Genomic DNA, 232,900 nt, shown 5'->3' with positions numbered 1-232,900 from the left:
TATCCATGTTGTAGTATGTACATTGTTGTAGGAGACATCTGTTTTTGTCTGTCTAGCACCATTTCTCAGTCCTGACTTTCCTTACTCCTGGGGCTGCCAAGCATATAACCCTTCCTACTCTGGCCACAGTGATTGGTCAAAGGATGAGCAAGCGACTTAACTAAAGCCAATCATAATATTCTGGGATTTTAACCTGTTAGTTAACTAAGAAGCTCTCCCTCACTGTTAGAACCTAAAATTGTATCCTAGACAGAACCTGTATCTTCTCGTAGTAAAGTTACAAGGAAAAGAGGCAAGAATTATATAAGCAAAGGCAGAAAGTGGAGAAAGAAGCCAAGTGACTTGGAGCTATTGCTGCTGAGACCATCTCCTCCACTATACTTTCCCATTAAGTTCTGAAGGCAAAATTTTACCTCTCCTGTCAGCTGGACTTGGGAATTAAATCGACATTAGAAGGTCTGGGAATATAACTCAGTTGGTAGGGTGCTTGCCTTGGATGCACAAGGCCCTGGGTTCGATCCCCAGCACCACCAAAAAAAAAAAAAAAAGACATTAGAAATATTAACAGGACAAAAACACAGGTATTGCTTAATACAAGCTTTATGTGACAAAGGAGCCTTCATTATGATAATGAAAACCCAAAGAGAGTTAAATGCTTATGCAATGAGATAAACTGAAGAGTAGTAAACTATGACAAGGGAAAAGGGGCTCAGGCTAGGAGAGTTAGTTGGGTAGAGAATGACTAGGAAGATATGGGTGAGTTTAACAAGTTTGGGTTGTACAGATTTCCTTCATCTCAATTCCCCATATTTGATTTTAAGAATGAAAATTTCTTTCTGGTATAGGAGGACATCTTTGGGTTTTTTCCTGGTGGAGGAGGGCATCTTTCACATGGAAATTTTTTTTTTTGTAGTTATAAATAGTAGTTGGGTTCATCCCGACAAAATCATACATGCATTTCACATGGAAATTTCATTTTATGCTTTTAAGAAACAAGATAAGTCACAATATTCTTGCACCTACTGCTTTTCAAGTACCTTTAACTTAAAATAGTCAATATGCTAGAGAGTCACCTTTGGGAGTGGCATGTTCTTCACTGCTTCATTAGTGACTTTTTTTTTCTGGACAGAGATGTTTTATTTGTCAATTTTCTAATATATGTTGGGGTGAGGAAAGCGACAGTTGCAGCCACCTATGTTATTTTCGCCAATAATCCTTTCAAAGTGGGTACACAAGAAATAAACTTCCTAAATTCTTCCATATCAAAAAATATCTTTTGTTTAACCCTGGAAATCAAATGCCAATTTGGCTGGATACAGGATTTTAGGGGGAAAGTCTTTATCCTGAAGCACTTTTATGATGTTGCTCCATTGACTTCTTGCATCCAGGGTGCCCAGTGATAAGTCGGTTGTCACTCAGATTCTTGTGCCTCTGTAGGTGATTTTTTTTTTCTCTCTAGAAGCCTTTAGGATTTTCCCTATCACTACAATTCAAAAACTTCACCAAGATGTGCCTAGGAGTGAGTCTGTTTTGTCAATCACGCTGGGGATCTGGTGAGCACTCACTATCCCAAGACTAGAATTGCGAAGCTCTGGAAAATTTTCTTCAATTATTTTCTGCAGTATGTCCTCTGCTTTATTCTCTTCACTGTTTTATTCTGGGATTCCTATCAAACAGATGTTGGCACTTCTGAATCTATCCTTCCTCTCCCTTAGAGTTTCTTTATTAATTATCTGCTTGGCCATCTGTATGGTATCTTTAGACAATTCTTCCATCTCATCATCTAGATTACAAAATCTTTCTTCAAGGATGTCTATTCTACTTCTCAGATCATCTATTGAATTGTTAGTTTCCAAGATATCTGGAAGGCATTTTTTATTTTTATTTTTCCAATCTCTTCTTCCATCTCTCTGAAGATTCTGATCACAGTTGTTCTATAGTTTCTTTGTTTCCTGGATTAGGTCTGCAACTTTGGATGTGTGTTGAACATTCTTCCATGTTAAAAACCCTACTTTCTTTCTCCTCAGTCAGAATTTCATTCCCAGTTGAAAGTAATAATCTTTTCATAATCTCCCTCCATTAACCTTACAGTTGTCTCAGGAACATGGCGTTTCTCACATAATATTGGGAAATATCCACCCTCCTCCTCATCCTCCCATCACTCACACTCCCACAGCTCTTCTTCCCCAGAGGTATCAAATTTCATCTGCAAAGCCTCTTGTCCCTCCTCTTCTATGGCACAGGTCCCTTCTTCCTCTTCTGCCCTCTCGTAAAAGATGTCTTCTCCTGGGTCTCTGAGTTTTCTCCTGTCACCTCAAAGGTAGGGATTCCTTTATCCTTCCACTCTGAAAACTCTTCCTCCAGAGTCTCTAAGCTCTTCACTTCTGGCCTAGTGAATTTCACCTCTTTGATGAATAAGGAATGCAAGCCTTCACTTTCTGTTCCTCCAGCTTCCTGTTTTGAATCTACAAGAGCGTTACCCTGAAAGTCAAAAGAAAAGTTTTGTAAATTGTATGGCTCTTACAGAATTAAAATTTTCACTTCACTCTCTAAATTTAATATGACTACCACTTTGACAATGAGCAAGTACTGGGAGAACTGCTTCAACATTTGTTCCTTTTTTGTGGTGCTGAGGATCAAACCCAGGGCCTTGTAGTAATGACATGTTTGTGAAGGCCTTATCCCCAAGCAAGGCAAGTTTGTCTATGATTATTCCAACATTCATACCTTTTTTAGTAGTACTGGCAACAAATTTTCATGATGTCTATGCCTACCTTAGTCCTTCTATATCCCTATCCCTAATGCTTTGAACATAACAGATTTTAAATGACTACTTACTTTCATCACTTGTCTGTTTATTGCAATAAGACCTTGTAACCAAGTACAGTGGCACATGCCTATAATCCTAGTAGCTCGGGAGACTGAGGCAAGAGGATGTGAGTTCAATGCCAGCCTCAGCAAAAGCTGAGGCCTAAGCAACTCATCGAGACCCTACTTACACTTTACACATAACTTTATACATTCATATGCTTACCCCTTTTATGGGGATCCCATATCCTCCTCCTAGATTTGGTTTTTCCTTCTGTCGGAGCACACAGTTCAGTAATTCTTTTATGACAGGTTTTTGGCTGGTAAATTGTAAACTTTGCAGGTCTTCATTTCACCATCATATTTAAATGCTAATTTGAACTCACTCAGAAACTCAGGTTCAAAGCCATTTTCTCTCAAAATGTTGAAGATGTCGCCCCACTGCTTACTGTCTTCCAAGGTGGCTGATGCCAGAGGGTCTGCAGCCAAGGTGAGCACAGCTCCTTCATCCATCAGTTTCTTCTTCTCTTGATATTTTGACGGTCTTCTCTTTGTTACTGAGGCTCTGGAGGTTTTCTTCTTCCATTGCTTTTACTGCTCCACCCTCCCTATGCTTTGGCTTCTCTTTGTCGGGCACTTGTATGTGGTGACTGCCTTTTCTACATGTGTCGTCATTCATATCTGAAGCTTCTGCCATCCCTCCAATGGCTTGGTAACTTTGGGGCTCATTCTGGGATAATTCCTTACCTTGATTGCTAGTGGACATCTTGGCTTTGTCCCATTTACAATTCGGCTCGTCTATTTCCTTCTTTATAAAAATTAAGTTTTCAGTACACTCAGCAAATTTAGAATTTTTTTCTTCTTGTTCCCCAAACTCTGTATTTTGTGAAGCCAAATCTTTCGCTTCCTGCTATTCTTCCCTGCTACCATAGTGCTCTGTATCTTTTGTTTCAGATATCTTACTTTTTACTAGCATTGCCTTTAGGTCTTTTCTCAGGGTTTCCCTCATCTCAAAAAACATCACGTCCTGCATTTCCAACAAGACCTTAAATTTCTCCACAATAGTTGTTGATATATGATCTTTGTACTTGAAATCTAACATCCGAGGTATCTCCTCATCAGTTCCTCTTAGCTGATTTCTTTTGACCCAGGTGGTTTGTTTCTGTTCCTTTGCAAGCCTAGACATTTTTGACTGTACAGGCGACATTGTGTCTATATTGTCCAGATCGTATTGTTTTCCCTTGTGAAGAGTAATTTTAGTTCTTGCATGATGGCTAGGCTCCAGGAATCTAGAATCCTCAAAAAACTCTCATCCACTTGCGTGCCTCGGCCAGGAACAGACCAGTTTCACAGAGCACGATGTGGTCTACTGTGCAGCAGTCTCTACCTGGGAGGAGATCACTACCACAGTGCTGTGCAGTGAACAAAGGTCTTCTTTTTTATTAAGCTAGTTTGTGTTGGATTCTCTTGCAACCTTTAAGACTATGGGTGTTCATAGAGCCTGTAACACTTGGTCCAAAACTCTCGACAGGGGGAGCTCTAACTCCAGAGAATGAGATCATACTTCAAATGGAAGAACTTGGTCTAACATCTCTTGGAGATTATTAGTAACATTGGTTTCAGGAGTAGAGAGGATCTTGTGCAGCAGTTGATGAGAGTAGGATCACAATGAGCATAGCAGAGGAAGGTGGTTCATTGTCACTGTGTGGTGTTGAATTGGGGAGTAGCAGCTTGAGATGTGTGAATGGCAGGAATTCATGGGGAAAGAAAGATTAGTGGTAAGCACCAACAGCAGTCAGGACAAGATGGCGGTCAGCTAAGTTTTATTAGCAGCTGCCCCTTCTTGGGAAAGGGTCATGGTAAAGACATCTTCTGGTCCATGGCATATTTGGTAGATGGAGGTGTTACGAGGTCTTGCACTGGGACTAGACAATAGCAGAAAGGAAGTGGAAAGGTTCCAGGGTTCCAGATGAACAGACTTAGTATTGGGGAATAGGAATAGGGACCCATGAGCTGTCAGTTGAGTATAATGCTAAGTGAAATAAGCCAGTCTCAAAAAGTCAAAGGTCGAATATGCAGAAACTAATCCAAAATAAGGGGAGGGGGAAAGAAAAACAGAAGAAAGATCAATGGAATAGACGAAGGGGAAGGAGGGGAAGGTATGAGGGATGGAATAAAGAATGATAATGGAATGAATCTGACCTAACTTTCCTGTGTACATGTATGAATATACCACAGTGAATCTCACATTGTGTATATCTACAAGACACTAATTAAAAAAAAAAAAAAAAGCTATCAGTAAATAGATCAGTAGAGAAGAGGAAAAGAAAATGGGCCAAGGAAGTGAACAGACACTTCTCAGAAGAGGATATACAATCAATCAACAAATACACAAAAAAATTTTCATCATCTCTAGCAATCAGAGAAATGCAAATTAGAACTACTCTAAGATACCATCTCACTCCAATAAGAGTAGAAGCCATTATGAAGTCGAACAACAAAAGTGCTGGTGAGGATGGGGAGGGGGGAAGGTACACTCATACATTGCTGGTGGGACTGCAAATTGGTGCAGCCAATTTGGAAAGCAGAATGGAGATTCCTTGGAAAGCTGGGAATGGAAACACCATTTGACTCAGCTATTCCTCTTCTTGGACTATTCCCCAAAGACCTAAAAACAGCATACTAGAGGGACACAGCCACATCAATGTTTATAGCAGCACAATTCACAATAGCTAAACTGTGGAGCCAATCTAGATGTCCTTCAGTAGATGAATGGATAAAAAAAAAATGTGGCTTTTATACACAATGGAATATTACTCAGCAATAAAAAAGAATAAGATCATGACATTTGCAGGGAAATGGGTGGCATTAGAGAAGATAATGCTAAGTGAAGTTAGCCAATCCCCAAAAAACAAATGCCAAATGTCTTCTCTGATATAAGAGGGGGTGACTCAAAATGGGGTTGGGAGGGAGAGCAAGGGAAGAAGATTACCTCTAGATAGGGAATTGGGGTGGGAGGGTTAGGGAGGGAGAAGGGGAATAGCATGGATGGTTGAAGGAGACCCTCATCATTATACAAAATACATGTATGAAGATGTGAAAAAAAAAAAAGAAAAGAGGAAAAGGAACAGGGGAGGAAGGAAGGGAGGGAAAGGGGAAGTACTGGGGACTGAATTAGAACAAATTATATTCCATGTTTTTATAACTATGTCAAAATGAATCCTAATGTTATATATAATGAAAAAGAACCAATTTTTAAAAAAAGAGAGAGACACTGTTGAGTGAATAAACAGTTTTACATTCATCTAGAAAGAATATATATCTATTCCTATATGTAAAATTACTTCGTCAAAGGTCTTTTACAATTTTAAAGCTTTTGAAACTTAGTACCATGTTTAGTGCCAATATTTGCACTAATTTATTGCTAAGAATATATGTAGATTATGACACTGAATTTAGAAATGTATTGTTGAGGTATAATTAGTATACAATAAATCCACAGACCTTACAAAAAAAAAAAAAAAAGGTTGCCTCTGAGCACTGGTTTCCTCTCTAGAGATACTTACATGTGCTCAGTAGGTGATCAAATGATCAAATGATTAGAAATGCTGGTCAAAACTTCAAACTTTTTAAAGCAGAAACTGTAATGGTACCATGCAAGAAGACAGGCTTTACCTCCCTGAGCTGCCAAAATTTCAAAAGAATCTATATTTTTAGGTGTTTTTTTTTAATGTAAAATCATCTGCTCTTAAAAAGTTGGCAATTAACTCATATTAAATTTGAAAACAGCAGTCAGAAAAAACATAAAACAAAAGCATCTGACCTGTAGCCTACCAGTTTGTGATCTTTGAACTATTATAACTCTACAATCCATTCAGCTCTCAATGTATGTAATCCCACATGTGAAATCCTTTCAGTTTGTTTCTAAAGTAATATTCTCCCACTGTCCAAGGCTTTCCTTCTCAAAATTAGACTGTGAATAACTGGGAGTCTTGCCTGGGGTTGCAAATAATATCTGTATCTCACATTTCAATGTTGGCTGTCCAAGTTGTATTTCCAACAAGATGTCTCTGATGTCTAAATTTTTCCTATTGCTAAGTCATTTATTACTCTCCTCTGGATTCAGTCCCCACATCACCCCTCCATGTAGAATTGATTTAAAAAATAGATTTAAAAAATATTTTGAATAGGCAGTAGCTTCACATGGCACATAATTTATTTTTACTTTTCTCTCTCTCTCTCTCTTTTTTTTTTTTTGGTGGTGCTGGGGATTGAACCCAGGGCCTTGTGCATGCAGGGCAAGCACTCTACCAACTGAGCTACATCCCAGACTCCCCCTCCCCTTTTTAATGGGGGTCTCACTGTGTTACTGTGTTGCCCAGGTTGGTCTGCAATTCCTTCACTAAGCAATCCTCCCACTTTAGCTTACTGAGAAGTTGAAACTGCAGTACATGCTATCATGACTGGCATATAGCATATAATTTAAAGGATACAACTATTGTACAATGAAAGATGATTCTCTCTTTGGCCCCTTCCCCCCGTTACATATAGTCTCTTTCTAAAGGAAACCATAACCTTACTAGCAATTTTTTTTGCATATGTCTACAGATAAAACATACATCTATACTATACACACAGTACAAAATATAACAGGGATGTAGGTTGCTTTTGCTAAAAGCAGTGATTCTTCATTTAGTCCTATAGTTATCCAATTGATAACTAAAAGTGGGATAAAGCTTGGCATCCCTGCATTCATTTTATATCTGTTTCTTTTATTACCTTAAACTTTGGGTCAGGTCCCTGCTAAGCTCTACACATAAGCATGTGAATCATTTAAGGAATGTTCATCTAAAAACTGGTAATATGAGGTTTATTAGCCCTAAATTTACCTATTCTATCTCATCCCTCTTCAAGACTGAAACAAGATTTACAGGGTCATCCGACTGTTACCATTGAAATCATCAGACCCCTGAGATGACCCTTGAAGTCTTCATTCACTATCCCACTCCTTTTAGAAACAGCACTCCTGCAGGCACATCATCCCACAATGATATTGCCCCTTCCAAGCATGAGCAGCCATCTCATGGGAACTGGATTCCTCCCTTCCAGGACCCCAGGTCTGATAGATAAACATCCTGAGCAACAAATAGAAATCGCCCCCATCAAGCAATAAGGACTTCTCCAGAACCAGCTTGCAGAACCAAAACTGAAATAATGATCAACCAGACCACAGTTTGATCAAGACAGCTTAATTAAGCATACCTCACCCCCTGTCCTGGTTCTTTCTTTATTCAAACCTAAAGTTACTGTCAATACACTGAAGTTAGGACTGAGATGCTGGATCTCACGTTTCCTTCCCAATAAGGCATATTGATTAAAAATTTCCTTTTCTGTTTAGTTTTTTGGGGAAGTAGCTGGACCTGGTATCTTGGAACCCCCAGAGGCAGACTGCTGGTAACAGTAAAACACACTCACATGTTGTTTGTATGAAATGGTAGCACACTACATGGATCTCTGATACCAAGTAAATTTTTCTTCTATTTGAAAATTATTCTTTTGTACTCTCTTGGGTCTCTCACTCTGAGGGAAGCCAGCTGTACTTCATGAGTCACTTAGTGCTGTGGATCTGTCAATGTGATGATGAACTAAGAAGTGAGAAAAGATATAATATCTGTTAACTGAGAAGGACAGGATGCAAACTTCACAGATCAGCAAAAGCCTTTATTCAGGATCAGAGTCAAGAGGCACACCTCTGATGGACCCATTTTCCTGATGGTAAAGGAGTCACTGGCTAAAGGGAGAGTTTAAGCTTATATGGGTTATATTGAGAGGTGACTTTAATTAATGAGCATATCAGTTTGGGCACTCAGGAATTTGAGATCTATTCTTACGGGTGAGATGGGAGGGTGCTCTGGGGTCAATGGTCAGTATCTGAGATTCATCTTTGGGGGGCAGGGTACTAGAGATTGAACTCGGGGGTTCTTGACCACTGAGCCACATCCCCAGCCATGTTTTGTATTTTATTTAGAGACAGGGTCCCACTGAATTGCTTAGCATCTTACTGTTACTGAGGCTGGCTTTGAACTCTCAATCCTCTTGTCTCAGCCTTCTGAGCTTCTGGGATTACAGGTGTGTGCCACTGCGCCCAGTTTGAGATTTATCTTTATTGGGCCAGATGGAGGTTCTGGGGTCAGTAGTCCATACCGGGGATTTGTCTTTACTGGGTCAAATGGAGGATCTCAGGAAGGTTTTGTTTTGGGAATGAATAATGCTTTGGCCTCTTCCCAGAGGCTGTCATTCCAGACCTGATGGATATCTCCTCCCCTGGGGCCTATCTTGTCACTGGGAAAGAATATGCTGGGAAAGGATCAATGTATTGTCTTTTCTCCCTCATTTCCTTTCCCTAGGCCACACTATTTTGGGGTTTGTCATTTTCCATTTCCAATGCTACCCAGTGGAGCCTCCCCCCACAGAAGAGACAACCCCCCCCCCCAGTGGAACAAAGCCCTGGGGCTGAAGCCAGCACAGCATAGAGGGATACATCTTAGAAAGAGAGGAGCTTGCTGAGGTGGGGTGAGAACCATGTGTAACAACCAAAATGCACAAAGATTCATATGCTTGAACAGCAGTATCTCAAAAAAATGACTCATTCAGAGTATTAAATGCTATTCAGTCTATTAAAATGACCTTTCAACTATGAATTTGATTAGAAAAGCTTTTCATACTGAGTGGCATATTTATTCCTATGATCATTATTTTTTTGACTCTATTGGGTCCCATTTTTTTGAATATTTATTTTTTAGTTGGAACAATATCTTTAGTTTATTTATTTATGTTTATGTGGTGCTGAGGACCGTACCCGGGGCCTCACGTGTGCTAGGCGAGCAATCTGCTGCTGAGCCACAACCCCAGGCCCCCCACCCCATTTTTTTAACTTCATTTCTAATTGTGAGACACCTTTTTTGGTAATATATATATTTTTAGTTGTTGATGGGCTTCATTTTATTCATTCATTTATATGCAGTGCTGAGAATCCAACCCAATGCCTCCCACATGTGAAGCAAGCGCTCTAACACTAAGCCACAACCCCATCCCTGGGGGACACCATTTTTACTTGAAGTGCTTTCATCTTTTTTTGGTTTGTTTGTTTTAATTAGTTACCCATGACAGTACAATGATCTTGACATATCATACACTTGAATCAGAGGGGTATAATTTCTCATTTTTCTGAGTGTACTGGTTGCAGAATCACATTGGTCATGCAGTCACCTATATATATACAGCAATAATAATGTCTATTTTATTCTGCTGTCCTTCCTATACCCCCTTCCCCTCCCCTCCCCTCCCATCACTTCTCTCTACCCAATCTAATGTGACTCACTTCTTTTTTTTTTTTCCTCACATCGTCATACCTGTATTCTGTATAACGATGAGGGTCTCCTTCCATCTACCATGCAATTCCCCTTCTCCCTCCCTTGCCTTCCCACCTCTCTTCCCTATTTAGTGGTAATCTTCTTCTCATGCTCTTCCTCCCTATCCCATTTTGAGTCACCCCCCCCCCCCTTATAGCGAAGAAGACATTTGGCATTTGTTTTTTGGGGATTGGCTAACTTCACTTAGCATAATATTCTCTAATGCCACCCATTTCCCTGCAAATGCCATGATCTTATTCTTTTTTATTGCTGAGTAATATTTCATTGTGTATAAAAGCCACATTTTTTTTTTATCCATTCATCCATTGAAGGGCATCTAGGTTGGTTCCACAGTTTAGCTCTTGTGAATTGTGCTGCTATAAACATTGAATGTGGCTGTGTCCCTGTAGTATGCTCTTTTTAGGTCTTTTGGGTATAGTGCGAGAAGGGGAATAGCTGGGTCAAATGATGGTTCCATTCCCAGCTTTCCAAGGAATCTCCATACTGCTTTCCAAATTGGCTGCACCAATTTGCAGTCCCACCAGCAGTGTATGAGTGTACCTCCCCCCACCACCCCCCATCCTCACCAGCACTTCTTGTTGTTTGACTTCATAATGGCTTCCATTCTTACTGGAGTGAGATGGTATCTTAGAGTAGTTTTAATTTGCATTTCTCTGATTGCTAGAGATGGTGAGCATTTTTTTGTGTATTTGTTGATTGATTGTATATCCTCTTCTGAGAAATGTCTGTTCAGGTCCTTGGCCCATATGTTGATTGGGTTATTTGGTTTTTTGTTGTTTAACTTTTTGAGTTCTTTGTATACCCTAGAGATTAGAGCTCTATCTGATGTGTGAGGGGTAAAAATTTGTTCCCTGGATATAGGCTCCCTATTCACCTCACATATTATTTCTCTTGCTGAGAAAAAACTTTTTAGTTTGAATTCGTCCCATTTGTTGATTCTTGGTTTTAACTCTTGTGCTATAGATGTCTTATTAAGGAATTTGAGGCCTGACCCCACGTGACGGAGATTAGGGCCAACTTTTTCTTCTATTAGATGCATTGTCTCTGGTTTGGTTCCTAGGTCCTTGATCCATTTTGAGTTAACTTTTGTGCATAGTGAGAGAAAGGGATTCAATTTCATTTTGTTGCATATGGATTTCCAGTTCTCCCAGCACCATTTGTTGAAGATGCTATCCTTTCTCCATTGCATGCTTTTAAGGTGCTGTCATCTTGTTTGAGAAAAATTCAGAAAGAGAGAGAGAGAGAGGGAGGGAGAGAAGAGAGAGAAAAGGGGGAATAAGCTGACTTACTCCTTTTTGGTCTCTCTTTCCTGTGCTTTTAATATTGTGAAACACACACATACAATTCTCTTTTTTGGTTGAAAATCGTTTGCTTCAAATAACCGATGAATTTTGTTTGAAATGTAGAAATTTTATTTCTGAATTTAAAAATATTCTTTTGCAATTCTCTCATCACCTTAAATAAACACAAGTCCCTATTGATGAATTGCCAAAGTTACATTGCTGTAACAATATTCTCAGCCAATTTGTAGTGGCACCCCCCTCTTCCACAGAAAAATCTTAATTGTCTCCAAAATCTTCACCATAATTTATTTTAGGACTATTAGCAAAAGAATCTCTACAAAAGAGTTCAATGTAGTTAAGCTTCCTATTTCCTGTTGCTCTAGCTTACTTGCCCACACGCCTGAAAGAGATCAGCACCCTAGGTGCCCAATACCCCTTTATTAGTTTTTCACAAACACTTATGGACTATCTAGTATAGTAACTATATATATATAATAGTTTGTAGACCAATAAAAATAAAAAAGTGTGTTTGCAAATGCAAAGAGTGATGGGAAAGGCAGATCTTTTAATGAGGTCTCAGGCCTTGGGCTGGAGCTTCACAGAGATGTTTACATTTCAAAGATAAGCAAAGAAGTTACCAATTGGGCTCCATGGTAATAGCTGGCAGGAGGGAAGAAAGGGGAGAAGAAACTCTTCCCTTCTCAGGAGCTGTCCAGAACAGTGACAGAAAAAGCTGCTTTTGTGAGAACTTCTGCAGATTGTGAACTTCTCAGCCTCTCCCCTTACACAATGGGTATAAAGTTCTGAAACTGCCTGAACTTAGGGTTCAGGGAGATTGATTGATTACAGTGAAAGCTTTGCCCTCTGAACCTGGCTGCAGCCAAATAAATCTGTTTCTTGTTGTCAACTGTTCCCTGCAACAAATTGAGTTTTTAATTGTTTCCATTCAACTCAGCAATGAGCAGGAAAGCTGCTATTCTCTGAAAGTTTGTGTTCCCCCCCACCCCAAAATTCATATGTTGAAACTCACCAATGTGATATTAAGCAGTGGGGACTTTTGGGAGGTAATTAGGTCCTGAGGGCAAAGCCATCATAATGTCCTTCTAAAAAGCGATACCTGACAGAAAGCTAACCCTTCCACCATGTGAAGACCCAGGTAGAAGGTGCCATCTGTGAACCAAAATGTGGGCTCTCACCAGAGGTGGAATCTGCGAGCTGCTTGATCAGAATTCCCAAGCTTCCCGAACTGTGAGAAATAAATTCCTGTAGTTTATAAGTCACCTTGTCTGTGGTGGGTTTTTGTTGTTGTTGTTGTTTGTTTGTTTTTGCAGTGCTGGGGATCTCACCCAGGGCCTAATGCTAGTTGAGCACTCTGCCACTTCACTATACCCCTAGCCCTGTGTTAATTGGCTGTTGCAACCTGAATAGACTAAGACAGGAGCGTCCCTCAAATCCGATTTTTAATGGTAATCCCAATGTGCCTGACCTTTCTTTCTGGCCTCTGTAGGCAGGCATTTCCACCAGTTTCAGAAGCCCAGCAAGCTGGGGAGTGATATTGGCCGAATTACATTGTTATATTGTGTGCATGCATGAATACGTAGCAACAAATCCCGTCATTCTGTACAACTATAATGCATCAGTTAAAAAACATGTGAAAAGAAAAGAAAGGGCTGGGGTTGTGGCTCAGTGGTAGAGTGCTCACCTAGCACATGTGAGGTACTGAGTTCAATCCTCAGCACCACATAAAAATAAATAAGTAAAATAAAGTATTGTGTCCATCTACAACTAAAAAAAAAAAAAAAAAAATTAAAAAAGAAAAGAAAGGCCCAGCCATATTGACTGTGGAAGCAACTTCTGCTAAAGCCAGCTCCCTTTGGCATTGCTAGTGAGAAGTAGAGAGGACAGATGCTTAATACTAACTTTCACCTTAGACATTATGAGATTTTAGAAAATAAGAACTAGCTGACTCTTCCCCACAAAAAGCTTCGGGACTCAAAGATACAAAATGAAGAAGATACTTTCTTGGTATTTTCTCTGAAGCCAGAGGGCCATGGAGGGGTTTCTATCTGCCAAAGAAGGGAGTAGCAGAGCCAATAGAAGTAGACTCATGTGCATAAATGACAGCTGCAGAGCTCATAGTCATTAAGGCTACAGACAAAGGTAGAATAATCATAGTCATTCAGTAAGGAATAAGATGTCTGACCATTCACAGATCTGACATTAATTATAAGGAATTCTAACAACCCAGGTGGAAAACCTGAATCTAGTGTCTTCTTCAATTCTAAGCAGTGCTTCTTAAAGGCTGAATGACTGTTAATAGATACGCATTTGCATAATGACTTTCCTTTCATTATTTAAACTGCCTCCTTCTGCTTTGCCTTATTTCTATACTTTCTCCCACCACTACCATCCCACTTCCATTGATATGTAAAAACTAGGTAATTGGTTTTTGTTTTTTCAAGAACTCTGCCAACTTCATTGAAAACTGTTTTAAATCTTGGATTAGCAAAGAAAGCAAGAAAAGTCCACTGGTAAAAGGTACAGAATCAGAGAAAAACCACATCAGAAATCCTCCAAGCAGCTTTAAGCTATGAGGACTATGAACATGGAGGGGAAATTCAGGAGAAGCAGCAGGTTTTGGAGAGAGACTTGGACCAGGACATTGTCTAGTTCTTGTGCGTTACCTATAAGGTCCTTGCTTAGCATCTGGATGACCATCTTAAGTGACAGCTGCCATTTTAAGGAAAAAGCTTCGCTTTCCCACCCAAGAGTGTTTCTGAGAAAGGCTCACCTCTCCCTTATACCAACCAACTTTTAACTGCCCCCATTAGACCCACTGGGCTCTGATTCCCGAGCCTGCCCTGTGAAACTCCCAGAACCCAAGCCTGTTTCGCCTCTCCTGCAGAGAGATGGCCTTTATTTGTCAACTCTGACAAGCAAACTCTTATATGTATCTCTGCCTTGTCTCCATCTTTCATTTCTTGCTTACCCGTCTCTTATTCCTTGCTTTCCCTTCATAATCCTAAGCTGGCAAGCATCCATTCTTTTTATTTGCTTAAATTACCATTGACTGAAGCAAGAGGCTTCTTTTGCAAAAAACACTAACTCTTCACTTGGGCCTAAATGTAAAAACTTGGCATTTCTGTCTCCATTTTGCATCTGTCTCCTTTGCTCTGAATCACTTTGGATTCCAGGAACAGCAGGTTTGATCAATAAATATCTTGCAATGAATTGAAATTATCTCCCAGGCAATAGCAACTTTATTATTACTGCCTTCAAGACCCCACATGACCAATACTGAGATGATCAACCAGACCACAGTTTAAGCAAGACTGCTTGCTGTGCATACTTCTGGGCCCTTTTGTGTATTTAACCTGAGAGCTCAAGTCAGTACTCCTGAAGATAGGCCTGAAACTTCTTGTTCCCTTGTCTTCCTGGCATAGCTATACTGATTGAGGTTCCTGTCCTACTTTTAACTATTACTTTTTCTATTTGTCTTTTTGGAGTAAGTGACTGGACCTGATTTGTTGAGACCCCTAGAATTGGGCTTCTGAACTAGGACTCTCTGGAAACAAGAGGAATAGATCTTGGAAATGGTAGAAAATTATTAAGTCTGGGCATGGTGGCGCATGCCTGTAATCCCAGTGGCTCAGGAGACTGAGGCAGGAGGATCTCGAGTTCAAAGTCAGCCTCAGCAAAAGCCAGGTGCTAAGTGACTCAGTGGGACTCTGTCTCTAAATAAAATACAAAATAGACCTGGAGATGTGGCTCAGTGGTTGAGTACCTCTGAGTTCAATGTCTGGTACACCCCCCTCTACCTGCCACAAAAAAGAAAATTATTGAAGGTTAAAACTAGGGGAATAGATAATCCAGTATATTCTGCCCCCATCTTGAAAGAAAAGCATATTTCCACTGTAAAGTTACTTTTCCCTCTCTTCCCATATTTTACCCTTTGGAAGGAAATTACCCAACACAGTACATATTCGAAAGGTGAAGATTAATCTCCAACTCCTGAAGTGGGGAGGTGTTACACACAAACTTTTTGGAATTCCATGAGGGAGATTTTTCTCTTCTCTATTTCTTATTAATTCAATCAATTATTTATATCAGAATGGGTTTATAAATATTTATTTTATACTTTGGTCAACATCCGATACAACTTGCATTTCTGATATTTTGACATTTGTTGTTAATGAACCAAGTCTGTTTTGCCTACTGCACAGTATGTCAATCACTGAAATGATGAGTTTGGCCAAAGAGAAAAGAGTATTCATAAGGGAATCAGTTGCATGGAGACCAGAAAACAAGCCTTAAATCTGCCTCATTGAGAATAGGGTTAATGGATATTTATGGGATATAGAAGCAGGATAGTCTGAGGAATGGAGAAAGGAGATTGATCTTAAGAATAAGTGCTATGTACCTGTATAATCGAACCTCATAACACTTCATAATACACATGTGTTCAGAAAATGGTGACATGATGTGCTCTGAGAGTATAACCTGGTAATCTCTAAAATAGGAAATAAAAGCAATAGCTAAAAAAAGTGTGGCTAGATGGATATTCAGGTTCTCCCTCAGTAATTCCAATTCGAGAAACAATAAGTAGCTACTTTTAAAATAGTTTTATTATTTGGGTATGGTGAAGGTGAACAGACCCAGGAGATAATTTAAAAGATGGTTTGTTCCTCACAGTTCTAAGATAAGAGGCATGCCACACCATGCAGGGGCCATATAGAGAAGCACCAGTGTTGGTCAGGAGTGAGAGTAAACGTGGGCCAAGGCCTTTATTGTGAATTCCATAGGAGGGAATGGGTGAAGCAAGGTGAAAGGGTTTAGGATTGGCTTGAGTGATTTCAGCAAGCTCTGGAGTATAAGGGTTGTCGCTGGATGCCAGGTACCTGGCTCTGGAGAAGAAAGGGCAGAGGAATTGTAGCCCTGAGTAAGAGAATCCAATGAAGAGATAAGGAAGTGAACTCTGGATTAGTTGGTTGGTATATGTCAGGTACCTTCACAAGAAAGTTCCTTACTCTCTGTAGGAATTGATTATCCCCGGGAGGAGATTATTTCCAGGCCCAGAAGGCCCTAATGAAACCAAGGGAAAACCTGAATAAACCCTGTAACTTTACTTACCTTTAATCACTTGCTTTTATAACCAATTTTAGGTATCACCAAGCTAAGCAATAAACTCCCATTAGCTTTTTAAAATTTTTTTTATTTGTTCAAATTAGTCACATATGACAGCAGAATGCATTTAGACTCATTGTACACAAATGGAGCACAACTTTTCATTTCTCTAATTGTACACAATGCAGAGTTACACCATTCATGCAATCATACATGTACATAGAGTAATCATGTCCGTCTCATTCCACCATATTTCCCACCACATGCCCTCCCCACTCCCATCTGCCCAACCCAAATTTCCTCCATTCTTCCCCTGCCCCCCTCCCCCAAATTTTTGATCAACATCCACTTATCAGAGAAAATATTTGGCCTTTGGTTTGGGGGGACTGGCTTACTTCACTTAGCATGACATTTTCCAGCTCCATCCACCACTAGCTTTGCTATAGATAACACCTCCCACATAGTAGTCAAGATGATAATAGTTGGGCTGGGATGTGGCTCAATCGGTAGCGCGCTCGCCTGGCATGCATGCAGCCCGGGTCCGATCCTCAGCACCACATACAAACAAAGATGTTGTGTCGGCCGAAAACTAAAATAAATAAACAAATACTTTTTTAAAAAAATGATAATAGTTGCCTAAGTTGTTTTTCAAGAACTTGGAGGTAGGTCAAACCAGTAAAAAGCACCAATCTTTTACATGTGCCTGTACAAGTATTTGATGGGTGACCTTTTGATGTCAGAAGGTTAGAACTCTGCCCTCAGAGCATTCTATGCCCCATTTCCCTACCTTTCTTCTTTCTTTAGCTCTTTCTTTCTTTGGGCAGTGCTAGGGATGGAGCCCAGGACCTCCTGCATGCTAGGTAAGTGGTCTACCACCGAGCCACCGTATCACCAGTTCCAATGCCACCATTTTCTGAACACATAGCGAATGAAAAACCGTAACATTTGACTATGCGTGCATAGACAACTGATTGCTTCACTTTCCCTTAAATTTAATCACCTTTCTTCATGCCCCAAGCCACCCAATTTCTTTATTCCATGAACACCCATAAACTCTTTCCTCAGGGAGGAAGATTTAAGACTTGGGTTTCCATCTATGTTTGCTCTCCTCATGAATAAATAAACTCTCTTTTGCAAACCTAGTTGTTTCAATAATTGGCATACTGTAAAGCAGGCAAAATGGCCTAGTTTGGTAACAGATTTATTCCAGGTTTGGTCTCCAATGTATCAGGACATGTCCCACCAAATTGTATCACTCCAAATTGTACCACCCCCTCCAAATTGTACCACTTGAACATAGAATTATTTTTAGCTAAAGACAATTGAGAATCAGCAGATTCAAGGAAAGTTTTTTCTTTCTCCCAATTGCCTAATAATAAACTATAAATTTCCTCCTTTAAAAAGGAAATTTCCATTTGGAAGGTTACTGGAAGAGAGGTACTGGGAGAAAGCAGTTAGGCATGTAACTTGTCTAGTGCATGCACGTCCACAGGACGCTCCCTCTCCAGTGCTCCTCCTCTCTTCTCTGCCTCCACACAGAGGAGGCACCCCTGCTACTTCCCCTTCTCCCAGGCCCATGCTCCTCCCTCAGTCTCAGGACTCCCAGACAGAAATCTTATGATTTGGGGCCTACTTAACCACCTCTGACCTCATTCCCAGTTCCAGTCAGGGTGACTTTTTTGCCTGCTTCCTTTTCTGCATTTTTTTCTAGTAACATCCCAGCTATCTAACATGTGTTCATACTTTTCTCTTTTCATCCAGATCATCCAAAATTATTAAATTAAAGTCCTTCAGTACTACGCCATCTTTCCCCCACTTCACTTTGTACTCTTCCATATTTTCCCAAACTTTAGAAGTTATCTGTATACATGAGCACTTCAAAAATCCAACTGGTACCTGCTACGAACAAGGCCTTTTGCACTATGACATTTATTTTCAAATTTGAAAAGAAAAATAAACATAAGTCAATTAAAGTTTTTTGTTTCTTGTTTTATTTTGTTTTTGCAGTGATGAGGATAGAACCCAGGGCCCTGCACATGTTAGGTAAGTGCTCTACCTCTGAATTCCCTGAATTACATCTCCAGCCCCTAAGGATTTTTTTTTTTAATTACTCATAATGCCAATAGCTTAAAATAGCTTCTTAAACTTTTTTTTTTTTTTGGTGTGTGTGTGGGGGGGGTGGTGGTGGTGGTATTGAACCCAGGAGCCACATTTCTAACACTTTAAAATTTTTTTTAATTTTCAGGGGCTGGGATTGTGGCTCAGTGGTGGAGTGCTTGCCTAGCATGTGTGAGGCACTAGGTTTGATCCTCAGCACCACATAAATAAATAAATAAATAAATAAATAAATAAATAAAAGTTATTGTGTCCATCTATAAATACAGAAGTTTTTTAAAAATTGTTTAAATTTTCAGGCAGGGTCTTTTTCCTAAGTTGATTTAGGTCTCCCTAAGTTGCTAAATTTCTTTCCAAGTTTTTGAATTTATGATCTTCCTGCCTCAAGCTCCTGAGCCAGTGGGATTGCAGACATGTGCCATTTGGAGTAGCCTTGAACATTTGGAGTAGCCTTCCAAATCTTATAATATATGAACATATATTATGGCTGCTGACTGCCCCATATTCATGTCCTTTTAGATTTTGTGAACTAAGAAGAAGGGCCCCTTCTCTTCTACTTTCAAATAGCAACAACACGAGAAGATGATGAATCCAACTCAGATGCACACCACAACTATCTCATTCCTTTGAATAAATGACCAGGGCTTAGGAATGAACCCACAACGCAAAGAAAATATCACTGACTCCAATTTTAAACTGAATTAAAGCAAGCTTATATTGTGTACATAAGAGAGTTGGCCAGCAACTGTCTCACCCAAAACCCAGGCCAGAGAACAACCCAGCTCTCAGGGAAGAAAAGGTTTTTATAGCACAAAAAGTTACAAAGAGGGGAACTTACAGTTTACAAGGTCCTAGCAAATATAATACAAGGGCAGATAGCAGATTCATGATTTACATGGCTTAATATTTCAAGGTAGTGAGTAAATTCAGATCCCAACATCAGAATTTATGAGGCATCACTGAGGTTTCAGAGAGAGAGAGAGAGAGAGTTGTTATCTGGTCAGGGAGAGCCAGGATTTATGAGGTGCCACTAAGGTTTTAGGGAGGGTTGTTATCTGGTTAAGGAGAGTCAGGCATGGGTGAGTTCAGAGCGCTGGCAGGAATTCCAAATAAGTTTTTAAAACATCAGGGACAATCTCAAAGTATGGCCAGACCAAATAGAAATCCTAGTATTTTATAGAAAAACAGAAATAAACTTTTTATGACTTTGTGATGAGATGTCTCCCAATATTAAGATGGAATTAGGCTGTGTTCATCATTACTTCATTTGGCCAGATCTAGGTTACCTTGTGTTTTTTTTGTTTTTTTTTTCAAAAAAAATTCTTTTTTTTTAAATTTTTTAGTTCTTGGCGGACACAACATCTTTGTTGGTATGTGGTGCTGAGGATCGAACCCGGGCCACACGCATGCCAGGCGAGCGCGCTACCGCTTGAGCCACATCCCCAGCCCTCTAGGTTACCTTGTGGCCACATGATTGGGTATGATCGACAGCCCTCATTGTAACTTTTTGTGCTATAAAAACCTTTTCTTCCCTGAGAGCTGGATTGTTCTCTGGCCTGGGATTTGGGTGAGACAGTTGATGGCCAACTCTCTTATGTACACAATATAGATTGCTTTAATTCAGTTTAAAATTGGAGGCTGAAAGGAAGAAATGTAGTAATGGACAGACAGAAACACTGCCATCTATGAACACGAAGGTTTGAGAAACCAGCCTCTATCTCAGAGTAAAGCCTGTCCAAGGAAGTGGGCATGAACCCTTGTCCTTGGAAAAACCCACAGAGCACTCCTAGGCACATACTCACCTTGCTGAGTTGTTTATCTACAAATAACAGGAGACATCTGAGACACCAGGTGTTCCTGAGTCAGTTAGGCTAGGTGGGGACCCAAAGCAACCCCCTAGCAATCACCAATCAGTATGAGACAGGGAAATACCTGGGATGCCAGATGACCCTTCCAGTAGTTATTGGTGGTTGATAACATGTTGGGAAACCACGTAGTTCAGCACGTACTTAAACCAACCAGTTCAAAGGAATCCCCCTCTTGTGCCAAGGCCAATGTCTCGGCTTGGCACCAGAATCACGAGGCACTCACAGCTTTGTAGGTTCAAACAGCAATTCTTTATTCCCGCTCTCACACCGCCTCCACACAGGTCCAGGGGCAAACACGTTCTCCCGTCTGCCTGCACAATTCACCTACTCCACGAGGCTATCTCCAAATCTCATGTTTTTCTCATGAGAACTCAACGGGAACAAGCAGCAGGAACACCCTAATCCCAGCAATAATCTTCAACTTCCAACTTCCCTAAAACCCATTATCTTAAACTAGCAACGCCTTAAACTCAAGGAGCTGGTTACTTCCTCAAACCTGATCAGCTCTAAACCTGGATCCGCCTTGGTCCTTGAGCAAGGTCACCTTATTAAAGCATGCATGCAATGTCCCACCGAATGTCCTCTAAGCAGCATGGGGTACGCTTGGCAAGGAAATTTCGATGCGTCATTCCTACTTGGTAATGGCCCTCAGCACTCTTGTACTAACCAATCACCCTTACTCAACTTGTTTCCGCCAGTGAATGTGCTAATCATGTTTTAGAATTGGTGTATGATGACTTGCTAAGAGATGCTATGATGTATATGAAGTCCCTGTCTCCCCCAAAGAGTGTATTAAACTGCTGCAAACCCTGGGCTCGAGGCCTCTCAGCATCACCAGTTGCTGTGTGCGCAGAGGACCAAGCTAGCTTGCAATAAACACCTTTTTTCTGCTTACATTGATCTTGGTCTCTGGTGGTCTTTGGGGGTCCAGAACTCAAGCATAACAGGTTCTCCTGAATTTCTCAGTCATTCTACCAAATGACTCCTCAAATCTGGTCATACTTTGGTGACCTGAAAACAAAATTTTTGAAACTATGAAATTGAGAACTATACTTTCAGTTAGTGATAATTGTCAGGAAACACACTAATTTTAAGAATATTGATTTTACTAAATTAGACTTCTTTCATTTGAGTGTCTGAATGACATTCATTTATTTATTTTATTTTATTTTTTCCCAGGAGCGGGGAGTACACTGGCGATTGAATCAGGGGCACTCAACCACCAAGACACATCCCCATCCCTATTTTGTATTTTATTTAGAGACGGGTTCTCACTGAGTTGCTTAGTGCCTCGCTCTTGCTGAAGCTGGCTTTGAACTCATGGTCTTCCTGTCTCAGCCTCTGGAGCCACCTGAATGACATTTATAATAATCATATGGCATGGAATGTCTAAGATGATATTATTGTTCTCCTTTTTAAAAATATTTTTTAGTTGTCAATGGACCTTTATTTTATTTATTTATATGTGGTGCTGGGAATTAAACCCAGTGCCTCACACTTGTTAAGCAAGCACTCTACCACTGAGACACAACCCCAGCCCCTATTGTTCTCCTTTTAAAGAGGAGTGCATTGGGATTTGGAAAGATGAAAAACAACAAAAAAAAAAAAAAAAAAAAAAAAAACAAAAACAAAAACAAATAAAACTGACCCTGACCCTGTCTAATAACATTTGCAGGCCTATTGCCTGGAGAAAGTAAGTTTTTGGTCTTATAACTTAGGCTTTACAAGGGAAGCTTCTAAACTACAATATTTCAGAGGTTTGTTTCCCCTCAGGGCTGAGAACTGAACTCAGGACCTTGCATGTGCTGGGCAACACTCAGCCACTGACCTAATGCCCAACCATGGACATTTTTTTAAAATTGGAAGATGACTTTAGGGTATGCAGTTGTGATAGTCTGAATATACCCCTCTCCCTGCCCAAATTCATGCGTTGAAACCCACCAGTGTGATATTCAGAGGTGTGGGCCTTTGGAGGTGATTAGGTCATGAGAGCAGAGCCTTCATAAATAGGAATTAAGGTCCTAATAAAAATAGTTCTAGAGAGCTGTCTTGACTTCTTCTACCATGTGAGGACACAGCAGGAATGTGTCACCCCAGAGACAGGAATCTACTCTCACCAGTCATGGAATCTGTCAGTTCCTTCCTTCCTTCCTTTATTTATTTAGTTATTTCCTGTGCTGAGGATTGAAACCAAGTCTTCATACATGCTAGACAAATGCTCTGTCACTGACCAATCTCAGCTCCTTGACCATGAACTTTACATAAATAAATAAACTTCTATTGTTCATAAGTCACTCAATCTATGGTATTTTGGTATAGAGCTCCGAGACAGAATTTCTATTTGTTTTCTTTTCCCAGTGTAGCCAATAAACACTCTTCATATCCTTTCAGGAATAAGGCAGAAGAAATGTTGTTTAAACAAAATGAATGTACTTTCATAAGCAGGAAATAAAATTGTGCTTCCAAGTATGTATGGTGAATTTTCCTGCCTATATTTTGCTTTTTCAACCAGCCAAAAGTCTCCATTTGTCTTTTTTTGTTGTTGTTGTTAAATAAAGATATTGGGCTGGGGATGTGGCTCAAACGGTAGCGCACTTGCCTGGCATGTGTGCAGCCTGGGTTCGATCCTCAGCACCACATACAAAAACAAAGATGTTGTGTCGGCCAAGAACTAAAAAATAAATATTAAAATTCTCTCTCTCTCTCTCTCTCTCTCTCTCTCTCTCTCTCTCTCAAAATATACTATTCTCACATTGGGGTAATTGCAGAGAATAGCTATCTACCTACATAATAGATGCTACCTACATGAGAGGGAGGTGAAGCAAAAAATTCTTCCCTCATTTACTTTTGCCAGCAAGTTTCTGACTCATAGAGCATTTTTTAAGAGTGTTGTCTCCTGAGCCCTGAATCTAACTTTGTTGATTCTGTATAATATATTCTTTGAAAACAATTCTTAGCAGATAATATTTTAATATAGTTCAAAAATAAAAATATAAAGGTTGAATGAATCTTATTTCCACACTTTTATTATCTTTTCAATTCTCACCAACCTTTACCCAACAGTAACTACTCTTACTCTTAACAGATATATATAACTCATATAGTTTTTAATATAAATGCAAACAAATATGAATATATGATCTCATTTTACCCTATTTGAAATAAAAGGAGGTATTGTTCTAAACTTTTTTAAAATTTATTTTTAGCCTTTTTCTTTTAAACTTAGCATTGTATCTTGAAAGATCTTTCATACCAATGAATAGAGATATTTCTTGGGGTTGGGGATGTGGCTCAAGCGGTAGCATGCTCGCCTGGCATGCGTGTGGCCCGGGTTCGATCCTCAGCACCACATACCAACAAAGATGTTGTGTCCGCGGAAAACTAAAAAGAAATAAATATTAAAATTCTCTCTCTCTCTCTCTCTTTTAAAGAAAAAAAAAGACCCTGATATCTTTGATGTTAGTCCAATACTAAGTCCCTAGGAATGGGAGCTAGTGGTCTCTTTAAAAAAAAAAAAAGAAAAAAAAAAGAGATATTCCTCATTCTTTTTGTTTTTTACAATTGTATCATCTTCTATCAAGTAAAAATACAATGTTTATTTAACTAGTGCTACTAATTTACATTTGGATTGGTTCCAATCTGTTACTATAACAAATAATGTTACAATGCTTAATTTTGGACATAAGTTATTTGTTACAAGGTGGAATAAATTCCAGCAATGAGATTGTTAAATTTAATAGTTAACATTCTTGCAGTGTCTTTGTTTTTGTTTTGTTTTGTTTTTAGAGAAGTACTATCTTTCTTCTTTTGGTAAACTTATTCTCCAATACTCACTTAAACATTAGCTATTCTTTGAAGACATTCCCGCTCCCCTTTCTGAGGATAGTCACTTGCTTCCATTTCTGTGTTCTCATTGTCCCATATCACTACCTCCATATCTGCTTAACCCTTTGTATTGAGATTATTTATTGGTATGGCAGTCTCCTCCATTGATCTATGATGTTGAAAAGCAGTGTTCCTGTTCCATAGTTTTGTAATCCTAGGATCATGGACAGAATCCCATGTTTTCTAGATGTTCGATACAGAAAAGATGGATGGATAGATGGATAGACAAATGTATGGAATAGATAAGTGGATGCCACCAAAGAAATTACTTTAACTAGAGTAAGAAGAATTATGGTTCCCATGGAGAAGCTGGAACAATTTCCAATGTTAAAAACACTGTGTTTTGTTATGTTTTAGTATTTGGCTTGAGTGGGTAAGCAGACTGAAAGAAAGTTTCTGGACCACTGAGTTCAAGTGAGAATTGGATAAGGTTCATATTAGATGCAAGCACCAATAATGGATCTTCTATCAGTTATGCAAAAAAAAAAAATAGATTTATTGTGCAAGCTTAAAAGAGAAGATTTTTTAGCTGAGTGCAGTGGCACACACCTGTAATCCTAGCAACTCAGCAGACTAAAGCAAGATGATCACAAGTTTGAGGCCAAAAATTTAGTGAGACTCTATCTCAAAATAAAAAATGAAAAGGTAGCTGGGAATGTAGCTCAGTGGCAAAGTGCCCTTGAGTTCAATCCTTAGTACAAAAAAAAAAAAAAAAAATTTTTTTTTTCTTTCTTTCTTTTTCCTTTTTCTTTTCATGCTGGGAATTGAACCCAGGGCTTTGCACATGCTAAGAATGTAGCAACGGAAGACATGATCATTTAATTTTCAAGACCCTGTTTAGTAACAAAGTCAGTACTTCAGAAACAGAGCTAATAGGCTTCTCCTTTGGACATTGCCAGAGATGACTTGGCTCTCCCCATTTTCTGTTTCTGATTAAGTCTTAAAATTCTCAGGAAAAAGCTGATAGGTCAGTATCCTTTTTCCTTGGATCATTCAGGCATAGCTCAAGGACAGTTGTCTGTTGTGTGACTGAGAAAGGAAGGATACTAGTATCCATTTTGTGCCTACTATGTTCCAGACATAGTAATGGGATCATGGACATTTTTGCATTTTCAATCCTCAAATTCACTCTCAAAGGGGATAATTAGGACTCCTTTATAAAAAATGAGCAACTTTATTGAGCTACAATTGACATACAAAAAACTGTGGAGAGTTGAAGCTGTAGCTCAATGGTAGAGCTCTTGCCTAACATGTGTGAGGACCTGGGTTCAATCCCCAGCACCACAAACAAAACAAAAACAAAGAAGCTGTACATATTTAATGTTCACAACTGAATGAGTTTGGAGACAAATATATACCCGTGAAATCATCCGTGTATCTATGCATATACACGTCCCACCTCCAAATGTTTCCTCCTGGGGTCACACCCCTTTTATAGGTGAATTAATTTAGGTCAAGGAAGGTAAAGTAACTTGAACAAAATTCCCTGAGATTCCAGTGCTGACATTTCTCCCTTCATTTCACCTTCTAGATCCTCTTGGCTCTATCACGTGCACACAGGATCCATGGTACCATTCTTGATAGTGACTATGTACCAGTCATTGATGTCATGGGCAGTGGAATACACTTGGAATCATATAACCTCAACATCTGGCCCAGCTCTGCTATTAATTATTTGGTGACTCAGTTTCTTATCTATAAAGTGATTTCAAAGCCCTTAAGATGATTAGAGATTGCTTCTGCATTAGAGACCTTGGATTTGGCTTGTGGATATGTGTCATAATGATGTCACATTTGGTTAACCTCTGAAGAAAATATGCCAGTATCCTTGACATTCTTCTTTACTCCTTTGCTATTCCTCCCCCTACACAGAACATATGATTGAACGAAGCAGTATTGTATGCCCATGGGCTCATCTGACATTCCTGAGGAAGCTTGAACTTACCCATACTGTTTCTCAGGTAAAATTTGGTGTATTGTCTCCTTTACTTCCCTGGGCTGTAAAAGTTTTTAAAATTTTAAAATATCTCCTCCTGCTGGGTGGGTGGTACATGCCTGTAATCCCAGCAACTCAGGAGGCTGAGAAAGGAGGATTGCAAATTAGAGACTAGCCTCAGCAATTTAGTGAGGTCCTCAGCAACTCAGAGACTCTGTCCCAAAAGAAAATAGAAAAATGCTGGGGATGTAACTCAGTGGTAAATCACTCCTGGATTCAATCAACAGTACCAAAAAACAAAAAAACAAACAAACAAACAACAACAACAACAACAAAAAAAAAAAACAGACAAACCACCCCTTCCTCCTCCCATTTTTGGTAATAGAAACTATTTTTTTCCTTCCCAAATGAAGTATCTATTCAGAATTCCAAAATGTAAAAAAATGTAAATGAGTATGAAAGAGTTATCATATCAACAGTTAAGAAAAAAAAATCCTGTTGGAAAAAGAAAAGGTTTTTGTATTGGAAAAGACTTTTATGATAGAGAGAGAGAGAGAGAGAGAGAGAGAGAGAGAGAGAGAGAGAGAGAGAGAGAGAAATTGCATAGATGGAGGAGGGCTTCAGCAATATACTGGTAAACTGGAGTTCAAGGCTCCTGAAATTGGTGAAAAGTAGATGTGTCTAATATTCAATTTTAAAGTGTTAGGTTTCTGTGATGCAAATCCTATGCATTTCCCAAACTTTGTCTGCTATACACATAGGCACTCTTATTGTGAGGGGGGTTCTTTGCTTGTATAAAGTGGGTAGTGGGCATGAAAACTAAGGAAAAGGACTGAAGTTCCCCATAAATGAGATTGATTCATTGAAAGTAGAAAGTTTTCATTATATCAAGTTCTTCTGAGCTCCTGGCAATATAGTTGATGCATTTACTCTTCTGAAGAGCTCTAGGAAGTGAATGCTATTAAGCCCAGAGAAAATAAATTGTTTGTATGAAGTTATCCAAGGAGCAAGTGGTCAAGTGGTGAGTAGGATTTGAATTCAGATTTGCCCGACTATAAGATACATCTTTCTCTTCTTTTATTGCAGTACTGGGAATTGAACCCAGAGCTTTGAACATATTCACAAACGCTCTACCACTGACTTATAACCCTCTCCGTAGAATAAAACACATTTCTTATTCAGTTACTGCCCTAAATGGCTATTCATGTTGTTTAGGGATTTAATCACTGGATTTGGAGCTAATAGCATATTATGTTTCCTTTTTTTTGTAATCTTCCTCCTGAGGTTTTATTTTTTAATTAAAATATTTTGTATTTCACAAGCCAAAGGAATTTACTACCTAAATATAAACATGGAATCATTATTACTAATTTTATTAGTAATAATTTATTATTTTGAAACCTGTCCAGCATTATAATTTATAAGATGTAGAGTCACATCATAGAAGGCATTATAACCACAGTTGTTAAGAGTGCAGGTCTAGGGCCAGGGATATAGCTCAGTTGGTAGAGTGCTTGCCTTTCATGCACAAAGCACTTGGTTCAATCTCCAGCACACACACACACACACACACACACACACACACACACAAAGTGCAGGTCTGGGGCTAGAGCGCAGCTCAGTGGTAAAGCACCTGCCTAGCATGTGTAAGGCCCTGGATTTGGTCCCCAGTATCACTCCCCCTGCCAAAAAGAAAAGAAAAGAAAATCCAAAACCAGAGTGCAGGTCTGAATCCTTGGCTCAAACATTTCTTGACTACATAGAACCAGGCTAATTACTGAACCTATATGTGCCTTTATTGTCTGCTTCATAAAAAAAGGTTTATAGGCTGGTGTTATTACTTTATAGTCACACCTTCTTTTTTTTACCTAAACTGGATCATCCACTTTGATCATCCTTTTTTTTCTTCCAGACTTAGATCTTAACAATTTTATCTTGTTTCAAAAATTAAAAAATATATAAAATAATTATAATATTTACAAAATTATCATTATTCATAAAATGATTATAAAATAATGATTATAAGAATATTTTAAAAGAATAGTAATAGACAAAGCAGAAACAATGCTCTGAAGGCAACTCATAGAAATTTCAAAATGCTTTTAGCAATAATAGCCTTCTTATCTAACTGAGCATGTGGTTTCCCATGGAGGTAATTTTGAATGGGGCAACATTATTTCATCATTATCTCAGGGACTATAACACTGAAGAAATCACACACACCCTCCCTTTCTGGGCATCTGGATCCAGATAGCTGGGAACCCAGAATGATATTCTACAGAGATGTCCAAAGAAGTATTCCCTGGAAAAGATACACCGGAAATTAGTGCACAGAACGTTAAGGTTGAAGGATGTGGTTCTTAATTCCTCTAATAACTAAATCCTCTTAACTACCCCATTGGTATGGTTTGAATGTGTTCATGTATTGGGAACTTAGTCCCAATACAACAGTGTTGGGAGGTGAGGCCTAATAAAAGATGATTAGGTCATGAGGACAGAAGCTTCATGAATACATTATTGTTATTGTGGAACTGGGTTAGCTGTCATGAGAGTGGGCTTTTATACAAGTGAGTTTGGCCCCTCTTGCTCATTTGCTTTCTCAAACTCTCTTGCCCTTCCATCCTCTACCATGGGATGGCAAAGAATAAAGGTCTCACCAGAGGCTTGCACCTTGGTATTGGCCTTCCCAGTCTCCAGAAGTGTGAGAAATAAATTTCCTTTCTTTATTATCCTGTGCGTTGTATTCTGTTATAACAACATGGAACACACTAAGACACCAATGTTCCCAGAGGTGTGCTATATCAGTTGTAACCCACCTCCACCCTCTTATCTGCTGTCTATTCAACTCTTACCAGTTATGTTGCCTACTTCTTTTGGAATTTGCAAGTAGACTGCCTTTTTCCTGTATAGATAGACACCTTGGAACCTGTTCTGTTTAGAAATTAGCCAGTAGCATTCAAGTCCTGTCTTTTGTTTCCATAATACCTGAACACCTGATTGCCAGATTCAAGGTTTCCTAAATGAACTGACTCCCTAGTTTGTTCCTAAGTTCATTTTGTGTGAGTGTGTGTGTGTGTGTGTGTGTGTGTGTGTGTGTGTGTGTTGCTAGGGATTGAACACAGGGCCTTGTGCATGCAAGGCTAGTACTCTACCAACTGAGCTATATCCCCAGCCTCAAGTTCATATCTAAACTTCTTTGGTTTTGTTTCAATCAGATACCACCCATGATCTAGTTACAACATAGTCAACCTGTATTCTACAGCTTGCAGGTGGAGACAGGGACATGCTTACCTTTGTGTAGGAGGGACCAGTAGGTGGAAAACTGGAGCAGAGCCAGATAATAAGGATGACTAGCAGTCTGAAAAATAGGGAAGAGGTCATAGGGTGGAAAAAGATAAATCACAATTAGTATGTCATTGACCAATTGTATTTTAATCCATCCAGGCAGGTATGATAAGTGATCAATATGGTATGGCAAGGTATTTTTCATTCAATATTTATTATTGCAGTGTTATTGATAATAGAGAAGTTCATACTAATTTCCTATTTCAACATAGAGAAGAGTATATGCATTTGAACAGTTTTGTCCTTTTTTTTTTTTTTTGGTCACGTGGAGGTAGGCAACAGTTGTTGCTATGTCGTGCAGTACATTTGAAATTGTTTTGATATTTTAAAATCAAACTTCAATTTAATGAGACAATTTCCCATGAAGAAATTACACCTGTTGTGGGATGGAACAATTATTGTCTTTCATTCATTTATTCATTATTCATTTAGCATTTTCATTCATTTATTCATTCAGAAACTTTTTAAGCTCCTTTTATTTGCAAAGCATTCTGAATATATAAACAAGAATGAATTGTGTGGTCTCTGATTCTGAGAAGCATAGGGTTGTGGAAAGGAGATAAGATTTGTATTCAGTAAGTATAGCACAATGCAGGAGGGACAACTGCCACAAGGAATGAAGACAGAAGGTATTATGAGAGTTCAGAAAAGAGATTACTTTTACCTTGAAAGTTTAGGAAAAAGAGATGGCATGTGGCCTGTTTTTGAGAAGGGCAGTTCAAGGAAAAACTAAGCAAACATCCCTACATAGGAAAGCATAGCATATGTGTAATGATACATTTGCTTTATCATCTTGGGTTAGAAGATGAGGTCATATCCATTTGATAACCAAGTTCTGAATTTTATATCTTATCTGTCAGGAAAACGTCTTTTTTCTCTCTTGGAGTTTCTTGTCTTTCCCATGATGACTAACAATTTGTCTCAGGGCTTATTATCACGTAATATTTTCTCGAGAGGAAAGGGCCTTATGGTTGGTTATAATGTCTGTGTTCAAAAGGAGAAGTTCTTTAGACCCCTATCATCACCCCAGATCAAATGACTATGCATCAGGGGTTCCTTTAGTTTCAAAAAATCTTTTTCCTTAGTAGTATGCTTATTATGATAGCTCTATGCCTCTTCTGTTGTTAGATTTGCATTATTGTAACAAAATATCAGAGAAAATCAACTTAAAAAGAAGAAAAGTTTATTTTGGCTCACATTTTTGGAGATTTCAGTCCATGTTCAATTGTCCTTGTTGCTTTTAGGCCTGTGGCGAAGAAGTACATTATGGTAGGAGCATGTGACAGAAGAAGCTATTCACTTCATAGTGGCTGGGAAGCGAAAGAGAGAAAGAGTTGGAGAGACAGGCATTCTGCAATTCTCTTCAAGGCCATATCCCCAATGGCCTGAGACCTCTCACCAGGCCATATCTCTTTATTATTATTATTATTAATTGTTCAAAATATGACAAAGCTCTTGCCATATCATAGTTCATACATTTGATTCAAGTGGATTATGAACTCCCACTTTTACCCCGTATACAGATTGCAGAATCACATCCATATCTCTTAAAGATTTCTACCGCCTTCCAATAGTGCCAAGCTAAAGGCCGAAGCTTTATTTTGAGACAGGGTGTTGTTATGTTGCCCAGACTAGCCTTGTATCATGATTTGCCTGTCCCAAACTCCCTGGTACCTGGTGTCACAGATATGCACCTCTCTGCCCAGTCTAGGTCTATGCCTTTAACTCATTAGTCTTTAGGAGACATTCTAAATTCAAACTTTAGCACCTCTGTAGGTGTGGGTCTCATTGTCTTAGTTCTTCATTCAAGGTGTTTAATTTCCCCTGTCAGAAGCCGTCCGTGGGCTGTGTGTGGACTGTGTTGCGCATAGTAGCCTCTTGATGGGATAGGCCTGGCTCTGAAATCTCCCTGCCAGGGATTGAATATAGCATGATGCAGGTGCACCTCCTCCTCTAGCTCTGCCTAAGATCCCACACTGCACCTGAGATGGGTGTGACTCTCCAAGATGTCAATCAATCTGCTGACCACAAGACATCACAAACCAAGACTCTACCCTTAAAACCTTATCCCCCTCTGATGTCTCTGCTATAAAATAAAGAAAACATGGGCTCATGCTTTCTTTTCCAGTGCTCTTTACAGTGTGGAAGCTGACCTTTAAGATCTCAGAGCCTTCCCTCCCTGGATTTGAAAACTACTCTGTGCCAAGTGTTTTTTTGCTGCTTTCTTAGCTTAATGTTGCAGCCAGTTCTTTTAAACCCAGTTCATCTCATCTGTGAGGGTCACTGGTGAAACCCTCCCCTCAAAACAGACAACCTATTACCACTCCCCCCCCCCAACACTTACACACATTTATTTTTCCCAAGGTACTAGAAAGTGTCAGGGGTAGTTGAATCAGTGAGCGTTTCTAGTCTCTGCCACATGTGTGCCTGGAACTAGCTCTTTCCCCAACCCTGGAGACATCATCATGGAAAGTAGAAAAGGAAGACTAACTTCTTAATACAAAAACATTAACCACTTTCTAGATCTGAATAAATGTTATTTCTTTTAGAGGTAGATTTTCCCATGCTTAAAAATGAATGATCCACAGAGTTCCTTTTATACTGAGCTATGCATAAGCTCAATGTTTAAATGTTTTCTTCCAACAAGATTTATTGAGTACTGAAGGATTAAACAAGAAAAGAGCAAAATAACTCTCCTTTTTAAAAGTTCTGAGTGTTTTGAACTTGCATGTTTAATCTTGAAGGAATGCCTGGTTTTATACTCTCCCTTCAACCACAAATAATTCTAAATCAGAATAAAGTATACTAAACCATTTTCAAGTGTTGGACAATAGAGTGTATGGGCTATAATCCCTTAAAGAAGGGAAACAAGAAAGGTAAACTCCAGGTTTTGCTGTTTTATGCCAGTGGGAACTCTCTGGATTACAGAGGATAGAACCCAAATAGAGATCAAGGGGTTTCTGGTGCCACCAAGACAATAAACCATTGAGTAAGCACTGCCTCAGAGAAAAGAGAGGAGAAAGGGACCAGAAATGTTCACTAGGTAAAAAACCTTGGCTCCTTGGCCAGGGTTGGACTACATGCACACAAGGCAAGGACTGGCAAGGCCCAGTGAAGGCCAAAAGTGGAAGAACTGATTAGGAGAAGCACACAGGTTCAGGTTATAGCTGGAGATTTTAACCACCTTTTAGTAACTGATAAAAGAAACACACACACACAATCACGGACACAGAAAACTTGAACAATACTATCAGCCAACTTGACATTAGTGAGTACTACCCCAACAACTGGAGAGTACAAGTGCACACAGGATATTCACCAAGAGACTATGGTCTATGCCCAGAGAGAAATAAAATTAGAAATGAGTAGCCAAATATTTTTAAACAATATGCTGGGCCCAGTGGCATACATCTGTAATCCCAGCAACTCAGGAGGCTGAGGATGGAGGATCACAAGTTTAAGACCAGCTTTAGCAATTTAGCAAGACTCTGTCTCAAAATAAAAAGAAAGGGCTCTGGATTTCCAACCTCAGTACCAAAAAAAAAAAAAAAAAAAAAAAAGGAAAAGAAAAGCCCATATATTTTGGATATTAGACTACATACTTTTAAATAACTCATAGGTCAAAGAAGAAACCCTAAATTTCTAAGAGAAACTTAGAAATATTTCAAACTGAATGATAACAAAACACAATGTCAAAATTTGTAGAATGTAGCTAATCCAATGTCTAACAGAGAATTTATAGTCTAAAGTGATTATATTAGGGGAAAAAAAAGGGTTGAAAACAAATGATCTGAATTTCTACCCTAAGAAGTGAGAAGAAAATGAAGCAAATTAAAAAATGAATACAAGGAAGAAATCAGTAAGAAAGTTGCAGTGGCACATGTCTATAATCTCAGGTACTCAGGAGTCTGAAGCAGGAGGATCACAAGTTTGAGTCCAGCCTGGGCAACTTAGCAAGAACCTGTCTCAAAATAAAAGATGAAAAAGGATGGGCTAGGGTTGTGGCTCAGAGGTAGAGTACTTGCCTACCATGCATGAGGCACTGGGTTCAATCCTCAGCACCACATAAAAATAAAATAAAGATATTGTGGGGCTGGGGATGTGGCTCAAGCGGTAGTGCCCTCGCCTGTGTGTGGCTCGGGTTCGATCCTCAGCACCACATACAAACAAAGATGTTGTGTCCACCGAAAACTAAAAAATAAATATTAAAAATTCTCTCTCTCTCTCTCTCTTTAAAAAAAAGATATTGTGTCCACTTATATAACTAAAAAATAAAAATAAAATTAAAAAAAGAAAGAAAGAAAGAAAAAGGATATAACCCAGAGGTAGAACACTTGCTTCAAGTGTGCAAGGCCCTGGGTTCAAAATCTCAGCACTTCACAAAGTTATACATGGACACAATATCTTTATTTTATTTATTTATTATTTTTATGTGGTGCTGAGGATAAAACCCAGTGCCTGGCATACATTAGGCAAGTACTCTACCACTGAGCTGTATCCTCAGTCCCATTAACTTTAAAAAAAATAAATTTAAAATATGTTTATAATACATTCCAGCAACATCAGTACTGGATATTTATCCAAGAAAAACAAAAACAGTTATACATTCAAAAGCCTTTACTCAGGGGTAGGGTTGTGGCTCAGAGGTAGAGCACTTGCCTAGGATGCATGAGGCACTAGTTCAATCCTCAGCACCACATAAAAATAAAATAAAGGTATCATGTCTACCTATAACTAAAAAATAATTTTTAAAAAGCCTGTACTCAGATTTTCATAGCAGTTTTATTCACAATATTTAAAACTGGAAGTGAGCCACACATTCATCAAGTGGTAAATGGCTAAAAATTATAATATTAAAAATTATCACAGAAAAATGTAATAAATAATTTCATTCCATGCAGTACTTCTCATCATTAAGATGGAAAGGACTGCTAACCTACACTGGTGCTGGTGAATCTTTTTTTTTTTTTAAAGAGAGAGAGAGAATTTTTAAAAATATTTATTTATTTTATTTAATTATTGGCGGACACAACATCTTTGTTTGTATGTGGTGCAGGCGAGCGCGCTACCGCTTGAGCCACATCTCCAGCCCCTGCACTGGTGAATCTTAAAAGTTGGTAAGTGAAAGGAAAAACTATCAGGATAGAGAACAGGTGATCTGGGACAGGGGATTTGGGGAGGGAATGACTAAACACTGGCATGAGGGAACTTTTTGGGGTGATGGGACACTCCATATCTTGACTTTGATTATAATTACAAGATTATATATTTGTCAAACTTATCAAAGTGCACATTTAAAATGGGTGAATTTTATAGTATAAAATTACTTTTAAAAAAAATATCTTTATTTCATTTTTATGTGGTGCTGAGGATCGAACCCAGTGCCTCACATGTGCTAGGCGAGCACTCTACCACTGAGCCACAACCCCAGCCCTTAAAATTACCTTTATAAATTGTATCTCAAAAACACTACTCTTCAGAAAAAAAAATATTGCCTTTACAATTCATTTACTTGTCAAATCAAATAAAGCAATGTATAGCTCTTTGTAAAAAAGAAAGAAAGTCAGGAAGGAAGGAAGGCAAAAGAAAGACTGTAGTAAGCTGTAAATGATTTAATAATACTTGGAGTAAAATTCCCTAAGACTTACCAGAGAGAAAGAGATATATAAAGAGGCTGCTTCAGTTGAGGGTATTGCTCAGTGGCAGAGTACTTACCTAGCACGTGCAAGGCCCTTGAGTTTGATCTTCAGCACTGCAAAAAAATAAGTTAAATAAATTAATCCAGAGACTGCTTGAAGATAAGGTTCCTAGGAATTGATCAGCTAGGTTTAACCATACCACATAGGTTTGTGCTCTCTTCCATTTTCAATTCAGGGTGTTATTTATTAACACCTGGCAGTCAGAGTAAACCTGCCTTGCCTTGCTCTTACAGACCACGTCTTTTTTTTTTTTGTATCAAGAATTGAACCTGGGTATATTTAACCACCGAGCCACATCCCCATCCCTTTTTATTTTATTTTATTTTTTTAATTTTGAGATAGGGTTTCACTAAGTTGCCTAAGTCCTTACTAAGTTGCTGACCTCAAACTTGCAATCCTCCTGCCGTAGCCTCCTGGGCTGCTGGGATTATAGGTGTGCACCACTGATTCTGGCTGCAGACCATGTCTTGGTTAAATTAAGATATCAAGAAGAGGGTAGCTATGTATCATCACTCCATACTCGGCATAACCCCAAGTGAGCATCCTTCTAAATGACAACAGGCTGTGTTCAGGCCTGGGCTGGTCCTTAACTGAACACAGACCCAGACTGATATCCTCTAAAGATCTGTCCAGCAAAGCAGACAGCTTGTAATGAAAAGCAAGCTCTTGGTAAGAGTGGAACATTACCATTTTCAGAATTTTCCTAAACTAAATAGCTATGCCATATGTTATTCAGGCCCTTTGGGAGATGCCCTGGAAATTATGCATGAAAGAACCCTCCCATTCAGGGGAAAACAGGAAGGGCAGTTGTTCCTTAATGGGCTTCAAATAAAACAACCAATGAGCTGAAAGCACGAGCAAGCAATTAAGGAGGTCACCAAGGATTTAGTTTCTTCAACCAGCTTGACGCAAAGCCATTCCCAGTGGAAGTTTCAGATCTCAGAGCCAAGCTCAGTTGTTTGCAATGTCCAAGCTAAGGCAGGGTGGTAAAAACAAAACCAATGATGAATCAAAAAGTATTGCTTTCTCTGTTTAGAAACAGTTAATCTGGTATGGAATGATAGTTTGGTGGCCTGATTCACTTAACTACTTTGGGTGGATCCCCTCTTCACATCCTTGCTCTCCTAATCATTCTCTCTCTCTCTCTCTCTCTCTCTCTCTCTCTCTCTCTCTCTCTCTCTCTTTTTGAGGGGGGCTACTGGGGGTTGAACTCAGGGGCACTCGACCACTAAGCCACATCCCCAGCCCTATTTGTATTTTATTTAGAGACAGGGTCTCACTGAGTTGCTTTTACCTCGTTTTTTGCTGAAGCTGGATTTGAACTCAGGATCCTCCTGCCTCAGCCTCCTGAGCTGCTGGGGTTACAGGCGTGTGCCACTGTGCCTGGCCTAATCATTCTCTTTCATTAAATAATATGATAACCACTTTGAAAAGCTATTGTAAGGTTAAAAGAGAAAGATGCAGGCATTCAGCACACAGTCCTGCACCAAGGAACTCATGGTCAATAACTTCTAAACAGCATACTAACTATCACATGCTGAATATGAAATTGTAAATATCATAGGTAAAACAGTAAATATCATTTGTGTGAATGTTGTCTGTGAACAGAGGGAAACTGTCACCATTACAGGATTAATTCCCAGAGGGTTAAGAATGTAAGCATAAGAGATACACTTGTCTTCATCATGGAAGCAGAGATGAGATTCCCAGTGAGGGGTATGTTCTGGTCATTCTTATTGTCCCATACTCATCATTCTTCCAGGAGGCTATCTCCTGATAATTCTATTACTGGAGCTTCTTTGCTGGCCAGAGACGAGTTGAGCTTGATCTGTGTGAGGCACTGGCAGGAGCTCACTGAGCAGGAAGAGCTGGGTGTTTTCTCCTGCCACCTCCCTGTGTTGGTGGTGTGTCTTGCGCAATGTTTGCATCCTTCCAGGACTACACCAAGACCAGGTGGCTGCTCCCTCACAATTGGTGCTCACTGGCCTCTGGTATTAACTATTTCTTTCCCTTGTCCTTTCATGCCTGAGGTGGTGATGACTTTCCCCTGTTATGAATATATGTTTTTTGTTTTTGTTTTTATTTGAGGGGGGAGCAGGAGGTTACTGGGGATTGAACCCAGGGTCACTTTATCACTGAGCTACATCCTCTGTCCTTTATTTTGAGACAGAGTCTCCTTAAATTTTTGAGCTGGCCTCAAACTTGCAAGTCTATCTCACCCTCCTGAGTCACTGGGATTACAGACATGTGCCACTATGTCTGACTTCCCCTGTTAGGAATTTTTATGTGGCACTATTCTTTCTGTATTCTGTTAATGCTGTACATGTCTCTATAAGCATGCCATTCTTTAGCGTCTCTGATTGAACCATCTGAGGCAAGTACTGTTTTCTGCTAGAATCTTGACTGATCAGAAGCTTCCAAAGAACTCACAAATGTACCCATTAGAAAAAGAAGTTTTAAATATTTGGTATTTCCAAAGAGTGACAACTACTTAACCACAAGAGTACAAGTAATAATTTTCCTAGCAACTTTAGAAAGACACCTAACAAGATAGAAGAGGAATAGCAATCACCTAAGTGGGGGAGAAAGAGAAGCGGATAACCTCTGGGGATAAGCCAGAGCTTGAATAAAGAGGAGAGAAGCCTCAACTTAACATGAAATTCCATATTGGTGTGTGTGTGTGTGTGTGTGTGTGTAACTGGAATTGAACTCATGGGTGCCCTTCCACTGAGCTACATCCCTAGAACTTTAAAAAAATTTTTTTTATTTTAAGATAGGGTCTTGCTAAGTTGCCCAGGCTGGTCTCTAACTTGTGATCCTCTTGCCTCGGCCTCCTAAGTAGCTGGGATTACTTACAGGCATGCACCATTATGTGTTGAGCAAATTCAAAGTTTCAACTATTATATAAGGCTGATATAGTAAAAATTAACCAGAGAACTTAGTATTACCTCAGCATAATGAGAAAGGTCACAGGACCTGCTTCAGTTTTTATTCGGGGGTGGGGGGGAGGTGAAAGAACAAGACTTAGTGAATACATTTAAAGGGAGGAAATAGAGCTGAAGTTGCAGCTCACTAGTAGAGCATGGGGGAGGCTCTGGGTTCCATCCCTAGCACCCCCCAAAACTAAGACTAAAAATAAAAGGAGCAAATAAATTTGCTCTACTATATTTCAGGGGCAGGCTCTTCAATATAATGGTGTGAGTCATAGCTCTAGAAAGACTTATTGCACAGAAGCAGTCATAGAAATTGGCTGCATGCCTAGTTAGCTCTGCCTAGATACCAAATCATTAACCTTGGCAGGCTGGCATGACAAAGTGTCTGTTCATTTCCTTGTTATTTTACGGCCAGAGCAACGTTTTCTTCCTATTTCTTTGCCCTTGTATGTTTTACAAATGTCATATTAGCCCCAAAAATGTACAGTATTTTAATCCTTTTTTTTTTCCTGGTACTGGGAATTGAACCCAGGGGTGTTCTACCACTGAACTACACTCTCAGCCTCCTGAGTAGCTTGGATTAGAGTTGTAGATTATAGTAGGTTCAGTATTTTTATTCTTAAGTGGTACCACATTATAAATCACATAATGTTCCCATCTTATTAATTTAATTATTGGTGTGAACTCTCAGAAAGAAAAGATGTGCTGTTGCTGCTGTTGATTACAGAGGAGAGTGTACAGGAGGGCAGTGGTCAGAGACACACTACACAGGAAAGAATTGCCTATTACCCTAACCCAACTCCATGTGGCTGCCATCTTTTTGATTGCCATATTCTGAAATTCAATTGTTAGGCCATCCAAAGGTGTTTGAATTATGGGGAGGCTGACAGCATTTGGACAAACCTCAAGAGTATATGTGTATGTGATATATATATGTATATATATATATATCCCCTGAAGGCCCATCTGTTAATTAAAAATGAGATCTGTTGGTATTATAGCCAAAATAGTTGTGTGGCTGATCAATGTATTATTATTTTATCTGCAGAATATATGTGAAGCCAATATCTAGTAGGATAATCACTCGGTGAGCTTAGAATTAACGAAGAGGGATCCATTGGATGATATTAATGGTTTTTTTTTTTAGAAAGGGAGAGAATTTTAATGTTTATTTTTTAGTTTTCAGCCGACACAACATCTTTGTTTGTATATGGTGCTGAGGATGGAACCCGGGCCACACGCATGGCAGGCAAGCATGCTATCGCTTGAGCCACATCCCCAGCCCTTTTTTTTTTTTTCTAGAGAGAATTTTATTATTTATTTTTTAGTTTTCGGCGGACACAACATCTTTGTTTGTATGTGGTGCTGAGGATTGAACCTGGGCCGCACGCATGCCAGGCAAGCGTGCTATCGCTTGAGCCACATCCCCAGCCCTAAAGTTAATGGTTAATGTCATCCAGTCATGATAATTAGCAGGAATCTGGCTATGTCAGGTTATGTGGGCCCAGGGGCCTCACTAACTAATGATTCATTTGCCAACCCAAATGCAGTCTGATAGACACACTCTTTTTTTAGTGTATTAACAGTGATACTTGAGGTTATTGTTACATTTTACTGGTCCAGGAATCTTGCCATCTGTCTCTGGACCATAACTTTGCTTATCTCTGATACAACTCTTCCTTTGCTTGTATTATATAATCCAGCTCCCAGAGGGTAGTCTTCTTTATCTCCGACTTTTCAGGGAATTCTCATTCTTGGCGATGCATGCCACCCATGGCTACCAGATGGGAATGCAGAATCCTTAGGACTAGTCTTACCTAGTGCAACACTGCTCTTCATTTTAGGCTTCCAAGCAGAAGTACGAGCGGCTGTCTCTCAGCCAATGTCTCTCTCTATTTTTTCTGCCATCTGGACCTCTTTAGTAGTCACATTTTGGACCCCAGTAACTCCACTAGATCTAACACTCGGGAAGCCTGCACTTGATCACAGATTCCTGTCATTCCAGCTATCACACCTTTACTTCTGCAACTCCTAATCCTCAATCCCCAAGGAACTTTAAATTACCTTGAACCCTCTATCTGCCCCCTCCTGGCCATACTTACTTCTTTAGCTATTTTCTCATCTGCTGGACTATCATTTTATCTGCTCAAGGACCACGTCCTGTTGTTCTTCTGTGCCTGCTCTGTAGTCAGTATTGGCCTTTATGCCTCCCCATGGGTGTCAGAGTATTGCTGAAGGAAAAACAGACTTTAAGTACATTGGAACCACTTCAAATTTATGATTTTAATTATATTCATCTTTCAATTTTTCCTCTACTTGATGATGATCACTTCCTATTTAACAGTTACAACATTGCATGATTTTTCAAGGCCCCTAACTAACTCCCAACACTGTCTTTTCCTCAGTTGATGACCTTGCTTATTTATTTCATGGATAAAACAGAGGCAACCCATAGATAGTTACTTATCACCCCCACTCCCCAGTTTAAAAATGTGTACCCAGCCACATGCATCCTGACTAATTTGCTCCTTGCTCAGAGAAGCAGCCATCTCTTCCTACAGCACTCCAAGGCTAATCCTTCCACCTGGGCTCTGACTCAGTTGCGGGTTTTAAAAATCATCCCTTTTCTTTCTAATAATGGTAACTTTCCCCTCCTGCTTCCTTCTCAGCCTAAAAATATGCTCAAATCTCTTTTATCTTCAAAAAGTAGATAAAATCAAAACCCTTTCTTAGTTATACATTGTCTTCTACAAATGAACCTCTCCAACTTACTACCATCTACCTCTGCCCCCAGATTTTCACTGAAACTCTTCTAGAAAATGTTATCAGTCTAGTTGGGAAATTCAGTTGACTTTGTGTATGTGGGGGGCATGGGGAACTGAATCTAGGGCACTTTACAGCAGAGCTACATCCTAAGCCCTTTTATTTTATTTTATTTTTTTATTTTGAAATGGTTTTACTAAGTTGCAGAAGCTGGCCTACAACTTCCAGTCCCTCTACTTCAGCCTCCCTGGTAGCTGGGATTACAGGCAAGTGTCACCACACCCAGCAATTGACAGTTACTCGATCTTGATACAGAAGTTACCACTGTTGCCGCACTTTCCTTAGTGGATTATGTTAGTTAGCTTCCTATCCCTGAAAACTACACATAAGGTAATCAACTTACAAGGAAGAAAGACTTATTTTGACTCATGGTTTCAGAGATTTCAATCTGTGGTTGAGATTGGCCCCTTGGCTTTTGGGCCTGTGGCAAGGCAGCATGTCATGGTGGGGAGAATGTGGTAGAGAAAAACTGCTCACTTGATGGCATCTGGGCAGCAAAAAGAAAAGAGACTGGAAGGGGTGAGGGTCCTAATAGCCCACTTAAGGACAATGCACCCAGTAACCTAATTTCCTTCCAATAGTCCCCACTTCTTTGTTTGTTTTTTTGTTTTTGTTCATGACAGTAGGGTATTTTTTAAAAAATCTTTTTGTTTTATTTATTTATATGCAGTGCTGAGGATCGAACCCAGGGCCTCACACCTGCCAGACAAGTGCTGTACCACTGAGCCACAACTCAGCCCCAGTCCCCACTTCTTAAAAGGTTTCACCAGCACCACCACAGGCAGGCAATCAAACCTTCCATGCATGGACAGATTCAAACTACGCGGCCAGGTGTGGTGGCACACACCTATAATCCCAGCGGCTCAGGAAGCTGAGACAGGAGAATTACAAGTTCACAGCCAGCAAGGCCCTAAGTAACTCAGTGAGACCCTGACTGTGGGGAGCCACTCGGAATGATTTGTGTCATTTGTCTTGGAGTGCAGAGGCTTTGACCATCACTACATCTCTTAGTGACTTGGACATTGCCCCAGTCCCGAAGTTTGAGGACGTGTCTTCAGACATAGGTGTCGCCTTTACTCTGCCCCTTCTTGCCTTTTTTTTTAAAAAATATTTTATTTACATTTTAGTTTTCGGTAGACACAACATCTTTCTTTGTATGTGGTGCTGAGGTTTGAATCTGGGCCGCACGCATGCCAGGGGAGCGCGCTACCGCTTGAGCCACATCCCCAGCCCCCCTTCTTGCCTTTTTTGGATGGAAGTTTCTAAGAATGAGAGACCTCTCAATAAACCCACTTCTGACCGTGCTCACTCTTTCTCAGGTGTGTGCCAGCTTCTCATGACTACCCCTCACTCTCCTATTTGGGGAGCTTGAGGCTGAGAGCGGAAGAGCCATCCTGAAGCTTGTTTAAAGATAAAGTGTTTTATTTGGTGTTCCTGGAAATTTACACGAGGGACCTTAAGTTTAGCTGCCTCTGCGGGCCTGGGGGGTGGCACCTGACTCTAAATAAAATTTAAAAAGGGCCAGCTCAGTGGCTCAGTGCCCCTGTTCAATTCCCAGTACCAAAAAAAAAAAAAAAAAAAAAAAATCCAGGCTACTATATGGGCTTTGTCATCCTTTTGACAACTCAGCATACTACCCTTTTCTTATACTGAGTGATTTCTCCACTTCATGAGTCACAGGAGAAGCAAATACTACATCTCAAAAATTGGAAGCATTTCCAGATTCCTTTGCAGCTAGGGCACAGCCCATGATCTACGCTTGATCATTCAAATAGGTTTGTCCTGGACATTGAATCCATAGCAACTGATGCAAAGAGACTCAGGGACAGCAGACTTCCTTCTGATGGTGAAGAACATGACAGCAGCATTTAGCTTCTTGAGACAGTAAAAGTGGTCCAGACTTTGAGATTGTGGTAGCCTATGAAACCAATTCTTTCATATGGTTTATGGTTGTGATTTAATGGCCTGGCCCCTGGGCCTTCCAAGTGATTCAATGAGCTATTCAGTAGCCTTCATTTTTTTTTCCTTTTATTTAAAAATTAAGAACTCAGACTGATACTACTTCATTTTTTTTTTAACAACTCCATTTTTGAAATGCCTCCTTTGGTTGATAAATTCTTCATTCCCATTTCCTCTTCATTAGCAACATCTGAAGATATAAAAGGAAAAACCAACTCACACTCTAATACATTCAAAGCACAGATCACTTCTGACACCAGAAGTGTAGGGTTTCCCCGCCACATACCAAGAAAGTAATCAGTGTTGCAGGAGATACCAGCTGATTGTCCTCTAATTCAACTCAGTTCTGACACTATCTACCTGAGATAGCATTAGATCCCATAGGTTGAGGCTCAGTTCCCCAAACTGCCTCTACATTTTTTATGCCAATCATAACCCCTGAGATGTTTTACCTGTGCTTCTAATTGACCAGCTATAAATTTGTGTTCCCACAATTCCCTCCTTAGGTTCAATTTATATACTCCAGTGGCTCACAGAACTCAGGGAAACACTTTTGTTTGCTGGCTTATTATAAAGGATACAGATGAAGAAATGCACAAGGTAAAGCATGTGGGAAGGGGAACAGAGCTTCTTTGCCTTCCCCAGGTGAACCCCCCACCAGGAACCTACACATGTTCAGCTTCTGGAAGCTCTCTGAGCTCTGTCCATGATTGAAGAACAAATAACCATATTGAAATATGATTTGACAAAAAGGGTATGTTCTGATTTAGACTGAGTGGGGAAACCCAGGAAGCCTGGTCTGTTCAAATTCTTCTTGGCCTCTCTGTGTAGCATTCTGTTCTCCCTGGTATAAGGCAGAGCCACTTCTGAAATGGGGGTCCTAGGATCTACTCTCAGATAAGGTAGGTCATAAAACTTCTTTATGGCTAGCTCCAAGATAGAAAGGTGGGTTAAGATTAGAGTTTCTATGACATACCTTAGGGAAAAGAAATTCAAATTTCTAATGCCTATCTTGGGGTGAGGATTATGAGCTAGTTATGTACATAATAATATCATGTGGCCATTTCAATGTATGAATATATATATATTTGGAACTGGGGGTCGGGGGTCGAACCCAGGGCTTTGCAAATGCAAGGCAGACACTTTCCACTGAGCTACATCCCAGCCCTGAATATGTATCTTTGAACTTAAATGTGTTCCTGAAAATATGTGATATTTTTGTATGTTTTAAAATTTATATAAATAGGGGCTGGGATATAGCTCAGTTGGTAGAATGCTTCCATGCACAAGGCCCTGGGTTCAATCCCCAGCACCACACACACACACACACACACACACACACACACACACACACACACACACACAAATAATTATATAAAAAGTATTTTTGCTAGAACCTTTCTTTGCTCTTTAATTAAATTACTACTACTACTACTACTACTACTACTACTACTACTGTGCTAGGAATCAAACCTAGATCCTTATTCATGCTGATCAAGTGCTCTATCACTGAGCTATACCCCAGTCCTCTATCTTTTTTAAAAAAACTCAGCTATAAGCTTTAAAAAATCCCGTGTAGTTATATATTGAGCATGTTGCATAGGGGCATTTCTATGTCTTGTCTGAAGTTTAAAACTCTCTTTGTACACATGACCCCATACTAACCTATTTGAGAATGTCTCTGATATATTTTGCCAAAAGTGAAATTGCTGTGACATAAAGAATATATTTATTACATTTTAGTTAGTACTGCTATATTGCCCCCTGCCATGGTAGTTATATCTACCAATAAAAGTCACCTAGTATTCTCATGGTCCACATCCTTACCAATACTTATTATAATTCTTAATGACTTGACAGACTTGGTAGTTTTGGTTTTTTTTTTCACATTTGCCATAGGAAACTAATACAAATCACTCATTTAAAAAAATTTAATTATAGATGGACATAATGTCTTTATTTATTTATTTTTATGTGGTGCTGAGGATTGAGCACAGTATCTCTACATGCTAGGCAAGCACTCTACCACTGAGCTACCACCATAGTCCCCTAGCCCTAGTTTTATTTATTTTAGGGAATTGGCTCACACATTTGTACAGACTGTCAAGTCTGAATTTTGCAGGCTGAAAATTCAAGTACAAGTTGATGTGAGAGCCTTGAGTCCAAAATCTGTAGGACAGACTGGGAAGCTGAGGTGGGATTTCATTGTTTTCTTTTTTGTACCAGGGATTGAACCCAGGGGCTTAACCACTGAGTCACATCCCCAGAACTTTTTTTTTTTTTTTTTTTTATACAGTCTCACTAAGTTAGGGAGGCTGGCTTCAAACTTGCAATCTTTCTGCCTTAGCCTTTCAAGTTGCTGGGATTATAAGTGTGTGCCACTGCACCCAGCCTCGGGTTGGATTTCTATGTTGCAGACTTGAGGCAGAATTGCTTCCTCTTCAGAAGAACCTCAGTATTTGGTTTTAAAGCCTTTGTCCGATTAAATGAGACTTTATCAAGGTAATACATTTTACTTAAAGTCAACTGACTTTAAATATTAGTTATATCCATAAATACCTTCACATGTACACTAACCTTTGACCAAACAAGTGGGCACAACAGCTCAGCTAAGTTGACACACAAAGTTAACATCATAGTGCCTGATAAGTGTTTGTCATATAAATAAATGAACAGATGTCTAATAAATATTGCAGAATTTCAGAGAAGAAAACAATGGATTTGGAATAGATTTATAAACTTGAAATGTTCTCGACAAGTAAAAGAATAATATTGTTTTATTCATTAAGCAAATAGCCACCAGAATCCCTACACCAAAGACAGAAAGAGAAAGAATATGAAGAGCCAATAGCTACATGTATCAAATATGGATAAATGTCACAAATTTAAGAAAAACGATCTATGTGTGGTACATGATGTTACTGGAATCCTAGGCTAGAGATCCAACTTGGAGGGTCCTCCAAATCAAGTTTATTCACTCATTCCAAAAACGAAATAGGAAAAGAAATGTTGAAAATCAGGAAAGGAACTTTAATTAATATGGTCATACTGAAAAGATGACTGAGATCCAGTGTCTCAGACTTGTCTTTGAGGGTACTGTAGGTTTAAATAGAGGAAGAATTAGGGCAAGGGGTGAGATATATGCATAATTAAACAGTTTTTGTCAAACTGTTATCTGGTTGATCATTATCTCAATTCTGGTCACACTGGTGTCAGGAAGCTGCTGCTAAGGAGGTAATTTCTATTTGCTTCACAGAATGTTTATTTACTACAACTGTGATCCTGGGAGGGGGACAAATCAATTCTTATGAGATGATTGTTCCTGCTTGGGAGCAAGGAGCAGTGTTATCATGAGGTTATCTGCCTGTAAGGCTCTGAAGTTCCTGAAAGGTGCAGGGAAATGATTAGAGATTTCTAGGCACCATGCCAAGGTGTCTAGAAGAGTATATTGTAAAAGCTTGCAATTGAGTGTTCCTGAAAATCTGGAGAAAAACCTTAGTTACTCTTGTATTGGTGTTCTTAGTATTGAAGGGAGAAGAGAAGGTATATTTAGGGCTATAAAACCTTGTATTAGACCTACATGCACAGCTGAGGAAGAATCTGAACTGAAACTTAGGGTAATAAGGAAGACATAAAATGAAAGCAAAAATGCTAAGCTTTATTGCTGCTCTTACTTGTTGAGAACAGTGAATGAGTTATAGTCCTTGAACTGCCCAGAGACAGAGGTGATACTTTTCATGGGAATTTCTCAGTGCTGATCTAAGATTGCACCGTTGCTATGGTGGCACCCTGTTCAAAAGGGGATTCTGTGCCAACCACAGAATTTATCAGTTCTTGGCTGGATGTGGAGGTGCGCACCTAAAATCCCAGCAGTTCGGGAAGCTGAGACAGGAGGATCATGAGTTCAAAGCCAGCCTCAGCAAAAGCGAAGTGCTAAGCAACTCAGTGAAGACTCTGTCTCTAATAAAATACAAAATAGGACTGGAGGTGTGGCTCAGTGGCCAAGTGCACTTAAGTTCAATCACTGGTAGGTACAAAAAAAAAGAATTTATCGATTCTTAACCTTGGGTTCAAATGCCAGCTGCCTGGGGGTAGAGAGTTATGGGCACAAGCTGATAATTATAATCAGGCTGCACAGAACTTTGTTCTTAACTTTGAGGGCTTTACAGAAACTTTCTCACAATAAATCCTTTTAATGATATAACTTATATAATAAACGTGCAGAGCTGACTCATTGTGATCACACTCTAACAGAGTGTAGTGCCCTCTGGGTCCCAGCTTGTGCTCTGTTTGTCTATTTGTTTTTTTCTAATCCCCCATGGTCCCTCGTCCAGTTTCCTGACTTTTAAATAGTGTTATCATTGACTACCCCCCCCCTTCCTAAGTTAACAGATTTTTTTGTTCCAAGAGCTCTTCTCAACAGTGGATGCGCTTAGATAGTTAAAAGACAAAAAGAAAAAAAAGAAAGAGGGAGAAGAAGAGAGGGGAGGAAAGGGAGAGAAGGGAAAGGAAAAATATCAACTCAAGTTCCAGCCCAGACAAACTGATGCTTGGCTGTACAGTTACTTCCTATTCTAAAACAATGTCCATGCACAAATGATAACTGTAATTGGGGCCTGTCAATCCTGCCAAAATTTGTTTACAAACTTATTTGCTTTATATAAATTCACCCCAGGCTAGACTTGTTATTTTTACCATTTATTGCTATTTTATCCCATAAAATTTTGTTAAATGAATCTAAATTTGGCTTGAGGTTGCCTCCATACTTTGAGTTGCTACCTAACAACAACTTAACTTGGTAGGAAAACTAACTGAAAACTTAACTTAGAAGTATACTTCTGTAACAAATAGCTAAAACTCAGGCCATCACAGCAGCCAAGCATCAGTCAATCACAGACGGCTAATCCATCAGACCATATTGGAGGCACAGGCTTGGCCCATCAAGCTGTTTCTATACCTTACTTAAACTTTCTGTCTATAAATACTCACTGTCCACATTGTGCAATGGAGCTCTCCAAACCTCTTCTGGTTCAGAGAAACACCCAATTTGAGAATTGTTCTTCGCTCTATTCAACTGTTTAATTTGTCTAAAGTTCTTTTTTTTTTTAATTTATTTTTTTAAGGATTTTTTTTTTAAAGAGAGAGAGAGAATTTTTTTTTTTAATATTTATTTTTTAGTTTTCAGCAGACACAACATCTTTGCCTGTATGTGGTGCTGAGGATTGAACCTGGGCCGCACGCATGCCAGGCGAGCGTGCTACCGCTTGAGCCACATCCCCAGCCCTAAAGTTCTTTTTTATCAGTATCTCTATCATTTAGTCAGGATGAAATTGGAAACTATTTGGAAGGTAAATGAAGGTGACGAAGAGTTGCTGATATAGTTTGGAGTTTTCCAATTCAAGATACAATATCTAAAGAAATTATTATTATTATTATTTTAAATCTGGGGTTCTCCATCACTGAGCAACATTTCTAGCCCTTTTGATTTTTTATTTTGAGACAGGGTCTCCCTAGTTTTCCCTGGCTGTTCTCCAACTTGTGAACCTTCTTCCTCAGCTTCCCGAGTAGCTGGGATTGTAGGCATGTACCACAGGCGGCTGGCAAGAAATAAGCTCTGGATATGGTTTATGGAAGCTAAGGGGGCACACACAAGCTGGGAGCATGAGGCATCTTGGTTTTGAAACCCACCTTTACGGTTGTTCTTAGCCGCTAGGGCAAAGAGAGGTGCTTATTGGATTAAGAAATAGGCAATTCTGAGCAACACTAACTGCAAGTGAGACATTTGACACTTTAAAAGAAGATAATAGAAATGAACAGTGGGGACCGAAGGGGCGTAGCTCAGAGGTAGAGCATGCCCAAGATACTGGCTCCATTCCCAGTATCATCTTAAAAAAAAAAAACAAAAAAAAAAAACTGGGTATAGTGGTACACACCTGTAATCCCAGCTCCTGGGGGCAGTTGGGACTGAGGCAAGAGGAACACAAGTCTGAAGTCAGCCTGGGCAACTCAGTGAGATCTTTGTCTCAAAATAAAATGAAAAGGATTTGGGATGTAGCTCAGCGGTGCAGTGATTGCCTAACATGCTCAAGGCCTTGGGTTCTGTTCTCAACACCGTGAACAAATAAGCAAAAAACAGCAGAGGTTTGTAATGGACTTAAATGATTGGAAGAATATAGGAAACTTTCTTTAGAAAAGATAATGGGAGTTGGGCATGGTGATGCATGCCTGTGATCCCAGCAGCTTGAGAGGCTGAGGCAGGAGGATCATGAGTTCAAAGCCAGCCTCAAGTGAGGCACTAAGCAACTCAGTGAGACCCTGTCTCTAAATAAAATATAAAATAGAGCTGGGGATGTGACTCTGTGGTCAGGTGTCCCTGAGTTTAATCCCCAGGGCCAAAATAACAACAAAAAAAAAAAAAAAGGAAAAAGTAAAGATAGTGGGAGAGGGCTGGGCTTATGGCTCAGTGGTAGAGCGTTTGTGTAGCATGTGTGAAACACTGGGTTCGATTCTCAGCACCACATATAAAGAAATAAAGATCCATCAACAACTAATAAAATATTTTTTAAAATATATAGTGGGAGAGATAGTGAAGGGAGGGGAGGATTATGGAGGTAGGAAATGTTGGGGAAAGGTATAATGGCAGCCACACCCCAAAAACCCCAACATGGTGCCTGAGGAGCTTCTCTTCCTGCCTCTCCCTTTCCCGCCAGTGCCAATTCTCCCACCGGCACCAATATTCAAATCCCGCTGGCGGGAAACCTTAGCCCCAATAAGAACTAACTTCTTGGGCTCTGGAACTGACATCTGGAAGAACTTACCAATAAACGGGTGACCTGTCATTTACCTAAGCCCTGCCACCTCTCCTTAGATCTATATAAGCCCACAGCCTTTTGTAATAAAGCGGAACCTCTCAGGTGATCCATGTCATGTGGTGTCTTTCATTCGTAGTGCAGTGTCTTTCAGGAAAGAATAAAATGAATTTGACGTTATTGCCCCATGTGCATGTATGACTATACAAGCATTGTGATACTCCATCATGTACAACCAGAAGAATGAGAAAGAATTCTGCATTTATGTATGATGTGTCGAGATGCATTCTACTGCAATGTGTAACTAATTAAGACAAATTAAAAAAAAAAAAAGAAAATGGAAAGAAAAAAGATAGTGGGAAAAATGTGTATGGTATTGTATCAAGCAATGGTTTAGAAGTTTAGTGTGTAGCAAACAGATGAATGGTTAGGAGAGTAAAGACTGTCGGGAACTAGAAGGAAATTCTCCTTCAAAGATTAGCTTGACAGCCCCCTGGGAGACATCCTGCCCGGAAGGCATCCTGCAGCTACCTATCTCCCTGGAACATCCTGAGGTTATCAGGATCATCAGACATCTTGCAGCTGGCAGTTTTACCACCCACATCCAGCAATTGCTGATTAGAGACCTTCCCCATCCCCAGCATATGAATACCCACCCACATCCAGTAATTGCTGATTAGAGAGCTTCCCCATCCCCAGCATATAAATACCCCTGTGTGAACAATAAAAGTTTGCAGCTTGATCAGAACTTTTGTCTTGCTGTCACCTTTCGTGTCTCTTGTCCCTTCATTCCTCCCCATCTAGGTTCGCTGCCCACGTTGATGTGTCCTGCTGGACGGGACATTTGGCGCCCAGTGTGGGGCTCGAGCCTTTGACTGAGAAGGAACACCGTCCTCCAGGAAGACTTGGCCAAGCGGGAGCCCGAGATAGCCTCGGCAGACACGACCGAGAGACAGATCCGGAGGAGAGCGAGGATGACGCAAGGTGAGTGACCCACCATGGGACAAGCAGTTTCGTCACATGAGTTGTTTTTGTCAGGCCTCAAGGAGGCCCTCAAGACACGGGGGGCGCGTGTTAAGAAAAAGGACTTAAAATTATTCTTTTCATACGTAGGAGAATTGTGTCCATGGTTTCCCCTTGAAGGGATCATTGATGATAAAAGATGGCTTAGAGTAGGAGACTGTTTAAAAGATTATTATGAATCCTTTGGCCCAGAAAAGGTGCCTGTTCCCACCTTTTCTTACTGGAACTTAATTACTAAAATTCTTAAAAGTTCACCCTTTGGGGCTGGGATGTGGCTCAAGCGGTAGCGTGCTCGCCTGGCATGCGTGCGGCCCGGGTTCGATCCTCAGCACCACAGACAAAGATGTTGTGTCCGCCGATAACCAAAAAATAAAAAAAATATTAAAATTCTTTCTCTCTCTCTCTCTCCCTCTCTCGTGCTCTCTCTCTAAAAAAAAAAAAAAAAAAAAAAAAAAAAAGTTCACCCTTTGATTGTAAGGGTCCAGTGGAGCATCAGAGGGAGAGACCACACAAGAGACCGGCTCCATGCAATTGGCAAAAGGGGATTTATTGAACCAGCGTGTTGGGGCTCAAGGCTCACTCAGGAAGGGAGAGCAGCCCAGAGTCCAGAGCAGAGGTCAAGCAGAGCTTAAGTACACTTTTTGGAGAGGGTGGGGGGCTTTGCATACATCAGAACAAAATCATCTTGAGGCGCGGGAAAATTGAACAACAACTCTGAGCCATGATTAGTACATTCATTGGCGGGAACAGTCTGGGCAGGGGTGATTGGTCACTATTAAGCGGGGTACACATTTAAACTGATTGGTTTTGTGGCCTGGATGCTTACCTACCGAGCTATTTGGAGCCCTTAGCTAATAAACAACCAGGGAATCAATGGAAATATTTACTGGGCAGTTCAGGTATTGTCCTAACAGCTACAGAGATTACAGGTTCTGGGGGTAGCAGAGGAATTTTAACAATACCTGGCCTATTATTATTTTTTTTTAACCCAAGCCTTTCAATTTAGAAACCTTACAATGCCCAGTCTTTTACACTTTAACTCAGACTCTTGCAGCTTAGAATCAGCTTAGAAATTTTACCTTTACAGATAATGGTACCTTAAAACTTGTCAGGATTGGGGAAGAGGCTATGCAAAAGACCTCTCGTCCCCCCTCGACATGCCCTTTAGTTAATATAGACATAGACCCTTCCCAGTCTCCCCAGGACCCTGGGAACCTTCCCTCAAAATCCTGCCCTAATAAATAAAGCTCCAACGGTTACCAACCTCCTTTATCCAGTTTTAAATCCCGGAGACACATTAACCCCTGGGGATGAGGCTACCATTCAGAAGACCCACCACCCCTCAGGACCCTGCCACACCCTATTGGACTTACACATCCACCTACCTCCTATATCCCTCCTGCCTTTTGTGCTCTGGCCCTTCAGGGGCCAACTGCCCCCTCAGATATTTTTTCCCCACTTCCCCTGCCTAACCAGGCCCGACCCTGCTTAGTCGGTTTTCCCAGTTCCTTCCAGACCTCAGCCAGGACTTAAGTTGATAATGCAAATAGAAGAAGCCTGGATTCTGCTCAGTAGGAGATAGAGTAAAAGTGTCTTTTTACCTGAACTCAAACTAGACCAAACCAAAAAGTAAATTGTATGGTATTTACTAATTACTGGCTGATCATCTTTTTTAGGAATCTTGATTTTTCTTAGATTCTGTATTTTTTTTTTTGAGCTCAATATTTTGATCCTATAGACAAGTTAATGTTTTCTGATCAGTTCTATTTTTGATCAACTGTGGAGTTTTTAAACATTGCAATGGAGATTTCACCTGAAAAAAAACAGCTACAAGGCCTTGTATATGTGTACACACTTGTGTTATGTGTTGTATGTCGGTATGTCTGTATGTGTTTATGTCCACATATCATGCAGTGATATGACAATTGACAGATGAGGAGCACTCATGAAAAATTAAAAATGGATCCAAATATCTTTGATTCACGTGATTCAAATGGCTCAATTTAAATTTGGTAAATAGATAAAAAAGAGGTCTTAAGTTAAGCTTAAGTTTTTCTAGGTGTTCAAAAAGGCCCTAATAAAATATTGATGTCTATGAAATAATCTGCTTAAATTCAAAAGTTTACAAGTATTGTTTCAAGATGTGAACAGAAGGAGGTTAACAGATGAAAAAGAGAAACTAAAAGGTTCTAGGTATGTATTTAATACAGGAAAAATGTGTTTCTGGATACGAGTCTATATAATTAAGTAAGTAATAGAGTTTAAGTAAATGATGTAAAGAAGGTCTGTGTAAGTTGCTTATAAGTGTAAGTTTTTGAGCAAGTAATCTTAAAGAAATTAAACAGCTGGTTAAAAAAGTGCTGTTGTTTTAGAAAATTGTGCTATGTTATTTCTTTAAAAGCTAAACTTGGTTAATATAAAAACATTAACGTAATTGGTGCTATTAATATGTTCATATCTTCCAGGTATACAAGTCTGTAAGGTAGAAGCTTTAGAAAGAGCATTATATCAAGCTGGTGTTCTAAAGTTATATGGTAATTTTAGGCTTAAAAGAAAAACATGTTGGAGATTTAATCATATAATTTGTGTTCTATAACTATACTTATTATCAATAAGTTATGTAAAGTTCCATGTTACTTTTTACACTGAGATAGAATTTAAATGTATTTTTAAGATTTATGAAGAGCCCCGCCTTACTTTAGATAAGGCTCTATGTCCCATCTCACTACATGTGAGAATGACTATGAAAGAAGTAGACCAAATTTCAGTACATTTAAAGTTGTGTCCAAAAGTTGGTTTTTGTCACGATTGCCAGGATCTCAAACAGGGGATATACTCCACCAAAATTCAAGGTAGCTATTATATGAACTAAATGTTTTTACTCTTGATAATTTTATCTTGTAGTTTTCTTATAAATGGCTTAAAGATTGCCTATTAATGTTTTGCAGAGGTACTGATTTAAGAACACACAACCTGGGTTAATTTAAGATAATGAGTTATCACCTACAGGAGAGAGATAGACATTAAAGTCCAGTACTCTTAGTATAAGGCTGTTGAAACTTATTTGCTAGATGTTTAAGATTAAGTTTTAAAATTAAAGTTAAAGGGCCAAGAAAACCAATATTTGGCTCTTGCCCTCTGAGTCAGTCTGAATCAGGGAATAGGGAACTTCTCCAAAGAGCTTTGCAACTCTGGGCCACATAACCTCCAGATCAGATCAGGGAGATTAATGAGACGGCTGGAGGACAAAAGGCCAATCAGTGCATTTGCTGTAAAGAGGAGGGTCATCAGAGAAGGGAAACATCCCTGATGCTTCCGAGGGAAGCCATATGGTCAAGCAAGGCCTGGACCCATCCTAGTGCAAATGGCACTAGCAGAACTGAGAAGCTGCTATGAAGTTCCCGAGGACTCCCAGGGTAACTCAGCTGACTGTTAACCATAGATAGAAACAAAGTCAGTTTGACTTGCTTCATCTTAAACACTTAGCAAAGACAGTCAAAGCCAAAACACAGCTATTCCTGGGCATTTTAAATAATAATAATAATAGTTAAGTAAACTGGAGGCTACAAAAGAGATTCTTAGGTAGGAATGCCTGATAACTATCAAAAGAAACTACCAGAGTAGTTCTAGTTTAAGGCCAACAGATATCCCTAACTCTTGTCCCTTCATTCCTCCCCATCTAGGTTCACTGCCCACGTTGATGTGTCCTGCCGGATGGGACAAAAGACTAAAGAATTAGATTTTTTTCTTTTTTTTTTTTTTTTAGTTGTAGATGGATACAATACATTTATTTTTAAAAAATATTTACTTTGGGGGCTGGGGTTGTGGCTCAGCGGTAGAATGCTCGCCTACCACGTGCAAGGAGGCCCTGGGTTTGATCCTCAGCACCACATAAAAATAAATAAATAAAATAAAGGTATAAAAAATATTTATTTTTTAGTTGTAGTTGGACACAATATCTTTATTTTTATTTATTTTTATGTGGTCCTGAGGATCTAACCCAGGACCTTCTCACACATGCTAGGCAAGTGCTCTACTGCTGAGCCACAATTCCAGCCCTGTAATCCCAACAGTTTGGGAGCCTGAGGCAGAGGGATTATAAATTCAAATCTAGCTTCAGCAACTTAGCAAGGCCCTGCCTCAAAATAAAAAAAATTTAAAAGTGCTGGGATGTGACTCGGTGGTTAAGCACCCCTAGATTCTATCTCTGATATCAAAAGAAAAGAAATGCAAGAACTAAATTTAGATAAGAAATTTTATTTTTCTGGAAAAAAAAAAACTTAAGTGGGAAAATATTTCTGTGAAGATTTGGCTACTCAGCTGAGTGATGAACAGAGCAGCCAAGAATATCCTTCTCTTCTTTTAAAGGAAACTGGAAAAAATAATCTAAAAAAAAAAAAATAGCAGTAGGATTGCCATGACCTACAAAAAACTTTGGCAGAATACTGACAGATACTGTGAATTTGAGTCCCTATCTCCAGATGTTTTTCTCTTGGTTTTTTATTTAATTATTCAAGACCCAATTGACCTGTTGGCAAGGAGTTTAATTAGGAGGAATTGTTTTATTCTTCTCTTTGTTCTTGTGTGTTTTTCAAACTCTTCTGTGATCGATTTTGTAGTAAGAAAGTTATTTTAATTCCTAAAAGCTAAGGAGAAAGAGAAACATTAAATTTATTTAACAGTGACATTTAAAGACATGAAACTAGGGGAAAAGACATTCAAATAGAAAGTTCCACCCACAGCAGAAGTTGTAGAGTTCTCACCCAAGAAGACTTTTTTTGTTGTATCTATGGGTTTACTTGTTTCCATAGCAGCAACCTAGATCAACTGAGAGCAAGTGGGTTGACTTTGCTGTTGACTATGCACTCTTTCTTTTAATTTTTTTTTAGTTGTAGATGGACACAATACCTTTATTTTACATATTTACATATTTTACATATACATATTTTACATATTTACATTTTTAATGTGGTGCTAATGATCAAACTCAGTGCCTCACACATGCTAGGCAAACACTCTACCGCTGAACTACAACCCCAGCCCCAACTATACGCTGTTGCAATATGCGATGGAATCAGGGTCACTCCGGGTGGATTGGGCTGGCAACCAAGAAAACCACCCAAACACAGAAAATACCTTTTTAAGGGTTCAGGATGGCTCTTTAGCCTCAAGAATCAAGCTCCCATGTTGGAGGGCAAGGAGAGCAAGGGAGGCAAGAGGCTAGAGGCAGGCAGACAGAGAGCACATCCTGAACTCTAATATTTATTGGGGAAAAGAAATTTGATAGAAAGTTCCACCCAAATAAGGCAGGGATTGGGTTTTGGAGGGTGGAGTCTTGCTGGATGATGTCTTGTGGTCAGCAGTTTGACTGACATCTTGGAAAGTCACACCCATCTCAAGTGTTGTGTGGGATCAAAGGCAGAGTAAGAGAAACAGCACGCCCAGTCAGGCAGCAATGTCAGCCCAGTTCTCTCACATGCTCAAATGCGCGTGGCTCGCACACACAGTCCATGGATGGCTCACAACAGTGCACTCTTAATATCTTATAAACTAAGACTGCCCTATTTGGCCTTATGAGACCAATGACAAGGAAAATTTGAACCAAAGAACATGCCCATAAAAGCAGATTTTTGAAAAAGTTTGTGTAATAGTCTTTCTTTAGGGCTGGGGGTGTAGCTCAGTGGAAGAGTGCTTGCCTAGCATGTACAAAGCCCTGGGTTAGATCCCTAGCACCAACCATAAATCAATGAAAAAATGAGTAAATAAATACATATCAAAATTATTCTGCAAATAATTACCCATATAATACTCCAAGGTTTGTCTATATGAATGAACAGAGCAACAAAGTGTTTTCATGGATGATATTTCTCAAGTTCCCCAAATAGTCAATTGCATTGTGTACTTCATTAGTTTATGTAATAAGAAATGATCTACTAACATCTAAAGGATTGTACAATGTTAATATTTAAATAATACCTCATGAATTTTATTAACTCTTTAGAAAATTATTAACTCCTTAGAGTTAATAAGGTAGTGGTTTGCAGTCAGCTCTTAGGGATGGTAGTGGGAGAAATGCATGGAACTGATTAAAGTAAATGTGTTTAATTTGAAATGTTTGTTTTTGCCTTCTTGCCATTACTTTATACGTGTGTGTGTGTGTGTGTGTGTGTGTGTGTATCCACAGGAAAGTTGAAATGATTTTTTTTCATTTGTTCATTCATTTAATAATTATTAACTAAAAAATTTCCTTTTTTTTTCTTTCTTTGCCTGTACTAGACATAGAACCAGGGCCTCACACATGCCAGGTAAGCACTACCACTAAGCTATACCCCAGCTCCAGGAGTTTCCTGGAATGAGATTAAGTATCTCTTGACTGCTCTTGCTAATCATGGTGTAAGCACTGTACTCATTGTGCTTATAAACCTGAAAGCACGTCAGAGGAATTTGACCAGCTTTAGCCAGTTTAGAAGTTTTCCTAGTGAAAATGAATCATAAACCCTTAACTACATTTAGTAAAGGGAATGAAATGATATTAGCTTTTGGGGGACAACTTTCTTAAAATTTACCTTTCCTTTTTTCCTTCTTTGGAAAAGAGGTATTCCCCCACCCACCCTGCATCCCTGGTCTCTTACAGAAGCCAGTTGTATTAGAGTTCTCTCTCTCTCTCTCTCTCTCTCTCTCTCTCTCCATACATATATATATATGATCTATATATGATCTATGTCTGTCTGTCTGTGTGTCTATCTATCTATCTAATGGAAATTGGCTCACACAATTGTGGAGTCCAAGGAGTCCCATTAAATGTCATCTGCGAACTGTAGGATCAGGAAAGCTGATGGTTGTAGTTCAGTCCAAGCATGAAGGCATGGGAACTTGAGGAGGTCTGAGGCAGAAGAAGATGGATGTCCCATGTCCCACCTCTGGAAGAGAGAAAATTTTCATTTCTTCTACCTTTATATTTTATCTGGGCTTTCAGTAGACTAGATGTTGTGATTCCAGACCAGCGAGGGCTGATTGTCCTTAGTTTGATGACTCAAATAGCAATGTCTTGTGGAAACATCTCACAGACACACCCAGAATTAATGTTTCATCAGTGATTTGGAAGTCACAATCCAGTCAGGTTGCACCTGAAATGAATCATCACACTAGTTCAATTGGTTTTTCTCTGTTCACTCATCAAATTTTACTTAATACATACTACATACTATACACTATGGCTGGCAGTGGGATACAAAGACCCAGTCTCAGCCCTCAAGGAGCTCACACCCAAAGTTTGATTATTGTGATGACAAAGGTAAATCAGAATGGCCAGGTGTGGTGGTGCACACCCATAATCCCAATGGTTCAGGAAGCTGAGGTACAGGGATGGCGAGTTCAAAGCCAACCTCAGCAAAAGCAAGGCACTAAGCAACTCAGTGAGAACCTGTCTCTAAATAAAATACAAAATGGGATTGGGGATGTGGCTCAGTGGTCGCGTGCCCCTGAGTTTAATCCCCAGTACAAAAAAAAAAAAAAAAGGTAAATCAGAACAAAATAGTAAAGGTAAGTAGATGTGGAAGAAGAGGTGTCAAGAAAGGCTTTGTACAGAAAGACAGGGCTGTGTGCATTGTCACTTGCATGGCACAAAAACATTTCAAAATGAACACACCTAAAACTGAAGTCATTATCTCTCTTCCTCTTTGGGGAGCTGGCACCTAGTACCTGTTGTGGCCTCCAGCTACCTAATCGTCTAAGATGGAAACCAAGGATTCAGTCTAGGTTCCCTTTCTCACTGTCACTGACCTTCTTAAGAATTTAGAGCCAGCTGGGTGGGATCTCCACAGATGAGAGTGGCCCTAGGATGGATGGGTCTTGAGCTCATTCAAAGCAGGAAGGGTGTTTTCCTGTGACACAGCAGGTGGAGAAGTAAACTCTCAAGTGAGGTGGAGTTTGCAGCTGGAAAAACAGGATTCAGCACAGAGTTGGAAATGCAAGGAATGGAAAAGGATCAAGGTTGGTAGCTGGCAGCTTTGAAACCAAGAGAGTCTGAGATTCCAGGTTGAGAAGACTGGATCAGAAGGGAGTTATTAATGGTAGGAATGAGTGGCAGCTTTCCTTTTAGGTGGTGGTAGGTTATGTCATGGGGTATAACGTGGTGTGTGATAGTCAAGCCAAAGTGACTCCATTTTGTTTTGTAACTCCATTTTATAAAACAATCATGCCACGTAGAAGGGTCATGACTGGGGCAAGTTGTTCTTTTCCTTTTGCTACAGAAACCTTTAAGAACACAGAACTACCTAATGGGGCATTGTTTCTGTAACTAGGGTAATGGGGCTGTGTTTCTGTAACTGGGGTGACTGGGCTAATTGTGATTGGCTAAGCGTCCCTCCACCTGACTGCACTCTCCCGCTTCTGTAACTTGGCTTGCTTGCATTGGCTAAACCCCTAAAAGGATCCTTTTGCGGTTTTTAGGCTTATAAGGAGCGCCCTTACAATTGTTCAGGGCTGATCAGGTGAACAGCTTTATGTTCTGGTCAGTCACCACGGGTGTGCTTCAATAAAGGCTTGATTTGATTATATGTGAGTGGTCCCAAGGTCAATTTATGAAACCCTGGGATGATGATTTAACTATAACAGTGGCGTAAATGATATGACCACATTCTTATTGGCAATGCTGAAAAGAGGCTCTTTGGATTAAAAATGATCTATGGACCTAGTTGAGAATGATATTTTTAAAAGTTACACAATGTGTACACATTGAAACATTACATGGCACCCCATAAATATGTACAGTCTTTGTTTCTGCATATTAGTTAAATAATTCTAAACTTTAAAGTTACACAAAGAAATTGTGTATTCTAAGTTAAAACATAGAAGCATATATTGATTTCCTAAACTTTTTGTTGCTGGTGATGCTAAAGATTGAACACAGGGCCTTGTGCATGCTAGGTAAGCACTCTACCAACTGTGCTAAACCCACAGCCCAATCTCCAAAAATTTTTTTTTTTTTTTGCAGGGGGTGAGGAATGTACTGGGGATTGAGCTCAGAGGCACTCAACCACTGAGCCACATCCCCAGCCCTATTTTGTATTTTATTTTGTATTTTATTCACTAAGTTGCTGAGGCTGGCATTGAACTCGGGATCCTCCTGCCTCAGCCTCCTGAGCTGCTGGGATTATGTGCGTGCGCCACTGTGCCCAGCTCACTGAGCTATCTTTACCAATGTTTATTGAATAAATACAGTCTTATAATAGCTTTATTTTAATATTTATTTATTTATTTTTAGGTGTAGATGGACACAAAACAATGCCTTTATTTTTATGTGGTACTGAGAATCGAACCTGGGGCCCGCTAGTGCTAGGCGAGCGCTCTACCGCTGAGCCACAATCCCAGCCCCTTATAATAGCTTTTTAAGTGTGTATACAATATCTTGTGCAAGAGTAAGCTCCATCTCATGTGACAATCTTGATGCTGTCTTGGGAAGGTATGTGAGGCGAGAGCTCGGTGGGCAAGGGTGTCTTTATTCTGGGCAGCCATATATTCACTCATCCTGGACTCCCTTTTTTTTTTTTTTTTTTAAGTTTCTCTCTATGGTTACTACCCCAGACTATATAGTGCTTAGTTATATTATAAATTATATCACATGCATCACATGCAGAGAGCCATATTTCCATCCTAAATAGTAATTTGGAGAAAATGAATTTCCCTTTCATGCGTATAAATTGGAAAACTAACTATTTGTGATTCCAACTGTACATTAGATTCATCTGTAGAACTTATACATTTTGCGTGTCTGGGTCCCATTTCAGACCAAATGAACCAGAATCTCTGGAAGGGAGGCAGACATCACTTCTTTTTTTTTTCCCCCAGAGCTCCCCAGGTGATTCTTTGTGTTGCCAGGGTGACAAAAGGATGACTTACATCCTCTCTGCATCCTACCATTGTTTGGCTCAGGTATGAGATTTTCTTAGTCTTTTGGATTCAGAACATAATGGAACATATCAAATGATTGTTATTACTAGTGCAGTTCAGCTGCCTCATGAGCTGCATTGATTGCAAGGCTAGCGGAAGACAGAGCAAATGAAAAGGTTGGCATCTATATGCTTGGTGTTTTGGGTAAAAGAAGGTTTAAGGTCAAATTTGAAGGGAGTGCCAACCTATCAAACTGACCTTTGCTAACACTTATGGTGTCCCTGCTATGTGTTCACCAGTGGGGAAAAGGAGAAACGGCAGAGATGTGGTTCCTGACCTAGAGTGGAGAAGGGGAGTAGAGGGGCAAACAGTTACAAATCTATACCTATGTCTAAGGCACAATGATGTTGGGCACTTACCGTTATCATCCTCATGACAATCTGGAAAATTGTGAAAATATTTACACAAGGAAACAAATTCTTTTTCACAAAATGAGAATACTGTTTTTACCTCCCTGGTTGTTCAGATATATTAAGCTCTTAGCATCATTGGCACATACAAAACAACAAAGTTTGTAATTATTGTTAGTGCCAAGGTCTCAAAACTAGCAAGTGGAAAGAGAAATAGGATTAAAATCCAAGATCATCGGGGCTGGGGTTGTGGCAGAGCCCTCACCTAGCATGTATGAGGCATTGGGTTTGATCCTCAGCACTGCATAAAAATAAGCAAATAAAGGTGTGCTATCCATCTACAACTACAAAAAAAAATTTAAAACACATACACACACACACACACACACACACACACACTACCAAACAAACAAACAATCAAACAAAACAAAAAACCCACAGGGAAACTGCAATATGAAGTTTCAATAGATGCAGCATATAGTGAAGTGCCAGAGGGAGGCTAGGGCAGGACCCTGAGTGCTGTCATTTATACTCAGTGAGGGAAAACACCAAGTGTGGGGCACAGAAGGTAGACACTGAAGGTCTGAACTCACATCTTGCCTTCCCTATGTATTAGTTATCTAATATGGGTTCAACTGTATCTCTAGTAGTCTTATTTCTTCATTTGCAAAAAATACTACTAATAATGCATATTTCATGTGAGTAATTTTGGAAAAAAAATTAAATTTGATCATTATTCAAGAAACTTATGTTAATTAAGTAATTTCTTTTTAGTTAGGTAAAGGAAGTGGTGTGGAAACATGGCTTCTAGTAAGCTATCAGTACTTAGTCACTTTGGGCAAATTCTCTGACAACCTAGCTTTGGGTTCACTCCATGTTAAATAAAGGAGGGAATCAGGGGCAGCATGGTAGGGAAATGTTAGCACCACCTTTCTTTTTTTAGGGTCTCGTAAAATGAGATAACAGAGTATGCTACTGTTTCCCAAACCTGGCCTGCTATTAGGATCATCCACGGAGCTTAAAAAAGAAAGCAGCAGATGAATCAGAACATGTATGTGTGTGTGTGTGTGTGTGTGTGTGTGTGTGTGTGTGTGTGTGAGAGAGAGAGAGAGAGAGAGGAGCAGGAGGAAAGAGAGAGGGAGATGGGGTTATTTTTAACCTCAGGAAGAAAATATGACTTGAGCTTAATTTTAAATTATTTATTCTTTTTCTGCAAATTCTTTGAGCCAGTTTCTAATATTATGCTACAAAAATGAAAATATATGAGTTCTGGCTTTGGCAACGCATATACTAAAATTGGAACATACAGAGAAGAAAAGCATGGCCCCTGCGCAAGAATGACACATAAATTCATGAAGCGTTCCATATTTTTATTCACAATAAGGAGGGGGTGTGCTAGGGAAGAATAATTAGTTTAGGTAGAGGGGAGTGAAGGGAAGGGAGGGGGTCTGGGTTGGAAGGGAAGTACAATGAATCAGACATTATTACCCTATGTACATCCCCAAATATAACTATATGACTGGTGGGATTCTAAATCATGTACAACCAGAAGAATGAGAAATTATACTTCATTTATATGTATCAAAGTGCATTCTACTGTCATGTACAGCTAATTAGAACAAATAAAAAAACTAGACAGGGAAATAAATTCTGTGACATTAAGTGCATTTTATAATATTAAGGGACATTTCATAAAACAATATACACATTCTTTTTTTTTTTTTTTTATGGTACTGATATTGAACTCAGAGGCACTCAGCCACTGAGCTAAATCCCCAGCCCTATTTCATATTTTATTTAGAGACAGGGTTTCACTGAGTTGCTTAGTGCCCCGCTGTTTCTGTGGTTGGCTTTGAACTTGAGACCTTCCTGTCTCAGCCTCCCAAGCTGCTGGGATTACAGGCATGTGCCACCTCACGTGGCGATGCACATTCTTGCTGTTGTATACGTAGAAATAAGATTGGAAGGAAAAGCACCAAAATGTTAACACCTGTTTTTTTGTGTGATGGTATCAGAGGAGCCTTTTTTTCACCACACTTTTTGCTTATTTGCTGGCTTGCCTTTATGAGGTCTATAATAAATGTTCCAGTTTTATAAAAACAAACAAACAAAAACTTTAAAAAGAGAGAGAGAAGAGAATATGTGAGATCAGGGGATTTTTAAATTTTATTTATTTATTTATTTATTTTTAGTACCAGGGATTGAACTCAGGGGCACTTATCCACTGAGCCACATCCCCAGCCCTATTTTGTATTTTATTTAGAGACAGGGTCTCACTGAGTTGCTTAGTGCCTTGCTGTTGCTGAGGTTGGTTTTGTAGTTTACAATGAGTGTTTACAATGGGTTGATGTGTCTGGGTCTTCAGGGAGACTGGCTAAGAGGTGGGACTGCTAGAAAGGCAAGTCAGAGTACAGAAGCTTGAAGACTGAGTAGAAAAGAGTAAATCTGTTGTGCTGGGAGGGGAAGCTGAAGTAACAGTGTCCTAATCCTTAAAATTTAAACCCTTTCTGTTGTAGTTCTCCTTACTCCAACTCAAGCTGTTTTCAAATGATTGTATTCTCTAGCCATATCCCAGACAGAATTAGAAACCTGCAGGTGTGTTCCTCTTCTCTCTTTTGCATCTGGGATTCTCATTAATGTTGAGGATCCTTGAGGTCAGGGACTGAGCTTTTTTTCATCTGCCCAGATGGTGTGCACAGGACTGATATCTGCTAGGAAAATGACCGTAACAGGAGACTTGAGTATATTCAGTGCAAACGTCCTGCTTGCAGTTTACAGTGAGTGTAGAGCTCTTTGTTAATAGAGGGTGACAAAATCTGAATCAGCAGCCAAACTCCCACTCCTACATGGTAACGGTTGCATTTTTTTTCTTGTTCCAAATCCTATTCACAAAGCTGATTGGAAATCTTAAAACAACACTACAAATAAGTGTAAATGTGTATGTGTGATATTCTAAGTTTCTTGGATAAGATTTTTGGAAATATGCTGGTATTTTACCAGTGTGTTGGTCAGAGGGATGCTCAAAATAAGTCATTAAAAAGGTTATTCTGGTCATATTATGTTCATTCCAAACCCTGCCTAGAGATAGAATTGGAGAGATGCTAAACATTCTAAATAACATCCAGAGATTTTTTTTTCCTTCTAAAGCTAAGTTGGTCCACTTCTGATATTTCCTTTCTTTTTTTTTTAAGAGAGAGAGAGAATTTTAATATTTATTTATTTATTTTTTAGTTTTCGGTGGACACAACATCTTTGTTGGTATGTGGTGCTGAGGATCGAACCCAGGCCGCACGCATGCCAGGTGAGCGCGCTACCGCTTGAGCCACATCCCCAGCCCACTTCTGATATTTTCAGGGATGGTTCCTTGTGATGAACGAAAGCAATATGTTCCTTCCTGTTATTCTTGGTCAGTTTGGGGTTGGGGTTGTTTGTTTTGAGAGGGAGTCTTGCTCTATTGCCCAGGCTGGTCTTCCACTCATGGGCTCTGGTGATCCTCTAGCCTCGGCCTTCTGAGTAGCTGGTGTGCACCACCAGGTCCAGATTTCATTTTTTTTTTTTTTTGGGGGGGGGTCCAGATTTCTTGGCAAGTTTTTGTCATCCCTAGTAGAGGCATCTCTGCTTTTGCATGTAATATGGCCTTAGGAATGTATTTATACATCAAATATCTGAAAGTCAAGTAACTGACTCACATATTATAAAGAGCATTCCATTTTTAGATAGCTAAAATCTATCAAGGAATTATAGTTCATGCAAGCTTTCTTTCCTTGGAAATAGGTAACAGGGCATGAGATAGTCAGTTCAGGTACACCTTGCTCTGGGGTGAGGGGAGGGAAGGCAGGAAAGTGAAAGGGAGGTGTTTAGTCCCCGGAAGTAATGCTAGGTGGATTGTCCAGAGTAGGGTGAGGTGGAAGGGTGAGTAGTAAGCTCCAGGGCTCCAGAGACAGGAATATGATAAGACTTGGAGGAACATGTTTGTACTGACGAGATCACTGCCACCATAACTGAAGGAAAGCAACTTTCTCTCATACCTCGCCTGACACTGAAGCCAGAATTAGACAGGCAGTAAGTATAAATAGGTAAATGAGTCAGGTTAGATCAAGGAGGCCAATTTTGAGTGAGTCCAGCAAGTTGGAGACTGTCCCCTGAGGGATTGAAATGTTAATTCCTTCAGAGCCCTTCCTCCACCCTGGCTCCAACCTGTTGCTAAGGTAACCTGTCCCAGGAATTGCCACCCCATCTCACACACACACACACACACACATACACACACACACAAGGAGCTGTAAGGTTGTTAATTAATGTGTCCTGGGCTGGTCCTTCCTGCCCTTCCCCCTTCAGCCCACCTGTTTTTGTAATACCAGATTCGTGGGACCCCAATAGACCTCCAGAAGCCGAACTCAATCCAATCACACAAGAGTCTATTGCAAGCTCCAGCCTGGACTCACAACTGTTTCTGACTCAGCGATCTCGAGGAGTAAGGAGTTCAGTGAGGATTTATAGGTTTTTTGGGGATACTCTATGCGTCACAACATCACACAGCAAATCATTTCACACCGTGGGAAAATCAAACAACAACTCTTAATATTGATTAGCACATTCATTGTCGGCAACAAGTCGAGTAAGGGTGATTGGTTAGTTCAAGTGGTGGGTAAGTTTGAACTGATTGTTTAGGCCATAAGGTGTAGCAAGAGTGTATATGCTAAACTTGCAGGGTTGCCTAATCATGTTATCAATCACCGATAACAAGATTGATAATCATGTTATCAATCTTGCCTTTAAGCTTTGTTATCAATCACCGAAACTACTGGGAGGGCCGCTTGGTATTTCAGGTATTTTCCCTGTCTCACTCTGATTTATTGTTGCTATGGTCCAAAATTAAGCCTCAGACATTCTTTTGATCTTTTCAGGAACTTGCATTTGCTGAGTCAAGGACACCTGGTATGAACAAATGACTCAGCAGGGTAGCTATGTGCCTAGGAATGGGTTTTCCAAGGACAAGAGTCACCCTCTCCCCACTTTGGACAGGCCCTGCTCTGAGATACAGGCTGGTTTTTCACATCAGTTTCTCATTTCCCACCTTTTGGCCAACCCACTGAGCATTCCTGGGCCCAGTCATGTTCGCAGGAAGGAGAGAGACAAAGGGAAGAGGGCAGGAGAACAAAGGAAGCCTAGGACACACAAAAAGGACAGAACACCTGCTTCTTGGGATACCAGGATACCAGCTATGGTCCCCTCTCCCTCCCGGGAAAAGTCTATGTGACCCCTTTTTAAAATAAACCCTGCCTTATATGCTTTCCTGGGTGTGACTCTCTGATGTTCAAACTTCAACATGTGAGGGAGCAGAACTCGTCACCAATAACCAGCAGTATCACATGCTGATAAGTCCTTTAAGTTAGCGGATTCCGGTCTTAATTATTCTGCTTCCCCATATCTGAGAATCTCTGGTCTGTGTCATCTGTGCAGGACCTTCCTTAAGATGTCTTATGGATTAGGTTCTTTTGAACAAACATATTCTTGTGCTTTGGTTCTTGTCCCCTGAATTTTGCATCTGGGATTTTCATTAATATCGAGGATCCTTGAGGTCAGGGACTGAACTTTTCTTTCATCTGCCATTTATACCTGGTCCAGATGGTGTTGTAAAAGGAATAGATTATAAAAGGGCTGAGATCAGGCAAGAGTCCTGATATAGCAACTTGTCAGATCTTGTGGTGTCACCGAGGCAGGGCTTTTGATTAACTGATTTGTTCTGCACGAAATATTTTCTTGAACTCCTGACCCATTGCTCATATCTAACTGCTACCTAGGTTAATTAAGCTTCTTGGATTCATCAAATTTGGAAAAATTTTATTCATGATTCAAATTTTTTTTCTGAAAGGCTGGAGGTGTGGCCCAGTGGCAGAGCACTTGCCTACCGTGCACAAGGCCCTGGGTTTGATCCCAGCACCACATAAAAATAAACAAAATAAAGTCCATCTACAACTAAATATATATATATATATATATATATATACACATACATATACATATATATTCATTTATTTATATATATTAAAAACAAAACAATGGGGTTGGGGTTGTGGCTCAGTGGTAGAGCTCTTGCCTAGCACATGTGAGGCACTGGGTTCAATCTTCAGCACACATAAAAATAAAATAAAGGTATTGTTTTCACCTACAACTAAATATATATATATATATTAAACAAACAAACAAACAAAACTCTGTATGTGTGGTACTGGGAATTAAACCCAGGACCTCAGGCATATTAAGCATCCACTCCACCACTGAGCTACAATGCTACACTTGAGTCCATAATAACAGTTTAAATATTTTTGTCTACTAATTTGAAAAAACAGCCTCTAGCTCAGAGCAAAGCCTGTCCAAGGAAGGGACATCACCTTTGTCCTTGGAAAAACCCACAGAGCACTCCTAAGCACATTCCCAGCCTGCTAAGTTGTTTATCCACAAATAACAGGAGAGATCTGCTGTGCCAGGTGTCCCTGACTCAGTCAGGCTAGGTGGAGATCCATAGCAACCCCCTAGCAGCCACCAATCAGCATGAGACAGGGAAATACCTGGGATGCCAGATGACCCTCCTAGTAGTTTATGGTGGTTGATAACATATTGGGAAACCACGTAGTTCAGCACTTATACCCCTCTTGGCTTAAACCAATCAGTTCAAACGAATACCCCTTTCATACTGACCAATCACCCCTATCCAACTTGTTCCCGCCAGTGAATGTGCTAATCATGTTTTAGAGTTGTTATTTGATTTTCCTGCGGTGTGTGATGATTTGCTATGATGTATGTTTAGTCCCTGCCCTCTCCAAAAAAATGTATAAAAATGCTGCAAACCCTGGGCTTGGGGCCTCTCAGCATCACCAGTTGCTGTGTGTGCGTGCGGAGGACCGAGCTAGCTCACAATACACACCTCTTTGCTGCTTGCATCGATCTTGGGTCTCTGGTGGTCTTTGGGGGTCCCGAATTTGAGCATAACAAATTCATCTATGTTGTTTCTGGATCAGTGTCTATTGATTGATTGATTTTTTTTTTCTATTCATTATGGGCCACTGTATTAGTCAGGGCTCTCCAGATAAAGAGAATCAACAGGAAATTCAATGATGGATCAGTTGATTGATTGACTGGATTATCTCATATGATTGTAGAGGCAGAGGAGACCCAACATCTGCAATTGGCAAGTTGGAGATCCAGAAGACCTGATGGTATAGTTCTAGCCTAAGTCCAGAGGCCTGGGAAGAAAAAGAAATGATGGTGTAAATTCCAATCCTAGTCCAAGCCCAAACGCAAGGAAATATTGAGGTCAGACAATGAGAACAAGTTCTCCACTACTTAGCATCTTTGTCTATTTTTGCCTTGATAACTTGAACTAGGTCCCACCTACACTAGGGAGAGGCTCCAAATTCAAATGTTAATCTCATCCAGAAATAGCCTCACAGATACATCTGGAATGTTTAACAAAACATCTGGACAACATGTGACCAAATTGACACATAAGAATTGAACATCATAGTCATTTTTTCCTATTTTTTTTTTTGGCTGCCTGGTAATTTTATGAAATGCCAGACATTGTGAATTTTATCCTGTTAAATGCTCTATATTTTAATATTCCTTTAATTCTTCTGGACTGGCACATAGTAATGTTACTTGTAAATATTTGTATCCTTCTGGGTCTTGCCTTTAAGCTTTGTTATGCAGAATTAGTCAGCTGGGCACAGGAACTGTTAATACAGCTGTGATCCCCCAGGATTATTTGTGTGTGTGTGTGTGTGTGTGTGTGTGTGTGTGTTACTGGGGATTTAACCATTTAACCCAGGGGCACTTTACCAATGAGCTACATTCCCAACCCTTTTTAAATTTCTGAGACAGAGTCTTGCTAAGTTGCCCAAGCTTGAACTTGTGATCCTCCTATAACAGTGATCTATCTCATGCCCTTGCTGCTCAGTCACTAAGGCTTATTTTAGAATAGACTTTTTTTCTCTCTTCTCCCTCTCTTCCACCCTAACCTCAGGAGAGGAACAAGATTATCTTTTCACATTCTAGGCCAAGTTATCTGTCTTTGAGAACACATCTACCACAGGAACCAAGTAATTCAGACTTTTGGGATGGTCAGATCTAGGGAAAGGCCATCTCCCAAATTAATAAATGGATTGCAATCTCCCTACAGGGGACATCTGGAATGAAGTTGGTTTTTCTTTTTTTTTTGGTGCTGGGGATTGAACCCAGGGCCTTATGCTTGCGAGGCAAGAACTCTACCAACTGAGGTATATCCCCAGCCCCTGGAATGAAACCTTTGAATAGCTTCTTCAGTCATTTCTTTTAAAATCCTCTCTACCCCCTTACTGGCAGAATCACAGCTTCTGGGACAGGAGTCCCCTGGGCTTCTACTTTGCTAACAAAGCAATAAACCTTCTTTTTCCTTTTTCTCAAAAATCACGTCCTCCTTATTAAATTGGCATCAGGGACAAGAATCGAACTTTTGGTAACACTCCTGCCTCTCTGCCTCAGCCTTCTGAGTCACTGAAATTACAGACAGACATATGCCACCACACCTGGTAAGAACTGTCAGGCATTATGCTCTTTATTTCTCCTAATAGCCAAAAATAAACTCTGAATTCCCTCCTATTGTAAAGAAAAATTGCATTTACAAGAAAACTTCCATTTGTAAAGGTATTTCTGTACCAACAAGAAAACTACTTTGGGAGATAGCTATTATCATTTCATCACTCATGTGCTGATAAATAATTACCTGAGGACTCAAGGGGATCTATAACAGTGGTCCACTTTAGGATTTGAATATAACCCTTGCTGCTCTACCACTGCAACTTATTTTTTAAATGGACAAGTTTCTTTTCCTCTCTCCCTGCTCCTCCCTAATCTCTCTCCATCCCTAATCTCAGGGGAAACAGGGTTACTTTTCTTCTCTGTCCTAGGCAGAGTTCTTTTGGTCCCTGAGTACACACCCATAGTAGGAATCCAGACTTTGGGGATCATACTAGAAGATCTCAGAAATAACTCTCCCAAATTAACAAGTGAATTACAACTACAGAGAACATGTAGAATATAGCAGTTGAGTCACCTTTAAAACCCCCCTGTTCCTGCTGATGGGCAGAATTTTAGCTTTTAGGGCAGGAGTCCCCTGTGTTTCTCTTTCACCAGCAAAGCAATAAACCTTCTTTTTCCTTTTTCGGAAAACCTTATCATCGTTATTTAATTGGTATGGGGGACAAGGACCACTATCTTGATTTCCTGATGCTAATATCTAAAAAGCATTGTTTATATACACGTGTTACATACACAATTTTTCAGTCATTTCAAGCAGCCAGGTAAATTTGGAACTTGTTACTCTTTTTTTTTTTTTTAAAGAAGTAGATATCAGTTTTTTATTATTTTTGAAGTTGGCATTGAACAATGTCAGAAAAAGCCACGCTGAAATATGCCTTTTTGACAGATGAATTATTTTGAGCTAAAGACAATTGAGAACCAGCAGCTGCAGGAAAAGCTCTTTATTCCCTTTAAGAGCCAAAAATAAAGTATAAATTCCCCCTTTTGTAAAGAAAATTTAAATTTATAAAGAAATTTTCCATTTGTAAAGGTATTTCAGTACCAAGAAGAAAGCTACTTTGGGAGATAATGCTTATCACCAGGAAGAGACTCTTATCTGCATAACAAGACATGCCTTATTTTCTGTGTGTTTTCTCCTCCCCTTCCTAGAAAAAACTTCTTTTCTTATATTTAGCCTAAAATGTTATATAAGCCCAATCTTGGGGTCACCTCTCTGAGAGTCATTTCTTTGTACATAAACATTTAATTAACCTTTTCTTCCTGTTAACCTCTCTTTTGTCTGATTAATTTCCAGGGCCCCAGGCAAAGAATCTGGGAGGTTAGAGGGCTGGGGTTGTGGCTCAGCGGTAGATCACTCGCCTGGCCCTTGTGAGATCCTGCTTTTGATCCTCAGTACCACATAAAAATAAACAAAATAAAGATATGTGTCTATGTATAACTAAAAAAAATTTTAAAAATCACAAAAACCCTAAATAAATTCCTTCAAGGACAATACAAACAAAACAAAATACCCCAATTTCCAAGCCAGTGTGATGGCATGCACCTGTAATTCGACCTATGTGGCCAACCGAGGCAGGAGAGATCAAGTGTGCAGCCAGCCTGGAAACTCAGACAGTTCTTGAAATTAAGAAGAGATAGCTGGGTGTGGTGGTACATGCCTGTAATTCTAGCAATTTGGGAGGCTGAGGCAGGAAGATCCCAAGTTCAAAGCCAGCTTTAGCAATTTAGTGAGGCCCTAAGCAATTTATTGATAACCTATCTCAAAATAAAAGATAAAAAGGATTGGAGGTGTGGCTTAGTGGTTAAATACCCCTGGGTTCAATCCCTGGTACCAAAGCAGGGCAGGGATTTAAAAAGGGCTGGAGGCTGGGGATGTGGCTCAAGCAGTAGTACACTCGCCTGGCATGCTGGCATGCTTGCGGCCCGGGTTCGATCCTCAGTGCCACATACAAACAGAGATGTTTTGTCCGCCAAAAACTAGAAAATAAATATTAAAAAATTCTCTCTCTCTCTCTCTTTAAAAAAAAAAAAAAAGGGCTGGAGATGTAGCTCAGTGGTAGGGCACTTAAACATGTGTAAAACCCTAAGTTTGATCCTCAGTACCAAAACTACAAAAAACTAAATGCATTATGAAAATAATTTTTTTTTCATTTTTTTCTTTTCTTTTCTTTTTCTTTTTTTGGTACTGGAGATTTAACCCAGGAGTACTTTACCAATAAGCCACATCCCCAGACCTGGGCTTTGCATATGCAAGGTAAATACTATACTACTGAACTATACCAACAGTTCAGAATTTTATAATTTTTAAAATTAAAAAAAAAATTTAGTTGTAGATGGAAACAATACATATGTTCCTGCCTCAGCCTCCCGAGCCTCTGTGATTATAGGTATCATTGTACCTGGCCAGTGCTTTTTTTTTTTTTTTTAATTTTATTTTTTTTTAAGAGAGAGAGGGAGAGAGAGAGAATTTTTAATATTTATTTTTTAGTTATCGGCGGTCACAACATATTTGTTTGTATGTGGTGCTGAGGATCGAACCCGGGCCGCACGCATGCCAGGCGAGTGCGCTACTGCTTGAGCCACATCCCCAGCCCCCTGGCCAGTGCTTTTTTATTTTATTTGTACATGGTGCTGAGGATTGAACTTAGTGCTTCACATGTGCTAGGCAAGTACTCCACCACTGAACTACAACTCCAACCCCAGAATTTTATGATTTTAAAAATTGCAAAATTTTGCTCTCTGTTCAATTTGATGTCTTAAATATTATCCAGGAAGACAATAACATACATACAACATAATGTTGTATATTATATATATATATATGTGTGTGTGTGTGTGTGTGTGTGTGTGTGTGTATGAGATTTCATGTATATATACACACTCACATATATACATATGTTTGCACATATCACTCAGAATCCTAGTTGCAAGTAACAGAAACCATTTATTGATAACTGAAGCATAAAAGTAACCCATTAAAAAGATAATAAGAGTAGTTTGTTTGCTTTCCAGAGGCTTCAGAGAACTAAATCAGAAGCTTCACAACCAAAAACTGGTACCCAATGGCTGGCCATAGTTAAGGTCCCATGAAGATATCACCAGTGTACATAGACACTGTAACTGGGGTTGCCAGTTCTATTGACAATGAATGAACCAACAGTCACAAGGACTGTTGCAACTGTCTCTAAAAATTGCTTGTAGGTGCTGGGGTTGTAGCTCAGTGGTACAGTGCTTGCCTAGCATGCATGAGGCACTGGGTTCCATTCTCAGCACCACATATAAATAACTAAAATAAAGTCCATTGACAACTAAAAAATATTTTTTAAAAATTGCTTTAGTAGCTTCTACTACCACTGCCCATTTCCAGAATGAATTTTTCCTTACTTGGTCATATACTAACAATTCAATACCTGGGTTGGACACTTGTGATTTGTGGAACCCAGCTCACAGCTCACATCCTAGGAAGTCTCTGGCCAACTCTGCCTTGTAGGGTGAGAGTTCCCTGAACACAGTCAGGGTTTTAGATGCTGGTGGCTAAAGTGAGTGAAAGATGTCTATGCTAGTGACTGATTCTTCTTCCACATTCAAACAGCAGAAGAAATTCATTACAGAACTGAGGGAAAATTTTTGTATGGCTTTAAGTTTGTCTCTTTCTATATAATTCTCAGATGGAGGTTGCTGAGAATTTGTAATTTCAGTGTAATTATTGCTAAATTAGGCACACAAGAAGAGGTAAAAATCTCAGTATTGTATTGAGACTGAAAATCTCTGTATTAACAATAACTCTTTCCAAAACAGCACTTTATCGAACTTTTAAATCTTTGTCTGACAGTTAAATATTAAAAATTACTATAATTAAAGACTTGTGAAGAGAAATAGCATATACCACCCCAAAACATAACACTTTTTCATAAGGTCTATTTGGAGCTGAAGACAATTGAGAAGAAGCAGAAATAAGAAAAACTCTCATCTCTTCTTATTTGCCTAAAAGCAAGGCATAAATTTTTTTAAATGTCCTCTTCCCTGTTCCCATGATCCAGGAAGGACAAAAATGAATTACTGGCAGCAATCCTAGACCCTTATCAGCCCAGAGATGGCACCAGAGGAAACTACAAATTTTATCAACTAGCCTTATCTTCCATTGGTTCCCTCACATAATTATCTTCCCACAATTTGTCAATTCTAGAAGCTCAAAGTCCTTCCTTTGTCCTATCACTTTTCTAAACATCTTGTCTTGTCACTTCTCAGTTTTGGGTCTAGGGATTGTAGTTTAGTGGTAAAGCGTGTGCTTAGCATGTGTAAAACCCAAAGTTTCGACTCTAACACTGAGTAAAAATAAAAGATCTAGCTGGGCTCAGTGGCATAGGCCTGTAGTCCCAGGTATTTGGAGGCTTAGGCAGGAGGATCAGTTGAGATCGGGAATTCCAGACCAGCCTGGGCAACATTTAATATGCTACATAAGCCCAAGTACTAACCATCACTTGGAGTTATTTATTACTGAGGGCTTCATTTGTAAATATAATACACATGTTGATAAATTTTGTTTTTCTCTTGTCCATTTGTTTATTGTCAGTCTAATCTTATAGGGCACCAGCCAGAGAACTGGGAATGAGTAGAGAGAAAAAGGGATATTCCTCTGCCCACATTTTTTACATTAAATATATATACATATATATATATATATATATATATATGTATATATATTTAGAATTTTGTAATTTTAAAAATATGTGATATTTTTAAAATTTCTTATTACTATTTTTTTTTGTAGTGTTGGTAATTAAACCCTGGGCTTTGCATGTGCCAGGCAAATGCCCTACTACTGAACTATATATACCCTAGTTCAGGCTGCTATTTATCTCTAAATGATAAGATCCTAGAGAATTGTTGGTATGCAAAATTTTAAATTCTTGATCCTTGTTTTCCAGGAATATGTATGAATTTTTCCATTTCTACCTAAGGTTAAAAATTACTTAGGTATAAGGAGGTAAAATGCAGTAGGTAGGAAAATATCCTTTAACACATTAGGGTTTAATTTGGATTCTTTTAAATCTTCTGAAGAATATATATATATATTGGGATTGGGGATTGAACTCAGGGGCACTCAACCACTGAGTCACATCCCCAGCCTTTTGTGTATTTTATTTAGAGACAGCATGCTTCTATATATACTTCATTTCATTTCATGGCCAAAGAATTTTCCATTGTGTAAATATACTATTCATTCATGGGAGGACATTGTTTCTGCTTTTTGGCTCTAATGAGTAGAGCTGCTAGGAACTCTTGTGTATCAGTTATTTGTTTGAACACCTGTTTTCAATTCTTTAGGCTATGTACCTAGGAGCAGAATTATTGAGTCATATGGTAATTCTATATTTAATTTATTAAAGAACTACCAAATTGTTTTCCACAGTAGCTACACCACTTACTTTCTTACCAGCAATGGATGAGAGTTCTAGTTTCTCTATATCTGTGCCAATACTTATTTTCTACTTAAAAAAAAAAATTACATCCATTCTCCTGGGTATGAAGTGCTACCTCATTGTGGCTTTACTTTGCATTTCTCTCATGACTAATAATGTAGAACATTTTTCATGTACTTGTTAACAATTTATATGTCTCATATGGATAAATGTCTACTCTCAAGTTCTTTCCCATTTTTAAATTAGAAGTTCTGGCCATGGCTAATTGTTGTGTATTATTATTTGTATGAGTTTTTAAAACTTGTATTCTAGATATTAGACCTGGTTTGAAAATAATTTCTACGATTTCATATGTTGTCTACCTACTTTCTGTGTAATATTTTTTTCAGGTACAAAAGCTTTAAATTTTGATTAAGTCCCAATTTATTTGTTTACTGTCATTGCTTATGCTTTTGGTGTCCTATTTAAGCATTCATTGTCAATCCAATGTCCTGAAGATTTTCCCCGTTTTCCTCTAAGAGTTTTAGACTTTCTTTCTTACATTTATGTCTTTGATCCATTTTGAATTAATTTTTATTTACGTTGTAGGTAGTGGTTCAGTTTTATTATTTGGCATGTGGATATGCAGGTGTCCTTCACCATTTGTTGAAATGACAGTTGTTGTTCTATATTGCTTGTGTTTTCATTCTGGTCAAAAATCAATTGGCCATAGCTGCATGGGTTTATTTCTCGCTTCTCAATTCTACTCCTCTGGTCTATGTGCCTATTTTTATGTCACTACCTCCCGCCCACGTCCTGGGTGGGCCATAGAAATGGGGTTCCCCTCCATGGAATGGGCTGGCTGAGAAATGAAAGCTAGGAGAAATAGAACTGCGATAAAAACCACAGAACACAGAAAGTAGTTTCAAAAACGGGGGCAGGACGGGCAAGCTGATCAGATGATCAAGCTTCTGGCAAAGATGGTACCTGGGCCTGCTTTATTTATATCAGGGAACATCAAAGGCCTTCCACAGAATGTTCTTCTCCAAAAAAGGTTAAAGCTGGGCTGTTCAGTTCCTAATGGGTTCCGCCCATGTCAGGAGCTATTGTGAGAAAACTTCCTAGCAGAACAGAGGGAAAGATTGAGTGCATTGGACAATCTATTGTGGTGAGAGAGCCACGGAAGGAAAGTTCCCAGTGCCAGGCCTGTCTCTCCCTGGCTACCATGCTGAGAGAAGATCCTTGTGTAGTTCACGGATGGTTTCCCACAACTACCACAGTGTTTTGATCATTGTTGTTTTATAGTATGTTTTGAAATCAGAAAACATGAATCCTCCAACTTTGCTGGGTTTTGTACTTCTTTTCACTATTCAGGATTCTTTGCAACTCCAATATTAATTTTAGTATCTGCCATCCTATTTCTGCAAAGGTCATTGGCAATTTTATGGGGATTATAGTGAATTGTAGGTCACTTTAGAAAGAGTGTTGACATCTTTTTGTGTGTGTGTGTGGTTCTGGGAATCAAAACTTGTGCATAAGAGTTAAGTGCTCTACCAACTGAGCTATATCCTCAGCCCTATTGTTGACATCTTAACAGTAATAAATCTAAGTTTTTTTGTGTGTGTGTGTGGTGCTGGGGATTGAATCCAGGGCCTTGTGCATGCAAAGCAAGCACTCTACCAACTGAGCTATATCCTTCCAGCCCATGTCTAAGTTTTCTAAACCAAGAATACAAATTGTCTTTCCATCTATTTAATTCTTTTTTTACTTTCAGCAACATTTTTGGGTTTCAAGGTACAAATTTCATACTCACTCTCTTATTTTTATTTTTAAGTATCTTATTATTTTATGCTATTACAAATAGAAGAGTTAATTTCCTTTTCAATTATTCATTGCCAGGGTATAAATATACAACAGATTTTGCATGTTGATCTTGTGTCTCACAATTTTGCTGAATTTGATTATTAGTTCTACTACATTTTTTTATGTGGCTTCTTTGGTTTTTTATATGTAGGATCATGTCATCTATGATTATGGTTTTAATTCTTTTCTAATTTGCATGTCAGTTATTTATTGATTGATGGCCTAATTGTCCTGGTGAGAACTTCCTGTACAATGCTGAAGAGCAGTGGTTAAAAAAAAAAAGAAAAAAAAAAAAGAACATCCTTGTCTTATTTCTGATTTGGAGGGAATAGTTTTCAGTCTTTCAAATATTAGTTATGATGTTAGCTACAGTGTTTTTATGTATGGCCTTCTCAGGTTGAGGACACTCTATTTATAGTTTGTTAAGTTTCATTTTTAAAAAGATTTTTTTTTTTAGTTGTAGATGGACACAATACCTTTATTTTATTTATTTATTTTCATGTGATGCTGAGAATGGAACCCAGTGACTCATGCATGCTAGGCAAGTACTCTGCCACTAAGCCATATCCTCAGCCCCTCATTTTTTTTTTTAATCACAAGAAGGGATTAGATTTTTGTCAAATACTTTTTCTGTATCAATTGAGATGGTCATTTTTTTAGACCTTTGTTGCATTAAAGTGTTATGTTGGCTTTTAAATTTTATTTTATTTTATTTTTTTGTATGTGGTACTGGGAGTTGAATCCAGGGCCTTGTACACATTAAGTAAGTGCTCTAATTACTGAGATATATCACTAGCACTTTATTATTATTATTATTATTATTGTCATTATTTTAAATTTTGAGACAGGGTCTGGCAAAGTTATCTAAGCTGACTTCTGACTTGCAATCTTTATGACTACCTCCCCATTGGTTGGGATTACAGGCAAGTGCCACATTGCCTGGCTATTTGATTGATTTTTGTATGCTGAACCATCCTTGCATTCATGGGATAAATCCAATGTGGTCAGATATATAATACTTTCAATTTGTTGCTGATTTTAGTTTATTAGTATTTTTTTGAGAATTTGTACACTTATAGTCATGAAGGAAGTAAAATTATTTATTTCCAAAATATGAAGGATTGTTAAGTTGAAGATCATCAAGATGCAAGGGAACTTTCTGCCTTCTGTTTGCCTAAAAGCAGAACAGAGAATCACAAAGACAAAAAAGTCTTTCCATCTTCCTCGTTCCTATTTCACTGCCATGAGTGAATATAAATTCTGCTTCATAATGCCTTGCTTATTAGCTCAGAGACAGTGGCGCCAGAGGTGTCTGAAGTCTGGGACTGCTTTTCCTTTATTTTGTCACCTCTCAAAATTTATTGTTCTTTGTTGAAATAGTACTTGAGGCAGCTTGCTAGGTTATTGCTCCAAGTGACTTTTTCTTTCATGCATGTTAATAACCTTGTTTATCTTTCTCTTGTTAACCTATCTTTTGTTACAAGAGTCTGTCTCAACACAAACTTTATGAAGGTTGGGGACCAATTATATTCCCTACCTTTAGTTGAAAGGAATATTGGTGTATAGTTTTCTTTTCTTGTGATATTTTTGTTTGACTGTAGTATCAGGGAAAATATTTTTATATCAACTTCCTTTCTTTTTGTTTTTTAAATATATATTTATTTATAAATCTTTAGTTTTAGGTGGATACATTAGTTTACTTTTATGTGGTGCCAAGGATCAAACCCAGTGCCTCATGCATGCTAGGCGAGCCCTCTACCACTGAGCCACCACCCCAACCCTTCAACTTCTTTTCTTGGCATGATTTTTGACTATTTAAAAATTGAGCTAAAATATCTTAATGGTCTTTCCTATTAATATTAGTAAAACATGTTGACTTAAAAACATGTAGTTTTAACTTGCAAAACTTAATTTGGATGTAACATTTATAAATTAATGAGTTTTATATATCTGTACCTAGCTCATGGCTAAGTGTTTTAAATGAATACAAATCTTTGTGTCCATCTACGTCTGTGTATTTAAATTGTTTTAAAGATAAACAAACACTCACAAATTGAATATACTTAAAACTGCTAACTAGAGAAACTAACCCAGATGTTTTTCAAGTTCATATGACTTGGTAAATTTTCAGTAAACAAAATAAATTTTCAATAAACAAAAATATTGTTGGTTTAATAAAAACAACTACAGTGGGGGCTGGGATGTGGCTCAAGCGGTAGCGCGCTCGCCTAGCATGCGTGCGGCCCGGGGTTCGATCCTCAGCAGCACCACATACCAACAAAGATGTTGTGTCCGCCGAGAACTAAGAAAAAAATAAATAAATGTTAAAACTCACTCTCTCTCTCTCTCTCTCTCTCTCTCTCTCTCTCTGCCCCCCTCTCTCACTTTCTCTAAAAAAAAAAAAAAAAAACAACTACAGTTATCAGAAAAAAACTAGCAATTTTTTATAAAGGGCTCTCACACTAACCAATTCTGCTTTGTAACTACCTGTATACCTTGACTTAGAGCAATGCTAAATTGTTATCCCTACTTGTATACACACACATACACACACACACACACACACACACACTCATACACACTCACCAAAAACATTCTTTGTTGGCCAGAAAAAGCAAAAACAAAACAAAACAAAATAAAACTCTAAATGACCTTTTGGAAGCCATTCCTAAGGTATTTTCATCCATACCAACCCATGAATTATCCAAACCTACAGATGAAAGAGGAATCTGTTTACTGATTTCCAAGCTTACCTTGGGTTTTTGTTTTACTTGACTTTCTAGCCAATGTAGGAAAATCAACGCTTTCTAAAATAATAGTCCTGTAATTATAATGATTCCAGGGCAACTGACAGCCTTAAAGGAACTTTGGACTTCTGTGTAATAAGTGACTCTTACATCAAGGTGTTTATCTGCTCAGGAGGGCTATATTTGTCCAACATCTTATGAAATTTTCCAGTCTTAGTTGTTAAGAATAAGTAATTTAAAGTGGCATGAAAGATTATAAATTAACTTTTTAATAGTAATTATATTTGAGATAGGGATGGGGTTCAGTAGTTGGGTGCTTGCCTAAAATGTGTGAGGCCCTGGGTAAAATCCCTAGCAGCACAGATAAACAAAGAAAGCAATAATTGTGTTTTATAATATGTTTGCTTTAAAAAAATTCCTAAATCTCTTCAGTAACTATACCCTTAGCATTTTGCACAGTTATATTACATGAGGGATATTCATTGAATATTTAGATCCTTAACAAATAAGATAAAATAGTAAAACATCAACTGCTTAACATAGGTGTAAGTTTACTCACTTTTGACTTCTTTAATTTTATAAAAATACAATTTATATGAGTTGTATAATTTATATGAGTTGTATACACACACACACACACACACACTCACCAAAAACATGTCCTACTCCACATTGAAAACTGTCATATGAGAGACCTTATGTTTCTAAAAATTATAAAATGGGCATTCATAAATTGTTGGCTCTTGATAGTTAAAAAATTGCTTACTTCTTGGGTTTTCACTAAAAATTAAGGTTGCTAAGATTACAATTCTTACATATGTAATTAAAATCACTAGAAGTAAGGGAAACAGTTCTACATACAAAGTATACAAGGAAAATGAGATGTGCTTAATATTTATTTTTTAGTTATCGGCGGACACAACATCTTTGTATGTGGTGCTGGGGATCAAAACCAGGCCGCACACATGCCAGGTGAGCGCACTACGGCTCGAGCCACATCCCCAGCCCGAGATGCGCTTTTTGTTAATAAAAGTTATAAATATGTGTTTTTTCTGAAGGAATATTTTGTCTAGGTAAAGATTATTTCAAGATTGTTTCAAAATGAATAAATGTAGAAAAAGTGATATGGATAAAACTGAATGGATTTAACCCAGTGTTGTTCTGCCACTGAGCTACACCTTAGCCCTTTAATTGTTTTTAATTTCTGAATTTAAAAAAAAAAATTATTTTGAGAAAGGGTCTCACAAAGTTGTTCCATAAAACTGAGTGTTTGAGAAGATTGTTAGTAATTCTTTAAATTTTGGACAGAATTTACCAATGAAACTATGTGGTTCTGAGATGGTCTTTGTTGGGAAGTTTTAATTACAGATTACATCTTTTTACTTATTATACCTCTGTTCAGATTTTCTATTTCTACTTGAAGTTTTGGGGGTTTGTGTATTTCTAGGAGTTTTCCATTTTATCTGGGTGATTTAATTTGTTGGTGTATCATTGTTCATAGTATTCTCTTATATTCCTCTCTGTTTCTGTACGGTCAGTAGTTATATTTGCCCTTTCATTTCTAATCTGAGTAATTTGAGTTGACTCTTTTTTTAGACTAAAAGGAGGACTCTCACTGTTGTTGATCTTTTCAAAGAATCACCTCTTGGTTTCATTGATTTTTCTCTGTTTTTTACTTTCTGTTTCATTTATCTCTAATCTTTATAGTTTCTTTTTTTCTTCTGCTAATTTTGAACTTAATTTGCTTTCCTCCCCACCCTCAGTTTCTTAAGATGTAATGTTAGGTTATTGACTTGAGATCATTCTTTTCTTTAATATAGGTTCTTGATTCTTTTCGCATGACTCAACTTTTAAAAAATCTTTTCCTTCTAAGTAATACTTATTATTATTATTATTTTCATTTTTTTGTGGTGCTGGGGATCAAACCCAGGGCCTTGTGCATGCAAGGCAAATACTCTACCAACTGAGCTATATTCCTAGCCCGTGATTTAGGTTTTTTTTTTTTTTTAGATGTTGACTTATTTTATTTATTTATTTATATGTGATGCTGAGAATCAAACCTAGTGCCTCACACATGCTAGGCAAGAGCTCTACCACTGAGTCACAATCCCCATGCTTTAGTTTTAAATAAAATTTTGGGAATTATTTCAGTGCTCTTTATAGTAGAACATATGTTTCTGAATTTTCTGATAATGAATAAAACAGCATTATTGTGGATGTGGTGAGGTGACAGGGGAGCTTATGAATTTCTAGGGCATATTTGTTGTTTTGAGACAACTTTTGGGGTATTATTCCTTTCCTAATCTCTCTAAAAAAAAATCAAACAAAATAACAACAAAACCCAAATCTCCACACCACAGTTCTGTCCTTCATGAAATACCCTTTAGTAAAAGTCTTTTTTTAAAAAAAATATGTATTTTTCAGCTGGATACAATATCTTTATTTATTTATTATTATGTGGTGCTGAGGATTGAACCCAGGGTCTTGCACTTGCCAGGCGAGTGCTCTCCCTCTGAGCCACAACACCAGCCCCAGTAAAAGTCTTAGTATGTATTTTATTCTCATGCTGTAATGTCTTTGGGTAAGTCATCTAACACTTTAGAATTTCAGTGTAAATGAGGAACACAGCCTAATTCCATTTTAAGATTGGGAGCCATCTCATCACAAAGTCATGAAAAGTTAATTTCTGTTTTACTATAAATTACTGAGATTTCTAAACTTGTTTGGAATTCCTGCTCATGTCTTGAACTCACCCATGCCTGGCTCCCCCTGACCAGATAACAACCCTCTCTGAAACCTCAGAAGTGCCTCATAAATTCTGATGTTGGGATTTAAATTTATTCCTTACCTTGAAATGTGAAGCCACATAGATCATTAACCTACTATCAGCCTTTGTATTATGCTTGTCAAAATCCTATTAGCTATAAGTTCTCAAGATGCTTCCTTTTGCAACTTCTTGTGCTTTAAAACCTTTTCCTTGAGAGCTGGGGGCTGTTCTCTGGCCCAGGATTTCAGGTGAGACAGTCGCTGGCCAGCTTTTGTGTACACAATACAAGCTTGCTTTATTTGATTTAAAATTGGAGTCGATGGTCTTTTCTTTGAGTCGTGTTCAACAGCAAGATGTAAGCCCTGCCTGTCTCATAGTGTGCTGTGAAAGTGCTTGAGAGACCCTCAAACAACAGTTCAGTTCGTAGAGACACAAATGATACTGGCCTGACTCTGAACCCTGGCAGAACTGTTGAACCAGATGGGAGCTCCCAGATTATACCCGAACCCCATCAGCCTACAGCCCACTTCCCAACATGCTTCCAGATAAAGTTCTCTGTTGGGAAATACGTGGGGAATTTCAAGTCAGCAGGAAACTTCAAAAAGAGGTGTCTGTAGCCACGTGCAGTGGCGCCTGCCTGTAATCCCAAGGATTTGGGAGGTTGCAAAGCCAGCCTCAGCAAAAGCGATGTGCTGAGCAACTCAGTGAGACCCTGTCTCTAAATGAAATACAAAATAGGGATAGAAATGTGACTCAGTGGTTGAGTGTCCCTGAGTTCAATCCCCAGTACCAAAAAAAAAAAAAAAAGAGGGTGACTGTTGAACCTGTGACACAAAGAAAAGATCACTGACTACAATTTAAAGCAAATTAAAGCAAGCCTATATCTTGTACATGAGAGAGCTGACCAGCAACTGCCTCACTGGAAAGCTGGGATGGGGAACTGCAACAGTTCTCAGAGCAGGAAAGTTTTTAAAGCACAAAAAGTTACAAAGGAGGGTGTCTTGGGAACTTACAGCTAAGAGGGTTCTGGCAAGCATAATACAAAGGCAGATAGCAGGTTAATGATCTACATGGCTAAACGTTTCAAGGTAGGGAGTAAATTGAGATTCCAACATCAGAATTTATGAGAAGCCGCTGAGGTTTCAGAGAGGGTTGTTATATGGTCAAGGAGAGTCAGGCATGGGTGTGTTCAGAGAACTGGCAGGAATTCCAAACACGTTTAAACACCAGAGTATGGTCAGGCCAAATAGAAATCTTAGTATTTTATAGTGAAACAGAAATGAACTTTTCATGACTTTGTGACGAGGCGGCTCTCAATCTTAAAATGGAATTAGTCTGGGTTCATCAGACTGTAGATATGTAGTATAAAGTACCTAGAATGGCATAAATTATATCATCTTAAAATTCTTTTCCCTGTTAGGGGGACGCAGCTATCACCTCTTTAATGAGGTTTTTCTTCCTGCTCAGAAGGGTTTAAGCTCTCACTTACGTCCCTGTGGGTGATGGAAATGGTGTTCCCCTTGGTGTAATGGGCTGGCTGAGAAATAAAAGCTAAGAAAAATAGAATGATGATAAAGCTACAGGACACAGAAAATAATTTCAAAAGCTGGAACGGGACTGATCAAGCTTTTATACCATGGCAAAATGGAGCCTGTGCTTGCTTTATTTAATATTGGGAAACATCAAAGGCCTTCCATAGTATATTCTTCACCAAAAAAGGTTAAAGACGGGGCTGTTCAGTTCCCAACAGGTTACGTCCATCTCTGGAGCTACTATAAGGTATCTTCCTAGCAGAGCAGAGATAAAGGTCACTTGCATTGGGCAATCTATTGCCATGGGAGAGCCATGGATAGTTTGCAATGCCAAACCTAAATCTCTCTGGCTACCAAGAGAAGACCCTGGCATAATTCATGGATGGTTTCTGGCAGTAAGCCACCTAGGAAATTAAAGTCTAGAATAATTAGTGAAGAACAAAAGACAAAGTAAGAATTAGTTTTTTTTTTTAATTTTTTTTTTATTATATATGGACACAATATCTTTTTTTGTTTGTTTATTTTTATGTGGTGCTGAGGATCGAACCCAGTGCCTCACATGTGCAAGGCCAATGCTCTGCCACTGAGCCACAACCCCAGCCCCAGAATTAGGTTTAAAGGATGGAACACCTGATAGATCCAACTCACACAAGAGCTGGAGCTGTACAATTAGAATTAGAAAATGGCTCCAGTGATTTATTTAAGGGGTACATCAAAGGCAGGGATAAGATTTCAGGGGTGGAGGCTTGCTTCATGCAGGTTGATTGGCATCTTGACAGGTCACACCCAACTCAGAGGGGCTTTGTGGCTATAGCAGGTCACCTCATCTCTGGTGCTGTGTGGGACCTTTGGCAGAGCGGAGGAGAAAGTTCACCTGCATCAGGCAATCTATCCCTGTGGGGGTGCCATGGGAAGTTCCTAATACCAGACCTATCCCCTCACTGGCTGCGATGCCTGCAGATGTATTCCACATACAGCCCAGGGGTAACTCTCAACACCCTCTAGCACATTAACTATTTGACATTTTGATGAAATTATGTGAGATACTTGGTAAATTAGGGACACATAAAATGACCTACTTCGCTATTTCCAGTCAACATGTGTCAGTCTCCATCATAACTGAATTAAGTAGATGTTCCTTCAGTTCAATCCCTAGAATCTCAAAATTGCAGTCAAATATGGAAAGTTATGTTATTTAACCCCTCATTCTGTTTTTTTTTTTTTTGTGTGTGTGTGTGTGTGTGTGTGTGTGTTTGTTTTGTTTTTGTGGTACTAAGGACAGAACCCAGGTCCTGGTGCATGCTAGGCTAGTGCTCTACCAGGGATCTATAGCCCAGTCTATAACCCTTCAAATTATTTTTGACACACACACAAACTTGAAAGAATTGAAGTGGATTGTTTAAGGTTGGGGTGTTGGTCCAGTTTGCAGTATCACAATGAAATACTTGAGGCAGTTTCTTTGTAAAGGAAAGATATTTATTTTGGCTCACAGTTCTGCAGGTGCAAAATCTCAGGCCTTATCTGCTGATGGCTTCCTTGTGAGCTCAAGGTGGTGCAGAGTACCACATGGAAAGAGACAAGGAGCACTTGCATGTGTCTTTCTGCCTCTTCTTATAAAGCCACCATAATCCAATATGAGGGCTCTAACCCTAATGGCCTTATCTAATCCCAGTCACCTATCAAAAACCCCACTTCTAAACACTATAGTTGGATTGTTTTCACCCTCTTAAAAACTCTAAATGGACATTAAATTTCAACCCATGAGCCAGGCCTGGTGGTGCATGCCTGGGATCCCAGTGGCCTGGGAGGCTGAGGTAGAAGGATTGCAGGTTCAAAGCCAGCTTCGGCAACTTAGCCAGGTGGTAAGCAACCTAAGGAGACTCTGTCTCAAAATAAAAAATAAAAAGGGCTGGGGATGTGGATCAGTGGTTAAGTGTGCCTGGATTCAATCCCTGGTACCCCCCCAAAAAAAAAAAAAATTCAGCCCATGAAACCCTGGAGAACCAATTCAAAACAACAGGAGTCAGAAACCTGGGTCTCAAGGAGCTACCACATGAGATTTTCCAACTGGTGGTCTGGTATCTCATGGGAGTCAGGCTGTGACTCTGGAGCAGTGAGAAACTAGTTTCTTTTTTTCTTTTCTCACATCAGTAATCTTGACAAAACAAAAATTTATGAAAAAGAATTAGTTTTATTGAGTAACATAAGATATATTTTTATCGCTTAGATTATTTTCTTTCTTATTTTAAATATATATATTTTTTTAGTTGTCAAGGGACCTTTATTTTATTTATTTATATGTGGTGCTGAGAATCGAACCCTGTGCCTCACACATGCTAGGCAAGTGCTCTACCACTGAGCCAAAACCCCAGCCCCCTAGATTATTTTCTTTATTGTTGGAAGAAAATCAAATAGAAAATTGTGACAGTTTTTCATTTGGATGGAACATTAATATTAGGTCATGTGTGTTAGATAGCAACATGTCTTAATCTTTCAGGGATGTTATAACAAAATACCTTACACTGAGTAATTTATTTTATTTCCATTTTTTATTGGTGCATTATAGTTGTACATAATGGTAGGATTCGTTGTTACATATTTGTACATGCACAAAATATAACAATATAATTTGGCCAGTATCATTCCTCAGAATTAGACTGGGTAATTTATAAATAATAGAAGTTTATTTATCATAGTTCTAGAGGCTAGGAAATCCATGCTTAAGGTGCTGGCAGATTTAGTGTTTGGTGAAGGCCTACTCTCTCCTCTGTAGATGGTGTCCCTTGTTGTGTTCTGACGTGGTAGAAGGGAGAAGGCAGCTTCTTTCAATTTTTTTTTTTTTTTTTAGATTTGCTAGGTATTTTTAATTATATCACTTTCTCCTTGGGATATTATTTCAATTTTATAAACATTAGCAAATTAAATGACCTTTCCATTATAATTCCTAAATACAAATGAAACTTAAAATGCATAAAATATACTGCCGTAAAATTGAAAAGAAAAGTATTACATTAGGAATATCCTAAATTAACAAAGAATTTTCCAGAGAACATCGAATGAGGCAAAGTATATTAATGCTTTATAAATCTACAATATTTTTTACTTGCTTTCTTTGTACAGTTTAAAGCACCATAGCACTGAATGAATAAGAAAGGATCATTTTTAAAATGAAGAAATGGCAATACATGTCACTTAAGGATAAAAGAAAGATAGGCTATTACTTCAATTTGCAAATAATATTCTTTTATTCAAATAGTCCTGTTTCCATTATCCTTAGATGACAAGATTCTTTCCTGTTATGAAAAAAGAACATCCTTTTAGTGATGGAAGGCTTCTAATCTCAATCTGGTTGGATCTTCTGGACGTCTCAAGGCAATTCCATTACGCAGCACCAGCTCAATATATGGTGGCCAAAAGGAATCACTGATTTTGACATATGAATCATGTGGAGCATCAAATAATCTATTTATAAGAATCTCTAATATTTCATGCATTGTTATCAACTTTTGGTTGATTCTTAAATGTTTTTCTTTTTCTTTTTAACATTCCCATCAGGCAGAGGAAAATGGTCTTCTAGAAACTCACCCAAAGTGATCAAGAGTTTCTCCTTAAATGCTTTTATATTAAGCATTTTAGTTTTCAGCTCACTAAAGATTTTTGTTTCAGAAAATATCACGAACTGATTTTTCAATTCACTGTAAAGTGCATTAAGAGATTCCATTATTTGTTGCAGTTCATCCAACCATTGTTCTCCCTTTTTAGGTCTTCCTTTAACTTTCATTCTTTGGCTGAATGATAGATAGTACCATTTCAAGATCATGTCTTAATTTTTGGAACTCTTCTGTTCCCAATGTTATCAGATCATCCTCTGTCAGGGGAGTAATTCTTCCATGTCTTTCTATATTTCTTCATAGTCTTTAATAAGTTATTCTTCAGTATCTGTAACAACTTCCACATCTGTAGTACTATCGGGATCTAGATCTTGCTGACTCACTAACATGTGGTTTGTGATTTTTCTTAGCCTTATAAGAAAAAAAGCTGTGGGACCTTTGGCAAGTCACTTAACCTTTCTATGCCTCAGTTTCTTCACAGAGCTATAGGCTTTGGTTCTCAGCTTTGCTTAGCATCAGCTATGGAGCAGAGCCAATCTTTTTTTTTAATAAAGGCACCAATTGATAGACCCAACCGGATCTTTTATTAAAATTGGGAGCCATCTTGCCACAAAGCCATGAAAAGCTAATTTCGGCTTTACTATAAATTACTGCAAATTCTGAACCTGCTTGGAATGCCTGCCCGTGCCTTGAACTCACCCATGCCTGGCTCTCTGACCAGATAGCAGTCCTCTCTGAAACTTTAGTGACACCTCATAAATATTGGCCTTCCCTGGCCAGACAATGACCCTCTCTGAGGCTCTAATGGTCCTCATAAATTCTGATGTTGGGGCCAGCAAAAAAAAAAAAAATGTAAACTACCATTAGTGTGATGCTTGTCAGAGTTCTGTTATCTGTAACCCCCCTTTTGTGTAACTTTCTGGGCTATAAAGCTGGGCTGTAGGAAAGGTGGGGTGCTGTCTTGTTCCCACCATTTTGGGAGGGAAAGGCAGCCCGGCCGGTTGAAATAATAAGCTTGCTTTAATTTGATTTTAATTGGAGTCAGTGGTCTTTTCTTGCATCCTGGTCTAACACCAAACTCATTAATGAGGGCAAGGCCCTCATGACTTAATCATTTCCTAAAAGGCCCCAACTCTTAGTATTATCACATTGACTATGAAGTTCCAGCATATTAATTTTGGGGAGACATTAATATTCCCACTGTAATACATTAACCAAAGAACCTGTCCAGTTTAGTTGAAGTGGACACTTAGTTGGTGTGTTATGCCATACTCATGGGACCCCAATAGACCTCCAGGAGCCCAATCCAATGCAAGCACGCAAGAGTCTTTATTGCAAGCTGGAGCCTGGATTCACAACCGTTCCCGATGCAATGGTCCCAGGGAGTGAGTCCCTGTCCTTTGTCCAGTGAGATTTTATAGGTTTTGGGGGGATACTCTATGAGTCACAACATCACACAGCAAATCATTCCATACCTCGGGAAAATCAAATAACAACTCTTAATATTGATTAGTACATTCAATGGCGGGAACAAGTTGAGTAGGGGTGATTGATTAGTACAAAAGGGGGATTTGTTTGAACTGATTGGTTTAGGCCACGAAGGGTGTACGTGCTAAACTACATGGTTTCACAACATTTTATCAACCACCATAAACTACTTGGGGGTCCTCTGGCATTCCAGATATTCTCCCTGTCTAATGCTGATTGGAGGTTGCTAGGGAGGTTGCTATGGGTCCTCACCTAGCCTAACTGAGTCAGGGACACCTGGTGCCTCAGACCTCTCCGGTTATTTACAGACAAACAGCTCAGCAGCGTGGATGTGTGCTTAGGAGTGCTCTGTGGGTTTTTCCAAGGACAAGGGTCACGCCCCCTTCCTTAGGACAGGCCTTGAGGTAGAAGCTGCTGTTATTTATTTATTTTTTAAAATGGAGTCACATTAGTTTCTCAGGTGGATGTGTCTGGAAGCCTGATAGTGTTCCTATGCCCAAAGCAGCTCATATTGCTTGTCATGCTTTAGAGCAGTAGTTCTCAAAGTGATTCTTGAATTAGCAGCAGCAGCAACAGCAGTAGTGGCAAGGGGAATCCACCCTAGATTTATATAATCAGGAACTCTGGTGGTTGGGTTATGGCCAGCAATCTGTGTTTTAACTTGCATGCTCAAGTTTGAGAACCACTGCCTTAGAGATACTTGGAGCTAATCAGAGTAGTGTTGAGTTGAAACTGATGTTAAATATAAATGCTACTATTTTTAGGTCTTAAGAAGAGCTTTTGTGTCTGTGATTCTTCTCTAGGTTAGTTTAGAAACTATCTGATATAAGCCCAAAGTGCCAATCAGAAGTGCCATAATACTAGGCCTAAATGAAGCAATGAAAAAAGAATTGCTAAAGATAGACAAAGATAATTATCAGTTTATTCTTATTATGCATGAAACACAATAAGAATGTCATTTAAAGAAGATACTAGGGCTGGGGATGTGGCTCAAGCAGTAGCGTGCTCACCTGGCATGCGCAGGGTGTTGGGTTCGATCCTCAGCACTACGTAAAAATAAAGATGTTATGTCTACCGAAACTGAAAAATAAATATTAAAAAAAAGAAGATATTAGTATCCTTCAGAATATTGAAAGTATTTGGACTTGTGGGACGCTAGTGAAGCCAGATTTAAAGATAGGTAGTTAGTGTAGTTAGGTAAATTGGGTCTAATGTGGAGTAAAATCAAGAATGAAGGCCGTATTGAGAATATAGAGTCCAGGAAAATTCAAAGTTTTTTTTTTTTTTTTTTGGAACTGGGGGTCGACCCCAGCGCTTTGCGAATGCAAGGCAGAGGCTTTGCCACTGAGCTGCATCCCAGCCCTAAGTTCAAAGTTCTTTAAAACACAGCTCAAAGGGGTGTTAAGAGGTGAGAACAGAACAGCTATCGGTCTTTACCACAACACTCAAAAGTCCCCAAGGCTGGGAGCCCATCCCAAGGAAATGTTAATGAAGCAGCTCTCAGCAAACAAAGAGATGCTAATCCAAACGCCCTTCCTGCCCAGGTTACTACCCACCTTTTGGGCCTTCCCACTTACATTCCACCATAGCAAGATAATAGAACAAAGGACAGGAATGCAGGAAATCTGAAAGTAAACCTTAGCTATAAGAAAGGGAAGACCTCCCCCTTCCATGGATTCCACCTCTTGGGTACCCTTCTTCCTCCAGGGAGAAATCTTTTCTACTGTCCTTTAATAAAGTTTCAACTTTCCACTCTAAACTTGCCTGGGCGTGCTTCTCTGGTATTATACTTCAGCATCGGGGAAATAAGCACCGGTAAACAGCGGTAACACTAGAAGACCCTGACAGTATGAGGGGAAAGATGCTGGAAAAGAAGGCACAACTGAAAGAAGACCTGGGGGAAGTTGCATAATTGCTCTAAGTCACTTACTTGTTCTGCTCTGACACTGACCAGAGGTCCTAAAATGATTTTGCTGGAATGAATGGGAGAGTGTTTGGGACATCTATCAAATAAAACTTTGAATTAGATACACATTGAGATTTAGATTTGTGTTCATGTAACAGAAAACACAATATAATAGTGGCTTAACTAAGATAGTCACTGATTTATCATTCATATAATAGAAATCTGAAGGTTGGTAGTCCAAAGACTTGTGTGTCAGCTCCACAGTTTTCAGGAACTCTTTTTTTCAGTGCTGGGATCAAAGCCAAGGCCTCATCCATACTAAGCAAGCACTCTACCACTAAGCTATACTCCCAGCTTAAAGAACCTCGACTCTTGTCTTTTTGTTTAATGATTCTTAATTATGGCTTTTATTTTCAAGATATTACCTCATGGTAAATAAGACAGCAGCAACTCCAATCATCACAGAAGAGCAAAAGGGCAAAAAGGTACACACCCTGATTGAATAATTTCCTCTCAGATAGTCTTCCTGGAAATCAAATATAATATAATGCATTCCATTGGCCAGAATTTAGTTACATTAGCCAGTCTTTTTTTTTTTTTTTTTTTTAAAGAGAGAGTGAGAGAGGAGAGAGAGAGAATTTTTAATATTTATTTTTTAGTTCTCAGCGGACACAAATCTTTGTTTGTATGTGGTGCTGAGGATCGAACCCGGGCCACACGCATGCCAGGCGAGCGCGCTACCGCTTGAGCCACATCCCCAGCCCAGCCAGTCTTAATTGTAAAGGAATCCTTAGCTGAGGCTGGCTTTGAACTTACCATTCTCCTGCCTCAGCCTCCTGAGTCGCTAAGATTATAGGAGTGCACCATCACACTTGGATCAGAAATCTTAAAGATTAGATTGTCCCTTATATTTATTTTGAAACCCAAACAGCTTCCAATATGTGTGGTTTCAAAATGAAACAATTTTAACACCACTCTTGCTTAATCCTTATGCTAGTTACTTCAGGGAAATGGAATATCTGAATAACTTCACTTGACAGAGGATAATGTTACCAGAAATCTGGCAGGGGAAATTCTGTTTTAAAAACAAATCCATGGCCAGGCATGGTGGCTCCGGCCTGGAATCCCAGAGGCTGGGGAGGCGGAGGCAGGAGGATCTCCAATTCAAAGCCATCCTCAGCAATTTAGCGAGTTGAGTTGCTAAGCAACTCAGTGAGACCCTGTCTCTAGTAAAATACAAAATAGAGCTAGGGATGTGGTTCAGTGGTTGAGTGCCCCTGAGTTCAATCCCTGGTACCCCCAAACAAAAATTAAAACAAAACAAAACAAAAAAAGCCCCAAATCCATTCTGATTGTTTTTGAAAAAAAATTTTTTGAATTTGTGATCCATGATCTTATACAATTACACACGTACAGGAAAAGAAAGATGACATCAAGGCAAGCTTGACTAGTTGTTCTAGTCGCTAGAAGACATTTATTCATTCAGTGTTTATAATTAAAATGAGTGTTGCTCATATAGTGACCTGATTTTACAACATATAGTGCTTCAGATTTGATCCCTGATATAAAAAGAAACAACAAAACCCCCACCAAACTCAAGCTATAAGTATAGATTTTTGAAAAATTAAACTTGATTGTCATCATAACAGAGCCATGTCACTAATTAAAGCCAAATTTTTACATCGCTTGAAAACATGGAATTGAAATTCATAACAGAATAACAAAGCATATGGGAAAGAAGAAGTCACCAGTGAGATAATTTCACATAAACAATATGTGATATTAATTTAAGAACCAATGTACTTTAAGTAATGGCATCAGACATGACTAATAGAGTAGAATCCGGAAATTCAGACAGGAAATCTAGCTTTGGAAAGTGAGGCATAAACAGGAATGGGGATAGGGTAGTAACAGAAACTTTCACGGGTCTTAGAATTAAGGGATCTCTAGTTGCTTTAGCACCCAAAGGATGTGTTAACTCATTTTAAAAACAGCTTTATTGGGCTGGGGTTGTAGCTCAGTGGTAGATTGCTTGCGATGCATGTGTGAGGTACTAGGTTGAATCCTCAGCACCACATAAAAGTAAATAAAGAAATTGTGTCCAATACAACTAAAATACTTTAAAAAAACTGCTTTATTGAGATACTTTATATAATCACAAATGTCACCCATAGGAAATATACAGTGATTTTTAGTAAATTCAGTGCTGTGCAATTGTCAACCTCAACTAACATAGTTTTTCAAGTTTTTTTCTGGGGTACAAACCATTTTTATCTTTCTTGTATAAAGGTACATGGTGACTCAATAAAATCACAGAGCAAGTATCAAGAATTCAAAGATGACTCACTGAAATTGTGTGTAATAGACATGTGCAGGCAGCTGCTGTGCTGAAACCAACAGGGATAAAGAGAGGAAGGGTGGTTGGAGGTAGCACTGAGCAATGGTTACCAGCCAGCCTTAGTGTCAGACTGCTGGAGATCTGCTTCTGTCATCCTCACTTAATCAAGGAATTACTTAACTCTCTGAGCTTCCTTTTACTTATCTGTTGTAAAATAATAGCACCCTATTTCATGAGATTATGAAGACTAGATGAAATAATATATGCAATGGGCTTCATATAGTCTCTCATATAGTAAGTATTCAATTAAATTAAGTATTTTTATAATTTTTACTGGATGACTATTAAATAACATTTCATAAACTAGACACAAAGGATCACATACGGTGCCAGAAGAATGATCAATTGCCAAAGGCTAGGGAGGAAGGGTAGGAAATTGACTGCAAAGCATCACCAAGAACTTTTTGGAATGTTCTACCTTGTGATTGGAGTGGTATTTTGTGAACATTTGTCATGGAATTACACCCTTTAACTTAGTGAACTTTGTTGTATGTCAATTAAAACCGATCCCCCTAACCCTATAAATATAGCTTTTAATTTTCCAATTGAATAGTTCAGATGTTTTTTTTTTTTTTTTTTTTTTTTTTTAAAGAGAGAGTGAGAGAGAGGGGGGCACAGAGAGAGAGAGAATTTTAACATTTATTTATTTTTTCTTAATTCTCGGCGGACACAACATCATTGTTGGTATGTGGTGCTGCTGGGGATCGAACCCGGGCCGCACGCATGCTAGGCGAGCGCGCTACCGCTTGAGCCACATCCCCAGCCCCTAGTTCAGATGTTTTATAGATCAGAAGCAGGAATCAATTCTAAATACAGCCAACTATGTGCAAGGCATGGTTCTAAGTCTGAGGAACGGTCTTATAGAAGACAGTATCTCTACCTCCATGGAGCTTTTTCAAGCACGAATTATACACATAGATTTGAAATTTAAAAAGGAATCATTGAGGATACTGGTAGAATAATCTGGGGGTGCGGGGAGACAAGAGTAGCTGTAAGTTATTTAAATCTCTATCCCCCGTTTTTTTTTTAAAATTTCAAACATGCACAGAAGGAAACAGAGTTTCTCCATTAAAAGAGAATGCACTGGACATAGTATCTGGGCAGGTGTGTGTCAGAGGCCTCTCAGTATACAGTGACCCAAGGTTGTCCCCTGCGGACACCATCGGAGAGACGCAGTGCCCACAGAGCGAGGGAAACACACTGGCACCAGACCAAGGTCCAAGAGGAACTCTTCCACGGGCCCCAGGGGCCCCATGACCTTGGCAGTGTGAGCTCCGCACTCTCCAGGCTCCCGGCGTGTGCCAGCCCTCCGCAGGGGAAAAGCTGCCGGTATCCTTGGGATACTTTCCCAGAGGCCGGGTCAGTTTCGCCGCCCTCTCCGCAGGGTGAGCCCGCCCACTAGAGTGACTGGCTGGGGAACCGAGGCGAGTTGCTGGAACCGTATTGGCTGCTCCGCCTGCGGAGGGCGGGGAAATGCATGTGAGGGGCGGAGCTAGTGGAGGGCTGGCGGCCGCCGGGCGTTCGCTCGGGAAATGGATGCTCCGCTGGTCCGCCAGCGCCGGGGGCGGGGAAAGCACGCGCTCCGGTGTGCGCGCCCCGCCCAGGAGTCGGCGGGAGCGCCCTCCCTCTCCTTCCTCTCTCACCAGCCCTTGGTTGAGCACCCAGCGAAGAAATAGAGTACCTTATAAGTTTCTTGATTGGTATTTGGGCGGCCACAGCCGAAAAAGGAACATGGCGCTTGTAGGCAGCCGAGTGGAGCTGGAAGCTGATGAGGTACTAGCGGTGGGCAACGCGGGCGCTACCCCTGGAGCCCGCACCCGGGCGCGGGAGGGATGGGCGAGCCCCGCTAGGGGTGGCTGAGGTCCCGCCCCCTGGGTCCGGGTCGGGGACCTGCCGGCTCCGGCTCTGGCTCTGAGGTAGGGGAAGGGGTGGGGGCTGGGTGCGGGCATCTGGCCTTGGCAGTCTCTTCCTTTCGGGACAGGAGGGACCTTGCGGTGTGCCGGCAAGGGGATGTTGAACCCCGAGTTTGGCCCCGGGACGTGTGGGTGCGAATGAGCGGGAGCGTAGGACCTGGAGCTCAGAGCTGTTCAGAGCCTTCCCATGGACTCCCGGGCTTTCCAAAGTAGGACCCCGAAGTCCTGACACTAGCCCTCTGGGGTTCTGGACCTGGGAATCTCGCCTTCTATGGAAGTTTCCTGGTGGCAGAACTGAAGGGCTTACGTTCGATGAAAAGAGAGGGCAGCCAGAGGAAAAAGGAGCCGAGGGACATCTGCCAGAACGGCCAGGGCTGCCGGAGGAGCTACCCCCCTCCCCCCCCCCCCCAGGCAGTGATGCTTCTTGCTTTTGCTACGGTGCCGGGACACTTCCTTAAGTGAAGGACCTTTGAGAACTGTCGGTGGCCTTCGGTGGTCTCAACTATTTAATTAGCCACTTCTTCTTGTCACTGCGCACCTGGGGCTGAGCACTCTGCGGCCCTGCGGCAGGCGCGCAGGACCTGTTGATTTACTGACAGTTCCTTTCAGCGCTTGCCAGCTCCAGAGAAAGCGCTGTCTTGCTCTTGAAGTTGAAGTTGAGGCTCCTGCGGCAGCCGCAGGAACTGCAAAGTCCCTCAGCCGCGGCTTCTGCCATTTTACCTGACTTGAATTTTACAAGTCGCTGCCTAAGAAGGCTTCAGTTTCAAATGATGCAATAGTGGATGACCTGGAGGAGGCGGGATAAAATTTCTGTTCATCTCTTTAATGCTTGGAAACTCCTGAAAACTAACTGATACTATGCTTTAAATGTGGGCCTAACAACAAAAACAGAACTACAGTACCTTTGCATAACTGGTAGAGAAGAGGGCCAGCACGATGTCCACAACTTTGCTTACATTTTCACAGTTCTTTGATCATCATTCATTTCTTCCTCAGTGTTTTTTGGTTCCTGATTGTATATTACATTAAATATCCATGTTCCTGGCATGCAAATCTCTCCACAGTATGATCTCAATTGTTTATCTCAGGTTCGTCCTCAGCTGTCTCCCTGTATATAATCATTTAGTTCAATCATATTTTAAACAAGGAAGAAAGATTGGGAGTAGTTAGTAAATGTGAAGTGAAATTTCTGAATCCTGGGCTGCTTGTCCAAAAGATTTGCTATGTTTAGGGCGGGACTATGGCGCTATAGACAGGACCCTGTTAATAATTAGATTGGAATAATAGATGTAAACTGGGACTGTTCTAGCATAGTGAGGCATGTGGTAACTCAAGCTGTACTCATTACCTACAAGATGAACCAAAGTGTTGAAATGTGTGAACTGGTGGGGAGTGCTCTGTTGGGGGAAATAGGTTTCAGAGTCGTAGAGAGTCTGGCACAAAGACAGTTGGTATATGTTTGTTGAATGAATGAATGAATGTAGAAAAGATGTTGCTTGGTAATGTCTCAGTTTTTATTAAACAATTTGTTCATTAACTGTTAGATTCCTATTTATTACATGCCAGGTATTCTGCTAGTCCTAGGAGATAGCAAGTACAAACAGAACTCATTGTTAATGCCAAATCCACTTTTGCCCCTCATATTGTATTTTATCTGTTAGTATAAATTTACCAAGCATTTATTGATCATTTGCTCTGTGCTCAAACTTGGTAGGTGCCTTAGAAAAATAAGACGCAGTTTTGGCTCTTTAGGATTCTCAGTCAGGGTAGAAAGATATGACCTATGTAAAAAAACTTCAGAAAATAGCTCAAGGCAGGGTGAGCAAGTAAGAAGTAGGGTGCTGTAGAATGAGTATTCTTGACTTTTTTGGTAAAAGATTTCTAATCGTAAATGGACTGAAGAACTCATCATACTTATGAGTAAAACCCTGTTCTTCAATTTTCAGGGTGTATAAAATGAAAATAGCTATTTTATTTATAAGCTGCCTTGCTTATATCTGGCTCTTGGTTTTTGTGTGTGACTTAATATTTGAGGGTTAGATAAAAGTTTACATGTTACTATTTAATTCTGTTAAAGTAGTCAGCATTTTCTCTTCATCATTTGATAATAATTTTTTTTTAGATGTTGATGGACCTTTATTTTATTCAATTATTTATATGTGGTGCTGAGAATCGAACCCAGGGCCTCACACATGCTAGGCAAGTGCTCTACCACCAAGCCACAACTCCAGCCCCATTTGATAATAATTAAATGCATAAAAAAGAAATTCATTCTCTTAAGAAGAATGCTGTTTTTATCACCATTATATGATATTCTTGAGAAGTAAAAAGGGACAAAGTCGAAAGTTGGAAAAGTATTATGTTTAGAATTAGGTAAACTGGGCTCTCAGCTCTGTTTACCCCATAGTTGTTCACTATTATTATATGTACATTTATGGAGACTAATTTGCTCCATAGTCATTGAGTCATTTATATGTGGAGACATCTGATTATCCTAGGTGCCAAGCCCTGTTCTAGCCTGGAGATATAACAATGAACAAGACAGACAGACCCTGCCAAGACTAGTGATTTTTTTTTTAAAATATTTATTTAGTTGTAGATGAACACATCTACAACTATTTATTTTTTATGTGGTGCTGAGGAGTGAACCCAGTGCCTCTCATTCGAGGCAAGCACTTTACCACTGAGCTACAGCCTCAGCCCTGTGACTAGTGATCTTGATTGAGCAAGTCTGTCAACCTCTAAGGATTCTTTCAGTTTCCTCAACTGAAAATAGTTGGGCTAGAGAACTCTAAGTTTCTCTCAGCTCCAAAAATCTATGCTTTTGTATGTGTGTGTGCGCGTATGTGTTTTGAAGGGGATGGAGAAGGGGGTTTTATGTTTTGGAAGAAAGGCTAATAATATGGAAGTCAATGGGAGCACTGAGGTTAGGATTTGTATCCTCAATGGGAGCAAAAATTTGATTCTTGAAGGGGACAAAATATCTTAGATATTATAATGTTTTGTGGTTCTTCAAAGCTCAATCAACAAAATCTTTTTAACATTTTCACTTTTCTCACCTGTTTTTCCTTAGTATTACATGAGCAACATTGACATCAAGTTCATGGAAAATATACAGATGTGTGCAGGGTCAATACAACAAATTCCTGGCAAATTATCAGATGGCTATCATTAGAGGACCAATTGAGGACATTCTATCAGTTGCTTGATCATATCTTAATTGGTGACTTTAGTTGGCTGCCATCAGTTGCATTGTGGATGTGGCTTACATTTGGCCCTCAGTTTCTTTCTTTTTTTTTTTTTGTTTAAAATAATTTTTACTTTAATTTTTAATTTGCATGACATGAATTCCTAATTTACAAAATAAAAGAGAAGTAAGAAATTATTTATTTACTTGGAGAAAGAAAACTTTTCTTTTTTAAAGAAATTTTTTATTCTAATTTGTTTTATATGACAGCAGAATGCATTACAATTTATATTACATATATAGAGCACAATTTTTCATCTCTCTTCTTGTATAGAAAGTATATTCACGCCATTTGTGTCTTCTTCATACATGTATTTAGGGTAGTGATGTTCATCTCATTACACTATCTTTTTTTACCCCTCTGCCCTATCTACAGTTTGTCTAATCTTCCCATGCTCCCCCTCCCAACCTCACTGTGAATCACCCTCCTTATATCAGAGAAAACATTTGGCATTTGTTTTTTTGGGGATTGGCTTACTTCACTTAGCAATTTAGCATTATATTCTCCTGGCTCTCAGTTTTTTTTTTTTTTTTGGTGTATATGTGTGACTTGAGATTTGAGGGTTAAATGAAAATAGTTTATATTTTATTTAATTCTATAAAATATTCAACATTTTCTCTTTTCAGTATTGACAATAATTATATGAAGTGCTGAAACAGATAATATTGACCATACTTGAATGAATAACTAGTAGCTAAATTTAATATTATTTTATCATGTAAACCAAAAGATCACCAAAATAACTTATTCTTTATTCTTTATTTATGTATGTATTTTGTGATATTGGGGATTGGATCCAGGGCCTTATGTGTGCTAGGTAAAGGCTCTACCACTGTGCTACATTCCTAGTCCCTAAAATAGGTTTTGAATTTTATTTTTTTAATTGGTATTGGGAATTGAACCTGAAGTTCTTTACTACTGAGCCACATCTGTAGTTCCTTTTATTTTGTATTTTGAGACAGGGCCTAACTAAGTTCTTGAAGCTGGCCTTGAACTTGAAGTTTCCTGCCTCAGCCTTCCAAGTTGCTGGGATTACTGGTATGGGCCATGGTCCAGTTAGGTTTTGATTGTTGTTAAAAAAAAAAAAATGGGGCTGGGGATGTGGCTCAAGCGGTAGCCCGTTCGGCTAGCATGCGTCCGGCCCGGGTTCGATCCTCAGCACCACATACAAACAAATATGTTGTGTCTGCTGAGAACTAAGAAAAAATAAATAAATGTTAAAATTCTCTCTCTCTCTCTGTCCCCCCCTTTCTCACTCTCTCTTTAAAAAAAAAATGGTTGTGTTATTATATAGTTACATGAATTAGCAAATTGCATATATGATTTGATACATTTAAATTGTTAGTAAATTCTTGAAAGGTTAAATGTTAATATCTTTAAAGTTTTGAATTTGACATTTACAATTTTTATTTAGCTATTCTGAATATATTCTGAATAAAAGCTCTACTTTTTAATTTTATGTTTAAAATATGTAATTAAAATTTCATGGCGAGGGGCAATTAGGAAAATAAATATCTAAACACTCCTTAGGGAAGTGATGATGAAGAAAGGTTGAGAAACACTGAGGGAAAGAAATTGCTTATGTGACAGATGCTTTCATGGACTGCTTTACTTTTTAATTTCTTTTTTTGAGATAGAGTCTTGCTATGTTGTCAGGCTAATCTCTAACTCCTAGATTTAAACAATCCTCTTACCTCAGCCTTTTAAATAGCTGAGACTATAGACATGGGCCACTATGCTTGGCTTCATGGCTCTCTTTTTGGTCCAGGATATTTAAAACCTAATTCTGATCTAGAAATTTTTTCCCTTTAAAGTTTAGATGAAGGCTTTGTTTTGGTCTCTTGGCTTTTTTTTTTTTTTTTTGAGGCAGGCCTGGCTAAATTGCCCATACTGGCATTTAACTCACCGTCTTTCTGCCTCTACCTTAGCCTGAGGAGTAGATGAGATTATAGGCTTACTCCTGTCTGGATGAAGTTTTGATAAAATTGCCACGATTTTCTTAGAGTCAGATTCATTCTTTCATCCACTGATGTTCATTGGGCACCTCCTAGATGCCCAAAGTCTGTAGATGCTGAAAAATACCCACTAGAGTAAGACTTACTGTCCTTGAGTGCATTGTCTAGCAAAAGACAGTTACACAAAGCAACTAGTTCTATCTTTGTGTCAGAGTAGGGTTTAGGTCATTGGACTTGGTCCTGAAAGAAGATCAGGATTGTGCTAGGCAGAAAGCAGGATAAGGTGCAGGCCTTGGTAGAAGTTGAGGTTGGTAGCAGTGAAAGCAGAATATCCACATGGTGGGAAGGAGAACCTGGAAACTGAAAGCCTGGTTCAGATTGCGTGCTGAAGTATCTAATGCCATGCTAAGGACTTTGGGATATATATATATCCTAAAAAATGGGAATCTGGAAGGTTTTTAACCAGGCAATATGATCAGATTGTTTATTTTAGAAAGATAAGCCTGGTGATGTTGATGTAGCAGATTGTGGAGTTGGCAGCAGGTGGGACTAGGGGCTGTTGCAACAGTTCACTTGGGAGATAATGAGGACTGGAGTAGAGCAAAGGCTGTGGGGTTGAAGAGGAGAGGCCAGTTTGAGGGTCATTTAGTGAAAACATGGAAGAGGACTTGGCTTCATGGCCTGTACCCCAGTTTGAGGGTCAATAATACAGGGAGGGAGAGAGGAGCCATTTAATTATAATGCTGGGTTCTTTGTGTAACCACAAACTTGAATGGTGATGATGTCACCTAAGGAAGAAGAGAAGGGTTTGCGTAGGTGCAGAAGATGGGGAATGATACAAGCAGAAAAACCTGTGGTTCAATGAGAGTTTTCTTAGTGAGGGGGCATAGGTGGTTAGTTTTTGAGGGTTTGGATTTGAGCAAAGTTAAGAAAGGGTATTTATAAATTGGTAATGCAGGCTAGTGGAAGGAACACTCAATTTACTATCAGTCTCAACTCCAGCTCAGGTTAAGCAACAGGCAATTTTGCTGAAACAATTAGTCTTGAATCTCTTTTGAAATCCCATTTATTCTTTTTTTGGGGGGTGGTGGTAGTGGTGCTGGGAATTGAACCCAGAGCCTTGTGTGCATGCAAGGCAAGCACTCTACCAAATGAGCTGTATCCCCAGATCTAAAGGTACTCTTGAAGCATGCAATGCCTGGGAGTTCATAATGCCACTCACATTTTCAGCCCTTTAGTTAAAGACTGTGTGTGTGAAAGAGAGAGAGAGAATGTGTATGTGTGTGTGTGTGTGTGTGTGTGTGTGTGTGTGTGTGTGTGTGTGTGTAGTAAGTATTTTTAGCTGTGATCTGTGGATATGTCCCCTTGGTATTGCTCATATTATACTGATACACATAGGACCTACATATTGAATATTTTAGAAAAATGATAAATTGTGTGTATTTGTGGGTTTGATAGTAACTAGTAACTAGTGGGAATGATTCTGTCTGATTTAATATATTGAATACTGTGCTGGTTGGGGGGAAGGCTAGCAGAGCTCTTGCCCTAGGTTGTAGTCTAGAGGGAGATAGGTGACAGCCTTAAAAGGAGGGATGCCAGCATGCTTTAGGAGCAAAGAGGAAGGCACCTCACTGGGGGAAGGAATCAGGGATAGCTTCCTGGAGGAGGCCATTTCTTAGAAATCTGGTATTACAGGATGAATAGGGTTAGCCATGTAGAAGTGATATAGGGATGAGGAGAGCTTTTGAAGTGTTTTACAGGGAGGGAATAGCAGGATAAGGTACAAAGTTGAGGGATAGCCTATAGTGCTTTGGGTGGCTGAGAGGAAATGAGGATGGAGGGATAGTATTTATTAAGGTTCTCGAGAGACAGAACCATAGGATAGGGCAGGTAGGTAGGTAGGTAGGTAGGTAGGTAGCTAGATAGAAGAGGGAGTTGGAGGCTAAGAAGGTCTCACGGTGTGCTCACTGCAAACTGGTGAGCCAGGAAAATTGGTAGCATGGCTCACTCCAAGTCTGGAAGCCTCAGAACCAGGGGAGCTGGTGGCATAACTCTCAGTCTGAGACTGGAGGCCTAACAACATGAGGGGTCCATTAGTATAAGTCCTGGAGTTTGAGGGATGAAGAACCTTAACTTCTGATGCCCACCAGCAAGAGATGGATATCTCAGTTCCAAAAGAGAGAGAAAAAAACAAATTCATATTGCCTCTGCCTTTTTGTTTTGTTTAGGCCCACAGCCAATAGAATGGTGCTTGATGATGGTGAACCTTCGTTACTCAGTCCACTGATTCAAAAGCCAATCACTTCTGGAACTACTTTACAGACATGCCCAGAAATAATGCTTTGTTGGCTGTCTGGGTATCTCTTAATACAGTTAAGTTGACACCTAAAGTTCACCATCATGGGTAGGAAGGGCATTTAGTCTTACACATCACACAGTGGAGTATATTGTGTGTCTTTAAGATTCTGAGTTGTGGGGATTGGGGTTTTGGCTCAGCCTAGCACGTGTGAGGTGCTGGGTTTGATCCTCAGCACCTCATAAAAATAAATAAATAAATACATAAAAAAATAAAATAAAGGTATTGTGTCCAACTACAACTAAAAAATATTAAAAAAAAGATTCTGAGTTGTGGAGGGATATGGAGAGGTGGCCTGTTAGGTATCTGAATGATAATACATAGAAGCGGATGGGAGGGAGACCTGCCAAAGTAGGGAGAGAGTTGGGTTTCCTGTGTTGTATTTGCAGAATGAGTATTGGAACCCACTGAAGGCCTGGTATACGCTAGGCTTACTAAGTACTGACTAGTCTATGATGGGTAAGCTGTAATTTTTGACCTCTCTTGAGAAGATGGTCAGGAATGTGAATATAAATAGACACCTTTGACAGGACATTAGAGAGCATTTGTAAGTCCTATGCTCCAAGGAGAAGAAGAAAAGCTTTTATGGGGCATTCAGCTGGGATGTCACATCAAGGGTCCCCTAACTTTTTGGCCCTTGGTTTCCTCATGGGCAACATGAAGGAGTTGAAATTGATTATCTGACTATAATGTTCCTTTCAGCTTTAACATCTATCATCTCGAAGGTGACATTAGATCTGGAGTTGAAGGGGTGAAATTTCAGCAGGCACTGAGGAAGCAGATCACCCATTCTCCAGGCAGAGGGAATAGCAGGGGGAATATGCCTGGACATGGATGAAGCATGAGGCCATGTGACTGCAGGATTGGGTATGAGGGAGTTAAGTGGCTAGGCAGGAAAACTATGGTGTGTGTTCCAGCCAGATTTTGGTAGGCCTTAAACTAGTTCAGCTAAGGATGTCCCCCGCCACCTCCCTCTGTTTTTGTTTTTGACAGTTGCGAGAGGTATGTATTCTGTATTTGGGAAATGTTTTTCCTTTCTCCTCCCCTCCTTTTTTATGATAAGGGAAATAACAGTATCCCATTTCAGTAGTTTCACTTGCCCCTTTCTCAATCTCAGTTTCTAGACTGTAAACTGAAATACAGTGAGTAGGTCAGACATGTTTGAGGAATTCCAGAGGCTTACATTTCACCACATAGATTCTCAAGTTCGTGCCAGAGCCCACTGGACCTGCTACTCCATGGTCAGCAGGACTAGTCACCATTTTTCTGAGCATGTGCTGGGCATTCCTTTGCTCCTACCCTGTTTCTTCCAGCCACTGCGGCCTGCAGTTCTGGAATTCCTGGACTTTTTCAATACATGACACAGTCCTTCCACTCAGAGCTTAAACAAAACAAAAAAAAACAAACCTCAGATTCTCACATAATTTTTCAAACTCAATGCGGCATGTTCTTTTTGAGAGGAGGCAGGCAAGATAGATAAGGAGAGAGTGAGAGAGTCTTGAAGAGAAGAAAGTAGGGCTTGACTTAAGGATCTTATCCCCAGAAGCTTTCATATGTCATCTGGTCGGAGCCATCTGTCAAATATTCATTGACCAATACCAGCCACCTCCTGTGCAGAGCAGCATCAAGCTTCTTAGGGAGCAGCCAGCTGGGTTCAGGTCCTAGTTTCCTTGTTGTCTGACCTTGGGTTCATTATGTAACTTCTCTGATGCTGTTCATTTATGAAGAATGAAATCAGATTATGCTTTGCAGAAAACCTAGCACATGAAAGTATTCCTTTTCCCTTATGCATTTACTTTGAGGTATCTCATCACTGTTCATTATTTATAAATTTGATGAATAATCTGCAGATAATGTTTTGGTGTGTTAAAAACAATTTTATCTTATATTTACAGACAATTGAGAAGAAAATCTGCAGGAATACATGCTTTAGAAAAGAAAGTAAATGACAAGTTTGGGTTACTCAGTTGGCTTAGGTACTGAATCAGAGTTAAGAAGCCACGTGCCCTGACTCTAAATTTATGCCCTCTTCCCAAGGTCAGGGGCCTGAAAACTTCATAAGAAGCCCAAATGCAGCCTGTACCCTAGCGGTTTTTGTAAGTAGAATTTTTGGGGACATAACCATGCCAATTTGTTTAGGTGTTGCTGTGGTTCTTCTGTACTACAGAGGTATAATTGAGAGGTTGGAATTATATGATTCCTACTGCTGAAATACCCATAGGTCCTTTGTAGTTTGCTGACCCCTGGAGTAGGGGATTTCTGGGGATATGTGTAAGTTTGTTTATGATGTGTTGTAAGTCTTATAGACTAAATTTGCTTATTTCCTTAATACTTTATTATTATTATGATATATTTTATTATTAATTATCATGATATTAATATTAGATATTATTAAGGGTTGAATGTGGTATCCCCTGAAAGCTCATATGTGAGATAATCCAGGAATGTTCAGAAGTGAAATGATTAGATTGTGAGAGCTGGGACCTAATTGGTGGATTAATCCATTTGATGAATCAATAATTTGAAAGGACCACTATGCTGGGTAATAACTGTAGGCAGGTGGGGCATGACTGGATGAAGTAGTTAAGATGGGGTGGGCTGCCTTGGGGATTTTTATTTTGTCCCTGATGCCTGGATTTCCCTCTCTGCTTCCTGGCTGCCATGAACTGTGCAGTTTTCCTCTGCCACACTCTTCTCCGTTATGTTCTGCCTCACCTCAGGCTCAGAGCAATGGAGTTGGCTGACCATGGAATGAACTTCTGAAACCATGAGCTAAAATAAACTTTTCCTACTCTAAGTTGTTCTTGTCAGATATTTTCATCGGAATGATGAAAAACTGACTAGTATATATTAAAAAAGAGAGAAAAATAGAAATTTATTTGCTGTGTCCTTTGAAGTGGTGTGGTGCAAGTTCTGGAGTCAGATGGACATGGATTTGAATCTCTGCTGTTTCTTGCATAGCCTCGGATACGTTACTTAATCTGTCTTCAGTTTCTTCATCTATGAAATGGAGACAATAGAAGCTACTTCATGGGGCTATTGTGGATTAAAGGTCCACATAGTGCTTGGCACTTGAGAATCAGATGCTGGCTCTTAGCACTTGGTTGTTAAGGCTACTTACTCTATGTTGCTGCTTGGCACTGTTTTCTCAGCAGTGTAAGGAACAGGCATTGGATAAAGGTTGGCCCATGCAGGGTACTGCACAACAGTCCTGCTCCACTGGTGGAGCCTATAGGATGGGTACAGTTGACTCTTAGGCTCATCCCCAGGACTCCAGCTGGGTAAGTTCTACAGATATACAGCCCTCATGGCTTTCCTTTCCTGAAGAGAGAGGAGAAACCACTTAACACAAAAGAGAACAGTAAACAGATTCAAGGGCCATCTATTCTAGCTCCATCTACAACTGAACAGTGTTAGTACTTATCAGCTGGGAAACTCGTCATGTCAGTAATGTATAGGAAATAGCATTTGCCACTGACACAGAAATGGTGTTGTAATCTCTTGTTTCCCCAAAAACAGTCTTAGAGGGTTTTTATGTAGCACCTATATGTTAATAGGAGACTCTGATCTGTAAGAAGCATGTTTATATTAACTACTCTATTAGTCCATTTTGTGCTGCTATAACAGAACCTCTGAGACTGGGTAATTTATGAACAGAGATTTGTTTCTTATAGTTCTAGAGGCTGGGATAGTAAAGACTGAGGGGCTATATCCAGCAAAGATCTTGCTGCATCCTAACCTGACATCTCATGCGAGAGAGCGTGCATGCATGTAAGAGAAAGAGGAGGCTGAGCTGGTTTTTGTCAATTTCACTCTTGCAATAAATAACTTCTTTAATATTAGCATTAATCTATCACTCTTAAAAGATCCACCTCTCAACACTATTGCATCCGGGATTAAATTTATAGCACATGAACTTTGGTGGATACAATTTAAATTGTAGCAGTTACCCAATATGAGAAGCTGAAAGGTAAAGGGAGGTGACAAGTATGCAAACACTCCTGGGTTCTTGAGGGAGCTCTAGGTTCTTGCTGTGCCCCAGAGCAATCCACTTTCACCTTGTTTCTCAAATTAAAAATTTGTCCATAGCTTCTTATTGCCTTTGAGGTAAAATGTGATCATTGCAGCATAACACATAAGGCCTTAATTAGGGTCTAGTTCAGTGTTTCTCACATTTTAATGAGTATAAAAATTATCAGGATGGGAGCAGGTGGCTTGTTAAGATGCACATACTGGGTCCTACTGCCAGCATTTCTTAGTAGGTCTGGGGCCAGTCCTACAACTTGGAGTTCCTAACATGGACTTTTCACATTTGCTGTTTTGAAGTGATTGTAGTTTCTCTTATGCCCAGTTTCCCAAAAGGTGGTCCTTTGTCATTTCCCAATTCTTTCATCTGCCGTTCTCTCAACTGGCTTATTCTTTTCATCCTTTAAGATCTCCTGTAGGTATTCTTCTTCTTCTAGTCTTCCAGATTCTGCTTCCTGCCTTCCCTCCAGATGCTAGCTAGCTTCCCTGGCTACCTATCCCTTTGGCTTCTGTGCCTTGGTGTCCAACTGGGATTCAGCAGGAAAGGAACCCTCTCTCCCTTAGAGACAAAGCAGCAAAGGAACTTCTTCTAGTGCTAACAGCATAGTACTTTTATCCTCTCCGAGGAGGGACAATTTACCTGCATAGTCCATTAGCATTACCTCTGTACACTTAACTCCCACATTATCAGATGTGATTTACATATAAAATTCACTCTTTTTTTTTCTTTTGGTTTGTTTTTGTGGTGCTAGGAATTGAGCCCTGAACTTTGCACTTGTTAGGCAAGCACTCTGTTACTGAGGTACACCCCCAGCCCAAAGTTCACTCCTTTTAAGTGTTCTATGATTTTATTAAATTAATAGAGTTGTGTAGCTATCACCATAGTCCATTTTAAGAACATTTCCTTCACCCTGTAAAGATCCCCTTTGCCCTTTTCCTTTCAGCTTAGTTTAAAAATCATCAGGAGAAAATAAAATTTCCCAAGCAGAAATAAAAAAATGAGCATCTGTTGAAAGCAAATTAAAGAGAATACAAAAAGAAAAAGAAATGGAGACAGACCTCAATGGTTCAGCAATGCTTTATTAAGCAAAGGAGGGGCACATTTTCAAGGACAAAATGTTGATGGGCTACTAGGGTCTGAGTTTTATAGGGTTTAGCAGGGCCAGGTCATGGGCGGAATTTTGGTGGTGGGCTCATTTAGGGTGGGTAGATAAGGGAAGTTTCCTGGGGCCTATTGGACTGGAAACAGCCTGTTCAGCTATAGGTGGGGGCCAGGTGCAGTGCCTCCTGTGCTCTTCCCCATTTTCCCTTCTGCTTTCCTCCCGCTGGACTTCTATTTTATCCCACTGCAATGACAAAATCTCCAAATTTATCACAGACATCTTCGCACACACTTGGCAGGAGGGCAGGTAGGGGAACTATTGTAGATAAGGGAAGTTCCTTGGGGCCTGTTTTCCATATCTGTCATCTGTAATAGGTGATGAGGATAAAGCACAGGTATTAGGTATCAGTAAGCCAGATTGGAGAGCAGGGTGCATTTGGGTCAGTGGTTGACATGGCTTACACATTGTGACATCATCAGAAGGAAGGTTGCTGAGCTTTGTGCATTACCCCTGCCCACGAGAATAATTTGTTCCATATGTGAGAAAGCAGATGTGTATGTAGTTCATATCAATGTCCGCCCCCCTCTGGTTTTCTAGTTAATTCCCCAAGATACTTGCTATTTATCCAACATGTTTAGGTTCCCGCTGGAAGAATGCACAAACAGTTGACATTTCTAAGCCATTGCTGGTTGAGTAAAAAGAACTATCACTGTATCCAGTCTCAACTAGGACCAAACAAACAAACAAAGAAAAACCCATAAAAAAAAAAGCCAAAACAAACAAAAAAGACCCACCAAACAAAATCAGCCTTTTTACCAGCACACCCAAATTTCAGACTTGTATCTGTTCCAAGCAAGGCATGTGGAAGTGAGGAAATAACATGGACAGGCTTGGTCAGCAGGCATGATTGTACTTCTGCTTCTTGCTGGCAGCGTGACCTTGGCCAAATTAATTAACCTCTTTGTGAGCTTCAGTCTTCTCATCAGTCAAATGGGGATTCCAGTGCCCTCTTCAGAGTTGCTGGATGCTGTGGCACCTTATTCACTGCCTGGCATATTATAAACACTTAGCTACAGCCATTCATTTGATTAGCAATTAGGTATAGACTTTGCTTTTCATAAGTGCATTTATATGGTGAGGATTTTATAGAACAGGAAAAGAATCATGTATCAAGGTTAGATTGTTTTAAATGCTCCACTGGACATATAGAATATATTGGTATTAAATATTTATTTGCTGATAATAATTTTAAAATCAACTTTAAGAAGGTAAGATTTTTGTTTTTGTTTTTATTTTAAATCCAGACAATGGTAAATGTCATTTAGGAGTACTGGCTCAAGCCAGGGAGCCAAGGGCAAGGTACTCCAAGCCAGTTTCCTAACTCATGCAGTGGAGCAGAATATAATGACATCTATGCACCCTGAAACCTGGGGTGAATGAAGAGCACTCACAAAATAGGGATGGTTGTACTTTATTCAGTACTCTTAAAGCATTGTTTGAATGTTCACAGTTCTAACAAGTTGCTTATTTAGCAATAATAATATATGTATTATTTATTTTTCACTTTTTTTTTTTTTTTTTGGTGCTGGGGATTGAACCCAGGGCCTTGTGCATGTGAGACAAGCACTCTACCAACTGAGCTATATCCCCAGCCCCTTCACAACTTTTCAAGATAGAAAGTGTTGAGATTTTTTGGAATTCTTTGTCAAACAATGGCAAACCTAGTTTGACTTCCTAAACAAAATTAGGGATGAGTTTACTTAGATGTAAGACCCTAAAAGTCAAATCAGAGAGCCAATTATGTTTGAAATTTAAAAGGCACAGCTACTAACTTAGAAAGTAATTTTCTTCTAAAGGTTTTCCTGTCATTACCTTCCTTTACAGTTTCTGGTGGAAGAGGTTACATTTTAATTGACGTAAGAGGGCCTTGTTTGAAGTATACAAAGCCCAGTTCAAGTAAGAACTTTAGGTCCTAATGCTCGGGAAGCAGATTTCACATGGGAGTAGATTAGGTTTAGACATTTTAAGACTGAGGGACCTGTGATATGTTTAATGAACTCTGTTGAAGGCTGCAGGGCTTTCCATTTCTTTCATGGCAGTTGGAGACAATCCTTCTTTTTGTAATTTTCAGGAGCAAACACAAGGCTTTGAAGATTGACTCAAAACAGTAATGTACAACAGAAAACAGCATTGCTTAACCCCCCCCCCCCAACCATTGCCTCATCCTTAATTCTATCTGTTCCTCCTCAACTTTCCCTTCCTTCTGCCAACACACTTCTATCATCAGTTAGTCTTGCTGAGTCCTCCTCCTGAACATGACTCCATTCCAGTTCCCTTTTTTCACCCCTTTTGCCACCTCCCCAGGTCCCATACCATAGTTTTCTCTTGATCTCACTCCTGGGAGAGCCTCCTGTTTCCTCTCTGCCCTCAGCAATCTGCTGTCTACTCTGCAGCCCTAGTGGTTTTTTTTAGATGTTAATTACATATTATTCTCCTGCTGGTAGCTTTTTAGTGGCTATCCATAGCATTTAGAAGAAAACCCATGCTCCTTCCTGTGACCTGCATAATCTGGCTTTTGCCTTCCTCAGTTTGTCTCCCAACCTTCCTCCTGTTTCTACTGTAGTTACCCTAGCTCCCATTCAATTTCCTGAACATTCCAAATTCCTTCCCACCACAGTGATCTTGCTTGGGTACTTTTGGCCTGCTGACTCATGTCCATCTTCCCAACTTCCTGTTCTTACTATGAAGGTCAAGTGCAGAGTGAGGCTGTCTTTAGGTCCCATCTTCCAAGCAGACTTTCTCTTTTCTGCACTTTATATCCTGTTTGTTTCCTCTCAGCTATGATCACTATCTGTATGCTCTTAATTATCTGGCATCTCTCTCTTGGTCTGTCAAGTTTCAGTTGCAGGAAGCATATTGCTGTCTGTAGTTTAAGGAAGAAGAATTTAAGAAAGGGAACATGCTGCTGTAGGAGTGCTTGGTTCTAGGCTGGTATTCAGGAATGGCTGCCAGTCCCTTACAGAATTGGCCTATTTGGGGAGATGCCTGTATTTTGTGGCTGATGATTCTAGGTCTGTGTTAGCTTTCTGTGGATGTGACAAAATATAATACCTATAAACAACTTAAAAGGAGAGAAAGGTTATTTAGACTCACAGTTTCAGAGATTTTAGTCCATGGTTGCTTGACACTGTGATTTTGGGCCTGTGGCAGCACAAGAACATCATGCCAAGAATTGTGGGAGTAATTACCTTACTCTAATCACTAAGAAAACTGCTCTTCTCATGACAGCTAGGAAGGACACACACACACACACACACACACACACACACACCAGGGTCCCAATATCTTCTTCAAGAGCATGTCTCAATACTAATCTTCTTTCCAAAGACTCCATCTTCTAAAAGTTTCCCAACCTCCTTACCAGTACTATCAGCAGGGGACCAAGCCTTGAACACATGGGGGAAATTTGGTGGCCATTCCAGATACAAACGATAATGAGGACTTGGAGTTCACAGTGTTCTGCAGTAGTTAATGATCCAGGGATGGGGTGCCAGAGTCAAGAAGCTTTTCTGCCACTGTCTTTTATATATCTATGTCTATATATCTATATCTATATTTATATCTATATATATGTCAAGTGAGAGAGTGGACACTAGAAATAACCTCAGTTTTATTACCTCTGCTAGACAGCAGAAGTAGTCAGAATGAGACAGGAAAATGGCCCCAGCTCTCTGAAACTCACACAGGTATCTCATAATAGGTAGAACCTAATTCATTCTCAAACATTTAGAATAATGATTTAAGAAATCAGCTAAGGATTAATAATGAAACTCAAACTTCAGACAGTAGCAACTCAAGCAGACCCTTAATATCCTCATTTTAATAAGGTTTATTTTAGAATATACATTAGAGCATCAAATATGGAAGTCATTGGCTGTATATCTCAGTTTTCATTAAGAGAACTGGAAAAATAAGTGAGTTTTATTGCTAAAGTTTAGATATGCCTTAATCATATAAGGTTAAGAATTCTCACAAGGGCTGGGGATGTGGCTCAAGTGGTAGCGCGCTCGCCTGGCATGCGTGCGGCCCGGGTTCGATCCTCAGCACCACATACAAACAAAGATGTTGTGTCCGCCGAAAACTAAAAAATAAATATTAGAATTCTCTCTTAAAAAAAAAAGAATTCTCACAATATGAATTCTCATAATAAATAAGTTCTAGATATTAGAACATTTCTCAGAGGGAGTAAATTGAGAATTTAAAAATTATCCTGGGGACAAATTGAGTACTGTAATAATTAAGGGCAGTAGTGTATAGTAGAGCATTGAAAATAATAGGAACCCTTAAATCCATATTTATGATAAACAAATAACTATATGAATATTTAGTAATTATATATAATGGGGGAAACAGGGTTTTTGTTTTAGTAGAATGCCAAAGGCAGAGTGGAAGGAATGGAGGGAGTGCTAAAGTTGAAAACTCAGTTTTTAACTGTCACCATTGATTCAGGAAGGCATCATCCTAGCTGAATCTAGGTGAGGAGCATGATATCTTACTTGGTCTTATACTATCTCATCACTGGCTCCTTAGTAATAGATAAAAATAGTAACTGTTGCAGAAATGGGACAACTCCATACCATGTGATCAAAATTAACATCACTGAACAGGTGGATGAACATCTGTCTCCAGAGATAAATCTCCTGAGAAGGACACAGTGCCCCTTCTGTAGTAGTCTAACCTGATTATTCACAAGGATACATCAGAGAAACTTTTTTTTTTTTTTTGTACTAGGGATTGAACCCAGGGGCAATTAACCACTGAGTCACATCCCAGCCCCTTTTTATATTTATTTGTTTATATTTTTGGTATCAGGTATTGAACTCAGGGGCTCAACTACTGAGTCATATCCCTAGTCCTGTTTTGTATTTTATTTAGAGACAGGGTCTCACTGAGTTGCTTAGCAACTTGCCATTGCTGAGGCTGGCTTTGAACTCGTGATCCTCCTATATTAGCCTTCCAAGCCCTTGGGATTACAGGCATGTGCCCCTCACACCTGCCTGGCCATCAGAAACTTTAAATGAGGAAGTTTATAAAAAAAGAGAGGAGGGCTATATTCTCTAAAGTTGTCAGTGTTATAAAAGATAAAGGCTGTGAGAATGATTAAATGATTAAAAAAGGTTAAAGAGACATGACAGCTAAATGCAATAGCTGACTCTAGACCAGATCTTGTTGTGTAAGAGAAAAAAATGCTAGGAAGAGTATTCTTTGGTCAGTTTACCAAATTGGATAGAATTGGGTAGAAATGTAAAATAGTTTAATGTATAGAAGTGAACGACCATACTTGAGTTATGTGAGAGAATATCCTTGTTTTTAGGAGACATACCCTGAAGTATTTAGGGTCAAAGTCCTGCAGTGTTTGCAGTTTATTCTTAAATGGTTCAGAAAGAAAAGCTAGGTAGGGTGGAAGGTAAAGGGAAGTGGATTTGAGGAGAGGGAGTAAGAGATTATAAAACAAATAGGATAAAATGTTAATGATAAATAAATCTGTATAAATTGTATATAGGTGTTCTTTGCTCTAATCTTATTCTGGCAACTTTTCTATGAGTTTAAATTAATTCTTTTTTTTTTTTTTTTTGTGGTGCTTGGGATTGAACCCAGGGCTTTGTGCATGTGAGGCAAGCACTCTACCAACTGAGCTATATCCCCAGCCCTTGAATTAATTCTAAATAAAAATTTCCTAAAAGTTGTCTGGAGACTGAGAATATTGCTTGCATACACTCTGTGCAAAAGGATCTGATTTGTAAAACAATTTGAGGTTAAGAATCTCTAGAAATGGGTCTCATTAGAACTGTGTTGTACAAGGACTTAGATGAAAGCCATTCCAAAGAATGTATTAGCTTTAAGGTGATACTTTTTTTTTTTCCAGAACCGTTGCACATAAATAACCCACAGATGCTATAACAATTATGGACAAAATTAGGAAAAGATCTTTTGACTAAGCTGGGTGTGGTGACTCAAAACCATACTCCCAGTGGCTTGGGAGGCTGACACAGGAGGATTGGATCTGGAGTTCAAAGCCAGCTTCAGCAATTTTGTGAGGTCTTAAGCAACTCAGTGAAACACTGTCTTTAAATAAAATACAAAATAGGGCTGGGGATATGGCTCAGTGGTTAAGTGCCCCTGGGTTCAGTCCCTAGTACAAAAACAAAACAAAACAAACAGATCTTTTGAATAAAGAGGGGAAGACAGTATAAAACATTTTCAAAAGGAAAAGAAATTCAGAATAAATAAATATTTATAGGATGTTAAAAAAAATTCACCTTTAACCATAATGGGGCCCCTTCGAACTCCCAAGACCTTTGCTTACTCCTTTTGTTTTTGCTAGTGTTTCTTCTATTGCCCTTCCCTGGTCTGGAAATGAGGTAATTTTGTTTTCTTATAGGCTGACTCTTTATATGTTCATTCAGAGATTTGTTTTCATTAGATTGCTCCATGGTTTTAGCTTTCCTTTGCATGGCTCCAGTTGAGGGATGGAGACACAAAGTTGCTTTCAGATCATGTGCTAGTTTCATACTGGAGACTGGAGTCTGTTGCCATGTTGGCAAGTGATTGGGTTAATAACAACAGCAGAATCCCCTTGGTGATCTTCAGCTTGAGTGCCCTGAGCACTGCCTGGCTTTTGGGATACTCCCAGATGTGGTCACATGGAAATTTTCTGGTTGGAGCCTTGGTCAGCGAATGCTTATGCTCATTATCTATAGTAGCAACTGAAAACTTTACATTCAGTTTAGTTACTAAGAAAGTGGTGTGCTTGACTGAGCCCTTCAGACACAGCCCTTCCACTTTCTCCAGGAACTGTTTCATTGTTTCAATATATTCATCGGTGAACTCCATTTCCTTAAAACACACCTGGAGAAACTTCTTACAGTTTGAAGTGGTGGTCATCCTCTTCTGCAGTCTAGGCAACACTGAGGCTCTGCCCATGAACCTAAATAGTACCTTTCAAAACTCTGGTACCAGTCTAAGCATTGACCATTATTAACAATCTTACAATATATTTTTGCCAACTATATGGGCCAAAGTAATATTACATTTTAAGTGAACATTTCCAAATTGTTGGCTATTGGATTTCTTCAGTGTACTGTGAAGTGTGCACATCATTGCTTTTATCTGTATTCTTTTTGATTGTCTCTTTTGTTTTTGGTACTGGGGATTGAATCCAGGGGTACTTTACCACTGAACTACACGCACAGCCTTTTTATTTATTTATACATTTTTTTTTGAGACAGGATCTTACTGAGTTGCTGAGGCTAACCTGTAACCTGCATTCTTCCTGCCTTAGCCTCCTGACTTGCTGGAATTGTAGGCATGCACCACCATTCCTATTTTTTTTTTTTTTAATATTTATTTTTTAGTTTTCAGCAGACACAACATCTTTGTTTGTATGTGATGTTGAGGATCGAACTCGGGCCGCATGCATGCCAGGCGGGCGCGCTACCGCTTGAGCCACATCCTCAGCCCAATTCCTATTTCATATTGATGCTTTTCTTTGTGGTTTCTGGTTCTTGTGTCTTGCCTGAAAGATTATGTCGGTTTCTTTCTTTTTTAAATATATTTTTTTTTACAGTTGTACACAATAACTTCTATTTATTTATTTATTTATTTATTTATTTATTTATTTATTTATTTATTTATTTATTTATTTATTTATTTTTATATGATGCGGAGGATTGAACCCAGGACCTTGCATGTGCGGGGTGAGTGCTCTACCGCTGAGCCATAATCCCAGCCCCAAGACTGTGTCTATTTCTTTTCTTGTTTTTGATTCTAGAGTTGAACCTAGGGCCTTGCACGTAACCTGAGCTATACCTTCAAGCCATATTCCAATATTGTAAAAAAACTTCCCTTAAATTCATCTATAATATTTCTCTTTAATCTATCTGGAAATTTGTATGTGGATATACTTTTATTTGTGCCCCAATAAATAACCAATTTCCTTAGCATCATTTGTTACATAATTTATTATTCTCTTCCCAGTGTAAAATCTTTGTTTTTGTACTGGAGATTAACTCAGGGGTATTTAACCACTGAGCCACACCCCCAGCCCTTTTTAAATATTTTATTTAGACATAGGTCTTGCTGAGTTGCTAAGTGCCTTGCTAAATTGCTGAGGCTTCAATCCTCCTGCCTCAGCCTCCCAACCTGCTGTGATTACAGGCGTGCGCAACAATGCCCAGCTCCCAGTGTAAAATCTTGACTGAATAATGAAATAAATTTTTGTGTATAGGAATTTGTCTCATATTCTGTTGATTTCTTTCAACATATATACTCCTGGGCCAGTTCCATAGTTTTTGTCAGAGCAAATCCTATAAATTTTTTCCTTCCAGATAACTTAAGAACTACTTGTCACATTCCACTGAAAGTGATGTTGGGATTTTGAATTACAGAACTCTATGTAAAAAAATTCTCTCAGCATAATGGATAGGCACTTAGGCTATGGAGCCAGACAGGCCTCAGCAGAATCCATTTATTAGTTCTGGGATGATAATCACACCTAGTTTAGAGAAATGTCATCAGGTTCATATGTTTAAATTTTATTAGTTGTTGATCAGAATAATCTACATTAAATTAAGAAATGATGTATATATACACACAAACATGTATCCACATATGAATACAATTTCTATTTATGGTAGTACTTGATATGTAAACAGATGCATTGTGTATTCCTGGGCACATTCATTTGTTCTTTTTTCATCCTTGAAGTAGTCTTGCTGGTTCAGGTGCTGTGTGTAGGCACTGTGCTTGGTGATTGTGGATATAGCTCAAGGGTAAGCCTCATGATACCTGTGCCTGGAGGGAGAGCAGATGTGAAACATAACTACACATCTAATTTTGTAATTACGATTAAGATATGTGTTATAAAGATAAGTTAGATTATAACTCTGGACTTGGTGGGAGGAAGTTCACTTTGTCAAATATCTCAGTTTGTTGACTTTACAGAATTTCCTTCTCATGAACAGTTTTAAAATCTGTAAGAGAATGACTGTCAATCAGATTCTGAGGTTGGACTCTGTGGCCTAAGTCCTGTTTCTGCCAACATGCTGTGACCCTGGGCAAATTACTTACATTCTGTGTACCCTAGTATTTTCATTTGTAAACTGGGGCAGTACTAAGCCACTCCAGAAGGTTAGGAAGAATGAATATACATAAAAAAATGTAGAACAGGGGCTGGGGTTTTGGCTCAGTGGTAGAGTGCTTGTCTAGCATGTATGAAGCACTGGATTCAATCTTCAGTACCCTATTAAGAAAAAATAAAATAAAATAAAGGTGTTCCGTCCATCTACAACTAAAAAATATTTATAAAAAAACCATGTAAAACCATAACAGCATCTACATTTTTAGCATAAATTAAAAAAATTTATAATATTTTCCCCATATTACTTTAAAAACCAACTTTCATCAAAGTGTAATGTATATGCAATAAAATGAACCATTTTAAGTGCATAGATTAAGTATCTTAAAAGTATAAACTCATTTAACCATTACTACAATCCAGATAAAAGAACATTTCCATTGGCCTCAAAGTCCCCTGGTATCTCAGCATTCATTTCAAATTATATTTCTTTTTTTTTGTACTGGGGATTGAACCCATACATACACAGTCCTTTTTTTTTTTTTTTTTTTTTTTACTTTGAGACAGTCTTGCTAAGTTGCCCAGGCTGGCCTTGAACTTTCGATCTTCCTGCCTCAGGTTCCTGATTTCCTGGTATTACAGATGTGTGCCATTGTGCTTAGCTTCATTTCAAATTCTGTTTAATGCATTTTTTTACTAGAACTTTAGTATTCATTTTTTAGCATGTTTAGAATTTTTAATTCATTTTAAATTTGAAATACTAATTATATCATCTATTATACAAATGATCCCTTGTGGCATTTCTCTATGCTAGATTTGAGTAAATTTTTGTATTTAATTGCTTCTCATTAGAATTCAGAATGTCAGATTATAATGGTATTGATTCAATTAATTTGTTTTTTGTATAATTGAAAGTTTTTTCCTACATAATAAAATGTATAGGGAGGTATTAGCTTTTTGCTGTAAATTTCTTGCTGTTGAGGGTAGAATGCTGGTGGAGGGTAGAGGAGAATTTAATCTCGACACAAATGATGTGTCATTTTTAGGCTTTTTTTCTCTTAGGTTGGCCTAAAGGAATGGATTACAGTTTGCAGTATTTCTGCTTTACTAACACCTATAATTCTGTGAGTATAGAGCCCATGAGAGGGAAGGTATTGTTCAAATGGTCCAATATTTGGGCAAATAAGTTTTCCTTGTAGCAATTACAATGAAAGTAATAATTTAATGAGAGCTGACATTATTCAGTACTGCTTTGGGCCAGGCATGACCAATGGCTGCTTACATCTCATTTTATTCTTTCAGCCCCACAGGTTTGGTACTAGTGCACAGATGATGAGTATGCATCTCGGAGAGTCTAAGGAATGTGTCTAAGGCCACACATAGTTAATGGGTGAAGCTGATGGTGGGACTTTAGCCCATATTTTTAGTATTCATTACTCTTTGTTTAAAGCTCAAAGACAGCAAGCATTTTTTGGTTAATAATCTCCTATCTGCCAGCCCTTAAAACTTTGTTTTATGGACTTTTCACATCTATTTCTCATTCTGTCTTCAAGGCTACCAATGGGTAGGGAAGGAATTCCAATGTTTCATTTGTGCAAAGGTAGGTAGACTTTTTCTGTAAAGGGTCAGATCAGATACTAAATATTTTTGGGGACCTTATTATCTCAGTTGTAACTGCTCATTTCTGCATTTTAAGGAAAGCAGCCTTAGAAAATATATAAATTGTGTTTCAATAAAACTTTATAAACAGCAGTCAGGATTTAACCTGCAGGTTGTCATTTGCTGAGCCTGCAGTGGTAGACATCTATTTGGGGGACATTATAACCCTCATCCAAGAGGAGGCAGAACCAGGATTCTTAGTGCCAAATGCTGTGCCCTCTCCTCTCTAAACTCCAGGTTGCAGTGCATAGTATCACTCAGCGGTGCCGTTAGGACACTCAGTTCATAACAGTAATTGTGGTAACAACTAATGTTTTCTACTGAATGATTTGTTCTAAGTGTTTTTCATTGTGACATTTGATCTGTGCACAGCCCAGTAATGGGAAACTGAGGTATGTTTGCTCACAGAGCTGATGGCAGATGAAACTGGGGTTTGAACCCAGACAGTGATTACAAGCAGTAAGCTCAAGTTTTCTTACCTTCTGTGCCTACATTTTGGAGTTTCTCAGATTGAGGACCCTGTTGAAGCCTCATTTTTCAGAAGCTACCTTCCTGGACACTCAAATTATGTGACAAGATTCTTGTGTTCTCCTTTTAAGGCATTTAGTATGGAGCAGAGCTATAAGGGAGGGAATGCTACCTCTTCCTTTTTTTTTTTTTTTGGTGGGGGGTGATAACTGGAAAGTTTGAGGGTCAAACAAGGTAATGCAAGAGGTTTCTTTGTTTATCTTGGGCTTTACCTGAGACTTTAAGCTGTAGAAACATTTTAATGATAACAGTAGAGATTATTTATTGAGTATTTTGTCAATGCTATGCTGGGTGGACACATATCTCAGATCTCAGCAATGCTAAGATTTATTATTTCCATTTCATAGGTGAAAAAATGGAGGCTCAGCCATAGGTAAATTAATTAAATCTCTCTTAGTTTCCTCATTTTAATGTCTCATGTAGTATAGTTGTGAAGATTAATGAGTCAAAACATCTTAAGGATCTATAGCAGGGGCTGGGATTGTGGCTCAGCGGTAAAGCGCTCGCCTAGCACGGGTGGGACCTGGGTTTGATTCTCAGCACTACATAAAAATAAAGGCATTGTTCTTAAACAAACAAACAAACAAACAAAAAATTAAATAAATAATCAAAGGCTCTATAGCAGTGCTCAGATTCAGTTGTGTTACCTGTTATCAGAATAGAGTAGTAGTAGTGGTAGTAGTAGTAATTGTAGAGGTGAAATGCATGCTCATTTTTAAATGATTTTTTGTGAATTAGAAATAAGCATATAAGTATCCAACAAAATGCCTTGGTATTAATAAGTGGGATTTGTGAATATTCCATAGAAGAAGCTGTGTAAACTCTCTGGCACTTAATTTAAAAATATCTCCATCAGTGATCTTTTTAAAATTAAATAACTTAAAACTAAATTTCTTGGCTCTCTTTGTTATTTGCTTTGGATGGAATTATTCTCCTGCAAAAACAGTGTGCCCTAAATGTTCCTTTGTTCACCTTAGATTGGGTAGATAAGGTAGGGCCAGCCCTAGAGGGTAGGAGATATTAAGTGACATATTAAGTGATTTACAAGGTTCATTTTACAATTTTAAGAATAGCAGCTGAGCAATATGCACAGGGAAGTAAACTTGCTCATTTATGTGAAACAAATTCAACAATACGCAGTTGTAAACACCCACATTTTATATGTACTCTTTGTTATATACTGGACATATTGAACACATTGTGTTTGTACCTACCCATTCTTCTATGGGGTCAAGTCCAAAATTATGTGTACTTTATTATAATTACAGTTTAAAGTATTTGTAATTTAAACGAATACTTTTTTAAATCAATGATAATTTCTTTTCTTTTTTCTTAGAGAGAGAGAGAGAAAGAGAGAGAGAGAGAGAGAGAAAGAGAGAGAGAGAGAGAATTTTCTAATATTTACTTTTTAGTGGACACAACATCTTTGTATGTGGTGCTGAGGATCGAACCTGGGCCGCACGCATGCCAGGCGAGTGCGCTACCGCTTGAGCCACATCCCCAGCCCTCTTTTTTAAAGATATTTATTTTTTAGCTGTAGATGGACACAACACAATGCCTTTATTTTTATGTGGTGCTGAGGATCGAACCTGGGTCCTGCCCGTGCAAGGCGAGCCCTCTACTGCTGAGCCACAATCCCAGCCCAAATCAATGATAATTTCGGTTGCACATTTTTTCAAGTACTGATCTTAGTACTTAACTCTCAACTCTGTATTTATTTTTATTTATTTATTATTATTATTATTTAATTCTGTATTTATTTTTATTTATTATTATTATTATTATTATTTTAGTTGTAGTTGGATACAGTACCTTTATTTTGGACACAATACCTTTATTTTGTTTATTTATTTTTATGTGGTGCTGAGGATTGAAACCAGGGCCCTGCATGCGCGAGGCGAGCATTCTATGGCTGAACCACAACCCCAGCCCTGTCAACTCTGTGTTTATAATGAAAGGCAAAAAGGGGAAATTTTTCCTCTTCGTGAAGTTTATTTTTTTCAGTTGTAGGTGAACACAATGCCTTTATTTTTATTTATTTATTTTTATGTGGTGCTGAGGATCAACCAAGTGCCCCACCCAAGCTAGGCCAGCACTCTAACACTGAACCACAACCCCAGCTCCTCCTCTTCATAAAGTTAGCTTTCATTTTTAAAAACATGCTAATCTAAATGGAAACTAAAGTCATGCTAGCCAATGAAAAAAAAAATTTTTTCTTTGTGAGAGCGACATCTGGTGGTTTGTTTTTAATTCTCATGGTTTCCTGGTTCTTGACCAGAAGTTGTTGAAAATTCCAAAGAATCATAGTGCAAACTGCTTTCTTTTTCTTTTTTTTTTTTGCTTGGTACTCCACACTAGTTGGCTATCCAGGATCAAGTTAGTATCACTAGTGTGGCTTGGACTTTAGAAAAGCCCAGTGCTCCTTTTGAATGTAGTCCCTCTGAATGCTAGGTTTCCCTGAGGGATTTTGTTTTAGTGTATGTGATGGACAAACGGATGCTTTGGAAAAAGATTTTTGTTTAATGCAAAGAATTTAGGGTTTTGAATAAGGGATGGAATCTGTGTTAACCTCTCCGTTTTATTCTTGAGGCTGCTGGAGCCCCAGAGTTTGAGTGCATTGGCCAAAGTCACACTGGCCAAAGTCGCTCTGTGTTGGCTCAGGTTGCTCTGTGTGAGTCAAGGTTGTGCTCTGTTGGCCAAAGTCACTCTACTGGTTAAGGTTGTGCTGTGTTGGGCAAGGGCACTCTCTGTTGCCAGGGCTGTACTGTGTTGCACTGGGTTGTAAGGTCACTCTGTGTTGGCCAAGGTGAGCTAAGGTCCTGTGAGGCTTATGAAGCTCTGTGTCTGAGTTATGTTTTTCTTGTTGGACAATTCACTCAATAAAATGGATGTATATGTGAAATAAAGGAGGCAAAGGCATGTTAAGACAGAGAAAAGAAGGCATATAATATTTTTTTGAATATCTGTTTGCTACAAATATTCAAACATTTGACTTTTTTTTCTCTTTTCTAAAGGAGGTTCAGAGTCTCTGATGTGAAAAAGAGCTGTTGAGGAAGTACAGTAAAGGACCCCTGTGTCTTCTTGAGTGCACTGATTCATGTTATAGCTGGGAATTTAATATCCTATGGGATTGTATTTTTGGAGCCTGTTTTGAGTCAGACCTGTTCTATATATTATCTCATCAATCCTAGAGGGGATTGGAATCCCTATAGTACCTAGTAAGAAATGGAGCATGGAAAGGGCCTGGAATCAAGGGTGGAGTCAAGATTCAGACCCAGAGAGGACTACCTTCCAAGCCTAAATTTATGTTTTGCCCTGTACTACATTAGCAGTGTGACTAAAATTATTAATGTATATTGACTTTTACAGTGATAGTACTTAGGGAGGAGAGTCCAGTTTGCTCTTTTAGACAGTTGAGCACATGCCATTTAGAATTTCCATCACGACCTATGGAAACTTACGGGAATATTCTTTTGTTGTGAAGAGAGGAGGGAGGGCTCGTGTCATCATCATATCATAATTGCACTGATGGGCACTGACTGTGCCAGAAACTGCCTAGCACTTTACTTTCTGATCTTCCTAATGAGTCTCTGGGGTGTAGATACTTTGGGTATTCCCAGTTTACAGATGGTAACACTGGAATGGAAGGAAAGGATTTGCTATGAGGTAGAAAAGAAGAGGGAGAAGGGAATGGGTAGATGATGGTAGAGGCATAGATTGTATCAGGTGCTCCTGGGCCCTGTCTGGTAAACCTGATGGGAGAGCAGGAAGGCACACTCTCCTCCTGTCATTATGACCTGCTTGCCACAAATCTGAAGGGCCTTTGTACCTGCCAATGTATTTTTCCAGCTTCCCCCACTGTAACAGTTAAAATTAAGGCACAGGGCCCTTCTGTATCAGCATCCGCCCTCTCACAGACAGGGCCCTCCTGGGTAAGGCACAGCTCCATGGCATTTACATGGCAGCATTTGTTCCTTACAAACATGAAGCTCTCTAGTGCCCCTGATGTCTTTTTTTTTTAAAGCATTGTCTGTGGTCACCTCTAGGCTGCTTTGCTACTGGGTGCTTATAGATTTTGTGCACATGGACGGTCTCTCTGTCTGCCTTGGCTCCCATGATCTGTCGTAGGGAGCTGTGTGTAAATCATTATTCCTGTGTCTGTAAAGAGATAGAGTAAACTCCCATCTTGGAGCCTTATCTTATGCAGTTCTCTGTGTCTCCCCTTTCCCACCAGCCTTTCATTCAGTCCATTCTCCCTTCCCTATGCAAAGTTTGGTCCCACTTTTTGGTGGTCTCATTGTGGGTTTATACTCTCCTTTCCTTAGGAGACTGGAATTTCGAGAGAGCAGGGACTGTATCTTTTTTTCTGTTTGACTAGTGATTGGCATGCTGATGCTTAAATGTTTGAATGAAGCATTTGAATAAAATATAACTTGCTGATATTTAATAGTTATTATATTAACCAACTTTTCATTGCTGTGACCAAAATGCCTGACAAGAACAAATTCTAGGAGTAAAGTTTATTGTTGCTCATGATTTTAGAGGTTCAGTCCATTGTCATCCCACTCCTTTGCTTGGGGCCTAGGTGAGGCAGAACACCGTGACAGAAAGACAAGGTGGAGGAGCAGTGCTCACCTCATGGCAGCTAGGAAGCAGAGAGGAGGGAGAGGAGTGGGCTGTAGGCAAGGTGAACCCTACCAGAGCACCCCTCCCCTACCCACTCCATTCCTGGGCCATTTAACTGATTGGGTCACATACAGCTCTCATAATCTATTCATTTCACTTCTGAATATTAACACAGGAGCTTCGGGGAGACACCTCATTTCCATACCATAACAGTAGCTTAGTAAAAATGTTCTCAATTATTTATTTGGCATAAGAACACCCAGAGAACTAGACTAATGCTCTACTTGGAGGATGTGTGAAATTCTTTTCAATCTAAATGATAAATATCTAAAATAAAAATTTCTGAGAACTTTTTCTTGTGTATGATTTTACTGTTGCATTATTAAAACATTTTTTTTTAAACCTCCAGGTGTTTCTTGTTTTTTTTTTTTTGTCTGCTACTTTAGAATTAAGTTCATAGTCTGACCTTTTTTTTTTTTTTGATCCTGGATATTGAACCCAAAGTCCTATATGTGCTAGGTATGTGCTCTATCACTGAACTATCCCCCCAGGCTTTTAAAATTTTTAGACAAGGTGTTGCTAAGTTTCCTAGACTGACTTCAAATTTGTGATTCTCCAACCAACTTCAGACTCCCAAGTAACTGAGATTACAGGTATGCCCTATACCTGGCTATTTAACCTCTCAAACCTCAAGATGGTCCGTTTTGTTCAGTGAAAGAGCTAGCCATAATTATAGGTGGAGACTTGGAGTATGAGTAGCCTGTGGTGTGTTGGCTCCTATGGCTTTCTTTCCCTTTGATTAAGAGCTCTGTGGGTTAGCTGAGGATTCATGAAAGGACTCACTTTGATGCTAATTCATTAAGAGATTCCCTTTTCCAATCGAGTTGGAAAAATACAGCACTGACTCTAAGAAGCAACTGGTGGTAGTCCTTGGGATCCAGTTGGGGAGCTTAAATGTTCCGGAAGTCCATGGGCTGCTTTTTTTTTTTTTTTTTTTTGGTACCGGGGATTGAACTCAGGGGCACTCAACCACTGAGCCACATCCCCAGCCCCATTTTGTATTTTATTTAGAGACAGGGTCTCACTGAGTTGCTTAGTGCCTTACTAAGTTGCTGAGGCTGGCTTTAAACTTGTGATCCTACTGTCTCAGCCTCCCCAGCTGCTGGGATTACAGGTGTATACCACTGCACCCAGCCCCATGGGCTACTTTTTAAGGTTGAAAAATAGATGGCAAAGAATTGGATGGCAGATGTGAGCAGAATGCAAGATTATTCCTGACTGAAGAGCTCTTAGGCATCTGTGTGTGTGTGTGTTTGTGTGCTCGCTCACGCAGGATTTGCTTGATCTTTCTTCTAAAAATCACTTCATAGCCAGATGTGGTGGTACACACCTGTAATCCTTGCTACTCCAGAATATGAGGCAGAAGGATCCCAAGTTTGAAGTCCAGCCTTTGCAATTTGGCGAGACCCTGTCTCAAAATAAAGTAAAAAAGACTGGGGATGTTACTCAGTAGTAGAGTACTTGCCTAGCATGCATGAAGTCCTGTTCCATCTTCAGTACAGCCATACCTACATACACACATACATGATAAAGTAAATCCATAAAAAGTCATTTCATGGACACACAGTGAAGGTGTACTTTAGTGTACTTTAAATTAATCCTGATTGCTGGGCATGATGGTGCACACCTGTAATCCCTGCAGCTCAGGAGTCTGAGGCAGGAGGATTGCAAGTTTTGAGGCCAGCTTCAGCAACTTTGTGAGGCACTAAGCAATTCAGTGGTCTCTAAATTAAAAAAAAAAAAAAGAGCTGGGGATTTGTCTCAGTGGTTAAGCACCTCTGGGTTTAATCCCTGGTACCACAAAAAAAATTAATCTTGATTTAGAAAAATTAATATTTTATTCAATAGAGAGGCATGTCATGCTTATGTGTTTCTTATACGATTCCTTACTAACATTGTACCCTTTCTCTATGACAAGATTTTTATTCAATAGTTGAGTCCTTTGTATGTGTTGCTATGATGACAAAGTATAATAACTAATGTCCAATGTGGCTTTTATTTTGGACCTCTTGATTCACAGTGATGAATTCATGGTGAGGCGTGTTTGCAGCCCTTAAAACACTAGTACACATGGCTCTCTCTCTGTCTCTTTTTTTTTTTTTTTTGAGAGAGAGAGAGAGAGAGAGAGAGAGAGAGAGAGAGAGAGAATTTTCTAATATTTACTTTTTAGTGGACACAACATCTTCGTTTGTATGTGGTGCTGAGGATTGAACCTGGGCCGCATGCATGCCAGGCGAGCACGCTACAGCTTGAGCCACATCTCAGCCCACACATGGCTCTTAATCCCTGCTCTAATGCCAAGGGGGATGCTGGGGCACCTTTCTATATCTCATCTCTCTGAGAATGGTACATGTACATATGTACCCCAAAGCCAGGTGTAGAATCTGTACTTCTCAGAATTCTGAGCAGCTCTAGAGTTCAGCTCTAGAGTTCTGTGAGTTTATGGTACCAAATTGTTTCATTGGTTAGTAGGACAGAATGTTGGATGAACACTCCAGTGAGGAGGTGCTAAGAGGGGGTCAGTAGGGACTTTCTCATTGAGAGGAAAGTGTCTGTAAGCCCTGTCAAACCTCTTCATCTCTGTTAAATGAACACATAGTAGCATACACTCATGGGACCATGAAGTTATCCATATGAAAAAGAAGGAAAAATGGAGGAAGGGACAGAGGAAGATGAAGGGGAAGGAGGAGGAGAGTTTAGAGAAATGATTCAACTTTGTGGATATATAGTATATAATTTTTTTTTTTTAAAGAATGAGAGAGAGAGAGAGAGAGAGAGAGAGAGAGAGAGAGAGAGAGAGAGAGAGAGAGAGAGAGAGAATTTTTAATATTTATTTTCCAGTTCTCGGCGGACACAACATCTTTGTTGGTATGTGGTGCTGAGGATTGAACCCGGGCCGCACGCATGCCAGGCGAGCGCGCTACCGCTTGAGCCACATCCCCAGCCCTATAGTATATAATTTTAATTTTCCTATCTTTACTTCCTTTTCTTTCATGGAGTAATATTTGCCACATATTCCTTTTCACATCACAAAATGAATTGAGGGTGATGCATGCCTGTAATCCCAGCGACTTGGGAGGCTGAGACAGGAGGATTGCAAGGCCAGCCTCAGCAAAAACGAGGTGCTAAGCAACTCAGTGAGACCCTGTCTCTAAATAAAGTACAAAATAAGGCTGGGATGTGGCTCAGTGACCGAGAGCTCCTGAGTTCAACCCTGGTACCCCTTCCCCCCCCAAAAGTCAAAATGAAGAGGCCTGAAAAATAGTAAATCTATTTGGTTTCTTTGGAAATTAATACAGAATATTGAAATTACTACTCTTAATAATATATTTGTCATCTTTACTCTTTGCCTCTTTACCCTAGGGATTAAAAAAGTGTAAATATTTTCATCAGTATCTTTTTATTATTTAAGAGTCTTAAATATTTATTAAGAGCATGCTGTCACTTAAATGAACCTGCATATATTTTTGCTACTCAGAATATGGCAAAATTAACAAATTAAGATGAAAATTATTTGGAAAAACCTTAGTGCTTGATGCAGCGCCCTATCCCTTTGCTTATTCTGTGTCAGTTTCTGTTTGGAGCCTCTCTCCATCAGGGAGCAGGGTAGATTATAGGCTGCCTTACCTGCAGGGAATTGGCAGGCTCTTGGGTACTAGCCTTGCATCTGGTAGTCCATTTGCTAAAGCGCAGAATGAACTGCTCAAGGTAAGGACCTTCCATTTCAGGATGAGGTATTGAGCCAGCCAGCCAACAATAATTTGCTAAGTGTTGGTAAAGTATCAAGTACTGTGCTGGGCTGTCAAGTGGATTCAGAGAATATAGTGGCTCTTCACTCCAGCCGGGGAGTCAAAATAGACTCTTAAAAAAATTGGTGTCAGATGTGTAATTAGGAGTGAGGGGTGGTTCTATTCAAATGCTGCCACCCATGCCCAATGGTTGCTCCTCAAGTTTGGACCCAGCATGGGAATGGGGAGTCAAATGCAGTTGCCTTCGTGGAAGGAACTGTAAGTGCAGGTTTTCCTTTCAATATATCACATTTATTAGCAGCATGAGCTTTCCTGTCTTACTTTCCTCATACTGGAAGGAATCTGGAGGCTGCTCTAACTATACATGTTTTAAGTAGAGAATACATGGTGCTCCTACCTAGTACTGAGGGGCTTAAAGAGGAATCAGCTATAGTGCTTGCTGTGAAAACCAACACTGGAGTTGTACTAGGAAGTGGATAATGGGTATAGAGAAGCAAAAATACTATAGGTGGAAAATTTAGTTATGCTACATGATTCATGTAGGTACCAGATGGAGACTTGTGTAGTTGTAGCCAGCTTCAGTCCATGCCAGCCCAAGGGTCCTAATGGGACTCTGGTAGAGGGAAGGGGCTCACTGAGGTAGGTGCAGGAAAGGAATAGAATTTGAGTCGTGTGTTGGGACCTTGAGTGACCCCCAGGGGTCAGGGTGTAGAATGGGTGAGCAGTCTGTTTGACTTCTGGCATTTCCTCCCTCAGGTGGTACCCACATCAGTTTTCCCAAGAAGCTGGGAAAAAGGTATTGGGGAGAGAGTGTGTTGTCACTATTAATGTCAAAGTATAATTTCCCCAAGTTAGAAGTATGACTTTCATAAAGATACAAAAGGAAAGTCAAATTTTATTTAACCCATCAATTAGGAAACTGGTGAGATGGTGAACTCATTCAAAAGGTATTTAAGGAACTAGTTATTTATTAACTTTAAAGAAACTGATCAAATTATGTTATATGCATGTGCAAATGTGCCACATGAAACTTTTCACTTGGTATAATAAATATGCACCAATGAAAAAAGAATTTAAGATTACTAGGCTATGCACAAATCTGGATAATGTCCTACACAGCAATGAAACCAGACTCTTTTGGTACTCTTTTTTTCTGCCATCCAGAATTCCATAAATTAAGTGGTAACTCCACAGGGTTTGCAGTCTACTCAATGAATAGTAAGGTCAAATACAAGTACATTGTTTGGAGAGTTAAATAAGCCTTGGCAGGGCTCCTTAAACAATGCTGCAGCCTGGCATTGGGAGGGCTCCCTGCCTCCTCATTTCTCACTCCCTCCCCATCTCACCCAACTGCCTCATTCCAATTTTTGTATATATTTTATTAACATTAAAAAGAATACTTTGAAGTTAAAGAAACCTTAAATTGAGCCCCAGTTTCTTCACTCATTAGCTGTGTAATGTGGGGCAGAGAATTACTTACAGTTGGAATTACTTGCTACAAATTGGAAGAAGCAAGTGGCACAGCTTTTGTAAAGTGCCTGGGATATGAGAGGTATGCAGTAATGCCTGGTTCTTTACAAATACCCTCTTCTTAAAATGAAAAATGTTTCATTTTTTGGTCTGCTTTTCATAGAGTGTGACTTATTTACAGAAGTCAATGGGATGTTTCAACAAAATAGAGGGATGTTGCTTAAGTGACTTCTTACTATTTGATAGTCCTTCTTTTTTCAATTTTTGAAGGTGGGTCTGGGGGCATATTTCTTGCTCTATGGAAATATTACCTGGTAGCCATGGTATATGTCTATAATACTCAGGTGTGTGTGGGGGGTGGGGGCACTGAGGCAGGAGGATTCCAAGTTTGAGTTGCCATCCCAGGCAACCAGCCAGACCCTTTCTCAAATGATAAAAATGGTTGGAGATGTAGCTCAGAGGTAGAGCATCCCTGGGAGGGAGGGAGGGAGAAAATCAGCTTGCCTCCTTTTATATGGAGAGCCGGTTTTCCCAAGTTGTGAAGGGAGGGAGGGAGGGAAGAAGGAAGAAAGGAGGGAAGTTGAGGTTTGTGAGAAGGGTGGAGAACTGGAGAAGGCATGGAAAACTCTTGCCTACAAGGATACATGCCTTGGCAGTCCAAGCTTGAGTCTTTAATTCATTAGGCAACAAGTATTTATTGAGCAACATTTCTGTGCCAAGCCCTGATGATTTTCTGTTTACATGTTGAGAGCCTGCTCTGGTGGAGATGGACAGTAACTATATAAACAAGGAACATGATTTTGGAAAGTATTATGAATGAAATAAATAAGATGATGAGAAGCTGTAAGTAAATTTCTGTTCTTAGTAACTTTAATTAGGGTGTTGGCTAGAGACAATATCCTTGAAGAAGTGACTTTTTGATTTGAAGAATGAAAAGGAGTCAGCATGGGAATGGTTGAGAGAAGGAGAAAGAATGAACAGTGCAGAAAGATACAGGATGAATATGGCCTGTTCAAGGAACAGAAAAATCTGTGGCTCATGTGGTTGACAAGAGGAGGATGAGTGGAGATGTGATTGGATAATTGGATAATGGAAAGGCTGTTTGAGGGCTCCAAAGATTGTGGGAAGGAGTTTGGGTTTACTCTAAGTGCAGTAGAAAGCTCTTAAAGAGGTCTAGAGCAGTGGAATGGCAAGGTGCTTATTAAAAGAAGAGAGAGAAAAAGGATGGAATGGTGGGTCTCATGAATAGGAGTAGGGAGACAGTGACATGATCCTTGTAGGAGTTGTGGTGAATCCCAAACCATAGTGGATGAGGGGCTTGGTTTTGATTTTGCTGCTATGAGGGAGCAATTGTGTATGTGTGAGTTTTTGAGCTAGGTTATGTGTGTTTGTGAGTGTGTGTTGTATGACTGTGAGTCAGTATATGTGGAGTGTGTATGGATTTGTGAGTGGGTATGAGTGTGTGTGTGTGTATTTAGATTTGTCTCTTGTTATAGCTTTTGAACAGGCTAGTGGCATGAAGGAAGGGGCTCTTGTATTGGTACAGATTTAGCTAGAGGAAAGCAAGTGGCAGAAAAAGCTAGGAGGGTAGTTCAAGTAGCTATGAAGTGAAGGCCTAGGTGATGCTATCTTGGCTAGCACAAAAAGAAGACTGCATTGGGAAAGTCCTGTTGTTTATGTGTTGTATTCTATATCCAGAACGAATGAGACTGAGAAGTGAAAGATAGCTCTATTAAAGAAGTCACCTTCTTTTCAAAGCAGTCCAGTTTGATTGCAGGCTGAATATTCTACCAGTCTTAATTACAACATATGTACATCACTTAAATTCACAGATTTCTGTGAAAGGAATTCCACTTGTCAGAGATGGATGATTCTACTGCATGCTTTACCCTTCTGCCAAACCCCGCCCCCAAATGCATACTCATTTTCTTTTTTTACATTAAAATCCTTAATTCTTGAGAAATTCATTGTGTTTTTTATCTCCCCCCTCCAGGATATCTTTGAAGATGCCTTGGAAACCATCTCCATGTAAGTAATAATATAATAAAAACTAAGTTATAATTAAAAATTGATGGTTTTCATATGTAAAATGTAAATTTCATTCTCATTTTTTAGAGTAGTGACCAGTGTCGAAAGTCACTACTCTGTAATTAAAAAGAGTTAGGATGTGATTATCCTAAAGAAATAATCTACCTAATGTTACTCTCTCTCTTTTTAAAATATATATAAAAATATAAATATAAAAAAATATATATACTTGTAGATGGACACAATATATTTATTTATGTGGTGCTGAGGATCCAACCCAATGCCTCACGCATGCGAGGCAAGCACTCAACCACTGAGCTACAACCTCAGCCCCTCTAATGTTATTTTCCAATGTATTTTTTAGTATTATTTTTTATAATATCATAAAATAAAATGTTTTCCAACAAATTATTTTATTTATAGCTAACCTTTTTAATACTTGCTCATATTTAACCTCTTATATTTGCATTTAGTTTTGTTACAGGCATTTACTCTAAGCCTCTATAATTTTTGTAATAATTTTAAATGACTAAATTATATTAGAATCAAGTAGAATACCACAACTTAATCACTCTTCTTTGTTAGACATTTAGGTTGTTACTGGGAGTTTACAAACTTAAAATTAAGTAATGAATATTTTCATGCATATAGCTTTATCATATTTTGAATGATTTTCAAAGATCAACATTACAGAAGTAGGATTTTTGGATTAAAGGATACGTGTTTATTGCTCTTCATATATTTAAATTTTCCTTTCTATGTTTGTTAGCTTAGGCTGCCATACAAAATACCGTAGTTTGGGTGGCTTACATAACAAGTTTATTTTCTCAGCTTTTTGGAGGCTGTAATTCTGGGAGTAGGGCATCAGCATGGTTGGGTTCTGGCGAGGATTCTCTTTTTGCTTGCAGATGGCCACCTTCTTTATCTGTATTTTCACATGACAGAGAGAGAGAGATGGAGCAAGTTCTCTGGTGTCTTTTCTAGTAAGGGCACAACCCCACCATGAGGGCCCCTGCCGCAGTCTTGGCTGGGCACTAGCCACTCACACCTTGTAGATTCAAACAGCAATTCTTTATTCCCGAACTCACACCGGCCCTCTGCAAACACGTTCTGGGGAAATCCAAGTTCTGTCCGCACAATTCACGTCCCAAATACTTTCTGAATTCCGCGAGAACTCAACGGGAACTCAGGCAGCAGGAACGCCCTATTCCTAGCAGGAATAACCTTAAACCTGGAACCGCCTTATACCCAGATTGTCTTAAACCGGAAAGCCTTAAACCCAAATTATTCTAAACCAGGATACTTCCTAAAACTGCAGGATACACCCTAAACCTGGATCCACCCTCGTCCTTGAGCAGGGTCACCTTTCTCAAACACACATGCAATGTCACAGCAAATTTCCAAGGCAAGTCCATTTAACATGGGGTACGCTGGCAAGGAAATTTCGATGTGTCATTCCTACTTGGCAATGGCCCTCAGCAGGCCCCATTCTCATGACTTCATATAATCATAATAATCTACCCAAGGCCCAGTCTTTAAATATGAACATATTAGAGGTTAGGGCTTCAAATGTGAATTTATGGGTAACAGTGTGGGCAGACAAGTGATTTAGTACTTAGCACTTTGAAAAAGAATTTTATCTGTTTACAAGGCTACAACACTGTGAAGTGAAATCATTTAAACTGTATCATTACCATCACTGGATATTATTTGAAAAATAGTTTGCTACTGAAATGATACTGGTTTTAGTGTCTTTGATTTTTCTTATTCTCTTATTCATTGCTTGTTATAGAACACTTCCTTTTGTATGACTTTTTATCTTCTAGCCTGTTTAACTTTTCCTTCAACGTTTCTTTTAAGTTCTTTATGGACTTTAGACTATATATGCCCTAATTTTTTGTCATATTTGTTATAGATATTTTTTTCAAAGTAGTATTTTTTTAATATTTATTTTTTAGTTGTAGTTGGACACAATACTTTTATTTATATGTGGTGCTGAGGATTGAACCTAGGGCCCCGCATGTGGTAGGCAAGCACCCAGCTGCTGAGCCACAACTCTAGCCCTCAAAGTGGAATGTTTATCTTAGAATTACAAATTTTATTTTGTCCCAAAATTTTAATGTTTATGTTGTCAAATATTTTTATGATTACAAAAAGTTTCAGTGTGTTTAGGAGTTCAGAAAAAATATTCTATTTTGGAACAGTTTCAGATTTACAGATTATTGTGAAAATAGTGCAGAGTTCCTGTATGCCCCACACCTAGTTTTCCTTGCTATTAATTTCTTAAATTAGCATGTTACATTTGTTACAATTAATGATCCAATATGGATACTGTTGTAGTTTGAATCTGGAATGCCCCCCAAAGTCTTCTTCCCCAGTTTGGCACTGTTGGAAGATAGTAGAACACTTTAAGAGATGGGGCCCAGTGAGAGGTTTTAGGTTACTAGGGATGTGTCCTTGAAAGGGATTAGGGTACCCTGGCCTCTCTTTCTCTGCTTGGCTGCCATGAGCTAAATGGGCTTCCTCTGTTATGAGTTCCTACTGTGATGTGCTGCCTCATCACAGGTCCAAAAGCAGTGGGACCAACTGACCATGAACTTAAACCTCCAGAATTTGAGCCAAAATAACTTTTAACTCTTTTTAAATTGATTTATCTCAGAAACTCATTACAGTAATGGAAAATAAATGAACACAGATACATTATTATTAGGGACAGTCCTTACATTATTCATATTTCTTTGGCTTTCAGCTAGTGTCTTTTTTCTGTCCCAGGATCCTGGCTAGCAAACTACATTATGTTTAGTTATCATGCCCCCTTAGGCTTCTCTTGATTGTTACAGTTTCACAGACTTTCCTTGTTTTTGATGACATTGGCAGTTTTAATTGGTGAGTTATTTTGTAGAATGTTCCTTAGTTGAGATTTTTTTTTTCCTTATGGTTTGTTTGAGGTCATGTGTTCTTGGGAGGGAGACCACAGAGGTAAAGGGCCACTCTCAACACATCAAAGGTACATGATATCTGTGAGACTGACCATTGTGATATTAAACTTGATCACCTGGCTTGAGATAGTATTTGTTAGGTTTCTCCACTGTAAAGCTACTTTTTTCCCCCTCTATTTTTTCATATTGTGCTCTTTGGAATAAGTTTATTTGTGGTATTATGATGTGTGTGTGTGTGTGTGTGTGTGTGTGTGTGTGTGTGTGTGTGTATGTATGTGTATTTGTTTATTTGTTCCCCGATCACAACTCTTTCCCCAAGGCTAACCATAGGAACTAAAATTTCTTCTCTTGAAGGCAAGTAATATCCATAGACCTACCCTGTCTGACAATGGATCATTAGATCCCTATTCAGAAGGGATCTTCTCCTATACCTGGGAAGAAGGAATGCTGCTTGGAGAGGCCAAGAAGAATCTGAACAGACAGGGCTTGTTGAGTTTCGGCTACATTACTACATAGTTGTTTGTGCTTCCATCATGCCTATGCTGTGAAATTTCCATAAGAGGCCAAAAGGAATGTTCAAAGAGCTGGATAGTTAAACATGTGGAGGTATATAGGAAGTTGTTTTATACCCCTTGCCCTGTTCTTTAATTCATCTGTATCCTTGATGATATCCTGTATAATAAACTAGTAATTGTATTTCCCTGAGTTCTGTGGGTAGCTTGAGCACATTAATCACACCTAATAAGGGGATTTTGAGAGCTCCGATTTATAGCTGGTCAATCAGAAGCACAGATAGAACAACTTAGGGCTTGCAAATGGCATCTGAAGTGAAGGGAGCCAGGCTTAGAGACTGAGCCCTCAACCTGTGAGATATGAAGCTATCTCAGAAAGAGTGTCAGAATTGAGATAAATTAGAGGACCCTCAACTGTTTTCAGCTGCAGAACTGATTACTTGTTTGCTGTTGGGAAGAAATCCCTGTATCTTTTGGAATCACAGAGATTTTTTATGTTGATGGCTATGGTGTGAAAGCAGAGGAAAAACAATTTTTCCTGTGCTCATTGTGATGTTTTAAAAAAATCACTTTTAAGATTAGTGAGTTATTGCCATACAGAAATCTTATAACATTCAACTGACACTATGGCTCTACTCTGGGTACTGGCAGAAACTGAGCTTGGGCCACAGAAGGAGTCAGCAGTTCAGGTGATGGGAAATGTTTGGGCTGTGGACTGCTGACTAGAATTAATCAGTGAGGTACTGCTGTCCCCAGCAGGAGGCTGGAACACTAGACACAAGCCAGGAAGAGGTCTGGCCTCACAGAGGGAGACGGGCTGTTGCACCTGATGAGATCCAAGGAGCAGCACATATTAGTACTTGTGTATCTTCCAGCATGCACTGGCTGCATTAGGCTGGTAGCAGCTTTACCTTTGGGGTATATGAGAGGCTCTGAAAGTGATTCCTAATAGTTTTTAAAAATTGGATTATACCAAAAAAAACAAAAAAGGGATCAAAACAAAACTTGAGTTTAAGCCATTTGAAGTTAATTAAAATCCCTATGTCATGCCAGCCCTAAAATTATTAGGCTATTACATATCCCAGCATCATTTTCTAAGTCCATGAAAAAAGAAAATTTATGTATGATGCTTCTTTTATAGAATGATAAATATATTAAAATAATAACACTGTTTTGGGCTTCCTAGTCTGTTCCTTTGATTTGTATGTCTGTGTTTGCACAATAATTGCTCTTTTATTCAGCTGTTTTAGATGTTTTAATACTAGTATGACTGATTCTTAGGAAAACAGCGTCCAAAAGGGATCCTTGTGATGGAGTTGTTTTTGTTTCATATCTATCAGATGCCTCTTCATGTGCTTTTCACATGAGGAAATCAGCAAGTCTGTGTGCCTTGACTTGGTTTTTTAAAAATTTTAAATTTGTTTTTATTATACATGACAGTAGAATGCAGTTATGCACTTTGATATTATATCATACATAGATTGGATATAATTTCTCATTTTTCTGAGTGTACATGTTGCAGAATCTTATTGGTCATGTGGTCACATACATACATACAATAAAAATGTCTGTCTCATTCTACTATCTTTCCTGTCCCCACATCCTCTCTCTTCCCTCCCATTACTTCCCTCTATCTAATCTAAGGTAAGGCCATTCTTTCCTAGTGCACGTGTCCGTGCCCCCCTTCCTGCCCCCCCGTGGGGCCCCCCATTATTGTGAATTAGCATCTGCATATTACAGAAAACATTTGGCCTTTGGTTTGGGGAGATTGGCTTATTTTACTTAGCATGATGTTCTCCAACTTCAACCATTTACTGGCAAATGCCATAATTTCACTCTTTAAAGCCGAGTAATATCCCATTGACTTCTTTTATTCTATTGTGAACCATATTATAGTTTTTCTCATCCTGAAAACAGTAGTTCCTTAACATTTCTTCACTATCTAATTATCTAACATTTTCCCTTCATTGCCTCTTTGCCTCTCTTTGGATGTATTTTCTTTCTTTTTCCTACTTTTAACTTCCCTGTCCTGCTCAGCTTTACAAATCCAAAGGCTTGCTGTGTTAGTTGACATTCTATCACTTTAGCAAAATACTTGACATTATTAACTATAAAGAGAAAAGCTTTATTTCTGGTTCACAGTTCTAGAGGTTCCAGTTCCAGTTCATGATTTAGTGGCCTCATTGCTTTGGGCCTGTAGTGAGGCAGCACATTATAGTAGGAGCACATGATGGAGCAAAACCACTTTCCATGTTGCCAGGAAGCAAAAGGGAGGAAGGGGCTGGTGTCTCACTGTCCCCTGTAGGGCTTGCCCCTGGTGACATAAGTTCCTTCCTCTAGGCCTCACTTCTTAAAGGTTCTACCACTTCCTAAAAGTTTTTCCACCTCCCAGTAGCATTAGCTTGGGGACCAAGCTTTTTACCACATGCACATTTGGGGGACAGTCAAGATCCAAATTATAGAATTTACCCTTTCTAGAATTTTCTTTGCTTTTTTAGATTTCTGTGTGCATTATTTCTTATGTCCTCTAAGATTGTTTCTGAAACACTTTTATGTTCTCTTTTAATGTTGTGGAAATGTCCCCATACAGACTTCTTTCACCTTGGTCATAGCAGTACAGTATAGTAACACTTCACCTGATAGAGAACCTCAGCTTTGTGAATTAGAGCCTGGTCACAAGAGTCAGGCATTGCTGTTCCTGCTCTAAAAATTTTGCACTTTACTTCTATTATTGATTTGTACTGGAGTTTCTTTACAATTGATTTTGATCTGATTCTAATAAACTTTGCTTTTTAGTCTCTTGAAGAATTTTACCATATAGAGTTCAGGGAGGTGGTGTGTGTGTGTGTGTGTGTGTGTGTGTGTGTGTGTGTGTGTGTGTGTTAGGGGGATTGGGTTTAGAAGTCAGTTTTTTTTTGGGGGGGAGTGGGTTGGAGTATGGGGATTGTACTCAGGGGCACTTGACCACTGAGCCACATCCCCAGCCCTATTTTGTATTTTATTTAGAGACAGGGTCTCAGTGAGTTGCTAAGTGCCTCGTCATTGCTGAGGCTGGCTTTGAACTTGTGATCCTCCTGCCTCAGCCTCCTGAATAGCTGGGATTATAGGTATGCGCCACCGCGCCTGGCTTAGAAGTCAGGTTGTTGTTAATAGCAAAACTGGTAGTGAAAGAGGAAAGTAACTATTCCAAAAAACCATAGAGTTTCAAAGCACAGCAATGTAGTTTCACTTTGTTTACATGCACATGCCTACATGAGCTCTAGTCCCAGTCTGCCTGTTGTTGACTAGAAGGCCTTGACCAGTTTCTCTGAGCCCATTTCCTCATCCTCTCATAAATTTATTGGGTGGATTATATGAAATTTAATTTGAGTAAATATAAAGCACATCTATTGTTCCCTTCATGTTAGTCTAGGTTCTCCAGAAAAAATAGGACCAAAAGCTCTATATGAAGAAATTTATCATAAGGATTGGCTCATGTGATTATGGAGGCTTACAAGTCCCAAGATTTATAGTTGGCAAGCTGGACACCAAGGGAAGCAAGAAATAAAGGGAGAGAAGTCTGTATGGGGGTATTTCCACAACATTAAAAGAGAACATAACAATGTTTCAGAAACAGTCTTAGAGGACATAAGAAACAATGCACACAGAAATCTAAGAAAGCAAGGTCTTTAGGTGTAATACAAGTCTGTATTGAAGAAGATATGATGGTGTGAGTTCTAAAATGTGTCAGAGTCCAAAAGCACAGGAAGACAGATGTTCTGGCTAAAAGAGAGAGGGAAAAGCCTCCTGGAAGGATCCTTTTATTTCTCCAATAGACAATGGTGATGCTTTCACTTGGGTGTCCTCCATCACTGAAACTTTTTGAGATTAAAAATGTTGCAGAAATAATTTGATAGTGTTTTTTTTAAAATTTGAATATTTGTTTCTTCTGATTGTAATTGCATGTTAATTGTAAAAAGTTTTTAAGTCTCTTTTTTTATGTGAACTTTCAGTTAATCCTAATTTCAAAGTTTGTCAATATTTCTCTCCTGTTCCTCTTAGATTTATAGTGCTAAACTTTCCCTTGGTGACCCAGTGGCTGTTAAATTCAGTAGATTTTTTTCCTGATGCTGAATGAACCACACATTTTGGTTTTGTGTTCTCAGTGCAGATAGAAATACTTAAGCAAGCTAGGGTGTTCTTGCCAAGCTGATGATTAATTTCTCTTCAATTCCTAATGAACAGATTCATGCAAACAGATGAAGGGGACCTTAAATTGTTTTCACAAAGGAGATTCCTTTCTATTTTTCTTTTTTGCCTAATGGATTTACCACTTAGACATAGATTTTCCTACTTCCAGGTCTTTAGGACAACAACTCAGTTCCCAAGTATCTTGGGAAATTGCTAGTTTTACAAACTGGTAGATCACACTAAATTCTCTGCCACTTAGAACTTGAGGAAAAATTAGAGATTAAAAACAAAAGTGGCACATTGACCATATCCTTTTGCAAAATTAAAATTGTTTATGAATAGTATGACCTGCTTGGCATGAGGAGGTGACTCCCTAGGGAAGGACTATAAATTTGCCCAATCTCATGATATTTAGAAATTTGCTGTATGTAACTTGCAGGTCTAGATTGCTTCCTGATTTAACAACTCCTGCTGGCATTGGCTTCTTAATGCTCTGCCTGGTATTCTCCTTTCTCAGTGTTTGTGCCCAATTACTGCATCTGACAACATAGAGGTGGGTGTAATAAAGTCTGTTAATAAATCCACTGACATGGCACATGAAGAATAAATAAAAATAAATAAATACAGCAGTTTTGAAGACAGTGGCCAGAGGATAGGGCAATGGGTATGGAGTTCCTGTAGGTCATGGATGCAGGTCACAGAAGATTCCTGTCCTTACATGTGGGGAAGGGACTAGCCACTTGAAACTGTCATGACTTGTTGGTTTTTTTTTTTGCTTTTGTTGATGCCTTATGTTTATACATAATAGTTGGGTTCATTTTGACATAATCGTACATGTATAGGGTTTATTTCATTTCAGTCCCCTGTGCCCCTGCTTTCTTGCCCTTCTCTTTCCCCCTCTTCCCCTTTCTTTACTAATTTTCCTTTTACTCATTTATTTATTTATTGGTGCTTTACTAGGTATATATAAAGGCAGCATTCACTGTGTTTTATATATATATACACATATATACACAAATATATACAAAAAATTTATACAAATATATATACAAATATATACAAATATACAAAATATATACAAAAAATATATATACACACACACACACAAAGGGTAATTTTGTCACATCCATTCTGCCTTTCCTCCCCTTTTCTGTCCCTTCTCTCTCCCTCTCAATCTCCTTCTTCTGCTCTACTGATCTTCCCTATACCTTCATGATATCCAACTCCCCTTGGTGGTGTTTTTGATGAACCTCTTTCATGAAAACTACAGTGGGCAATGGGACAGAACTCTTAACACTGGGAGGTACTAGTTAATCAAGATTTTCTTCTCATGGTAGTTTAGTGAAGTCTGGGGAGACACAGCAAACTTAGTTTAAAGACTGTGAGAACAGATGCAGGTTTAATATGTTCTCAGCAGTGATCTCTCATATTCCATTGCATCTTATTAAAGTTTTGGATTTATTTTTAGTAGAAATTTGTAGGTGTTTAATGGACCCAAGACAGTATGAAAACAATGGTGATGAATGTGTGTATGTGCAAGAACTGCTGTGAATTTTTATTTACCTGTAGAAGGCGAATAGGCAGACATTTTTAGCCAGGTAATTTGATGCTTATAACGAAAATAAAAATATTTTGTAATATAGCATTTCTCATGGACTTTTTACTTCTTCATACCTTCTCTTTTGAACCATCTGTTGTAGACTAGAATAAGATAAGTCCTTTGGGGCCATATTTTTTTCTCGTTAGATTAGTTGATGATGATACCATAGTTTTTTCTGTTTTAAGGTAAATTAAGGATGAATATTGCTGAATGATAGCTGGAAAAGCATCTAATTGGTATTTTTCTTCATCCTGCTTAAATTATAAATGGTAACAATAGAGTTGTATTTATTTTCATTTTTGTCTGCTCTTTTTTGGGGGGAGGGGGTGTTGGTGGTGCTGGGGATTGAATCCAGGGCCTTGGGCATGCGAGGCAGGCACTCTACCAACTGAGCTATATCCCCAGCCCTGTCCTTTTTGGGTTACAATTAGACAGGGGCATTTTTCTTTTCCTTAACTTTATTTTCATAATCAGGCTGACAGTTATTTTATTGGCTCTAAAATACTGTTGATATTGTTATATATCACTAAGGAAAGAAAAAATACAATGAGGGATTTTACAGGAGAATTTATATAAGGAAAAGGAGAAAACAAAAAACAAACCTATTATACAGAAGGAAAAGTAAGAAAATGCCTCTATTTCATCCTTGGTAATGAGTAGAGAGGAAAAATACCTCTCATGATATTCTCCATGCAGAAAAATTTCTAAAACAGCCTTATTGTGATATTCCTTTATATTCCATGAATATCCCTATTTTAGGTATATAATTTTTATGAATTTTTGTATATTTAAAGAATTATACCACCTTCACTGCAGTGTAATTTAAAAATATTTTTATTACCCTAAAAAGAAACCTGTACCCCTTTTCAAACATTCCTCATTCCCACCCCAGACCAAGGCTGCCACTTACCTAATTTTTGTTGGTAGATTTGTCTCTGTAGACATTTCATGTAAATAAAATCATCTAGTATGTGTTCTTTTCTTTCTTGCTTTTAAAGTTGCAATATGTATTGGTACTTCATTCCTTCTTATGACTGAATAATATTCATTTGTATCCATAGACCATATTTTGTTTATTCATTCATAAGCTGGTGAATATTTGGTTGCTTCATTTTTGGTTACTGTGAATAATGCTGCTATGAATAATTATATGTAGGCTTTGTGTGAATTCATGTAGTAAGTTCTCTGTCATTATATACTTAGAAGTGGAATTGATGGATCATAAGCTGATTTGGGGTCTGGATAAAAGTTATTCTAGTGATCCCTATGACTCCAAGTAGGTAATTTAATTTTAAATGGATTAGGTTGGTGGTGCCCTCATGTGATTGGCAGAAACAAATTACCCCCCATCCCAAAGAACTTAACTTTGCTCTAGGGTGATCAAGTTGTCAGTTTAACCCACATCTTGTTTTCAGCGATATTTGAGAATGAAAAATTATGTATCATAGAGTCGTAAGGTCACTGATATGTAGTAAACAGAAATAAAAGTTCTCTAAAAAGCTGATAGTGAACTGCACCCCATGCCTTTACCATGTATTTGTTACTACTTGGATTGTTTCTTTGTGTATTTTCTTTTGTACTATTAGGTCTGCTATTATTGTCTGGTATTGTGTTTGTTTGGACCTTCCCAGTTTTTTGTTCTTTATGTGAGGCTTTGTGTGTGCATTATTTTAAGATTTAGATCTTGTAAATGTTCCCTTTCACTGTGAGTAGTGACAGGATTTCATAGCTCCAAGAAAAGCTCCTTTTGGTCCAATCCTCTCTTGTAACAAGGAGACCCAATGGAGAAGGAAGAATGGTCACTGTCAGGGTATTGTTGGTAGCAAAATGACCTGTGAACTCCCCTAAGTAAGGCCTTTACCTTTGTGGCTGCCTTTCTGCAGATTCAGGAGCTTATCTGACTCCCTGGACCTGGAATAGTAATGGCCTGATTTGTGTCTTAAAGCCAGAAGGATTCTGCGTTTAGCACTAAATTCTTTCCTTCCCTTATTAAATAACTCTCTGGATAGAGATACTGCTCCATGCTCTTCTATCTTAGGGCTATTTTGTTAGCTGTAAAGGGAAAAAACGCCACACATTACTTATTTGATCACCCATTTGAATGTTACTATCATCTTAATTTGTATGTTCCAAATAGACTCTTGGTATCTGCCCCCTCCTCTATTAGGTACCTTTTCCTCTTCTAGTCTTCTTTTCTTTTTCTGTAAATTTCTCCACCTATAGTACTCAAAACAGATAATGCTCAAAACAGATACCTAGGAGACATTTTCAGTCTCTTCTGTTTCCTTTAACTTCCATATTACCAGGTCTGATGTTTTCTATGCCCCAAATTACATTTTCCAACTGTTATTTTTTCTCTCTCTACCCTATTACATTAGCTTAAGTTGACTATCACATTTTTCCTGGCTATTTTAGGAGCTGGCTAATGGCTAATATATTTTCCTGCTTTCTTTGCTCTCTGTTCTGCCTTTCCAACCGCATCTTACTCATATTTTACACAGCAGCTAAAGTTATCTTGTTTTTAACAAGAATTTTTTAACACAAACAATTATAAACATATACAAAAAGTAAAAAGGAACCCTTATGTACTCATCCCTCAGCTCTAACAGCTGTCAACTCAAGGTCAATGTTATTTCATCAATAATCCACCCCCAGATTATTTGAAATCCTAGACATGACAGTTTTTTTCTACCTCCAAATATTTTAGTATGTGCTTCCTAAAAACAAAGGTGTTTTTTCACATAATTATCAAGAAAATTAACATTGATATTGAATTATTATCTAACCTACATATGCCTTTATGGTATCATTTTTTCTGTATTTTATAAAAGACAATGTCTCTTTTTTGGGGGCTAGGAAAGTGCTTGGAGTTAGAACACTCATAGTATGCGTGAGGCCCTGGGTTTAATTCCCCAGCACCAAAAATAAAAGGTCTTTTTTAAAAAAAAGTCACAATACAAGACAGTTACTATACCTACAGAGTAACAGTATTCATCAGATAGCCTTGTCAGTGCTCAGATTTCCACACTATCTGATGATTTGTTTATTTGTTTGTTTGTTTGGTACCAGGGATTGAACTCAGGGGCACTTGACCACTGAGCTATAGCCCTAGCCCAATTTTGTATTTTATTTAGAGACAGGGTCTTACTGAGCGCCTTGTTATTGCTGAGGCTGGCTTTGAATTCTCGATCCTCCTGTCTCAGCCTCCCCAGCTGCTGGAATCACAGGTGTGCATCACCCTGCCCGGCATGATTTATTTCTTAACAGTATGTTTGAATTAAGACAGATTGAGCCTTTTAGAAAATGGAAAGATGTCATTACTTTGCTTAAAAATCTCCATGAGTTTGCATTTCTCTCAAGATGAAGATCCCAGTCTATCTTAGCTGTTAAGGCTTGAGGTGGTCAGGTTCCCCCAACTGCTTTCACCTCATCTAGGGCAACTCTTACCCTCACTCTCTACCCTCCAGTCCTATAAACCTTATTCAGCATTTTTGATTGCATGAGCCATTGTTGCTCTAGATTTGAGCACGAGGGTTTCTCAGACTGCTGTGTGCTTCCTGCCACAAGAACTTTTTATGGCCATCTGCAGCATTTAGCTGGCATGTTCACTCACCTTCTTAATGACTGCACCCAAGTAGGTTAGTTACTCTTTCCCCATTTTTCTTTCTTGGCATCTTATTTCTCTCCCTTCATTTCTCAAAAGATGACTGTTCTATAGGATCTGTGTTCCATAGAGATGGGTCTGGTCTACTTTACTCAACATGGTGTACTCTCTGTGTAAGTAAACCATTCGTGGCACATAGTAGGTACTCAGTATATATTTGTTAGATTAATTAATTTGTTAAATTAATACACTATCTTAATTTGTTTGGGCTGCTGTTACAAGTTCTTGGATTTGATAGTCCATAAACAACAGAAATGTGTTTTTCACAGTTCTGAAGGCTGGAAATTCCAAGATCAAGGGGCCAGCAGGTTCAGTGTCTGTTGAGGGCCTGTTCATCACAGATGGTGTTTTATATGTGTCCTCAGTGGTGGAAGAGGGGGATAAAAAAAGCAAGCCTCTTAAAAAAAAAAATATATATATATATATATATATATTTTATTTATTTAGTTGATGGACACAATACCTTTATTTTATTTATTTATTTTTATGTGGTGCTAAGGATTGAACCCAGCGCCTCACACGTGCGACGCAAGCGCTCTACCACTGAGCCACAGCTCTGGCCCAAAAGCAAGCCCTTTTTTAAGGGCACTTATCCTATTCATGAGAGTGAAGTCGTCATGACCTGATTGCCTCCCAATGGTCCTGCCTTTTACATAGTCATCTTGGGAGTTAAGTTTAAATGTATTAATTTTAGAGGAATGCAGATATTCAAACAGTAACATGTACTATTCAGAAAATATAGATATTCAAAGTAGAATGCAAGGATTTCAGTGCATTAAAAATATCAGCCATCACCAAGTTACGGCCTCAAGTGGATGGCACAATGGTCAGTGAGGTGGTGGTTTAAAAGGGGAGTAAAAAGGTCTTTTTGGATGTATGCATTTTAAATAATGATCCATGGCTGGCTGTGTTCATCAACTCAGATGCATACAAAACTCAGTATTGTCCAATTGTTTGGGAAAAGAAGCACTATCCTGAACTGGTAGTATCTCTTTGGCATTTTTCAATTGGGGGCTGACTCAGTTTTTGTTTGAAGCTTATGTAAATGAGCTGTCAGAATTCCAAGCAATACAGTGAGCTCATTTCCTTTTGTTAACTTTGTACCATCTTTTATCTGCCCTTTTTTTTCTGACACATTCATACTCCTTTTATCTACCTTTTGATAAAAATAGCAACTTAAAATGACTAATAAAACATCCAAAAGCACATAGTTGGGAATTTTTGTCTTTTGAAATGTGCCAGATTTCACTACTGTTTTGAAAATTAATCTCAATTTCCCCTTCTCCTTTCTCTCTCCATTTTGATTCTCATTATTTTTGTAGAACTACATGAATAGAACTCCTTAAAGGCATAGCAATACTTGGTTTAGGTACATTTTTGTATGAGGTATAGTTTAGTATCATGTATTTGTACATTTGATAAATGGTCTGAAGACTTACATAGCCACTAATAAATTGGAAGGACTCTGCAATTACTTAAAACTGAAGAGGGATTTGAGGATTTACATATAATTTTCATTATTGTATAAAGTAATTTCAGTGTACTTTATTTAATTTTTTGTGGGGGTACCAGAGATTGAAGTCAGGGGTGCTCAACCACTGAGCCACTTCCCAACCCCTATTTTGTATTTTATTTAGAGATGGAGTTTCACTGAATTGCTTATCACCTTGCTTTTGCTGAGTGTGGCTTTGAACTTGTGATCCTCCTGCTTCAACCTCCTGAGCTGCTGGGTGCACCACTGTGCCCAAGGTCATTTATTTTATTTTTATTGTCTAGAAAGAAAATATTCAAGGCAGCATTTTTTTTTGTTCTTGTAACTTAAGAGCAGAGTGTTATAATAATTACAAATAGAAATATAAATGTAGCTCTGATGAATTAGCCTTTTCAGAGATAAGGGAATCGTTTTGGTCTCCCTTATAGGCAACTCAGTTGTAAGCTTTTAGTTTTACTTATTTTGGAAGTTATTAAGGTTTTTTGCAACTTTAGCTTTATGCAATTAAAAAAAGTGTGTGCGTATATAAAGTTCTGCATGTCAAATCTCTCATTGATTTAAGAGATTATTTGCCATTTAAAAATTTTGGACCCAGTCAGGCACAGTGGTTCTCATATGTAATTCCAGCTACTCAGGAGGCTGAGGCAGGGTTCACATGTTTAAGTATAGCCTCAGCAACTTAGCAAGACCCTGTTTTAAAATAATAGAATAAAAGAACTGGGGATGTAGCTCAATGTAAAGTACCCTGGGTTTAATTCCTACCAAATAAAGGGGGGCAATTTAAAATAAATTATACTCATAATGTACATTTTTCTTTGATTAAAATAATCCTGTGTAATCATTACAAGAAAGTTAATTCCATGATTGGTTGTTTAAAGCATATGTGTTCTAAAAGAGCATTCTTATTGTTTTAGTACAATTCAGTAATTGAAATAGTGTCAGGATGCTTTTCCAGGCAATTCCATATGAGTAAACATTGTTTTGTAACACGTGTTTTTAATCTATGAAATAATTTATTGGAAAGCATTTTGTAAAACGGCAACATGCAAGTGGGCATTAGTGCATGCTTGCAATCACAGTGACTGAGGAGGCTGAGGCAGGAATATTGTTAAGTTCAAGGTCAGCATTGTCCCAAAATTAAAAAAAAGGGCTGGGGATCTCAGTGTGTTTGTGTCTGTATGTGTGTGTGTATGACGCTTGCACAAGGACACACATACATTTAGTATATTTGGGATTGGGTATTTCAGTGTGTGGGATTAAAAAGCATTTATTATTATTATTATTAAAATTTTTTTAAGTTGTAGATGAACACAATACCTTTATTTTATGTATTTATTTTTATGTGTTGCTGAGGATTGAACCCAGTGCCTCACACTTGCTAGGCAAGTGCTCTATCGCTGATCTACAACCCCAGCTCCACATTTATTATTTTTAAAAAGCCTCTTCTATAAATTTTTTTGTATTGTCAGAATTTTTATGGGATACATTTTATTTTGTTTTATTTTTTGGGGCACAAGGGATTGAACTCAGGGGCACTTGACCACTGAGCCACATGCCAGCCCCATTTTGTATTTTATTTAGAAACAGGGTCTCACTGAATTGCTTATTGCCTTGCTTTTTGCTGAGGCTGGCTTTGAACTCATGATCCTCCTCTCTCCGACTCTGGAACCACTGGGACTACAGGTGTGTGCCACCCTGCCCAGCTGGCTGTGTCACTTCTTAGACTGTCCTTGTTTTGATGACCTGTACAGAATTGAACAGTGCTACTAGTCAAACATCTTATAGGATGCTTTTCTGTTGAAATTTGTCTTATGTTTTTCTTATGGTGTTATGGTTTGGATGTGAGGTATCCCCCAAAATTTCACATGTGATACGATGCAGGAAGGTTCAGAGGAGAAATGATTGTATTCTGAGAATATTAACCCAATCATCGAATTAATCCCCTGATAGGGATTAACTGAGTGGTAATTGAAGTGGTAGAGTGTAACTGGAGGAGGTGGGAATTTGGGGCATGGCTTTGGGTATATATTTGTATCTGCCAAGTGGAGAGCTTTCTCTCTGCTCTCTGATCACCATGTGAACTGCTTCCCTCTGCCATACTCTTCTTCCATGATGTTCAGCCTCACCTTGAACCCCAAGGAATGGACCTGGCTGTCTGTGGACTGAGACCTCCTAAACTGTAAGCCTGCAAATAAACTTTTCCTCCTCTGCTGTGCTGGTTGGGTCTGTTAGTCACAGTGGTGAAAAAGCTGACTAAAACATGGTTAGACTTGGTTATGTATAGGTTATTTTGGAAGGAAGAGCAGAGAGGTAAATTGCCATTTTCATTATAACCTATCAAAAATATATACTGTTGGGCCGGGGATATAGCTGAGCTGGTAGAGTGCTTGCCTCACATGTACAAGGCCCTGGGTTCAATCCCCAGCAGCTCGTGTGTGTGTGTGTGTGTGTGTTTGTGTGTATGTGTGTGTATACATATACATACATTTATACAACAATGTCAACATGGATTTACATTGTTGATGTTGCCCTTGATTATATGGCTGAGGTACTGTGTGTGTGTGTGTCACCTCTTTCCACTGTAAAGTCATTCTGTTTCAGTCTTTGGAAGGAAGACACTATGTGCAACCCACTCTTTTTTTTTTGGAAGTGCTGGGGATCAAACCCAGGGCCTTGCACATGGTAGTTAAGCCCTGTATCACTGTAATCTACTCTTAAAGAGTTCGGGGAGTTGTGCTCCTTTTCTTTTAGGGCAGGGTATCTATGTAAACTATTTGGACATTTTTTTCCTCTTAGTTTACATCAAAATGTAAGAAAAACAAATCCACATCAAGTTGTTATATCTCTTTCAACATTCTCAAAGGAGTCTTTTTAGCTTTCATGGGATTCTGAGCATGTCTCACTTAAGTTGAAGATGCTTAGAAACCTGTGGTAACTGATCAGTTAGGAGATATCTGAAGTTATGTGGGTGGCCTACCTTTTGTAATTTTTTTCTTATTTCCTTTTGGTACTTGGGATTGCAACCAAGGGCACTCACCACTGAACAAAAATCTAGTTCTTTTTTTTCTTTTTTTTGTACTGGGGAATGAACTCAGGGGCACTCAACCCACTGAGCCACATCCCTAGCTCTATTTTGTATTCTATTTAGAGACAGGGTCTCACTGACTTGCTTAGTACCTCATGATTGCTGAGGTTGGCTTTGAACTCACGATCTTCCTATTTCAGCTTCCTGAGCTGTTGGGATTACAGGCTTGCTCCACTGTACCCAGCTTATACCCAGTCCTTTTTATGTTTTATTTTGAGACAGGGTCTCACTAAGTTGCCCAAGCTGGCCTCAAAATTTACAATTCTCCTGCCTTAGCCTCTGGAGTTGTTGGGATTGCTGATGTGTGCCACCTTGTTCAGCCCTTTTTTAATTTCTTAAAGCTTGAGTTTTAATTGATTAAATGCATAAGATCTATATAAGTTAGATCAGTTATCCTCTTACATATTGCATATTATTCCAAAAATATAGATTTAAACTAGTCATAATTTTTTTTTGATGAAAAGGAATATTAGATGAGAGATATTTATATTGGTGGAAAAATGAAGGTCTGTTGTACTCTGTACTTATAATTTTTCATTTGGGCTTGCTATTCTCTTTTCCTCCCTTAAGAAACTCCAGCCATCACAAGACCAGGCCACTTGCATATTTCTGACACGTCTGTAGTATTCTTTTGTTGTACAATACTACCACATTTGCTCACATTTGGTGAATATCTGGCTTCCCTACTGGAACTACAGTTTCAGGGGAACAGGAATCATGTGTGTTCTGTTCATTCTCTATCCCCTCTGCCCATCATATAGTAGGCATAAAAATAGATATTGACTGTTATTGGGTATTCTAACCTTTTTGAGCTCTTATAGAAATATAGGTGGTTGACAGTAAGTCACATATGTGAGCAAATCATCATCATTCGTGGTGAAAAGATTAGTATATACATGTAAAGCAATGGTATTTAAGAAAAAAAAATGCATCTAGTTGTCAAGTCATCTTAATATATGAAAGAAGACTAGAAGTAAGTTTTTACAAAATATTAAATAGCTCTAGATTATGATCTTATAACTGATTTAAATTTCTTCTTTATTTTATAATTTATTCCAAGGAGTTTATTATTTACAATCTGGAGATATCAGAATACATTACCTAGTATAACTTAAATAATCGAGTCCCATAGGAAAAATGGTTCACTCCTATTATGTGCAAAAGTCCTTGAGGTAAGACAGAAAACCTGCCAAATCACTGACAGTCTCATTCCCCAGTAAAGCTTTTAGCTACTCAAACAAAAAAGGTATAGCTGAACTTTGGAATTTTGCTCATTTTAGAATCTTTGAATTATTCTCTAAGTCTAATTTTAAAAAATTTCATCAAAGCCATTTCAAATATTATTCATCAAATGTCAATTTAAAAGTGACATTGATGTGACTATAACATTATATTACATTGATATGACTGTAACATTATTCACTTCACTAATTTAACCTGTTAGACTAAAACCTCCAGAGAAATTGGTTTTCCCCTATTTAGTATTTTTAAAAAGTCCATGGGATTTAAAAATCTAAGTCTTGGAGCAATAGCCTATTCTTATGTTTTCCTTAAAACAATTCATTTTATTCTTGAGATGAGAGATGAATCCCTAGATTAAGTTCCTATAGTTTTTATAAATCCAGACCATTTATATTTTTCTTGCTTGTTTCTCTAGTATAATTAAACAGTGATGGATTAAAACTAGGTTGCAGCAGAGATTGGGGGGGAAAAATCTCCCGGCATCCCTTCCTGCAGAAGCATCGCTAGAGCAATGAGTGTAGCTGCCACTTTAACTGACATGTCTTAAATTCTGCCCTGCAAAGCCCTGGGATGCTGTCAGTCGCCTCGGCAACTTCTTTGCTTTGCCTGATAATTGAGAGTCAATTGGAGCCAAAAGAATAGAACAAATTGAAGACTTTTGTTGGCTCTTAAATTGAGGATTGTCTCTTCTTTCTATTGGCTTTTAAAAAAATCTGGTAGAAGAGAGGGAAAGACATTTTCATAGTGGAGCTGTATTCATTTCTCCAAAGTTACAGCTGCTTTAAATCTGTGAGTATCTTGTATGTATTTAGCAGTTTCTAGAGGTATTATTACAAGGTTCTCTTTAAATCTGTAAGAATTTAAGGAAGCTGTGTAAAAATTTTAAACCAGAGTTAGATTTTATCGGAGGGCTGCATGTTTTGTAAGATAATATTGTCTTCATTAAAAGCCGCATGTCAAGCTTGCTAGGGCTCCCCTGCTGTCCTCTCGCCCCCTTTTAACTTCCTAAGGACAAGAGTTGCAATAGGAGAAAATAGGCGTCTGGCTGCTGCAGAGGCTCTGGTCTTCCCGGGATGCCATGGCTGGTTTATCGCTGCTGCAAGGTGTGCATAGTGGGGGTTGCTGAGTCTCCTGCTGCAGAACAATGGCAGGATGATAATGCTTCACTTTGTATTTACTGTGTTTGTCTTCTGCTGGCTTCATTATGGGTTTTGTTTTGTCTTGTCACATTAATTAAAATATTAAAGATTAGTAAAGTAGTATGTCCTCAGAAATAGTGTGTTGATCATCCTAGACCTTCACCTATGACTGTGCTATATTGACTTAAGCCTGTCTCTTTGTCACAGATTATAGTAAACACAAGCTCCCTCAAAGTAACCCTCACATGACTGTCCTTTTCTAATTGTGCATTGAAATCAGTGCTGGTTTTTTTGTGACGCAGACCCTGAAGTCTAAACATCTGTCCTTAGTCATCATGTCCCACTTTCCTACTTTGGAATTCATTGGAGGCTACAACTGTATCATTGCTGAATTATGTGCAGAGTGAATGAATTGGGCATTTTGTAAAGATAGGAGGCTAATTTCTGATTCCCACCATAACCCCCATATATTCTTGATTTGTCTTTGTTAAATGAAAGTCTTATTATTTTAGTGAACTGGTTCATTCAGTTGGCTACTGATCTCATTCCTTTATCTTAAAACCACATTATCTAAAGTGATTTTTTAAAAGCCGATATGTTCAGAGATTAGTAGTTGGAATACTTTTCAACATCCTTTGGTAACAGTCATCTTTATGGATGCAGAATATGTTTGGCTTAGACTAACATAGTATATGAGCTTTTTGGGTGCCAGGATTTTAGTTGACTTCCTGCAGTATAAAATAAGTAAAGGATTTTAAAAAAGAAATTTGCTCCACCACCCAGAGATCAAACATCTGTTGTTTTTATTTTTAAACATTTTGTCAGACCTAAATGCAGCAACTTCAAATTTAATTAGGAAGGGTTGCTAAAATTAGGAAATTCTGCCTTGTTTAGACTTGAAAAAAACTTAAATTCATTCAGTTATCATTTGTTCATTCAATAAATGTTTATATTTGTTGCAAAGCTCTTACCGCACTCTGGGGAGATGATGCTAAACAAAATATTTTATTTGGTCTTATGGAGTAGATATTTTTAGCAAGTGAGGGAGACATTTAAAAATGAATTACAAATTAATTTTTATTTCAATTGTAGAAATATTTTCAGCTATTGAAGTATAGGTACTTTGTAGCCAAACAAATATAGGCCATATAAGTGCTTGCAACTAATTCTGCCCCAGATCTGAAGCCACAGATCCTTAGAGTGCTTGAACTGGAAAAGGATGTTAGAAATAATTTAATTAGTTCAACAAGCATGTGATAGGCACTATATTAAGTGCTGGATTTAGATAAGAATTAAGCAATGAGCCTTGCTTTGTAGGAGCTCACAGTCTAGTGGGAAAGGAAGGAAATTGGTTTTGTCATATATTCTGGGTCATCATTTTCCTTAGTGGAAAAGAAATGAACTACATCTTTTAAAAAATTTGTTCTGTATCAGTCCAAGTACTTTTGTTAATCTGTTTGTTGTTTTCTCAAATCTGTAACAACAACAGTCTTGCCACTCTGGATTTTTAGATGAAGAAAAGGAGTGCACAAAGGTCAAATCCATTGCCCAAGGTCATTCAGAGTGTTGACCATGACCTGTCATGCTCAAAGTTGGTAAAACTGTGCTCCTTGAAGCTTTGTGTTATCTTTCTTAACCCTAGGTTGATTGGGGGGCGGGGGGAGCTCCCTCATTTTCTTCTTTTTGAAGCCTTAGTACACTTCTGGGTATAATGTATCATGTAAAATAAAGATGCTTAGTTTTTTTGGCCCTATGCCCAGACATCTTCCTAACATTTTGCACTTGCTTTCCACTTGTTAACACCACATTTACACAGAAGTCTTTGGCTCATTTTAGAAAGAGTAGGCCTGCATATATGGGAAGATTATGCTTTAGTGTCAGGTCAGTTAAGAAATATGGAAAAAGTACTTCCTAAAACAGGGATGCTAATGGGAAGAATCAAGGATTTCTTGAATTTTGGGTTTAGATTGCTGCACATCAGCATCAGCAATTCCTTACAGAATTGGAATGCTTAAAGTTGCAAAGATCTTGCCTCTTCAGTATAAGTTAGGATTCTTTTGGATTTGACAATTGGTAAGGGTAGAGAGTAACTTTTCAGATTAGAGATATTCTAGCCAAAGATCTCCCTTGACCTCCCAAGGCCATCTCTCCATTTCTGAAAGGCTGTTAGAAAATTCTTCCTTAACCAAAATATACTTTACCTCTTGGCAGCCCCTAACCCACTAATTCCAGGATAAAATAATTCTGGTATTTTTACAAAGTAGTCTTTCAGATATGTGAGATGCTCACCCCAGCATCCCAAGTGTACTTTTGCAGTTCTATGTTCTGTCTCAGTCCTATCACTTGTTTCTCATGTGATGTATTTCAGATTTCTCACTATTCTAACTTCTTTGCATTTGACCTGTGATAGTTTCTAGATGGTGAAAACTAGAACCTGACATCGTCTGGGGTATATTCTGGGTCAGCCGAGAATGCAAATGGGTTATTTCTTCCCATGACTCAGTCAGTATACTATGTCTGTGCTACTTATCAATAGCTGTTTAACAAACCATTGTGAAATTCAATGGGTTTAAAACAATAATAACAATCATCTATTTGCCTATGAGCCTACATTTTCAGTAGATTGCAGAAGGAAAGGCTCATCTTGGCCCACTTGGAATCACCAGAGGTGGTTCAGCTAGAACTGAAGGATCCGTTTTCTTGATGTCTTACCTGGCCAGCCAGTTAGTGCTGGTTGTTGGTTGGGAATTTAGTACAGCTGTTGGCTAGAGGCTTTGTTCTTCTCCATGTGGTTGCTTGAGCTTCCTCAAAGCATGGCAATGAAGTTCCAAGCTTTAATATTCCAAATAATGGGAAGTAGAGACTACTAGTTTTCAAGATCTGGGTCCCCAAATGAACACATTATTGTATTGGTTAAGTAGTCACTGAGACCACCTAATTTAGGGGAAGAACCATGGACCCCACTTCTTGACAGGAAAAATTTATGGCTATCTCTAATCTGTCACACTTCCCAAATTATAAGTCCCCTTCCAGATATGTTATACATCTTAAGTGTCTCAACTAAAACCCTAATAGTCATATTTGAATCCTTGCTAAGGTGGGTTCCTCATCTGGTACTTGACAATTCATATTTCACTTGTTAGCAGTTTTAAAAAAAATTTGTTCTAATTAGTTATACATGACAGTACAATGCATTTTGACACATTGTAACAAATGGTTGTTAGTTTTGTTCTTCCTTCTGGCATTGCTCTTTTTACACTTATTTGGATCTTGACTGTGGTGTCTCTCATATGAATTGTCCCTTCTTTATGTTATCCACATATATAGTGAGAATATTTACTGTGTTCTCACTGAAGACATGATCAACATGTTGGACAGCACAAGTCTGTGGACACTGGAGACCCCTTAAATCATTAACCAGAATATCTTGTGATACTGATGACTTAATTGGTACGAAGTGACTTAATAGTGCCTTTCTATCACATTATCTGACTTAGCCCTAGAGAGGTAGGTGCTTAAATTGAGGAAGACCAAATTGTAACATGAGTTTGATGGGAATTTCTTATATGGTTTACTTTTCTTTTGATATTCCATCACAGATGTGGAAAGCCTTTGGGGCCTATTCAAGTAGTATGAATGGATTTCTTTGGTGATCATTTTAGAACAGTGGATTATAGAATATCTGATTATAGATAATGTCTTATTACAGGTGACTGCATTTTAGCAAACAGGGAATTATGGAACCAAGAGTTGAATTTCTCTTGTGGTTTGGGATGAAGTCATTATCTTCTTAGCTAGTAGGTGTGGTAGAATTTGAGCCTTTCCATGATCCAGGAAACCAGGACCTAATCTACAGCATAATTTGACATCCTGCCTCCTTAATTTTAGTTTAGGTTTTTGTTTTGTTTTGTTTTATTTTAAGGCATTAGCATCCTGTATAACAAAACCATTTTGTGTACCACAGATTAAATAAATATAGCCTATCAACTGAAAATAGCCATACATTGAAAGGAGATTAAACCCTGGAGCTTAATTACTTGAGTATTTATATGCTTCTCCTTCTGTTTCATTTATTTCTCCTAATGGATGTTTGTAGGGAAAGCCCTTGTATTTACTGAAAGCTGCTTGTTTTTGACTGGAAGTCTCTGTGTGATAGTTTTTACAGGGTATTTTCTGTGACTTACACATATGACATAAAATATAGGAAGACTGTTTAGTTCAAAGGTGCTAATAAAGTCAACAAAAAGTTATTCATTTATCAAACACTGAGCATCTGTGAAATAAGATCATTTCTATCCTTAAGAAGTTCATAAGCTATTTATCACAACTAAAATAGACCCATATGATGGGCACTGCATAATCTCAACTACTCAGGAGGCTGAGGCAGGAAGAATGTGAGTTTGAGGCCATCCTGGGCAATTTAGTGAGACCCTGTCTCTAAGTAAAAAAATAAGGACTGGGAATGTAGCTCAGAGGTGGAGCATTCCTGGGATCAATCTGTAATACTGCACATGTGTGTGTGTGTGCATACACACACACACACACACACACACACGATCAGTAATCATATTGTGATGTGTTATAAACTCCTACCACAAGAACCCAGAGGGGAGCTGGGCACGGTAGCGTAGCCTATAATCCCAGTGGCTTGGGAGACTGAAGCAGGAGGATTGCAAGTTCAAAGCCAGCCTTAGTAATTGTGAGGCACTAAGTAACTCAGTGAGATCCTGTCTCTGAGGATGTGGCTCAGTGGTTGAATTCCCCTGAGTTCAATCCCTGGTACCAAAAAGAAAATAAAAAATAAAAATAAAAAGGAACCTAGAGGGGAGACATACTATCTATTCTGACATAGTAACTTTTGGGCAGTCCTTATGTTTTCTTTCCCTCATAGATCATGAGGTAAATTAAAGGAAAACTTGCTTTTCCCATTTAAAAATTTTTTTCTTGTTATTCTTCGTTTAGGTTGTGATTTTTTTTTTTTTTTAATGATGAACAGCTTCTTCCCATTCATTGAAAACCTACAGTTGCTCTCTCCTTCCTACTTGGAGGGACATGATGAAATTGGCAAAATGCTGCGTTAGTAACTTCATCCTTTGGCTGCTGGAACCATTAAGCAGACTGCTGAGCATCAGGAATATTATGGTCTGTCAGTGGGAAGTTCTTGGCTCTCATCACCTATCTCTACTAATAACATCTCCACCACTTATGTTCCCTTATATTTATGTGATGTTTCAGATTAAAAAGTGATTTTCCAAGGGGCTGGGGTTGTGGCTCAGAGGTAGAGCACAACTTCTGAGTTCGATCCTCAGCACCACATAAGAATAAATAAAGCTATTATATGCACATACAACTAAAAAATAAATGTTTTTAAAAAAGTGATTTTATAAAACAAAAAAGCATTTCTTCCTCATAACATCCTTGTGAGTTGGGCATGGCAGGGATTGTCTTATGTCCTGTGCTTTGCAGTTGGAGACATAGGCTCATAGGGGTAAAGGGATGATCCAAAGTCACACTGCTTACAAGTGATGGCACACCTAAGGGTAGCAACCTAGAGATCTGCCTTGTGTCCCAGCCCACATTCTCCAGAGTTATGTTGCAGTTTCATGGTGAGAAAGGATAAATCTTACATCAGGTAAGAAGTCTTTTACTAGAAGAGTCACATAATAGGAAAGGGATTCTTTTTTTTTTTTTTTCCCATTTAAAAAAAGATCAGGAAAGAGAACCAAGAAAATGAAATCAGAGCTGTGCATATCTCTTGCCAATCTAACATTCCATTTTTGTTTGTTTTAAATAATGTGAGGGAGTATGATTTGCTTTGCTTAAGGAAAGAATTTGAAAAGATACTGGCTCTGGTTTTAATTTCCTACTCTGTTGGTAATTTGCTGTGACTATGGGCAAGGAAAATCGCATCAGTTTCTTTTTCAAAAGAAATAGCAATCCCTACTTTCCATTTTCTTATGAAAATGGCTTATGTTTTATATGAATGTGAATCTTTATTCTTTTCAGCTATTCTAACTTTGCTCTAAAACTGTCATCCCCATTGAGGACAGAAAAATAATTAACTTGCTAAGTTGTCAATTAAATATTACATCTGTTCATATTTTAGTATCTTTGAGTGACTCATGTTTTTTGGAGAGAGGGAAGTGATAAGTGCCCAGTGAAGTAAAAGGCCTATATCTCTCTTATCAAAGGATTTCCTTCCTTCTCCTTCCAAGATGACACTGAGAAGAGGAGGCAGTACTGTGGGGCTGGTGCTCCAGAATGGGAAGTGCTGTCTGCTCTGGGACCTTGTCCTGTGGTCTTTGCGTTGGCCTTTCTCCTCCCTGCCCCTGACTGCTGGCTGTCGGTGTGCCCATGAACTGAGTGCTTCTTTTTCTCCACTGGTGTTGGTTGGTTCACAGGTGACAAAAATCTACTGGTCACTATCATTTGTTCCTATCTGTGTCCTTTGCCACTGAGGTATCTTTTTAAAAAATCTTATTTTGTGGGCTGGGGATGTGGCTCAAGCGGTAGCATGCTCGCCTGGCATGTGTGGGGCGCTGGGTATGATCCTCAGCACCACATAAAAATAAAATAAAGATGTTGCGTCCACCGAAAACTGAAAAATAAATATTAAAAAATTCTCTCTCAAAAAAAAATCTTACTTTGTGATTGTTTTAGTCAGCTTTTTTGCTGCTGTTAGCAAAAGAACTAATAAGAACAATTGGAGGAGGAAAAGTTTATTTTGGGGCTCACAGTTTTGGAGGTCTCTGTTTATAGATGGCCTATTCCATTCTTTGGGACCCAAGGTAAGACAAAACATCCTGGTGGAAGAGTATCAGAGAGGAAAGTATCTGAGAACAAGGCACCAGGGGGGGGGGGGGAGAGAGAGAGAGAGAGAGAGAGAGAGAGAGAGAGAGAGAGAGAGAGAGAGAGAGAGAGAGAGAGAGAGAGATTGATTCCACTCACTAGGGACAAAATGTAAATCCCAAAGGCATTTTTCCAATGACCCACTTCCCCCAGCCACACATAGCCTGTCTACAGTTGCCACCCAGTTAATCCCTATCAGAGGATTAATGTATTGATTGATTGAGTTAAGGCTCTCATAACTGATCATTTCACCTCTATGCTTTCTTGCACTGTCTCATTCAGGAGCCTTTGGGAAATACCTAATATCTAAACCCTAACAGTGATAATTCCCAATATACAGAAGAAGTACAAGAATAATACAGAGAATATCTGAATACCCTTAATCCAGTTTGATACTTGATTACATTTGTTTTATCATCTGTCTGTATAAACATTATACATTTTTTTTCTTAATCATTTGAGAGTAGGAGAAGCTCCAGAGGAGGTGGACTAGAAGGATGAACTAGAACCTTCCAAGTGAACAAGGGCGATTTTATATTTTTTCCTTTGTTTTTTTCCAACTCTTCTTTCTTGCATTTAAGTGTGTCTAAGACCTCAGATAGGCCAGATGTGGCTGTCTTGAACAAAGGAGAGTGGTGTTATTCTTCAGTTGCTCCTTTGTTCATTTATTCAGTTCATCCTCAGGATGTTATTGAAGATTTCCACTTGCAAGGCATGGTGCTATATGCTGTGTGACATTGTTGCCTTCAAGAAGTTTGTATTCTGATAGAGACAATTACTTTTTAAAAAAAGTGCTAATTAAAAGAAAATTAGGACAGACCACCATTAAGACAGACTTTTCCTTACTCTAGACACTACATTTCTCTCTCTCTCTCTCTCTCTCTCTCTCTCTCTCTCTCTCTCTTTCTTTTTTTTTTTTTTTGGTACTGGGGATTGAACTCAGGGGCACTTGTCCACTGAGCCACATCCCCAGCCCTGATTGTATTTTATTTACAGACAGGCTCTCACTGAGTTTCTTAGTGCCTCGCTTTTTGCTGAGGCTGCCTTTGAACTTGCAATCCTCTTGCCTCAGCCTCCCCAACGACTGGGATTACTGGTGTGCCCACCGTGCCTGACTTTTAGACACTGCATTTCTAATAATACTGCAGTTAAATTGGATCAGAGTTAACATTCTGTTGTGTTCATCAGTTTACTTTTAAGTAATTCACAACTTTCACATCTCTTAGAGGGGCTAAGTCACATCTCTTTTATCCTGCTTTTATTCAGTTGGATCTTTCAAATTCAGGAATTTATAATCTATTCTCACTCAGATATCATCTTTCTGAGCAGAGACAGGATGATTTTATATGTCTTAACACCTGGTACAGTGCCTGTAATATGGGGCTCTGAAATGTTTATGAATGAAAATTAAATTTTAATCTGTTAAATGTAACCAATCCATTTAGAGCATTATCTTTTTAGATTAGGGTTCATTTACTGCTGTATTTCCCAGCTTCATCGGTTTCTGCAGAGTGGTTTATTTTATTTTCTCTATTTTAATCCCAGTTACTACTAAAAATGTAAAACAGGATAGAATAAAGGGAAGAACCTTTTGAGTAAAGCTATTCAAACAGTTATGAGTCTGCTTATGTTACGTTATTCCTCTTTTATCTGCAGTTTCCTGCAGTCTACTGTGGTCTGAAAATATAACTAGAGTCCAAAGAGGAATTTATATGTATGTATGTGCATAGGTTTACATATATTTATGTGAACTTTATTAAAGTATAATTTTATATTATTCTATTTTGTTATTATTATTAATTTCTTACTGTGTTAAATTTATAAATTAAACTTTCTCATAGGTATATATTTATAGGAAACCCACATATAGGGCTCATTACTCCCTGCAGTTTCAGACATTGTCTTGGAGTATCCTGCATGGGTGAGGGGGGAACTGTGTCTATACGAACCTGTTACTCCCTTTCATTCATATAGGGCTTATGGACACTTGGCAGATACCTTGCTGATATTCACACAGGTTCCATGTATTATATTTTCCTGATCTCCAGAGATGGTGATTGAGGCTGATTTTAAAGAACTTGTGATGGTGCCTGCTGATTGTCACCGCTTAGCTTCCCGGGCAGTTCCTTCAATAAAGAATAAATCATAGCTAATTTTCATCAAAGGTAGATATATTCAAGACCTGGTTGAGATGGTAAATATATATAAAGTAATAATTTTGAGAATAATTCAGGAATATGAAAATAGAATTATTATAGTTTAAAACTTAAAATAGCACTGAAGTGTGTTAGCAATGTAGGAAATAGAATAGGAGAAATTAGAAAACTACACCATTTAAATACCAAGTTGTTAAAGTAGTGGAAATTTGGAAAATTTCTAAAATAACTTTGGAAACACATTGGATAGTGATGTATTCTGACTTCTTCATGTGGAAAGGACTAAAAATAATAAATTATGCTGTTCTTGTATATTTTTAGAAGAACCATTTTGAGTTATGTGTGACATAGAAGATGATCAGAAGGTAGTTTCTTAAATTAATATTTCTTGAATTTTCACTTAAATTGTTCAAGATATATAGTTTTTTTAAAAAAATTGATTAAAACAATACATGATCATTTTTGAAAATTTGAGAAAACATAAGATAAGTACAGCAAATCTCAACCTACTCAAGCCGTAAAGGTTATATTAAGTTTTATAGTTTTGACTGAGGAAAGCTTTGTAGTAAGTCAACCATAGGTTACTTATGGCAAGATTATCTAGTTTATCAATTTGCCATTTCTCGTTCAAGAAAACATTAATAAATTTCTCATTTACTAGAATAATTATATCTTTATATTGCCCTTTGACAGTTCTTGGCTTTTTAAATTTTTCCTAAAGGGTCACCATCACAGCAGAGAGAAAAAGTTGGAATATATTCATTTGATTCTGATAACATTGGTGATAGGCCAGGTAAAATGGTATTAAGGTTGACAGTAAAATAGCATGGCAAGGTATCTGTTGAATTCTGCACTGTTCTTACTTTCTTCTCATCAGCAGCAATACCTCTTCCTTCTGACCACTGGCCATGAGAATGGCTGTTTGAAAGGATCATCCATTGGGCAGAGTTTGGGGCTGGTGAGCAGTTTTCTTTAATAAGAAAAACAAGCTGTTCATACGGTCAGTAATATTAAGCAATAGATTTCCAGGGGAGTTTCAGTGGATACCATTCAGACTGTGAGATATATAAATGGTGACCCAGGGCAGGTCACTTGGCCTATTTACATGGATTCCTTTTTTCCCCTAGGAAGAAATTCTAACTTTGATGAAAAAGTTTGCTGAACATTAAGTATATTTTTCTTAACTTTTGAAAACTTGTTTCATTCTTCTTCTTCTTCTTCTTCTTTTTTTTTTTAAATGGGCTAGCTTTTATCTTCTTGTATAGGAATATGACAAGATATGTTGGATTTTGGGGGAGAAACTTAACTTTTAATTGGTTTTGTTAATTATGGTTTGATTGAGAGAAAAGGTATAAGCAAAGATAGCTGTGACCTTTTCATTTGAAAATAGTTCTTCTACCTAGTGATTAAAAATTAGAGCAGTTTTTAGGTCAATAATAAAAAGACAAATAATCTAATTAAAAATGGTAAAAGTATCTGAATAGATGTCTCTCCAAAGAAGATGCGCAAATGGCTAATAAGTGCCTGAAAAGATTCTTAGCATTATTAGTCATTAGGCAAATGCAAGTTAAAACCACAATGAGATATCACCATAGCCACTGAAATGGATAATAACAAGCATTTGCCAAGATACAAAGAAATGGGAAATTTCATACATCATTGGGGGGACTATAAAATCACATAGCCACTTTGGAAAACAGTCTTGACAATTCTTCACTTTCAGAGTTACCATATGATATAGTGATTCTGTGTTCATACAGGAACTTGTACATGAATTCATGATATCCAAAAAATGGAGCTAATCCACATATTATGAAATGATAAACAAAAAGTGGTATATATAAACAATGGGATACTATTTGGCAATAAAAAGGAATGATGTATTGTTACATGCTATAACATGAAATGAACTTGAAAACACACCAAATGAAATAAATTAATTATGAAAGACCACATATTGTGTGAGTCCTTTGATATGAAATGTCCAGAAAAGGCAAATTTAGAGATGAGAAAGTAGTTTAGTGTTTGTTTAGGACTAGAGGTAATAGGAAAAATGGAGTGATTGCTAATAGATGGACACATTTGGGCGACAGATGGTAAAATTATATTGTGATAGTTACAAACTTATGTGACTATATTAAAAAAGTATACTGATTGTAATCTTTAAATGTGAATTTTACCTCAAGCCATTTAAACTTTTTCAAAACAATTAGAGTAGTCAAGGGCTGTGACAGTAGCTCAGTGGCAGAGCACTTGCCTAGCATGTGTGAGGCACTGGGTTTGATCCTCAGCACCACATAAAAATAAACAAATAAAATAAAGGCATTCTGTTAATCTACAACTAAATAATAATAATAATAATAATAATAATAATAATAATAATAATAATAATAATTAAAGTAGTTTAAATAAGAGCATATTTTCCAGCTGAATGTGGCAGCATATGTCTATAACCCCAGTGGCTTGGGAGGCTGAGGTAGGAGGATTGTAAGTTCAGAGCCAGCCTCAGCAACTTACTTAGGCCCTAAGCAACTTAATGAGACCCTGTCTCAAAATAAAAAGGACTGGGAATGTGGTTAGGCATCTTGGGGTCAATCTATGGTACCAAAAAAGAAAAAAAATAGGGCATATTTTCCAGTGTAATAATATTTCTAATTGAAACATGTTACTTTGTTTAGCCTCTATCAACCAAATAATACTGTTTTTTCTCTACAAAAAATACACCCCCCCCCCCCGCAACATGTGAGTATAATATTCAGATTATACTCAGGAATGGAACAATTATTTTTTTTTTCAGTTAAATTTTTAATGACTATGCTTATTTTGATGGTATAGATTCTAAAATTAGAGCAATATAAGAATCCAACATGGCTATTTTGTAAGGATACATTATCATCAGTGCAGTGTGCATATACTAAAACCTTTAACAAGAAAATAAGGCTTGAATAATGTTAGCTTTATGTTACTTCAACAAAGTAATTGAGTCAAATGAAAGTGTATTTAGTTCATAGTTGTGTAGGTTCAAAGTCCAAGATCAGATAGGTGAGGGCCCATTGGTTTGATCTGTGGTGAGGGTAGCAGCTGGGCAGCACATTGTGGTGGGAGCTTCTGAAAGGTTGAGCAGTCACATCCTGACAGGAGCAGAGACAGAGTACCAGCAGGTGAGGCTTTCTCCTTTGATAACAGTGGTCTTGTGAGAGCTCACAGGGTTGCAGTTGAACTATTTTACATCCCCCTTGACCTAAGGACCTCCCATTAGATCCCACCTCTCAAAAATTTCCGAAACATCCCACAGTGCTACCTCGGGATTGAGCCTGTAATCATAGGGTTCAAACCATGTTCAATCACAGCAGTATGTGTTGATAGCAATATGAAGAAGCAATCTTGTACGACAACAATTCCCTGCAGAATTCCCCAATAACATAACTTACAGTCACTGATTCTAAAATTCATAAGAATGAAAATAAGAAAAAATAATAAAAAGCAACAACAAATAAGTAAACAACTAAAAAAAAGTGAAGGTTTCATAGTAATGGTCTCATTCCTCCAAAAAGCTTATTTAATAAAGTAGAGGGCTTGCTCCCATTGGCTTACAATTATCAGAGAGCCATGATAATGAAAACTGTGACAGGTGCGGAATAAGAGAATACCCAGAAACTGTCTTGCTTACGCATGGGAACTTGCTCTGTGTCAGCAAGTACAGAATAACACAGCATGTCAAAGAATAATAATTACAAAATCAACACATGGAAAGATTTGAGGAAATCATCAAGATTGTCAAACTGGTTCTAAGAATATTTGGGCATCTGAAGAGAAAGCATTGGAATAAGATTTGTTAGATCCCAAATTGGTTTGTGTCTGTCATAGCAATAAAACTATAACCCCCTCAGACAGAGATTATTTGCATATCTACCAGACCAAAATTATCTGTAAGTTAACATCTCATTTTACAGAGTATAATTCTTAATGTAAATAGCAAGTCAGAGGTAAATCCCTTAGAGAACAAAATATTCCCTGGGTGAGCCTGTCAGGCAGTGCTCTTTGAGAGGACTTGCAGTCTGACTTTTGTCTTCTTTCTAATCTAACAGGAAGCTGAAGGATTAGTTATTAATAGTCTATCTGGAGGAGGGTTAAATTTAGCTCACAGTGTATACAAAAATGGATTCCAGATATACTGCATGTTCTTCATTTTCTCTGTCTGAAACATTTCTTATAAAAAATAAAATGGGAAAATAGGTTCTTGATAAAATACCATACTGTAGTTTAAATGAATGAATTAGATCTGTATCTAAACATACTGTGAGTGTGCTGAATGTGAGTGGCCCATCCAGGTGCACCTGACTGACCTGCAGAGGGTATAGCTTTAGAAGCAGGTGCTGCACCACAATGAGTTGCAGTACATTAGTGCATCTGTGGAGATAAATGCCTGTACTTTGCTTGTTTGTTGAGAGTCCTGTTTGAGGAACATAAGAATGAAAACTAAGTCCACACAGTGACTGAGACGGATAGAGTAATTCTGGCATATTCAGCACGGATAGCCATATGTCTGTGACTCTCCTGGAGGCTTCTCCTGTGAGTCGTGTTTGTGCTGCAGAGTTCCAGCCTTTGCTTGAATTAGCTTCTTGTCACTGTGAGATGATACTTGTGAAAGACAAAGGGGGAGGGTTTATTTTGGTTTACAGTTTCAGAGGTTTCAGTTCATGGTCAGCTGATGTCATTGTTTCTAGGCCTGTGGTGAGGGAGTACATCATGGTGGAAGGCTGTGGCAGAGCATAGCTCCCCTCTTGGAGGCCAGGAAGGAGAGAGAGAAAGAGAGAAGGGCCAAGGACAAGATAATAGTCCCCAAGGGCATACCCCAAGGACCCATTTTCTTCAACAAGGTCCTGCCATAGTTCTCTCTACCTTCCAAATAATCCATTCAGCTATGAATCCATTGATGGATTAATCCATTGATGAAGTCAGAGTTCTCATGATCCAGTCACTTCCCTAAAGCCTGCCTCTGAACATTGCTGCATCATAGACCAAATCTTCAACAAAGGAGCCTTGGGGGAAACAGTCCAGATCAAAATCATCTACAGTCTTACTTATATACATGCTCTCTGTTTTCTATTAGTGAAAAGTTTTTGTGTTGGAGAATAAGCCTTCAAACTACATTTACCTTCATCTGTGGATTTTTCTTCCCTCCCTGACCCCACATACAACTACCCTTTTAAGAAGAACCTTGACTTTCCTTGACTGATGTATAAAATTTAGGGAATTTGATATGTCTAGGATAAGATTTATATCAAATATAAAATATTATAGGGAATTGGAAAATGTGAAAGGTGGGTTATAATCATACTCCACTTTTACTGAGGGCATTTTATATCTTAAAATTAAAAAAAAGATTCCATAAAGTTAACACAGTCAGTAGTCCTTTTTTCTGCCCCTTTTGTTGATAACTGTAGTTCTTCTTATTGGAATGTGTGCTATTAGGTGAGTGGAAGCTGAAAAAGATTGGCATCAGTTATAATACAGGACAGGGCTTATTCTGAAACTTTCTGTTAAGTTTCCTTCTCTGAGTGGACCTGACCCCTAGTTGTATCTACAGGGTACCTATAGATACAACTAAATAAAGTTTAAGATTTTGATCAATAAAGTTTAAGATTTTGATTGGTCTTCACCTGTGTGTTCCTTCAGCTTGCTATGGTATATATAGAATGGGAAATTAGACAGTTTATTAAAAATATAATGAGTAGATTTACTTGGGAAAAGATTTAGGAGGGTATGTACAAGATACAGTGCGGTCTTGAGTAGAAAGCTATGAGATTTCAATTTATCTTTTGTGCATTAGAATAAATTAAAAAATAAGATCAGTCTGTTGGGGCCATATTTCAGGAATATTCAATGCATGGCAGTAGATTTGTGTTACTACATTTTCAGAAAGTGATGAGAATGGAAGTGGTATGTACAAAATAATTGAAAGGCTTACATTGTGAACTTGAATTCTTATAGACTTTTCTCATAGGACAAAAAAATAAAAACTCACTCTGCCTTTTTAAATTCACAGGTCTCCTCAAGCAGATATGGCAACAAATAGCTTTCACTTTGCATCATATGATACCAAACGGGCATCCAGACAGCTTGGAACATCAAGTTCGAGCAGGTTAGAAGAGTGTGTGGGCATTCTTGGGGGATCAGGGAAGAAATAGTCTAACCTTTAGATAATATAATTCTAATATTCCCGAAGTGCCTTGTGTTCAACAAACCAGTGAGGTTGGGAGGGTCTTAGGTAATTACTGTGCCATTTTACAAATTAGAGAAGAGGATATGTAACTGTTGAATGACTCAGTGTTTTATTTTTTTTTATTTTTTTTTTAACATTTATTTTTTAGTTTTCAGCGGACACAACATCTTTGTTGGTATGTGGTGCTGAGGATCGAACCTGGGCCGCACGCATACCAGGCAAGCCCGTTACTGCTTGAGCCACATCCCCAGCCCCGACTCAGTGTTTTAGAAAAGCCAAAAAACTAAATCCAACTTCTGGGGGCACAACTCCCTTTTGAGTTTTTTTTCTTTTTTTAATCTTTCAAAATTTTAATGATTATTTTTTATTGTAAAATAATATAACCACATTGCCAAAATTGGGAAAGGTGGAGGAAATGAGAAACATCAACTATAATTGCAGCCACTATAATAGACTATCAGACTTTGCTGTATTTCATTCCAGTCTTTCTTAGCCATATGCTTCTTGATATAATTATAACATTACCAGAAGTTGAGAGTTAATTGGAGTGTTGTGGTTTAGTCTCAATCCTTGGGTATAATTGTCTAAGATAGCAGTTATCCTGGTACAAATGCAAAAGTATACAATGATGCAGAGACAGATAGTGTGTAGGGCAGGTTTATTACAAGGTAAAGAATAGACAAAGTGTCTCTGGTGGACAGGCAAATTGGCTAGGGACTGACATGCACAGAAATTATTACATTTTGACCTCTTGTTGGGATAGGAGAATGGGAATTTTCATTGGTGTGGACCTTGGCCACACATTTTTGGGCCAGTGCTTTATACAATTATTGCCCAATTGGGGGAAGTCATATACTGAGCTCTTTAAATTGAGGGCAGCTACCCTCAATTTTATACTTGGGAGACTTGTGTTGGGCTTCTTTCTGGAACCTGGTAGAAGACTGGTGCCTTGGGTCAATCACTGTAAAGAGTGAGTCTCTTTACAGCTGCTACTCGATTTTTTTTGTGCCCCACCCCCTTTCTGGCTCATCTACACTAACATTTAATTATTATAAATGTTTTACTGAATATTGTTTTACAATAATTTTTCTCTTTAACATTTTCTTGTAACTTTGATTTAAAAGTGTGTCTATTGTAGAAAATTTAGGAGCTATAGAAAGCACAAAGAATAGAATGGAATATAAAATATACAATTGAAACTTTTTTTCTTTTCATATATAGAAATTTTAAATTTTTAAATTGATATCTTATTAAATATATTGTTAAATTGTCTACCTTTTAAACTTAAATATCATGATATTTTACCTTTCCATTAGATATTTTTATATAATATTTAATTGCTCATTACTGTTTCCTTTCAACCTATTGAACATGTAGGTTGTTTCTTTATGAGTTATTAAGGAAACTGTAAAGCAGTTTTAGTACCATGAAAAAAAGATTTTCATCCTTCCTTTCTTTCAGGTTTATTAAACTTTTAAAATTATACAGCAGGTCTTTAGCATTTGAAATTTCAGGTGTCTTCCAGGGTGTTTATTATACTCCTGGATTTGGCAATTTGTCTTTTTTTCTTTTCCCTCTATTACTGGGGATTGAACCCAATGCCTTATGCATACGAGGCAAGTGCTCTACCATTAAGCTACATCCCCAGCCCTTTTTATTTTATTCTATTTTGAGATAAATTCTCACTAGATATTGATCCTCCTGCCTCAGCCTCCCAAGTAGCTGGTATTATAGGTGGACACCACTGTGCCTGGGCAACAATTTCTCTTAATATGTGAAAGGTGTTGAAAAGTGGGAAAAAAAGTTTGAGAATAATAAATGTCTTTAAGGCATTCATTTCCAACATTACTTTAAAAAAATTTTTTTTTAGTTGTAGATGGTGCTAAGGATTGAACACAATGCCTCACACATGCAAGGCGAGTGTGCTACCACTGAGCCACAACCCCAGCCCCCCTACATTACTTTTTTGTGTGTGTGGTGCAGTGGATCAAACCTAGGAACTTGTGCGTGCAAGGCAAGCACTCTACCAACTGAGCTATATCCCCAGCCTCCCACATTACTTTTTTATTCTATATGTCCCCAGGGAAATCTGTTTGTTTTTCCCCCAGAAATAAAATTTTCTCTCTCATAGTTTTCTTCCAATCTTTTGGATAGTTTCCTAGGTAAGTACTGTATCACCATTGATAACACTGAGTTTGAAAGCTGTAGTAAAAAAAAAAAAATAAAAATTACTTAAGGCAGTAATGGATAAGAGTTAGACTTTGCACAGAAAGCACTGTGCTGGATCTGTAGACTGGGAATCATGAACTGCAAATGCTATTAAGAGAAAGCAAAACAAAAAAGAAGGGACTGGGTGGAGGAAGGAACTATAAGACACAGACAGTAAAGGATTGCTGAGGGAATGAAGAGTTCAAGCAGGAGCTACAGAGATAGTTGCTGTAGGACAGGCAAGGAATTTGTTGGAGGGGTGAGTTCTGGAATCTTGTCAGCAGTGAATTCTGCATGGGTTTAGGCTGAAAAGTGTCCTTTGCATTTTGTAGTCAGTTTATCAGATACCTTTATCTTGGACGGAATTTAGAAAGTTGGGACAGTGCCAGCCTGTAGCAGCTGAAGATGTCAACTTTTTTTTTTTTAAGTTGTTAATGGACCTACCTTTCTTTCTTTCTTTCTTTCTTTCTTTCTTTCTTTCTTTCTTTCTTTCTTTCTTTCTTTCTTTCTTTCTTTCTTTCTTTCTTTCTTTCTTTCTTTCTTTCTTTCTTTTCTTTTCTTTTCTTTCTTTCTTTCTTTATATATATGTGGTGCTGAGAATCAAACCCAGTTTCTCATACATGCTAGGCAAGTGCTCTACCACTGGGCTACAACCTTATCCTAGATGTCAATTGTTTTTTGAAGCTCTTGTTTATAATTGCTAAAACAAATACTTGGGATAATAAACTTATAAAGAGAAAAGATCAGGCAGCAAAAGAGAGTGAGGAGGGAGCTGAAATTCTCACAATCCCCTTAAAAGGCACCCTTAATTACCTACAGATTCTCACTAGGCTCTACCTCTTCCCAGCAGCATCTCCCTGGGAACCAGTCCTTTAACACATGGGTCTTGGGGTGGGGGGCATTTAAGATCCAAACTACACAGAGAAGTTGTGTGGTAGGAGACAACCAAGATTGAAGGAAAGTTATCTTTCTTGCTGGATTTGTTTTAAATAAATAAATCTGTGCATGTCTCTGAGTTGGGAAGTGGTCAGAGAAGGAGTTAAAAGATAGATGTAAAGGAAGAAGTGAAGATGAAATATAATAGCTTTGAGGTGTTTCCATTATAGGATCAATGTTTGCAAAAAAAAAAAAACCCAAAAAAACCACAAATAATGAAAATTCCCACGATGGCTTTTAATCAATAGGCCTTCTAATGCACCAATAAAAGCAAGCACTTATAAACACATTGTGGAGCAGCTAAAAAGACACTTTCAAAGTAGTGTGAGGCTTCAGTTTGTCATTTATTAAAATGTAAAGGTACATACCCAAGGTGCCCTTGATGTAAAGGTACATATCCTTGGTTCTATAGCCAGCAGTGGACGAATTGCAACTTGTCACTCAATTTTCTCATTTCTGGGCAACACACCTTTCAGAAACCCATTTGCCTTCTCATAACAAAAGACAGGTTGACAAGAAGAAAACTTACAGATTTACTTAATTTTTTTTTTTTTTAATATGACATGAGAGTCTTTATAAGGAAAGGAAGATCCATAGGAATGGGAATCCTGAGAGGTTTTTTTTTTTTTCTTTTTTGGTGGTGCTGGGGATTGAACTCAGGGCCTTGTGCACATGAGGCAAGCACTCTACCACTTGAGCTATATCCCCAACCCTGAGTATTCTTAATAGTTATGTGCTGAAGGATTTAGCAAGGCGTGTTTGTTCAGATTTCTTCTGTGTCCTTGTGTCTTCATAGATAAGGGTTGTCCTTTCCTCTGGGCATAGGAAGGGCATCTCATATTTTGTGTAGCATTTCCTCAAACCCAATTATTATTCTCTACCACAGCTGAAAGCTTCTGCAGTAGCTTCTGTAAAATTTATGATTTATGATGCTCATATATCCTTAGTTGAAAAACTAATTAGGATTGAGCCTTAATTACATAGGAATGGATTCAAAATAAGTTCACATTAGAATTACTTTTGAAAAGTTCTAAAATGTTAATATTTATTTAGTGAGTATGCAGTCATTTTAAATAATTGCCTTTGCAAATGAAAATGTAAGGAATAATTTAGAAGTATTCAGATGTACATAATTATTGTATATTGGTTTTGAGAGTTTTGTTTTTTTAATAAAAATCACAAAAATTGCTTCTTTCACTTTTAATCAGCAGGTCTTTTTAATAAGATATGAAGAAAGCAGGTCATTAGGTAAAGTATAGAAAAATTTTGTCAGGTCACAAACATGTGTGTATGTATGTGGTATTTACCAAATAGGGTTGGGTAGTGTGACACTCCTGGAGAATTGTAGTAATGCCTCAGTACATATAAATGCTTGTGCTTTTATTTTCATAAGCTTACCTGATTTTCACACTACCTCATAAAGTATAAAGAACAGTCTTGGCTCCATCTTAGTGACAAGGAAACTTAGATAAGGTGAGGTTGTTCAAGGTTACAGAGCTGGGAAATGGTAGTGATAAGACTTTTTGTTTTCCTTTGAGACATTACTTTTATGTTTTAAAATTTTACAAATCAGTTTTTCATTATAAAAGTAATATGAACAGATTTCAAATAATTTGGAAAGAGGAGGAGGAAAATTCACTAATTCTCTTCCCACACAACATGTCAGTATAAGTTGTGAATTTTCAGAGGGTAGAGACAAAATATCTAGATAAATAATTAGAAATGTCATTAGGAGTCCATAATCTGCTTATCTACAGCTATAGTTTCAGCTGAACAGTATGTTATGCTGAATCTTTGTGACTTTTGAGGCAAAGGTGAATCTTGAACCCTGAGGAAAGTAGGAACTTTCTCTGGATACGCTTAGCAAAGAATCCAGCATTCTCATATGCTCTCTGCTCCCTCCTTGCTCCCCTGATCCATAATAGTTCTCTCCCCAAATACACCCACATTCTCAAATCTTCATAAATAATAAAATTCAGACATGCTGACTACCCTATAGAGAATATTAACCCACATGGCTAGCTTTTCCTACTTCATTTGTCTTTATTGCTAATAAGGTTCTCATAAGAAAAACTCTTTACAAAACTTTGCTTTAGCTATTCTGAACTTATTTTATTCATTCTTCCTTCTATATTGCATATTCTTTCCCCACTCCAATCATTGCTAAATTGTCTGGTATTGTACAATTGATAACATGAATGAACAGATATTTATTACTAATTTCTTCAACTGTTATGTACTTGGCCATTTGGAGTTATTGAAGGCCATTTGGTTACTTATAAATTAATGTTAGCATTAGCTTGGCAATACTTGAGGACTTCTATGTGTCAGACACTGAGCACATTATCTGTATTAATAACATAACCTGTGAGGTGGGTACTTTTACTAGATCCATCTTACTTAAGGAAACTGAGTTTTAGGGAAGAAAAGTGACTTGCCATGGCCATACATAGTTAGGGTTGAAGTCATGAAATGAATAAAATGATCTGATTCCAGAATTGATCCTTGTCCACTATAATAAATGTAGTTCTTTTCAATGGAGTTTATTAAGTCATTAATAAAGGAAGAAGTGGTATTGGACTATAAGAGATAATACTAGTGTAGTCTTAGATTTTATATTATTATATTATTTTATATTATTTTATATTATGTTTGGTTTTTGTCTGTTTTATAAAAGACAAGACTAAGACTCATTTAACTTTAAATTAACGTATCTTAGAAATAGGAAGAAAGGATCTTCACCTTATTGAAGATATATATTAAGAAGGGCATCTGAGCTGGACTCTAACAGGGCTGGAATTTGAGCATATGGGTTGAGCATCCATAGCTTTTAGAAAATTATGCATGGTTGTTAATTCATGTAGGGCTTGAAAGTCCACAAAGCACACTTCTAATAGCCATTGCCTTTGTTTCTCTTACACAAGTTGTGAAATGGGAGAGCAATTGGATATTTCCAAGATGAAGCAAGAGACCCAGGGAGGCTAAGCAGCTCTCTGAAGGTCATGTAGATAAAAAAAATGGCAATAATGTCATTACTAGCAATAATGACAAATTAGTAGGAAAAGCTAGCCATGTGGGTTAGATTTCCAGTCCAGGAAGTTTTTTATTCCATCATCCCAGGCTTGAGGATGATGCCCTGTTGATGAGCCTCTTGCAAGATACTGGGCTGTTTTTAAATAGCCATGCTCATTGCTCCAGTCTGGTTGGACAGGTGAGGTGGGGCCAGATTTCTCAGGCCTAGAAGCCAGAAGAGTTTGAACTTAACATGGCAGGTGTGGTAGCTATTTTTGGTAATTTAATCTAAGGAGGTAGTATCATAAATATCTGCTTTAGGAAGTCTGAGAGTGGAATCCAGTATGAATCAAAGCAGGATTAATATCATCTGAAAACCTGTCCAACTCAGGTCTACTGAGCAGAAATTTTTGGGGAAGGACTCAGTAGTATATTTTAGTAAATTCTCCAGGTGAGTCTAATGCATGATGAATTTTGAGGACCATGAAATCAAAGCAGGCAGGTATTTAGAATTCAGTAATGAAGTGACACACATCTCAATTCAGGTGATGGCAGTACATATGGAGAGGAAAATGTATTCCTAAGAGATGTTGAGAGGAGTCCTGGTTAATGAACACATGGTACCACTAGTGTTGTGTGTGTTTGCAGGGGCAGGGTGTATTGATTCCAGGTGAGTCTCCTAATCACTACTTAGAGGGGCTGTGTTTACTGTGTTTGGAGGTAGTGATCTGGTTTTTAATCTATCTAAGCCGGGACAGGTATAATGTGTCCTTCCAGATGACAGATGACAGAGGCCAGCTGAGATGCAGAGGTGTTGTTGTTGTTGTTGTTGTTTTTTGCAGGGAGCCCATTTCCTTGTGACAAATGATAAAGGATGAGTTGTAACCTTATAGAGAAATGGTATGAGTAAGATGAAGAGATAAGGGAGAAGTAAAACTAGAAACCCTAGTAGTTAAAGGGAAGGGTTGATTAGAAAAGGAGTAGAGATTTCTGAGGCAATGCATGTTCTTTGGTTCTTAGAATACAGTCCATTCTCGCTGCCTCTGTTGTTTCTGGCTTTTGTCTTTTATGCACTCATTTTCTCCTGTTCTTGATCTTACTCTCTACATTTTCTGTTTAGAATCCTTTCTCTATTTCTAACTTAAATATTCCCATGGCTGATTCCATTGTACAGCATATGGATGTTGCCTTCTTGGAGAGCCTTCTGTGACTCACTCTTTCTCTCTTTCTCTCTCCTTCTCTCTCTCTCTCTCTCTCTCTCTCTCTCTCTCTCTCTCTCTCTCTCTCTCACACACACACACACACACACACACACACACACACACACACACACACCATTCTCTAAACTAGGTTCTATGCCAAACTACGTATCCCAATTTGAGATGATCTTAGTTATTGGTCTGCTTATGTAAGTCTGCCTTCCTTTTTCCCAGAGAGCCAGGATTCACTGTGTCTTGTTCATTGCTGTATTGCCAGTGCTGAGTACCTGGCACGTACTTCATAAGTATTCATTGAATGAATTCTAGGTAAACATTTGATGGGGCAGTAGGGGTAGGTGATGGGGAGAAAATAATTCTGCAGCCACTAGGCAACATAGGAGCTAACTTGGACTGTGTGATAGAGATGCAAGCGAATAAATCCAAGGTACATTCAGAAGGTAACACTGACACGGTTTGGTGGACTGTTATGAGAGAGTCAAATAACTTTCTTTTAAAAAATCTTGCTGTGAGAGACTTGTGAACACCATAGTGTAATTTCATCCTCTCATTCCCTGGAAACTTAAGGGCACATCAATTCTTAGCTCTTCAGCTACCCCTCCATCAAGGGCTGGTCTCCTTTCTGCTTTGCCCCAGGAGGAAGGTGCTTTAAGCTCTAAGTATGAGGAGGTTTTTCATTTCTACCCAGAACAGGAACCTACCCACTCAAGTATATTTACTGAGCATGTTCTAGGTACCACCAAAGACACTGATGATGCAGAAATGACTAAAACAGTCTCCTTGCACTTGCATCTTATGTCCACAAATACTACATTCACAAGATCCTGGACTAAGTGATACAGAAGGAAAACTGGAGTATGGGGTGGGCTTAGCCAAGCCACTCTCTGTTGGTGGTGTATTAGGTGAGACGTGAATAACAAGAAGGAATCATTAGCTGGGATCAGTATATGCCTATAATCACAGTGGTTTAGGAGGCTGAAGCAGGAGGATTGCAAGTTCAAGGCTTGCCTCAGTGATTTAGTGAGGCTCTAAGCAATTTAGTGAGACCTTGTCTTAAAAAAAAAAAAAAAAAAAAAGACAAGACTGGGCTCAGTGATGCAGCTCCCCTGGGAGCTCTGATTGCCAATACTGAAAGAAAGAAAAGAAGGAAGGGAAGGGAAGGCAGGATCAGGAATTTAACCCAGGGGCAACCACTGAGCTACATTCCTAGTCCTTTTTATTTTTTATTTTGAAACAGGGTTTAACTAAATTGCTGAGGGCTTTGCTAATTTGCTGAGGGTGATCTTGAACTTGCAATCTTCCTGTCTCAGACTCCCAAATTGCTGGGATTATTGGTGTGTGCCACCACTCCCAGCTCAGGAATTAGGATAGCCATATCAGGAAGATAAGGGGACCAGTACCCTTAGCCCTGTCTTCAAGAAAACTGACACCAGCTTCTATATTATATAGTTAAGTGGAGTCAGAAGTATGTGCAGTCAAGCAGTCTTGGTCAAACTGTGTTCTGGTTGGTATAGGATTGGCGGGTGGGTAGGTGGTGGTTGTCAGAACCTGTAAGAAAGCTACTGTTTCCTGGTTGGGGGGTGGCAGGGGAATTTCCACTCATCACACTGTGTTTATTGATAAGATCTGTTGTTTCTGGAATCCAAAGAGACTCAGAGTAAAGGAGATAGATGCAAAAATGGAGGCAAAGATGCCAAGTTTTTTTTTAATCCTGCTTCTAGTTACTCATTGAACTTTTGTAGGTCCAAGTGAATTGTCAGGTTTTTTTTTTTGTGTGTGTGTGCCTACTCTGTCATTATTTGTCAACTAATATCATCCTTAAGACAGCCTATCAAGTAGGTTGGTGTTTCCCATTTTACACATAAAAAAGTTGAGACTCAGGGATGTAACAGACAAAGTTAGTTTTGGGACTCAGAAAACAGTATTCCAAAGTGTGGCAATTTGACATGCTGGATACTTTGAATGAAAGCAGCAGACTCAGAACCAGGGTCTCTCTAACCTTCTCCCACTCTGTCCCTCCTTCTTCTAGAAAGAATGCAATTGCTATGGCATCCACCATTCCCAATAACCTCATTAGTCAAGGAGGATTAACTAGCAGAAAAGAAGGACACCATACTCAGAACCCAGAAGAACTTTGTCTCAGGCTATTCTCTGTTCTTTGATTCATCTCCCCTAAAAATCATTTACAAGAGGACACAGGGAGTGTTCCCTTTGCCCCTACACTAGTCAGTTGAAGAGTTAGAATTTCAGTCTGCCCTCTGTCTCCAAAGTTCATATGCATTCCCTGGGAAAGTGTGCTAATAATAAAACTGATAAAAATTCTTTGTATTTTTTTTCTTGATCTTTAGTTCATCATCAACCAAAGTGGATCTCAAGAGTGGCCTAGAAGAATGTGCAGTGGCATTGAATTTATTTCTAAGTAACAGATTTACAGATGCCTTAGAATTGCTTCGTCCAGGGTAATTTATTTTTAGATGAAACGTTGTTTTATCCATTTCTTTAATGTCATGTAGGTTAATTTATGTGTTCCTACCTAAATATTTATAAGCCTATTTGGTTGAGACCCCTTATTGTATGTCAGTTTTAAAATTTAGTTAAGAAATATGTCTTTTTAAATTTTATCATTAGAAAATTTCTGATTATTTCATATATTTTAATTTCCATATTTGGCTCAAATATTATCATGTTATGTAGTTTTGTAGGACTTCAATTTTGTTTTATTCAGTGAAATATTTACATGGATGTTTCTTTTAAATATAATTAGAAAAAGATTCATTTGAAATGAGGCAAAGAACTAGAATATGCTAATCTCAATGTTAAATTTCAAGATAATATTACTGGGATTCCCTATATATGTGATTAACCAAGTTGAGTAATTTAATATTTTAATTAACAGTACCCTTAATTTTTCAAATCATGATTCGCCAATTAGCATCTCAGAAGTTAAGAAGAAATGATAAGATAAATGTTGAGACCACAGGCTAAGGAAAATTGTCAGGATTGCCTCCAGTTCTTGTCTCCACCTCTGCCTTGCCAGTGTTCTTCCCTCCTCCACCCTTCTAGGTGCTTTAGACTTCTCTTTCTGTGTTCTGGCCCTCTACCTCCTTTTGTAGTCTTCTTGTCTTTCCTTCTTTAATTCTCCTCTGTCTCCTTTCTCAGCCTACCTACCTATCTTTTTTATTTTTTTATTCAAACAAGTCTTTTTTTCCCCCCTTCTTCCATTGACACCCAGCTGGTTATAATATAATCTTGTATCCAGTCAAGTTTTATAGTCCATGATATTTATGCATGCGTCATTGTTAAAAATACTCCCCCGCTTGAACCTTGTTTTTTCCTTCTTGGAAGAACATTCAGTTAGAAAAATAATAGGTTTGAAGGCACAGTTAGTGAATAACTTCTGGCTGCTCTTATTCCTTGTAGTTCTTTTTTTTTTAATATTTATTTTTTTAGTTGTAGTTGGATACAATATCTTTATTTTATTCATTTATTTTTATGTGGTGTTGAGGATCAAACGCAGAGTCTTGCATGTGCAAGGCGAGCACTCTACTGCTGAGCCATAACCCCAGTCCCCTTGTAGTTCTTTTGAACAACCAGTGGCCTCACTGTTTAGGACAAACTGCAAATTACCAAAGAATTGTTTAAACTATTTATTTCCATGGGGGAAGGAAAAAAAATTAGTGTGGCTTGTATTTGTTTCATATAGTAGCAGGCTATTGAGCCTTAATATTTAAATTAAAAACAAAACTGTGCATTGGTTTTTTGTTGTTGTTTTGGCTATGCTGGGAATGAACCCAGGGCCTTGCTATCTTAGCAAGCCCTTCACCACTGAGCCACATCCCCAGGCATATGCATTGCTTTTTTTTTCTTTTGGTACTGGGGGTGCTTAACTACTGGGACATATCCCCAGCCCTTTTTATTTTTTATTTTGAGACAGGGTCTTGCTAAGTTTCTTGAGACCTTGCTAAGTTGCTGAGGCTGGCCTTGAACTCTTAATCCTCCTGCTTTAGCTTCCCACACTAGTGGGATTACAGATGTGCTACACTGCACTTGGATATGTGTTGGTATTTTTAATATCATAAATAACTAACATCAGAAGTTTTGAGAAGAGATAGTAATGCTTTTACATTCAGGAAATTGAGATGTCTGTTCCACAGTAGAACTAATGAACATTCTTAGATTCCTGAAGCAACCATTGATAACTTAATAACTAAAATTATTAAGAACTTTAATTAGGAATCTCAGATAATGCAATTAGATCAGATACAGGATTTGAGATTTATTTTGCTCAGGCCCTTTTGGGGCTGACCTACTGCCCCCCAATTGCCCCAAATCTTGCTTCTTCTTGATCTCTGGCTGTAGATGAAAGGGAATGATTTTAAATGAGTCTTCCTCTTTCAAAAAACATTGAGGTCAGGCGTGGTGGTGCATGCTTGTAATCCCAGTGGCTCAGGAGGCTGAGACAGGAGAACAGAGTTCAAAGCCAGCCCCAGCAAAAATTAAGTGCTAAGCAACTCAGTGAGACCCTGTCTCTAAATAAAACAGAAACTAGGGCTGGGGATATAGCTCCGTGGTCAAGTGCCCCTGAGTTCAATCCCTTGTAACCCCCATCACCCAAAATGAAATCTCTTTGTCACAAAATATATTTCCAATAGTCTTTATTTTTAGCACTTATTTTAAATCTTAAGGCAGCACATTGCACCTTGTTTAACTAGAAAATGTTGTTTGCTCTGAAACCTTTTCTGGGAAATGAATCAGCAGGCTGCCCCCTTGTGCTGAAGCAGAGAAAGGCATGTTGTCCACTTGAGCTTCTTCTCCTAGAACATTTTGTCCTGCCTGTGTGGTTTTAATTTGGAAAATTCTTGGCAGTAAAGTTCTTAAGCACCCACCTCTCACAGGCTGTAATATTTCAGTGATTATGGTGAAAGACTAGATGTTATTATTGTGGAAGTCAGGGCATGCTTTGGTAGGATTTCTTGTGATTAGTATCAAAAAAGCCTAGATTGTTTTTTTATTTAATTGAATTGTACTAATTCCCTGTGTTCTTTTTAGGGCTAAGGAGAGTATGTACCATGCCTTGGGCTACAGTACCATTGTGGTGTTGCAGGCTGTCATGACCTTTGAACAACAGGACATCCAAAAAGGCATTTCTGCCATGAAGGACGCTTTACAAACCTGCCAAAAGTATGACTGAAGAGTTAAATACTTGAGATCTGACCCCCAAACCCTGATCCTGTGTGATAAACTGAGTCCTATTTGCCTGAGAACTCTGGTTAAGGTTGGCCAGATACAGAAAAGGACTTCAGCTTCAAAACTTCTTGGCCTCATCCAATTTTATATAATAGAGTTTAACAATTCCTACCAGGAATAATGTGGTTCCCAGACTTTTCTTCTTGATAGTTTAGGGCCTCAGCTAAAGAGAAGATTTGAGGATTTCAGTGAGGTTAACAGCCAGCATCTCTCAGGTGTCTCCTGAAGTGGGTGAGATTTGAGTACTGTATGCTGTGCCAAGTCAAGCAAGGAGCTTGTTTTATGTGGGATGCTGCAAATTCCAACAGGATTATTTTGTTCATATAAGAAGAACTTATGTTGGGTACTTTTGGATTGGTCAAAATAAGATAGATTTTTAAATGTATTTTGAGCTTTCCTCTGTATGTTTAGGAATAACATAGTAAAAGCTATTATTAGTGTTAGTAAATTTTAACATGGGTAAATTGACATCTTTATATAATTATGTTGTGAGCCCCTCAAATGAAGAGCACTTTCAAATAGTGCACTTTAACTCCACTGGTGACATAGCCATAGAGATAAGGGAAGGCCCCTAGCAGGTTTAGTATTCAGTGTGTATGGGTTTGTCCCACATGTGGGGTGTAAATATGGGATGACTGTCTGTGGGTTGCTAGCCCTGTGCTAGGAGCTAGGTGTGCAGTTGATGGAAAAGGGTGGCCTTTTCCCTGCAGAAGTGAGGGTTTAGAGTTGCAGCTTGGTGACTCTTTGGTGTGACTGTTGAAATGAATGTCAAATGAAAAAGAACACAGCCTGATTTGTTTTTATTTTTTCTTTGTATTTCCTATCTCCCTATCTATTTACTCAATGTAGATATAGGAAAAAATGCACAGTTGTAGAATCTTTTTCAAGTCTTCTTTCTCGAGGATCATTGGAACAGCTGAGTGAAGGTATGAGTAATTTAAAAGATTAATTTTTATTTTCTTTTAAAAATTAAAAGGCAGTCATGTTCATAAAATTCAATACTGAAGTGTAGAAAGTAAATGGAATCTTTTATCTTCCCCATTGTGCTCACCCTCCTGAAGTAACCATTGCTAATGGTGAATTTAAAGCCTTGCAGACTTTTCTATGTACAAACATATAAGAAACCCATAGGGTTTTGGTGGTTGTTTATGTGGTGTTCACCTTTTGCAAACATGGAATCATGTAATGCATGTCATTCTATAATGTTATGTTTTCCCAGGTTATATAAATATGCTTCATTCTACACCTATGTAGTATTGCATATGATGGATATACAAAATTTAGTTGCTTTTTCTCTATTAAAGAACAGTCATATAATTTTTAGTTTTTCATTGTTGCAAATAATGATGTTCTAAAACCCTTGTACATGTGTCTTCACACATTTAAAAAATATTTCATAGGATAAATTCCTACAAATGGGATTACAAGTTGTTTTAGTCATTTTTTTCACTGCTATGACCAAAAGACTGACAAAACAATTAGAGGAGGAGAAGTTTATTTGGGGCTCATAGTTTCAGAGGTCTCTGTCCATAGATGGTTTACTCCATTTCTCCTGGCCTCAGTTTGAGACAGAACATCATGGCAGAGAAGTGTAGCTGAGGAAAGCAGCTGGGAACTTGGTACCAGGAAGCAAAAAGAGAGAGCTCCCCTCACCAAGACAAAATATAATATAAACCCCAAGGCTAAGCCCCCAATGACCCACCCACGCCTCTAGCCATACCCTACCTGCCTTCAGTTACTACCTAGTTAATCCCTATCAGTGGATCAACATACTGATTAGTTTAAGGCTCTCATAACCCAACCATTTCACCTCTAACTTTCTTGCATTGTCTCACACATGAGCTTTTGGGAAACATTTCATATCTAGATCATAATACTAGTTCTAAGGGTTTGAAATTATAAAAATTTACAGGTATTGCAATTTTTTTCCTCTAAAAACTTAAGACACTTATATTCTTACTTTCCACTTAATGAGAGTTTCAGTTTTCTCTGTTATTAAGAATTTTTTCCAAGGTCAAAGTAATTTTGATAACTTTTAAAAAGTGTTCATACTTCACAGTATCATAGGTATTCTGTTGGTGGATAGGTAGTTAGGAATGTTCAGGAATCTAGGAATGCCCACAGCGTCCTGAGCAGATGGATGGGAAGAAAGGAAACCTGTTGTCGGTTACTTGATGTTCCTCCTGAGATCAGGGCAGAAGTTTCCAGTTGTTTGATTGATGTTTTACCCTAGTGAGGATGGTTTACCAGAAAAGAGTGTGCAGGTAACCCTGCAGAATTAAAAATATGTCCTTCAGAAACTTCTGTCATTTCAAAGGAATCTGTTCCTGCATTGTCATTGTCCGACTTGCTGTCTGGAGGAAGTAACACAAAATACTTGAAATCTTTGTGGCTGATTAAAAGCAAGAGCAGTTTTGAAAACCATCAGAGGCATTCCTCATGGTCAAGTTTACGTCGCACACATTGTTGAGTGTGTTTTATCATGAAGTGTTCATTTTTTTAGACAAGTGTCATCAACTCATTATGGACATTGGAGAACTTGGGAACATTTGCATGGTGTGAGTTTCAAGTGTTGATCACCAGAGAGGATTGATGCATATCACATCTTCAGGACTTGTTCTAAGAGAGTGTGATGTTGCCTCTCCAACAAAATGGAATTTCATTGGTCATTCTGTTACAGGGCAGATACCTACTGTGAAACTAAGGCGGTGCAGAGACCCCCTCTTTTCTTGAAATTAGGCCAGAAAGATTTCAAACTTGTCATTCAGAATAATAGTCATGAGTTTATTAGAGGGGATAGGAAAGAAGAAAGGGGGATACTATTAAGGGAGAGATGGGTCCTTTCAGAGAAGAGAGAGAGATTGTGCCCTTCCTGCTCTCCAGTTTTAGTGGCAGAGGGGGTTTTGAAAGTTTCCAGAGTCCCACCCAGGTCTACCTTTGGATTTTTTTTTTCCCTGACAGCATAGGACTAGATGGACTGTATCCATGGGAGGATGGCATGATGCTCAGAGTTGGGGATTTTAAGGAAATAGAGTCCCCCTGTTTTTGCCTCTGTTTCCTGTCTCCTGAATTGTTTATTACCCTTGAATAGCCATCAGCAAGCTTTCTTGTGAGGGTCTTGATGTTCAATTGCCAAGATGATTGGCGGCTGTGATAGTTGTGACAAGGGAGGTTTCAGGATCCCTGGTTGGGTGTGAACTGATCTTGAAACAATGGTTTTGCTTGAGGGGAGGTAATTATGGGCTGGAGGAGATTTTAACATACTAGGTCCCCATCTTCCAGCTGCTTATACCTGTAGTTTTCAGTTACCCTTCCTTGTCTTAGCTCTGCCCACCCATTCATGGCTGACTAGCTACCTAACAACTCTAGACCCCTGAAACCCATCTTGTTTTTTTCTTCCAGAAACTGACCTCCAGGTATCCATGAGAATAAAAATTTGCACTAGTAGTTCTACAGTCCTCTAACAAAGATTAATAGAAGATTAAATAGCCCCCCTCCCCAAATCCAAGGGAATCTGAGGACTCTGTTTATATTCCCTGTTCTGTTACACTCTATATGGCTTCTCTACTGACCCCTGCTTCCCTCTTTCTTTGTAGTATGAAAATGATATTGGAGATTTTTTTTAACCTTAGTTTTAGGAAGAATGACATGATGTGAGTATAAATAGTAATTAAAAAATAATATGATAATAACCACTAAAAACTACTTTGTCTATGTGCCAAACATTAACCAATCTATTCCATGTAACCTCTTCATTAAACTAGGAGCTAATGTTTGGAGAGATTGGATAGGTGGTCTAGGTCACCCACCTTTCAGAGCAGGATTTAAAGCTGATGTGCCTTTCCTGGTAGCACAGCTCTCTCTATTATACCCATACTTGTTTCTGTAGGTAGCTAAAAAATGGGTGAGGAAAATGTGGGATCACTCCTGTGTTAATCATCTTAAAAACAGATGTTATTCTGTTCTTATCCTTTTATAATTTCTTTGGATAGTGCACTTCAGGAAGTCTGGAATAAGGTAGAAAACTTTGGCTAATTATAAAAATTGTATAGACTGTGACTATAGTCTATTCTGAAATATAGACTTTATACCTAAAAGCTGTACTTGGCTAACATTTCAGTGCACCATGAATTTATTTCCTTCAGTGGCCTAAGGGTTTTATAATTCAGTGGCATTCTACTAGTACCTATTTATAAGTGCCCAATACTAATTTTGAGAACCAGAGAACTGCCCTATGTAAATCATCCACAGTAAAGGAAGAAATAAGACTTGTATAAATTAAGTTGCTTTTTTCTTCCCAGTGAGCTTGGCTGTCACTACAACCCAGACAGACTTTGTGTTCAAGAGAGCATGTCAAAACATTGTCGTTTTAGTATGTGATTTGTTTTCCCTCTTGGTAATTTTCATTTACATCGTTGAGTGTCTGGTTGTCTGCAGGAGTGAGTATATTTCATTAAACTTTTCATGGGCTTAATGTGGAACACACCTGCTCTTCTCTCATGGCTGGCGGATTGTGCTGAACGGGTTTCAAATTGACTTTAAAAAGAGATATTTAAATGCAATGTCTAGGATGTGAGCTATAATATGAAGAATACTTACATGTGGAATATAGAATTGGAATTCTCATGCCTTTTTCTCTTTGCTTTTTTGTTACATCTTTTATGTTGCTCTTTGATTTGTCCATTGTTAACCTAACCATAATCCATTCACTCTTCTGTTCATATCTTTTCAAGGACTCATGGTTACCTGCTGAATCCAGGGCAGACTGTGACAGTCAAGGTCATCCATAGTTTAACTCCTACTTACCTTTCCAACCTCATTGCTCTCTCTTCCTTGACTGCACACCACATGCTACAGCCAAAGGTGGCCTGGGCTTTTCTTGCTACATGCCTTTTGTCCTGCTGATCCCCTCTGCACATGCCCCACACCAGCAATCTGATCCTTAGCACAGCATTAACAGCCCCTGAAAGTTCTCACGGTGTTATAGACTTACCTAGGAAGAGGATATTCTTGTGACTCTAAAAATAAAAGTTATCAGTTTTTATCCCACTGAAACACTGAAAAAATCAAGAGGCATAGTTTTAGGGAAGGTGTTCTAAAGAACTGCAGCTCTGATTATTGATCCTGCTGGGTGTATACACACAGGCAGGTATAGGTCCCCAAATACTGCCTGTTGTGGGTTTGGACCTGTCTGTGTGCTGTTGGGGATCTTAGTTGCTTATTTACTTCTTCATAAATTGCACATTTGGAATATGAGCACAGCAAGAAGTTGAACTCATATGAAAGAGCCAATGGGTTGTGTGTGTGTGTGTGTGTGTGTGTGTGTGTGTGTGTAAAATTAAAAGGTGACACATATCTAGTTTGATCAATAGCATTTACAATTATACAGACATATACCCTATTTTTCCATCACTTACTTGTCATAAAATGCTTTCTGCTTTCTAAGTTTTTACCAAAATGTACATTGGTCAAAGACAGTAATCTTAGTGCAAGTAGCTAACATTTATCAAGTGCTTACTGTGTATAGTGAACTCTACGTGCAGTGCCTCATTTAATCCTTCACCTGTGAAATAGAGACATTATTAGTGGATTTTATAAATGAGGCAACCAATAGAGAAAGAAAGGCTAGCTTTCACAAGGTTCTATAGCTAGAACATGGCAAAGCCTTTTCTCCAAACTCAAGTACTTAAATAACATACTGATTTGCAATCCACAGAGAAGGCAGGAATCTGCTGATTGTGTTTAAGCAAACATGCAAGATTTGTTTCCCTAATCTCTGCAAGTATAATAGATTATTTAAGAAGATAAGGAATGTGTTTTAGGGGCATTCCACATATCCCTGGGACATACATAGCCTCCACAACCCCCTTTTGCAAGGCATCTTGTTTTTGTGCTGGATATCTAATGATAAAGTTACCCTAAAACTGGAATAGTCCTGACTCTCTTTAGATCAAGTTTGATTTGTGTGCAGAACCCTGACCTGAGTGGGTTTTCAGAGAGCTCTGGAGAATTGATGCATTCACTTCAGGTTAATAATGTTTCTAGTCATTGTCATGATTATCATACCTTCATATTTTAGAAGTTAGAGTTTATAAATTTCATATAGTTTTTTTTTCAAACTTTATAACTGTGTTGAGCTTTAATGTTACTGTTAAGTTAAAAAAGTGGTTTTTTTTTTTTTTAAAGACTTAAATATTGGTTCTCCGTATGAGCCAAGTTTGGGTTTTGGACATCAAATGTGGACTCCTGTTGTGTTTGAATGGGGCCAATGATGACTTCCCTGAACTTTGCATACATTCCAGAGGAATGTTGCTGAATGAGCACTAATAATGGGTTAATGTATTCCTTTTATGTCTCTTTTAGGATCATTTATTTATCTTTTCTGAATATCTATGGCAATTACTGTGGACTTGGGATTTTTCTTAACGTATTTTTATTTATTTTTTAATAGAGGAGATGCATGCTGAAATCTGTTATGCTGAGTGTCTTCTACAGAAAGCAGCACTCACCTTTGTGCAGGTAATAAATGTCTTAGAATTGGTATTGGCTGAGAAGCCTGCTAATACTGCATAAAAAAAATGTTAGTGCTCCAGTTATTTTGTCTTACAGTGTTAATGAAAAATATTTGTTATTCTGATAAACTTTGGCTGTAAAAAACCTCCAGAGAACTTTTTATCTACTGAAATGTACTTCAGAGTCTATTTTGAGTTTTTCAGTCTAATGGGACTTACTGCCTTATAAAGAAATGCCTTATAAAGGCCACACCTAATTTCAGACTGCTTTTTCATGTGAAAACTTAGATTATTCCATTTTGTACTTTCTTATGGTAGAGGGCGTCCCACCAAAGTGGCCCAGGCAGAGGAAGGCCCTTTATTCCTTGTGGCCCTTCCTGCCTTCCCTCCTCTCAGGGTTTTGCATGTGCTAGGCGATTGCTAGACCACTGAACTGCATCTCCAGCCTGGCCATTCCTTTCTTGCTTCAGTGAAGCTCCATCATGCATATATCAATAACCACATTTTTTGTGGATACTTCAAATATTATTTTTCCCCACTTTCTATTCTTAGTCCCCTTTCTTTTAGTTCTTCCTTGTGAAAGAAAGTTTTAAAGTTACTAAATAAAACAATGAATCTTTTTCTCATGAGGCACTTTAATTTCACCTCTAAGAACTATTATAGTTGGTATTTTGCCTATCTCTGTATTTTCTAGTACTTCCAAAAAAATTATATTTGCACATGGTAGCCTCTAAGGTGATAGTGAAGGCTATAGGGGTGGGGTCAGGAGTATAAGGAGAGACAGAAAGAAACTCAACTATAAAATGGTAAATATTTCACTCTAAAATCTTTTGTATTTTTTTGAGAATTGCTTCTCTCTTTTTCTGGAAGTTGACCTTTTAGGTTAGATTTTGGTTTAGTGAATCAGTGTGGTGTTTTCTAAAACCCTGTACATTACAAAGTCTGGTTAATAACAATTTTACTATCTCAGTAAACAATATGAAGCTATCCACAGAGGCCCCTGTTTTTTTCTGATGTGTTTTCCAATGAGGATTAGATAGTTGAATATGGGATTTGAAAACTTATTTTATATTTGGGGAGTTAAAATTTAACAGCTGGAAAATGTACATAATTTTCCACTTTTCCTTGTGCCTCATATCACTTTCATATTCATGCTGCTTTTGCCTTTTAAAGATTGCTTGGCTACTCTCTACTTTGTTGTGACTCTCATTGTTGTAGTGGAGTTGCTCATCAGCTCTTGCCTGGACTGTGCAGCAACCTAGTGACTATCTCTAATTTCCATTTACCTCCCACTCATTCTTTACTCTGTCATTGAGTATATTTTAAACAATGAAGACTCTGACCTTAACTTTTCTCTGTTTCAGCATTTAGTCACTCTTACTGACCATGGCAGTGTCCTCTGTCAGAATATCATAACTTGGGAAGGTGTTTCTCCCCAAATTCCAGACTCCCTGCCTTCAGGTGTTACTGATAGGAATGTTGCATACTTGAGTGGCATGAGGGGAGAGGTAGCTTTCCTCCTCCTTGACCACTGCTTTTTCTTAGCAGTGCTGGTGTATGTATGCACAGGTGGCTACGCACATCATGACTTTTTTTTTAAAATTTTTTTTGAGAGAATTTTTTAATATTTCTTTTTTAATTTTTGGTGGACACAACATCTTTGTTTGTATGTGGTGCTGAGGATCGAGCCCGGGCCACACGCATGCCAGACGAGCATGCTACCACTTGAGCCACATCCCCAGCCCAACACATCATGACTTTTAATGCTTCTTGGCTTTTCTCTTTCAGTTTTCCTTTGTTTGAAAGTTCACATTTGCTTTGCCTTTCTTCACCTGGCCACTTCCAATTTTTTTTTCTTAAACTTTAAGCACTGATACTTCAAAAGTGTTTTTCTGGCCTTCCACATATCTCCATTTTGTGCTTTCATGAGAAGCTGTGCATGCCTTCATCTCTGTTTTTGCATTCAGGTGCCTGGTGTAACACAGGCATTCAGTAAATATTTGATGAACTGTGAAATGAAATACTCTTATGTCAGATTTTAATCTAACCCAGGAAATTCTTTCCTGACTAGTGTTAGAACTTTTATAATTATAGAATTCCTTAAAATAATGTGATAAACATTTAAATTGCATAGTGAATTTTGTATCTACTGATTCTTATGACATTTGGAATATTAAATATTTCAGTAGTGAATGAAATTAGTGAATTGAGTTTATCTTTTGCTTCAGAAGGATGCTTAAGATATACAAGAAGTAAATATCAGAGCATTTTTCTGATATCAATAGATTAGAGAAACTTCCTCCCTGGAAATGTGAAGCATGGCACTGTCTCTATTAGTACCATCTATTAAAGTAACCTTCTTCCAGTGGTTATTTAATATAATTTATTAAGAGACTGTGTTAGAATGCTGACCTTGAAAATGCCATTCATCTAGGCTAATTGCCTCAATTGTATGGTCAATGACCATCAGGCAAAAAAAAGTGATGCTACCCTCCATCTCCTCAAAACAAAATTGCACATTACTGATAGCCACTTCAGAATCCAGACCAGTTATTTTGGTCTAGAAATGTGTATGAATGAAATTCACAATGTTAAACAGGCTCTGCCAGCTCAAGTACCCTGTGAAAAAGGAAACATAGTTCCATTTACTGGATGTGATGGATGAGAAAATTTGGCCTTAGAACAGATACTTTAAATCAATTATTTTGAATTTGAATGAAACCAAAGAACATTCCTTAGTAAATGATGATATTTATTAAAGTAAGTTTGGATTACATTTGGCCCTTAATTGGTGGGGATTTGTTCCTTAGAAAAAAAAGTGATGCAAGGATTTAAAAAATACTTTCATTGTTTTCTAACTTGTAAGAAAAATTACAAAAAGATACATTCCAAATGTTAAGCAAGAAGAATGTGTTAATTTCAATACTGTGTCCTCAAAAAGATAGTATTTTCCCCCTAGTTACACAAATATGCAAGTGTTGGAACAATTTAAAATTTTTTGTTAAGTGATATATTTATTTAATTGAATTATTTTCAGGATGAAAATATGATCAACTTCATCAAAGGTGGACTCAAAATTAGAACAAGTTACCAAATATATAAGTAAGTTTAAAAAGCAAAACATGACTTTTAAATGATTTTTGTGCTTACATTACTTTTTTTTTCAAAATTCTCATAAACTTAATATGATAAGTTTAAAAAATTTTTAGTATTGGTAAAAATGTACTTGATTTTTGGTTGAGTATGTTTTCAGTGCCATAAGGCAATAGAATTTAAGTTTAAATAAAAATTTAAGAGGGGCTGGGGATGTGGCTCAAGCGGTAGCGCGCTCGCCTAGCATGCGCGTGGCCCGGGTTCGATCCTCAGCAGCACCACATACCAACAAAGATGTTGTGTCCGCCAAGAACTAAGAAAAAAATAAATAAATGTTAAAATTCTCTCTCTCTCTCTCTCTCTATCCCCCTCTGTCTCTCACTCTCTCTTTAAAAAAAAAAAAAATTTAAGAGCAAAACAGCAGGAAAGAAAGTGACTGTTATGATTTCTGCTCAGATAATACTAGTTTCTCACTCCTAAGGATAACTTATACATTTCAAATAACAGGTATGTCTTTGGTCCAGACTCTAGAGCAACTCTGGTCCCCTAGAATTGCAGTGGATAAAAATGTTCAATTTAGGTGGCTCATAGAGTTTTCATGTCTTCTGTATACTTACTGATTTTTATCTAGTTTTTCTACCAGCTCATGAGAGTGTTGAAGTTTCCAACTTAGAACGTGGAGTCATCCATTTCTCCCTTTAGTTCTATCAGTATTTGCCATAGATATTTAGGACCTCTGGTAGGCTCATGTATATTTATAATTGTTCTGTTTCCCGATGAATTAGCTTTTTTTTTAAAATTATAAAATGTCCCAATTTAGCTCTTATAGTATTCCTTGTCTTAAAATATATTTTTTATAATATTAATATAGCCAATCATGCTTTTTTATAAGTCTTTGTACGATATATATATATATATATTTTTTTTACTTTAAATCTACCCTTGTTTATATGTTTAAGTTGCATTTCTTGTAAATGCACATAATTGGATGATTGATATTGTGACTGCCATTTTGCCTTTTTTTCTTTATCTCATCTATTTACCCCCCTTTTCCTGTCTGATTTTGCTTGAACAAAAAAATTAAAAAATTCCACGTAATCCTTATCTTCTTAGATTTGTTTCAGAAGTTGCTATGATGATTATAATCTCCTTTTAACCTTATCACAGTCAATTTAGGGTTAATATCGTATCATTGCATATAAAGTAGAAGAACTTTGTAGAAGTACAGTTTCATTTCCCACTTGCTATCCTTTGTAATGTTCTTTTTAAAAAATTATTTATTTGTTCTTTTTAGTTATTCATGACAGTAGAATGTATTTTGACATATCATACATACATGGAGTATAACTTCCCATTTTCATGGTTGAATGTGATGTGTAGTTTTTCTGGTTGTGTATTCATATAAGAATATAGGAAAGTTAATTCCAATTCATTGTACTGTCTTTCCCATTCCCGTCCCCTCTCCCTTCCCCATCTAATTTGGAGATACTTCCTCTCCCACCCTTCCCATGTGAATCAGCATTCACATATCAGAGAAAACATTCAGCCTTTGGTTTTGTGGGATTGGCTTATTTTACTTAATATCCATTTACTGGCAAATGCCATTATTTCTTTCTTCTTGTCGGCTGGGTAATATTCTGTTTCGTGTGTGTACCACATTTTTAAAATCCATCGTCTGTTGAAGGGCATCTAGGTTGGTACCACAGCTTAGCTATTGGGAATTGACCTGACATTGATGTGGCTATGTCAATATAGTATTCTGATTTTAAGTTTTTGGATATATACCAAGGAATGGGATAACTGGGTCAAATGGTGGTTCCATTCCGTGTTTTCTAAGGAATCTTCGTACTGCTTTCCATAGTATTTTTCCGTAATTTGCAGTCCCACAAGCAGTATAAGTTTACCTTTTCCCCCACATCTTCGTCAACATTTGTTGTTCCTTGTATTCTTGATATTTGCAATTCTGACTGGAATGAGATGAAATCTCAGTGTAGTTTTAATTTGCACTTCTCTTGCAATATTCTTATGATATATAGTACAGTTCTGTATGTTAGAAGCCCCCCTGCCAGTACCATGGCAGACTTAAGCCTTAAATAGTTTGGTGTTGTCTTCTCTCTTTACTCAAAAAATCACCATTTTTAGTATAATTCATTCATTTCTGTTTATTTTCAGACTGAAGAACTTCCTTTAGCATTTCTTGTGTATGTCTGCTTTCAAAAAATTTTCATTTATTTGAATTGTCTTTGTTTTTTCCTTCATTTTCAAGGATACTTTTGCTAAGTATTTACTATACTGAGTCAACAGGTTTGTTTGTTTATTTCTTTTTTTAGCCTTCTGAAACTGCTATCCATTGTATTAAGGTCTTTGTTGTTTGTGATCCAAAGTCAGTTGTCATTTGTACTATCATTCTTCTTATTTAATGTGTCATTTCACCTGGCCTCTTTGAAGACTGTTTTGTGTTTTGAGTCTCAGCGCTTTCACTATGATATGCCAAAGTATCTGAAGGATATATATATATATTTTTTAATTTTCCCTCCTTCCCATTACTCTGTCCTTTCCTTCTGGAACTCCTAAATTACATAGTAGTCTGCCTGATTTTGTTCAATAGGCTACTGAGGTATTTTTTTAAAAAGAAAAATTTTTTCAGATTGGACATTATCTTAACATCTGTGTCATCATAGAGTTAGTTTCTATTGACTGCTTTTTCTTTTGATTATGTAAACTTGCTGATGATTGAGCTTCCTTTACTCCCAAAAAGATTGGTCCTGTTAAAATGGGTGTTTCCTTTTTCCTTAATAATTCTTCCCAGATGGCCTTAAGAGAAAATTTAGCATAACATTATCCATTTAAATATTCTGTGGTATTTTGTCTAATGATATTTATAGTGTGCAAGTGTAAAATTCGATTTTACATTTATTTTAACTTATGGAAAACTTATGCTATAACCTTTTTTCTTCAATCCAGAGAATGTCTTTCTATCCTGCATGTAATTCAGAAGAATAAACTCGAGCAAGAATTCTTCTATGAGTTTGAAGGAGGTGTCAAGCTTGGAACAGGGGCCTTTAACTTGGTAAGGTAATAATTCTATAGAAACCAGTTTTTTTGGTAGAAAACCTAAGGTTTTCATTACCTTCTTGATTGCACTTGGACCTTATTCTTAAGTCACACTTGGGTTTAGGGGATAAGTGGCTAAAGTGGGTCCATTTTTTTTTTTTTTTTTTTACGCAGTGGGACTTTGGCTACTGTGTGTAGTAAAGCTATACATGTGTTCAGGGAGGCTTTGGATTGTACAGTGTAAGAGAAGTATGCAGCACTCTTAGTGGACTAGTAAGACTTTTAGTAACAAGAAGCTTAGAATCTAGTTCCATTTCCACATCAGAAATATTGTTGCTGTAATAATCAATGATGGCTCTGGGATTGAAAATATAAAAGGGAGTGATATAGGTTGACAAATAATTTTTGATGCTCTCTAGGGAAATGGAGAGTCTCCAATATATTATTTAGAGATTTTGAAATATTATGAAGATTTTATTGGAATTCATGAGAAAGTGATAAAGAGAATCATATCTATGAGTGTATGGACCACTGGGGACATTTTTTATGAACCTATTGTGCTATGCCTTGTAGCCAAAAAAAGAGGCCTGTTCATTTCCATGTGCCCACTGGTTTTTAAAATCTGCAGCATTCATAGGGGACCCAGATATCTTCATATTTTCTTCCTGTTTGGAGAAGCCTGTCCACCATCTCTTCCCCAGACATTTTTGCCATCAATTTTCCAATCACGTTCCTTCCAAGCCCCTGAGCCAAACCATTGACCATAGGCCATGAATTAGTACATAGACACATATGACTATTTCTGCTTTCAAGCAAATTGTTTACCAGATGCACTGCCGTGGCTCTTTTTACCACATTCTCACTACTCACAGGGAGAATTTCCCTTCCCCCCTAACTTCAGGGATGAACCAAAAAGGAGCCGTAGTACTGTAGCTGTTCACTTCCAAGTAGGGTCTGTATGTTGCCCAGAATACTAAAGATTTCTCTTTCTAGGAAAGAAACTTAAGAAGAAATCTTGTCTAGAAAGGGTGCTAAGGAATTGCTTTCCTATCATTTTATCACTCCATATAAAAGGAACTATAAGCCAGTGTTCTTTAGAGAACCACGGCAAGGACAGACTTTGTTTTCTCCTTCAAAAAAGGATTTTTTAAAGGTTCTTCACTTTAGTAAATGAAATTAATAATTATTATAGTATGTGGTGATTGAGACATATCTAGTGTTTAAACTTATTTCTAATTTTTCATAATACTGAAACATTAAAAATTTACAAGTTGTTGGGAGTTACTGTTTCTGTATAGTTAGATATACTAACACACACACACACATACACAAAAATATGTATGTTTTTCTTTTCCCCCTTACAGATGCTGTCTCTTTTACCAGCAAGGATTATCCGATTATTAGAATTTATTGGATTTTCTGGAAACAGGGTACAAATTTAATTTTATTAATTTTGGCATTGTTTATTAACTATGAGAATATTGTAACTTGTCCTTCCAAGTAGCATGAAAATGGTTGGCAATTTGTTTGTAGGACAATAAAGAACCATTGGTCTTGATCATGTCTTTCAGGAATTAAGCATGGATTTTCTGTTGAAAGTTTAAAATCTCATCTTTCTTACCCTAGATTCTGGGTTTAAGAATTATGTTTTACTGATATTGCTGCTTGCTGGATCTTTATTACTTCTATGTGGTTAAACTACTTCCTTATTATTTTACTAACCCCAGAGTTATCTTCTGTAAAACAAAGAAATTGGGATAGATTTCCATATCTAATAGTTTATAATTCTGACAGATTAATAGCATGGATTAAATATACTGGCAATATTTTGGATTTCCATATTTTTTACTAGTTTCACTGTAGAACTAAGTGAGAAAATTTGCTTTCTGTGAGTTTTATTCATTCAATTTCTGTGTGGTGGATGTTTCGTAGCAAGTATATAGCATTTATTAATCATAGCACTCAGTTTGCTATTACAAGAGTTGTCTCTTTGCAAAAACTGTTTCTTTTAGTCAAAGAGCAGGTTTTGAGACATGTAATGAATAAATGAAAGAAAAAACGTTTATTCCACTGTCCATATTCTTTCTAGGCTATTATGTATTTGTGGTGATCTCTTTATGATAGGGTTTGTATATTTTGGTACATTTTTATCTTACTCTTTAACCATTCATCTTCCACCTTATTCCTTCAGTAGCTCCCAGTTACCCCCCCACCTCCATGATACTGGGACTGACTCCAGGGTCTTATGCAAGTCTGGCAAGTGTTCTACCACTGAACTACTTCCTCAGCCCCTAGTTGGCCTCTTGAATAAAGTCCAGACTCTAACATGGCTTAAAGGTCCCCAGACTCTAACATGGCTTAAAGGTCCTCATAATCTGAATACTCATGCTGAACTGAGTTAGTTGTTCCTTAAACAGGCCCTGAGCTTTCCTGTTTCTGTGCTTCTGCTTGTCTCCATTTTCAAACATCTTCCACAATGAACTTCCTCCCAATAATATTCTCTTGAGAGCCTCTCCATTCACTGGATTTGAAATAAATGCCACCCATTCCACAAAGCTTTCCATTAGTCGCCCAACAGGCTCAAGCATTCCTAACTTCCAGAATCATTCATTCGTTTTTCTTAGGGCACTCACTGTATTCTAACACCATGGTGTTCATGCGCTGTCTTCCTCAGTTGATGGCAAGGTCTTTGCAGACATTCTCACCAGAGTGCTTTGCACTTGAATCCTCAGTATGTTTTAATAAGTATATATTTTTATTAGAGAAATATAGCATGTTTATGAAGTGAGCACTGCCTTATTCTCTTGCTAAAATCACTTAATACAAAAGAATTGGTGAGATTGTGTTATGCCAGTCAAAATATGAAGTTTTCTAGTTGAGCATTACCACTATTTTAAACTTCTAAAAAAATACCCCACCTTCATGGAGGGCAGAAATAAATTAATTAACATGTGATAGTTTTCATTTATAATCTTTCAATTGTGATTGATTCACATAGGAGTTGGGCCTCCTGCAGCTTCGGGAAGGTGCATCGGGAAGAAGCATGAGGTCTTCACTGTGCTGCCTAACCATCCTGGCTTTCCACACTTACATCTCCCTCATACTTGGTAAGGTGTAGATTATATTATGCTTCATTGAAAGTAGGTTATCTTTAATCTGAATATGTAAAAATGTAGAAAAATCAGTTAGTAGTTTCTGCCTGTTTGCTTTTTTTTGAGTAAAGATGGAAAATAGTGACATTGTCATAGTGACATATGACAGGGAGTGGGCTCCTTTCTTTCACTGAAGATTTTTCTTTTTCTTCTCAGCTAAAATTTCTGCATTAAAGTAATCTATTTTATCATATTTAGATTTATTTTGTGTTAGATTAATTTTTTGACTAAAATAAATTAATATTGCTATTGAAACCAGAAACTCCAATTAGGAAATTAGGAATTTAAGATAGCTGCCTCTATTCTCAAGAATTCATCTGACCCAGAGCTGTCTAGAATAGTCATAGATGACGCTTGTCTTTATTTCTCAAATGTGAAAAATGAGAAAGTAATCATTTTCATTTTTTCCATGAATATGTCTTTACTACATGTTAGTGAGATATGGAGAGAGAGTTATAAACACCTGCCATGTTTCATGAAGACTGAGGTTTTTCCTGTTGAATTTCTAGGTACAGGAGAAGTGAATGTTGGGGAAGCAGAGAGTCTCCTTGCACCCTTCCTCCAGCAGTTTCCAAACGTATGTTTGGTATTTCAATTGTATGTTTCAACCATAATCAATCAGCCAGCATTGATTGTTGAACAGTGTGTTTTCTTCCTTTCTGTACAGGGCTCACTCATGTTGTTTTATCATGCCCGAATCGAGTTGCTGAAAGGGAATATTGAAGAGGTAACTTTTTTGGTGGGAGTTGTTTGGGGGAGCTATCTGTGTAGTAGAATTGCATCACACAGCCATTCTACATAAGTAAATCCAGCTATGTGGACTAGCTAAAAATAAAGAAAAAGACATTTTAATTAAAAGGCCCACATTTTAACTTGTGTATATATCCTATTATATATAGTAGGTTACTGAAAGCAACCTTACACATAAAACGCATGAGACAGTTCAGAGTAGAATATACAAAATAACAGGTAGGTAGTCTGAGGCATTTTCAAAAACTTTTGATTGTTATCAATTACTGCATTGTATACATTACCTTTGGAATGTAGGACATATATAAGATGCAGTTCCATTGTATTGTGTGTGGGCTCTTCATCAAAGGATCTTATTCACAAGTTCCCTGAAGATGTAAGAGCGAGGAGCCTTTTATGTGCATACACACACAAATGAGATCAAACATGTATATTTTTCTGTGATTTTTTTTTCCTGTTTACAATTCATCTTGGATCTTTCTCCAGGTCAGTATATAAAAATCTCCTTCACTCTTTCTGATGGCTTGGTTTCATTTTATGGGATGAATATACTATACTAAAGTCTACTATTGGTAGATATTTGTCCACTACAAATAATGCTGTTGACAGCAGCATTGTATGTTCATTTCTGTGCACAAGTATATTGACCTAAGCCAGATTCTGATCATTAGAATGGCTAGGTTGGACTATGTTTACATTTTGATCTATCTAGCCAAAATGTCCTCCTTTTTTAAAGGTTCTTACAACGAGAACTCTCGTAATGAAATGAGAATGCTTGTTTCCAGTGCTCTTTGTGAAGTCTAGACATTTTTCATCTTCTAAATTTTTGCCAATGTGATCGTTGATAAATAACAGATCTGATTTTTATGTTTATATTGCCCAGTTTACAAATTTCTTTATATATATGTCATTTGTAAATCTTTTTCTCTGGTTTGCTTGTTTCAATCTTCACCATTTTCCCTTTGAGTCTAATCTTAAAGAATCTTACAAAATTTATGTCTGATAAGGGGTTAGTTAACCTTTTGCCAGGTGTGAGCAGACATGTTTTCTCTGAGTCTTCTAGTGCCTGGGACTGTGTTTATAGTGTGTTTTATCCATTGGAAGTTCTACCTTTATTATTGTCAGTCTTCTTTTTAAAGGACTTAAGTATTATATATCTGGAAAGGAGCTTCCCCACTCCCACATTATAAAATGCCAGGGTCCCTCACAAAGTTACATGAAAAGACAGAACTTAGCTGTATTATTGCATGTAAGCAGAGAATCATATTTATCATATTGAGTGGTTTAATAAGTGATAATTTGGTTCTTTTTGTACAAAGTGTTTTATGTATTTTTCCATTAGGTTATTATCTCCTTGTCTAATATCTGGATGATCAGCTTTATGCAATTGACTTATAGGCACAAGAGATATTTCGAAAATGCATTTCAGTTCAAGAAGAATGGAAACAGTTTCACCATCTCTGTTACTGGGAGCTAATGTGGATTTATGTATACCAACAAAACTGGATGCAGGCGTATTACTATTCAGATCTGCTTTGCAAAGAGAGTAAATGGTCCAAGGTAAGTGTACTGCTTTCATTTGCTTATAAATGCCAGGATGAATTTTACTTAGGATTGTTTGTTCAGCAGTATGACATTGAGGGAATGTGCATTAAGTACCTAGTACTTAGCACTATTGTCAGTATTATGCGCTTTAAAAGCCATCCAAAGGGTTATAACAAAGAGATTTTACTCTTTAAGAAGAACTGCACTTATATTTAAAGTTATTACATATCAATACTATAATCTTGATAACTTTTTTGTAGATTTTCCAGTTCCCTGATGACCAGGCTTTTCATAATAATTAAAATAAATTCTGATTAATTTGTGAGAAGTTGGGAGGAGTGAGACAGTGAGCTTTCATTCATTTTGCCTACTTTCTCACCTATGAGTGATATAGTTATATAATAGGAAAATGGTCTAAATTAATTGGTCAGTGTTTTTCTTGATTGGAAATGACAACTTAAAACTTCTATTTCCTTTGGTTTCTTTGATGCCTTTTAATATTATATCTGGAAGATTTGTAGTTCATTTCTGATTTTCTAGGTAGAAAGTTCTTGTACCTCAAGATGTTATTATAGCAAGCTCTTTTTTTCTCCTCAAGGCAACATATGTATTTTTGAAAGCTGCAATTTTGAGTATGCTTCCTGAGGAAGATGTGGTGGCAACTAATGAGAATGTGGTAACTTTATTCAGGTAGGCAAGACACTGTTTCTTTAACAAAGACCCTGAATATATAAACCAGTACACTAGTACATCTTTTGCCTTTTTTCCTTAGAGCTCCCTCATGATTCACTTTCATATTTCTTAGATGGGAACCCCTAAACAATTTATTTACACAAGAGTCAAAATACCATTCTTCGGATAGGATTTTGCATATATGCTTGTGTGACAGGGAATTTTGAGAACATATTGTTTTATTTATGTCTTAAAACTACTTTTTTTTTTAAAATTTAAACTGGGGCTTTGCTAGTGCAATTATACTGGATTTCCCCCTTCCTATTTCATCTTACTCTTTCAGTGATGTAATTGGATATTTCCTTGAATTCTTTTCTCAACAACTTGTTTGATATATTCATAAAATTATGCATTAGAAAATGCCCTCAGGAACATGTAATCTTCCCACCTACTTTCATTTTTATTTGCTTGTGAATTTCATAATTGAAATTTTTTAGAATTTTGAGAGGAAGTTTATAAATATGGTGCATATCTTAAACTGATTATTTCCAAAATCACCTATGCTTGGGAAACATTTTCTCAAAGTCTGCCTTAATTGATGGCTATCTTGTGCCACATTATTTTATAGATCTGTGTTGGTCTTGCAAATAGGAACAATAACAGTGTATGCTCCGTTCCCTCTCTGTGGGTATCCACACTGTAAGGAAATACCTTGTACTATTTCCTGTTTTCTTATGTGAATTGTCAATTTTATATTTACATTGCCTGGACTGTGTTTGATATATGTAGTTTATTAGCTAAATTGACTAGAAGAAATGTGTCAATCAGTGATTCTCACTTGGGTGTACATCAGAGTACATGCTGAGTGTGCATCAGACTCCTGATTGCTGGTCCCACCACTGGAATTGTTGATTTAGTAGGTCTAGGGAAGGTCCTGAGATTTGGCATTTCAAACAGGCTCCCAGCATCTGCTGCTGCTGTGTGCCCTGCAATGTGAAAACCACAGGTGTAAATAATGTGTGTTTACTGACCTTTCTTTGGGGTTGGGGATCTTCACAGACAGGTGGATGGCTTGAAGCAGAGAATTGCTGGTAAATCTCTCCCTACTGAGAAGTTTGCAGTGAGGAAGGCTCGGCGTTACTCCCCCTCCTTGCCTGACCCTGTAAAGCTGGTCCTGCCAGCCCTGGTTTGTGCTTTTATTTTATTTATTATTTGCATACTAGAAATAGTGTACTCAGAGCATCAGGGAGAATGTTAATTTTGGTTGGGAAGATAGCTGTTTTAAAAACCATTTTGTTTTGTAAGGTAAACCTAAGTGATTTATTAACAAATAATAAAAATTATAGCTGATTTTTTTTACTAGTTCATATACTCCAGGAATTATGATAAAGGCTAATTTTTTTTTAGAGAACCATATCAATTTAATTCTTATAATACCTATGAATGTTAGCCCCATTTTATAGATAAGAAAGTTTAGGCAGAGAGAAGGGAAAGTTGACTTCATTGAAATTGAATTGAAATAGAATGTGAGCCACTGATCTAATCATATCTTTTCTAATAGCTTATTTAAAAAGTGAAAAGAAGTCTGTAATTAATTTTAAGAATGTATTTTGTTTAACCCAGTATATGCCAACTTTTGCCACTTCAACATGTAATGGGAAAAAAACTTGTTCAGAAGACATTTTACTAGTTCTTGGAAGTCAGTGTGTCTTTCATACTTAGATGACACATTAGTTTGAAATAGCCGTCCTTATAGTGCTCAAGAGTGCCAAGTGGGTGGTGACTGTTTAGTCCTGCTCCAGCTGATACTCCTAATTATTATGCCTTTTAGGTAAGACCTCTGTGAAAAACACAATTTCAATTTAATTAATGAAACCTTCCTTTAAAGATATATTTGAATATATTGAGTTACCATGACTCTTTTGAGGGCTTAGTTTTTGGAAAGGTAGTCAACACAGGAAAGCTGTTCAGTGCAAGTCGATATCTGTAGCCCTCTTGTGGGGGTTCCTGAATCTGTTTGCCTTTTTATTCTAGATTTTATTCAGCCATTCCCCTTTGACTATTCTATAGGTTTTTCTGGTTTTTACTACATACAACACATGACAGCAAATATCCTTTTTTTGTATATGTATATGTACTTCCCTCAGAATGATTTCTAGAGATGGAATTCCTGGTTGAAGGGTATATACATTTAATATTTTGGTAAATATTTCCATATTTCCCTCCAAAGAAGCTGTACCAATTTAAATCACTACCAACAATATTTTATTCTTTTGATTTGCATTTCCTTTTTGGTGCCATTGAGCATGTTTTTATGGGTTCGTGCAGTTTTTTTTTTTTTTTTTTGGCATTACTGGGGATTGAACTCGGGGTGCTGTACCACTAAGAACATTTTACTTATTTAATTTTTAGTACTGAGGATTGAAACTGGTGTGTGTGGGTTCATTCATTTTTATTTCTTCTTTTGTGAATTGTTGTTTACATCCTTCCTTAACTTTTCATTGGGTTGTTTCTTGTTCTGTTATTGACTTATAGAACCTCTACATCCCCTTGCAGGTATCAGATAGGAGTTGGCTTGCAACTACCACTAAGGCCCAAGTGTTCCAAACTTAAAACAGTTCCAGAGAACACCAACATCAGACAGTTTCCTTCCGTGTCTGTAATGAAGGAAGACAAAAATGTGGCCACTCTGTAATCATGTCTGAGCTGAGCCTGCCTCCTTCTGATAAAATATTACATCAATAAAAATTTTTTAAATCATCATCAATTTAAAAATATTCTCAGTTATTGAATTGAGCTCTTACTCTGTTAGCAGTAAGAAAATATGTAAAATGAAAGGCAGAGTGCTGTGATCTTAGCATTCAGTGTCATTAAATAAACTCACCACCATTCTGCCTGAATGAGGCTTCTGCATTTCTGTTGCTTCCCTGGTAAGAGGCTTTTCAAGTAATATCTATCATATTTTAAATTTTATTTATTTCAAAAGAGATACTAATTACTTTGCTTATTGTATACCCTTCAAAATATGAACTGCACTATCAGGAACACTGGTAAAATATTTTCAAGCAAAAGCACATTTGCTTTTGGTCTAAAAAAAAATTCTCATCTGTTAGCCAATTGAATATAATAGGCAATGAGAAATCATTAATTTACATTTTCAGGAGCTGTCATTTAGCCATATGGCTTTAAATGGGTGCTTTTTTGCATATTGGATTGCACTACTGGACCAACACATATTTTTAATGGTATAAAAGAACCTGAGCCCAGTGAAATATTTCAATGTTTATTTTCAGTGATAGGCTTGGAAACAGTTTATGTAAACAATTGGCAGACATTTTAAAATATTTCCCTTTAAAGTAACAATAAAAATTATATTAAACAGAACTGTTAATAGTGTGATTTAAAAATGTTATATTTCTTATATCTGTATTCTGAAAAATCGCATACTTATAGTTACTTAATATTTATTGAACAAAGAAGTTATTTTTTCAGTAAAATCATAATATATATATATATATATATATATATATATATATATATATATATTGAATTACTTCCCAGTACAAAGGCAAAAGATGTATCATAAAACAAGGGGAAATTATATCACTAAATTCCAAATGAAGAAAGCTAAAGAATATGATCCCTAAATACTATCTTGTGATCCCTAGCAATCATGGCAAAATACATGCATGTACTTTTGAAATCATGAAGGATGTTGAATAACCTCACATAATTGGGAATGATTTTTCATTCTTCCTCATTAGGAAATGATGTATGTCTGGAATGGTTTTTCAATAGTGGGTAAAAGAAAAGACGTTTCTGAAAATCTCTTGGTAACCATTGAAATGGCCGAGGCAGCTTTACAAAATCAAAGTAAGTGTGAAGAGTAAACCTGTAGTCATCTTTCTCTGTGCTCCATTTCCATTCTCCTGCCTTTTCCCTTGCATCTTTGTCCACGTCAATCTGTGTGCAGCTTGAGGACAGCAGCTTTTGCTGCAGGGTGGTTGTAATTAAGATGAAGGGAGGAATGACATGTTGCAACAAGGAGGAACCTTGGAAACACTGGGCTGAATGAAAGAAACCAGTCACAAAAGGCCATTTTTTATGTGATTTCATTTATATTTCATGCCCAGCAGAGGCCAGTGTTTAAGACTGAAAGCAGATTAATAGTTGAAAGGGATGGAGGAATTGGGGTGGGGTGTGATAGCTAAAGTGTACAGCATTTTATTGAGGAGGGGGTGAAAATGTTCTAAAATTGTGATAGTTGCCCAATTATATAAATGTACTAAAAACGATTGAATTATATACTTCAGTGAACAAGATGTATAGCATGTAAATTGTATCAGAAAACTGTTAAAAAAAAAAAAAAAAAAAGAAGGGAGAAAGACAGGCATTCCAGGGTAAAAGCAGCACAAAGAATGCAGGCTCTTCCTTCTGGTTTAGCTGTGACTCTTTCCAGGCCTCCTGATTGCTCTCCAGGTTGGCGTGTTTCTGGAGACTTGAGGAATTGTTGTTTTCACGTTCGGATCTTATCACCATTTGATTTTTCACTCATTACCTTTGGTGATGCTAGTGGTTTACCAAGGTTTGCCAGAGGCAGCTGACAGAATGACAGGGGCATCAGATATGGTGTCTGTGGCCCCAGCTCTGCAGCCCTCAGACTCTGGAAAAACACCTATTTCTTTTGAAATGAGAACACTGTTGGGCCAATGTTGCCCAGAGTTGTTTTCTTGCTCTGACATTTATAATTCTGTTTTTTTTAAAGAATTTTTTAATATTTATTTTTTAGTTTTCAGTGGACACAATATCTTTTTATCTTATTTTGTATGTGGTGCTGAGGATCGAACCCAGCGCCCCGCACATGCCAGGCGAGCGCACTACCGCTTGAGCCACATCCCCAGCCCATAATTCTGTTTTTTTAAAAAGAGGATTTATGTTTTGTTAGACAGTGCCATCAGTGATAGCCTCTATTGTGTTTCTTATCAATGCAAGACCACTTAGGTATTATCCCAAAATTATGGTCTTATCTTTTGGAATGTTATAACCACAGAAGTAAAATGGAAATTTTCCTGGTGATAAACCTGCTTAATGGGCATAGAAATTAAGGAATCTTGTATTTGTGGGAAGGGCTGTAACAGTTAACTCTTCCCTCCCTCCCTTCCTTCCTCGGGATTGAATTACTTCCTCATCCTTGTTTATTTTTTTTTTTTTTTTATCTTGAGACAGGATCTCAGTAAGTTGTCCAGGCTGATCTCAAGTTTGCAATCCTGCCTTAGCCTTCTGAGGAGCTGTGATGATAGGTGTGTGCTGCCACACCCTGTTCATTTCTCTTAGCAGGAAAAAGATGGACACTCAAGGAGCCCTGGCTCATATTCAGTAAGCTCCCCACAGTGGGGATTGAGTTATTGAAGAGGGCTGCAGGGAGGAGGACTTTTTTTTTTTTTTTTTTGTACTTGCATCTTTGTTATGAAGCTGAACTTTTTAATGAGATTTCTCTTTACAATTATTCTTTTAAACATATAATCAAACTTCTTAGGTATACATGGAAAAAGTCACCTATATTTTTGCTATGATTGTACAATTAATTTAGAATTTTTGGTATTCCATCTTGACCTTATTTTTAGAGTTACAAACATAGGTATCTAGATGTATTCTAGTCTGGAGTTTTTTTTTTTTATCTTTTAATTTAATAAATAATAAATGTTTTAAGTGTTGGTAAATGGGGTTCATTGGGACATTTAGACTGCTTTCCCCATTTATAATAATTCTAGCTTTATATTTCCATCAATAGAAGAAATAAAAAAGAATGAGAGTTGAATGAAATGACTTATCTACTAACAAGGTCAAAGTTTCAGATAAGGTAGCTATAGAGTCAGTTAGAACAAAGAGAACAATGCTGTTCTGGGGCCATAAGACCTCCCCTTCACCTTCCCCATACCAAAAGCCATCTTGGAAATATAGACCCATGGTCTTGGGTAGACTGGGGCATGGAATATCCTATCTCACAGCAGTCACATGTAGAGCTCATCTGTTGATGAGGGGTGTTACACTGCTTTCACCATGTTAAAGACAGCATGTTTAGAAAAGAAACAAAGGGTTCCTTTCTCTTGCTTCTTCTCGCCCCCTTTCACAAAAAAGTTAAAACACTTTAATCCCTTCTTGAGCTGGAGCTTAGGTAGGATAGCCAAAGTGCTGAGGTGTTCATCTTCATGGACTAAGAATTCCTTTTGGATTTCTGGATTTCTGAGTACCACGGAAATAAGCAGATGAGAAGACTTCAGAACTGGGGTCAAAAGAGGAATTCAAAGTTTGTACTTTGAATATTTATAAAGTGCTGACTATAGACTTGCTGCATGCACTTTTCAGACTTTGTATGTTTTTCTAGATATTCTGGTACTGTATTTTCTATACAGTTTTTATTAGAATTGTGATAAGAGTCCTAACATTTTTTTAACAATTATCTTTTTAAAAACTCTATTTTTAATTGTGAGTAAAAATATAAAATAAAATCTTAGTTCTTTTTAAGTATACATTTCAGGAGATTAAAGTATATTCATATCATTGTGCGAAAAACCTCTAAAACTTTTCCATACCTATAAAAAACCAACTGCTTATTCCTCCGTTTTTTCTTTCCCAGGGCAGCAACCATTCTTCCTTCTGTTACTGAGTTTGACCACTCTCGATACCACATATAAAATGGTATCATATAAGTAGTTGTCTTTTTGTGACTGCATTATTTCATTTGTGTAATATTTTTATAGTTCGTTCATGTTGTGGCATGTGCCATATTTCCTTCCTTTTGTTTATTTAGTTTTTTTTTTTTTTAATGTGGTGCTGGGAATCAAACCCAGTGCCTCAACACATGGTAGGTAAGCGCTCTACCACTGAGTCACAACCCTAGCCCGATTTCCTTCCTTTTTAAGGCAGGAATTAGCCTTAAATTAGCAATTAGCATTTCTACCTTTAATTTTGTGAGGAACTGCCTATTTTAGTCTATTTTCTGCTGCTATAAAAGAATACCAAATTGGGTGGTTCACAAAGAAAAAAATTTTTTTTTCATAGTTCTGCAGGCTAGGAAGTTCAATATCAAGTTTCTGCCATCTGGTGAGGGGCTTCATGCTGTACCGTATCATGGCAGAGGGCATCACATCGAGAGAGAGAGAGAGAGAGAGAGAGAGAGAGAGAGAGAGAGAGACAGACAGACAGACAGACCCTCTTAAAGTTCCTACCTCCCAATACCATCACAGTGACTATATTTCATTGTGGGTTGTAGAGGACATTCAAACCATAGCACCAGTGTAGCGTTTTCTTTAGTGGCTGTGTCATCTTATATTCCTGTCAGTGGCACATAAAGATTCCAGTTTCTCCTTATCCTCACCAACACTTCGTGTTTTCTACTTTTTCTTTTCTTAACAGTAGCCATTCTAATGATCTTTACTTTTTTTTTTTTAAATATCTTTGTTTTATTTATTTTTTTATGTGGTGCTGAGGATCAAACCCAGTGCTTCACATATGCGAGGCAAGTGCTCAACCACTAAGCTATACCCCCAGCCCCAGTATTTATTATTTTTAATGTGAAATAATTTCAGAAAGAAATTTTTACCTCTTTTGAGGTAGAAATTAGCATAACCTTGTATCATTTTGAAATTCAAATGAACTATATGAAAGTTCACCTTTAAAAAAATGAGATTTCAGGAACTGAGGCTGTAGCTCAGTGGCAGAGCACTTGCCTAGCATGTGTGAGGCACTGGGTTTGGTCCTTAGCACCACATAAAAATAAACAAATAAAAGCATTCTGTCCATCTACAACTACAAAAAGAAAAAAAAAAGAGATTTCATGAGATATACTTCCATAAAAGCCATTTGGGCTTTTGAACAAACTTTGTTCAAACAGTCTGACTACTTTTTATTAATTTTCCCATTGCTTTTTGAAAAAAAAAAAAAATATATATATATATATATATATATATATATTTCAACAAACATCCATGATTAGAAGCCTGGATAGATTTTTTTTTTAATAGGAAAAAATTGTCCTAAGTAAATAATAGGAAAGGTAATGTGGTGTTGGTATTGGTGGTTTTCTTAATGAATGACCTATCAGCATTTGAAAGTTAGAGGTGAATTTCAGCTGTTTTCAGCACCTAGAAACAAAGTGATCACCTTCTAGTTGGCTAAATGGCATTCTTAACCTCCTATAGACATGGAGTTTACCAACTAAAGCACCAACATGTGTCACTGGTGATTTCTGAGGTTTGTACTGAAAGCATAATTTCAATATGAGGGACTCCCAGGGCCTCATTATTTCTCTTTCCTACCCCTCCCCTCTGTTGTCACAGTCTGAAATGTGTAAATTAGCAGTCTGTCTTGGAGTGACTTCTTAGTTACATATCACTTACAAACAAAAAACAAAACAAAAGAAACCTTCAAAAGTGGTAAATCTGGAGTGGGATACCTTGTCAAATGATGTCACACACAGTATGGTTCATTCTGTTTAATATGCATTAGACTTTAGCTGTAGAAGGCAGTCATTTTCAAAAAGAAAAAAACGGTGAAAGAAAATCCTATGCATTATCTTCAAACCTTCAGAAGTTTGTGGGGATTTTTGGTGTCTTTCATGTAATTCAGAACAGTTTTGTCTAATTTTACAACATAATTTCCCCCCAAAAGAACATAACCTGGGAGAATTGATAAGTTGTAAACATAATGATCTGGAGAGGGTGTTCTACTTCCTGAATTTTTAATGGGTGCAAGGCCATCTGCTTCTCCATATGGAAGTGCTATCCTCTTTTGCATCGAAGCCAACACAGAAGCCAAAACAACAGCTTTCTTGTTCCTCCTGGTTTTACCTTTACAGAATTAATAAAGCTCTTTATTTAGAGTTTACATTTCCTGTGGTTGTAACTAAAGTCACAAAATTTGAGTGTGACCACCTGAAGCAAAATTTTAAGTGGATAGAGTGAACCCCTAAATAAAATGGTGTACTAATGTTGTAAATTCAATGTTCTCTTGATTTAAAATATTTTCATGGTGGTATTTAGTGAGGCACAACAAATGCTAAAAGCATTTTTTCTGTTTTAATTTTTGAATGATCTGTCTGAAACCTAGTAGCTTTTTGGTTTCCTCTTAATTTAAAAAGTATTTTGGGGCTGGAGGTGTAGCTCAGTGATAGAACGCTTGCTTAGCATATATGAGGCTCAAGTTTCGATCCTCAGCACCACCAAAAAAAAAAAGCAGTTCTTTTGTTTATGATTCTTGTTTGTTTTAAGACTTTAGCGACTACTCTGTAGATGACGAGTGCTTAGTGCAGTTACTTAAAGGATGCTGCCTCAAGAACCTGCAGCGGCCCATGCAAGCCGAACTGTGTTTCAATCATGTTGTAGAAAGGTAAGAACAAACAATAAAACCAACCTGAGCGCGTGTCATGCTTTCTGGAGAACTTCTGTGAGAAAAATGCAAAATACTTTAATTTCATGTCTCTTAACATTTACTTAGTGTTAACTAAGGAGAGAATCCAGCAGAGTTTTCTTTGTTCTTCACGAATAAAACTGTGGTCTAAATGAAATATGGCCTTAAGCATTTCTACTTGGTGTTTAAAAGATTACCCACAAAAACTAAATTTATGGCCTGGCTAACAGATTTCTATCCAAACTCTGACTGCAATATACTGAGAATATACAGAGTCTCTGATACTCTTTTAATTCATGTTTTTTTTTTTTTTGTCCATTTATTTATTTTGCAGATATTTGAGAACCCAGCCTGTGTCAGAGACTGTGCTGAGTCCTAGGCACTGAGAGCTGAGTAAATAGACTTGCCATTATTCTTATAATCTGGCAGGGACGAAAGATATGTGACAAGTATCATAACTTTTGTTTTTCCATTAAGGGCATTTATTTACATATAATTTTTTTCTTTTTTCTTTTTTTTATTAGTTGTTCAAAACATTACAAAGCTCTTGACATATCATATTTCATTCATTTGATTCAAATGGATTATGAACTCCCATTTTTACCCCGTATACATATTGCAGATTCACATCGGTTACACATCTACTTTTTTACATACTGCCATACTAGTGTATGTTGTATTCTGCTGCCCTTCCTATCTTCTACTATCCCCCCTCCCCTCCCCTCCCCTGCCCTCCACTCTCATCTTCTCTCTCTAACTCATCTACTGTAATTCATTTCTCTCTCTTGTTTTTTTCCCCTTTCCCCTCACTTCCTCTTATGTGTAATTTTTGTATAACAATGAGGGTCTCCTTCCTTTACCATCCAATTTCCCCTATGTCTCTCTTTCCCTCCCCCCTCTGGTCCCTGTTTAATGGTGATCTTCTTCTCATGCTTTTCCTCCCTATTCTGTTCTTAGTTGCTCTCCTTATATCAAAGATGACATTTGGCATTTGATTTTTAGGGATTGGCTAGCTTCACTTAGCATAATCTGCTCTAGTGCCATCCATTTCCCTGCAAATTCCATGATTTTGTCATTTTTTATTGCAGAGTAATACTCCATTGTGTATAAATGCCACATTTTTTTTTAATCCATTCAAAGAAACTCTAAGCAGGAAGTGTGAATCAGGTGGTATAGCGATACCAGATTTCAAACTATACTACAGAGCAATAGTAACAAAAACAGCATGGTATTGGTACCAAAACAGGCGGGTGGACCAATGGTACGGAATAGAGGACACAGAGACTAATCCACAAAGTTACAACTATCTTATATTTGATAAAGGGGCTAAAAGCATGCAATGGAGGAAGGATAGCATCTTCAACAAATGGTGCTGGGAAAACTGGAAATCCATATGCAACAAAATGAAACTGAATCCCCTTCTTTCGCCATGCACAAAAGTTAACTCAAAATGGATCAAAGAGCTTGATATCAAATCAGAGACTCTGCGTCTGATAGAAGAAAAAGTTGGCTCCGATCTACATATTGTGGGGTCTGGCTCCAAATTCCTTAATAGGACACCCATAGCACAGAGTTAATTTTTTTCAATGGCAATGATGATGAGGTCCTATTCCTACTAATCATAGAATTCAATCAAGGGTCGATGCCTGGCCCTCTTCTCTGTATTAAAATGCAAGTAACTCTAGGGATCAGACTAGTATTCATACTAAATGAGACAGGCTAAATGATACAGGAAGAGATTGGTGAGCAGTGTAGATTAGAAAGGTTGTGTGTTCTAACCACTCCTTAGCTGTAATTGATTATTGCTGTGCGTAATATGGTCTGAGTAACAATAGTCCATACCATTTTTTTTAAATGAAAAGCATAGAAGCTGGATTTTATCCAAAATATCCCAATTTTTAAATATTGTCTCAAATTTTTTGACCCAAAAGATCACAGTGCAGACCAAAAAGATCACTGCTGTAGACTACCAGGTGACATCCTGTGCCTTTCAATCATGTACCTTTCAATCCATGGACATCTGATCCCCTTCCTCCTGATAATATTTATGAGAATGTTAAAAGACTGGTGTCTATATAAGAAGAAAGAGTCAATATTTATTTCCCAAATAAGTAATATATTGTATTTAGTAAACATGTTAAAGAACTATGCACTGAGTTCTGTTTTATTGGTGCTTTTATAAGGATCAAAAAGGATGATCAGAATGATGACCCATTTGTGCTGTTTATTGAATCTCATAGTGAATTGTTTGCTTATATATTTTATTATTTTGGATTGTGAATTTACCTTCAGTTGGGTTTTTATCTTCAAATTCTTATAGTGCTCTATTAAGGAAGAGTTTCTCTAAAGTGATTTTGCTTTTATTTCTGCCAGGTGCCCTAAAGGCTTTTCTATCCCAAAGCCACTTTTATGTTAATTTCATTGCTTATAGGCTCTTGGATTATTTGGGCAATTTAAATTTGAATTGCAAGTTCATTACTCTCCCAACAAGGTATCTTTTTTCTTCCCATCAAAAGTAAAGGTCTTGCTCCTGTGAACAAAAAAATTAATAATAAAAGAGCTTTCTTAACTCTAAATGGAGTCATTTTCTTGCTCCTATGTTGGTAAGTGTGTTTCTTCCAATACACCCTTTCTCTAGAGGAATGCTCTTCTAGGATCCAAAACTTTTTTTTTTTTTTTTTTTAAGAGTGAGAGAGGGAGAGAGGAGAGAGAATTTTAATATTTATTTATTTATTTATTTTTAAAATTTTATCTGTGGACACAACATCTTTGTTTGTATGTGGTGCTGAGGATTGAACCCGGGCTGCACGCATGCCAGGCGAGCGCACTACCGCTTGAGCCACATCTCCAGCCCAGATCCAAAACTTTAAATGGAAGTTTAAGTTCTCCCTACCTGCTTTCTGTGGGCCTAAGACCTCATCTCTTGCATGCACATTAAGAACCTGGATGGTTTGGATGGAAGCAAAACCCAGGATTCATTCAGCATCATCCCACATACCTAGAGTCCTACTTTTTCAGTTCTAGTTCTATTTTTGGAATCTGAGATATTTTATTATGTTCCTTTGAGCTAAGCTATGCATTGGAAAGGGTATTACTTGTATTTTCCCCAAAGCTTCTGGATGTTTTGTAATGATAATTTTCACAATTATGAAAACAGAACTGTTGACTACTTTTTTATTGACATTCTTAAGTCTTACAAGACTTTAAAATACAAAAGGAATTGAATCATAGTTTTTAAAAAAAAGATAATAATGCAGCTTTCTTATCTCTAAATGGGATAAGAGATGAACACTTTCATGTTTGAAAGGAAGATCTTGTCATTTCTGGGGTTCATCTTTAGAGGTCTGTGTGTATTCATCTATAAAAAACTGTAAACCATCATCAGAAATAAATCATTGATCTTGGGAAAAAATTATCAGTTCTGGATTTACAGTATGGAATAAATAATGTATCAAGAGCATACAATTTATTGTCATAGTTTATTTAAAGTTCCATAACTATTTAGTACAGCTTTTTTTCGGATAATAGGCTTGATGCTTCACCTATTTTTTAAGGGATGAGGAATAAGTCTTAAAATGATATGCTTTTGTTCTGTTAAGACTTAATTGATTCTCATTTGCTCTTTCAGTGAAAAGAGGCTGAAGTATGACCACTACTTAGTGCCATTCACTCTGTTTGAGTTGGCATTTTTATATAAAAGCCAAGGGGAAATTGACAAGGCCATAAAATTCCTAGAAACTGCAAGGTAAGTGATGAAGGTAGCTCTTCTTTGATTGCTGTGTAGTTAGAAATGTCAACACCATTACAACTAAAATCAGCAGCAGTGGCCTCAGACACTTAAAGATTAATAAAGTCATGAAGAATTAGTAATAATATTACTTCTGCAAATTAGCAATAATATTGCTTTTGCTGTCTTATGCATTATGTTCATGCTTTTGCTATAATTGTGCTGTTCCCCATGCCTCACCCTGTTGCTTCTTATAGATGTGATTGTAGGTATCTGTCTCAGCGATTGCTAAATTACTGTTCTCTAAATCAGAAGTTGGAAGATTTTTATGTAAGTGGCCAAATAGTATTTTTGGCTCTATGGTGTAAGGTCTTCATTGAAACTACTCAGTTATATTAAAAATAGTCATAGAATATGATATGTAAATAAATGGATGTGTTCATATTTGAATGTTGGGTCGTAATTTGATGACCAATAGATAAAGTCATTTAAGTCATAACTATCATTTCCTTGATGAGCAACTAATCACATGAAGTTCTTTGATCTCCACCATAGTAGTTCTGAAGTATTTTTTCTTTTTATCATTTGAGCTAGACAATGACTCTTAAACTTGTGATCTTGGTCCCCTTATTTAAGGCAAAACCTTATAGTCTGTTTGCCTTGAGCATTTTGTGCCATGGAGAAGGAATGCCATAACAGCTGTAGGTCACAAATAGCCTGGGGTTTGTTGGTTCATTAATTTCTTTAAATTCAGCAAATATTGACTGAACACCTACTAAGTACCTACTAAGTACTGGTAAAAGTGCTAGAGAGACCTAGCTACAAACTATATAGGCAATGTTTCTACTTCCTTAGCTGGAGGGAGATATTAGATTAAACAATCAAGTGAGAAAAATACTAATGATATTTTTTTTTCCTGAAGTTTACAATATGATACAGGGTACTCAGATATTATTTTAGATTTTATTGTTTCTGGAAGATTTCCTTGAGGAGGTGATACTGTAATTGACATTTGTATAATTAGAGCAAGTTTTGAGAAAATCAGTCACATGAAATCACCAGAAGACTGGGCAGGAAGCATTTTTGGCAGAAGCCATAGGGGAGTTAAACTAGGTCATCAGTGATGGTTTTACTGAGATGGGGAATAGTTAGAAGAACAGGTTTGGGGAAAGAAACATACTTCTTTTGGGACCATAATACTTGGAGATGGCTGTTGAATTTCCCAGGTAGAGATATTGAGTTGGTAGTCAGATATGTAAGCATGGGTTCTCTGGTAATCAGAGCTAAATGTGGAGATTCCAAAGTCAAGATGGCACAAGATGGCAATATTTAAAGCCATCGTACTTGATAAGTTCATTTTGGGAAAGTTGCAGAGCAAGGATGGAAGTCTATCGTGGTGCCTGGGATATGCCTTCATTTTAGAGATGAACCAATAAAATTAAGAAGATTAAGATTTTAATATGAGTTAGAAAGACATCTAGGAAACCCAAGTGCTTGAAAAAAAAAATACAAATAGTCAATTCATGAGAGCAGCTGCTGAGAGGTCAAGCAACATAAGACCAAAGAAGGCCTGTCGAACTTGGCAGCATGATCATTAGTGACCTTGACAAGTGAGGTGAAAATGAAACAGAGTCGGGCTGGGGCTGGAGCTCAGTGGTAGAGCACTCGCCTAGCACATGCAGGCCCTAGGTTTGTTCCTCAGCACCACATAAAAATAAATAAATAAAATAAAGAGATTGTGTCCAACTACAACTAAAAAATAAATATTAAAAAAAGAGAAAGAAACAGCTATTGGAGGCAAGGATTTTCAATGTTTGCAAGCATTTTCTAAAAATATTTAGAGCACAGTAATAGGACAGAAGACCAGGACTTAGGGTAGCCAAGACGGACTTCTGATTAAAAAAAGAAAAAAAAAAAAAGGTTTATGTGAAAACAAGTCACTTTTAATCTGTTGAGCTGGAAATGTTGCTCAGATGTGGCATGAGGCCATGGGTTTCATCCCTAGTACTGCCTTTCTCCTCCATCCCCGACCCCCATCCCCAATTGTTGAGAGTATGATTAGACTACAAAAACTGTTGTTTCAAATATTTATTGTTTGGGTATATTTACTACTATGTAGTGTATAGTAAAAAAATTTTATAATGATGACAGTGGAAGACAAGAAAGTCCAGGAGTCCAGACTACACTTCACTTCTAAAAAGCAACCAAAAGCTACCACTAATGTCATACAGTACTGATGATAACACATTCCCTAGTAATTTTAAGACTTTCAATTAATTTCAGTTTTCTTTATGTAGTAGGAGCTCTGCAAAGTTGCCAAAAGTGGTGGCCAGACATTTAGGAATATAGTCAGGTACATCCTTTGATACACTCTGGTAAGATGTTGGTTTTAGTTTATAAATAATACATTTTATTAACCCTTAGCAAAGTTACCACCAAGCAGCCCTTAGATGTGTATAAAGTGAAAAGCTATAGAAATAAGTGCTATAGAAATAAGGCAACGTATAAAAGTAGGAGACTAAAGTTGAAGTTATTCCATTTTGTTGTTTCTTAACAGTTGTAGCAAAGGGAGGTTAACAAGAATGATCTGTCAAGTCTTAAAGTAATCTTTGCATTTTGATGGCCCTTCTGACATTGGTCTGATTATTATTTATTTTTTAAAAAATTTTTTTTTGAGAGAGAGAGAGAGAGAGAGAGAGAGAGAGAGAGAGAATTTTTTAATATTTATTTTTAGTTTTCGGCGGACACATCTTTGTTTGTATGTGGTACTGAGGATCGAACCCGGCCACATGCATACCAGGCTAGCGCGCTACGGCTTGAGCCACATCCTCAGCCCCCTGATTATTATTTAATTATTGGACAAATCATTGATATTTGCTCATTAGAATTAGAATAAGTAATTTTGGTAGTACTAAGGAATGCTGCTGTCTTTGTTGCAGGTCTTTCTTTCTAGTGGTTGATGATGTTTACCATGTTTATATGAGCCTACCTTTACATTTTCCAAATTAAAAAAAGGAAGTCAAACTATTTAGGAGTAGTTCACCAAATTTGTTAGGTCCTCCTCAAAACCTTCTTGCTAGGTTTGTGAATGGTTTGGTAATTAAGTAGAATTTTGCTACTGAAAGTATGACTGTAAATCACCACCAGGAAGCTTCTGCAAAAACAGACTTGCTATCCCCACCCCTACCTCCAGGCAGAATCTGCATTTTGCTGTGATGCTCGGTTTCGCCTATTAAAGTTTGAAAGTAAATAGCATATTGGGGAGTGGGATACAAAGAATTTCTATCCTTTGGAATACAAAGAAATTTTGACTGTATAATTTTATTGTTATCTTCAGAAACAACTACAAAGATTACTCCTTGGAGTCCAGACTACATTTCAGAATTCAGGCAGCTCTTCACCTCTGGAAAAAGCCCTCCTCGGAATGATCAGGACACAGATGATGGAATTCCCCCCAAATAGCATCGGCATCTGCTGTAGATTAGACCTTGTTATAAAGTGAGAAAGTGATCTTGTGAATAAGAGATGGAAAATTTATTTTACTGTCAATATTTTCTATCATCTGAATGGTTTACTGTTAGTCTCCATAAAAATGTTTTTATTTTTCTTCCTGTGGAATAACATTCAATAATAGCTAGAAAATTCTTATACTTTGCCTCTCCAAAAAGAATTTCACATTAGGTTTTAATTGGGGGGTGAAGAGTCTTTTTAGAGACTCATAGGTACAATAAAGACTAATTAGATTATTTATTTTTTTAATGTGGAAATTAATATTGTTTAGCAAATAACTTACAAGTTGAGCCATTTTTAGATTTGTTGTTGGTCAGTTAAGCTTAGAGATATTTTGTTGCCTAGTATTTAAATCTCAGAGGAGAAATAAATATTGCATTAGATAATTTAATGAACTTCTGAAGACTGAGAAAGACAGGCAGAGGCATAAACTTGGTTGGGATAATTACTTTGTGTTTTAAAGAGACTTGTACCTATAAAAGATTATGAAACTCCAAGTTATTGGGGTTTTACTCCTCTTATTGGTTAAAAGTTGAGAGACTCTGCTGGTTTTGAATGAATGTACTTAAGTCTATCATAAAAACAATTTTTTAAAGCTTGTGTATATAAAGGGAAGAAAAAGTCATATTTTAGAAATTATCCTTAACCTTAGTGATAAAGCCTAAAATCTAAACATTGATTATTTTTCTTATAGGAAGCAAAGTTCTTGCAGCTTTAAATGATATATAAAAATCAATAATTTTTACACTTACAATGATAAGATCTCATTTTCTAATCTCTCTAGCACTGTGATGGTTCCTTATAAATATTTGGACTGTGCTTAATCCTTTAATTGAGAAATAGGATCAAGGCAAGGAGTAGGGAAAATGCTGTAATCCTGGCTCTGCGATTGATGAACAGTTTAACAGGTGACCTTTAGGAAGTCCCTGCTCCCTGTACATCACCATGGTTTCTTCATCTATGATATGGAAAAAGGAACAGATGACTTAAAGGTCTCTTTCAGCTTTATAACTGTGTAACAGTATATTAGGTATTTTTTTCGTCAGATGTTAAATGTTTTCATCCAAACCATTCCCACCTACAGCATGTTTTATTTTTCAGTCATCACCATTCCTTGCCCATATGTATGTGTTGTGGCTAAGGACCAGCTTTCATCTAGAATGAAGAAAAGCAGTTCATGAATCTATGAGTCTGGGTTTCGTTCCATTTCTTTTTTGAATAAGGGAGCTTGTCCTGGAAACCTCTTCATTTTCACAGAAAGAGCCTCAGATTGGGAGTCCTTTTCTGTTGGTTAATCATGCCATGATATTGGAGAAAGTGGCTTATACTTTCTGGGACTCAGTTTTCCCAGTGGGAATAGCAAAGTAGTACTTGGTGCTTCTGAGGACTTAATTAGATAATGCTTATGGAAGCATTTTGTAAACCCTGAAAGGCTATATGAATATGAGTAGTTGTAATAATTATGGTTTTTAATGCACTGATTATAGTGTAAACAAAAATATTGGCTGAGTCTATGGTCTCTGCTGTAAAATGAAAGAAGTATGGAAATTTGAAAACCATTAAATTTATTCATGCATTTAGCACTGATAGTAGCCCATATAATGAATTTCTTCCTAGCTCTCCCCTGTTACAGAACTCTTTCCCTAGCAGGAATTTGGTGATGTTTTCTTTAAGGTGCAAATTCTTGACCAATGAAGATGTTATTTCCAATGGAAGATAATTAATACAAGTCAAGTCAGAATACTGCTTCTTTAGATAGTATGGTAGCAGATATCAATATGTGCTATCAATATAAATTATATAATTACTTTAGGTACAGACTGAAAAGGAAATAAATCAACTCATTATTTACTATAATTAGTAGTAAAAAACATGTTCATTAATTATTTTACTTTGAAAAAAGTTTATAAATTCTTTAGGAGAGCTTTGGTAGCAATATACTCTTATTTTTGTGAGAAGCTGCAAGTCAATAAAAAATATTCTTCTGGTATAAAATGAAGAAATCTTAATCTAACAGTGGCTATTTTAATTGTAGCTACATTATCAAATACAAAAGAAATTCATCTGTCCCAATTAAAATTTTCCTGCTATTTTCTTTCTTTTTATATTTTCTATCTAGTGCATTCATAATGAAGTACTATAATAGCATTAGTTCTGCTATATTTGTTTTCTTTCATGCCTAAGATTTTGTGCTGGCACCAATTTCTTGACATCAGCTGATATTGTATTTTTGGAGTTATTTTGTAATTCAGGGTGTTATATGAAGTGACATTGCTTAATCTTTTGAGAGGCATGTGTGACGACATTGAATTTCTGATGTGTCTGACAATGTAATTTATGTAATACCTCATAAAATTGCCTTTTTTCCCCTTTTTAATGGAGAGGGAGTGTTCTGAGTGGTGAATTGTAAATTTTTAAAATTTGTTCTAATTAGTTATACATGACAGTAGAATGCAGTTTGACACATCATACATAAATGGACTATATATACCTTCTTATTCTTTTCATTGTACATGATGTAGAATCACACTAGTCACGTAGTCATATATGCACATAGAATAATAATGTCCAATTCATTCTACTATTCTGCCTACCCCCAATGCTCCCTTCCCTTCCCTCCCCTCACTACCCTCTGCCTAATCCAAAGTACCTCTATTTTTCCCAAGATCCTCTCTCCTTCTTGTGAATTAGCATCTGCATATCAGAGAAAACATTCTGCCTTTGGTTTTTGGGGATTGGCTTATTTTGATTAGCTTGATATTCTCTGGCACCATCCATTTACCAGCAAATGCCATCAATTTTTTTTCTGTTTTTTGTTTTTGGTACCGGGGACTGAACTCAGGGGTATTCAACAACTGAGCCACATCCCCAGCCCTATTTTGCATTTTATTTAGAGACAGAGTCTCACTGAATTGCTTAGTGCTTCACTTTTGCTCAGGCTGGCTTTGAACTCAAGATACTCCTGCCACAGTCTCCCAGCCACTGGGATTGCAGGCATGCATCACCACTCCCGGCTTAATGCCATCATTTCATTCTTCTTCATTAAGGCTGAGTAATATTCCATTGTGATATGTACTACATTTTCTTTATCCATTTATCTGTTGAAGGGCATCTAGGTTGGTTATTGTGAGTTGATCTGCTTTAAACATTGACATGGCTGTGTCACTCTAGTATGCTGATTTTAAGTCTTTTTTTGGGGGGGGGGTAATATTTATTTATTTATTTATTTTGATTTTAAGTCTTTTGGGTATAAGCCAAGGAATGGGATAGCTGGGTCAAGTGGTTTCATTCCAAATTTTCTGAGGAGTCTCCATACCGCTTTTCATATGGTTCCAACCAAGTTGAAGTTCCACCAGCAATATATGAGTGTATCTTTTCCCCCACATCCTCACCAACATTTATTGTTGCTTGTATCCTTGATAATTGCCATTCTGACTAGAGTGAGATGCATTGTATATTTAAGTAAATTTTTTGTTTCATTGGATTGGTGACAAGGCACCATTTCCATTTGGCATTTAATGATAGATTATGTTGGCTCTTGACATTTTCTATACCCAGAGATATAAGTAGGTCCCAAGTTGTTTAGAATAAAAAGTTCATTGATTTTTCCTTCAGAGGACAGAGATGAGACAAAGTGGATAGAAGCTGTAAGGAGGTGAATTCTAGATTAATCAGTGTTAAGAAATATTTTTAATCATTAGAATGTTCCAACAGTCTTAGTCTAACTAGCTCTTTGGCATTGGGGTGAGTTTAGTAGTGCTATATGACTATAATTCCTACCTGGCATCAGTGCTTGGGCTAGTTGAATTTGAGGTCACTCTATGAGTCTTTGATCAGAGTTTCAAATCAGAGAGGTTTTGGGTATAAAGAAGAAAATGCCCCTTTAAATAAAAGTGAATGTTTCTTCTTTCAAAGGTCCTTACATTGTGATAGGCACCAACAGTATCTGCTATTGATACTCATTATGATTCTATTTCTGTCCCTTCAAAACTATTGAAGCTATTGATCTTTGTGAATAGAGGTATTTCCCCCCTTCAATGGTAAAAGCAGTAATTAAAATGTGGTCTTTATGACCAACTGGAAATTTTTCTGTAAATGATTAATTTTTTATTTATTAATTTTTTACTCTTTTTCTTTCTAGTGGGACTATCCATATTCATAAATCTTAAATATATTTAGTTAAAATGAATTAATGAAGACTCCTAGCAATTGTTTTTGAAACCCTAAGATTTTACTTTTCATTGGCCCTGGAATGGATCTGGGGACATTACCTTATCCTTTCCAGCTTTTCAACTGTAGTGGTTCTCCTTTCATACTGTTTTGTCTGGTATAATCTCCACTTGCCACCTTGTGGCCATTGAACCGTTGAAATGTCCAAGCTACACAGGATTATGCTGATTGTCACAGGCGCCTTCCTTCATACATGCTGCAGTTTTGTCTAAAGAATCCCAGGATCCTGCTTCCTGGCATTCTGGCTTTTGCTTGCTGTCTACTGTGACCACTTAGTCGCCACAGTTGCATCAGGAATTGTGTTGCAAATATCTGTGAGTTCACTTCTTCTGTTGAAGTGCCCTTAAACCTTCATTTTACTGTGTTCGTTCTTCAGATGTTCCAGGTCATTGGCATGTTTGAACGTTAGTCTCACCCCTTCCGACCCCTGCTGAGCTTATATACAAATTAAAAGTTCTTATTTTTTTAAAGTTACTGTTTTAATATGATTTTATAGACATTCCTTGATTTTCCACAAAGTGCAGCTGTTAGAATTATAGGAGAGTGAGTGACTGTCACCATTGAAATGTTAGTAGATTTCATGCGTAAAATAATAACTTATAAGATAGCATTATTCTGAAAAAATTTAGTGAACTCTTTTTAATCCCTTAAGTAGTGTTTCAACATTGACTCTCTCAACTAGCCCAATCTTACTCTTTCAAGTTTTTAGATACAAGTTAACCACTTAGAATAATTTGGCAGATTGAAATTTAAAGTTATATATAAATGCCTTTTGCCGCCTATTATTATTTTGAATGTATATAATACTTAAGCGATGTGCATGGCATATTTTTAATGTCTACACATTTCTTGATTATATAAGTCTATTGATTGCTAGACAAAACAACTTACTAGTATATAGACAATGTTTATATTGTCAGGAGTGCAGGGTTTTCTCTAAATTGTTCTTTCTCCCCTATTATTTACATTTTTTTTTTAAGTATAGGAGTTTGTTCTATAACCCTTTTGCTGCTTCCCTTGTTGGTGGTTTTCTCTTTTGTGCATTTACTGTTGGATTTAGTAATGTTAAGCTTGAAATATAATGAAAAGACATCAGAATTTATCATATCATTTGGGTTGAGCAGTTTTGTCTGATCTTGACAGACTCCCTTCCTACGAGGGAATTGTTGAAATCCATTCCAGTCTGTTTGTAAAACTTCGTCACTATAGAAAGAAATGTAAGAACAATTCCGTATGTTGGGATAGTTGAGCAGGTTCTTGGCTGAGCCATTCAGAAGGCTATGTGGATCTAGCTTCAAGGAAGTCCAAGCCCCATTCCCTCCTGTCTTCAGTGTACCTGTGACATGTGTTAACATACTAATAATACTGTGACAGGACTTTGCATGGGAAAAAAAATCAAAGCAGCTGCCTCACTGTATTTAATAAAGAATGCCTACGATGCCTGCCAATTGGATATTTTAATAGGAAAAGTCAAGATCTGTGCATACCAAACTTCAATAAGTAAAACTTGTTGAACATACAATATACTTTGTGTTGCTAATGCAGTAGTTCTTAGAAATGTATAATTTAAATGATGAATTTAAGGGATGCTGGCATATCCCATTGGGAACATTTGTTTTATTTTGCTGCTTAACATTTTCTAGCATATTGGGTTTAATTATGGTAGTCTGTTGGGTATCATTTTTGGGGAAAATAAAGGTGTTAATGTCAGTGTAACAGAACTGATAGCAAGAGAAATCGAATAAATGAGTACATTAAAGAATATTACTTATTTCATTTTTAAAGCAATTACATTATTTTGAAATTTGAAGGTATTCTCAACTTGAAGATACAACCTGTCTGCTTTGGAAATTATGCAAATATTTTAATTCATTCTTTAATGGAGCCAAATGTGCAGGAAGCAATTTTGGAGATAATAAATGAGTTTAAATAATTTCCATTAATTCACTTTTTTTCCTGAAGCAATTCATTCTTCATAGTAGACAGTTGCTTTTTGTGTAAGAAAAAATGTACACATTTTGAATCTTAGGCTGTTAGATTTAATGGCTTAAGAAAACAGCATTGTTGGGTTCTGTTTAACTGAAATTTACAGAGGGAGGGCATATGTGTTTGACTATGTGCTGTCCAGAAAAACTGTTTAATTCTCAACAATATGTTGCTTTCTTTTACTGTGTCATACAAATTCTATAAGTAAGTAGTTTATTTATTATCATTTTTTTCTTTTGCTGATTGTTGGTATCTAAACACCTAAAAGAGTACTGACTCATGTATATATTGGTGTTTTAAAATATTTATTTGCAAATGTTCATAGAACACTTAATTTTTTTGATGCAGGTTGCTGAATTATATTTAAAAGCAAATATATATATATATTTAATAAGTGAGAAGTATTATTTTCTTACTGAAATTTATTTTCCAAGGCAAATTTATTTTATACTGTTTCATTTGGGAAACTTTGCTTTCTGTCAAAACAGAAAATAAACCTGTCTTGTAGTCTGGCTACCTAGAAGCCCCTAATGTTAACTTGTACATGTAGGAGGCTTTTGAAATTATTTAATAACATTATTTTTACTTTTGTTTGAATTTAAAAAAAAAATTGAAAGCCATAGCATTTTGTAAGCCAGTTTGGAGTTTCCTGTTGAATAATCAGAGCTACATGTATGAACTTTATAGTTCAATTTTCTATTAGTAAAAATTTTCAGTATCTTACCTCTTTTTTCACCACATTTGAGCTTAATCTCCTGCCTTTCACATTCTCAGCTGTCACAGTTTTACAAAACAAAATGTTTTTAGAAATTGAAGATGTAAGAGTCTGTGTGAGATGAATGTGCCAGTAATATCCTTCTGTTGTTCAACTAGGCATTGGTCCCTGAAAGTGAAATAGATTAAAGCTGTAAAAGCATTTTATCAATACAAATCAAGAAGAAACTGTGAACTTCTTATAATTTTAATATAAGAGCTCTGTTCCCAATGAGTATTCTCTTGTTGATTGTGTTAATGTTTTGTCTGCAATTTGTAAGTTTAATGCTGATATTTGATCTACATTTTCAACATGAAGACAGCATTTCCTGTAGGCTATTTTTTTTAACCATTCAAACGTTTTTTGAAAATAGATGTCATCTTAGAAATTGCATTTTTAAGTGCAAATAAATCATCCCAAATTGCAAGTCAACATGTTTTTTTTTCATTCCTTAGTATTACAGAATATTCTGCATTATTAAATACATGTTTAAGTTGCCAGGTTTTGTTTTTCAGAATTCTGTATTTTCATATTGTTATAACTAGTTTACCTACAACATGTAATTGAATTGTTCCTTAAATAAATGACACTTGATGCATCTGCAGTTTTCTTTTAGTTGGTGTATATATAAAAACTGTATAACATATGTTTCACTGGTCTTTAATTTTCACGTGATATAGACTTAAATTTTTGTTTCTTGACAAGATTCTCCTCCCCACCACACCTCTAGTCTTAACAGTTGTGAAAGCTCTACCTTGTGCCAAATCTTAGCTGAGCCCTAGGCATGAAGAGATAAGTGGGATGGTACAGTTGTCTTGAGGGGAGAACTGCCTTCTCTTTTATCTTTTTATAATCTATTTAATAACTCAGAGATTTAAATTAGCTGCTAAAATGAACAATTTAAGGAGTCTTCAGCATTCTCTAGCATAGTGGGTAAAAGTCCTACTCTCTGGGAATCAGGAAATCTGTCTTTAAGCCTGAAGACAAGTAGGAAAGGAGGGGACACACTCTAGCCTTAATGTGGATATGACAGAGATACTTGTTCCCTCCTTAGCCTACTTGGCTATATGAGACATGTAATCTCCATCTTGAATCACTTAATTTCTCTGAACTTTGCCTAACCCCTCTGTGAAATGGGAACAATTTTACTACCTCATTCAGCTCCAAGAGGATCAGAAGAAGAGGCAAGTGAGAATCACAATGGGCTAATCTAATATAAAATACTCTTGTTCACCCCACAAACCCTTGGCTAAATCTCAGCCACCCTGCTTTACCTAATGACAAAAGAAACAGAGAAATGTAGTCTACCTGTGGTCTCAGGACTTTGTGTGCAGGAGGGAGAATGAACCAGATATTTGGTGGCTAGAAAGGCAGTCATTAATGTTGTTCATCTTGAATTTCTGGTGCTTCTCCTTTCAGACACATGTCAGGGTCGTACTTTTCTGCCCGGCTGGAAGTGGGTATGGTGCAAAACTTGCCTATCTCTGTCATATCCACATTAAGGCTAGAGTGTGTCCCCTCCTTTCCTACTTGTCATCCTTTATTCTTCTGTATGAAGAGCTTGTTAGATTTGCAAATAACATTAGTTACAACTCTTTGGTTTGAAAGGGGAGAAATGAACTGCATTTAGCTTAAAAACAAAACTTGCAAGACATATCCAGGGACAAGAATGAGGAGACCCTTAGGAAGTCTGTATATTCAGAATGGAAAAGGTTTTGAGACCTGGGGAACAATTCTCCTGTCTCTCTCTTACAATTCCTTCCTTCTGCTAATGGTTCATAGTAACCAAGGCTCTTTAATTTTTTTTTTTTTAATCATGCTCTATCACTATTTCAGGCCAGTAAGAAAGTAACTCCACATTGTTCTCATTCAGACCCCTGGACTGCCAGAGTATTCTCTATCTGGAATGAGAGGAGGAAAGGAGTATCGTGTATATGACTTGCATCTTAACCAACATACTTCCTGGCCAGACGCAGTGGAGCACTCCTGTAATCCCAGCAGGTCAGGAGACTGAGGCAGGAGGATCATGAGTTCAAAGCCTGCCCCAGCTAAAGTGAGGCACTGAGTTGCTCAGTCTCTAAATAAATACAAAATAGAGCTGAGGATGTGGCTCAGTGGTCCAGGTGCCCCAGAGTTCAATCCCAAAAACAAACAAAATACATTTCCTGTCCAAGCAAGTCTCACAGCTTTAGGCAACCTCAGCCGCCGCGCAGGAAAGTATGACCCCTACATGTGCCTGGAAGGAGAAGAACTGACTGCCTTTCTAGACACCGAATATCTGGTTCACTCGCCCTCCTACACACCAAGTGCTGACTCTGCTCCGAGAAAGACAACCCCCCCAGTCCTTTCTAGTGGAGACATGTCTGCAACATTCCTTGCAATCTTATTCCAAATCCAAATATGGCTTCAAATTGATGTGAGCATCATGAACTATGAAGCTGTTTGTCCTCTACACAAGATTTCTATATGGGTTAACAGAGGGAGGACAACCACAATGAACATGCCCACTCAGAAAGGCGGAAGGTGAAGAGTGGGAAGCAGCAAACACTAGTCTGTGACAATTCTAAAATCCCATATGTTGAGCCTCTCTACTTTGGGAGTAGGAAATGTCCTTTGATTAGACTTTCATCCCATTTCCTAGGAACATTGTCCTTATCCATTGATTTCTGGGCATCTGGTTTCACTTTCTAAGAGATTTTGAATTAAAAAAATAATAATTTCTGTGGCCCTATCTGAAGTGGTAGGGAATTTCCCCCTCAGGAACTGAGCAACTTTGTCAGCTCTTTCCTGCCTCACACTGGAGTCAAAGGATCATTTTGAGTCTCAGAAAGTCAGAACATTTCTCAGTGTGTGTTGCTCTTCAGCAGTATCATTCTCCCAAAAAACATAGTCTGCTTTTTGTTTGATTCTGTGCCGTGTGCCAAATAATCATACCACAGGGTGTTTAAAGCATTGCTCTCATTCCCATTGATAGAACTGTCTCGATATTGACTGGGGTCAGTATCATCTCTGGAACTGATTTCTGTATTAATGCACTGTGATATGCTATGGTAATAAAGCACCCTCAAGTCTAGGCAACTGAAAATTACAATCATTTATTTCTTGTTCCCATTACATGTGCATTTTCAGTCTGTAGATAATCCTGTTGTGCGTTGTGAAGGCTATTGGAAACACCACCATCTGGAATAATGCCATGGCAAAGGGGAGGGAGTTTTCGCAAATTGTATTCTGGCCTTTAAAAAAACAAACTATTGAGTTATAATTTAAGTACCATAAATTTTTAAATATACGAATCTACGTTTATTAAGTATGCTTTTGTGCAACCATCACCACAGTCCAGATTTAGAGCTCTTCCGTCACCTCCAGAGTTCCCTCATCTTTTTACTGTCAATCCCAATCCCATTCCCTAGCCCCAGGCAAACACTGACCTGGTTGTTATTATGGTTTTGCCTTCAATACAAAGTTCATATAAACGGAATCACATAATACATAGTCTTTTGTTTCTGGCTTCTTTCACTTAGCATAATGTTTTTGAGATTCATCCAAAATAGATATGTTTATGGTTCATTTTTATTTTTGAGTTATCTTCCATTGTATAAATGTATGATGTATTATCCATTCACCAGCTGATGGCATTTGGGTTATTTCCTAGATTTTGGCTTTCATGAATAACACCACTATAAATATTTGCTTAAAAGTTTTTGTTTTAGCGCATACCTGTAATCCCCAGCAACTCAGGAGGCTGAGGCAGGAGGATCATAAGTTTGGGACCAGTATCAGTAACTTATCGAAGATCTGTGCTACTTGGTGAGACTCTGTCTCAAAATTAAAAAATAAAAAGGGCTGGGGATGTGGCTCAATGGTAAAGTATGCATGGGCTCATTCCCAGTGCCAAAAAATTTTTTTTCATTGTTTTTACATAAGTTTCATTTCTCTTGAGTAGATACGCAGGAGTGGAATTCCTGGGTCATATATGGACATAGGTTTATTTAGGAAACTGCCTGTTCCTAATTGGGGCTATGAAATGTTACATCTTGCTAGCAGTGTATGAGAATTCCTGTTTCTCTACATGCTTATCAACACTTGATGATGTCATTATTTTAACAAGTTTGGTTTATGTAAAGTGATATCATGTTGAAGTTCTGGTACATTTTTAAAATTGAATTTTAATTCACATAACATAAAAGTCAATATTTTAAAGTTTACAACTCAGTGACTTTTTTATATTCACTGTTATACATCTATCACCACTATTAATCCTAGACATTTTTATTCTTCTAAAAAGAAACCTCCTACCCATTAACAGTCAATTCTGATTCCTCCTTCTTCCTTCCCCTGATTACCACTCATTAATTTCTGTTGGCATGGATGTATCTGTTCTGCACATTTCAGATAATTGGAACCATACAATATACTGCCCTTTGTATTTGGCTTCTTTTACATGGCATAATGTTTTTTGAGTTTTATCCAACTTATAGCATGGAACAGTACTTCAGTTCTTTTTATCCACTGTATAGATATACCACATTTTCTATATTCACTAGTTAAAGGACATTTGGGATATTATGAACAATGCTGCAGTGAACATTCTTGGGTAGGTTTTTGTGTGAACATTTGGTTTTAGTTTTCTTGGGTATATACCTAGAAATGGTATTTGTGAGTCATATGGACCTCTACATTTGTTTCTGAGGAACTGCCAAACTGTTTTACAAAGTAGCTATACCCTATTACAGCTCCACCAGCAAAATTTGAGGGTTCTGGTTTCTCTATATCCTCCCAATATCTGTTATTTCTCAACTTTTTATTATAGCCATCCTAGTGGGTGTGAAGTAGTATCTCATTGTGGGGGTTTGATTAAATTTCTCTAATGCCTAATGATGTTGAGCATCTTTCCACATTCCTATTCATGTATTTTCTTTGGAGAGAATGATGTATTTAAATTTTCTAATCATTTTAAAATTTATCTTTTTAAATGTTGACTTGTAGGAGTTCTTTATATATTCTAGATACTAGATCTCTATCAAATATGTGATTTGCATATATTCTGTCCTATTTCATGTTTTTTTTCATTCTCTTGATTGTGTGAGGTCCAGTTTATCTTTGGTTTGGTTCCTTGTGTTTTGGTATCATATCCAAGAAACCATTGCCTAATTTTCTAAGAGTTTATAGTTTTAGATTCTACGTTTAAGTCTTTGATCTATTTTTGTGTTATTTTTACACATGGTGTGAAGTAGGGGTCCCGTTCATTCTTTTGCATGTGGATATTTCACCATTTGTTGAGAGCATTCTGACTTACTTCATTAGTCTAAGGAAGTCATGTGATTATGCCCAATTCCAATGGGACAGGTTAAGTACAGTCTACCATATTGGTCAGTGGTTCCAGGTTCACATGTGAGAGTTCCACAGCTATCTTTCTCAGTCCAGGTTCTGAATCCTTGAAGGGGAGTTTTTATTGGTCTAGTGTAGGAGATAGGAGAGATGCTGATCCTTCCCTCAAACGGTTGTAACCCGGAAACAAGGTCATTGGGGACAAACATTGCTGCTCAAGTTCACTGCTGTGGATTGTGAGTCAGTCAGTTAAGGGGAAAGGATCTTCATGAACTTCAAAATATCGTATATGATTTTGAATGTAATTCTAGTTTATTTGAAAATTGATTTTAACTATATAATCCCCATTTGTACAAATGTTTAGCAAATAAATAAATAAATAAAGTTCTTTGTGTTTCTTATCAGACACTGTTTTCAAGCACATTGAAATACTTTTGAAGAAAACAAATATTGCTGCCTTTATGGACCTTATCTTCTAGTAGAATGAGAAGACATTAAAAATAAATATGAAAAGTAAATTATATGATGCAGGGGTTAGCGATTTAAAATCTCAGGCTGGCTGCCTAGTCTTATAAATATTTACTAGAACATAATAATGCCCATTCATTTATGTGTTATCTATGGCAGCTTTCCCACCATAATACCAGAGTTAAACAGTGACCTCATGGCTTGCAAACTTAAAATATTTATTGTCTGACCCTTGAAGAAAACATTCAGTGACCCCTCTGTAATCTGTGAATGGCTCTGTGTGCCCTGGGGTTGGGGGGAAGGAAATATGGCACTGAGTCAAGGGAACTGGTAATGTTGAGATAGGGAAGGGTGTCAGTGGCAATTTAAATTTTTTTTTTGTGTTGTTGTTTGGACACATGACTTTATTTTATTTATTTTTATGTGGTGCTGAGGATCGAACCCAGCTCCTCACACGCGCTAGGCGAGTGCTCTACCGCTAAGCCACAATCCCAGCCCCAATTTTAAATAGGATGGTTAGAGTCGACCTCATTGAGAAGGTGAAATTAGAGCAAAGACTTGACAGAGGAGAGGAGCTAAAGAGATAAGGCAAAAAAAAAAAAAGTCAATGTGAAGGCATTAAGAAAGGAGTGTTTTCAAAGATCAAAAGGATCATATGGCTGTCTTTAAGGGACTGAGGGAGACTGTAGTAGAAGATGTCAGTATGTGTAGGATCTGAGGCTTTATCCTATTGGTAAGCTAACAAGTTTAGTCTGCATAGCTTTGTGGATTTGAACAGAAGACAGGAGATTCCTAAGTCAGAAACAAAACCATGCTGTTACAGCACAACAAGCAGCTCATCATCTTTGCATCAGTTCCCTTCCTCTCCAGGTCCCGTAAGGCGATATGGAGGGACCCTATGGGTTTGTGTTATGGTTGAGAAATCTCAAGCTCAAGGAACCCGAATTTTTTGTAAAGGACTGCTAGCAGCCTTTCTGCTCTTCTCTGAGGGAAGACAGTATCTTTGTCACACTGGACAGGAAACAAATCTTACTTATGCTCTAGAGGGAAATACCACTATAATCCTCCAAAGTTGATCATGGTCCAAAAGGTGGACCATTTTTGAAAAGATGGTCTGGAATAAAACTAGTCAGTGTCTTTTCATTGGAGATGTGCAGAAAAGCCAGAGACCTGTGGTGAATGACCAATGGCAAGTGTAAGATACCTTGTGAAGATAATGGGGCCATGTTGATGACTTGGACTTTTACTCTCAGGTGAGGAACTATGACATTTTTCAGCCAAGGAACAGCATGAGCTGACTTACATTTTGAAAAAGTTGTCCTGACTGTCATGTTGAGAATAGGGTGGGGTCGACAAGGGCAGAAACAGGGAGACTACTGCGGAAATTCAGACAAGAAATAATGATAGCTCAGACCAGTGTGTGGCCTCTGGAGTTTGGGCCTGAACAACTGGAAGGATGAAGTTGCATCAACTGAGATGGGAGAAGAGGCAGGCCAAGCAGATTTTAGAAAAATGCTCGGAAGTCAGTTTGAGCTTTAAACCTAAGCTCATTAAGCTTAAGATCTCTGTTAAATACTTTGATATTGTGAGGGAAGTTGGATCAATGACTCTGGAATTAGACAAGTTTAGGTTGAGATAAAATGTCGAGAGTCCTTGGCATACAGCTTTGAGAGGTGACTTTTAAAAGAGGTCTTTTTAAAATAATTGGGGACTTTGTCTGGCTTTTTGAAAACTCCCATGTATTTAAGAGAGGCAGAGTGTCACTTGAGCCTTAAGGCAGTGGGATGGTGGTGGGAATGAATCACAGAATTTCAAATTTCAATTAAGAAAATTTGCCAGTGTTAAACAAAAAGCAGCTGCAAGGGGGAAGATATTTGTGTATTTTTAGCCCCGCTTTGAAAGCCTCAGATTGTCTTTGGAGCAAAATGGAGCAAATTGTCACAAATCTTGTTTTCAGAGAAACCAGTTATGTCAACATTATAGCATGCCACTGCTACAGCCAGCATGCCAAAAATAACATGAAAAGGAGTGACTGCAAATCTATTTAGAATTAAGCCAGTAATTATTGCATTTGTGATCATTTCCAAGAATTGCTCCTACTCAGAGATTATATGGAAAACAAGAAGAGCTTATTCTGGCCCTGAACGTTTCCATTTTGCTTTTTGCCTCTCTTTTACTTACTAATGATTTATATTAGTAAACTGCTAATAGTTTAAAAAGAGCACTTCTTTTAAACAAAAGCTAAAAGCCAAGTCATTTTAGTCATATGGAGACTATATTTTTCTTTATTTCGGTTCATTTAAGTCCTAGGACACCAGTTATTTCCTGATGCCCTCCAATATCAAAGGAATAAATCTTAATTTGGCACAAAACCTATTTGTCAAACTCTGGATGAACATGGAGATAAAGATACTGAAAATGGAGCCAATGTAGTGATAAAGCTAAACCCTCTTTCATTTGTTGAATAAATGGCTTCTCTGAAAAGAGATGGGATCCTTTATTCCAGGAATATATATATATATTTTTTTTTAAAAATAATTACAATATATCTATTTATTAAATTCCCTTTATATATGTCTAGTTGCTTCTTCTCCTGTCCCCACACTCCCCTTACAAGTTCACCATATCAAGCGACCATGTAAATATTTATAATACTTATTAATCTAGTAGTAAACATGTATATTCTGACATTTTGGGACCTTGGGGGATTCTTTCTTTCCCTTCTAACCCTAATTGGAGATTTATGCATAACAACAAGAACACATTCCTCCTCCATCCTCTCTCACCCAGATGATCTTCCTAAGGCCAATCCAGGCAAAGTTTGACACAAGTGGTGACTTATTGAATGGCTGTCAGCAAAGCAAATGCTGCTTTTTAAAATTGCTGCATGATGTTTCTTGCCAATGAAACTGAGGACCTTGGGAAGGAGGCTGCAGGCCTTTCGTTACATTTAGGAATGTACAGAGGGCTCAGCTCATTTTTAGAACAAATATAGAATCTCTGGTGTGATGCTGCCTTAGCCAGCTAGCTTCATTCCTTCCTAGGACCAGATGTTGTACCTTGGTCATTGGCAATCAATGTATGGACTACCAGCTACAATGTAGTTTAGTGTAGTGGTTCTCAAGGTTTCACAGCATAGATTTATGAATCTTTTTAGGAGGGCTACAAAGAGTGGATGGGGAGGACACACAAAATCTATCTTTAACTATTATTACTCTTTTTAAAATTAATTTTTAAAATTTATTTAAATTAGTTACATATGACAGTAGAATGCATGCATTTATGTACTTTGATATATCACATACATAGATGGGATATGATTTCTCATTTTTCTGAGTGTACATGTTGCAGAATCATATTGGTCATACAGTCACGTGTATATATATACAGTAATAATGTCTATTTCATTCAACTATCTTTCCTATCCCCACCTCCCCTCTCCTCCCCTCCCATCACTTCCCTACCTGATCTAAGGTAACTCTGTTCTTCCCTAGTGCCCCTGCCTTATTGTGAACTATCATCTGCATATTAGAGAAAACATTCGGCCTTTGGTTTTATGGGATTGGCTTATTTTGCTTAGCATGATATTCTCCAACTCCAACCATTTACTGGCAAATGCCATAATTTTAACTCTTCTTTAAAGCTGAGTAATATTCCATTGAGTATATATACCACATTTTTCTTTATTCATTCAACTATTCTGGAATACCTAGGTTGATTCCATAGTCTAGCTGTTGTGAATTGAGCTGCTATAAACATGGATGTGGCTACATCACTATAGTATGCTGATTTTAAATCCTTTGGGTATAAATCAAGAAGTGGGATAGCTGGGTCAAATGGTGGTTTCATTTCCAATTTTCTCTGGAATCTCCATACTGCTTTCTATAGTGGTTTAGCTAATTTGCAGTCCCACCAGCAATGTATGAGTGTACCTTTTTCCCCACATCCTCGCCAACATTTATTGTTGCCTGTATTCTTGATGATTGCCATTCTGACAAGAGTGAGATGAAATCTTACTTTTGATTTGCATTTCTCTAACTGCTAGAGATGATGAACACTTTTTCATATATTTGTTGATTATTTGTATTTATTCTTCTGTGAAGTGTCTGTTCTTTATATACCCTAGAGATTAATACTTTATTGGAGGTGGATGTGATAAAGATTTTCTCCCAATCTGTAGGCTCTCTCCTCACTGTATTGATTGTTTCCTTTGCTGAGCAAAAGCTTTTTAATTTGAATCCATCCCATTTATTAATTCTTGATTTTATTTCTTGAGCTTTAGGAGTCTTGTTAAGGAAGTCAGATCCTAGGCTGATGTGGTGAAGATTTGGACCTACTTTTTCTTCTATTAGGCATAGGATCTCTGTTCTAGTGCCTAAGTCTTTGATCCACTTTGAGTTGATTTTTGTGCAGGATGAGAGAGAGAGGTTTAATTTCATTTTACTACATATGGATTTCCAGTTTTGCCAGCACCATTTGTTGAATAGGCTATCTTTTCTTTGGTGAATATTTTTGGCACCTTTGTCTAGTATGACATAACCATATTTATGTGGGTTTGTCTCTGTGTTCTCTGTTCTGTACCATTGATCTATATGTCTATTTTGGTGTCAATACCATGCCATTTTTATTACTATAGATCTGTAGTATAGTTTAAGGTCGGTATTGTAATGCCTCACTTTTCTTGCTAAGGATTGCTTTAGCTGTTCTGGGTCTCTTATTTTTCCAAATAAGTTTTATGATTGCCTTTTCTAATTGTATGAAGAATGTCATTGGGATTTTAGTAGGAATTGCATAAAATCTGTAGTATGACCATTTTGACAATATTAATTCTGCCTATCCAGGAGCATGAGAGATCTTTCCATCTTCTGAAGTTTTCTTCAATTTTTCTTTAGTGTTCTGTAGTTTTCATTGTAGAGGTCTCTCACCGCTTTTAAGAGGAAAGTTTATTGCATTGAGTTCATTCATTAAAAGAATAAAATGTCGACAAATAAACGACTGAACACTATATCTCAAAGCCCTAGAAAAAGAAGAACAAATCAATACCAAAAGCAGTAGAAGACAGGAAATAATTAAAATCAGAGCTGAAATCAGTGAAATTGAGACAAAAGAAACAATTGAAAAAATTGACAAAACAAAAAGTTGGTTCTTTGAAAAAATAAATAAAATAGATAAACCCCTGGCCATGCTAATGAAGAGAAAAAGAGAAAACTCTAATAACTAACATATGTGATGAAAAAGCAAAAACCACAACAGACACTACAGACATACAGAAGATAATTAGAAACTATATTGAAAATTTAGACTCTAATAAAACAGAAAATATTGAAGACATAGGCAAATTTCTAGAGACATATGACCTACCCAAATTAAACGAGGAGGTCATACATGATTTAAATCGATCAATTTCAAGTAATGAAATAGAAAATGCCATCAAAAGCCTATGAACGAAGAAAAGCCCAGGACCAGATGGATTGTCAGTCGAGTTCTACAAGACTTTCAAAGAAGAATTAACACCAATACTC

General features: G+C 38.0%; 2 protein-coding genes, 2 non-coding genes and 1 pseudogene across 14 annotated transcripts; 3 read left to right on the top strand and 2 right to left on the bottom strand.

Annotated features, from left to right (window-relative positions):
* Window positions 1–7,064: 7,064 nt before the first annotated feature.
* Trnaa-ugc (transfer RNA alanine (anticodon UGC)) lies at window positions 7,065–7,136 on the bottom strand. The gene has a single exon. It is a non-coding gene; the product is annotated as a tRNA-Ala (tRNA).
* Window positions 7,137–50,517: 43,381 nt separating this feature from the next.
* On the top strand, window positions 50,518–66,636 carry LOC144377287 (uncharacterized). Of its 3 annotated transcripts, XM_078047662.1 has the most exons (5): window positions 50,520–51,004; window positions 57,320–57,348; window positions 64,576–64,645; window positions 65,706–65,818; window positions 66,252–66,636. In XM_078047662.1, the coding sequence occupies exons 1-5, from the start codon at window positions 50,995–50,997 to the stop codon at window positions 66,294–66,296; spliced, it is 267 nt and encodes an 88-aa protein (XP_077903788.1). In that variant the 5' UTR covers window positions 50,520–50,994; the 3' UTR covers window positions 66,297–66,636. The 3 variants fall into 3 exon arrangements, 2 of the variants coding, with proteins under 2 accessions (XP_077903787.1, XP_077903788.1); XM_078047661.1 differs by lacking the exon at window positions 66,252–66,636 and having other exon boundaries at window positions 50,518–51,004; window positions 65,706–66,244; XR_013438139.1 differs by lacking the exon at window positions 65,706–65,818 and having other exon boundaries at window positions 50,526–51,004.
* Window positions 62,609–62,716, top strand: LOC120884794 (U6 spliceosomal RNA). Its single transcript, XR_013438463.1, has one exon. It is a non-coding gene; the product is annotated as a U6 spliceosomal RNA (small nuclear RNA).
* A 20,146-nt stretch (window positions 66,637–86,782) lies between the features above and the next one.
* Window positions 86,783–89,500, bottom strand: LOC144377286 (centromere protein K pseudogene; annotated as a pseudogene).
* Window positions 89,501–95,135: 5,635 nt separating this feature from the next.
* Window positions 95,136–222,180, top strand: Ttc39b (tetratricopeptide repeat domain 39B). Of its 9 annotated transcripts, none has more exons than XM_078047651.1 (20): window positions 95,139–95,411; window positions 131,461–131,495; window positions 166,393–166,488; window positions 176,291–176,401; window positions 178,992–179,123; window positions 180,039–180,115; window positions 185,641–185,708; window positions 188,739–188,803; window positions 191,759–191,864; window positions 193,213–193,278; window positions 194,847–194,955; window positions 195,510–195,577; window positions 195,668–195,727; window positions 197,149–197,310; window positions 197,894–197,985; window positions 199,027–199,153; window positions 201,732–201,840; window positions 207,237–207,354; window positions 211,004–211,120; window positions 214,440–222,180. In XM_078047651.1, the coding sequence occupies exons 1-20, from the start codon at window positions 95,175–95,177 to the stop codon at window positions 214,528–214,530; spliced, it is 2,046 nt and encodes a 681-aa protein (XP_077903777.1). In that variant the 5' UTR covers window positions 95,139–95,174; the 3' UTR covers window positions 214,531–222,180. The 9 variants fall into 9 exon arrangements, with proteins under 9 accessions (XP_077903785.1, XP_077903779.1, XP_077903777.1 ...); XM_078047660.1 differs by lacking the exon at window positions 95,139–95,411 and adding an exon at window positions 95,534–95,554; XM_078047657.1 differs by lacking the exon at window positions 95,139–95,411 and adding an exon at window positions 110,371–110,406.
* Window positions 222,181–232,900: the final 10,720 nt, after the last annotated feature.

Source organism: Ictidomys tridecemlineatus, chromosome 4, assembly GCF_052094955.1.
Source record: "Ictidomys tridecemlineatus isolate mIctTri1 chromosome 4, mIctTri1.hap1, whole genome shotgun sequence".
Taxonomy (NCBI): domain Eukaryota; kingdom Metazoa; phylum Chordata; class Mammalia; order Rodentia; family Sciuridae; genus Ictidomys; species Ictidomys tridecemlineatus.
Note: the sequence above shows the minus strand (reverse complement) of the source record. Positions and strands in the feature narration are given on the sequence as shown.

Bases quoted from the DNA above. Each gene is read 5' to 3' on its own strand.
- LOC144377287 (XM_078047661.1), top strand. The intron at 57,349-64,575 runs GTAAGCACTACC...TTTATTTTTTAG, and splicing joins CAGGGCCTCACACATGCCAG to TTTTCGGTGGACACAACATC. The intron at 64,646-65,705 runs GTGAGCGCGCTA...TTGTAATACCAG, and splicing joins CCAGGCCGCACGCATGCCAG to ATTCGTGGGACCCCAATAGA.
- Ttc39b (XM_078047651.1), top strand. From the start codon at position 95,175: ATGCTCCGCTGGTCCGCCAGCGCCGGGGGCGGGGAAAGCACGCGCTCC. The intron at 193,279-194,846 runs GTACAAATTTAA...TGATTCACATAG, and splicing joins TTGGATTTTCTGGAAACAGG to GAGTTGGGCCTCCTGCAGCT. The intron at 211,121-214,439 runs GTAAGTGATGAA...TGTTATCTTCAG, and splicing joins AAATTCCTAGAAACTGCAAG to AAACAACTACAAAGATTACT.